A 287,035-nucleotide genomic window follows, 5' to 3' on the forward strand; every position below is an offset into this window, starting at 1 on the left:
AGGGAAAGATGAAATGAGAGTATGATAACCTGAAACTGTAGATAATTAATAACAAGTAGGTTTATTTCTTAGGAACCTAAAATGGCAATTTTTGCTGCCATGCTGTGTTAAAATGTTTGTTTATAAAATGCTTTACATGTTTTGGATGTTCCTTTAGAGTTGAAGATAATTTACTTCATAATCAAAACCTCATGCAGAATGACATGGGATGGCAGCGGGCAGAGTATGAACCTGGGACCATCAAAAAGTCTGACGACAGTCCAGTGCGCATACTTCATGACCAGGCAACTATCCTAATTACCAAGTCAGACATGAACGGTTTATGCCATGTCCAGGGCATGCCTTGTAATAAATAGTTCACCATTTTTTTTTTACATTAAAAATATTGTCTTCTAGTAATCCATTTTACATGTAAACATAAACACTGTTCATTGTTTCAGCACTAGGCGATCACATTTGTAACCAAATCTGCATATATTCTGTATTTAAATGTAATCTAAGCAGAGCTTTAACCGAAGAATGTTTTGTGTATTTTAAATCAAACTCACCCAGGAAGATCTGCCCAACAGATGCACCAACTCCCTGGACAAGAAGGACCACAGCCAGGTTCTTCGACATCAGAGACAAGCCCACCAAGTCTAACAGAACTACCGAGAACAATATCACATAGGCTCCTCCAAAAAATCCGTACAAGAAAGAGAGGACACCGAGCACTTCCATCTTGTCAGTAAAGAGGAAGATGAGAATGGTCACTCCACACAAAAAGCACGCCAACGATTTAAGTTTATACCTGGCAATAATGTTGGTATCTGCTAAAATTCCAGTCCCGATTCTGGCAATGAGATCTCCGGCACCACAGATTGATATCAACAGTGCTCCATTGAAGTGTTCAATGCCCTTTGACTTCAGAACACTCGGTAAGAAGATGATGAAATTGAAATATCCAAAAAATACCAAAAAGGAGACTAGAGTGAATAAAAGTGTTACAATGCTATACAAAACTTTAAAGTCAAACATTTGCCACCTAGGTCCTTTTTTTGGCAATGCCACTGGTTTCTCTGCCTCTGGAGATGGAAGCAGGTGGATGCTACCAGTGCTAGATAAGACTGCTTTCATGTCAACATCAGAACCATTTTGGTTTGGTAACATGGGTGACTTGTCCTCTCTGCTCTCATCTAATGGCACAACATCATCAGCCTGTACAGTAGCTCCATTCTTTACTGATTCCCCAGGTTCCACAGTTTCCTTTTTAATGTCATTTAGAAGCTCTTTCTGCTCCTGATGAAATGAAAGACAGAGAGATTAACAACTTTATCATTTAAAAGCTTTGAAAGGATTGTAATGTCACAAATGCATGCATATTAACATTACCCACCACCTACACCAATTGATTTGTTCTCGCACTATATATTATTTGGCCATGGACTCCTGCCTTTTTTTTCTCTTACTTATAACAATAATAAAATGGACAACAAGTTTTTGCTCCCCCATAAATTTCTGTGGCCTGTGAATTATAGTATTTATTACATTGAATGGACCAACCCCTAAATTCGAGTATCACTTTTCTCCGCCTTAATAAAATATTTATCTGACTAATCTTCTGTTTTTCAGTTTTTATCCAAAATATCTGATAGGCTCTATGACATTTTTTGGCTTGGGTCCTTTTTTCTTATTAAAACCAGTAAATCATAATGCTCACATATTTTAGCTGTACCCAGCCTTTATTTTGCACTTAAATAGAACTGTCTACATTTGAACACATTCTCCTGTTTGATCCATGAATTCTAGTATATGTTATGTTTAATTGGAATGGCCCGCTTTAAATGCCCCCCCCCCCCAAACACTCCCTTCTGGCTTGTGGGAAGTGTGGTCGAGAGGCTAAGTGCGCTTGAACTTGGCTTGTCTTGGCTACATAGAAGGGGGCTCGAGGTTCTACACATGACTCGGGCAGAGTTGCGTTTACTGAGCGCCTAAAGGCAGCATGGAAAACCAACTCCTAGATACCCCGTCCTCCCCCACTGGTCCACAAATGAGATTGGACCAAAGCGCTCTGAGCATGCTATAAGCATGAAAGTAGCGCTATATAAAAGCTATAATAATAATTGTGATTTCTATATCATATTCTCTCTTTCTCCCTCCCCCGCCCCATAAAAAATTAACATTGTTTAAATCCTCGCCACTAACTCTAAGAATGTTAACAGGCTGCTGGTCATGTGGTAAGAGCTCTGGACTTTTAATCAATGATCTCAAACCCTGCCTGTCACCATCCCTCCCCATCCTGCAGGAGGATTGGGCTAGGATGTAATGATTTTAAAAAATAAAGGGACATTCGAAACATGTAAAACAAATATGCTAAGTGAACTAGCATAAATCCCACATGGTATTAAAGCCCTTGTGCTAAATATTGAATTATTGTAAATCATGTACATTAAATCTGAGGATTTCAACTACAAAAGGGAAGATATTAATGTGATTAACTTTTGAGGTAGTCTCATAGAGCATAAATGCTTTCAACTAAATGACACTGAAAATGATGTTTCCTTTACCTCTTTTGGTGCTTGATTTCCAAGAGCTTCAGGTGGTGGGCCATACTTCTCAATGGGTCGAAACAGGGCACCAGCTACTGCTACATGGAAGTACAATGCTGATACGATAAGCAAAGTCCCAGATAAGCTGTACTTGTCCAGAAGAATCTGGATAATAGGTGGCATGGCAAACTGACCGATGCTTGCTCCAGCTAAACCAACCCCAGTAGCCAGAGACCGATATTTCCTAAAGTACTTGCCAATCATAACGAGGCCATTTCCAAAAAAGGAAGAGTTTGCCATTCCTGAACAAACAAAAATAATGAACAAATTAATCTAGGTTTCTCAAATGGTTTTTAGGAAAAATACTAAAAGAAATCTTTCTTAAGTATATAAAATCTCAATTAAAGGATTTACTTTTTGTTTACACTCAAGATGTAAGATTTGGAACACAACAATGAACTAAATAAGATGACAATGACTAAAGTTCAGAACCGCATACAGTTTGAGTGACTTTGTTATATAATTGAATTAACAAATTACATATTAGTTTTCATTAAAATTTTAACAAAAAAATCAAAGAATATTTTAGTACATAGGAAAGTTAAAACAAACTCTGAAGATTGTCAAATAATTGAGTAGGGCTTTCAAATATAGAAAAGAACAAATCTCACCAACACACAATCCATAAAGCACAATAACATAGGGCATACTCAAGAGCAAGCTACTCAAAGCTATTCCAATCAGTCCAATTGTGGCTCCAGCTATCACCACCTTCTGGGCAGTAAATTTTTCAGCCAGAAGTAGCGCAGTTGGTGCTTTAAAGACAAATACAATCAAAACAAATGGGTATAAATGAAAACAATTTATATTCAGGCTAAAGATAACTAGAAACAAATATTAATGTATAACTAACCTATATATTTATAACATAACCAGTTTACCTCCAAAAGCATAAACAAATGACGCTACACTCATTGGCATTGTAGCCAGAGAGGTGGATGTCTGAAACTCATTTCTAAAAGCCAACAGGAAAAGCCCATAAGACTTTGCTATTCCAACCATGAAGAATGTGCAGATAAACACACCTAGTTCCCAAGAAAAAGTTCATCAAAAATAAGAACATGAAATTCTGTGATCAAAATGAATAAGCAAAATTTTTTAAATGTTTTCATCAATTTAACATGCCAACAAAAACTAATTCAACTTCACATAGAGAATTAACAAAACCTTGTCTTACAAATCTACATAATAAAACTTCTGAAAATTGCTCTTGAAACACAGAAAAGACTTAAGACTTTTGATACAATATATGACCACCTTAAATAACAAATACATAGATAACATAGAAACAAATTTTAACCTCAACATGTTAAATTAACACACATCTAAATGACTAAGACTAATACTGCTTTATTGATCCTTAAAGGAAATTTGTTGTGATTACAAGACTCTTTTTTCAATTAAGAACAACATTCCACAAAAGAAAACAGATGCAACAACACTGAGTTTATTTAGTGACTACACTTGTAGACAATATATACAGTACACTAAGGCTAACAAGACATTGACATTTTGAGACGATAAGCTTGACTTAAACTGTAGAAATGCCTGGTTGTGGTATGCGGTATGCACTCTGGACTGTTGTCTTGATGGTTCCAGGTTCAAACCCTGCCCACGGCCATCCCAAGCCGTTTGGGATAGGATGTAATAATCTGATGGAATCAGAAACACGTAAAACAAAGCAAACAGAACCTTTTAAGAAACAAAGACAAATACTGACAAAGCTATTAATGCTCCTATTACATAAATATTGTAAAAATACATTCAATAGCCAAGAAACAATGTTATAAATATTGATGGTCCAGGGTTAAAAACATGTCTGTTGCTATCCCCTGCTGTCCTACGGGAGGTTTGGGTTAGGATACACAATAATTCAGTTCTGAAGGTACATCCAAAACAATTAAAACAAACAAACAAACCAAGAGCCACAACTCCAGCACACATAGCTTCAATACAATGAAAACATTGGCATGAAGAGTTACCATGTAAATATAAAGTAAGGCTAATAACTTGATCTAATTTAACAAATCACATTCACTACAAAGATATCTGAACAGTATAAGCCTACCCAGAACTATCATCCATGCCCATCCTCTATCTATGGGTGGTGGAGGTTTGGTAATAACACGATTCATCTTGATGGTTAGTTAATTATCAGCAAATGTTAAGAATCCTGTATGTCATATTGCAGTCTAGCATATGCTTTGAAGTCACAGAGACACAGCAGCATTCTGAAAAAATTATTTGATTGTTATCGCACAAATAAAATGTAACCTTCTAATTTCCTAATTTCCAAAGTAAGAGATCTAGATGTCTAGATCAAGAGACTAAAAAGTAAAGTAGCAATAATTATAAACAATAAAAACATGTAACTCAAATTCTGCCTCTAAAGTATGAACATTTCTTGTACAAAACATTTTAAAATTTTCATGAAAAAAACAAAACTAAATGGACTAGCTTTAATGAACAATTAATATATAAATATGGACATATTGTGGACTAATATAACCTACCGTATACATGGTAATATTAAATGTAAATACTAATGCAACTAAAACCATAAAATTGTGTTATAATTATAGCTTTAAGTTTCTTTTTCATTACTAAACATAAAAGTCTTACCGGACCCAACTGTGAGAGGCTACATTCCTTTTCAAAGGTCCCCAGCTATAGCTAAAATTTTAAAGGGGCACACATGAAATTCTTCAAAAGTTTGAGAAACACTCGTCTAGTCACTAATCTCTAATCTAAATTTCATCCTGGATAGCTGTCTTGTAAGATATCTTGCATGGTTGTGTGGTATGCACTCTGTACTGTCATATTGATCATTATGATGGATTTGGGTTTGATCCCTGCCCGCTGTCTCCTCCACACTCCACTGGAGGTTTAGACAATGTAGTTAACTTAGACCTCATCTATATTATACTAGTCTATAGCATCTGATATATTTTATATACAATATATATATGTAATATTATATCATAATTAGACTATATTAGTCAATCATGTCATTGACAATATCTAGGCACTAGTATGATAAAAAAAATCAAAACTTCTGACTCTTCAAAGGAGCTATTCAGGATCACCGCTGAAATGGTAGGGGGAGCAAATAACGAACGTTTGCCGTCATCTATGCCAGTATCTGAACTCCCTGATTCCTTCAATAGATTCTTCATTGGGAAGATTGAACAGATCAGAAATGATATGCCATCCCTCTCATCACAGCTTGACCACTCTCCAATCTTTCAAAATTCTCCTTTTTGCGAGTTTCATCGTGTATCTTGTGATTATGTCAAAAGTACTATTTTCAAGATGCCCAATAAGTCATGTGACCTTGATCCCATTCCAACTTCCTTGCTCCTTGAATGTTTAGATGAGCTTGTACCCACAATTACTAACATTGTGAACTCTTCACTGACTTCAGGCATTGTACCACAGCAATTTAAGCATGGACTTGTCAGGCCCTTATTAAAGAAATCCAGTCTTGACCTAAAAAACTATCGCTCGGTATCAAATCTTCCCTTCCTGTCAAAGCTTCTGGAGCGCATCGTGTTGGTGCAAATTCTTTCTCACCTTGAACAGTACTGTCTCTTGGAAGAATTTCAATCTGCAAATAGGAAGTGCCGTAGCACAGATACAGCAGTGGTCAGGGTACTAAACAACTTACTTCACAATTCCGACATAGGCCACTTATCAATTCTTTCCATGCTGGACTTGTCTGCAGCCTTTGATATGCTAGACCATGAAAGTATGATGGCCAGATTCTCTGCCACTTTTGGTTTAGCAGGAATCGTCCTAAAGTGGCTTGGATCCTACCTGACTGAACGCACCCAAAGTGTCGTTAAGGGGAAAGAATCAACAAGCTTACTCTGGAAGTATGGAGTACCCCAAGGATCAGTTCTAGGCCCAGTACTGTTCACTATGTATACATATCCACTCAGCGGTGTCATACGGCCAACAGGCATCTTATACCATTTCTTTGCCGATGACTCACAGTTATACGATTCCTCAGTACCCTCAGAGGTGTCGCATCTGGCAGAGAAAATCAGTGGTACCGTTGCAAGAGTGAACGACTGGATGGTTGAGAATAAGCTCAGGATGAACGAAGACAAGACAGAAATAATTAAGATTGGCACTCGGAACAATGTCTCAAAAGTTGAAAACACAGATTCTCTTTTTATCACGAACTGCCAGGTTCCTTATGTCCATGTAGTGCGGAATCTTGGAGTTTTCTTCTAGTCAACACTATCTTTCGACCCACACATAAGTCAGCTCTGCAAGAGGGTTTATCTGCAGCTGCGCAGATTAGGCCAGATCCAACCATATTTAACAACGGAGTCAACAAAAACGTCAGTTGTGGCATTCATACTCTACCGCCTTGACTACTGCAACGCTGTGCTAGCAGGTATACCCGATGACAAAATAGCAAAGCTGCAACGTATTCAGAACAACGCCGCACGAATAGTCCTTAGCAAAACAAGACGAGATTCAGCTACTACGCTCTTGCGCACGCTCCATTGGCTTCCCATGAAAGTGAGAATCGATTACAAGGTCGCAACACTTTGTCATCAGTGTATAATATAACAATGAGATGCCTTTGTACCTTAGCAAACTGATTACTCCATATGTCCCCCAGAGAGCCCTGCGCTCAATGGACTCAACGCTTTTTGTGGTGCTACATTTCTCCCTCAAAAGCTACGGTCTGCTGGCTTTTTCAGTGCACGGACCAAAGGTTTGGTACTCACTCCCCAGACAGTCAACATGCTACACCACTTTTAAGAAGAACATTAAGACCTATCTGTTCAAAACTTTTTTAGATTAGTTTGTCATTTTAGCTGTCGCGTTAGTGTTTGTAATGTTATTACAGCGCCTTGAGCCTACATTTTGTTTGTTAACAGCGCTTTATAAATAAAATTATTATTATCCTAGCCTGTACTATACTACAAAAGATCATCTGTATTAGAAATTTATTAAATGAATAAACAAAAACATTCAACACACATCTAATAATGTAAACATAAAATAAGTCTAAAAGTCGGTGTAGAAGTCACTATCCCAGTGACCTAATTTTGGTAGAATAAGTGTGTTCATATTTTTATTTTTTGTGTTCGTATTTATGCATAATTTGAAAACATCTTTTAAAATGATTTCATGTGAGGGGCTATGCCTGGGGATCTTAAAATTTAGTTAATATGAATATATATTGAAAATCTCAGTTTATTGATGCCAAAATATAGATAGACTGTTCGAAATAAATTATAATGTCCGGAATCAAAAAAAATAATGTGTGTAAAATTTGTCTGAATTAAATGAAAACAACACATGACCTCTTTGACCATAAATATATAATAACAATAATTATAAATAATAGATCTAAATCTAAGTCAATCTAACTAATCTAAGTTAAGTTCGACTTTGACAGCAGATTATTTGATTATAGGCCTAATAGTTTAAAATATACTATTTATAATAGACTATTATTTACTATAAATATAGACTATTATTGACTGTATATAATAATATATATATAATATATAAATTATATAATAGACTCTATATTATATAAACTTTAGTAAGTTTAGTTAGTCTAGTAAAATTAAAATACTAGTTACTAGACTCTATTGTTAACTATACTATAGTATAGACTAGTATAAGTATAGACTATAGTATAGTATAGACTATAGAGTAAATTTAGATCATTCTTGACTTTATTTTTAAACTGTACAGAGCCATCATACTGATAGTCCATGTGTAACATTCATGTTATGTTCCTTGACTTTCGACCTTTGCCAGTAACAATGTTACAATCTTCTAGTCTACTACTGACGACTGTCTAGTTCTAGTTGTACCCTCGGTTGTAACCTCAGTTAACCTGTTGTATGTCAGTGTTATGTAGCTAGCCAACTTTTTTGTTTGTCATTTTAATTCGGTAATATTGTTTCGGTGTTCATTTAATTTTTCTTTATTTGATCTTGATCTAAAGGGGGGTAGATCATACTCTAGAAGTAATTTGACATAGACCTAGATCTAGATATACGTGTTTCATATTTTACTAAATTCTATATCTACATCTTGGGTCTTGTTTAGTACACAGTAGCAGTGGTGTTAAGATTTTAACTATTTGTATTTTTTAAATTCAAGTTTTGTTCTCTTTATTATCTGCCGATCACAATTTTTAACTAAATTGTGTTATCCTCTCCAAACAACCATTAATTCTTTCGCATAATTGTATTTATATAAGTTTTGCGCTACTCGTTTAGATCACAAACTAGAAAATGTATTGAAAATCTCATATCGTGATATTTTAGATCTTGAAAAGTTCTGGTGCAACGACTACGTTTTATTTTCTGAAAGCGAACCGTTCAGTTTTTTAAATAAAATATGCAAGCAGTTTTTTTTTATAATAAAATACGCCAATAAAAAAAAAACAAATAACAATTTCATGGAATGTAGACTTGCCACATCAAAAAAAGGGGGGGGGTGGAGACGAGTTATAATTCCAGCTTGAGCAGAAATATTTTTAAAAATTATTTTTGTAAAGGCAGCGCGAAAACATTCTCCCCATCCCCAAATGGTCCACACAACAACAACAAAAAATTGCAGCATTGCTAGCAGGAATGTTGCGCTGCAGTAAACTAAACATTTCCAAACCAAATTTACCTATCCAGTAGAAGAGGCTCGAAATATTCTTAATTTAAGGTCCAATATTAATTACACAGTGGTAAATGCAGTGGCGGGCCTTCGATGTGCACGGTGGGTTAAGTTAGCCCACAAAATTTTTCAAATATTTAGGCCTATAGGCTTAATCTATATTTTTTTTTATCTGCCCTCGTAAGATGAACATCTGCTATTAGTTTTCTTTCGTTTGTCAGTCGATCTGCGACATTTAGATCGAAAAACTAGAAAAGCTTTTGTAATTCCAATTTCTCCTATTGGGTAAAAAAAAAATAGGGGGCCTAAATATAATTCAGCGCGGTGGTTGAGTGATTAAGCGCTTCTGGAGCTGGTTCGGAATCTCAGTGAAAACAGTGATTTTGAATTTTGGGATTTTGCCTCTGAGTCCAGCCAACTCTAATGGGTACCTGACTTTAGTTTGGGAAAGTAAAGGCGGTTGGTCGTTGTGCTGGCCACATGGCATCTTGCTCGTTAAACATTGGCCAAAGAAACAGATGACCTTAACATCATCCGCCTATAGACTGTAAGGTCTGAAAGGAGAACGTTACTTTTAAGTCAGAACTTTCAGTATAATATATGATATGTTGTTAAGTTTGTTTTCAAGTGAAAACAAGACCAAATGATTCTTTGAAATTTTTACTTTAGACAAAAGTGAATGGCATGAATATTACATGAACGTGGGGCCGCATCTGAGTTTGTGTGATCCAAACTCTCTCTGTAATCTTTTTTTTTTTTTTTGTGGTTGTAGTTGTTTCTTTTTTTTTTTTTGGGGGGGGGGGGGGATAATGTTATTGTGTCTCTAAACTAGATTTGTGTTTGTGGAAATTGCATCTAAAAGACATGGGGCTCTGGGGGAGCGCTGTAAAGTTCTCGGACGGAAGGGCATCGGCACCAAGACTACTGCTACTCTAACTTCTTTCTCCTGACTTCTTTTTCTCCTATTACAAATAGCGCATGTTAAAAAAGATTTTTTTTTAAATGGGGAGGGACTGACCTATTTTAAAGTGTTTTTGTTGCAATCAAACCGCTCTATCTTAACTTATCTTATATATTACAGACGTCACTTTAAAAAAAAAAGATAATTGCGTCCTACGCATTTCATGTGTCAATCTAGTCATGCATGTTGATCAATGACTTAAACTCTGCTAAGTCGTTGGTCTTCCTGGCTAATTCAGGCAACCCATTCCATTCTCTAATGGCACTAGGGAATAAGGAGCACTTGCACAAATTTGTTCTAGCGTATGGAATAAGAAATTTGCCTCTATCTTTGTATTTTTCTGAGTATTTCAATATGTTTTGTTTTTCTATTTTTAGATTATGGTTCAGTGTTTTATGTATTATAGCTACTTTACTTTATATTCTTCTGTCCTGATGCGTCTCTAAGTTTAATGATTTTACTAATGGTGTTATTCTAATCAAATTGAAATATTCGTTCGTATAAATCTCACAGCACTGATCAATGCGAGGAACGTTCGCGGTACTTATGATATGGCGCACGTAGGCCTACGTCTGTAATGAGCGTGATCGTCGAAACTTCTTTGTGTTAAAGCAAGACCTCTTGCAGCGGACCTTATCATTTTATTATTTTTTTTTGTCACATCATAACGAAGTTAAAACAGTCGAGAGAATTTCGACTATTCTGCCTCGAGAAAGTCGCATATTTTTTGGGGTCCTCTTTTTAAGGCTTTGTTATTCTTTTTGTCCTCATACGGACGTGCAAATGTCTGGTAACCCAAACCAGTTCTTTAACTCTTTCTCTCCTTAATTATTTACCACATTCTAATGGAATCAACGTTTGTATCGCCGGTTAGGAGAAAAAGAGTTAATAGCGAGCAGTGCTAGATTGACCTATAGGCATCGAAAGCTGTAGCTTAGGGCTCCTACTTGCTAGTGGGCCCCCAAAATGGTTGCAGGGATGTTTTCAATCATTCTGAAGATATAGGAAAGGAGAAATGTGTCTTACAAGAGTCTCATATCTCTAAAAGCTTAGGGTTTTATCAAGTCTAAATCCGGCCCTGCTAGCGAGAAAACTAATTAGCCTCTTTCATCTAAGTTACATGTCGATGTGCTCCCACCACCGTCTCATGGCATGGAATGTCAACTTTCGTTTCGCTATCAGCGCCTTAGCTCGCCTTGTTGTAATCCGAGCCCGACAGTGTGACCTTCCAGCAACTTCTTGACCCGAATCTCTAGCCCAGACAAAAACAAAAAGTTATATTATTGCTAAAAACTGTGTTGTACATGACTTCACGATTTGTCTGCACTAGATAGTTGTATGATGTAGTTGCAAGTAATTTTTTTTTTCTATTCGAAAATGCGAGATTTTATTGATTTTATCAAATTTCATTGATTGACACTGATATAGCCTATCTGTTTGTCTATATTTAGTGGTCTACTAGCAAAAAAAAAACAAAAAAAAAAAACGCCGTTGCCTGTGTTCATTCTCATAGTTAAAAATGAAACTTAAAAACAATACAACTGAAGTAAAACCCTTTACTAAACTTTGGTTCACTGGTAGTTGCGGACTCTACGGTCTCGGAAAAGTTTCATTAAGATTGGCCAGACTGTCAATTTCTGTGAGGAACATACGCTTGACATTGTGCTCTGCATGTTAGAAAGTTTGCTGCTAATGTAACCTAGTCCAAACATGTCTACTCTGTACTTTTAAGGGGATTGTGATAATTCAATGCAAACATTCCCGACATGCATCTCTATGTGTTGTAACGAGAGGTAAACATATTGTTTTCTTGGTGAGAACACAGACATCTTGAGGCTCCAGATCAATACACCAGGACCTTTGACATGAGATGGAGAAAAAAAAAGGAGGGGGAGGGGCGAAAATTGAATTTTACTTTGGTCTTCCTAACAATTTCTTAACACAACAGTGAACATCTGTAGTGAAAAAATTGTCTCCCCTGCGTGAGCTTCTCAAAACGTTCGAATTCTTTATAAGTCCTCTGGCAAGGGTTCATAATGGGAAAAAACATTTTTTTTGATATACGAACTTATAATTGAACCTCATTCACCGAAACGAACGGTCGGTCACGTGATAATATTGATAAAACAACGGAAAAAAAAACTGTCACGTGATAACCATTGTTGACAAAAAAAAAAATAGATCGTAATTTGTATAGAATAGATAGAGAAGAACGTGACTTAATGTTGTTTGTTTACGATTGGTGAATGAGGTCCAATACCCATTTTAAAAAATCGTTTCGATTCCTGAACTTAAAAAAAAGTTCTAATAAGAAGATAGAAAACAACACAACACGATAATGTGACGATATATCTATTCGTCATTTCAATAAGGAACTCATTTAATCAAGTAAAAGTTACTTCATGTTTTATCTTCATGTTACTTCATGTTTTATCATTAAAATACGAGCCAAAAAGCAGAAATACTAAATATGTCATGCATGGAGAATCTCTTTCAACTCTCTTAGACCATAAAGTAAAATTGTAATACCATTACAAACTGCTTTTTCACAAAAGTAATAAAGACAGTCAGACAGACAGACAGACAGACAGATAGATAGATAGATAGATAGATAGATAGATAGATAGATAGATAGATAGATAGATAGATAGATAGATAGATAGATAGATAGATAGATAGATAGATAGCCGTTTACTAAGGTCTACTTGATGACAATTTTCAAATCTATCTAGATAGATTTGAAATTTGTCGTCAAGTAGGCCCTAGACCTTAGTAAACGGTAAAACCCGGATCACACATCCAAATGGTAATAGGGACATTTATTTACTTTTTTCAGTTGCAAAAAACCGAACCAGGACCTAGCAGACAGAGTACACAAATCAATGGGTTGTAGACGTTTGTAAATTGAAATCGAACAGAAGCCACACGAGTAAAATAAGGGACCATCAAGAAAACCATTATTAAGACACCACAGAAATGGCTGTCTGACCGTGTGGTATCCAATTTGACTCTCGTCTTAATGGTTCCGGGTTCGAACCCTAACCCTTGCCATTCCACTCTGTCCTGAGGAGATATGGGCTGGTATGTAATAGTCTTCTACTCTGGAGGAACATCCGAAATATGTAAAACAAAAGTCATTTTTATGGTGAGTTCTTAATTTATAGATAAGTGATGTAAAGTTCCCATTTTAGACATTGCGATCTATAGGGCCGATAATGTAAATGTTTATTTGGCATACGAGGTTGTTATGAGGCCAGCACAACGACCAAACTCCTTTCCTTTACCCAAGTAACGTCAGGTGACTTCAGAGTTGGGCAGACTCAGGACGTCCAAAAATACCGAAATTCAAAATCCCACCATTCACCGAGATTTGAACCCAATACCTCTCGGTTCGGATTCCAAGCACTTTACCACTCAGCCATCACCCAGCCTTCTCCCTAATTCATGTATATACCTGTTTGTAAAAATATTTTTAAAAAAATGAATTTCAGATTTTTAAGTCTCGAGTGCCATTTCTGAAATTTTACTTTTATTTAGCCTGAAATTAAAATATTGGTCACATACATGTCTTCGTTACTTACCACGATATAAATGTGATAGTTGTGACGTAATGAAGTATTTAAAAAAAAAATTCATTCCTTACGCAAACACTAGAAAAAAATCCTTTCCATTTAAATATGTAGAAAACAACAGTTGAAATGGTTAAGAGACACAGCTGTATCTATCCAAGCTTACTAATTATACCCAATAGTAGACTTAATTACAATCGTTAATGAGAAGCCAGTTTGTGGAAGAACAACAGGTAAGGGAGACAACTTTCATATCCATATGTAGAATACTGAATGAGTTACTTCTCCGTAACTTACGATCACATGGGCGACCTAGAAACTGCAAGGTCTTAAGTGGTTCTCGCGATAAAACAGCGTGGCCTTTCGCCTCTACTTATAGATAACATCAAGTTTTATTGCTACAGTCGGCATAGTTAAAATATGAATTGATATAAACATTATTATTATTATTAAGGTTAATACATTAAAATATTGAACAACATTAGTAATTTAACAATAGCAATCATACCACCCAGGGCCACCCAATGTAATGGATGCTTGCGAGGCTCTTCTTCTACATTTGTTACAATAACAACTATTATTATACATTAGATCATTATATCAACCTTTATTATACAACATGAACTGGAAGAAACTCAAACGCGATAGGCGCCATTTTGGGTTAATTAAAGTTCAGCTAATCGTATGCAACACTAATTATGTTAACCCTTTAAGTCCTACATCATTAAAAGCCTGTGACAAGAGCCATGGCGGACAGTGATAGGCCAAGCCTGTGACAAGAGCCATGGCGGACAGTGATAGGCCAAGCCTGTGACAAGAACCATAGCGGACAGTGATAGGCCAAGCCTGTGACAAGAGCCATGGCGGACAGTGATAGGCCAAGCCTGTGACAAGAGCCATGGCGGACAGTGATAGGCTTAAATGTATATAGCGGGGCCCCTGCCAGGCGCGGGCAATTGGTAAAATCGTCCTAAAGCTGGCACTGACACCATCGGACATATCCTACAAACGTCATACAACTAGGCCAACAATATTTAGCATTAGATGTATGTTTGTTTCACCTCTTTAGAAAAATAGCTTCATTGAGATATGAGGACTAAGCTTAATGTAATGATCAAATACTCATAGCGATGCAGGCCTAATACTATTTAGGCTAAATACGGAAAAGTACATACATATGAGTAAGCTCTATAAATTCATGAATGAAACATTATGTAAATATTGGATCTTGAGAACCTTTGATCAAAGTTGCTGAACGGCTTGCTTTGGGAGAGGGGATAATTGGGTGTGCTACAAAACTGGTCGACTTTCCCTCATCTTTTTTTTTCTTCTTTCTCTCTCTGTCTCCGTTCCCCCTTCCCCACCCCAGCCTCCTATTCTCCCTTTCTCAAATGAAAAGGGAAAACTGGGTTTAAACTAACTTTGTTTTTCTATGTGGATTAAATGTACATCGGGAATCTGTCATACGTATATACAGCAGTTCGGCTATTTGGGTCGACATTGTACATGGCTGTCATAATATGTCTGTTATTAAACACTTGAGTAAAACAATATTCTATTTTAAATGCACCTGGGATTTGACTGTTCAGCTTGGTACTATTTATTTGACCTTGAGTTAACACGTATATTAAGTAAGACTATAGGGAACGTATACGATTTATTTTAGATAATAGAAACCCATGCGCTCTGGACTGTCGTTTCTGCCATTCGAACCCTGCCAGTTGGCATCCCTTGTCGTCCTGCTAGAGCAGGGGTTCTCAACCTGTGGGTCGCGACCCCCTTGGGGGTCGATTGACGATTTGCCAGGGGTCGCCAAAGACCATTGAAAAAATGGATTGTTATTGTCTATTCTTCTAATTCTGTGTGTGCGGGGAAAGGGGGGGGGTCGCATTGAGCATAAAAGGTTGAGAACCGCTGTGCTAGAGAGTTAGGTTTAGGATGGAACAATCTTCGCAACCGACATATGTAAAACAAAACAAGTCAAAAACTTGTATTATGCTAGAATGACTCATATATTTTTTTAATGGTGTTCTGACAATGATACACTAGATTACTGTTTGGGAACACATTCTCACGATACAACAGTATCAACAATGTCACCAGTATTGTTGTTTTAACAAAGCATATATAATCATCTCACTCCGTCTGTCGCATATATCAGCTCACTATGTCTGTCGCATATATCATCTCACTCCGTCTGTCGCATATATCAGCTCACTATGTCTTTCGCATATATCATCTCACTCCGTCTGTCGCATATATCAGCTCACTATGTCTGTCGCATATATCATCTCACTCCGTCTGTCGCATATATTAGCTCACTATGTCTGTCGCATATATCATCTCACTCCGTCTGTCGCATATATTAGCTCACTATGTCTGTCGCATATATCATCTCACTCCGTCTGTCGCATATATTAGCTCACTCGTCTGTCTCGTACTAATTGTGTACACGTTCTCTTTCCCACATTCTCGGATCAAGCCGAAACTTAGAATAATTATTCATTGTCCCTAACAAAACACGAATCAATCAAATCATTAACCAGCTAATTAATTAATTTGTGGTAATTATTTTGTTTATATAAAAACGGGAATATATCTTACAGAATTGATATGTATACCTATAAATGAGCAGTTTTTCTTCTATATATTAGCTTAGTGTTTTTAATAGTATTATATATATATATATATATATATATATATATATATATATATATATATATATATATATATATATATATATATTTAACTTGCTTTCATTTATAATTGGATCATCTGTTTTTATTAAGTATTTAAACTAAACGTATGGCCTATTAGTTTTTGTCTATCGCGAAAAAGCTTTATCTTTCTCTCCCTTCCCCCAAATATTTAGGTTCTATATATCTTCTGAATTATGGGCAAAAGTTTCGTGAGGCCGGATAGGGCCAGCGGGCCGTAGTTTGGTCATCAATGCACTCATTCAAATAGTGCTAGTGTTAAAAAAAAAAAAGTAGTAAACGCGCGACCATTAATCGGTATCAGAATGAGACCATGGAAGGTGAATGAACTGAACATTGTCAAATGATGTGCCTCATGTCTCATAGATAGACAAGTAAACTCTTCCTCTTTATTATAACATACAACTACAATTTCAGTTTAATGAGAAGTAGTATCCTCGTAGCAGCTGCTACTTCTTATTAATATATTTCCCAGCTGTTGCCTAAAATTAAGTGGTATTTGATGATCACTTTTCTCTTCAGTTTAAGGACACTATATTCATTTAATCAACTTTTCGATTGAAAATTAACATTTCTTTGGCTTTCCAAAATTTCAACAAAGGGAGGGAGCTTACTTATCTATAAATTAAGAAGAACTCTTAAGCACAATAAAAATCACTTTTGTTTTACAAATTTCGGATGTTCCTTTCAGAGTAGAAGATTATTACTTACCAGCCCATACCTCCTCAGGACAGAGGGGAATGTCAAGGGTTATAATTCGAACCCAGAACCATCGAGACGATAGTCAGATTACATACCACATGGCCAGACAGCCATTTCTGTGGAGTCTAAACGGCTTTCCCCTGAAAACTCATTAGATATTAAAGCTATGAGCTACAGTGATGTCCTCTTTTTGCTCAAAACAAAATCTTCAGGGCGAACCCTAGTGGCTTCGTTTTGTTTATTTAAACTCAGAATTGTAAAGATCTACTGCTTTCATTCTTTTCCTGTCGAGAATGGGCCATGCAGTACACCAGCAGTTTGTTTTCAAAGCGTGTATCAACTCACTCTGTCTGTCTGTCTGGCCAAAAGTTTGTACACGTTATTTCTCCGACACCTAATCTCGGATCAAGATGAAATTTCGCAAAATTATTTCTTTTATCTGACAATACAAGAATCAATAAAAAGAAATTACCAATTTGTTAATTAACTATTGGTAATAAATCACTCTGCTCAGTATCTCAAACAAGGGAAAGAAATAGTACTTGACTGAAGTCGTGGTATAAGCTGAATAAGTCCTCTTCATATTAGGCTGCCGTCTTATGCTTAGTGAACACAAACATGAAATATAAACAATAGATAACTATGCAATTTCATTTACATAGACCCTTCATTAGCAGCATGATTAACGCGTTGGCCTGAGAAGGCTTTAGCCCACAAGATCGAATTCAGGTCGTACGCTTTTTTTTTTAAAAATACATTTAACAAATTTAATTACATGACTGATCCAAACTAATTGATACACATAAAGTATTTTTAGCGGCTCCCGAAAGGGGAAAAGACGCTATTAGTTTTGTGTGGAATGTCCGTCCGTCTGTCCCGTTTAGATTTCGTTTAGATATTGAAAATCCGACATCATAATTTAAAGTTCTGATGCAATGGCTACTTTTTTCTTTTCTGAAAGCGAAAAATCTAATTTTTTAAATCACTTATGCAAGCAGTTGTTTTTTTCATAAAAAATACATCACTTTTACAACTATTCACTATTAATAGTGACAAACTCGGGAGGCTCGTTAGTAAGAGGAAATATCACATACCATATTTTTAACACATTTATGCAAACGGTTTTGGACTTTTTTTTCAAATTTTGTTTTATTACATTTGTATTGCTAAGTTAATTAAGTTGTCATACTAACTACTACATTTACGCAAAAAATGTTTACTTTTATTTTTATAAATCTATTTAGTATGCATATAAATGGAACATAATTTAAAACAACAATTAATTAATAGTTTTTAATATTATCGCGTGAACTGCAGAGTAACACTGTAACAGCGGAACCCTAAACTAATAGAATTTTTTTATATTTTTTTTTACGGACATGTTTTTTTTTTCTTCTTGAGGATTCGAATAAGAGATTGACCCTTTACAAAAAAATTAGATAATCATTATAAGACATCAGTTAGGCCAGGTTCACATCTTACTTTACCATCACTTTCACATATCCCTTGGTCTGCTAGACCGTTAGGGCACCACACAAGATCTGTCAACCTTCTTTCTCCATTCTTCTCTGTCATTTGCCTTTGATAGAATTTTATTCAGACATTTTTTTCTGAAAATATTAAAATCTGCCTTTTTACCTCCCTGGGTGGACCACTTCTGGGGCCGATTTTGAGTTTATGTTTCCAGACAATCTGTCTTTGTAACCTTGTTTTTTGTCATGGAATTGAAATATAAAACAAATAAGTTAAAGAAAAAAGAAGGCGCCATTAGAAATGTAAGTTGATTCAAAGTCGAAGTTTTTGCACTGCTGTAGCTGATAGCATTCTAATGATTGCATTACCTGGCTAGCTGCTGTTTAGATAAAGTTTAAAACTTATTATTTTTATGTACTACCTACTTTTATTTATTGAAGAGTGTGGGGGAGAGGGATATGCCTATGTATTGTTTTTTGTTTTAGATTTATGATTTTCAATTGGACGAAACAAAGAAAGAAACAAACGTACATTGATACATTCAAACAGATGTGTTCAGTTTATATGTTATCAAGAGTTACTAGCTTGTTCACTATAGCATTCTCTGTATAGTAGCCTGTTTACTATAGCATTCTCTGTATGGTAGCCTGTTCACTATAGCATTCTCTGTATAGTAGCATGTTCACTATAGCATTCTCTGTATAGTAGCATGTTCACTATAGCATTCTCTGTATAGTAGCATGTTCACTATAGCATTCTCTGTATAGTAGCATGTTCACTATAGCATTCTCTGTATAGTAGCATGTTCACTATAGCATTCTCTGTATAGCAGCATGTTCACTATAGCATTCTCTGTATAGCACCATGTTCACTATAGCATTCTCTGTATAGCACCATGTTCACTATAGCATTCTCTGTATAGTAGCATGTTCACTATAGCATTCTCTGTATAGTAGCATGTTCACTATAGCATTCTCTGTATAGCACCATGTTCACTATAGCATTCTCTGTATAGTAGCATGTTCACTATAGCATTCTCTGTATAGTAGCATGTTCACTATAGCATTCTCTGTATAGTAGCATGTTCACTATAGCATTCTCTGTATAGCACCATGTTCACTATAGCATTCTCTGTATAGTAGCATGTTCACTATAGCATTCTCTGTATAGTAGCATGTTCACTATAGCATTCTCTGTATAGTAGCATGTTCACTATAGCATTCTCTGTATAGTAGCATGTTCACTATAGCATTCTCTGTATAGCACCATGTTCACTATAGCATTCTCTGTATAGTAGGATGTTCACTATAGCATTCTCTGTAAAGTAGCTTGTGCTTGTAGATGCAAGTTCTCTATAGCCGCATGTTCTCATAACAGCACGTTGACTATTGTGGCACGTTCTGTCTAGGGTACAAATGATATTTCAATATATCTTATAGCAATAATGATAAATAATGTGTTCACTTCAGTTTGATAGTGTCTTCACGTGAAATACAAAGTATTCAATCGATTGTTTTTGACCAGCTTATCTCTGCAGCCTTCATTTCGCCGTCTGTTTTCTTCAATACATTGTTTAGACTTTTAAATGGTTAAAAAAAAAATTAAGTCCCCTGAATCCTATATCACTGTCTATATAAACTGTTTAAGAAGTAGACCCTATATAACGTGTTTATTGCTGGATTCGTGGGCGACGCCTCGACCACCTCTACTAGCCCTCCGACATAAACACACCCATGTGTAACATTATCATCAAAGACAAAAACAAAGCTAAAATGAATTCCTTTACTCCCCAATGTTTCTTTGGCCCACCAGGGGGCGCTTTTTATCGTCTGGCTAATACATTTTTTTTTTCTTTTTGCCCAGCGGTTATCAAAATAACGAACTAAACATCGTACGGCGCTTAAAAGCATCATTACAGAATGAAAGACCAGCTCACAGCTAGGCCACATTATCTTGAACAGGTTGTTCAGTCCAGAGACATAACAGCTTTTAAGCACAAGAATGCAGAACATTGATTACAAACAGAAAGCAGCCTTATTGACAAGTATTTTATATGGTCTTATAGTCAAACTTTTCATTCGGTACCATTAGTGATGGGTAATAGTTAACTAAAAAGTTAGAAACTTTTAGTTTAACTAAAAAAAATTAGTTAAGGCCATTGTTTAACTAGAAAAAAAAAGTTTAGTTAAAATCGTAGTTTAATTAATTTTTTTGTAGTTACTAACTAAAAAGTTAAATTAAAATTTGTAAAACTTTTCAACATGTGGTCAAGATTGAAACGCACTCCCTGTTTTCTGGTCATGTGATATCAATAACTTTGATTATCAAAAAAAAAAAATGATGCAGTTAACAACTATTTAGACAGTCTGCATTTGAAGAAGGTAAAGTAAGATCCTGGTAGAAGTTATATGAGTAAATATTTGCACTTGAAAGTAGCAGTATTATAATATGTTAAACATTTTTTGCCAAAAGCTTCTATGCAGTATTATGAATGAGGTTGTTCCGATTTTTTTGTGAGCCACGTGGATGTGTTTAATTTCTGTTTCTAGTGGGAATCTAATTAGTGAGTTTGGTCAATATTTAGTGGTTTTAATCAATTCATTTGCGGGAAACAATATTTTTTTAACTGCAGGAACATCAAGTACACCCTTTATAGTCTTAAAACTTATTATTGAGATCTATTAAGTCTAAATCAACAGCTAGGCCTATGTAGATCTAAAAGCATTAGGGTAACCAACTCTAGAAAAAAAAATCTTAATCCACACCCTCTCTGACCATAATAAGTAAATAGAGTGTGTCCAACTGGTTTTAACAACCTGTTAGTTGTATTTTTAGTGGTCAGACAAGAAAATAGCACATCGGCATGGTTAGTCAAGGATGTATTTTACACTATAAAATAGTTATAGGGCCTACAGGTCAAATGTTTTAAAAACTTCAACGATTTCGTGTCTATTTCTTTGGATACTAGATCTAAATTTGAAATTCTAAATCTATGTTATTTAATGAGATTTTAAACTTTACCAGTATAAGTAAGATTTTCCGTTATATAATAAGTTAATATAATAAAAAAAAAAAAAGAGTAGGTTACCATTATTTTCTAAAGGTTTTAATTCAAGGCAAAAATACAAGCACACATATTTATTTAGACATTTTATTTTATTGTGCATTAACGTTTGTGTAAGGAACATATTCCTTAATACTGAATTTATTTATAGATAAATATTACTAGAATGTTAAAAGAATACAATCGAACCGCAGGCATACAGTCGGATGATTATTTCTATATAGGTCTAATTGAACCCCGACCCTCCCCCCCCAAAAAAAAAATTTGTTATAGTTTAATTAACTTTCGTTAGTTTAGTTTAACTATCTTTTGCAATTCATGATAAACTAATAGTTTAACTACTTTATTTTAGTTGAAAATTAGTTTTAGTTTAACTTTTAAAAGTTAGTTTAGTTCCCATCACTAGGTACCATAAAGTGTTTAGGTCAGTGTTAGCCTACTATAGTTAACTTTTCATAAATCGAAGACTTTCTTTTTAAATTGCAAATTTACCTGAACTAAGATTAACATCAACCAAATCACAGGAAGGTTTTTCAAGTCGATTATTTGTTAAAAATTTGAATCTCTTTCTAAGAATAAACAAAAAATGAAATGACACCAACTCGCATACATTTTACAGAGTTATGTGCTATAATACGTATGGGCAGCGCTGTATAGTTTGTGTTGTACTTTAAAACGTCTTTAGTGTTTTCATTTACAAAGAGCTATGCATATTTAGAGAAATTATTGTAGACTTAAAAAGTTAGATACAGATCTGAGTTGCCCAGGGGCTAGCTAGGGAGACACTTTGGAAATTTAAACATTTGATTAAATATAGGCTTATAAATAATCTCTGTAACTTATCCCAAATATTGCGTGGCCAAGTATGCTTCTACAGAAAAGGGCGTCTTTGGATGTGTGGACGATTGATGTTTATCTAGCCTAAGTCATTTGTTCTAAGTTTACATTCTTAAAATCCCGTCCACATTTTTTCACAAACAAAATACAGAAAAAAATAGTAAAAGTAAAGAAAGCTAGCCTAGGATGGCTGCCTTGTCGTGTGATATGCACTCTGTCGTCTGGACGTCAGCGGGAGGTTAGGGCTACGATGTAATCTTTCATTCTGAAGGGAGATCGGAAACATACACTATATCCATATCTGAATACGGAAAAGAAAAACACAAGAAATGAATTGATAAAATAAGCAATGTCAAGGACGCTGAACTGAGATCTGTGACGCGTAGGACGTAACTATCTTTTTTGAAGTAACGTCTGTATTTTATAAGATAAGATATCTGTTGCCAACAGGTGTGTCACGCAGTCATAGGATGGATAGGCTATTATTTTGACCTTCAAATGGTAGTTTATAAATTTGATTCTGTAGTGCTTTAAAAATGCCCAAAATGATCAATAATATCAACTTTGAAAGGTCTACAATATTGTTACGATCTTCTCTATCAGGCCTTCTGTAAACACTGCTAAACACAACAGCACATCTAAAACATCAACTTGACAACAAGAGCTTCAATAAACAATGTGGTGGTTTTATTTACAAATACATTACAACAGCCAATTCAACACTTTATCGGCTTCACTAACTTCAAATGCTTTAACACAACAGAACTGCCTACTAACACTACAAGTCTTTCTCTAGCTCGTACAGCTAGATTTTTGAGGACTCAAAGGTACCACACAGTCCTTACTGCCTTGCTGTCCTGGACTCAACTGTCTATTGTTACACACTGTGCCTCTTCCGTGAAGGCTTTCGGTCACATGACCACAACATGGGTCATATTTGCGTGAACTAGCAGGACTGTCCCTTGTTCAACAGCCGTTGACCTGTGTGTATCAGTAGGCCGCACATACATTAACCCTTTCGGTCCGCCACTGGAGTTAATACAATATCATGATGTCGGATTTTCGATATCTTTTCTAGTTTACGATATCTAAACGGGACAGATGGCGGACAGACATTACACACAAAACTAATAGTGCGTATTGGCTGCCTGGTCGTGCAGTTTGCACGCTAGACTGTCGTTCAGATTTATCGATGGTCCCGGGTTCAAACCCTCCCCGCTCCCATCCCCCGTCGTCCTGCGGGAGGTTTGGACTAGGAATGAATTATCTTCAACTCTGAAGGAACATCCGAAACATGTAAAACATTTTACAACATTTTATTTCCCTTTCGGGAGCCGCTAAAGTTAGACAATTAGTTATTATTAATAATTAATTATTTTGTTTGGTATCTCGAACAAGGGAAAGAAATCGTACTTGACAGATGTGGTGGTATACGTTGAATTAGTGCCCATGAGGACTCAGACCTGAATAAACATTTGTTTATGCATGTAAAAAATCGACCACGTAAACTTTTACTATTATACCCCTTTCATCCCTCTCCCTTTCACAAATGGTCCAGACAAGTGATAGGATCATAGCTAAACAAAAACAATTGGTAGAAATATTTCTATCCCACAGATTTATAAAGTAAGAAAAAAAAGATTGTTGTACTGTTCATTTCTAGCCTTAATGGACAGAAGCAATGAAACATTTTCTTTACTCTCTGTTAGGTCTATATGGGTAACAAGTAGTTTTCTGAAGTACACTAAAGTTTTGCTAGATGATTGAAAAAAAAAAAGAATTTCAATTTATCTGTTGTAGAGACCAAGACTACTGAGACTAATTTTTTTTTTAACAACTGATATTACGAACTTATGCACCTAATTTTTAGAATACCAAAATCTGAACAAGAAATAAATAAGACCATCAAGATTTGTGTTTCTCTCAAAGAAGTGATTTATATCTCATTACTTCATTCGATGTACTGGCCAAGTTAAACAAGGCTAACTTCTAGGATCAACATCACTATTCAGAGAATAAGCAATATTTAAATTTTGATCATTTTAAAACAATGTTTTTTTAAACCAACATACATAACTATCAATTTGATCCAAATCAAAATTGAAAATGGAATAGAAAAAAAAAAAACAACTTTTTAAAAAGGATGATTACAGAAATTTTAAAACAACATCCACTATAAACAACATAACATTCTCAATTATTTCTATTGATTATGTCTGAAACAACATTTGATATAAACAACAGAACAAAATAGAAATTGCTAGTAACAAAAACATTACAAAAGAGAACAAATTTAGAAAATAACCGGTTTCATGTGATGGCAAATGTGAACAAGAGTTCAAAGAGTTTATTCAGAAATATACAAGTACTAGTCAGTGGCAGAGCATGTATATTTATACTTGAGACAAAAAAAACATTGAATTTTTTATTTCTATGTAAAGTTATTACTAAGCAGATTTATCTATCAACAAAGCTAAGAAGATTATCTGTAAGTATAGATAAAAAGTTAATGCTAAGCAGATTGTATCTATAGATAAAGCCTTAACATTATATGCAAGTATTAGATGTAAAGGTTAGACTAATGAAGACTTAAGCACCTGGTATTGACAACATACCATCTGAAGTCCTAAAAGGAGGGGGGAAGTGAAATAGTTGACCAACTGCACAAATTATTGAACAAATTTGGTTAATAGATACATCTTCCGGTGAGTGCCAAAAGGGCTTGCTAATAAAACTACCAAAGAGTGATCTATCACAATGTGAGAATTGGTGTGGCATCACTTTGTCAATATCAAGCAAGATTTTTAGCAGAATCCTACTAAACAGATTAAAGGGAGCATGTGATGAACACCTAAGGGAAGAACAGGCTGGATTCAGAAAAAAGGAGAAAAAGGGAAATAGCAACGCTCAGAATGATTGTAGAACAATGTGTCGAATGGCAATCTGCTCTTTATGCAACATTTGTTGACTTTGAAAAAAATCTTTGATAGTATCTACAGAGAATCTATCTGGACACTAATGAGAATTTCAGGATCCCAAATAAAGTAATAATAAAAAAACTTTAATAATGGTTTCAACTCTCAAGTAGCCCATAGTGGCAAACTGTCAGAGGAATTTCCAGAGTCAAACAGGGATGTCTTCTTTCACCATACCTGTTCCTTCTAGTATTGGATTGGGTCACAAAAGAAGCTTAATCTAATTCAGGGAAAGGAATCCAATAGACTTTCACACAAAAGCTGGAAGATCTGGAAGATCAGATGACATAGCCTTATTAGAACACAGACTACAGGATATGCAAGAAAAAGACAGCTTTAAGTGAAGTACGAAAAAGAGAAGGCTTTGAAAAAACCCACCAAAACACAAAAGTACTTAATGTAAACAACAAACAAAATGGAGACAGAACTGAATTCTCAGACCATAGACCAAGTAGATTAGTTTTATATACCTTGGATGTGTAGTCAGTATCAGGTGGAACAGGTCATATAAATCTAGCGCATCAGACATTTACGCACCTAAAACCAACCTGGAAATCTCACTAAATCTCTAACAAGACTAAAATAATCTTTCTCTAATGTCAAGGCAGTCCAACTCAGTACTGAAACATGAAGAACAACTAAAGCAACAACAAAAAAAGTACTGACCTTCATCAACAGATGTCTTAATACACTGGTATGACAAAATAAAAACACCAAACTGTGGGAGATGGGTGGACAGAGAAATATGGAGGTGTAGATCTTAGAGAGAAAGTGGAGATAGATTAGTCACACCCTTAGTAAAGATACCAACAACAGAGCTAGATAGGCCTTAGAGTGGAAACCCCAGGGCAACAGACACAGAGGAAGACCAAAAAGAATGTGGAAACGCAGTATACTAGATGAAGCTGAGAGGACAGGAGAAAGCTGGGTGCCATTAGAAAAACTAGCAAGAGACCATAGAGAGTGGCGTGTTTTTACTGAGGCCCTATGTTCCATGAGGAAAGCAAAGGAAAAATGATGATAGATGTAAAGTTAATGCTAAGCAGATTGTATCTATAGATAAAACTAAGAAGATTATATGCAATAGATAATAAGAACTCACAGTATATGCCAGTTAAGTGTCTGAACTGATAAATAGCTTTTCCCCTACAGAGTTCATAAATTAAAGAATAAAGAACATAGCTATATCTTAGTCTCTACAGGGATTCAAACACTGGACCTATGGATCAGCAGCTTTACTTTACCATTTTATCAACAGTGTCCTACATATGTAATATCTAGTAATATATAGATCTAGTAATGTTTAGGTGAAACAATGAAAAGTATTGGGACTGAACAGAACATCAGACGAAAAAAAATGTGATTTTTATAATGGACATCTCAATGGAGATCAGAAAGAAATGAATACATGCAAAATAAACGATAAAGTCTGTAAACTTATGCAATATGTATGCTAAATGGAAATGGCAAAACTGAAAAGTATATTATCACAAAAGATGTTACAAATGTTTCTTTGAAAGAGGTAAAATAAATGCACTAAGAATACTGACATTCAAGAGATATTGGATGTGAATAAAATGAGACAACTTTACAAGAATATATCCATTCAATAACAATATTAAATGTCTTCTTTTGTTTTTCTTTAAATGTACATATGTTTGTTAGACTAACAATTGTGCTATTAGCTAGGCTAAAACAAATGGTTAAATTTCTAGACATGAAAGGTAAGATTTGGATGATACATATAAAAATAAATATTTCATAAGTCAAATCACTACCACAAGGAAACATCATATTAATTAAAGGTTAATTCTTTAAAGGAGGAGCAAGGGAAGCAATTCAAATTTGAAAGCACACAAAAAATGAGGTCATTTTGAAAATAAATAAAAAATTATAACAAAATAACAAAAAATAGATATTAGGCTGCCTCAGGTCTAAAATACATTATGTATATATAAATAATCAGTTGAACTAGACCATTAAAACTCCATCATTTAGCTAACTAGCAATAGAACATTTATACACACACAAAACTTTATATGCAAGGGAAATCACTTCAGCTTGCTCCAAACAAGAAAAAGTATTAGGTAAAGAAATAGAAACTCATCTCAACTAAGTCTGTATACAATTAGGAATGAATCCAAAATTCAGCTTTGAAATTAATGGTTACATTATTTTTAAAAAAATTTACATATTGGATAAAAATGAAAAATAATCATGGACAAAACAGATATACAGTTTTTAATTAATATCATCATTGAGCAATATAATCACAATGTATTCTTTACCATTAGTAACAGAAAGTATAAGTTTTAAACCCTTTAGTTCACGAATGTATACAAAAATATATACATGGTTGTTTTTTTCTGAGAATGTGGCTCAGAATTGAATCTCAATGTACCTGATATTTCACAAAAATAAAAATTTAGTTTAAAAAACATTGATGCCCATTGCAGATTTAAAAAGACAACCATTAGAAAAAAAAAACTGCATTAAAAATAGTGTCAAAATTAAAATAAAATAAATATACTACAGCCTATTTTAAAAATAAATGTATTCTATATCTATTTCAAGAGTGTTTCCTCCAAAATCAAAATGATAAAAATTGACTATTTTGCAAGTTGAAATGTATTTAAGTTTTTGAAAAATGTACACACTTGTTTGAATTTTAAATTTCTAAGATTTCTTAATCTTACTTTTACAAAATACTGATACCATTTTTTTTTTTAGATTTCCAACTAGTTCAAGTCAAACAATGTTTAGATCCCATATTAGCACAAATAACAAAATGGTAATATTCAAAACTCCTACTGAATTGAAACAAACATATCTTATGATATCTATCATTTTCACCTTTTCATTGTAATATTAAATATATTGTCAATGTTTAAAATGCATATTTAATAAAAAATGAAAAAGAAAATTCTATAAGACTAATGTAGTCAGGAAAATTGTGTTGATAGACAAAAAAAAATCAAAGCCTACCAACTCTGCTCTACATCTGAACCATACTAGTACTAGTTTTAATATTACTAAAAGAAAAAAGAGTGTAAGGAAAACCTTAAAGTAAATAAATACACTTCTTGTATAGCATTATTCTCAAGGGCTGAATAAAATAAGCTTTCAAAGACTGGATTAGTTTATAATAACATTTCCACACAGGTTTGCATGGTTCGATCTAATTTATCTTTATCATCTGGATAAATTATTTGTACTACTTACTATGATAGCTATTTTAACTGATTCAAATCAAAGTTCAATGCATGATTTATATTTAAACTAGTTAACTTAATAGAGACGACCCATTAAATAATACAATATCCTGACCTAAGCATTCCTTCTTACTTTAAATTATAAATCATTTTTTTATCTTGTTTTATTCAAATTCAAAGTAAACAAATAGTTACAAAATAAATTTTTTTTTTTTTCAGCATTGGTCATATTTCAATTTGTTGAAAAAAATAAAAATCTTCCTTGACCCCAGCAAAATAAGTTGAAATCCCAGAGCAAATTACTGCACTTAGACATTCTTATACATATGAAAAAAAATAGGATTGTACTGATTATTTTGATGAAGTCTTACCATTTACTTTAAGCCAGTAATAGTGAAAGTATTAGTCACTGTTATAGACTAAATATGTTGATACATATGTCATGTAGAGACCATTAACTTTTGATGGGCAGAGAAATCCCACCAGAAACCCATTAAAAGATGAGGTATAATTTAACTACAAACTTTTAACTACTTTGGGGGGGGGGGGGGGGGCACATGTTTATGGTAGGCCTGGAATTCACTGCACAACATTTATGATCATAAATTATGAATTTTATTTATGGCATTTAACAATATTCCAAACATGGTTCCATTCTGTTTCTACTCTGTGCCATCATCTACAATCACTAAGAAATAATGTACAAAATGTGTAGAAATCAAATATTATAATAAACTTACTATATTAACAAAATCAAACAATGTGTTATAAAATTTTACATGATTTCAAAACCACCAGTATAACTTTATTTATTCAAAAACTTTTCTATAACCTTAGATAATGCATTCTGTTTAAATTCTCAACATTTTAAATTAATTCTATATAACCATAAACATTCGTATTTCTTAGAAACCTGATAATAAAAACACTTTGAAACAATAGTTCATAAAAATTTACCTTTCCATCTTCTGTTTACAGGAACTTTAAAAAAAATGCATTAGTAAGAAAAAAAATTGTGTGTCTGAAAACTCACTAGCTAAAATTTAAAAAAATTTAATTAATTTCTTTCAAAACATGCATTTTACAAATAAAGAAATTTAACTCTCTCTCCGTAATTATTTTTCTCGTTCCGATAGTATCATTTGTTTTGCTCATTTGTATTTCACTATCCTGTTGATTCAACCAACTTCAATAACTTTTTTATTTTATTTTTGGTATTCAAATATGAGAATGTATGCTTTTTTTTTACACAAAACAAATTTAAGTTTATAAATCAAAAAAACAGTTTAATGGGAGTCAAATCAACGTTGGCATCATCAATTAGGAGAGAAAGAGTTAAAAACATATTATTTTCATAAACAAATTTAAATGCTAAAGATAAGAACCTTTTGTGCTAATAGAAATGTCAACATATTTTATCAATGCAGTAAAATAGTTCAGAATTTTAAAGACAACAGCAATGGGACTTTCAGTTACCGGTACATGAATGTAGGAATTACAATTGTTAAAAGTTTTAGGAGATAAAATATATTTTGTTTACGTTATAAAAAAAAAAAACTAATATAAAATACTGATTATTACTGATGATTAAAACTTAAAAAAAAAAAAAAAGTTGTATGCTTTAAAAAAAAATATCAGATCAACCGTTTCGTCTAAAATCCAAACAGAACAAAGCATCTGTTTTTACTAGCTAAAATGATGGAGGGGATTCTCCTACATCTTGCATAAGAATGTCAAAGCTGTTGTCATCCACTAAAATAAACTTTTTTTGTGATACGCTAAACATGTAAACATTCCCAGTGTAGACATCAAACCAGAGGGCATGTATGTGAAGCTCACCTGAAGACAAATATGAGTGGAGCATGGGGTAGGTTTTCACATGGCTAGCTTGTTCAAGGCAGTGAAGCTGTACAAGAATGAAAAGAATATTTTTTATGAATAAATCTTTGTTTTATAGCAAGACCAGACTGAAAATAAAGAGATGTTTCAACACCATTGAGAATCATAATGGTGAAGTAAGGGACACATTAGTTAAAAAAAAAAAAAGTAGGCATAGAAATAGATCTATTCTAGTTTACATTTCAGTTTCACATTTCTGTACGCTAAGGTGGGCTTTGCTACCAAGTATGCTTTTATTTGTTTTTGTTTTTTTTTTGCAATGGATGACAGGATTACAAATGTCTTGATGACAGGATTACAAATGTCTTACTTTACATTGACAACTTAAAGCAATGACAAAAGATGTGTTATTCTGATAACAATGCTCTGTAGTCAATGGGCTCAGAGAATGTTGGCTGTCTATGTAACAAGTAATGATTGCAGTCTAACTACATTTTTTTTTTGAAATGTTTCAATTTTCAGATTTTTTGCTAAGAGATGATGAGATAAGATCTGTAATTTATAAGATTCAATAGTTAAAACCTACATAGTCATACACTTTTATTTTTTTTCTCTAACATAATTTTAAAAAATACAAATAGTTAATATAACAAATATGTTAAACATGAGTACATATTCACCTGGGAAAATTTATCTTGAATGTTGAATTGGTTATCAGGGTCTATGATGGCATCTACATCTTGTCCAGTTAGATTCACTGTAAAATGCAAAGGCTCCTTTAAATGATACGAGTCGTTCAGCTGGTTCTCTTCAGAGTAGATCTTTGAAAACTTTTCAACTGTTCTTGATCCATGTAATGCCACCCAAGTTCTCAGCGGTGAGTCCAGCAGGAAGTGCTGATGATCACAGTTGTGACGAATTTCAAAAAGTGCTTGGGCAGCCTGGGAATTCAATTCAGCAGACAAGAATTCATATCATCATTGGAAATAAGAGACAACTGCACACCATTTAAAGTTTTTGTCACCTACAAAGCTGTGTTTTTATTTTCACAAGGTAAAGCACCTAACAATGCCTTTTAGGCCAGAAATATTGGATCAAATGTGTGTTCCTATCCTTAAAGTCATAATTATAAGTGTGGCCTGCAGTCTGCAGTCATGGCCAAAGTAGTTTGAAGGTTGCTTCCCTCTCACAATAAAAGAATATGCCTAGGATGTAACAATTTTTTAAATAGGGAACACATTTTAAAGATAATATATTTTATGGGTTTTTCTTTTGTACAAAAGTAAAGTTCCCCTTTCAGACCTTGCGATCTATAGGGCAGATGATGCAAAGGTCATATGTTTGTGTGGCCCATGTGACCAGCACAATGACCAACTGCCTTTACTTTTCCCCAAGTAATGTCAGATACCCATTAGAGCTGGTTAGACTTAGAGGCGCCCAAAGATCCTGAAATAAAATCACAGTATTACCAGGATTTGAACCCGGGACCTACGGTTCTGAAACCAAGCACTTTACCACTCACTCCTTTCTTTTGTAATACACAGAAATAGTTACAGCTCTAGTCTAACCAATACATTTTAGGCCAGGATTTAATTTGGAGAGAAAGAAGAGCAAGCAAGTTTCTTACATCTTGTAAATTACAATTCTCTCTCAATTGTATAATAATAAATTTCAGGATAAGTGCAGTGTTTCACATGGCCATGCAAACCAGTTGTGCTCTGCATTTTTTTTCACTTCTAATGGAGACAAAGCCACTGTCACCTAGAGGTTTATTTAAGTTTTGTCAATGTCTTCTGCACCTGACTTCTACAAGAGATTTTCTTTGGGCCTTAAATGTTCCCTAGCTTTTGTGAGAGCTCTCCAACTGTCTCTTTCAGAGACCATTCGCTGCCAGTTACTTTCCTCTATGCCGGTGAGGGCAATATGGCACTTGAGTTTATCTTTATAGCACTTAGAAGGCAACTCTGTTATGCCGTCCTTCTTTAAGCTCACCAAAAAAGGTTTCCTTTGGCACAAGGTCATCTCCAGAGTAAGTGTCCAACCCAGTGCATCTGTGGAATGGTAAGTAGTGCTTCTATACTGTCCACACCAGCCAGAACATGGTTATTTTTAATGTAGTCCTCCAAGCATATGGCCATTATGGAGTGGAGATACCTTTGATAGAAGTGTTCAAGGAGCCTTAGATTTCTTCTATAGAGCACTCAGGTCATACAAAATTGTGCTGAAAACCACTGCTTGGTAGACAGATTTTTTTTTATATTTTTGTAGACAGGCAGAGTGATTTATTCCGCCCCACTCTCACTTGGAGATGTCCAAAAGCACTATCTGCCTTAGAAATTCGGTTATTAACTTCTCCTGAATGTGATAGGTCATTGGATACTGTGCTTCCAAGATATGTTAAGTGGTCTACCACACTGAGTGGGTAAGCATTCACTGATCTTTGGGGCTGAGTAGATTTTATAAGGTGACATTCTGAAACATGACTTCTGTTTTTCCAAGATTTATCATTAAACCAAAAGAGACAGCAGCGTATGCAAATTCGTTGACTGGGAGCTGGAGCTCATGTTCATGTGATGACCATCTTTTGTTTTAGTATGGGACAGTAGGCACAGAATACATGCTGTCTGAGCGGAACGTGATGTAGATGCCTTCAAGGAATGCGTGGTCGAGAGGATAAGTACACTTGAACTTGGCTTGGCTACCTATGAAGGGGACTCGAGGTTCGACACCCGACTCGAGCAGAGTTGTGTTTACTGAGCACCTAAAGGCAGCGTGAAAAAACTTTTCTCCCAGATACCCCCCCCCCCCCTTACATCGATCCACAAATGAGATTGGACCATAGCGCTCTGAGCATGCTATAAGAATGAAAGTAGGGCTATATATAAGCTATAATTTAATTTAAAGGAATCTCTGTCTCAATGGACTCAGAACTGCGCCAAAGAAGATAGCAAACAAAGAAGTTGCAAGTGCACAACCCTGCATTAAGCCACTTTCTAACGAGTATATGATCCTTGAGGTACATACATGAGCTTGTAATGAGTATGAGAAGTAAAAATCCTTAATAGCTATAAACCCTTTTGTCTTTTATCTCCTTCAATTGGTAGCTAGTAAGAAGACTATTTGTGACATTGGGTTAAGGTATATAATTTGAGAAGGAAAAAAAAAAATATGAAAAAAGTAACCTGATGGACACCTCTGCTAAAAGAGTATTACATTTTTACATCAATCACAATATTGAACCCATTTCACTTGACCTTGTTCTATTATTAATTACTTCAGCTACTTTTTTATTCATGTACTTTCTGGAGTCAAGTGTTACATTTCCTTAGCATCATTATTACTGTAGCCTAAGGAGCTTACTAACATACGTTTATTACACAAGGGACTGCACTCATTACCTTGGAATGTAAAAGAATTTATATTCTAAATTAAAGCACTGCAAGTCAAAGTCTAACTCATATATGTTTCTTAGTAATAAATCTAAATCAAATAATTGCAAGTATAATTCAATCTAAATAAATGACAAAGCAAAAAAAAAAAAATCACCTTGCAATCAGAGTGTCCACAGACAACCACATTTCTAATTTTGTTTGTGATGCAGCCAAGTTCGAGACCGCCTCCCTCAGAGCTGATTTTACCAGACTTGTAGGCATCAAAGTGGGGGACCATGTTGCCAGCATTACGTAGAAAGTAAATTTCTCCAATTTTTGAGCTCAGAAACTTTGAAGGAAGCACTCTGCAGTCCATACAGCTGACAAACACAGACTTGGGCTGATACAAAGCAACAAGAGATTACAATTCAGATAATTAGAACTTAACAAAATGTAGTGCAAATAAATACAAGTGATAGGATCATAGCACATTAAGAAAGTTTAAAGCTAAACTAAAACAATTTGGTAAAAATATTTCTAATCGCACAGATTTATTATGTCTAGGTCAAAAACAGATCATCTGCACCATAGATCACAAACTCTGAAAGGGAAACTTTACTAATTTTCTAAGTCAATCATGCCTATAATTACATAACTGATCCAAACCAATACAATAATACTTAATATAAGATTTGTTTTTTTTTAAAGTATTTTTTTAACATGTTTTTCTTGTGTTGCTATTTTGTTTTATACATTTCCGTCATTGGTTCAGAAATGAAAATTATTCCATTCTAGCCCAAGCCTTCTGCAAGATGGCATGGAGTAACAGCGGGTGAGGTTCAAACTAGAAATTATCATGAAACTCTGAAGTGTATTATCACACAACCAAGCAGTCAACCTTAGTGTTATAGTTGAAAGCCAGGAAGCTGAACCCTTGATTTGAATTCCATACAAGACCAGTAATTTTACTTAACATTTTAGGACATTATTAAATCGACCAAACTCTTATATGAAGGTTCTGCTGAAGCAGGCCATAGCTCTCTATGGGCTGTAGCTCCACTGGGATGGATGGATGATTAAATCCAAACTCATGTGTACCTGACATAGTTCAGGTTCAGGGAAGGTACATGCACTAGCCATATATCCATCTAAAACATATATACAAACTTAAATTCTTAAAGGAAAGGAGGATTCTGTCTTAAAATGAAATCTTTCAATTAGCAGCTTAGAAAGATGTCTTAATGAATGATTTAGAGACTTAAAAATGACTTCAATCTGTACGTGTTAATTTTAAAAAAAAAATGATTCCAGTAAAGCAAATAAATCTATTTCTCCATCTTTTACATAAAAGAAAAAATTTAAATAAAAGTAGGCAGAACATGTGACCAGATAGTCAAGTTGAGAAATTACAACACAATGCTAATCTCCAAGAGAAAGTGCTGACACAAAAACAGAACATAAGTCATTCCCCTAGTTCAATGCCACTTGGCTTACCAAAAATGGTTCACATGACCAATGGCTCACTGACATTTGGTTCATTGGATAATAAAATATTGAAGGACACTTAAATGTAGATAAATACATATTAATGACTGGTAAATGTATTTCCCTTTTATAGGTACAATATGTCATTGAACAAAATAAGACTTAGCTAGCTTCCTTGCTGATTATAGACTCATGTAGGCCTTTAAAACAAGTAAAAGAGGCAACATCTAATCAATTCATAGATGAGCAATAAGAATTCATACAAAAAAAGCAGTTGCACATTGTTTACAAATGTGTCATTATTATTATTACTATTTTTATGAATAATTATTATTTAAAAATCTAACAATAGAATACAATTAAAAAAAAAAAGACATTTTAAGAGTTTTTTTTTGTTTTTGTTTGTTTTTATCCCCCTTTCAGACCTTGCGATCTATGTGGCAGAGGATGTAAAGCTCAACTGTTTCTCTGGCCCATGATTAACAAGGGTGTCATGTGGCCTGCAATGACCAATAGCCTTCACTTTTCCCCAACTAACATTAGGTACCCATTACAGTTGGGTGGACTCAGAGGCACCCAAAGATTCCAAAATAAAAAATTCCAGCTATCAGGATTGAAACCCAGGAATCATGCTTCAGGAACCAAGTATTTACCACTCAGCCACTATGGCTCCAGTTTAAGAGTTACCTTCCTTTAATAGATTTCAAACTATAATAAGATTTGTAAACAACAATTTGGTATTTTGCTTTTTCGATAAATATACCAGAAAAATAATTTGAGTAACAATAGATATACAATGATTAAGTAAAATAATGTAAGATTTTAAAACATTAAAATCATTTAAAATCTTAAAGCCAACAAATTTGTTCCTTAAAGGAGGCTCTTGGTGACATAATATTTGGTTGCTATGCCACTGATTCCAATATCCACAAGGAAATATACACATACTGACTTAAATGTATGTCATTTAGGATGAATAAGAGAGAGAGAGAGCTAATCTTAAAAGTCCATCAATATTTGTAATGATTTATATTAAAACCCAGATGAATTTGAAGCCCTAGCTCCATTGCTCAGTTGAGCATGCTGGGTGTTGAAATCAGCCCTCTATGAGTCTATGAACCGGTCCACAGCTGCTTGCCACTTCATGAGCATCTATATGGTAGGCTACATATTGCTCTTGATCTTCAAACGTTTTAACAATTTAATATTAAAATAATTAAATATAGGCTATACAAGATTCAATAAAGGTTTGATAAAAACAGTATGTATAGTATTAATTATAAATTTTGTCTCTAAAATTAAAAATAATAATAAAAAAAAAATATTTAGAAAAAAAAAGAAATAGCTTTTGTCTTTGACAATTTAAATTCTTGATTTTTAAGGCTTACCTGTACCATTTGACGAGTAACTTTGTCTATGTCAGCAACTAACTTTGCCTTTTCGGTGATGTTTTTATTGTATCGAATAACGCCTTTAAGAATTTTATTCATTCTCTGGCAAGTCTATCGACAGTCTAGAAACCTAGATCTCTTATTCTAGATATAGAATCTAGATATTAGATCTAGAATAAATTATTATTATTTGTTAATTTGTTATTACTTAAAAATAGATCTAGATTTCTAGACTAGACTTATTAGACTTTCTTACTTCTGCTTTCAAGACCTGTTATTTTACAATTTAGTGGATTAAAACATGAATATTGACATCGATTATATCTAAAAATCTGGATGTTGTAGTTTGCAGTTTGACAATTATCTTATGTTGTTTTTTTCACCGAGAAATCGTATTTTGTTGTTTTTGCACTGAACTTTGGTCAGTTTAATAAAAGTTTAATTTTAATTTATTTGGTATCGCCGATCATCTCGTGCCGTGTAGAATCTAGATCTATGTTCTATCTGATATACTTCTAGAGTTGTTAAAAATTAATCTGAGTATACATTCTACGATTCTACATCCTAAATAGATGTAGATCTATTAACCAATTTATTAAGTTTAAAAAAATATTCCATTTAATCTAGATCTTTATATTTTTTTTAAATCTGGAATCTAGATCTAGATAAGTCAAGTGATTTATTTGTTTACACTTTACCCGTGTAAGGCGTGTACATAAAAAAAATCTGACCTAGTTTTTCTCTCCCCTCCCAGGAAAGGTCAAATTCCTGATAATTATAAATAGGTAAATATCACATGATCGGTAACATCCTCTCGATTCCAACACATATTCATTCTTCTATTGTTTTCTGATAGATTTAATCTAGAAATGCTTATTTTTAAAGCAGTAACAACGCTTTAAGAGATCTAAACTAAATAGATCTAATTCTAGAATATATCATAAATCATCTAGATCTAGCTTGCAGAACTAGATTAAAACTTGCCAGTTTGTCGACAGAAAATTTTAAGACAGCAAAAATGGCAAATGCCAAATGTAGATTATAGTGTGCCATCATTGAATTCATTAGCTTCCGAACAAAACAAAAAAAAGGGGCGGGGGGTCTTGAGTTTGAATCCCGGAGAAGACAAAGATTTTGAGGACGCTCATGAGCTCACCCAACTCTAACGGGTACCTGATATACGTTGCCACATACGAAGCTCTCGTTTACCCTTGGCCAAAGTAACACAATCTAAGACTATATGAATATGCTACATAGATCTACATATATAGCTTATGATATTAACCGTCAATTAATTTATACCACATACATTTTTTTTTTACCTTTATCTTATGAAATACAGACGTTACTTCAGAAAAGAATATGACCAGTCTAGTCATGCATGTTAATCAATGACTTTCTGCCTATTAAGTCATTAGTTTTCCTAGCTGATTCAGGCAACCCATACCATATGCTTTAATAGCACATTTGATGCCCATTTCTGTAATTCTTCTTGTAAAATTTCAGTATCTTGTGGGTTTTTTTTTATTGTTCTAGATGTATATATATTAATAAATATATTATCCAATCATCTGCAAATAATCTAACTTTTGTTCCTATTCAACTATTGGTAAATCATTTTTATAAATTAGAAACAGAGTGGGCCTATGAATGTTCCTTTGAGGTAGGACTTTTTTTTTCTGTAATATATAAGATCTCAGTATTAAATAGTATCTGTAAAAAATTTTCTATCATATATATATATATGGAACAAGAAATGTGCATGTATCTTAAAATTATTCGTTAGAGTATTTTTTTTAGGTTTTGCTCTTGTATTTGAAAATGATGGTTTAATGTTTTATGTATAATTGTTACTTGACTTTTGAGTCTTCTATCCTGAAGGGTTATTCTAAATTTACTAATAAAAAAGGTCTATACGTAGGCCTAATATTTAATATCCTACATCCCCCAAAGACAAATAACAAACTAAAATATAGATCTACGAAGTTTCTAATCAGTTAAGAAAAGGATACATCTTGAAAGTCTATTATATTATAGTTAACCTTAATAAATCCAACCACAAAGATATCACACTTTAACATTTTACCAGAATATTTTGAATATATCAGTTGGCCTATTATAGATAGAATCTTAAAAAGTATATTAGATGATGTTTTTATTTAATTTAAAAAAAAAAAAACGAATACAATTTGTTAGTTAAATTTTTTTGCTGTCTATAAAAACTGTGATTAAAAATTTACATCAGTGGCAAAATTAAAAAGTAAAAAAAATGAACACAATAAATACATTAGGTTAAAAATGTCATTAAAAAACTTGATTTTCAGTTCCCTTGCTGATTATAGACTCTTTCAACTAATATGCATGTCTTCAAAACAACATTAAAAGAGGCAACGTCTTATAATCAATGCAGAGAGGAGCAATGTTTTCTAATTATTCCATAGAGGAGTATAAATGTTGTCTAATCCTTTTTGTAGGAAAGCAATGTCGTCTAATCATGTCAGAGGATAAATATCTTGTTCTAGATCCGTAGAGGAGCAATGTCTGTATTCATTATATCAATGTTTTTTTCATTGACCTCTATAAATTTGTTCTGGGATGTGCTGAACATATATACATCCCCAGTGTAGACATCATACCAAAGAGCATGTATTTGAAAATCACCAGCATCTAAAAATGGCTTGAGCATAGGATAGGTCTGCACATGACTAGCTTGTTGTAGGCAGTGTAACTGGCAGCCAAAAGAAAAAAAACATAACTTCAATAAATTCATTTTAAATAATTGAAAACAATTTATACCACAGTAAGGGCATGGCTATCTATGGGTAAAGTGGGCCTCATGTTTGAAAACATGTGAAAGCTGTAATTTCTGTTTAATTTACAACACTACATGTTACCTTTAATAAGTCCCTAATTTTTTTTTTTTTTTTTGGAGGGCAGGGTATTTATAATACAGTTTGTATAATGTGCCTCTCTAGATCTAGGGAAGCTTGGTCGAGAGGCTAAGTACACTTGAACTAGGTTGTCTTGGCTACCTATGAAGGGGGCAAGAGGTTTGACATCAGACTCGAGCAGAGTTGTGTTTACTTAGCGCCTACAGGCAGCACGGAAAACCTTCTCCAAGATACCCCCTCCCACTGGTCCACAAATGAGATAAATCATAGCGCTCTGAGCATGCTATAAGCATGAAAGTAGCGCTATATAAAAGCTATAATGACAAAATAAAACATATTAAATATATAATGCCAGCTGTTCCACTGAATAGGGAAAAAAAAAGATTCAGATCTAATTAACCAGAAATGCCTTATCCTTAGTGCTTTTAGAATTCAAGGGCAGTTTTTCCATTGGAAGTACATGGACCAAAAAAAACTTTGCCAGAAAGTTTTATACCAGAGGTTCTGTTAGGCCATTAACTTATTCCAGTGGTTCTCAAACTTTATCCTGGACCTGTTTTATATAGCCAAAACTTGCCCACGTACCCCTAAGTGAAAAGGCACATAATGCTTAGTATATATATTACTAATGTAAAATAAAGGAGGAGTATTTATTTTAAAAGATAAATAATTTTGATGAGGTTGATTAGATTTTACAAGTGTATTTATTTTGTCTCAGTTTTTGTCAGTACCAACCGCAAATCTCAACAAGCATAAATTTGTAGTCAGTTTATTTTTCTTTTTTTGTGATATGGTTCATTACGACACTGAATCCACATTGTACCAAATGGGAAAGCAGTCAACACCTTCAGTACAATGACCCATAATGAAGGATATTAAATTGGAATCTCTTTTAGTAACCAGAATTTCTGGTCTCCTTGATCAAACACTGGTTAAGTTCCTTGTTTGTGTATATTTCAGTAAGCTGCTCCTGTATTAGTTTGGACTCATCTGAGATTTGGATCTGAGTTTGTCAACATGCAAAAGGACTCAACACCCAATTGGGAATATCCAAGTGAAGAATGTCTTCAAATCTTTTTGCTTAAGTTGTCATATAAAAGTGCTTAATTGACATATTGAACAGTAGAGTGTGGCGAATTGATTATTATTATTAAAATTTATCTGAATGTTTAAACTGGTTTTTACTGAAGAAGTTATTTTAATTGTATACAATTTTCATCTTTTTTTGTGGACCCCTCACAGTTTGAAAACCACAGACGTGTTCCACTCACCATAGAGAATTTGTCTTTAATATTAAACTTATTACATGGGTCTAATATAGTCTGAATGTCTTTCCCATTGAGATTCACTGTAAAATTCATTGGCTGCTTCATAAAATATGTATCTTCAGGAATATCCTTATCATTGTAAATATTGCAAAACTGTTCAATAGTCTTAGCTCCATGAAGGGCCACCCATGTTTTCATTGGGGACGTGTGTATATATTGTTCATGGTTACAGCTATGACGTATTTCAAAAAGTGCTTGAGCTGCCTGAAAGCAACAAAGCCAAAGCATTCATTCAGTTTATTAAACGTAAAATTCATATAATCTATCAGTGCAAAAAAAAAAAAGAAAATAGTATAGTAACTTTAAAATCTATGTAAAGTCAAAGTCAACATAGAGCAGTAATTTAATTTTTACAGCCTTTCATATCATACTGAACTATTGTTTTAAAAACAATACATTCTTTAATTTCTTTATTTTAAATTAAATAAATGTACTTTTATGTTTTTAAAAATCACTTTTTGTTCTAGCCAGCTTTTAACTGCTGAGTTGTACTCGGTTGGCATTAAGTGTAGGCTAGAACAGTACACTATTTTTCCTTGGCACAGTCTGCACAAGAGCTTACAGCTCAGCAGCATAAAGCTGGCTAGAAGAAGAAGAAGTACCCAGTACGCAGTCTGCGACATGGGGAAATAGTGTGATCTTGTACCTAGTTGTTCCTACAGAGGACATAGAGTCTGATTGAGGTGGAATAAGTTAGGACTTTCTAAAAGGAGATGTTTGACAGTTTTGTAAAGATAAGATCAGTGTCTGCAATGGGTTAATCTAACCAGATTTTTATTTAATGAATCAAAATAAATTTTGTTTAACCTTTAGGTAAAAAAATAAATAAATAAAAAACCCTGCAATCAGAGTGTCCCAGCACAACCACATTTTTCACTTGATTTGTAACACAGCCAAGCTCCAAGCCTGCTCCCTCTGAGCTGATTCTCCCTTCTTTGAAGTCATCAAAGTGAGGCACTATGTTCCCAGCATTGCGTAGAAAGTAGATTTGTCCTACTTCTGTGTTAACAAACTTTGAAGGAAGTACTCTGCAATCCATACAACTTATACAAACTGTTTGTGCCTAAATAAAAAAAAAAAAAAGGTTTAAAAAAAATCTTATTGTCTAATCCATTGGAAGTACAAGGGCCAAAAAGTGTGTTGTTGGGGGAAGGTGTTTCATTTGTCTGTTATCATTGATTAGAATATTTTACAAAATATAATGGTGGACTGAGATTTATATTAGCATTTTTAACAATAACAATAAGTACAGAAAATACTATTTGCTGACTAAACCTATAAGATTTTAAGCTATATATTTTTTTTTAAATTACTTTTGTATAATGCATCTTTCATTTAATAGCATGCTCATTGTGCTATGATCCAATCTCTTTTGTGGACATATGGGGAAGAGGGGTATCTGGGGAAAAGTTTCTGTGTCATCTTTAGGCTCTGAGCAAACACAACTCAAGCTCAAATCAGGATTCGAACTCAAGCCCCATTATAGGTAGCCAAACAATTTATGCCACTTAGACACACACCCCATTAGAAAAAAAAATCTTACATAAAAGAGGACAAAAAGTTACATTATAGGCATGTATATAGTTTTCTTCCTATTTTATATAGCATTGTGACTCATTTTATAGTTGGAAAAAATACATTTTAAAAATGTAAACTGAACGTTTTTAAAATATTTTGTTGTAATTTTGCATTACTACATTACACTACACCACTTTAAAAAAAAAGACATTTTGGAGCAAATTTCTTACACTATGGCTAACTCTAATGACATGAGATGGATTTAAAAAGCATGGCATCAGTAACTTAAGATTATGAACACCTTAGACAATTTGTTTTTCAGAAGAAACTTTATATTTACTATTACCTTTACTTGATGCTTTGTAATTTTGTCAATGTCATCGATTAGTCTCCTTTTGTACACCAATTCCTTGTTATGCTTTAGGATTCCTTTTAAAATCACATTCATTTCCAAAAAAGAATTACACAGACTGAACCTCTTTAAGTGTGTCTCGCCTCTCTACATCAAAAGATAGATCTAGCTAACTTGGTTAGCTTGAACTTGGTTCATGCTTGTGTTGGCTGTGGATCTGATTGCAGATGAAAGTTTTGTCTACGTAATTAGGCTTCTACCTACTCGATATAGAGCAATCTACATACTCGAAGCTACAGTTTTCTTTTGTTTTGCCTACTCAAATCTAGAATAGATCTAAATCTATACAACAGAATTACTGTAAATACTGAAATAGGCATCTAGGCCTACACTCTAGAAATCTAGATTAGTTGGTAAAATTTTACTAAAAACATTATCTCTATATTCTCCTATGCATAAACTATAGTATAAATTATCCATTAATGGGCATATTATATAGGATAATCTGTTTATGTGTGTAAGATCAGACATAGCCAGTGACAGATCTTTCAGGAGACAGCTTGCCGTCGAATGCGCAAACGGCACAGGAGGGTTTAATTAAGTAAGCGTAATGTGCAAAATAAATTAAAAAGGGATTAATGTGCAAATTATCTACATAACCTTTAATTCTAATGTGCACATCACATTTCGCAAGACGAAAATAACAATGTGAATCTAATCTTTGCATCAAGACCAGTCGCCTTTTTTTTTACTTAAAAAATATATCTAGATTTTAAACTAAAATAGTTAGAATAGGCCTAGATCTAGATATTATAGATAAAAGTAGGTCTTATTATCTCATCGTCTCACCTTATCATCATGAAAAACAGACGTTACTTCAAAAAAGATGATTACTTCCTACGCGTGTTCGAATGCCAATCTAGTCCTTAGACTAGATATAATATAGATATACATATAGGCCTTCTGATGCGGCTACATATAGGCCTTCTGATGCGGCTATCAATTTCAAAGTATCATAAACTTAGAGAATCTGTCTTAGCTAGATCTAATTCAGTAAGAATAAATTATAAAGTTGTATAAAGCCTAACCTAATAGTATAGTCTTAATAGATAATTGGATAATTGTAGATCCCCCCCTCCAAAAAAAAAAAATGAAGCTAGAGTTGGTTGCCTGGCAACCAATAGTGTTATAGATAAATAGAATAAAAAATAAATACCAAAATATTAATCTCTCCTAACGTTGATTAGTCCTTAGCTTTTTATAAGCAGATAGATCTAGGACAGTAAATAAATAACATCTAGATTATCTAGAAGAGTCTACTTTTCTTTCTATTTGATATCGATAGCCTAGGTCTAAACTTTTTTAAACTTTATTGTTTGTAACGGTGTGTCATGAAACTATACTCAGGTTTTTCGACATCTGACGAATTTAAATGTGCCAGATTGGGTATTTTTTAAAACGTAAATCTAGACTATTCTAGACCATAGATCTATATGTCTATGATCTAGACTATTACAAGCACTATCGTTGGGTTGGGCGCGTTTTTTTTTTCAGTAACTTATTACAACGTAGCCTATGTGCGTATTAGTATTGAATCTATTTACAGCTTTGTAATCAAGAAACTTCATTAATACAAGTTTCAATTTGCCCACGTGTCGTTTTCAGGGATATAGATCAAATTATACAATAATTTTATTTATATTATATATAGCTACCGACCGTATATCTATCCCCTACTATATCACGTTAAAGGTTTCATTATCACTGTATTGGGTCTCTTTACCATTTATGCCCCCCACCCCACCCCACTGCCCACAATTCAGATAGACGCTCAGGGTTGATCTATGCCACTATAATCTAATAAGAATTAAAATATCCAAGCATCTTTTAATTTGTCCTTGATGTATGCTGATACACACTAGGAGTCTATACGACAATAGTAGGCCAATAGATCTATATCCTATGCATTTAGACCTGTTCAAAAGTTCTTGGGCAATTTATCCCATATCCTGATTATATTTTTTTTCCAACTCAGAATGATTCTACGAGCTAGAACAGTGTTTCTCAAACTGTGTGCCGCGGCACACTAGTGTGCCGCCGTAGATTTGCAGGTGTGCCGCGGGAGTTTTCAGAAAACCACACGTGTAGCGTTACACAGGTCTGCCTATTATTAAATGTTTAGTTTACGTTGCGATGAAATCCCCACTTACAACGACCAGTAATAGTAGTGGATCGCTCCATAGTGACGGAAAGGGCTGTTAGCTCTTCTGGTTATGGAATTGTCTACTATATATATATAATATTATAACGACTCAAATGTAGGCCGCCTTAGCAGACGCACAGCAGTTCTTGAATTGGTAACGATAATAATAAGCGATGTGTTTCATGTAAATTGTTTAGGTGTATGCTAATAATAACAAATTATCAATAAGCATTATTCATTGTTATCCATGGAGAAAGAATGAAACTGCGAAAGCGTTAAATGAAAAGCAAGGAACCAAACGAAGGTACAAATAAGATTACATCGGATATGGTTTCATATCTTCTGGACCTGAAGATTCTCAATTGCCATTCTGTCTGATCTGCAATTCAGCTCTGAGGCGCTTGTTCCAAGCAAATTGAAGAGACACTTGGAAACAAAACATACAGCGGTAAAAGCGCAACCGAAGGAATACTTTGAAAACATCAGGGCTCAACAAAATAAACAACTAAGAAACTTACGAACTACCTAAAGCTGCCAGAAAAAGGATTGATTGCAAGTTATAAGGTTGCTCAGTTATTAGCAAAACGCAAGAAAGCACACACAGAGGCTGAATCAGTCATTGGACCAGCTTTAGCAATAGTTGCTGAAACTATTCTTGGACCCGATGCCGCCGAAAAAGTTAAAAAAAAAGTTCCTTTGTCAAATGATACTATCTCGCGCAGAATTGAAGACTTATCATCAGATTTACAAGACCAAATCTGCGAACACTTCGACGTGACTGACGATGAAGTGTCTCTACTGTGGTCTCTTCAAGTTGATGAATCCACTGACGTTAGCGGCAAAGCCGAACTGCTAGCTTTTATTCGGTTCTAAGAGGATGAAAAATGTGTCAACGAATTCTTATTTTGCAAAGACTTACCAACTACGAGCAAAGGCGAAGATATTTTCAAAGTAGTGAACGAAAACAATTCAAACTACAGTGGAAAAACTGTGTCAGCGTTTGCACCGATGGCTGCCTCCATGCAGGGAAATAGGGATTCATCACTCTTGTGCGTCAAGAAAATCCAAATGTATTAGTTGTTCACTGCATAATCCACAGAGAAGCTCTTGCCTTCAAATCTTTGCCGAAAGATTTGATGTCTGTTCTGGATCAAATGATTGAAGTTGTAAACTTCATCAAATCTCGACCGATGGATCCCGACTTTTCTCAGAGCTTGGTGAAGCAATGGATTCAGACTACAAATGTCTCCTGTATCACACAAACGTTCCTTGGCTCTCCAGGGTAAAAGTGTTAAAGCGTGTCGACCAACTCAAGGCTGAGCTGATTTCATTCTTGGAGGCTGAAAACAAAAAAGACTTTGGATTTTTATTCATGACGAGATCTGGTGGGTTAAGGTGACATTTCTCTTTGATTTATTTGACAAATTAAATTCATTGAATTTAAGTCTTCAAGGACCATCGGAAACCATAATCACTGGATCCTCAAAACTGAGATCATTTAGTGAAAAATTGTCTTAGTGGCAAAGTAAGATCTCGAAAGGAGTCTTCGACTGCTTTCCTACTTACAATGAATGTGCTTCAAATAAAGAAATCACCCCCGAAATTCTGGACACTTTGACACACTTGCAGTCAGCATTGCAGCATTACTTTCCAACAGTTGGAAGTAATGAGTATGGATGGGTCAGCTATCCATTTGGAAACAATGCAGCTACAAATCTGACAACTGAAGAAGCAGAGCAGCTCAATGATTTAAAAAACGATGCAGTTCTTAAGTCAAGTTTTGCCGAGAAAAGCCTGGATGTGTTTTGGATTTCAATCAACAAGTTATATCCTGCAATCAGTTTAAAAGCAATCAAAGTAATTCTACCATTTGCATCTTCATGGTTTTGTGAGTTTGGATTTTCAGCACTGATTGAAATCAAGTCTAAGAAAAGAGAGAGACTTCTTACAATAGACGATGTAAATGCGAGCTTGTTTGTCGGCTCTGGAGCCTCGATTAGATCGCATTTGCTCTCAAAAACAGGTACACCCTTCACATTAAATGTAATACTTAAAAACAGGTAAAATCTTTTTTTATTTTTTATTATAAAACAACTGTTGCTCTTCGTGGTGTGCCGCGAAATTTTTGAAGTTTTTTTACTGTGCCGCCAGACAAAAAAGTTTGAGAAACACTGAGCTAGAAGCTAGACTTATTAAACGTGCTAATCTACAGTGCATACCATTTGAAATGCAAGAAGCCCACATTACACTTGATAATCTGCTATGTCTTGACATAGTCTCTATTACATAGACATATATATAAATATTAGGCCTATTTCTGTCAATTATAGTGTCAGAAAAAAAATGTATACAATTATACAAATTGTCAATCACATGAAGAAAATGTTGATATTTTTTGTTTAGATTTAATAGGCCTATTAATTACCTTTTATGGGTTGGAAAATTTGCTAATTAAATTTTATTCTTAGAACTACAAGTCCTAAGCTACTTAGATTTGAAATATTGAAAAAAAATGAATTATATATTTAATGCTAAATCATTTTACAATATTTATTTATGATTGTAGAACTAAATAGTCCTCTATATATGGCATGGCTAATGCAACCAGAAGTCAAGAGAAGCCAGATCCAGTTAACAGTGAGTAACATGTAACTAAGCATATATATTATATTTATAGTACATAATACATTATAAATAAATGTAAACTATCTATAATTCTATGGTCTGTCTTATCTTATAATTACATCCTATGTGTATAGGCCTACATGTGTTTATCTAGTTCTGCATGTTTATTATGGGCTTAATCTCTGCTAATATCGTTGCTGCTACTGTGTTGTCTATCTGGTGCATTTATTTCTGGTAGTCTTTTAAGGGGGACAAGTTATAAAATAAATAACTTTTTTGTTCCCAGATTTTTTTAAAAAAGGTATAGATTTATAGGTCGTAAAAATGATAAGAAACACTTGTCAATATAATAACAGCAGGTGGATCAATATAATAACAGCAGGTGGATCATGCAGTTAAAAGATTGATTAGATTATAGCTACATTGGATGAATTTTTTTTTGTTGTTGTTGGCTAATTCTACCAGATTCCTGTTTTGTAACTCTTCATTAGAGACTTTTTACTTTTTTGAAATCAATATTTTACTTTACTTCTCTGTTTTAGCCAAGTGTTCTCTGGTCTGCCATAGAATCCCAAATAAAAGCCAGCATTCAACAGTGTTCAAAATTAAACTGTGCAGACAAGCTTTATTTCTGATCTTAAAAATTATTGCTATTCCTTCAAAAGGAAAAATAATTACACCCTACTAATATCCACAAGTTAATCTAGTTGTGCATGTTATTAAGAGACTCTGCTAAGTCATTGATTTTCATGGCTGATTTAGGCGACCCGTTCCATGTTCAACTGGAACTAGGGAAGAAGGAGCACTTGTACGAATTAGTACTAGCTTATACATTTTTTATTGGTTGTGGTTTTGTATTTGTAAGTTATGGTTTAGTGTTTATCTTTATCTTATCTTATCTTATATAATACAGACGTTACTTCAAAAAAGAAGATGATTACATCCTACGCGTCATGCATTTAGTCATGCATATTAACCAATGACTTAAATTCTGCCAAGTCACTGGTTTTCTTGGCTATCTCAGGCAACCCATTCCATGCTCTAATAGCACTAGGGAAGAAGGAGTATTTGTACAAATTTGTCCTAGCATATGGGACGAGGAATGTGCCTTTATCTTTGTGTCTTTCAGAGTATTTTATTAAATTTTGTTTTTGTATTTGAAGATTATGGTTCAGTGTTTTATGTATAATTGCTACTTTACTTTTGAGTCTTCTGTCCTGAAGGCTTTCTAAATTTAGTGATTTTACTTAAGGTGTTACTCTAGTCAAATGTGAATATTCGTTTGTTATGAATCTCACTGCTCTATTTTGTGTCTGTTCCAGTTTCTTAATGTTTTCTTGAGTTGAGGGGTCCCAAACAGAGGATGCATATTCTATTATTGGCCTAACCAAGGTTAAATAACATTTTAGTTTTATGTTCTTATTTGATTTATAGAAATTTCTTTTAATAAATCCTAATGCTTTGTTTGATTTTTTTGTAGTTTCATCAATATGTGGATTCCATGACAGTTTTTCATTTATTATAACACCTAGGTATTTTGCGTTTTTAGTCTGTGTTACTGGTTTGCCTTGAATAAGATAAGTGGAATTAATTTGTTTTAGTTTTTTTGTTACTCTTAACAACTGACATTTTTCTGGGTGGAAAGACATGCTCCAATTTGATTCCCATTTCTGTAATTCATCTAATTCTCTTTGTAAAATATCTGTGTCTTGTGTTGTTTTTATTGTTCTATATATTATGCAATCGTCTGCAAATAATCTGACTTTTGTTCCTGAAGTAATGCAATTTGGTAAATCATTTATGTAAATTAAAAATAGTAGTGGACCCAAGACTGTTCCTTGAGGTACACCTGAGTTTACTGTTATTGGTGTTGATTTAGAGCCATTTATTATTACAGTTTGTTCTCTCCCTATCAGAAAATCTTTAATCCACTGATGCAGTGGACCATTAATGCCGAAATATTTTAATTATTTAAGCAAACTATTGTGGTGAACTTTGTCAAAAGCCTCAGAAAAATCTAGTAAGATAGCATCTATTTGTTCACTATTATTTTTCTCCTTTTTTAAATAGGGGGGTGACATTAGTTTTATGTAATATTGCTAATTTATTTTTTAGTCTTCTGTCCTGGAGACTCCAAAGCTAAGCGTTTTTAACCATTGACCTACATGGTTCAATTTTTTTGGGTGTTATTTTTTGGGTGTTATTTTTAAATAATCAACAAGTTTGTTTTGTTCAATGTTTTAGAAGGGAAGTCATGTCTGATTCTTAAAGATTAACACCCTAATTTTTTCTCTCTATAATATATGCAAGCTCATGTTCAAGTGATAAAATAAAAATAATATTAATATTAACTATTGCTGTATCAACATAATATAATAATAAGCAAAGATAGGCAATCAGTACAATACAGCCTTACATTATAGATACAGATATAGTGTTTCTATATTTCACTTCATAGATATTCAATGCAAGCTCTCTGGCAAAACATTCAAATTAAAGTATGACTACAATCAAGAAAAAGGGGACAAAGAAAATATTGAACTAACAAAAGATGAAAGGTAAGATATTTTCTATATGAGTACATGAACCTTTAGCAGACATCTGCCTCTTTTGCATCAGTTGTAACAAATTATGTAGGTTACAGCTTATCTTTAGACTCTAAAGACGATGCTTTGTATTTAACTAAATTTTCTTAAAGTCTGACATCATTTTAAACAAGCAAAATATAAAAAATACTTTTTAAAAATTTTTTTAAAAATTAAAGGTGAAAGAACTGCACATTTACAGCTAAATGTCTCAATACTGTAATATTTTTTTTCAGACCAAACAAAATTAATTTTTTACCAATAATTAATTAGTTAAATAGTTAATTTTTTTTATGATTACGGGTAATGAATAATTGTGAAAAGTTTTAAGTTGATCAGAGAATGGGAAGTGGGAGAAATAGCATGTCAAAATTTGTACAAGACAGTCGTAGTGAGTTGATATAAGCTTTTTTTAAAAAAAAGGAAAAAACAAGGAGATAAAATAATATGCGAGACAAGTTATAGACTGTCTGCTATCTAGGAATTTCATAATTAGGTTAACTACTTCATTGCTTACATTTTGATTTACATTCAAAAGAAGCCAATTGAAGCAGTACTAATACTATACTGTAAGAAAATGAAAAGAAAGAGTAATTTAGAAAAGTTGGTTAAATCTAATGAAAGCTAAAGAAAAGCATTAGAACATAATAATAATAATAATAATAATAATAATCTTTATTATCCGTAAGGAAATTTGTCTTACAATTTGTGCATTACACCAAACAAAAAACATTATAACTATAAGAAACCAAAGTGTACATTCACACCAGACTCACTCATAATTTACATGTGACAAAGTTTATACCAGATTGTTCTTATTTAATGATTTGATTGCCAGGGGAACAAAAGAGTGTTTGTGTCTGTTTGTCTTTGCTATCGGTGTCTTGTATCTCTTTTGTGATGGTAAAATCACAAAATCCTGACACAAAGGGTGATTCTTTATTTCGAGGATCTTGTTAGCTTTTTTATAGATGTTTGTCTCAAACAACTGCCCAAATGGGGTTTGTTTTTTGCCAATGAGGAGATGAAAGAGATTTTAAAATAAATAGACAAACCAAACAATGTTAAGTTTGCTAGATTCAAAGATCATTGTTAAATAATCAACTAAAAAAAATAACAATTACTTTCTTCTTCAAGTAAAAAGAGCTTAGAAATTTGATACTGTGATACTGCATTGCTAACAAATTGCACAAAAATCATTACATGCTTTTAAAATACACAGATCTAGCTTAATGCAGCTGTACACTGACATGCTAACTTTTTATAGATTTGCTAGTGCTTTAAATATAGCTATATATTTTAATGAAATAATTGAAGAACTATTAAGTTAAAATAAAATGTCTTTTCTCCCCTTTCTTTTTAGTGGCTTCAAAGTCATTTTCCAAGTCTTAAGAGCTTCAGATGTGAAAATATTTGATCAGTCTAGACCTATACCAACAGAGCTGGCAGAAAAACTAAAAATTAAGGTGATAAATTTTGCTTATGATTGTATCATTTGTGATTCATATATTAGTGTGGGTTGGATTTTTTTTTCTCAGATTTCTACTTAGTTTTGCAGTTTAATCTGTTACATAAGGTATGAAATATTATGGACATTTTATCAAAAAGCTTGCCGAAAAAAGTCTCTACCATAGCTGAGCATCTGTTTGACTCATTCTAATTTATATTCAAATGTTTAAACTATTTAGAATTGAATATTAAGCAGGTGGCCTATATCCTTAATTTAACAAAGGGTCACTGTGTCTGTGAATAGTACTCAAAACTTTTTAAGCTTAGCAAAGGAACTATTTTTTTTACTGTGAATCTTTAGAAGTGGTTGACCAAGTGATAGAGGGCATGATTCCATGTCTGGTGAAAAGTATTTTTATTATAGGTAGAGATGCTGAAGTACTTTAAGAATTAGAGCATTTCTATTTCCTTATCTCCTCATTTAGTTTCATTTTGTTTTTAGGTTTCTACTTTCTAACTTATTTTCCCCTATTGGTGTAAAAAAGTTAGAAAACAAGTATCCTGAACCTTATCTCAGCAGTAAAAAGCTGGCTAGGTGAAGAAATGAACATATGATATACCATAAGGAAATTACAGTCTCAGGAATGTAATCTTAAACTACCCATTAACATAACAAATACCAGCCACCTAGAGGGTCCACATACGCCTTGTACTTAACTGGCATATCTCTCTACATCACATAATTTCAAATCTCTTTCTTATTTTAAAATCATTCTTTCATTTGAGCTAGACATTTTATTACAGCCACACATCCAAACCCTTGCACTGTCTATATGGTAAAACTTCTGATCTCCATTGTTCCCATCACTGAATAATTAAATTAACTCTTTAAGTATAGCTTTTTTTTTAATACTTAACTTATTCTTTCTCAAAGACCAAGAAATCTAAGTCAGGTTACTACAAGATCGTCAATGTAGAAGGAGTTGAATTGAACTTGGAAAAGTATTTCAAGCCTCCTACACCATTGTCATCAAGCGATGAAGAGAAATAAGGAATATTGACGGAAGGTCTACATGGCAAGCAGCAACACTCACAGAAGGTCTACCTGGCAAGCAGCAACAATCATTAATGGTGCAGCTACTCTACAAAGTAAGGCTGTCCGTTTTGTAGGTTGTTTTTACTTTGTTCTCAGTTCTGTGGCATTTCACCTGTTCTGAGATTATCTTGTCCTTTTTCAATTCTTAATTCGCATCCACAGTCACAGGTTAGATGTTTGTTATCAGCAGTTTCCATCTCAGCCTTTTCAGCCTTTTTCTTACTTCTGGTTTAGTCACCAACTGTGATCCTCAATAGCTCCTTTATGTTTGGGCCTATCCTGTGCTTTTTTTCTCCCAGCTCGATTAGTTATTCAGAATTCAGAAACATTTTATCATTTGGTCAACTTTGCATTATTTACCTGCCTAAATGAATCACTTTGAGTGAGGTCCTCTTCTGAGTTTGTGTTTCCACATAAACTATCTTTTAGTCTTTTTTTTTTTTTACTTTTTGCATTGCAGAATCGCATTTCTAAGCTTTTCCACTTTTTATTTCAAAATCTCTTAATCTTCCTCTTTTCATTTTTTATCATCTTTCTTTCAGTTCCATTGCCCCCAACATTTCTTCATATTGCTTTCTTTTTTTGTCTGTGTGTGTGTGTGAACTGATGTCTTTTGAACATACACTTTTATGAAATCAAAATGTAAACAAAGAACAGAAACTGTGATTGTCATGATTTTATTTTGGAGAATAGTCTCCCCAAACTACAAGAGGATGGTGTCTCTATGCCTTTACTTGAACTGGCTGAAGAAGTATAGTATAGGATATATTTTCTTTGAGTTTAATGCTTTCAAACACAGTTCAATAAAGTAATTAATCCAGCGTTGAAAAAACTAAAGAAATCACTTGCGCAATGAAAATAATCACTTGACTGACATATGGTATTACCATGAAAAAATTAAGCACAGCAAAGATACTGATAAATATCCATCAAAGAATACTCAACACTGACCATCTCAGAACAATGACCCCCTAAAGCTATTTCTACATTCTTCATATACTGCTGCTTAAAGACTTTCCTGGATCACTTATGTCATTGTTAGTATTCTCTTCAAGCTTCTTAAACTGTTACCTTGACCTTCAATCTCTTTTTAATATTCCTAACTTATGTTTGTTTATTTCAATATTTCTTCAAGATATTTTTGATCATTCAGTCTAGCAGTAAACAACTTTTTCCCCTTTGAAATACACACGTCATTTAAAAACTTGGTCATCTCTAGTGCGCACTTGGGCGTGACAAGTCCTTTGTTGCTTGGCTTATGCACTGCGATTAGCTCTCTCTCTCTCTCTCTCTCTCTCTCTCTCTCTCTCTCTTCTGGTTTACTCACTGAAGTGTGACAGTGATCAACTTTTTTTCCTGTGTAAGAAGAAAAGAATATCACTTATTGTTAAGATTCATTACAAAGATAGCTAAATAAAATCAAACATTAGCAGTTGTGAAGAACAATAATAAATAATTATAGCTTTTATATAGGGCTACTTTCATGCTTATAGCATGCTCAGGTCTCATTTGTGGACTAAGTGGGTGGAGGGGGTATCTGGGAGAAGTTTTTTCCGTGCTGCATTTAGGCGCTCAGTAAACACAACTCTGCTCGAGTCGGTGTCGAACCTCGAGCCCCCTTCATGGGTAGACAAGCCAAGCCAAGTTCAAGCGTACTTAGCCTCTCTTAGCTTTCCATGCTACAAACATCTAAATCCATTGTTTTCCAAATCATGTTCTGGTACTTTTTAATAAAATACCTTTTATTTAGATAATCCAATTAAAAAAGCTAAAAAGATTCTAGAAATAAATAATCACCCTTCGGGTCCAGATTTTGTGATTTTTACCATCACAAAAGAAAAGAAATACAAGACACTGATAGCAAAGACAAACAGACACAAACACTCTTTTGTTCCCCTGGCAATCAAATCATTAAATAGTAACAATCTGATATAAACTTTCTCATGTTAATTATGAGTGAGTCTGGTGTGAATGTACATTTTGTTTTTTTGTAGTTATAATGTTTTGTTTGGTGTAATGCGCCAATTGTAAGACAAATTTCCTTACGGACAATAAAGATTATTATTATTATTATTATTATTATGTTAGAAATGAACGAGTAGTCATTCTCTGGTGCTGCCAGGGTCGAGTTTCGCTAAAGAGAAACAAAATTCATCGTAGTCCCTTTAACAGTTTCCACTGAGGAATTTTCTGGTGATGTGGCAGGTCTGCAGCAGTACCGCCCTCTGACAGGCAACGAAGATGTTCCTAGGAATGTTAAGGGCCTTGAAGGTGTCTGTGAGGTCAGTTGTTATTATCCCCTCGGTGGATATAACAATGGGGTATATTGTTATTTTGGACAATTTCCATAGACGCTTAATCTCCAAGCCTAGGTTCCCATATTTTCTTTGTTTTTCTATCTCAGTTTTTCTTAAATTATGAGACAGTGGTACGGCGATATCGATAATGGTAGCGGTTTTTTCTTTTTTATCGATGAACAGCAGATCCGGGCGATTGAAATCTACCGTTTTTCGGTCAGAATAGGCCTATCCCAGTACAGCAGATGTTCAGTAGACTCGAGAACCTCTTGCGGATAGTATTTATAATACTTACCGATCAATTTGTACGTCAAAGCCAGGTGTTGGTGTATTAACTTTGCAACTTGGTTATGGCGACCCAGGTAGGCCGATTCTGATAGGGCTGGACATCCTGCCATAATTTCAATCGACTCGCCCACATTTCCACATTTTCGGCATTTGTCGACAACATTGAGTTCAGGATATGCTTCTCGTAATTTTTTGTCCTGATTACTCTGTCCTGTATTGCTGTAACAAAGCCTTCTGTTTCAGGGTAGAGATGACCTGCTTTGAGCCATGTTAAGGAAGCAGCCTTGTCGATGCTGTCCCCATGTAATGAAGCCGGAAATTTTCCGTGGAGTGTTTTTTCCTCCCATTGGCGAATCTCATGCCCTACGTCGTCCAAACCGACATTGACATCAGCATTGTGTAGGTTCAGAGGGGTTGCATCGGAGTCGTATTTCCGTAGGAAGGAAACTAATTTGTTGCTGGAGGCGAGCAGTTTTGATCGTATTTTTAAAACTTGCATCTTACACAATTAGAAGATGTTCTGCAATCCACGACCCCCATCCTTCCTGGGCAGGTATAACCTTATGGTGGAGGACTTGGGGTGTAGGCATCGAAACTTGGTTAGTAATTTTCTAGTGAGTCTGTCAATGTCATGTAGGTCGGTGTCAGTCCATTTGATCACACCGAACGTGTAAAGGAGCACTGGGACGGCCCAGCTGTTTATTGCAGTGATGAGATTACTGCCAGACAGTTTGGTGTTGAGGATTTTATTAACTCTTTGCCTATATTTGCCAAGAAGTCCTCTTTTAATTTCTTATGGTTTATCTTGGCATTCTGGTTTATTCCAATAAATAAATAGAGGCGGAGTTCAATTCCTCGATGCCTTCAAATTCAATGTTGGTGTTCGTTGCCTTGCCCTTTTTAATGCTTATGATGCCACACTTATCCAGGCCAAAAGACATACAGATATCGTCACTAAAGCATTTTACCGTTTTGATTAAGGTGTGTAATTTTTGCTCGGTTTCTGCATATAGCTTTAGATCATCCATGTATAATAAGTGGGACACACATTTTGTACATTTAGTGTCAACCCTAAAACCGTTTGTAGAGTCCTGGAGTAATGTAGATAGAGGATTAATCGCTAGGCAGAACCAGAGTGGAGATAGTGAGTCACCCTGGTATATACCTCTTCTTATGTGCACAGAACCTAGTTTATCATGATTATGGTGCAGGTTTATCTTCCAATTATTCATACAGACTTTCAATATTTGTTTTATTCTTGGGTTGATTCTATGAATATCCAGGGTTTTTAATAGCCAATCATGCGGAACTGAATCGAAAGCTTTTTTGTAGTCGATGTAACACATGTGTAAATTTCTCTTTCTTCTATTAGCTTGATGCAATATAATACCATCTATAGTTAGCTGTACTTTACAGCCCATCGACTCTTCAATGCAACCTTGTTGTTCCTCTGCTAGTAGATTATGAGCAGAACAAAATTTATACATTTTACTTTTTAAAAGTGAAGTTAATAGTTTATACACCACTGACAGACAAGTGATAGGGCGATAGATTGATGGTTGGTTCGGATCCCCTTTTTTGGGGAGGAGAGATGTTCTCCCTTCAGTGAGTTCTAACAGCATTGAAGACGGTTCTGATATTAGCTCGTTAAAACTTGATGTTAGTGGTGCATGTACGGCTGTAAGTTTTTTCAGCCAAAAGTTGTGTATATTGTCCGGTCCAGGAGCAGTCCAGTTGTGGGTTTTTGATATAGCTGCTGAGACTTCCTCAGCTGTGAAATCCTCATCAGGCATTTCTGGTATTAGGTTGTTTTTAGTTTGGATTTCCTCGATCCAGTCAGCCTGCACATTGTAATGTAGCGGGTCGGACCAAAGCGCCGCCCAGTAGTCGGTAAAGGAGTCGTGTTTAGTGCTATCAATGGTTTGAATTTTGTCAGCACCATTATCAGCTAGTTTACGGAAGAACTGTTTTCTCATGTGCTGAAATAAAGCGTTATGCTCCTTTCTTTTGGTGGTTTCGTTGTAGCGCTTTAACCTAGCTCCCTTTAGTTTAGCTTTCTGTCTCAGAGTATCTTTCAAACATAAGAGTCGTGCGTGGCTATCACAGTCCGTCAATTTGATTCCAGTTGTTCTTAGTATTGTCTTCATTTTGTTAAGTATTTTCGCGGAATGGTTGTTTCCCAGATATTGTCCAATTGTATCCATTTGGCTCCTCAGTTGATTAATATTGTCTTCAAGGCGCCTTTTCCATGCTGGCACATGTTGTTTTGGTCTCTGATTAATTGGGCCTAGCTCGAAGGTCTTTTGTCCAGAGAGCTCCGTGACAGCCACAGCGGCGCAGTATATAGCGAGGTGTGTCTCAAACAAGTTTCTTGGTGTTTCAAAATGGTTGGCTAAGACTTTATTTATTTCATTAATGTATGTGTTTGTCTCTTTCTTGACGTAGAGCTTGGGGATACGAGGCCTAGAGTTAAGATTGGTGTTTTTATAACGGTCTATAAGATTAGAAAATTTTGAGTGTAGCTCATTACTTATTGCCGATGTTGGGTCATTCTCTTGTTGGTTGGGTGTTCTACTAATGTCTTCGTTGGTCGGCTGTGTGGGCGTGTCGTTTATATCTGAGATGAGCTCTTGTATCTGAAGCTCATGACCTACTTCTCTTCTTATCACGTCAATTTCTGCAGGGGTCAAATAACATTTTTTTAATTATTACAGATCTTCTGTCTACAACATTCTGCTCTGTAAGGTTTAGATTAGGGTATAATTTGTTAAATTCCAGGAAGAGTTTTTGCCTATAACCTGGGAGAGGTTTGTCATCACAAATGTTTACACGGAAGAACGATTTGATAATGTCTATATTCATTTCTCTCGTCCATTTGATCCTTTTGGCTCCTCTTGTTCTACCACCAACAGCACCTCTCAATTGTGTGGGGTGCGAGTCAGGGAGTAGACCGACCTCTTGTGTTTGGTCATGAGGTTGTGAATTACCCTCAGTAAACACTCGACTCATTAGTGAATAATATTTACCGCCTAATTTATTTCATATTCATCGCTGTCCTGGAAGAAGCAATGGGTCCGTTCTATTTCCTCAAAATTCAAAAATGAAGATAAAAAAATGAACGTGCGTTGACTAGTTTATTTTGATCTACTGTCTCAGTAAACAAGCTTTTTAGATCTAGGTCTAGTAATCATGGAAGTGACGCAGCGAAAATGGCGTCCCTAGCCTAGGATAAGAAGTGATCTTAAAACCAAGAAAGTTTTCAAACCCAATGCATGGAAACATCCTAAATACATGCAGACCTACAACCATGTAGCAGTGCTTCAGTATTTGTAAAGTCTAGAGTACAAATACTTCCTTGATCTCGCTAAAAAGTGCACTGAGTCAGAGAGAAGGAAAACACGCCATAGCTTCCGGCGGCCATTATTATTATGTTAGAAATGAACGAGTAGTCATTCTCTGGCGCTGCCAGGGTCGAGTTTCGCTAAAGAGAAACAAAATTCATCGTAGTCCCTTTAACAGTTTCCACTGAGGAATTTTCTGGTGATGTGGCAGGTCTGCAGCAGTACCGCCCTCTGACAGGCAACGAAGATGTTCCTAGGAATGTTAAGGGCCTTGAGGGTGTCTGTGAGGTCAGTTGTTATTATGCCCTCGGTTGATATAACAATGGGGTATATTGTTATTTTGGACAATTTCCATAGACGCTTAATCTCCAAGCCTAGGTTCCCATATTTTCTTTGTTTTTCTATCTCAGTTTTTCTTAAATTATGAGACAGTGGTACGGCGATATCGATAATGGTAGCGGTTTTTTCTTTTTTATCGATGAGCAGCAGATCCGGGCGATTGAAATCTACCGTTTTGTCGGTCAGAATAGGCCTATCCCAGTACAGCAGATGTTCAGTAGACTCGAGAACCTCTTGCGGAGAGTATTTATAATAAGGGGGAGTGTCCTTACCGATCAATTTGTACGTCAAAGCCAGGTGTTGGTGTATTAACTTTGCAACTTGGTTATGGCGACCTAGGTAGGCTGATTCTGATAGGGCTGGACATCCTGCCATAATGTGTTCAATCGACTCGCCCACATTTCCACATTTTCGGCATTTGTCGACAACATTTAGTTTCAGGATATGCTTCTCGTAATTTTTTGTCCTGATTACTCTGTCCTGTATTGCTGTAACAAAGCCCTCTGTTTCAGGGTAGAGATGACCTGCTTTGAGCCATGTTAAGGAAGCAGCCTTGTCGATGTTGTCCCCATGTAATGAAGCCGGAAATTTTCCGTGGAGTGTTTTTTCTTCCCATTGGCGAATCTCATGCCCTACGTCGTCCAAACCGATATTGACATCAGCATTGTGTAGGTTCAGAGGGGTTGCATCGGAGTCGTATTTCCGTAGGAAGGAAACTAATTTGTTGCTGGAGGCGAGCAGTTTTGATCGTATTTTTAAAACTTGCATCTTACACAATTTGAAGATGTTCTGCAATCCACGACCCCCATCCTTCCTGGGCAGGTATAACCTTATGGTGGAGGACTTGGGGTGTAGACATCGAAACTTGGTTAGTAATTTTCTAGTGAGTCTGTCAATGTCATGTAGGTCGGTGTCAGTCCATTTGATCACACCGAACGTGTAAAGGAGCACAGGGACGGCCCAGCTGTTAATTGCAGTGATGAGATTACTGCCAGACAGTTTGGTGTTGAGGATTTTATTAACTCTTTGCCTATATTTGCCAAGAAAGTCCTCTTTTAATTTCTTATGGTTTATCTTGGCATTCTGGTTTATTCCAAGATATTTATAAATAGAGGCGGAGTTCAATTCCTCGATGCCTTCAAATTCAATGTTGGTGTTCGTTGCCTTGCCCTTTTTAATGCTTATGATGCCACACTTATCCAGGCCAAAAGACATACAGATATCGTCACTAAAGCATTTTACCGTTTTGATTAAGGTGTGTAATTTTTGCTCGGTTTCTGCATATAGCTTTAGATCATCCATGTATAATAAGTGGGACACACATTTTGTACATTTAGTGTCAACCCTAAAACCGTTTGTAGAGTCTTGGAGTAATGTAGATAGAGGATTAATCGCTAGGCAGAACCAGAGTGGAGATAGTGAGTCACCCTGGTATATACCTCTTCTTATGTGCACAGAACCTAGTTTATCACGATTTATTATTATTATTATTATTATATATGTATATTATTAAATTGTATGTTGTTGTTTTTTTCAGAATGACTGGCTTACAGGAAAAGTGAAATTTGCAACTTGAGGTGATGAATCTCATCAGGGTGGATTGTGACTTTCAACTAGAAATATTTGAAGTTGTACTATGTGATCCTATTTGAAAATGTTGGTCAATAGATGGCCTCAACCTTTCCAACCATGTGGCATTATGAATATATAAGTTCATGTTTTAAATCTGTATGAGTGGCATGGGGTAGTTTTACTCTTCTACCTTGTTTTGAATATAGCTTGTATTTGTTGTTTGTACATATCACCATCATCCTTTGCTGTAACATGTGGTGCTTTTCACCTGTCCCACTTTACCCCACAGCTATGTGATCTTTCTGATATGGGATGATTTGCCCACTATATCTTCATATCACCTGAAAATTTGGTCTTTTTGGCATGTAAAGTAGATGAGCTGAGTTGAAAATGATTGTTAAGCTTGAGTACTTGTATTAAAAATGGATTTTGTATGTACATATTCATTGAAATTTTTGTCTGAAAGTAAACAATCAAGCATGTTTAATCTCTCCTCAACCTAGCCATTATAGAGTGTTCCTTAGTTTTGTCTACGAGGAATTATGAGAGAGGATTAGAACTTTGGGCTGTCCAATCTTAGATTTAAAGCTGAGGGATATAAGAATTTTCTTAAGTTCCTCCCCTTTGGTTCTAATGGATGTTTGTATTTTGTTTTCATAAAGATAAACCACAAAGCACAATTATAAACAGTGCTGGGAATGTAGTTTCATTTAGTAAACATGTCTATACACAACTTCCTACTACTGTACCTAGTTCATGTATTGCAATGATATATGATTTAAGACTGTTGAACTGTTGTATGTCTATGCACTATTATTTTTTCCCAGCATTTATTTTTGTTATGTCTACATAGAGGCTAAGACACTGTTGTAAGTAATGAAACACTAAATATTTGAATGCAATGGTCACAGTAAGCTAAATGTTTATTGATTTATAACAAATTAGAGAACTGAAGCTAATTACAACATTAAAAGTTTATTGTTCAAATACTAAAATATTGCAATTCTTATATTTTTGCATTCTAATGGAAAATGATATAATATTAAAATTGAGTCTAATCCTATACAAAGGTTGTAATAAAGCACTTGTTCAACAATTAATCTAGATAATATTATTGTTAATGTATTTACTTACTGATCAAGAAAAATATATATAAAAAAAAGTTAATCCTCTTTCAGACCTTGTGATCTATAGGGCAGATGATGTAAAGGTCATCTGTTTCTGTGGTGCACGGTTAACTAGGTGTCATGTGGCCAGATGACCAATGACCAAAACCCTTTACTTTTCCCTAACTAATGTCAGGTACACATTAGTGATGGGTGGATTCAGAGGTGCCCTAAAAATTACGAAATTAAAATTCCAGTCCTCACCATGATTTGAAAATGGGACACCTCAGTTCAGAAGCCAAGCCCTTTAACATTCAGCCACTGCGCCTCATAAGGAAAATGTACAAGATAGGTTATTAAACAAAAAATCATTAAACACCAAATCATTTAGTCAGAATTATTTGTTTTGGGAAAAAAAATTATCATTGACAGGCCTGAATGCTCATTTGTCATTCTATAAAACTTTTTTTCAACATTTTTGCAATGTGAAAATAAATGCAAGTTATATCATTGGTTCCAAAACATTGACACTAGAAAGGTTAGCATCAAAATAAAATAATTTTTCTTTTCTAAGGACACATTTTGTAAGTCCAGACTCAAATTTTTACTTGAATGGTGTAATTAATAAAAGTTAACAAAGTGTTAGGTTAGAGTGCAGTGTGGTTTTTAATTTAGAATGGGTGCAATGCGTGTTTCCATGGTAGCGACATCAAAAGAGAGGAACCTGGCTGAATGTGGTGACATGAGAGATTTTAACATTTTGTGTATTTCTTTTGAGATTAAAGTAATTTTAAATGCAAACCAGAAGTTCTGTGTTGATGTATTAGAGATAACAATGAGCTTCATGTCTTAATGCTGTGCAAAATAATCAGATAGGGCTTTCCACATGTCAATAATCTAATAACTGTTGATGGGTTTTTCCTGACATTTTTCGTGTGTTGTTTGTAACATTTACTTCAATGTTAGTATTTTTATGCAGGCTTTTGGACTGTCATTATAAAGTAAACAAAAATATGTTATTTATATAGAATGAATTTTGTCAATACAGAAAATTTTGGAAGAATTCTGAGATTGATATTTAAACTTAATACTTGTATCTGTTCATATATTTTCTTTTTATTACATTTTTTTTTTATTAATGATATGTTAAATTTTTTTGGTGTAAACTACTTATTGATCTATGTATCTACCAACATGTCAATAAAAATTGCCTAGATCTACTTTGAATTCAATATTACTTGTGCTAACTCATTTTGTTGGTGTTCATTAATGTTTTGATCAGCACATATCATATACTATATATTTAGTCTATGGCATCTATAGGCTACAAACTGAGGGAAATGAAAAAGTTGACCAACTGATCAATATTGGAGAATGAGCAAGCAGTCCAATATACCACTCTGTTCAGAAAAAAGTCAGGAAACAAAGTAATATAATTCAAAGATGGACAAGATCTCCATCATCTTCCAGAAAAAAAAATTATGCTTATTATAAGCTTTCCCATATAGTATAATTTTTCGCTCCCAGAGATGGCACAGCAGAATGAGACAGCATGTGCTCTGGAAGATGAAGATTGGAACTAGGGAAAAAGGCATTTGTGGTGGTGTCACTGAAAGCTTTTTTTTTAAATATTATTTGAGAGTAGTGTTGTCTTCTCAAATTATGTGGCTTGTGCAAGTTTGGAGGTGCCTTTGTTTAAACACACTGAAGTGAAGAATACATTTATCCTGACTCTAGAGTTTATTATCTTCAAAATCAATTCAATAAAACAAGAAATCTCTTGTACAAACTGTAGAATAACTTGACTGACATATATATATATATTACTGTTTAATAAATAAGTATAGTGAAGATCAGCGATTACCCATCACTAAATAATGACCTCCGAACTATGAACCAGATAGCTAGTTTTACTTTCCTTATATAGTTCTTTTAATAGACTTTAATGTTTTTTTCAACCTTCTATCTTACATGTTTACCAAAACATCTCTACAGGCTCATCTACATGTTTACCAAAACATCTCTACAGGGTCATCTACATGTTAACCAAAACATCTCTACAGGCTCATCTACATGTTTATCAAAACATCTCTATGGGGTCATCTGGAAGAGTCTTGGTCATCTACATGTTTACCAAAACATCTCTACGGGGTCAACTGCAAGAGTCTTGGTCATCTACATGTTTACCCAAACATCTCTACGGGGTCATCTTCAGGTGACCCTCTAACCTGGTCATTCACATGCTTACTTTTTAGCACACTTGATTAACCAACATGTGCTTTGAAGCAAGACAATGTTCTTTATAGATGCATTCTTCACCAACAGGCATGACTGAGATACTATCTGAAATGAATTTTGATTTGCTTCAGGACAGTAAGGTCCACACCTCCTTTAGTGCCCTGGCAGGAAACTGCTGTTCAGCGTATTGCATTTGTACTTGGGCTCCTATACAGGTCATGTGACACTGAAGACACATTCCCCCACTCTTGAAGCTGCAACCAAGATTTGCACCACTTCAGGAGTTAATAGTTTGAAGGGACTTGGCAATTAACCTGGACAGCACATATACAAACACCACTAGCCTTATTTGAATCCTCTCATGTACCCACTGTGTCACGGCTTGTTTGAAGTAGCTTTAAAGTTGCAATATTATTTTTGCTGAAAGTTTGTATGTCAATTATTTAATGTTTCTGTAGCTAATGATGTTTTGTAGCTTTAAATGTCATTAATGTAATCATTAAAACACAGATGATACTCTGTTTTTGTTGAATCAAATGAAAAGATTGTCTCAGTGTTATAGAGAGCAACAATTATTTTGAATTATGGTTTGATTAAAAAAAAAAAAGTAAACAAGGAATGTGTCTATCTTGAGTAGTTTATTATAAACAAGGAATATGTCTATCTTGAGTAGTTTATTATAGTCTATATAGGGATTGGCTTACTTTATTCCATTTTTAATCATTTACTGTTAAAATTATATTTTATTTCACATCAGACATTGAAATGGTAAGCTGTACAGATGTAACATTTCTACTTAATTCATTTAATTGTAAATCCCCCACCTGCATAATTGTGTGTTGTAGAAGTATGCTTTTTTTTGCTTCACTCAAACTTAATAGTTAAAAAGAACATACATTTTAAAATTCAAAACATAAAAGATAATAACAATCAACAGAAATCACAAGAACCACATTTGTCAATATTGTTTCATATTAGTTTTATTTCCTATTAATCATACAACTGTAATAATATAAATACATATATTTACTGATGAGGCTTATAGAATCTTTTATAATAATATATAAGTTGTATTTTTTTTTAACAAAAAAAAAAACAAACAAACAAACAAATTTAATATCTTATATATACACAATTTATATTTGTCCAATTGAAAACATTTTTAAATACAAACAAGGGGGAAATAGCTTCAACATGTCAACAGATAAAATGTAGCCAGTGGTAGTCCAAGGTTAACTTTCTGTTGTTTTTTTAACTCATTAAAACCAGAGACAGGATGCAACATAAACATTTTAAACTTCATATCACAAGATTTCTGTTGACACAACATGTTATAGTTTCAAAGAGAACACCTCCCACTGAGTGTAATGCTACCAGTGGTAGTAGAGATGACCAGACCAATGCTCACTAGTACCTAGTCTAGTACAATGCTACAGTGGTCAGATAAACGTCTATAGAGTACACAGAGATTAGAGAACAAGGAAGTTAAAAAAAAAAGGGAGGAGCAACAAGTAATTTAAAATTACATTTTCTAGGTTGCCATGGAAATGGCTTCTTCTTTTTTTTTTTTTTGTTCCAAAGAAAATGCCACACATAGCTTCCCTTCAAATGTTGCTATTTCCTCGAGATGTTTTTTTTTTTTTTTGATTTGGTGGTCCAATAAAACATGTTATTGTTGTAATAGGAACATTTCATGACCACACATTTCCTGTATGTCATATTGAACAAACTTTGTGTATAAATGTAAGGGTGGTAGTCAAAAGAAAGGAAGAAAATCTCAATGAAAGGAGCACACAAAAAAACTTAAGTGTAAAGTTCCTGGACAGTTTTTACACACTTCTGAAATGGATGCTAATTGAATTGAGTTCAGAAATGTGTAATTCACAATTAAATAAAATCTAAAAAAAAATTTTTTTAATGTCTCCTCCCCTTGAACATTAAATTACAAAATTCTGTCAAGTAATAAAATTCTAAGGCTGTGTGTAGCGTGTTAGTCTCAGTACAAATTGTCAGCAAGCAGCTCACTCCACTAAAAGTTGAATTCCAAAATATTGCTAAAAGAAAAAAAAAGTTTTTCTCCATCCACTACACAACAGAGGCTATCAGTAAATGAATTAATTTTTTTAATATAATGCAATATTGGGACTGATAAAAGTGCCACAAGAAGTTTAAGCAGTCAGTTCTCTTCTTTCAGCATGAAACTGTGAAGCCATAACAACTAGGTAGCTTTAAGGTTTGTGCCAGGCAAGCCAGAAGTGTCCCTATCACACACGTGTGACCACATGATTCACAGGATATCTTTGGCCCAAGTCAAGCTTTAGCCCCTTGATGAAACAAGTTTGGGCTAAAATGTCTTTGTACTGCCTGCAATATAAACCACAAGTATGAGACAACCTGTGTGGCCTCCAGCTGTCCCTCACGGTCCAGGATGCAGCAGATATGTTTTGCATGAGCCATTCATTGCTGATTGAACTATTTCAGCATCTACAAATGCAAAGTCTTCTGTAGGCATGCACAAACCTTCAGTGCAAGTAGATCAGTAGAAAAGTTTACTGCTGACTTGGACCACAAAAGTGTTTCTAGAAGACGATGGTAATGGAGGTTTGTCTTTATTGAATTGTAGATAACCAAAACAACTGAATCCTATATATTAAGTTAGAAAAAAAAAGCCAATAGTTTGAGTTCTAGACTATGAGCTGCATTTCTGTGGGGGAAAAGTTTTAAATAAATTTACTGCTTCTTCCCCATCCATTGTAAACAATTCTGATTCCAAGTTTCTCAAGTTTGTAAATTCCGATGTTGTTCAGCTCCTATCAAATCCAATGTGTTCTTGCCACATTATGTGAAGACAAACCTTGAATGTCCAGCTCAAACAAAACTTTGACCTAGATTCTCTGTACTGAGGAAATGGTGAATAGAGAGAGCGATGAAAAACAGAAAAAGAAAAACTGGACAAAATCAGTTGTTCTTGTACAGTAAGGTGGCGACATGGTTTAGTCTCAGCTGACCCTACTAGGTATCACAAGGTCAGAGCTATGTACAGCACTAGGCGTTAGGTCATGAAGACTGTTGGAATGTTTTAGGAAATTATCACACTTGATTACACAGACATACTGGGAATTCTACAGAGACAGACACACTGGGAAGTCTACAGAGACAGACATATACAGAACAACAAAGTAAACACGTGAATATAAGACAATGAGAGACATGTTATTCATACATATATAATATATATATCCTGATATGGTGCTGTAACAATGACAATGGTTCCCAAAACTTGTGATTTCTCATTTAGACATATCTTATTTGCAATGTCCATTCTGATAGAATATATTTTTTTTTTTAAAGTCTGCTACCTTGTTTGCCAGCTTGAACTTAAGATGGTCATGATTTTCTCAATAGAAACAACAACACAATCTCAATCTTGAATAAGCCACAATGCAGACTTCTTCAATATAACGACAGAACATGAGATTAGAGCACTAAGAGTTCAACTTAGGAGAAACAACTGCTTTGATATTGCTGATGTCTCAACTAGATTGGGAACCATACAGGCTGCTGTCTGATCACAAATCAAATTTCAACGTCAAAGAATTCAAATGGCAAACATTTTCAAAAAAAAAAAAAAAAAAAAAAAAAAAAAAAAAAGCTTAAATAATAAACAAACAAAAAAAAATGGGTCAAGAATCCATTGCTTTGGATAAACTAATTACATTGGTATATTGGCACAAGTCTATTCAATTGTGTAAAGAACTCCAACAGCTAAAATATCTGTATGCCATTTGATGACCTGATTAATGAAAAATATACAACATTTTACTAAAACAAACAAACCAAAAATACAGATTTCTGTTCTTTAGTATTCAAACAAGTTAAGGGCTTCAAATGCAAAAATGATCGATAATGAAAGTGTTATAGCTTGTTATTCAGGATTAATTAGCAATCAACACACATTGCAGGAAAAAAAAAATCTTTTTTTTTTAAACCACCATTATAAGCAATAGTATTATCACCTTCCTAATTTGTTTAGATCTACAATTATCTACAATTCAAACACAAATGATAAAATCATTAGTTAGCAAAAGGTTGGACTAAATGATGAAACAGGAACAAGTTATGAAGCATAGGAAAAACAAAGAAATCATTTTTTTAAACAATTCTCAAATAAATGTATGAAAAAAATAAACAACATACTATATGATGCAATCTTTGCAATATTAAAATGAATCATTCCCCTCAAGATTAAAATCATATTTATAAAATTATTTCTACATTTTCATTAATCTGTCACCAGACCAGCCTATGCTTGCTTTAGAACTACTTTCCCATTCTAAACATGTTAACAAGAACAAAAATGGCACAGATTCATAGGAATAGTAGCAGCTAAGTAAAATGCCACAGAACAGAGATGCAACTGTTTTTAAAGAAATCTATTTAGTAACATACAAAATGTATCAGGGGCGCGGTGGCTGAGTGGTTACGCTCTTGGCTTCCGAACCTGGGGTCCAGGGTTCGAATCTCGGTGAAGGCTGGGATTTTGAATTTCGTGATTTTAAGGGTGCCACTGAGTCCACCCAACTCTAATGGGTTCCTGACTTTAGTTGGGGAAAGTAAAGGCAGTTGGTAGTTGTGCTGGCCACATGACACCCTGATCGTTAACCGTTGGCCACAAAAACAGATGACCTTAACATCATCTGCCGTATAGATTGCAAGATCTGAAAGGGGAACTTTACTTTTTTACAAAATGTATACACACAGGAGGAAGAAACAAATGGAATAGATGCTATAAGAAGTGTATTCAAAAGCCCAAAGATGGCACTCTGACATTCACCAACACAAAAGTTGTGCAGACTAATGTCATAAGGCGTTAACACATTTATCCAATGTGGTAAACCACTACCACAGCCAAAGGCTTGAGTCTGGTTAGGACAGGTGATAAATGTTGAATACACACTGGCAAATCATCTAAAGATTGCCTTCTAACTTCTCTTTGTGCAGCATTACACTGTATAACACAAAGAAAAAAACAAACTAGGCACACACTTGAAAAATCCAATTACACAGTACTTGCTAAATCAAAAAAATCTGAACAATATATGAATAAATTCTTATTCTAAGAGTTTTATATTTTGTTGTTTTTTTTAAAACACCCTAAGCACACCCTACCTTCAGTCAACAGTAGGATGGGGCTATCACAAGAGAGTGTCGAAAAGTGTTTTCTTAATGAGCCACTCTCCTCTTTAAGATATAGGTCAGTGTCAGCAGATCTATTCTACTTAGAACCTTACAACTTGATGCATAAGATTTGAGCTAGACCTTTATAGGAAGATACATTTGTAAGAACATCATCTCTTAAATAGTGACCTTCTGTATTGTATAGCCATAAAAAAACATGGTCAAAACTTGGGACTAACTTGAACAGCACAACAAGTCAGCTGCTCATGGAAAAGACATCAAGACTTGTGGACATAATGACTACTTGATCAATGTACTGCAAGTGAACATAAACTATCTGTGGAAACTATTCATGCATTTCACTGATATTCAGTGGGGGGGAAAACATTCATAGCAAAAGAAACTCTATGAAGACGAAAAACAAACAAACATTTGTCTTTTCTATAGTTTATATATCTCACTGATTTTATATGAACAAATGTTCTTATTAATTTAGTTAAAATCATGAATAAAGAGTGCTTCAAATGCAAGTAGTCTTGTATATTACAGAAAATTTGTTCTACAAGAAAAAAAAAAGAAAAGATTTAATTCTTAACATAACCCGAACCAATGCTTTCCAGTGGCTAGTCCATAACACAAAATGAACCAGAACTGATATTTACACTAGTGATTACTTCATTAATTATGCTAAGAAATCACATGCACTATTTCACGGAATAAATAATTTTCTGCTATGATGATCAACATCAAACAATTTTCTAAACTCACTGTAAAAAAAAACACCACCTAGGTCTGGGTCTAGACTCACAAAAGGATATCGTGTATTAATGTGTAAATATATGCACACAGGATTGTCAAAACAGAATACATTTTTTTTTGTTCAACCTGATAATCTAACTCTAGATAATGCTATGTCCAATACAGTATGGAAGAAAGAACGGAACCAAGAAAGAAAAAAAAAGACAAAGAGATTACGCATGAAATGGTTTCATTGTAAGAAAACAAAACGTCTGATGCCTCGCATAGAGACGTTGTGTAGTATTTGCCTCCATAATGTAACATATGGACACACATGATAGCCAAGTCCCAGACATCACACATGTACATTGATGCACTGGTTGGTTGGGGAGGGACTTATGTACAGGTCAATGAAGTTCACAACTCTGTCAATCACAATATCACACAGATACACTTTCAGTTCATTCATCCATCTAGTTAAATGCTTGGCACCAAAGATCAGTCTCTAGGACCTGAAACGAAAAAAAAAACAACATCTAGTGAGTAAGGAAACCAACAAAAAATTGTTAGAATCAAAACTGAAGTTGGTTTATAAATTAACTAGTTATTGCCTGATTAGCTTTCAGGAATTCATGATTGTTAAAAATCCTTTTAAGAAAACCATTATTGAGACCTCTGCATTACTCTGTAGGTCATCATTAAGTACATAACTTGAGAACTATACAATAACTTGAAAGAAATTAATATTCATGAGATGAGCAAGAAAACTATCAGTACCTCTTGATCTTCTCCATAGCCCGCCTGACATCAGCTTCCCTGGACTGAGATATCTGTGTTGATGGAGATGGAGGTGCTAGCAGCCTGGTTAAGATCCCTGACACAAAGTCATCTGTAAGACCTGGACATGACCTTTCAGACAAATCAAAGGCATTCTGTAACTCCTTGATCACTTCGAGTAATGCCAAAGGTCGACCGAGTCTTCGTAATTCATTGTTATATTCATCTTGTAACTGAAAACATTGAATGAAAATGATCCTTTAAAAAAAAGGCCATTTAAGGGGGAAAAAAAAATTAGAAAAAAAAACATTCCCTACAATTGGTTCCCATTTTAGACCTTGAGAGAGCTATGGATGCAGATGATGTAAAGCTCATCTGTTTCTATTGCAAGCGAGGGTGTCATGTGGCCAGCACAACAATCAACAACCATTACTTTCCCCAACTAATACCAGGTACTCATTAGAGTTAGGTGGATTCAGGGGCATCCTAAACTCCTACAAGTTCAAAATCCCAGTCTTCACCTTGGTTTGAACTCAAGGCACCTAAGTTTGGGGGCCAAGCGCTTTACCACTTGGTCACCATGCCCTACCACTACAATACTTGTACATATTTTGTTATGTAATTTCACACTGCTTCCAATTCCTCCTATGCATATAACATTTAATAAATAATTATATAGTAGACAAAGCTTAAAATAAATCATAATAAATTGTACACAAGTTAAAATATGATGAAGAAAGCTTAAATATTTTCTAATATAATCTGCATGTTGTGTTTCAGTGAGACTAAGAATGTACATTTTGTTTGCATCCTTGAAATAGTTTGTCAAAAGTAAAAGCACTACTGCTAAACACATTACTTCCAGGATAATAAAGTTATTGTTGTTTATGTATGATATTATCTTTAAACTATCTGCCCTTTAAATAAAGTTATTGTTGTTATGATATTATCTTTACACTATCTGCCCAAGGTCTGAATGGGGAATTTTAAAAAAAATATTTTTTTTTTAAAAAAAAAGCTAATTTATAACAAGGAACTCTAGGTTGTACCAATCATAATGTTATTTAAATATTTACTCAACCAAGTCTAGGTTACTCCCCTAGTCTGTAATGTGAACCACTTGACATGAAATGTTTCTCACCTGTACTAAGATGGGCTGCACTGTCGAGGTAAGACTTGCTGACATCTGCGGACGTTCTGGTTCTCTCTTTTTGGCTGGTTTGGGTGCCTGGAATAAGATCCGACAAGATTTCATGATAGAATGAAGCAACAAAAATTAAAGTAAAATAAATAACATTTTTATTCTCTACAATTTCAAGAGGCTTAATGCAACAAGATAATGAAATACACGAATGTCAAATTTTTTTTTTAAAAGAACTACAATTTTGCCCTTATTATTACATTTTGATAAAAGTATTAACTTCTGTTTTCAAATACTCTATATAGTTAACAAAAGATTCATCCTAATACATACATGAAACTCATTTGTAAAACTTTTTCTGAAGAGTTAAGATCTATCACTAGCATTCATTGTTCTAGTAAAATGAAAGCCTACAACTTGCAAGAACTGAACAGATGCTCAATATTTTAAGATACAATACAAAACAGAATCTGTCTGGATTCTAAAAGAAAATATTCATTTAAAATCATAAACCTAAGAAAGTGAAACTGGAACTATCCACCTAAGTTTTTTTGTCTCTTTATCTCTTAAAGAAAAAAAATTTAATTGATCTTTAAAAAAAAAAAGACACAGATGAAACAACAAAATTATTGAAAAGATTATTGAAGCAAATAAAAATTATGTCGCAGAGATACATTAGTTCTAAGATACACTTAGAAGGTTGTAGTGAGAAAAATTGATATGAAATGGAGTATGTAATGTTGAGTTACGAAAAGAACAATTTATAACTGTTTGACACATACTATAAATTTGCTTTTAAAAATGAAACTAGACAAGATATATAATTTATAATAACTGTTTGACACATACTATAAATTTGCTTTTAAAAATGAAATTAGACAAGATATATAATTTATAATAACTGTTTGACACATACTATAAATTTGCTTTTAAAAATGAAACTAGACAAGATATATAATTACTAACAAAACTAAGCATTTTGAAATTATCACTAACTTTTCAAACACTCTCAGTGGGAGAGGAAATATGTTTTTTTCACCAAGATCAATACTTTGGACCTTGTAAATTTTGAAATATACAATGTACACAGACAAGGGGGATAGAGTCAAGGGAACTACAATTTAGTAAGTGGATTTTTTTTCTCAGTCAGATGCAGAAAGAAAATATAATGCAAACACAGCTTATTCTAGATTAAATAAAAAATGTTTTTTTTTAGATAAATACATGCTTAATTATAAAAAGTTAAAGTGTTAGCTGTAGTTTAAAATACTTTTCTTAAAACATAGTATTAATTAGTGATAAGCAAAAAATTAAAAAAGAACAAATCTTTGTTAAAACTTAAATCATTTAAATGCAATGGCAAGCTATGATGATATTTATTTTATTTTATATTTGTAAATATTTCCATTTAGGAAATTAAACTTAAAAGCAGTGAATTTGAAAGTATTTGTTTAAAAAGGCAATATCCTGACATTATTTCAAAATCACAAGACAATAAACACTAAACGTCTAGTTTTCTAGTTGAAGCATTTCATTTTGTAATCAAATAAATCAACTAGTCTTTTGAGTCTGGATTAAAACCAAACCAGAAATTTTTTAATTCTAACCGGTGTGATTGATAGAAATGAAATGTAATAATCCATTTAAAGTTTCCCTGAAGCTTATTAATGTCTAGTTCGTTATGTTCATACAGCAAATTATAAATGTAGACAAGCTAATGACTACCAAATTTAACTCTAGCTTTCAATATAAACAATAACTTAAAATGTCTCCATCCAACTCTTCTTCACCAGACAAGAGAAACTAAAAGGCTGATTGGAGAAAACATTTGCCATGCTTGAGAGATGAAGTGTTAGAGAGTTAAATATATGTGTATAAATAACCATGCCAGGCAAATATTAATATCAATAAATAGAACTATAGAGTGCTGCCATAAAGTGGACCTACTTATGGAAATAAGCTAGTGATTGGAACTGACTACAAAACATAACCAAAAAATTTTTTTTTATCTATGTGCAGGTTCTTGTAACAAGTGCTTTGAAAGAATCATATTCATTCAGCTGTAACAATATCTTTCAATTGAGCTATGCCTATCATGATCACAGAAACAAGTCCATTTTAAGGCAGACATTCAATTGTTGGTCAAGTCTGAATAGAAAATTGTTGCATGCAAACAAGTTACGATGTAAGTTTCAGTTCTCGTCTAAGGGAAGCAACTCACTACTGCAGGGGGCACATCACTTTTCTGGAACTGCTGTTGCTTGTAAGGGTATTGGGGGTTCTGCTGCCATTGATTCTCTAAGGAGCCATGACTATCAGGCCCGTCATTGGACCTTAAATAGCCACTGCCAGTCTTCAGGTTATTTACGTTCACATAGTTGGGCAAATCATATTGAGATTTGGGCCTTTCAATAAGTGGCTGCATGTAAGCAAAGAGAAGACAAGTTGAATCAAAAATCAATTTTTTTTGTTTCTACAGCCATAAACTAATTTTGTCTGTTTGGCTCTTGTATTAATTTGAAATGCAGCATGGTCTTAACAAATATTCTGAATGGTCATGTATTCTATAAGCAATAAGAATGCTTAGTACTTACTAAAACCCTAAGCTACTACACAATGTAAATACAAACTCCTCAGAAATAAAATTGAAAAGTTGCAATAAATAATTGGAGCATCTAAAATTACACAAGCTACTCTACTATTTTGGCTTCTCAACTATTTGTCCAGGCTGAGATACTTGTAAGCTATTTATCTATACATGCTTTATATGTATGACCAAGTTAGAAATCAACTTACTTGCGTACTGTACCTAGCATTTGGATTAACGGGCTCTAAGTTATCAGAGCGGCTGCGAACATGCTTCGGAGCCTGTAAAATTGAGGGACCATTATGTAATTACTTATCAAGGGGCACTAAACTTTTCCCCCACAATAAAAAATTAAGTTTTACTGATCAACAATGACATTTTTTTTTTGTCCCCCAATTAAGAACAATGTAAAATTTGATCAATAGAAAAATGACAATGGAAATAATGAAACAGAAAGTGCTGAGGACAAACAAGAGTCAGGCTTTGATAAGCAAACAATAACAGTTCAATCAGGTAATACTAGAGCTAATATGTTAAGTGTGAGATCAAAAACTGAAGCACAGCAAGATACAACTGCAGACAATGAAAACATGATGCACAAAAGTTAAATAGTAAAAAAATGAAAATCAAGAATGTCATTTATAAGTCATAACACAGTCTTTAGATATTAGAATATAATTTATTTTTTGTCCTAAATATATATAAACTTTTTTTAAGTCAATATATGGCCTTTTATAGGACTTAGAATTCACAAATATGTGGATAAGAATTCACATTGTATATGTGGATAATTGAATTTTGTCAATATCTTAGAATTTTATCTGTCCCTACCAAAGTCAACAATGTATCAATTACGCATAGCTCTTTAAGAATATAGTAACAGACTTTAATTTATATATCAATAACACTGCCATTTATATGTTGCTAACTTAGGCCTGGTATATGTCTGCAACAAAGATTTGTATATGTCAATATATGAACTTTCTACATCAAGAACAGAACTTCTACAGACATGCCTACTACCAAAACTTACATTGAAAAGTCTAAAACTTTAAGCCACCATTAGGGTACATGCACACACAATGTCCCAAAGTTTTATTTTTGCCACTAGTTATTTATAATGAAACAAATGCTGAAACACACATCCAAGTAAACCCAAAATTTTAGCATCATTTATCCTATGACTGACATATAATTATGCTATAGATCCATACTTGAACAATGTCAATTAATCGCAATCAGATAATACATTGCAGCCATCACTGCTCCAATTAAAGTGAAAATTGATTTAACTTTGCTTTATATATCTGTCATCTATAGATCTAGTTATTAAGATTACTGAAATAGTTCCACCTTTGTTAGATGGTTCTTTTTCTTGGCTTCATAAACTGAAAAACAATTTATCAGTTCCTTAATGCTGTAACTTGTTTCATCCATGAGACACTTCAGTGTGGTTCAGGCAATGAGACACTTCAGTGTGGTTCAGGCAATGAGACACTTCAGTGTGGTTCAAGTAATGAGACACTTCAGTGTGGTTCAGGCAATGAGACACTTCAGTGTGGTTCAAGTAATGAGACACTTCAGTGTGGTTCAGGAAATGAGACACTTCAGTGTAATTCAGGCAATGAGACTTCATTGTGGTTCAGGCAATGATGCACTTCAGTGTGGTTCAGGCAATGAGACACTTCAATGTGAATCAGGCAATGAGGCACTACAATGTAATTCAGGCAATGAGGCACTTCAATGTGAATCAGGCAATGATGCACTTCAGTGTGGTTCAGGTAATGAGACACTTCAATGTGAATCAGGCAATGAGACACTTCAATGTGAATCAGGCAATGAGGCACTTCAATGTGAATCAGGCAATGAGACACTTCAATGTCAATCAGGCAATGAGACACTTCAATGTGAATCAGACAATGAGACACTTCAATGTGAATCAGGCAATGAGGCACTTCAATGAGAATCAGGCAATGATGCACTTCAGTGTGGTTCAGGCAATGAGACACTTCAATGTGAATCAGGCAATGATGCACTTCAGTGTGGTTCAGGCAATGAGACACTTCAATGGGAATCAGGCAATGAGGCACTACAATGTAATTCAGGCAATGAGGCACTTCAATGTGAATCAGGCAATGAGGCACTTCAATGTAATTCAGGCAATGAGGCACTTCAGTGTGATTCAGGGCCTAACTAATCTTGAATCAGGCAATGATGCACTTCAGTGTGGTTCAGGCAATGAGACACTTCAGTGTGGTTCAGGCAATGAGACACTTCAGTGTGGTTCAGGCAATGAGACACTTCAGTGTGGTTCAGGCAATGAGACACTTCAGTGTGGTTCAGGCAATGAGACACTTCAATGTGAATCAGGCAATGATGCACTTCAGTGTGGTTCAGGCAATGAGACACTTCAATGTGAATCAGGCAATGAGGCACTACAATGTAATTCAGGCAATGAGGCACTACAATGTAATTCAGGCAATGAGGCACTTCAATGTGAATCAGGCAATGATGCACTTCAGTGTGGTTCAGGTAATGAGACACTTCAATGTGAATCAGGCAATGAGACACTTCAATGTGAATCAGGCAATGAGACACTTCAATGTGAATCAGGCAATGAGGCACTTCAATGTGAATCAGGCAATGAGACACTTCAATGTGAATCAGGCAATGAGGCACTTCAATGTGAATCAGGCAATGAGGCACTTCAGTGTGATTCAGGGGCTAACTAATCTTGAATTCAAAGATCTAGCTTCCAATCTTCTGTATTTTATTAATTGTATTTGAATAATGAAGTCTGAATCCTCCATAGATTCCTTTCACTTATTTTCTTTGAAATAAGAAGAATGATGAAGAAGACGCGGTGGTGAGTGGTCAAGTGCTTGGCTTCCGAACCATAAGTCCCAGGTTGGAATCCAAGTGAAGACTGGGATTTTTACTTTCAGGATCTTTAGGGTGCCTCTGAGTCCACCCAGCTCTCATGGGTAACTAACATTAGTTGGGAAAAACTAAAGACGGTTGGTCGTTATGCTGACCACATGACACCATCGTTAACTGTGGGCCATAGAAACAGATGACCTTTACTTCATCTGCCCCATTGACCACAAGGTCTAAAAGGGGAAAACTTTACTGTAATGAGCAGACTGATGAGCTATGTTGAGAGTGGATTGTTCAAGAGATTTTAAAAGATAAAGTATCTGAATGCATAATCTAGGAAACTGAAACATATAAGTCCACACACAGAGAATGAAGAAAACATTCAAGATCTTTGCATGCGCTATTGCATTTATTATTGTTTTTACATTTGTATTTGCAGGAATTAAAGGAATTTAGATTTTACAAAGGACAATGTCACCAGTACAAAACTAGGGTACAAGATTTTTTAGTGCTTTCTCAATTAGAAAGTGGGGCACGGTAGGCATGTCTGCTTTTTTGTTAATAATGCAGCCTTTTTGAATGAAGCTTTTAAAATGTATTTCATATCGCCTGTAATGAGTCATACTAATTTAACCTACAAATAAATTCTATTCAATTTTTTAAATCAATAAAGGAACAATCTATTGTCTATTGAACCACAAAGTCAAAGAAAATAAATAAAATAGAAGTTCAGAAAAAATGTCACTTGAATAATGTTAATAGTGTTCATTAAATAAAGACTCTAATATCTAGACACAAACATTTGGATGAAAAAAAGAGTACAATACTATCAGACAACAGGAAAATAAAAAAAAAAGTAAAAAATGCACCAACTACTACAGACGTGACCTACAAAGAGCATGATGGCATGGAAATTTACTTACAAGATCATTATTGTTATTTCCACGAGCATCCTGTGACCAGCCCGGATCAGAATCACTGCGTGCATGGATGATCGAGCTGGCTGTGTTATGACTCGTTTGGACCTGATCAAATAGACAAGTTGATATTTATATATTAAATATAATCAGAAGCTAACAAACAATTAAACATAAATGTCCACATTTTTTATACTAAACTAAACAAGAGAAAAAGATTACAACATTTAAAGAATGGTTATGGAATCTTTGAAATCTTTTAATATTTCCACTAATAATTAGCTAAAATTAAATACTGTCCTCTTTCATACACACAATATTAGTATTTCTAATCTTTCTAATGTTAAGACTAAGGTTATCTGAGTAAATATTGAATAATATCATAATATGTATGTTATACCTTCATGTATTAGTTCCTACTATATGAACAGATAATACAAGAGCATGTTAAAACTGCTAAGTGTTCATAATACCTTTTTTTTTTTAAATCTACAGTTACATTCAATTTATGAGTGAAATAATTGCTAACATATTTGGCTTTGTATTCAAGAAGCTAAAAGGAAGAACTGCCTAAATGTAAATCAACATAAGAATTTTTTTAATTTTAGGAAATTAATAGTTTTTTTATGAAGCTTAAATGACAGTAGTGAACTGCAAGACTGCATTTTCTAGAGCAGTGGTTCCCAAACTTTTTCCTTACACTCCGCACATTCTGAGCAGTGGAACACTTTGCTTATTTAGAGAGGTTAATTCACGTGGTGGCCTACTACTTAATTATACCAGTAGTTCACGGAACACCCATTCAGGCCTCGCTGAACACTAGGTTTGGGAAACACCGTTTTAGAGAAACAAATTAAAAGAAAGGAAAAAAAAAAGAGTAAAAGCTATTGAAAAGTGAAACTGAAATGTATAATAAAGGAAAAAAAATTGTTGAATTGCCAACTTCAATGCAACTATGTGCATAATAGTTTCCTAATCATAGCATACAGTGCTATTAAGCTAAACATGGAATGGCAATTAGAACATAATAAATATTTACTATACACAGACAGTATTTGTTTTTCAATTCAAATCATCAACACTAATAATCTAAAGGGAAATCAAATTTCAAGCATTAGCCTTTTCAAAGAAACTAAGATTACTAAATATTAGCCTGTTAGTCTGCTTATTACTACAAACCTACATGTTATTCTATGTATTGTAAGTCTTGCTAAATGTCAGAAATGATTAGTTTCATGATCATTAATAAACAAGGTGTAAGACAACAAAAATCATGGATCAATATGAAATTTCAAACAATGTTTCACTATACAATGAGATGTGAAGTGCAGGAAACATTAGGAAAATACATTTAGGAATATTAAAAAATCTAGATAATTTCATAGCCTGTAATTTCAATCAAGATTGTAATGTTTAAACTTCAACTATCACAACTATTACAACATGATATTTATGTATTTAGTATGTACTGTCACACTGAAATGTTACTTTGAAAAGTATTGTAGCTTTGTGACTTTGAAAAGTAAATGAACAATGAATATGGTTTTCAAGATTGTATAAATATTGAATCTAACTAATAATTTAAGGTAGAAGTAGATAACAGAAACAATAACAAATCTAAAGAGACGTAACGAATGAAAGTGTAATATATATACAAATGTACACATGGATATTATACTGTGTGCAGTGATAAAGTCAAACCTCATTATATCAAACATCTTGGGGCTTCATACTGTATAAAAAGTATTATTTTATCGTTTAATTAAAACTTCTACATCTTAGCTAAGACCAGACATGCCTACCCCTAAGACCCAGAATGTGGAACACTCAGGTTGAAAATGTGGAATTTTGGGCCCCAATGTGGAACATATGCGCGTTTACGTTTGTCAGCCATACTGTAGGCATTATAAATAAAACTTCAATTATATTACTTTAATAACAATACTAGTTTGCTTCTTATAAATTAGATGTAAATTGTATAATATAATTAAAAGTAAGAAAACCTTTAATTCATAATTATGTCCTTTGGCTTTGTTTGAAATCAATAGTTCTAACTCCTATGTGATTATTCTAGATCTACCGGTACTTGATTATCTATCCTTTTCTAGGGCTCTACTCTAGTCACTCTAGAAGTTGTCTCTAGTGCTAGATCTAAAATAATTTAAGAGTGTCTACTAGTAGCACTAGTCTAGGACTAGACCTACATCTAATAAGTCCTCTAAGTCTAAGAACACAGATTATAATAATTATATTATAGATCTAAATATTTATGTCTAGATCTATGGACTTATTGAGAACTAAATTTATTACATATGATAATGATACATAGAAATCTAGAGATCTATCACCTTCTAAGTTTATTTCTCTAGATACTAAGAATTAAGATAGATCTAGATTTATGATCACCTACTACTGATCTAGTTACTAGTAACTAGTTAAATCTAGTCCTAGTAATCTAGTGCTAGATCTAGATACTACTTTAGACTATGTAATAAGTAGATATATTGATATATTATATAGCCTTATTTAGATCTAGGCCTTAGCCTTACTGTGTCTAAGTTAATTAATTACATTTAGATCTAGATCTAGGTCTAGATCTCTAATAACCTATTTGAATAGAATTCAATAGAATTACCTAAGAAACCAGTTTAGTTAGTCACGTTAGTGTTAGTGTTAGAATAGAATAGCGCCTTTGTCGGGAAAAGAAAGGGATTTGAATGGAAAATTAGGCTTATTAGCACTTACTAGATTCTAAGAATAGATCTAGACCTAGAGTACTAGTAACTAGATCTAGATCTAGATCTATGTCTAGATCTAGCTCAACCATATCTTCGTAATATTAGGACACACCGTGTCCGGGAGGAGATGAAATGTAAACAATAAACACAGACCTAGATATATTTTATTTTACATTCAGTATTTTCATTTCGCATTATTTATAAATAATGAAAAAATCGGCGATTTTTTTTTTTTGTGTCGGAATTCAGACTTGGCGGAACAAAAAATCGTGAATGCGGAACGGCGGAACATGTGAGCTTTTTTGATGCTTTTGCGGGACGGTTCCGCATAATGCGGGACTGTAGGCATGTCTGTAAGACTCTAAAATGGAACTTGAAATAATCAAGTGTTTGATAAAGGCAAGGTTTGGCTGCATCCAGGGAAAAAAAAGCAAGTACATGGTATAAAAAAAATGTGTTCAATTAGCAGTGAACTATGTTATACAGTAAGTTACAGATCTGAAGCTAGAGGTGAAGCTACTGTAAGATGTTACACTAGCTAGTAAGGATTCAAGGTGTTTAGGAGACTTCTTGGTATTACAGCACTAACCGTGGATACTGAGTTGTTTATCTTCTCTGGTATAACCATAGCTGGTGGTTGGCTAGGAGTGGGCTCCACATGTATTGGAATGGCAGGAGTGGGAGCAACTGGGGCCTGCCTCTTTGGGACAGGGCTCAGCTGTTTCTTAGGGGCATTCTAAAAAAAAGTAATCAATCTGGATGGATATTTTTTCTAATCAATTTCTTTGGTTTAAACAAAATGGACAACTCTAAAAGAAATGATAGAAAAAACATGCAATTTTTAAATTCCAATAATAAATACAGGGACTACTGGAAACTTAAAAGCTCATTTAAATACAAAATCAACGTACATATTGGGAACACTTCTTAATAAGTGCATATTGGGAACACTTCTTAATAAGTGCATATTGTCAAAACTCCACCATTTTACTGTCAATACTTTTTTTTAGTTCAATGATTCATGCAAAAAAAAAAAAAAAAAAGCAGTTGAGTTAGTTCAATTTTGGAGGTATTTTCCTCTCAAACCTTATGTTTCACCTTAGGAGATATAAAACAGCTGTTCTAAGTTCATAGTATGTTGGTATGGCATTTATTCATACCATGAAGACTATAGTAGTGAAGGATTTTTTACTTATCCTCTTTTCTATACCCCTAATTGAGAAGAGGATAAATTGCAAGTAATTAAGTCAAACTCAGCATGTGTTTCATAGCCAATGTCCTCTGCTGATCTAAACAAAAAAATGTGTGTTCACAAATAGTATGAATTTGTAAAGATATGTGTTTTCACAAATAGTATGAATTTGTAAAGGTTACATGTTTCAACCATGACTCTTTTAAGTAGCATGAAATGGGGCTGAAATGACATCATCACGACATGGGCAAAGTTGTTGCCAGTGTAGATACAGTGAAGTGACCTTGATTGGTGCTAAAGCATTGCAAGAGAGGAGGTGGGACTTATAGGAATCTGTATAAACACAGCAACACAGTTAACAAAATATAATAATCTGAAGTTGAGAAAAAGTTGCATAAACCAAAAAGAAATTAATCACACTAATTTTAGAGTGTATAGCTAGTTTAGATTCTTTGGAAACTTACTCTAAACTATGCTGCTCTGTTCACAAAGTGAAAGTTCAACTATACTTCTCTGTTCACAAAGTGAAAGTTTAACTATACTTCTCCGTTTGGTCACAAAGTGAAAGTTTAACTATGCTTCTCATTTTGATCACATTCACTAAACTCCTACAATTATGATCAAATTATGATTGATGCTGAGTGAGTGTGATATAATCATGGGATTAACATAACAGGATATGTGCAATAAACAAATAGAACAACAAGAGAATAATAAAAAAAAAAAAATTCTAACTCATCCAGAGCAGTTGAGCTTAAAATCAAATACATATACTCCTCATTGAATGACTTTGTCAGATGTACAAATAACCTTCTGAAACATAGAATCCTTAACTTTAATCTAGGACATTAGTCACTGTGTGTATGTCCTGTGTCCCTATTGAACAAACGGTAAAAAACAAAAAACACACTTCTTACTAATATTTGCTTGCTTATTGCATTAATTCAGGACAGGAGATGCAGTAACACAATTTTTTTTTAACAAGCCAGTCTAAGTTTTAGGATTTAAAATATAAACAAACAATTACACTATTTACCAAGTGATTTTATAATTTAACCCTACTAGAATTCTTTATCATTAAATGAGGAGCCCCTGTTTTGTTGGACAGTTGGAAGAAGTAATATAACAAGTTATGAACAACAAACATTATGAATAAGTGAAAGCCATGCATGTGTAGATATCGCAAATGAAACTGAAAAGCACACCTCATTAAGCAATCCATTAGGCATCTTTTGTTCTTTGATGGTCATGATCCATTGTGTTGCCAGGTCCTCATCGTCACTATTGTCCCCTGACCTGTAATACACAAAATTTAGTGTGAAATGTCATTGTAACCCTCAAATCAAATATACTGCAGCAAAGTATAACATAGTACACACACTGGATATAATAAGACATTGCAAACAAAAAGTGACAATATGAAATAAACAAAGGTTAAGATTGATGGCAATGGGGCCCTGTGGTGATCTGCTGATCACTGTCAAAGGAGCAAACTTAAACTCTATGGCCATATCACAAAGCCCTCAGGGCTGGCAGAGATCTTCCTGCAGGGAACAGTACCAGGGTAAAGAAAAAGAGTCAGACAGAGAAAGTGATGAGAAGACAACATGCAAGAATGGCATGAAAGCATGGACTAGACTGACATTAAAAGAGATTCTAGTCAAGGCAAAAGACAGAGGAATGGAGAAAGATGGTCAACAGATAATTAGTGGTGCCCCAACTATACAAAACAGACTAAGGTGACACTTTTGTATACACCATCAATACCACTTAAGATCGCAGTCTGAAAGAGGAAATTTTACTTTTTTTTTCATACATATCTTGGGGAAAAAAAAACTTACCCCCCCCCCCCCCCCATTTAGCCCCAGGAGGACAAAGACAAGTTTTATGAAGACCTAAAGGAAGCCATTGAGAACATCTCTCAAAAAGAACACATTGTCCTTCTAGGTGACTTCAGTTCAAGAGTGAGATCACACCACCTGGCCATACTGTCTTAGGCTTTTTGGAATCTGCAGGAGGTATGAGAATGGCCAAAGACTGCTTGAATTCTGCGCATACCATAAACTGTGCATTTCTAACACATACTTAAGGACAAAACCACAGCACTGTGAGTCATGGAGGAATCCTAGGTCTGGGCACTAGCACCAGCTGGATATGATACTGACACCGAAAAGGGACATTAGAAACATACTGCTGACATGTAGCTTTCAAAGCACAGATTGTGATACTGATAACACTTGAGTGTTCTGCCGGGCAAGACTGCTGCCTACTAAGATTCACACATCACAGGGAAACACACTTATATACCACAAGCACAACAATCCTGATCTTCACATTGAATTGATGAACAAATTAAAGGAAGCCTTTCAAAATATCTCAGTGACTGATGTAGAAAAAAGTTGATCATTCATACTTGATGCAATTCACCAAACATTATCACTGGTCTTTGGGAACAAACCAAAGAAAATCGAGGAATGCTTTGAAGTAAGTCTGCCAGAAATGGAAACTGCCACAAAAGAGTAGCCATGCTAAACTACAAGAGGCAGCCCACCCCAAGCAACCTAAAAGCACTTATATCTTCACGGAACATCGCCAAAAGTATAGCAAGACAGTGCACTAATTAATTAAAATTAATTAAATAAATTTATTTTATTTTATAGGATCAAATTAACATTGGCATCGTCAATGAGGAGAAAAAAAATGTATTTTCTTCCTGATGTAGTAAAGCATGTAGTTTGTCTGAGTTCTATATATTAATAGCTCAAAGTGTTTCTCAAAGTACACAGTAGCTAGAGGTCTAATATATTTATATCTTCTACACATAAATACATTAGAAATGCACACTACTTGAAGAGTTTGTTTTTTTTGACACATTGTGAAATAGTTTCCAGTTAAGTACAGACTAAACCATCTTGAACTTGACATAATGAAAAAAGAACTTAGAATTGAAAAAATACTTTTAAAATGATCACTAAATGAAACTGTACTTACTCATCACTGTCACTGTCACTGTCTGGACCTTTCTCAGACTTCCATCTCTTGTATCTGTCAATCAACTCTGTCAGATAGGCGGTTTTTCTGGCACGCTTAATGAAAGGATGTTTCAATAACTCTTTAGCAGGGGGACGCTAGAGAGAAAATAAGACATCCAAGTAAAGCAAGATCAAACTAAATACAGGAAACAGTGTATACAAACATGACTTGTTATTACACAACAAATGTACTATTACAATATTTCATACTAATTAGGACTAGTACAGAACACTCTGATATGTAAGTTACTTAAAGATACACACTGGAGAGGTGGTTGGAAATGGGCCCCTCTGTACTATGCCATAAATGTGCTGGTCGTATAAGATTCTTCAGTCTTCAGCATTTCTCTTTTAAAATATTCTTTTGTGTTGAATTAGACTCTCTCCTTGGAAGGAATTTTTTGTGAGACTTTTTCATGAAACAATCATCCTCATCAAACTCCATTTGAGTGAGGGCTTGAGAGGCTCAAATCCTCTCTTGAAAAAGCCCTGGACAGAAACGCTCCTGTTTTGCGGAGGAGTATGTAGAGGAGTGTGCAATTGTAATTACTTTAACAAAGCATTTTCCTATAACCCAAAGGTGCGCCTATGAAATTTTAATACAATTATTTAAGTTTTGTTTTTTTAAGCATTTTTTTGTTAAGTTACACACTTTACTGCATGTTAAAACTTATCAGAAATAATTTAAGAAACTCATTCATAAAAATGACAGTATAATATTTACTGAATAAAAAAGTAACACTGATGCTTGTAACTACTAATCTTATTTTGAATCATAATTATAAAGACAAAAAAAAAAACAGAAGAGGGAAGGGATATGTATAAAGCATTGTCAAGAAAAGAAGGAAAATAAATCAGTGTACAAAGGCTACTTACATTGTTAGGATCTTTATTTAAACACAATTCTACAAATTCTTTAAAGGCTCTGGAATAGTTTCCAGTCAACTGTGGAGGGTTGTTTTTTGGAATAAGAAAAAGTACTCTCATTGGATGCAACTCTGAATTGGGTGGTTCCCCTTTGGCCAGTTCAATTGCTGTTATTCCTAAACTCCATATGTCAGCCTAGAACATAAGAACAAGCTAAAGTAAGTTCCCTTTTCAGTAGCAACTAAGTCATATACTTGTACACTGACAACTGGAGAAAGTATCACGTTTCAGTATATTTCAGTATATATTTGTACATTGAAAACTGAGAAAGTATCAAGTTTGGACAAAAACAATTTCATGTATTTGTTAGAATTATAACCTTTATTCCCCAAGGAAAAATAAATGGGCAAATAAATGGTATTAGTAGTGAGACATCAATTTGACAAGCATAGAAGAAATGAATCAGGAATGCCTGATACTAAAACTTTGTCTAATTAACCATGCACAACATAAAGGCATGTGAAAAGGCTCTCTGGAACAGGACAGACATAAATTAAGTTAAAGACAATAAATATTATATGCAAGTGTATTGCGTTTGTTAACTAGAAATGCTACACTTAATAACCATAAACAATGCCAACATTATAACACCAGATTCATGAGCGAATTTATTTACACACTTCGTTAACACACATGACAAATAACAATCCCACATTCACTCCCTTAGTCAAGGGGAATCATTACAGATACTCAATGAACAATAAACATATGTCATACATATATAAACAATGTCAACAGTGTTTTTACCAAAAGCTCATTTTACCTTAGTATCATAGGCGGACTGTTTTATGACTTCTGGGGCCATCCAAAAGGGTGTTCCCACAAATGTCTGTTTCTTATTGGTTGTATTAGTGAGTTGACCAGCAACTCCAAAATCTGCAAGTTTAACATCTCCTTGCTCTGATAGTAACACATTGGCAGCTGGAACATAACAAAAAAATTTAATTCTATAGCTTTAGCTGTCAACTCATTGTCAAATCTTAAAAGAATTCAAAATAAAAGGTTTAAAATTACGGATTTTAAGAAGCAAAAAACGACATGGAATAACTTTTAGCAGTCTATGTAGGATACATTCAAAAGATAATTTTAAAAAATAATGATAAATATTTGCTATGATAATTTGATTTCTAGATAAAAATTAAGTTGTCTACTTTAAGTTTTAAATTTGTAGAAAGCTTGCTTTAAAGTGAAGTTTCCTTGTTGCGTGTGAGATAAAAGAGTTTTTAAATCTTTCTAGTTTAGCCCTAATGGAGAGGAGACGACATCCAGATCTGATGTAGCAGTGGTTTAATGGGTGCAGATTGTGATTGAATTTAAGGATCCTATGTTATATGGAAAAGTTCTTCAAGAGATGATAGCTGTGATATAATATGATGCTTTTTTTCATTAGTTTTTTCAGTTGATGTCTTTGTGCCAGTGAAGTATTACCATACCAGCAGGTGATGGCAAAGTTAATTAGACTGCAGATGGCTGCTGTATAGAAAAGTTGAATTATTGAGATCTATATCTCAAACCACAGCCCTTGTATACTAAAAGTTACATTGAAAAGTAAGTTTTTGTAACTTAGATATTTTACATCCACATTAAGTAATAGATTTTCATGTCTAAGTCTTCCACCTATTATGATTTAACAAAAGCCCTAATCCTTTGATCTGTTTAGCTCTGACCGTTTTCATCGCAGGATAGTTGGCCAGACAGGCAAAAGTAACAATTACTGCCTATATTCATCATCATCATCATTCCTTTGAGTTTCTCACGGAACATAGGGCCTCCGTAAAAACACACCACTCTCCACTGTCTCTTGCTACTTTTTTACGGCTTCCCAGATCTTTCTGGTCCTCTCGGCTTCCTCTAGTATACTGCATCGCCATGTTCTTTTTGGTCTACCTCTACGTCTTGTTCCCTGGAGGTTTCACTCCAAGGCCTGCTAACTCTGTTGTTGGTATCTTTTCTAAGAATGTGACCAATCTATCTCCACTTCCTCTCTAAGATCAACAACTCTATATTTTTCTGCCCACTCATCACCCACAGTTTGGTGTTTTCTACTTTGTCACACCAGTGTATTTTTAGGATATTAATAGATATAAAAGGGACTTGGTTTTAATTATGTTTTTTATGGTATTCATACACATACAAATATTAACATTTTTTATATGCTTTTATAATATTATTCATTTAAAAATAAATTTGATTTCTATGATTTATACACATTTAAAATAAATATTGTTTTTTAAAATATATGAATTTACGCCAAACATATATATTATTACCAAGAAAATTAGTAGTAATAAATGGTAAGTGGTCATAGTTATTATAAGTACACATGTACTTCAGCGTGTTTAATATAATTAGAAATGTGACACCAAAGTATACTTTTTAAAAACTTTACATTATTAATGTGCATATGCTGGATATACAGGGCATGTTTTAACACTGCAATGCAACATATTCAATGCATTTAGAGGGCACATCCTGATTGGTATTTCATTTTCTTACTTTTCTATTCTTGAACAGATGAAGTTTCCGTTTCCGGTTGAATGTAAACAAAGCAAAATGTTTTAAGTTAAATAATTGATATTTTTGTATTTCTAATTTGACGTAGCAGCAATATCTGATAAAGTCATCACTTATACAAAATTATTTTGACATGAATTTAGAAGATATCTTGACATGAATTTAGAAGATATCTTGACATGAATTTAGAAGATATCTTGACATGAATTTAGAAGATATCTCTATAGCAGCCTGTAAGCATTGCAATGCGGTACTATCAGGTAGTAAACCAGGCAAACCTAAAGATTGCTCAACCAACATCATTATTAAAAACTACCTTAGTTATACATAAAATTTTTCAGTGAAATGACAGCATTGAAATCAGCAGTTACTAGTACTGCATCAAGCAATCCGATTATCTGGTATACAGCTCCAGACAGTTGCCTTATTTTACTATCCAGCCACATCCAACTACGGAAAGATATCTAAAATTTCTATGCATGCACCCTTATTTAGGACTTTAACATATATATGTATAAAATGAAATTGTGTAGTGTATTAATTCTTAAACCCTAACCCTATTACATGTAATGGATAATTATGCTTATATTTTGTCTTTGAGTTTTGAAGTTGAGACAAGTTTTTCCAAAATTGTAAAAAATGCATGAGACTATAACCGATGATTGTTAGCCCAAGTGTTAGGTCATAAACAACAAATTTTTAAATTTATTTTATGCTCAGAAAGGTTGAATGTACATACTGTGATCAAGACATACACCAAAATATCTCTTTTAAAAATTTCATTACCAAGATAGTCTATTTCTATGACCAATACAAGTTTTCTACACAAGGGAGAGAATAACATGTTAGGGATTTTAAAAAAGGGGTTGAAGATAATGAATGCATTTCAAACTATAACATTACACAGAGACAATCATTTCAGCAATTTTATGCCTTTGTTACCTTTGATATCTCTATGGAGTTTACGTTCTGAATGTAAATAATCCAAGCCTTTCAAAATCTCTCGTAATATGATTGCAATGTCATTCTCTGTAAAAGTCCCAGCTTTCATCAAGTCTAGTGCAGATCCTCCTCCCAAGTACTCCATAATAATCCACAATTTGGAGCCCTTGAAAAAAAGAAACAAAAAACTAATGTACTTTTTAGTATCTGGTTTTCAACCTAAAAATGTAAAAATAACAATGTAACTCAATTTATGGTAACAAAAATCCAATTCCAATAGTTGTGTTATTTTTAAATTAATGATAATAATAATAATAATAATATAAGAGTGACAGACACTTTATTTTACAACTTAGGAGTAAGAGTCAAAATATAATTGATGATTGAATAGTCATTGTACATATAATACTGACTAAGTGTTAAGACTAACTTTTAGATAGGAGCCATAATATTTCGTGACATAGGGACTGTCACACTGTGAGAGGACCATAATTTCCTGTTGAATGTCTTCTATCTCATCTTCAGCCTCCTCTAGATCAATAATTTTGATGGCCAAAACCTCTTTTGTCTCAGTATCAATTCCTTTGTATACTTCTCCAAAAGAGCCTTTGCCTATCTTCTCCAGTTTTGTGAAACGAACTTCTGGGTCTATGCTAAGGCGACCCTGTCAAAAATCATCATTGAATATTAAATTAAAAAAAAAAAATGGCAGATATTTTTTTTAATTAATTAATATTAACTGAGCATCTGTACTCACAATTATTTTTATAAATTTCTGTTAAAACCCTTCATTTTTTTGTTGCCAAGTTAATACCATACCAAATGAATAAAAATGTCATTCAAACTAGTACTAAGGAAAAAAAAAAATAACCTCTTGACATTTGCAGAGTCAACTTAACAAACATGACATGAACATTTAGCCAAATAGAATTAATTCCTCCAAATTGCAATGAAAAGAGACTGCATTTAGCACCAAAAAAAAGTTAATCATTAACATACATGTACATCTCTATTGGTACTTTTCATGCCAGGCTGATGTTTGGTCCTAAGGTCTTCCATCTGGTGACTCATCAATAACTGAAATGTTTCAAGTACTAGAGTCAGAAACATAATTAATCATTCTTCAGAGCTCTCTAATTAGCAGAAAAAAAAAAACATAACAAAAAGAAATAAAAGGGTTTTTTTTATAATTCTTTAGTAAAAAAATGCTACTTTTGAAATTATTTTAAAATGTTAGTATGTGTATAAATATTTTAACAAAAATTCATAATGTTAAAATTTCAATACCTGTTGACTTTGCATCATTTCTTTTTGTTTAAAGTAGAACTATGTGTACTATGTCTGTATTTGAGGATGTTACTGTACAATCTAATCAATTCACTCACTATTTTTAAATCAGCACATCAAACACTATATAAGTATGGACCAAGTTGAAGCTGAAACTAAACAAAAATATTTATAAGTAACTACAGGGTCTTTTATAGTATCAACAAGCAGTTTAACAGCTACCCTTGTGGTGAGAAATATTAGTGACTGGAAATGTAAAGGTTATGAATGGAAAAGTGGAACTTAGTCTAAGAAAAGGTGTTACATCCTAAACCTGGTCTTTTTCTTAGTCTAAAGGTTTTATAGAAAAATGCAACAGAGGCATCTTAAATTGTACATATCTGACATCTAAGCCAGTTATCCATTGATATTAAATAGTCCTTTACTTAAAATAAAAAGTAGATACTCTATCATGTTGTCAAAAAACAACAAAAACACTCCCTAGATTAAATAATTGAATATAAAATTTTCCTTTTTTCTTTTATTATTATTATTGATTTTGCTAGTTGTTCCATCTTTCCACCAAGTCTAATATTCTGTGAACATAATTAAACAGATCATTAGTTTCCTCATTTAGAACACTGGAAAAAAAAAAAGACCTTTTGCTAAGCCAACAAACTAGACCAACACTATTTGTCAAAGGTATAATTTCTACTTAATTAAATATATTCACAATAGAGAACATTTATACATTTTTTTAAGAACAGTATTTAAAACAGTAGGCTACAGTTTATTGTTTGCATTATACCTATTAACTATCCAATTGTTACTATAACATGTAAATTTTTTAACAAGACACCAAGAGTAGACTATTTCAATGTAAAACAGATTGGACCTACACATTTATAATTCCTTTTTGAAATTGTGAACAAAAAAGTTTTACATGAATAAACACATACATATAAAGTTTCGCAGAACAAGGCTTCCACAGGGATATCAGCATCGGAGGCATGACAAAAGTGTCAAAAGATTTTTTGATTTTTGTTTCTAAGCTATTATCTCAGACAAAAGAATAACTGTCCAGAAAATCCATGCTCCAAAGCAGCACTTGCATACAACTCAGTACTAAAATCATACTGATGCAATCCTAGGTCACAGCGACTTTCCTGTATGCTTTTACTCTTACTACAGAATTAGAGTGGAGGATCCTAGCCATAGAATCAAGATGCTACAGAAGGATTCTAGTTATCACCTACAAAGACTGCATCAGAATTGAGGAAATCCAAAATAGGATCAAAATAGTGATGACCTTCTAACAGTTGTCAAAAATTCAAGCTAATAAAAATTCAGCAATAAAACAAGATATACTGGGCTCCCTAACACCTTCATGCAACGGTAAACAAAAGAAACGATGCAAAGACAATATCAAAGAATGGACAGGCAGGCCTACCATTGAAAGCAACTCCAAATCTGGCAAAAGACAGGAATGGAGAGAGATCAGGTGTAGTGCTTCAGTGATCTAAAAGACTAAGGAACTACACTGTGGTGAAGGTGAAAGTTGCCATATGCTTTTAGCACTAAGCCAAAGCAAAAAAAAATATTTTTTTAATCAATATTTCAATAATCAATATATACTAGATCTAGACTATTATTTTGTATTAAAACTAATTGAATAAATAAAAAGCATAGTTAAAAAGCACATTTGCCAGTCCTCAGTTATTTTATAAATTTCCCTTCATTGTATTGTCTGACAGGTTTTAAGGGCAGTGTTTATGGTTTATCTGCCAACTAAGATGACAGATAATAACTTGTCCTGATATGATGTTACAGTGAGATTGGACTATAAACAAAGTTAAATGTAAAAATTCTCCAACACCAAAATTGGTGTGTAGGCTAGTATTATATGTCTTCACCTGGTTTATCTTTTATAGAGAAACATTAAACCTTTGCTAAATTGATGATAAATCATGGAATTTGTGCTGAAGTGTTGGGAAACAGCTAAAATGCTAAAAGTGAACACGGTTGGTAACAAAGATCTATGTTAGACAAGCATACAGTGAGGTGTCTGCAAGAGACTCTGAAGGTATAGTATAGTATGCAAGTAAAAAGTAAAATTTAAAATTATAGATCAAAATAAGAAAATCTAGATCAAAATTAGTAGTGAAGATTGTCTATCAGACCTATATCTAAATCTAATCTAAAATTTCCAGAGATGTATGTCACTAGGCCCCATTTATTAAATGAATAAAACCTTTTCCCGCGCTTTTACACCAGCGTAGCTCATTTCTTTTCTGCCTCGATAGAGAACAACATCGGACAGATAACTTAAGACTATTTTGTGTTAATTGTTTTGTTTTTTTTTGTTCGTTTTGTAGCCGATGAAGGCCTCGTCGCCCAAACATCCTTTGTTTTACTTGGTCCGGCAGGGTTACATATATGCATGTTTTTCTAATTTTCTATACAGTCGTTTACCCCTGCAGCAGTAAATCTTTGTTTTTTGAGTCTTTGAACCCCCTATTATATAGTGCACAAACAGTTCCTAGGCCCATCAGCTAGCCTTCCATCTTGCTGCACAATAGTGCCCCCCACATATACACACAATATTTTCAATTGAAAGGATCTTTCTCACAGAACAGTTTGAAAGAAGAAACATCACTATTCACAACACATTATAGTCCACAACAAAGTTCACGCTGTATATATCTAGATATATTTTTTTTTTTTTTTTATTTTGAGACATAGATCTAGATAGACACCTTAAAACACATTAAGCATCTTCTAATAAAATGGCTGTCTTTGAATTTTAAGAGAGCATAACAATACCTGATAGCCCTGCTATGCTACTGTTGAAATAGTTTGATATTGTTATGACATGATTAGGAAGTAGTTAGGAATTAGTTATTTGTTTCGGGAATAGGGTAAAGTTTTAATAAGCGACAAGTGACGTGACAGATCTTTTAAAACGAAGAACGCTCTAAACGACGCTAGAAGGAGGACGCTAATTGTAGAGTAGTAGACTTGAGTACGACATTATTGACATCGGATGATTCCCTTTTGAGTATTAAACATATTTGTAGAACAACATATCAGCGTCGACTACCTATTTGATTGTTTCGGCCTTTCGCCGGTGTTACTGAAGTGTTGAGTTCAGCGTTATCTACAGTCAGATCTTCTAGACAGATTGTCAAGAAGCAACACCGCGCAGAGGTCTTAACAATATATATAATATGCGTCTATCACCTTAAACACTTAAATCCATCAATAAACCGCCTGCAGCTACACAATTGCTTATCCCTCAAATTCTACGTCCCCTTTATTTTTGTCTCTTTCATCCTTAAATCGAATGGCTCGCAAATCCCTATTATGGAGTATGCACCTGACCTTTCTTAGCCCCATTAGTTGTACCCTTTTTCTCCCTGCGTTATAATACCACCCACATTTACACACAATATCTTCAAATGAAACACCTCTTCTTGTAGAACAGTTGAAAGAAGAAAAATCAATATTTGCAAAACTTTACATATATATATATATTTATTTTTATGTTGTCTAGTTCTAGAGATGAAACTTATTTGGAATAACCAATCTTCACAACCCCCCCCCCCCCCCCAAAAAAAAACAACACTTTTAACTTTTAATAGGCCCTTAATCACTGTGACAAATTTTTAGGACTTTAAATTTTAGCTTTAGAATAGAGGCATACTTGTAGATCTAGTCGTTTTAAAATTGTTCTATACATTATCATTAATTAGTCTTTAAATTTCTAATTGTATTAATTTTCTTCACACACACCCTCTTTCATACAGAGATGTAACTGAGATGTACAAAAGCGCATTAACTCTAACAATTATCTACACCTAGGTAAGAATTACATTAATACTAATAGATCTAGATCTCTGAAGAAACAAAAGACAAAATTTAATGGAATGAAAAAGGTACAGATTAAACTAGATTCTAGATATATCTAGATCTAGAGTCTACACAACACACTAACTAGCTTTACCCTACTATGCCCAAGCCCTAAGTAATACATGTCATAAACTTTCATATTATATTGAGATTATCAATCATTATCAATGTGATTTAAACTAGATTAACTAGATATATATATATATATATAATCTATATTCTATATTATAAAGTAGAATGTGTGGTGTATGTATGTATGTTACTTATAGACATCAAAACCGCTTGACCAATCTTGATAAAACTAGGCAGGAATGTTCCTTGGGTACCAACTTAGACCTTAGTGAATGTATTGTAGCCCTAAAACAAATGTAAGACCCTCAAAAAAAATAAAGTTGTCCGACTCTATTACAGCTATAGTATTTTATGGATCTAGGCCATGTCTACAATGTTGACATAAGAAAAGATAGAAAGGATTTAGACCTAGATCTAATTTTAAGAAATACACTTTGCGCAGATAGTTTTTTACTTTGACATGTGAAAATACAAAAGAAGATTCATTGATTTCATTATGTAATAAAATTAACCTTCAATTTTGTGTTTCAAAAGCATTTTTTACATAAATTAGTTCCTGATATCTGTGACTACAGATTTCCTGACGAACATTCTTTCATTAGACAATACCGTAATGAATCGCGTACTAAATATTAATTCGTTTAATTGTTTACTTTATAATCCCATCCCTAGATCTAAAACTCTAATTCAACTCTAAGATGATAAAACTTCTCTTCGCACAGATAGTTTTATACTTTAACACATAAACATATTAATTGAAGTCCATTCATTTCATATTTTGATCAAAAAAACATTCAAATTTGGTTTTCTAAAGCTACATTCGTTTACGAAAGCTGCGAAGCCGAGTTGAGATAGGCCTAGATCTATATTCAATCATGAATCGCGTACTAAAAATTATTTCGTTTAATTGTTTACTTTATAATCCCATCCCTAGATCTAAAACTCTAATCCAACTCTAAGATGATAAAACTTCTCTTCGCACAGATAGTTTTATACTTTAACACATAAATATATTAATTAAAGTCCATTCATTTCATATTTTGATCAAAAAAACATTCAAATTTGGTTTTCTAAATCTACATTCGTTTACGAAAGCTGCGAAGCCGAGTTGAGATAGGCCTAGGTCTATATTCATTCATGAATCGCGTACTAAAAATTATTTCGTATAATTGTTCACTTTATAATCCCATTTATTTAACAAAGCTATCGCTCTTTTTGTTTTTAATAGATAAGAATGTATCAACTTCGGGTAAACCATTTTCGCAAAACTAATTTTATTTTCGTAGCGAAAGAGAAATAACGTGAAAGGATCATTAGTTACGTTTAACATACATCTAAATCCAATCCACTAGATTATTCAAAAGCAAATGTTTTAATTTTTAAAAAAATGGATTTTCCCCTATTAGCTATTTTGATTTGATAGCTTCATTCACACTATTTTTACATTGACACATTCGCTTTACTTATTACATTATTATTTCGTTTAATTGTTTACAAAACACTCTCAGTGACTATATCGACAGTAATGCGCAAATAAAGACCAGCGGGTCGCGGGTAACATATGTCTAGTATATATATATATCTACAATTTTTACATTTTTATTTTTTTTTTATAATTTGTTTTCAACTGTTTTGTAAACTTGTAAACCTTTAGACTTCAAGAATCTACAAAGTCTTTAGAGTCCTAAGTAGAGTCTAGTCTAGATTTGACTTTGACTAGATCTAGATAACTAAGATTCTAGACTAGAATAATATATTATTATAACTTAATATATAAGAATATCATACTAAATTTAACTAAAATAACTAATCATATTATCATATAACCATTCACATACTTGACATACTGATTGATACTGAATTCTGAATCATATTCATGTAATCAATTGTAATCATATAGTGATAGTGATATAGAGTAGTTTATTTAATTCAGACATTACATGAATTCGGACATTCGCTGATTTTGTGGTATAATTTTTTAAATATTTATTATAAAACTAGCGCACTGTTATAGTGTGCTTGTCCATTTTCCAATGATTCTGACCCAATTTCCTTCCCTTTAGCTGTCTTTTTATGTAAGAAAAAAGAATTTCAAATTTGTAAGTCAGGTTGTTGTTTTTTTCCTATGTTGCCCGAGTGACTTTACCTCTTCCTAGGATTAAGACTATATTTTTTTATTGTCTAAGTCTATACTAATGAGCCCGGCAATATTTATTCTGTTTTTGGAGCTGATTTATTTGATTCATAAGCCAAGTTGTTTAATTCCATAAAAAAAATAAATTAATAGGTTGTCCGAATTAAATTACGATTTTCTTACTAAAATTTATTTCAGACAGCCAGTTTTGGACATCAATGTTAATCATCTTATATTATATTTGTTCATTTGTTGTTGTTGTTTTTTATATAGAGAATAAATGGGCAAATGTTTGGAGTGAGCTTGGTACATTGAATGAAGTTAAATGCTTAGATCTAAACCTACTAGATAGATCTAGATTTATATAGAGAGAATATAGAGGATTCAGTTAGGCAAGAATGGCTATCCTAACCTGTACTATACTACAAAAGATCATTTGTATTAGAAATTTATTAAATGAATAAACAAAAAATACAAACATTCAACATACATCTAATCATATGCAAACATAAAAAAAGTCTATTATAGAAGTCAGTATCCCAGTGGCCTAATTTAGGTAGAATTTAAGTGTGTTCATATTTTTATTTTTTGTGTTCGTATTTATGCATAATTTGAGAACATCTTTTAATGATTTAATGTGAGGGGCTATGCCTGGGGATCTTAAAATTTAGTTAATGTTAATATAGAATTAAAATCTGAGTTTATTGATGCCTACATATAGAGACTGTCCGAAATAAATTATATAAATGGTGTCCGGAATCAAATAATGTGGGTCAAATTTGTCCGAATTAAATAAAAACACACAGCCTCTTTGACCTTAAATATAATAACAAATATAGGTTAGAGTTAGAGGTACAAATATAAGTAGTCATCCTTATTCTCCTTAAACTAAAGAAGATTTTGATACTTCATTGTCAAATAATGCACTGTCAAATTCAAACTTGGGCCTATAGACTATAGGTGTCCGAATACCAACTACTCTGACTCTAGATGTAGACAATATTCAAATATACTATTAGTCAGTCATAAAGACTAGAACTAGATCTAGACTAGAGTGACTAGATGATGACCAAGACTTCTTATTATGATATTATTATTATATTCAATTTTATTCATAGAAAATTAATCTGGGGTCTGGAATTAGAATAGAAATATAATATACTTAACTAATAGTAATACTAATCTAGATTATTCTAGATCTAATACACTTGTGACTTGTAATGTAGTAAATAGAGAGTCTAGACTAGATCTAGTAGAATCTAGACTAGAGACTAGTAAGTTATTATAAGTAGATCTATAAGTTACTATAAGTTTTTAAGTATTAAAAAAATTATTATTATAATAATAAGTGGAAGACACGATATCGCCGCATTATTATGAATATTATGATTATCGGATAAAAGTAAGTAAATTCTAAAATTGTAAAGTAATTAATTAATACTAGAATCTAGAGTAGACTCAGTAGAGAGAGTAGATCTAGACTCTAGACTAGTCTAGACAATCAGTGACAGTCACAATCTCATGAATCTCAGTGAATCTGACAAAGACTAAGTAGTAAGTTAAGTAAGACTAAGACTAAGACTAAGAGTAAGAAGTAAGACTAAGACAAAATTAGATCTAGATCTACATCAACATTTAATATAGATCTAGAGGTCTAGACTAGATCTAGTGAAGGCCAATCAGTATAGATCTACCTGATAAAGTGTTAATTTATAGTTGAGATGTATTGAAGTATTTTGTAACCCTAAACATAACCATGTTCCACAGTCTTAGTTAAAGTTAGTTAATCCATTATTCGCTGACAACGAATCACTTCCGCCATCTTGTACAAGGGTGTGTCGTTTGTCACAGTATCAATCTGCGAAATGTAGTTCTGGTGGTTTGCAAAAATATTAAGATTTCCTGAATTGAAAATATAGTTTTGAAATACTAAGCTATTTCCAAAATTCATTCAACGATTTTAACTAGATTTCACAGAATTTACACGCTTATTACCAAAATAAGCTCATTAATACATTTTACCTTTAACCTCTAGAAGGTGAGAGACCCAAAAATAGCCAATCAATCGGTATGACACGCACTTATTCTCCAATATAAAAGTAGACTAAAAGACATTCCTAAAGAAATAAAAGGCTAAAGGATCTAAATGTAGAGCTAGACTGTTGACGCCCTTTAGTGGCGTAATTGCTGCGGTAGCATCTAGATCTTCAGACGTCCGTAGTTGGGGAAAAAAAGGTGGAGGCGCTTCTCTGAGAAAAACGACAAAATCTTAACTTCATTGCACGACATAAATATAACTAGGAATGGTCGGAAGAGCAATATAAGAAGCACCTGGGAAAAGTTCACGAGAGCAGATCTAGGCTATAGTACAAACAAGGAAATATATGTGATCCACCATATGATATAGGCAGGAGGCAATTATTTTGTTTGTTTCGGATGTTCGTTCAGAATTGAAGATTAATATTATCTAAGCCCAAAGTTCCCGCAGAACTCCTTGGGATGACGGCGGGAAGGAATCGATTTCGATTCGGGAACATCGAAACGATAGCACAGAGCGTATACCACACGAACAGGCACTTGGCAGTCATCCGTGGAGGTAGCCTAATAGCATCATTGCGAGCCCACACAAACAGGCACTTGTCAGCCATCCGTGGAGGTAGCCTAATAGCATCATTGCGAGCCCACATGAACAGGCACTTGTCAGCCATCCGTGGAGGTAGCCTAATAGCATCATTGCGAGCCCACATGAACAGGCACTTGGCAGCCATTTGTGAATATAATAGAATCATTGCGAGCCATCCAATCCACCAAGCCATTCCCTAATTTCTTAAAATTTATTTTAACTAATTAATTTATTTTTAAAATTTACGCTGTCAGTTTGATGGCTGACTGGTCGTGCGGTTTACGCGCAGGACTGTCGTTTGGATTTATCGATGGTCCCGGGTTCAAACCCTGCTCGCTCCCATCCCCCGTCGTCCTGCGGGGGGTTTGGATTAGGAAGTCAACTATCTTCAACTCTAAAGGAACATCCGAAACATGTAAAACATTTTACAAACATTTTGGTTTCGCGTAGAGCTGAACTACGAATACAGGTCTAACTATCACGTAGACTTTAGAAGGCCTGCGCGTTTTGTCCCAGACTTGACGAATAGAATAGGGCTACTCCCTTCAACTGGACGATAGAAGGTTGGAGAATAAGCCACTTCCTCTTGACTTGAAGGAAAATAAACCCATATACGCGCATATGTAGGGTGTTCAAAGGAAAGCTACTTAAACTTCACAAAATCAAATGAAGTTTCATATTATGACGCATCGATAATGATTAATTATGGTCACAATTAGTATTTTAAAAGCCGTTAAATTGTAATCAGTTTAAGGAGTTAGGCCTAGATGTATGTCTATAGGAGATGGAGTCGGTGTTGATTCGATATCTCGCCCTCGATGGAAGAACGCTTTTTCGAAATGCTTTAATTAGTCTGCCCAATTTCCAGGGCTGAGTTTACCTATTCGTTACACGAGCTATAACTTAGAGCCCCAAAGAAATAGCCTATTTAGATTTGACGTATAATACTTCGACTTATATCCCAAGTAGCTTAGGGCCTTTCAATTGTAGTTGTATCCAGCACTGCCATTGTAACGTGTCACGAATGTCTCTGCTGACTACCTATGTAACCTATCTATATCTTCAGCAAACATAACTATAAATCACAGGCGTGGTTTGGCTGATTGATCTTTTTACCCCCAATTCAGCCAACACGCCTTATAATATATATGCCTATAATAAACATGACTAAACAGACCTTCGATCTTTGACGTGTAATTTTGTATAGAAATATTAACGGAATCATTAATAACAATAGGATCAACATACTCTTTTACCTGCTGTTTAGAGAAAGATCATTGCCGAATTGATGATTCAGCTGTTGTTGTTTTTTCGTGATTTAGACCTAAAATTAAACTATTAGACCTATCAATTATTATATATATATAAATATTTTAAATTTTACATTTGACCTGTAAACATTCAATCTTATTGTGCAAAAGCGTAGGTGATGTTTCAGGTAGAACGGAGGCACTATTATGTGGACTAGTTACAACAATTGTAAAGATAGTTAACAGTTCTATATAGATCTATATAGATATATATATATTGATAAATAAACACATTCGTCTGCTGCCTCAGGGCCCAGCGCCTGCGGCCTGGCAGGGGCCCCGCAATCTAGCCTACATTTGGCATATCACTATCAGTCATGGTGCTTGTCCAAGGCTTTAAAAAATGTAGGATTTAAAGGGTTAACATATGTAGTGTATCGTACGATTGACTTTAATCGACCCACTGGCGTCTAATGCGTTTGAGTTGCTTCCTATGCATGATATTTAATACATGTTGATATAATGATTAGTAGGCTAATAGTTGTTATTGTAAAAAAAAATTTGAAAAGGGGCTCTCAAGCATCCATCCGCATTTCGTAAGGCCGGCCCTGGTTAGGGAAGTATCACTTATAGCATTTCCTATCGACCACCTATTCCCCCTCCCTTCAACTCCCGAATATAAAATAATGTTTATAATTCGTCCATCGTGGTTTGATGATGACCACTTTTGTCATCCAGGGGGCTGAGGGCTTAACACTGGGTTTTGTGCCTCCTCATGTGGCTGGTGAGACCTATGTGAGCCCGGAATGTTCAGCTGCACACTGGGCAGTTTATTCCAACTGGAGCTAGTGTCATTGGCCTTGCTTTTCTTCTCTGGCGTTTTTCTTCTGCCAGTGTCGTTCTCTTTTCCTCAGCAACCTGTGCGCCAGTTTTCACAGTGCGACGCTATGAAACTCTGTCATGGGCCTCTGTCTCCCAGTTGGCTGGGTCTATGCTGAACGCCGTTAGAGAAGCTTTGATGGTATCCCTGAAGCATTTTCTTTGACCGCCTTGCGAGCGCTTTCTTCCCTTAATTGGCCATACAGGAGTCGTTTAGGGATGCGACAGTCTTCCATTCTGCAGACGTGTCCTGCCCATCGCAGCTGGGACTGCATCAGGATTGTGTGGATGCTTAAAATTTGTCGATAGATCATGTCCGATAGGAGCCTACTTCGCTATGATCTGAGAGAACCACCATTCCAGTTGTCGACACTTCTTCATAGAAGAAAAGACAGTAGAACATCCTCCAAGAATGCAGGATGCTCAGAAACGATTTTGAAGATAAGATTGGTCTTGTAAACAATAGAAAGAACTGGTGCATGCGGGAAACCTTCCCTGTACAGCTATAGGCAAACCCTACATAACTCTGCCAGATACATGGGCCGTCCTACAGAGAGTAATCTCAACATGAAACATTAGTGCATGGAGGCTTTCACAAGTTAAAATACAATGTTTTAAGCCGCCAGCCATTTCTAGCCAGAATAGACTGTTACCATCTTTTTTCAGACATCCTTCAATACCTGCAACAATAAGGAAGTTCAAAGCACGACCAGTGACGTAGCTACCATGGCGCCAACAGGTACAGTGACCCAGGTCCACCACCAACATGGGCCCAAACGCGCTCTTGTATGGGGAAAAATGTGCTGATTGTAAGAATTTAAACTCTTTCAACTCTTGCATTATTTTATTTAAGCCATTATATATTTATTGGTCTTAAATTATATTCCTGTCATGTTTATCAAAAAGCAAAATAAAAAACTAATGTAAATCTTATTACTTTAATAGGAAATCTACAAAAGAAGGGTAACTGTTAAATTGTCATTACAGCGTTTCATTACACTACTTATCCCGCATGGGAGACGACCGAATGCCAAAGGCGATCTTCTTTTGCGAGGGGACGACATAACAGAATTGCCCCCGTAAGCACTATAAAGATCATCTTAGGCGCCTTTTGCCCTCACTGGCATACAGGAAGGTAGCTGAAAGCAGATGGCATCTGAAAGAGGCAATTGGAAAGCTCTCACAAAAACTGCGGGACAAACATTTGAGACTCAAAGAAAAGCCCTTGTTGAGGACAGGCGCAGAAGACTGAAAGATGTGTGTATATATATACACACACAAACACGCACGCTCGCGTGCACACACACACACACACACACATATATACATAAATATATTAAATATATAAAATATGTATGTTACGGCCAATCGTGATCCTACGGCCATATCGCGAGCTGGCCATCACTGCTTCACAGTGTCTGAGGTTAATGGACCCTTGGCGATTTGGCCAGCCAGCTCACGAAATGTTTAAGGATTTTGTTGTTTTTTTGGTCTTAACACATATAAATGTAACACTGCTGGCCGTGTGGTAGAGCGGTACAGGTTGGAAAGTGGACAAGGTGCAATGAATATTTGTAAATTCTCTTGGAAGGCGCTTGGTTAATTAAATAATTATATAACTCTTCTCTCAGGTCTGGACGCTTCTGTTAACCAGAGCATACATTAACAAGTTTAATAAAGAAAACGATATTTTTTTAAAAAAAATCCACCTTCCCCTCTCTGACATCTGGAATGTATACTATACATTTTGAAGACATTTTAAAGTCCAAGGGAAGTAACCTATTGCACACTCGTATCACTTTTGAAAGGGTCGCAACCTATTGAAATACACAATTAACACAGCTGCTCGAACTTTAAAGAAAAAAATTGCAATACATGAACATTTAAGATGAGATGACCTTACTTTGGACGGGTTGGTGTGTCTGCGCGCGTTACAGCGTCTACATCTTCGCTCAGCTTTTATACTTGTATAATTGTCTTGTAATTGTCTTGTATATATACAGACGTGATGCCGTGATGGGTCTGGGGATCCGCACGATACTTTTGAAATACAGTAGGCAAGCGTTTCTAGGATCTGCACGATACATTTGAAATACAGTAGGCAAGCGTTTCTAGGATCTGCACGATACATTTGAAATACAGTAGGCAAGTGTTTCTAGGAGCTGCACGGTACATTTGAAATACAGTAGGCAAGCGTTTCTAGGAGCTGCACGATACATTTGAAATACAGTAGGCAAGTGTTTCTAGGAGCTGCACGATACATTTGAAATACAGTAGGCAAGCGTTTCTAGGAGCTGCACGATACATTTGAAATACAGTAGGCAAGTGTTTCTAGGAGCTGCACGGTACATTTGAAATACAGTAGGCAAGCGTTTCTAGGAGCTGCACGATACATTTGAAATACAGTAGGCAAGTGTTTCTAGGAGCTGCACGATGCAGTTGAAATAGAGTAGGCAAGCGTTTCTAAGAGCTGCACGATACATTTGAAATACAGTAGGCAAGCGTTTCTAGGATCTGCACGATACATTTGAAATACAGTAGGCAAGCGTTTCTAGGATCTGCACGATACATTTGAAATACAGTAGGCAAGCGTTTCTAGGATCTGCACGATACATTTGAAATACAGTAGGCAAGCGTTTCTAGGATCTGCACGATACATTTGAAATACAGTAGGCAAGCGTTTCTAGGAGCTGCACGATACATTTGAAATACAGTAGGCAAGCGTTTCTAGGAGCTGCACGATACATTTGAAATACAGTAGGCAAGCGTTTCTAGGAGCTGCACGATACATTTGAAATACAGTAGGCAAGCGTTTCTCAAAAAAGTATTTGTGTGGGGGAGGGAGAGCGTGAAGACCTGACAAAGGGGAAGGGGGGGCATGGTACTTTATAAGGGCCTATTCCCCCTTTTCTATAAATCTCATCTAGTAATATAGGCTCATATGTACCTTGCATTTAATACGAATGTAATACAAATAACATTGGAATGTATTACCTAACTAAAATACTTGCAATAATTTCGCTGCTACTAGACTAGTTCGTTCTCGCGCTAGAAATGAACTTTGACGTTTCTGATTCATCTTTCATTTATTTTTTAAAATTCGGTAGCAAAATTGATTGCAACAAATATTAGCCTGCATAGTGTATATGATCGTACAAAATCTTTCACTACATGGATGTAAATATGTATAACCTAAAGATGGTATGTCTATAAATGTTAAAAAAACAATTATCATTATTTAAATATATATTTTATATAGTTTACTTTCTTTGAGTCTTATTTATCTTTTGGCGCCCCTCTGCATTACTTAATTACGACTAAATGATTTACTGGCTGATTATCTTTTGTTTTTATTGATCCATGTGTTGTCAAGGTCAATGAATAATTGTGCGAAGTTTCAAATAGATCCGAGAATGGGAAGTGGCAGAAACCACGTGTACAATATTTTGACCAGACAGACAGACGGACTGAGTTGATATAACCTCAGTTAAAATATACTGTCACGGATACGGCACTAAGCTCATGTTGCCTCATTACTGGATGGCTGCCTGGTCTTGTGGTTTGCGCGCTGGACTTTTCGTTCGGAATTATCGATGGTTCAACCCTGCCCGCTCCCATCCCGCGTCGTCCTGCGGGAGGTTTGGATTAGGAAGTAAATTATCTTCAACTCTGAAGGAACATCTGAAACATGTAAAACATTTTACAAACAAACAACATTGATCTGATTTATTGAAACACAATGTATGCTATATGTTTTAAAGCTTGTTTTAAATGTAAAACGTTCAATTAAAAATCAATAGTCTTGATTTCGTTCGTTACACATAGCGCACAGACACGAAACGTTCATATATCCACTTAGTTGACTCTACCAGACATGATTGTCACCTTGGCGATAAGGAAATAGTGTCCCCGGTCTCAAGGGAGACAATAAAAAATTGTCAAGAAAGGGAGAGTTTATAAGTTTATGACATTAACCTAGTTCTTTCCTAAGAACGCTTGCTGCAGTTGTAATCCACAAACATATTATACCAAAATGATTGGAATATATATCGTTGGCATATCACTAGTTATTCAATTTTTTTTCTAGATACATTCATCTAAATTTTAAAAGGTAGTCTTGCCGAGAATATTTGACTTTAGTAAAAGCTTTCAACATGTATGTAAATTGTCTTTAGCATCAATTTCTGGCTCTTGCTGTTATCATATTCTAGACCTGTACTGCAATCTACTCGATGTCCATGATGGAAATCATGAATTGTGCTTTTGAAAATATTTCTTCACAAAATTTTGTATTTATTAAATATTCTTTGTAGTATTATTGATATAAAATAATATATTATGTTTTTTCTTTTTAATAAAAATTCATTAAAAAAAAAAAGAGGCTAAAGCCCAGAAAAGAGGTGAATGAAATACCCCAAAAAGAGGCAAAGAAAAGAGGCAAAAGCCCAAAGGATTCCTAGGATGTAAACAGCTCGACAACCGAAGTCAAAAGCTAAAACGCTGAGGTATCCTAAAAAAAAAACAACACTTAGTAATATTAGAAATCGCCAGGGAATGCAGGTTTTGAAAATAATTTCCAAAATATCCCTTTTTCATTTGAATGGAACAGTTTACATGTGTGAGAACCCTTGTCAGGCCGTTCATAAGGACGTGATACGTCCAAACCTCTGAGACCTCTGAAACCTCTGAGACCATTGTCAGAGCATTCATTTGGACGGGACATTTCACATATGGGAAATCTTTGTCAAACCATTCGGACAGGACATATCGATGTCTGTGAGAACCCTTATCCAATCATTCATTTGGGCAGGACATATCCACAATTGTGAGAATCCCTTTCAAACCATTCATTTTGACGGTACATACACAAGTGTGAGAGCCCTTGTCAAACCATTCCTTTCGACGGGACATACACAAGTGTGAGAGCCCTTGTCAAACCATTCCTTTCGACGGGACATACACAAGTGTGAGAGCCCTTGTCAAACCATTCCTTTCGACGGGACATACACAAGTGTGAGAGCCCTTGTCAAACCATTCATTTCGACGGGACATATTCAGTGTAGTGGAGAACCTGCGCAACACACTGCCATGACAAGATAAATGTGTTGCAGCGGCCTGACAATGATAGGTATCGGAAGACTAACAGCTGGCGCTCAGCCACACTACTTATCTTAACACCCTTCGCATTAACTTTTGAGTCCATCAGCATTTAGAGATTGTCCCGTACTCATGGGAGATTAAAAAGTTCGAAATTGGGCAATAAGAGATGCATGCACTATTACGGATAAAACAAAAGAAGCAATTAGTCGATATATATTAGCATAGAGACAATGCATGTTGATCTAATTTGAGATTAACAATGTGTGGATTCATAATAAGGTAGGGTCACGCCGATGGCGAAATTTGAGAGCTTATCTAGATATAGCCTATTTACGCTGAACTCTTTATTTTTTACCGAAGAAACGTCTATAAGACTTTGGACGTTGTCAGAGTTTATTTAGGTTAGATTTAAATTTAAACAAAGCATCATTGACCTGCCATATTTTGTACAAGTCTATAATAAAGTTCAGACTACAAGGGAATTTTTATCTGCTCAAATGTGCAGCCTATAAGGTCTGGTTCATATCTACCGATATGCTATTCTGACAACGCAAGAGAATCGAGGGAGATTCTATATTGTATGTGTAACTGGTACTATGTTATTTCCCCCTAACTTCGTGTAAAGAATACGGCGGTTTGATGATGTAGAGGCAGATCTACAACAGGTTAACTCTTTCTCTCCGTAATTATTTTTCCATGTTTTGAAGAAATTCTTCATTTGCTCTGTACTATTTCACTACCCCTGTTATGATTGGGCTTCCATAGCTTTGTTGTTTGTTATCAGGAAATGTTGTATTTGGTATAGAATTAAAGGGAAATGCATGCTCTTTTTATATAATTCAAAGTCAAGTTTGAAAAATTAAACATTAATTTAATTTAATGAGGTCAAAATCAACGATGGTATCATCGATTAGGAGAGAAAGAAAGAGTCAGGGCTTGGACACGAAAAGCAAAGGATAGATCAGAATGGAAAAAATGTGTTAAAGCAGAGCAGGGCCCTCTATGGGCTGTAGGCCTATTACCATTGAGATGCATTTTAAAAAAAATGTCATTCAGTTTACATTCCGACAGCACAGTCATTACTAATAGGAAAACTAGGCAGCCAGGGCCTTCGATTGGTGGCGACCACGCACAGGAGTCAAAGAAAAAAAAATTGTAGAGAAAAAGTTGCGAAACATGGATCCAATCTCAAAATCTATGACTCTCTAAATCTACAAGCCTCCTCAGTTTGAGATCCCTCAACTCAAGTAAACATAAAGAAACTATAACAAATACAAAATATAGCAGTGAGATTTATAACAAACGAATATTCCAATGTGATTAGAGTAACACCGTTAGTAAAATCACAAAATTTAGAGACGATTCAGGACAAAAGAATAAAAAGTTAAGTAGCTATAATACGTAAAATAGTAAATCATAATTTACAAATAGAAAAACAAAACCTAATGAAATACTCAGAAAGACACAAAGATAGAGGCATATTTCTTAATCCATACGCTGGAACAAATTCATACAAGTGCTCCTTCTTCGCGAGTGCCATTAGAGAATAGAATTGGTTGCCTGAATCAGCCAGGAAAATCAGTGACTTAGCAGAGTTTAAGTCATAGATCAACATGCATGACTAGATTGACACATGAAATGCTTAGGACGTGATTATCTTCTTTTTTGAAGTAACGTCTGTAGTATAGGCTATAAGGTAGCCTATACAAGATATAGCCTAGTTCTACGTCTCTACTATGACTCAAGGTTTATTCGCAAATATTTAGATCTAGCCTACTTGTTTTAGACCATTGTTTCTTCCTTTTGTTGAAATGTCGAAACGTTATTTCTAGTCTGGTGATCATGAATCGTCCATGAAGCACTATCGGCGCGATATGAATTTAACTTAGTTGTTGATTTAGATCTAGATGCAGGAAGGTCTTTCGGTCTTAATTTTCTATTTCATTTAGGGCCACCCTGTTCACTTCGCCTAGGCCCAGGGCCTCCAATTACCTAAAGCCGGCCCGGATTCCAAATATAAAGAAGCATCAATGGAATGTATAATATAGATCTAGGCTTATTTTAACGTGTGAATAATATAATCAGCAGTAATTTTGGTATCGATTTAATACTCCTTTGTAAATCAAAATGTTTGTCATTTGATTGAAAGAAAACAAAGATGGCTGGTTTTATTACGAATCTACGTGCCAATTATTATGTTCTGTTCGCATCCGGCAGTTGACAACATTTCCCTGCAAAGATCTATTTCAGAATATTTAAACACTTTACAATGAGGCATACAAAAGTCTTTTTAATGCAGTTTCTTCAAATAAAAAAAAACAAAAAAACGTCCATGATATTGTTGTTTGCTCTGATATGCTATTTATAGATTCAAATATCTTACGAACCTCGATCTCATTTTGTTAACTATTCCTCTTATTAGTCTGCAAACTCTTAATTAGTGGAAACTAGAACCTTGATACTGGTTGGATATTTCGAAAATGGTACTTAGGAGTTTCCTTGAAATTTGACACTTTTTAAATATCTTTGCGAAAAAAAAACAACTATCGATATGGCTAAACAGTGAAAACTGGTTTGACAAAAATAATTTTAAAAAATAATCCTAAAATTAAATATGGCTAATGTTTTGCTTTTTAAAATTTTGAACAAGTTTTGCATTCAGTAATGAACTGACTAGCCTATATACATGTACATAAGTATTTTGTACGCCGTTTTATGTAGAAATCATGAGCTGGACAGTAGTGGAGATTTTCACGATAAACTAAATAATGTCAAGGACGCTAAATTGAACTTCAAAATTTGCCAACTAAATAAAGTTAAAATAGAAGAGCTTTAAAAACAAAACATTCTGCAGTGCCAACAAAAAAAATCCACAAATATTAAAACGTAACTTTGAAAAAAAAACAACTAGCTTATCAACTCCTTCTTTATTTTGTGCACCGGATACCCCCAAAAAGCTTGCTATTTATACGTTTTGCACCATGCATGAGAATCATTCAATTAGACTGTGTAGAGTTTACTGACTCCTTGCAGTAAGGAAATATTAGGCCTACTAGAATATCTAGAAATAAATATAACGAGAAATCATCGGCAACCGTCAGCTTCATACAGGAGGAATTGATTTAAAAAATTTTTTTTTTAGATTAATTGTTATATGTTTATACGCCTATTATTTTTAAATTATAATTGTTGAATTTGTGGAAGCCCCTCACCAAAGGGTTGAAGCCCTGGATGGTCACACTGCCGTAAATCCGACTGTGTCGTATTTAAGTCAAAATATTATTTCTAAATGAAAATAAAGAAGCCTATACATTTATTTCACATTTTATATGAGATTTCATCTGTGGCCGATAAGTATAAATAGCTAGCTGTTTGGTGTATCCGGCTTACAGAAAACAGCAATGTAATTTAGAAGGTATAAGATGCATTTGTTCCTTTTTTTTTCTAAGCTCTTTGCTTGTAGCGCAAACTAATTTTTAGTTGGCAACTTTTAACATCCTGAGCTTTTAATATAGTATTATTGGTATTTTTTAGAATAGAAATGTGTCATTAACATTTCCAATCAAAGATGTCATTGAAACGCAAAAAAAGTTATGCAAAGAATTTTTAACATATTGGACAAAATATCCACTTTTGTGTTTTTGTGATTTAGGTTGAAGATAGTCTGAACACAGACAATGGATCAAATAAACTTGACCAAAGCTGAGAGCTTGGACATTGGCAACGATCGCGTGTTAAAAGATCAACTTTCCACCAATCGAAATAAAGTCGCAGACACACTCGCACTTCCAGAGAAAACGCGGCAAACACGACGGCATTCTCTAAGCACATCTCAGCAGTTCAACTTTTTAACTTTGCCTTTTCCAAACATCTTGCCTAAATCAGAAACTCAAGGGAGAAACTCCGGTTTGACTGGAAAATCGTTATCCCAGCTCAATTTACCCGACCTTCTGCAAGATTCCGCGGTTATCAAAAGGAGCGCCCCCGTGCGACAGCCGCTGTTCCTTCCACCGCCCCCTGCCGCTCACTTGCCACCTTCTCTGCCCTCAAGGCCACCTGCAGGAACGCCATGGATGAGACCGCCTTCTTCCTTGTCTTTCCGGCCTGCGGACTCAACGCAGTCTTCCCCAGGGACAACCCCACTCCACTTGGGAGTAAAGGAGGGCGTTCGTAACAGTCCCTCCCAGCCTAACCTGCTTTTTAGATCTTGTGGAACAATCAAAATTGAAGAACCATCAACTCGCTCTTTCAAACTAGCGCCACATATTGACAGGAGTACCGCAATGAAGGTTGCCTTACCAGAGCCGACTAAACCACCAGCAAAGCCAGATGTATCGGTATCTTGTGATCGTCTGATTCCATCAATACGACTACATTCTTCCAGTTCAAGTTCACTAGCTTCGAGCACAACAGATGGCGAGGAGGAGACGTCGGGAAAAGAGGTGCCTACGCAGCAGCAGGATCTTAGTGACAAGGAAAACCTCGCGTCAAAGACTCCATTGGAAGGCCACCAAGAGCTAGATCTAGTGCAGACAAAGTCTAAAGCGGGAAGGCTGTTGAAAAAGGTTTGAAACGTTTAATTTTGACGATCTTTTAAGACGATTTAACACAGCATTATGATACTCAGTTTTTAATGGACATCATTCACCAATCGTAAACAAACAATATTTAGCCACGTGATAATATTGATAAAACAATGAAAAAAAAACTGTCACGTGACAGCCTGGGTGTATTACGTAATTTGTATAGAAGAGATAGAGAATCACGTGGTTAAATGTTATTTGTTTACGATTGGTGAATAAGGTCCATTGTATATGTGTATATATAATCTCTCTTTCTCTCTCTCTCTCTCTCTGTTATTTTAAATCCCATATTCATCAAATGTATAAGACTATGACGTTACAGGCTCAATAAGGCCACTGTAACATTTTTCTGTGTTATATTAATAGTTCTCATGTTAACACCAGCTTTGGTCTCTAGATGTTTTCACATAGAAAAAAAAACGTCAAAGCCTTATATTTTTTAAATGAGCAGGCTTAGTGTACAAAACAGCCTCTGTGACTTCAGTTTTTGTTCGCGTCTAAAAATGTTTTGAAAGCCTCTCAATGTGTTCATGCCCTATAAACGACTCAATGTCATAAGCTTGAAGCAAAAATAGATAATGTATTACACTACATTTGATTCTAAATGAATGAATATATCTAAACACGCTGATGGCTCGGGGGGGGGGGGGGGGGAGTATCGTATCTCTCGTATGAGGACGAACCTGCTGGGCACTTAGTATAGAGACGCACAATAGCTGACAGATTTATAAAGCGCCATTTAGTGATGTCACGGATATCTTATCTTATATAATACAGACGTTACTTCAAAAAAAAAAAAGAAGATGATTACGTCGTACGTGCCATGCATTTAGTCATGCATGTAGTTGGGTTTAGCTTGTCTATATCAGTATTCTTCAGTTGGTGCTAGGACTTCAAGGTGACAACATAGTATTACTGACAGAGACTCGACAGTGGCCTTTATGTATTACATTTTATTCAAGTATCTAACGGCCTGAGCTTAGTCATTCATCTTGTTATTGTTATATGCCTTGGTCTTTGGTAGTTTTAAACGCATCTAATACGCCCGTACAAGAAACTCAAACATCTTCTTAGGAATCTGTCGAAACCAGACAGCCATCATTCAAGCTCAAAGCCTATCACAGGGAAACGATCGCACACTCTCTCCATTTGTGTGTATATTTAGTGAATAGTTTAACTATGATATCCTCGATACTTTAAGACTAATTTTATCTTAGAAAAAAACAATTAAAGAACTTTTATATAATTGTATGAAGTGTCGCCCAATCCCTTTTTTTTTGTCTAGCCTAGAAGTCATTAGGGGGAGCAAGTCAGCGACAGTTTAAAGACTGGAGGAATTATTTTAAAATGTTTTTAATGATGTTTTAGCGCATACCCCTCCCCTCCCCAATCGTTTAACTTTTTTTTTTTTAGATAATATAATATACCAACTTTCCCCCTCCCCCACCCATCCCACCTAAAAAAAAAGTTTCATCTCCGATTGTGTCTCTACAGACTTAATACTAGGTTGACTCAAAAATTGTATCTAGTATCTTCGTTTAATTTTTAAAATATTGCCTTCATATAGAGCAGCGGTTCTCAACCTTTTATGCTTGGCGACCCCTTTTTACAACCCCCACTCTGTTGCGACCCCTTACACACACACACACACACATGCTGCAATAGAAGAATAGACAATAACAATCCATATTTTTGATGGTCTTAGACGACCCCTGGTAAATCGTCAATCGACCCCTAAGGGGGTCGCGACCCTCGGGTTGAGAACCTCTGATATAGAGCATTTTTTTAAACATGCTTATATCATTATGGTCTATTCTCCTTTGTGGATCACTGTGTGGAATGGGGGGGGGGTATCTGTGAGAAGGTTTCCGTGCTGCCTTTAGGCGCTCAGCAAACACATCTCTGCTTTGAGTCGGGATTCAAACTCGAGCACCCTTTGTAGGAGGCCAAGCCGTAGCCAAGCAGTTTTGTTTTGTCACACATTCTATGTTTCGGTATTACTAATGCCCAAACCCCTTGTTTGCTAGTTAATAAGTAAATAAAACAACAACACACCTTATACATTCATTTGGGTGTGTACAATGTGTGACTCATGAACCATGGCTCGAAGTTTTATGCGACATAAAAAAAAATCACCTTTAAATTCCGTTTCGAGTGAAGAGTTGACTGTAAAGACTTGACTGTAAAGACTTGACTGTAAAGACTTTACCCCTCCATTTTCAAAATCATGTTAACATCATTAACTAATTAAAATAATCGGATTTAGTTCTCAGAACACTATGCTCACATTCTGTGTTTATATGGAAAGGTATTTTTGTTTCTACGACATATTTTGAAATAGCTGTAGGTGAAGTAAAGAGCGTGGGCTTCAATGAGCGAATTATAATACTGCTAGGTCATCACATTTTATATGCCGGAAAGCACACATTACAAAACTTAGTAAAATAAATTTTCTAGGGCATTGAACAAAGCTGGACCTATCAACAAAGCTGTGTCAAAAGGCTCTTCAACAAAGCTGTGTCAAAGGACCCATCAACAAAGCTATGTCAATGTGCTCATCAGCTAAGTTGTGTCATTGGCATTATCAACAAAGTTGTGTGTGAAAAAGATTATCAACAAAGTTGTGTCAACAAACTCATCAACAAAGTTGTGTCAAAATACTCATCAACAAAGTTGTGTCAACAGACTCATCAACAAAGTTGTATCAACAGACTTATCAACAAGGTTGTGTCAGAGACTCATCAACAAAGTTGTGTCAACAGACTTATCAACAAAGTTGTATCAGCAGACTCATCAACAAAGTTGAATCAACAGACTCATCAACAAAGTTGTGTCAACAGGCCCTATTAACAAAGTTGTGTCAACAGGCCCTATTAACAAAGTTGTGTCAACAGGCCCTATCAACAAAGTTGTATCAGCAGACTCATCAACAAAGTTGAATCAACAGACTCATCAACAAAGTTGTGTCAACAGGCCCTATTAACAAAGTTGTGTCAACAGGCCCTATCAACAAAGTTGTGTCAACAGGCCCTATCAACAAAGCTGTATCAACAGACTCATCAACAAAGCAGTGTCAACAGACTCATCAACAAAGTTGTGTCAACAGGCCCTATCAACAAAGTTGTGTCAACAGGCCCTATTAACAAAATTGTGTGCGAAAGAGCTTATCCAAAAAGTTGTGTTAACAGGCCCATCAGCAAAGTTGTGTGATCCCGCTTTTTGATTTTACGTTTGGGGATCGAAAAAAAAAGGGTCGCGGAATAAAAAGTTAGAGAACCGCAAGCCAGTATATGAATTATGACGATTTTAAAGTTGTTTTTTTTTTCTTGCAAACCTATTGAAACGACTACTTATGTATTTGACAATATTTGTTCATTTATGGGAAATAATAAAATCTCTTGGACAAAATAGTGGTAGTGTCTACAAAGATGCTGCGCCGAGTATGCTTTGATATTGATTTGGATTTCAACGTTTGGTACAGAATGAGTCACCAAAAGTCATAAGAATTCACTATATCGACGAGTAATTTTCGTAAGAATAACAAGAATAAAACACGGTTACAAACAGAGTTTGTGTGGAAACACAAACTCAAAATCGGCCCTCGAAGTGGTCCACCCAGGCAGGTAAAAAGGCAGGTTTTAATATTTTCAGTAAGAACATCAGAATGAGATTCTATCAAAGACAAATGACTGAGAAGAATGGAGAAAGAAGGTTGACAGATCTTGTGTGGTGCCCAGCGGTCCAGCAGACCAAAAGATAAGTGAAAGTGAATGTAAAGTTAGATGTGAACCTGGCCTGATGTCTTATAATGAATGTCTAGTTGATCTAATTGGTTTGTAAAGGGTAATCTGTTATTCAAATCCTCAAGAAAAAAACATTTCCGTAAAAAAATAATAATAATTTTTCCTTTAATTATGTGTTTTATAGCCTCAAAGTACCGTTGCAGTACACGCGATAATATGAAAAACTATTTATTAATTGTTGTTTTAAATTATGTTCAACTTATATGCAATTATATGCATACTAAATAGATTTTTTCTCTTTGAGAAAAGTAAACATTTTGTTGTGTACATGTAGTAGATAGTATGACAACTTACTTTAACTTAGCAATACAAATGAAAAAAAAATTTGACAAAAAATCTAAAACAATTTACATAAATGTGTTAAAAGTATGGTTACCTGCAATCTCCCCTATTAAAAATCCTCCCGTGTTTGTTACTATTAATAGTGAATAGTTGTAAAAGTGGTGTATTTTTATGAAAAAAACTGCTTGCATAAGTGATTTAAAAAAAAAAAAGATTTTTCGCGTTCAGAAAAGAAAAAAGTAGCCCTTGCATCCGAACTTTGAATGGTCTAAAATATTATGATGTCGGATTTTCATTATCTTTTCTAGTTTACAAGATCTAAAAAGATCAGACGGACGGACGGACAGACATTCCACACAAAACTCATAGCGTCTTTTCCCCTTTCGGGGGCCGCTAAAAAACGATGTTTGGGCTTTCAGTTTTATGAAATTGAGTTTTTGGGCTTTCAGTTTTATGAAATTGAGTTTTTAAACAAACAGTTGACTGTTATCAAAGCGTTATAATGAGTTTGATGCGTCCAAAAATGTTCTGTTATGAGGCAAAGTTCTACAACGACTTATTTCAAAATTCGTTTTAAATGAGAAAACAAAACCACAATTAGAAGCGCTCTTGATCAGGGAACTATAGAAAATACCTCCTGTTCGACATCTTTGTCATCTTACTTCAGCCAAATTTCCAACAAGATATCTGTGCGAAACAGGATTCCCAACTTGTTAAATACAGAAGTAGAGTTGATGCAGAAGATGACATGTCGATCTGATCTTGCAAAAACTGTCTTAGAATTCCCGATGTGGTAAAACAGAAACAAGCTCAGCCTCGTAATGACTTAAGTTTGTGTGTTTTTTTATAACTCGTGGCAACAATTTTGTAGCAATGTAGAATACAGTTGCCGTGCTTGTTATGTTATGCTCCGTCATTTTTTTTTTCAAATTGTAACTGAAGTATAAAACATGAATATGGTAAATATGTAATTGAAAAGTAAATAATTTCAAGTCATAAAGATAACATTTCATTTATTTGTCATTTAGCAATAAGTAGAAATATACATTAATACAGTGTGTCGTGATTAAACATACAGCTTGGGCAATTCATATCAGACAATTAAATTATAAGTACGATTTTACAACATTAGAAAAACAAAACACAGATGATTTTTACGTTTGGGGATCGCAAAAAAGTGTCGCGGAATAAAAAGGTTGAGAACCACTGCCCTAGACTATTTGATAAGTATGTCTTGGAATTATTTCTATTGTTACTGAACTATAAAGTCTATATATCTTTGTGAGCAGACAACTAAAACCATTTGTCTCGCACAGGATACTGTTGACGAGGTCAGACCAAATATTATACCACCTGAAATCAGCTCTTTGCGTCACTCTGCATTGTCCGTCGCTGACATCATCACCAGTGCTTTGCTGATTTACAGAAAATCCCAAATAGGTGAGAAAATCGACACATTTACAGATTTAAACATTCTTTGCAGACCTATTGTATAGCATAGATGTATAGCAAACATTTATCATATGTTTTGTTTCAATTATTAATTTTATAAAAGGCTTCTTGATTGTTCTGATCTTTGGATAACATAAAATTTACTCAGAATTATGTCCGGCTTAGATTAATGTTACTAATAAAAATAATTCAAAACATTGTAAAATAAATTTTGGTATCTTTTTTGTTCTTTCTTAATCTCATAGTAGATCATCTGCTGAATGTAAAGTGGCCAGTATGTCCTTAGTTTGTCGAGAACGAGGTGTGCCAGAAAAGTAATGAAATGGATTTGAAGGGTAAAAAAAAATATTTGGCAAATAAAAAAAAACACATCTCATTCCTTTTCTGGCACTTCCGTATTTAAGCCTATGGGCCGATTAGATGTACTTGCAATGGCGTAGATAAGGATTAGGGGACCTGGGAGCTTGACCTCTTTAGGGGCCCCTGCATTTTAAAATTCGCCATCATGCCATGAGATAATGGCGTAATATTTAATGTAAAAACAAATTTCGGACACTCGACTCATTTGGGGGCCCCCTCAAGTGGGAAACTGGGGGGATTTTCACATTTTGACCCCCCTTCCCCCCACCCTAACTACGCCAATGTGTACTTGTAGTTCAATTGTGTAAGACCTAATACGAATGTCTATTAGAATGTACCAACAGACTTACCTTTGCACCTGTTCACATAGCTTCAAATAGAACTCACTTTGCAGACGATAAATGAAGCTAAATAAAATAGATTGCCAAGAGATCTGACTTAAAGTAGTCAAACCACTAGATCCTTACAAGTATCTAACAACTTTGATGTACTTTTTGCATGTTTTATTTTTTGGCTTAAAATATTTATAGATCCACCCTTACAAGTAGACGTTACTTAACTATATAATTTATGTAGACTTCATGTTTTATCGAGTGTTTTTTTTTAAATTAAGTATTTTTTTAACCTTCAAAATGTTTTGTTTCGCCTAACCTAAATAAAGATCTACCTTAATAAGTAGGCTTTTCTTTAGACAGTGGTGAAGGTGTCCACGACATTAAGGGCACACAATGCCTTTGAAAAAGAACGTTTAATATTTTACTATTTAAATGTATTAAATTCTTACAAAAAATTTAATCCTCTTCCTTTGTGTACGCTATTAAATTTTATTTCGGACATAAAAAAAATAGTACCTGCATTAAAGTGCCTTTTAGTAAATGCACAAATACATAATGGATATGTTTTTTGTCACACTCATCTTCGGGAGAAGTACACGAACGGAGTCTTGAACCCGAGCCCACCACTACCTTGCTACGCTATTTACTTTTACTTGTATGTTGTTTTCCCCAATAAACAGCCATAACGAAGAGCAAGAACAAGCCCGGAAGCTTCAAATCCGGCTACATCAAACCTCCACAGTGTTTTCATTGTGACCGGAACTTTGGTCTTTTTTGCGCCAGCATATCTTGTTCCAGGTGGGACCTTTAGTTTGTTCATTTACTGTCAGAATGACGTGGTCCCAAGTTAGCCCCAAGTGGACTGAATTAGATTAAACTATGTCAGTAATATTTTTTACATGTACCGAGTATATTTGCTTAAATTAGTGCATTTTGGTCAGCAGATATTAAGCCAGAAAGATGTGATGTAATCGAACACCTGAAGACTAGTTTAACAATGTGAGCTCTAAGCTAGCGTAGCATTGACCGAATTAAATCTGGCTTATCAGAAGCAAACGTATTTTAAAAAGAGTGTTTTATGTAGGTCAGACATTGATATAATTTTGTTTTATGCCTGTGTAACTTGATCCCCCCAAAATACTAAATGAGATACCGAATGTTTGTGCGTGCTTGTGTGCTTGTCAGTTAGCGGAGTTTGTTGTGTTTTTCTGAAGAAATATTGTTTTCTTTTAATTTAGTGTTGAATTATTATAAAAGAAAATGAACACCAGTTGAAAGCCAAGATGTGCAGTTTAGTTATCCTTTTTTTTTTCTACTTCTATGTAACTTGTCAGCTTGTCTGTTTTAAGTAACTATTTCTAAATTAGAAGAAAAAAATTAACATATTTATCATTATGTCTCTTTCTAAAAAAAAAGATTTCATAAACGAAGGTAAAAATACAAATTTGGCAATCCTCTTGGGGTATCCGGTGTACGAAATAGGGAGGCGTCAATATTAAAATATAATTTCTGAGCCCTTTTCAGCACTGTAGAATCCAAATTTCTAAGTTGTTTTTGCTTATTGCACACACTTTTATTATTTATTTCAGAATGTATTAAATGTATTAAATTGTTATGAACATAAAGATGAGAGTCAAAAACCATGTCTGTAGAGTACGGCTTTAATACACTGAATGACAACACAACACACAATCCGTGAACACATTCGCACGGACGAGTTACAAGCACATGTAAACATAAGAACGATAACCGATACAGAATACAAATTTCATAACAGTCAACAATGGTCTTTCAGTCTGTCGTCAGTGTCATTGTTTATTTTGTCTAATTAGGTCTACTTTCAAATCTCTTTTCATTATCCTACCGTTTTTCTGTCACTATATCGCCACTAGCTTTCTTCAAATCGCTTTCTCTTCTTTTCCTCTCTTATCACATTTTATTGTTTAAAGAACGTAAGCGGGATCTTTCAAAAAATAATATATATGTATATAGATCCAGATCTAGACTATGTCGAGGGACACAGCCTGGTCTCCTTATCTATTTCAAATACTACACTATTTTCTTAAATCCCCGGACTCGAAGTCGTTCGCCTTTTTAAACAAAATAATTTGTAATTGATAATTCAACAATACCGGCAGGCGAAGAAAGTGTATTTGTTAAAGTTGGCCAACTACTTGTTCGCGTCAACTTTAACATCACCAGTCAAGGCTTTACGATTCATTGGCTGCCTGGTCGTGCGGTTTGCACGCTGGACTGTCGTTCAGATTTATTGATGGTCCCGGGTTCAAACCCTGCCCGCTCCCATCCCCCGTCGTCCTGCGGGAGGTTTGGACTAGGAAGTAATTATCTTCAACTCTGAAGGAACATCCGAAACATGTAAAACATTTTACAAACAACAAACATTGCTCTTTTCTCCGTTTCACCACCCCTAACCTCATCTATCCCTTACTCTGTTTAACTGTTGGGACACCACGCAAGATCTGTTGACCATCTTTCTCCATTCCTCTCTATCTTTTACCTTGGATAGAATTTCTTTCAATGACATTCTTTTACGTTGTCTTCCCATCGCTTTCTCTGTCTGCCTCTTCTTCTTTTTCATGGCACTGACCCCTAAAGAAAGATCCTTGTGATATGGCCATAGAGTTTATTATCAGTAAAATTTAATAGTCTTTTCTTATTATGAGTGACAGGTGTTTAAAAAACTTCAGTTATTTCTTCAGTTCATTATACATTACGTAGGCGTCAAGAATGTAACGTTGCTAGTAATAAACATCATTAATATTCATCAGTTTCCTAATAAAAGGCTGTTTAGAAAAAAAGATATATGACAGTGAGTGCGTAGAAACAAGCAATTAATACAATCCAAAGGGAAAACGGGTACAAGCGCAGCATTGGCTACTATTTGCCAACTCGCAAACATCTGTCGCTACAGCTAGATACAACCGGGTAAAGTGTTTTTTTCACTTTGTAGCTAGCAGTTTGGTGTGTAGATTATAATTGCACTGCTGTGGAGTGTGTGTGTGTGTGTGTGTTTATGTGTGTGTTAGGGGGTTATGTGGCATGATCAATAACGTTATCAAGTCGTTGTAAAGAGTTGTGGTTCATTGCTGTTGTTTTCCAACTGGTTGAAACTGGACCTTGATGCTTCTGTAGTGAGAAAAACAAAGTTTTGGGCTTAGTGGGTAGAAAATGAGAGAGAAACTTCGCTGCCAGTATTAGCCATGTGGCTGAGGGGTAAAGCGCTCGGCTTCCGAGCTGAGGGTTCTGAAGTTCAAATCCTGGTGAAGACTGGCATTTTGAACTTTGGTATTTCTAGGATGAACTTGAGTCCACCTAACACTAATGGGTATCTGGCATTTGTTGGGGAACTAAAAGGAGTTGGTTGATGGGCTGGCCACATGACGTCCTAGTTAACCGGCCATAGAAATAGATGAGCTTTGCATTATTTTTCCCCAGCGATCGCAAGGTTTTTAAAGGTTGCCCTTTTACCTATCAAATAACGTTATAGAAATTAGTGGCAATACACATTAGCTTACTGGCCAATCTCTGTTTAAGAAATAAATGGCTAAGTCATAGTATTGAACAATCTATGATAAAGAAATTAATGGCAAATACACATTACTGACAAATCCATGTTATAGCATTTTTTTTTATGTAAAGTGGCATTTGTTTTATGTGTAATGTTTATATAATAGAAGTTATGGTCTTAGCATTTGATCTACTGAAATGTTGTTGTTTTTTCAAATAGGCTTTACGGAAAGCCTAATTTACAGTAGTCTTTCACTGGGAGCGGTGGAACTACCGATTACATAACAAGTTTTAATGGGCTGCATATATATCTGTGTTTCGTTTGTTTTTTATTTGGTTGATCATTTTATAATATTTTTATTCTGATCACAGGTGTAAGAAATCCTTTTGTGAGAGATGTGTCCAGAAGAAACTGGTTGATTCAAACGAAACTGGTCACGTGACGTCTGGTGCAAACATAGTAAGAGAATAGACAAACGGTCACACTTTGGGGATACATTCATTAACTTCAAATAGAGAGTGTACAATTGTTCCTTCGCAAAAGAGTCCTTATGTACTGTTTGGATATAATTCCCTATGCTTTTTCTATAATTACTAAACACGCACTGCCAATAGTTATTTAAGAAAACATGTTGTCAAACACTGTCTTCAAAACATTGTCTTTGACACTATTGCCCTGAACGCGCAAAAAGCATTGGTCTCAACCTGGTGCTTGTGTGCCTTTTTATGATCATATTCAATGTAGATTCTCCTGTATCCATTTGTTCTCCCAGCATTTTGCTAGCTGGCCGTAATTTCTTTTTATCACATGTAGGCTAGCGTATTCTTTTTTATTTGTTTGTTTGTGGTGGTTAAGATCATAAACAAGTCATAACAATGTAATAATAAGATCCTCCTACGCCCCAAATACATAATTCGTTGTAAAGTCTCATTTTCACTTAAATCGAAGATGGCTTTTACTTCCAAATTCGCGTTGAAAAATTGGTTACACTCATGGCACGGTTATCTCGAGTCAATTACAGTATTGTCTGCATTTTCTCTAGTTTTTGCATGATAGTATTTTAATACTCACTTTGGAACTCAGTATCACATGTAAATCAAACAACTCGGATTATGACAGAATAATGTGGCACTTAATACATCTATAATTCACATAAAATAATCGCGACTGTTTATTTTTTGTGCTGTCTTTGAGCTCTCTGGCGTCATTTCCAGTGACGTCACCCCGTTCTTGATTGTATTCGCACCTCTCAGCACCAATGGACCTCATTCACCAATCGTAAACAAACAAGATTTAGCCACGTGGTTCTATATCTGTTTTATACAAATTACGTAATACACACAGACTGTCACGTGAAAGTTTTTTTTTTCATTGCTTTATCAATATTATCACGTGGCTAAATCTTGTTGTTTCACGATTGGTGAATGAAGTCCATTATTGAAGAGCTGTGCATTAAAGGATGCAAGCTAGTGGTGAAAGGTATGCATTTCGTCCATAGACATATAAAATATAAAAATAATTCTTTAACTACGTCCAAGACCATTCGTTATAAAAGGCCTCAACACTGACTCTCAACGTCACAACCTGTGGGCAGTTTAGACCAACAGCTCGTTGCCACGATACAGGTCTGTACGATGTGGTAACGAGCAGTTGGTCTAAACTTCCCACAGGTTGTGACGTTGCATGTCAGTGTTGAGGCCTTCTCTAACGCATGGTCTCGCTTTGTCACATTCACTCTACCGAATTCTCATTCAAAACTATGTCTTTAATTTCATTAGAGTCATTAGACAATCTAATAGATAATGAAATAATCTAATGCATGTATTATATGATGACTTATATATACGTAATATTTCAAGCAACAGTTACACCATTTAAAACCATCGTGTCATGTTTTTATAGCTTTGCATCTTGTGCATTGGAGAACTTGAACGGGAAACGTCAAGGGGAGTCACTCGAGGGCTTTGGTCTGAATTTCAGAAGATGAGAACAGAAGCGAAAGTCAGATCAGGACAACCTCTGCCTCCTGCCAACACCCTCAAACAAATAGAATTACAAGATATGTAAGAGGTGGTGTTAAAACATTACTGACTTTTACCCTATTCAAAGGTGTTTTAATACTATAGTAAAGTATACGCTAGCTATAAGAATATGCATTCAATGTAAACACCATGGCATTCCAACCTAGTAGGCCTAGATTACAGAAACTTGAGTCTATATGAAGTTTTAGACCAATGTAAAAGTCTTAGCCTAAATAACATATGCATCCATTCATAAACAGACCAATAGATAATCAGGTCACTATTAAGAATAAGATATTAATTGTCTTTCTCTCTTGTTAACCTTTTCAAATGTCGAGGTGACTTTTCTTTCACTTTTAGTATTGTAGGTCAGATACTTAGGCTGACATCAATGTTGGTAGGCCTTCACATTTGTAAACTCTGTCAGTCCCTCTTTCTTTTCTGTTTGTCTTTCTTCCTTCTACTCTTTCTATCTCATTTTTTCTCTCACTCTCTCACTATTTGTTTCTTACTTTTAAGGACTTTTTTAAAATTCTTTCCACATATCACTAGAGCTCAAGCAGGGGCGGACTGGGTGTCAATTTCGGCCCGGACATTTATTTACAATCCGGCCTTTGTATATCATAGCGATATAGGATTAGATAATATAGATCAACTGCATTCACTTTTCCCCCAACCAATGTCAGGTGACCATTAGAGCTAGGTGGGTCCCGAAATTAAGAACCACAGTCACACCAGGATTCGAAAGCCTAGCGCCTTACCACTCAACCACTGAGCCTCCTGTCTACGGATGTAGGCTATTACAGTATCTCAGAAAAATGTGTTAGATTAAATAGGAACTACACTGTAAAAGATTTTTTGAACAAGACGCTCAAAATATAAGATAATATTATGGAATCTTAATTTAATAGTTGTAGAATATTTGTATTACACAAATAACAAACTAGTGTTTAAGAGGGAAGACATATTAGGAACTCCATTTATTACGTAAACACAAGCGGTGTTGCACTGACGCGCTAGTGTGCAAATGTACATATATTACTATTATGTTACATCTCTCTTCTTTAATTTAGAAAATCTATTTATCAGAATAACTAACAAACTAGTCAACTAAAAAGTCTAATCAGTTCATCACAAATCAAGTCTCTTGGGTTTGTTAACTATTCTGCCTGAGCGTGTTACATAAGGTTCATTTGGTCTAGAGGTGTTAGAAGAAGCAGTGTGTAGTGGCGGCTCAAAATCTAGTGTAGTTTGTAATCTTGGACTCTCTAGATTTAGTGGTTCTGGTTGTTCTGAGATGTCATCTGGAAAGTCATAAATATTGTCAAATCTGTTTGCTTTCTCAGAAGACTTTCTGATGTGTATTCTGTTTCTTCTGTAGACCTTATTTCCACTTTTGACATTATACGATCTAGGCTTAGAATGCTTCGAAACTACTGTTCCTGGTTTCCACTCAGAATTAAGTTGCATTCTGACTGCCGTTCCGTTTTGTAGTGGATTATGACTCTTAACTCCTTTCCTCTTATCATAACAATGTTTCTCAGACTGTTTCTCGGAGTCAAAGTGTTTCTTCACCACCTTGAGATCTGGTGTCTTGGTAGGTATTAGCGGTTCTGACACATTTTGATTCTGTTGTTCAGCACACCTGCTACAATCCCTAACTGTCACTTCAATGTCTGCATTCATGCCTGGCCAATACATGACTTCTCTGGCTCTCTGCTTACACTTGACTATTCCTAAGTGAGACTTGTGAATCAGATTTAGCATGTATTTACGTAAGCTTGGTGGCATGACTATTCTCAGACCTTTGTATATAATACCATCCGAAGTTGATAACTGGTCTCTTGAATCCCAATACGGCCTGACTTCAATTGGAGTCTCGCTTCTTGTGTCTGGCCAACCAGTCATAATTACTTCCAGAAGCATTGAAAGTTCCTTGCTTGTACAGTCTTTAATTTCATTGTATTTCGAATCACTTACAGAGATCATATGCACTGAATCATCTGTAAATTCACATGTCTGTGTATCAGTATTTGGTAGATGTGCACGAGAAAGTGTATCGGAGATAAACATTTCCTTGCCTTTTCTGTAACAGACTTTCAGATCATACCACTGCAGTCTTATTAGCATCTTCTGTATTCTCATTGGTGCTGACAATAGAGGTTTCTTGAAGATTTGCTCCAGAGGTTTGTGATCATTATAAACTGTTACTTCTTTACCAAATATGTAGCAGTGAAATTTGCTTGTACTATACACAATTGAGAGCATTTCCTTCTCAATTTGAGCATATCTTGTTTCTATATCTGTGAGAGCTCTTGATGCGTATGCAATTATACGACCTTCCTGGAGTAATACTGCTCCCAGTCCATCTTTACTTGCATCACATTCTATCTCTACGTTCTTGTTGACATCATAATATGCTAAAACTGGAGGGTTTGTACAAAGATGTTTCAATTCTTTGAAACTCTTGTTTTGTTCATGATTCCATTGAAATTCTATATCATCTTTTAGAAGCTTTCGTATTGGAGCATCTGCTTGACTTAGATAAGGAATAAATTTTGCTAGGTACTGAATTAAACCTAGAAATCTTCTGATTCCATCTTTGTCTTGAGGAGCTGGCATGTCAATAATTGCCTTTATCTTTGCTGGATCTGGTTCTAAACCTTTCTCTGACAAGATATGGCCCATATAAGGTACTCTGTTTTGCCTTATCTTGCACTTGTCATAGTTCAGCTTTAGATTGTACTTCGTTGCTCTTTGCATGGCTTGTTTCAAAATGTGATCATGATGCTCAACATCTCTACCAGCTACTAGAATGTCGTCTATGATGACATATGCTCCTTCAATTCCTTGAAGCATTTCATCCATAATTCTTTGGTAAATTTCTGGCGCTGATTTGATACCAAAAGGTAATCGTAACCATCTATATCTTCCCAGAGGTGTGTTGAAAGTTGTGAGAAATGAAGATTCTCTTTCAAGCTTTATTTGCATAAACCCTGACTTGGCATCGAGAACTGAGAATATCTTCGAATCTGGAATATTAGTGATCACATCTTCAATAGTTTTCATCGGGTGATGTTCCCTTCTGATTGCTTTATTGAGATCTTTTGGATCAATACATATTCTAACTTTGTCATTCCTGAACGAAACAACCATGGAGCTAACCCATTCAGTAGGTTCATGTACGGCAGTAATAAATCCATCAGCTTGCATTTCTTTAAGTTTTTCTTCAACTTTATTGCGTAGAGATGCTGCTAAGCGACGTGGTGGATGAATAACTCCTTTAGCATTTTCCTGTAACTGAATCTTGTATTCTCCTGGCAGTGTTCCAGTTGTTTTCAGCATTTCAGGAAATTCTCTTTGTAACTCGTCTTCTGCCTTGGATTCTATGCTGTCTATCCGTTGTAGTAGTCCTAAACATTCTGCTGTGTCACCACTCAAAATGTTCTCTTGACTAATGTCTACTACCTCAAACCTTGCTTTCACCTCTTGGATATTATTTTTCAAAGGTAGCACTACTGCTCCTAAAGTCTTAATAACATGATTAGAGTAAGACTTGAGCGACTTTGCTGAATAAGCAAGTTTTACTTTGTCTTTGAGCTTTTCAAACTCTGACTTGACAAGAATGTTACATCTTGCACCAGTGTCGATACGAAAAATTAATGTCTTGCCATGCACGACTAGTTTTACAGTCCACTTGTCTTCGACGACATTGATGTTCTCAATATTACCCTTTCTATACTGGCTACTTGCAGTGCTAACAGGTATAATATTTTCATCACTGTGACTGTCATCTTCTACTAGATTGACGTTGCGTCTTTTTCTGCACATTTGAAACCAGTGGTTTTTCTTCTTGCAGAAATTGCATGTGGTTCCTATTGCTGGACATTTTCCCTTTTCGTGGTTCTTGCCGCATTTACTACATAATTTATCTGAGTTGTCTTTAGACTTCTGCTTGAGTACATTGTGTGACCCTCTCTTGATCGCTAGAACTTCTTGGCCCCTAAACATTTTCACTTGGCTTTGCGACATCTCATATTGTTGTCCTATTTCTATAGCCTTGTTAAGGGTCAACTTCTGTCCCTGATCAAGAAGTCTTAATTGTACCTTTTCGTGTATGACTCCACTAATGATCAAATCAATAAGCATATCGTCTGGGTTGTCATACTCACAGTCCATAATGAGAAGCTTTAGGTCTTTAACAAAGTTATCAAAACTTTCTCCTTCTACCTGCTTTCTCTGATGTGCTCTAAATCTAGACACTCTTTTATTTTGTCTTGGCCTTATGTAGTCTTCTATTTTCTTTAATAGCAATTGCGGATCTCCCTCTTCACTATCAGTAATATTTAGAGTTTTGTAAACCTCACGGCCTTGCTGGCCTATCCACATTCCCAGCCATCCGGCTTTTTGTTTACTATCGGCACCAGCTAACGGTCCTTTGAAACAAAAGCTCACCTGCTGTTGAAACCTTAAAAACTCTTGATACAGATCTTTAGCATTCCAATTCAAGATTGGTTGCTCAAAATAAAAAGAAGCCATTATTAGATTAATAAAAACCTTTGTCTGGACAGCTTTTTAAGTTTTATTCTGACACCATGTAGAATATTTGTATTACACAAATAACAAACTAGTGTTTAAGAGGGAAGACATATTAGGAACTCCATTTATTACGTAAACACAAGCGGTGTTGCACTGACGCGCTAGTGTGCAAATGTACATATATTACTATTATGTTACAATAGTGTCATGATGCCCTTTAGGTGCCCTACCGGCCCATTTGGGTACCGGCACACCGGGCATTTGCCCGTATGCCCATAAAGCCAGTCCGCCCCTGTATCAAGGTCAACTGGACCTCTTGTGGCACGGAGGACTTAGTTCTAATAAATGGGTATAGACTTGGACTTTGGATGGATGTGACCCTGTGAAAATTGCTAATGGATACCTATTTATTATGAACTGAGTTAGCTCTGTTAGGATTTCACCCTCGCAGATAGAGCTCCCGGCCACCCGGCATTTTCCTGCAGTCTGAGCTGCAAAAAAATGCATCATTCAGGCAACAACAACACAAAAAAAAAAAAAAAAACACAACAAAAACATTTTTAAAAATACTTTGTAAATACTTTTAAAACAAAGCTTATATGAAGTGTAATTGTATCAATTAGCTTTAAACTAAATAAGAAGATCCTTGAGACTTTTTTACGGCGCGACTATACAAAATCTGCTAACATACGGAATAACTTGCTGGCAAGGCAACTGTAACATAATAGTAATATATGTACATTTGCACACTAGCGCGTCAGTGCAACACCGCTTGTGTTTACGTAATAAATGGAGTTCCTAATATGTCTTCCCTCTTAAACACTAGTTTGTTATTTGTGTAATACACATCAGAGAAAGCAGGTAGAAGGAGAAAGTTTTGATAACTTTGTTAAAGACCTAAAGCTTCTCATTATGGACTGTGAGTATGACAACCCAGACGATATGCTTATTGATTTGATTATTAGTGGAGTCATACACGAAAAGGTACAATTAAGACTACTTGATCAGGGACAGAAGTTGACCCTTAGCAAGGCTATTGAAATTGGACAACAATATGAATTGTCACAAAGCCAAGTGAAAATGTTTAGGGGCCAAGAAGTTCTAGCAATCAAGAGACAGTCACACAATGTACTAAAGCAGAAGTCTAAAGACAACTCAGATAAATTATGTAGTAAATGCGGCAAGAACCACGAAAAGGGAAAATGTCCAGCAATAGGAACCACATGCAATTTCTGCAAGAAGAAAAACCACTGGTTTCAAATGTGCAGGAAAAGACGCAACGTCAATCTAGTAGAAGATGACAGTCACAGTGATGAAAATATTATACCTGTTAGCACTGCAAGTAGCCAGTATAGAAAGGGTAATATTGAGAACATCAATGTCGTCGAAGACAAGTGGACTGTAAAACTAGTCGTGCATGGCAAGACATTAATTTTTCGTATCGACACTGGTGCAAGATGTAACATTCTTGTCAAGTCAGAGTTTGAAAAGCTCAAAGACAAAGTAAAACTTGCTTATTCAGCAAAGTCGCTCAAGTCTTACTCTAATCATGTTATTAAGACTTTAGGAGCAGTAGTGCTACCTTTGAAAAATAATATCCAAGAGGTGAAAGCAAGGTTTGAGGTAGTAGACATTAGCCAAGAGAACATTTTGAGTGGTGACACAGCAGAATGTTTAGGACTACTACAACGGATAGACAGCATAGAATCCAAGGCAGAAGACGAGTTACAAAGAGAATTTCCTGAAATGCTGAAAACAACTGGAACACTGCCAGGAGAATACAAGATTCAGTTACAGGAAAATGCTAAAGGAGTTATTCATCCACCACGTCGCTTAGCAGCATCTCTACGCAATAAAGTTGAAGAAAAACTTAAAGAAATGCAAGCTGATGGATTTATTACTGCCGTACATGAACCTACTGAATGGGTTAGCTCCATGGTTGTTTCGTTCAGGAATGACAAAGTTAGAATATGTATTGATCCAAAAGATCTCAATAAAGCAATCAGAAGGGAACATCACCCGATGAAAACTATTGAAGATGTGATCACTAATATTCCAGATTCGAAGATATTCTCAGTTCTCGATGCCAAGTCAGGGTTTATGCAAATAAAGCTTGAAAGAGAATCTTCATTTCTCACAACTTTCAACACACCTCTGGGAAGATATAGATGGTTACGATTACCTTTTGGTATCAAATCAGCGCCAGAAATTTACCAAAGAATTATGGATGAAATGCTTCAAGGAATTGAAGGAGCATATGTCATCATAGACGACATTCTAGTAGCTGGTAGAGATGTTGAGCATCATGATCACATTTTGAAACAAGTCATGCAAAGAGCAACGAAGTACAATCTAAAGCTGAACTATGACAAGTGCAAGATAAGGCAAAACAGAGTACCTTATATGGGTCACATCTTGTCAGAGAAAGGTTTAGAACCAGATCCAGCAAAGATAAAGGCAATTATTGACATGCCAGCTCCTCAAGACAAAGATGGAATCAGAAGATTTCTAGGTTTAATTCAGTACCTAGCAAAATTTATTCCTAATCTAAGTCAAGCAGATGCTCCAATACGAAAGCTTCTAAAAGATGATATAGAATTTCAATGGAATCATGAACAAAACAAGAGTTTCAAAGAATTGAAATATCTTTGTACAAACCCTCCAGTTTTAGCATATTATGATGTCAACAAGAACGTAGAGATAGAATGTGATGCAAGTAAAGATGGACTGGGAGCAGTATTACTCCAGGAAGGTCGTATAATTGCATACGCATCAAGAGCTCTCACAGATACAGAAACAAGATATGCTCAAATTGAGAAGGAAATGCTCTCAATTGTGTATAGTACAAGCAAATTTCACTGCTACATATTTGGTAAAGAAGTAACAGTTTATAATGATCACAAACCTCTGGAGCAAATCTTCAAGAAACCTCTATTGTCAGCACCAATGAGAATACAGAAGATGCTAATAAGACTGCAGTGGTATGATCTGAAAGTCTGTTACAGAAAAGGCAAGGAAATGTTTATCTCTGATACACTTTCTCGTGCACATCTACCAAATACTGATACACAGACATGTGAATTTACAGATGATTCAGTGCATATGATCTCTGTAAGTGATTCGAAATACAGTGAAATTAAAGACTGTACAAGCAAGGAACTTTCAATGCTTCGGGAAGTAATTATGACTGGTTGGCCAGACACAAGAAGCGAGACTCCAATTGAAGTCAGACCATATTGGGATTCAAGAGACCAGTTATCAACTTCGGATGGTATTATATACAAAGGTCTGAGAATAGTCATGCCACCAAGCTTACGTAAATACATGCTAAATCTGATTCACAAGTCTCACTTAGGAATAGTCAAGTGTAAGCAGCGAGCCAGAGAAGTCATGTATTGGCCAGGCATGAATGCAGACATTGAAGTGACAGTTAGGGATTGTAGCAGGTGTGCTGAACATCAGAATCAAAATGTGTCAGAACCGCTGATGCCTACCAAGACACCAGACCTTCCATACAGCATGGTTGGGTGTGATCTGTTTAACTTTGAGGGTAAAAAGTATGTGCTTCTAGTTGACTACTTCTCAAAGTTTATTGATGTCAAAGAACTGTCACAGGAAACTACATCAGATATCATCGAAGCAATGAAGAGTATATTCGCATGCCATGGAATACCTAGAAAGTTAAGGTCAGATAGCGGGCCACAGTTCTCTTCAAGGGAATTCCTGAATTTCTGTAAATCATACGGAATAGAGCATGAAATGTCGAGTCCTCATTTTCAGAGTTCTAATGGTGAGGCTGAAAGAGCTATTCAAACAGTGAAGAAACTTTGGAAGAAAAGCGAAGACAAATTTCTGTCGCTATTAGACTACAGAACTACTCCACTGAGTAATATTAATTTGTCGCCAGCACAATTACTCATGGGACGCCGACCCAGAAATTTGTTACCTTCTAGCGAGGAAATACTCACACCTAAGACACCAGATCTCAAGGTGGTGAAGAAACACTTTGACTCCGAGAAACAGTCTCAGAAACATTATTATGATAAGAGGAAAGGAGTTAAGAGTCATAATCCACTACAAGACGGAACGGCAGTCAGAATGCAACTTAATTCTAAGTGGAAACCAGGAACAGTAGTTTCGAAGCATTCTAAGCCTAGATCATATAATGTCAAAAGTGGAAATAAGGTCTACAGAAGAAACAGAAAACACATCAGAAAGTCTTCTGAGAAAGCAAACAGATTTGACAATAATTTTGACTTTCCAGATGACATCTCAGAACAACCAGAACCACTAGATCTAGAGAGTCCAAGATTACAAACTACACTAGATTTTGAGCCGCCACTACACACTGCTTCTTCTAACACCTCTAGACCAAATGAACCTTATGTAACACGCTCAGGCAGAATAGTTAACAAACCCAAGAGACTTGATTTGTGATGAACTGATTAGACTTTTTAGTTGACTAGTTTGTTAGTTATTCTGATAAATAGATTTTCTAAATTAAAGAAGAGAGATGTAACATAATAGTAATATATGTACATTTGCACACTAGCGCGTCAGTGCAACACCGCTTGTGTTTACGTAATAAATGGAGTTCCTAATATGTCTTCCCTCTTAAACACTAGTTTGTTATTTGTGTAATACAAATATTCTACAGCAACGCTTCATCTAAACTGTTGCGCCATCTAGAAAACATCACAAAAAGGGCATCAAAAATTACACTCACAACATTACCACATTTAAAGGAACTTTTTGAACAAAAGTGTCTAAGAAAAATCGAAAAAATCTTGGAAGACAACGGCCACCTCTCAATCAGAACTAAGTCAGGTCGTCGCGAAGTGGGCGACTGCTGTCAATCAAAACAAGAACTGAGCGGTACAAAAACTCGTTCGTAGGCTTCCTTACCCGGTCAGACTATATCAACGCCACTCGTTGATCAGGAAACATGAAAAGGACCAAGATGCCTGTGTGTAGTCGCTGAATGAACTGTTGTGTTTGTTCTATTTATGTGTATGTTTCTATTGTGTTGAAAAAAGCCCATGTAATCACAACACATTTCCAAAAGGATCAATAAAGCAGCCTTAGTCTTAGTTTGGATAAGTTGTGTAATTAAATTTCTAATAGATCTAGACTAACAATAATAATCTGTGCGATTAGAAATATTTTTACCAATTGTTTTTGTTAAGCGCTATTCTGTGCTTTTGATGCTTTAAGCTTTCTCACTACGCTATGATCCTATCACTTATCTAGACCAGTTGGGAAAATGGGGGGGGGGGAGGAGGCGAAGAAAGAAATGAATAGGGATATCTGGGTGAATTTTTAGCGTATTCGCTATTTTAAAGCCTTTATAACAAAAATACAAAAAGGGGGAAAGGCCTCAATTCGAAACTCATGGCGCAAGCCTCATCAAGCCGACATCCTAACCAGTCTGCTAGTAAGGTACCTATGCTTATACCACCACTTCAGTCAGGCATAGCTTCTTTCTCTTATTTGAGATACTAAACAAACAAAAATAAAAATATTAATAAGGCTTGTCTTCGAGTCCGAAGATTAATGAGGATTACAGTATTTCCCGTGGCTGCGCAGCCCCAGCTGTGACCTGCATATTTTGCCACATCCAGGGCAAGCATAACAAACAAACAAAAAATAATTACCATTTAATTAACTAATTGGTTAATTTTTTAAAATTGGTTCTTGTGTTGTCAGGTAAAAGAAATAACTGCAAAATTTCAGCTTGATCCGAGATTGGATGTCGGAGAAATAACGTGTACAAACTTTTTACCACACAGACAGAGTCAGTTGATATAAGCTTTGTAAAAACAGGGCTTTGAAGCAAACAAACAAACAAGAAACATGTAATTAAAATCTTTTTTTAAAGCGATTGATTGGCTTTGAGATCACGAGGTGTGAACCGGGTACAGTCAGTGGATCATAAAATCACTGTCCCATGGCCTCAGAGAAGTCACTCAGTGATTCGGCCTCTTTGGCTTTTACCGTAAATGCCAAGCCACCCGCCACACACACACAATACTCTTTTGACAGAACCCACACACACACACGCATATACACTTTGACAGAACATAGCCCCACACACATACACATATACACTTTGACAGAATTTACCCCCTCACACACACACACACATATTTGCTTTGACAGAGCATAGATCCCCCTACACATATATGCTTGGATAGAACACAAGCCCCACACACACATATAAACTCTGACAGAACACAGCCCACTATAAGTGAAGCTCAACCACTCTGGCATTCTTCTTAATGCTTTAAGTCTGTATCTTCCTCACCCACTTCCGTTCCCCACAACATCGAAACAAATATTGCCTTGAATTCAATTCAAAAGTTTTAATACGTGCTCGTGGGAACTCTGGGATTCTCAAAAGAGCTACTTTATTTTCACTTACTCCCGTTTTGAAGTTAGTATGATAACAGTGCGTTTGTCAAGAAATATTTGCCGTCATTTTGCCGTTCCTAACATTGTTCCCTTCTTGATTGGACGCCTAGTCAGGCCAACTGGTAGAAACACACTAGACATAAGAAATAATAGGCCTATTGCTTATTTTAGATGTGTACTTAAAGAATGTATTTTTAAACCTCGAAATCATTATGATTTTTTTTGGAAATACAAACGAAAGCAAGCTAGACAGATGTAATAGTAACAATGACTCTAGAACTTTCTCACTCCCAGACGAGATTTAACGCCAGGTCTGCATCAACTGTGTCTCCGATTCCTGAAAGAGCTTCACCGCCAGTTAGCCAGACAAAAGAGACATTCGTTCTTTATCAGCTACCTACAGACTGACCTCGCGGACCAGAGAACTATGAAGGTTAGCTCTTGATTATCTATCCAACCTTTCAGTTCACAGGTTTCAACTGTGTCTTTTGCAACCACTTATCTGCATGACTTCGAATGTCTATGATTCCATGGTCACATATTATCATCAGTGGCGTAGCTAGGAATTTGCCATTATTTGGGGGACCGGGGGCTTGACCTCTTTGGGAACCCATGCATTTTATGTAGGCAAAAAAACACTAACACTGGGGGTCTCCTCAAGTGGAGGCCCCGTGAGATTTTTTAATTCTCCCCCTCCATCCCCCACCCTAGCTACGCCTCTGATTTTCATCTTGCTTATATATTGTACTTTTACTGTTGAGGGAACACTTTGAGAAAGTTTATGGAAGAGAAGCTGTATTGTTTTGAAAGATCGGAGAGGTCAGCTCTTTGTACGCTTACGGGGTGTTACTGTGTGTGTGTGTTTGTTTCTATGGTCAGAAGAATGTGGCGATTGGTCGGTGGCTTTACAGTGTGAATGATGCAAGATAAGCGGCCCTGTCGTAAGCTGTGTGGAGTACGCCAGGCGACCTCAGAACGTTTCAAGACGTATTTTTATTGCGAGCTAGATTTGTTTAAACTTTACATTTCATTTCACCTCTAGCTAAATTTGTCTACTTTTGTAATAAAAGTTACATTTGGCAATGTTCACAAAGAAGTTATTTAAGTTAAATAAGTTAAAATAGTTTACGCCTACAGTGGTTTAATTGTCTGCCAGCAGTTTGGTGCTATAAGTCAACGACCGTCAACAACTCGGGGATAGAGTGTGGCTGGAAATGGTTCAGAACTATGGTTTCTTTTATCTCGCCTCATTTCATTGTAGGGTCTTATGAGCAGATGGCTAATTAATAATAAAGCTTGTCTTCGTGTCCGACGATTATCGGTAATTAATTAGTTTTGTTCGACATTGAATACGGACATAACGTGTACATTATGGGTAGATATAGTTGTAAGGACGGAGTTCTTCCCCTTTAGATTAGCTTTGTTTTTGTTTTTTTTTTCTCAAAAGAAGGGCGATAACTTCATTTCAGTAGTGCAATACATTGTTTGGGAGCGTGGTGGCTGATTGATAAAGCGCTTGGCTTCCGAACCGAGAGGTCTTGGGTTCGAATCTGGAATTTTTAGGACGCTCCTGAGGCCACTCAACTTTAATGGGTGCCTGGCATTAGTTGGGTAAAGGCGGTTGGTCATTGTGCTGGCGACATGACACCCTGGTAAAGCGTTGACCAAAGAAACGGTTGACCTTTACATCATCTGCCCTAAAGATCGCAAAGTCTAAAAGAGGAACTTTACTTTACTTACGTTGTTTAAGATATAATTCTGAAAAAAGTGCGTTACTTTCAGACCACCAAGAGAATCAAAGACTGTCCTTCCTGTGGACAACAGCTCAGACTGCTGCAGGACATCATGGAGTGTAATCTATGCCAGCAGTTGTTCTGCAGTGAATGCACCTATCCCACATTGCAGCTCTACCTCCCTTCCGGAACTGAGTTGAACGAAAACCTTCAAGTCAAACAAATTAAAGTGCACGTATTGGCCTGCCAACAGGTAAAGTTTTTTTTATCTCTTGTTACTTTATTTTTCTAACTGCTTTTATATAGCTCATATTTTATGCTTATAGAATGCTCAGTTGCTCTATGGTCTAAATCTCTTTCTGAGGACCGGTGGGGGTATCTGATAGAAGGTTTCCGTGCTGTCTTTAGCCGCTCAGCAAACACATTTCTGCACGAGTCGGGAGTTGATTCGAACTCCCTAGTTAGTTGGCCAAGCGGTTTTTGGCATCCCAGCCTTACATCCTTTAACTCTTTCTCTCCGTAATTATTTATCCACGTTTCGACGGAATTCTTCATTTTGCTTATTACTATTTCACTCCCCTGTTTTGAAAGCTTTAATAGCTTTGTCGTTTGTTATCAGAAAATGTTTTATTTGATATAGAATTTAAGGGAAATGCATGCTCTTTTTACGTAAGACAAAAATAAAGTTTATAAAATTAAACATTAATTTAATTTACTGAGGTCAACGATGGTATCGTAAATTAGGAGAGAAAGAGTTAAAAGACTTAGAATAAAGAAAGGATTCCTAGTATCTGAGCGACAAAATCAGATCTATGAAGAGAAAGGAATCGTGACAGGCATAGATCTAGTAGCCAAACCAAAGCATCTTCACTTGCTATTATGGCTATAGAAATGCGCAAAACATCTTTCTGAATTTTATGTGGCAAACTTTATACATCTCTCTGATTTAGGTCTCTGATAAGGTCATTTAATGTCTTGAATTCTTAGTCATTTTTGTTGTTGTTGTTGTCATTAATAAAGGGCTTTAAAAAATTAGGGAAGCGATACTTTCCGTTTGATTAAAAACTAAATATAGCCTTAGGACATGAACGCCGAAATCCGGGTCAAAAATTAATCACTGCCTGTGTCATCTTCGTTGGTTTAAAAAAATATCTTTAAAAAATAATTTTAAAATCTGTTGACAATTTTTTTTTTTAAGTCGTACGAAACTGTTTATTCATAGTATCACTTTACATTCACACGCACACAAACACACACACAAAGTGTTTCAAGATGGTTTAAAAACAAAAAAAAAAGAAATAGGACAACTTTGAAGGAGAACTCATTGTAGGCCATTAATAATCTACAAATGATTAAGTTAAAAGCTAAATATCTTCAACCTCCTATGCCTACGGCGGATCTTTAAAATAAGGTGGCAAGATAAAATAAAGAGGAAGGGCTGCGAAGAGCAGGGTGCCAGGACATCCGCTCTGTTATCAGCAGCAGACGGCTTGGCTGGCTTGGCCACGTTCGTAGAACGCCTGTAGGTCGACTTCCACAAGACATTCTGCATGGTGATCTAACAGATAGCAGGAGAGCCGCTGGTCGCCCACTTTTACAGTATACGGATGTAGGCAAACGCGACATGAAGCTCTTCGAAATTGACACTAGCAGCTGGGAAAAAACTGGCACTGGATATATCCACATGGAGAGCGAGCATAAAGGAAGGGTCCCTAATTGCCGAAGTCATACACAACAACATCTGAAAGAAGGCTGTAATTGGGGTAATTGCAACGGTTCCTGATGATTACATATGCCCAACCTGTGACCGCAGCTGTGTATCAAGGATTGGCCTCTTTAGTCACACAAGAAGTTGCAAAGGGAAAAGATTGTAAAATGCCACAGATAAAGTTAATTCTAGTTTTTCTTTCATCTCATCAATTACCCCAAAATTAACAGATGTATAAGAAAATAAATCAATCACACACTTCTACATGCTTAGAGCTTTTACGTTGATATTTTTGTTCTCACATTTCCATTTGTTTATCCCAAAAGTGGGATACGACATAGGCCTTCTTAAAAGGCCTTGAAAATGTTATTCCTTTTTCTTACTAAGCTTCTATCAACTCACTCTGTCTGCCTGACTGGTCAAAAGTTTGTACACCTTATTTCTCCCACACCCTATCTCGGATAAAGCTGAAATATTGCACAATTATTTCTTTTACATGCCAACTCAAGAATCAGTAAAAAAAAAAATCAATTAGTTAATTAACCATTGGTAATAAATTATTTTGTTTAGTATCTCGAACAAATAAAGAAATTTGACTTGACTGATAAAGTTGTATAAGTTGGATAAGTCCCCTTTATTGTTTGTGGAAAGAATAATGTGTAAATTACTAAAAATAACTGTAAAATTCCCTGGCACATTGATTACCTTGAAGACTTGAGAAGACTGAGAATGCCTTAGTTCGTATTCAGGTCACTTACTTTTTTTAAATTAATAAATAGGATCATAGCATATTGAGAAAGCTAAAATTGTGCTAAACATAATCAACTGGTAAAAATGTTTCTAATCACACAGATTTATTATTGTTAGTCTAGAGTCTAGATCTATTAGAAATTTAATTGTATGACTGATCCAAACTAGTTGATACAACAACACTTTATATAAGCTTTTTTTTAAAGTATTTTTTTTTAATTTTGCTTGTTTGAAATCTTCTGTTGAAGGATGAGGTGAGCAGCATAGAGGCCAGTGAAGTGTACAGAGTGTGCGAGGCGTGTGAGACGCTGGTGCAGAGAAATACAGACATCATTGAGTTCAACCACAGCATTCAAGACATAGAACAAGAGATGTTTGATTTGCAGAGACAGATAGACGACGCTTTGTCTTATGTGAGATGTCATGTCACTTGTCAGTTTTCATGTCATTTAGTGTTTACATAGCGTCTGTTGTCATGCCAGTGGTTCTGTCTATTAAATTATTAGTCATGTCAGATGTTATGTGGCTTGTTAGTCATGTCAGATGTTATGTGGCTTGTTAGTCATGTCAGATGTTATGTGGCTTGTTAGTCATGTCAGATGTTATGTGGCTTGTTAGTCATGTCAGATGTTATGTGGCTTGTTAGTCATGTCAGATGTTATGTGGTTTGTTAGTCATGTCAGATGCTATGTGGCTTGTTAGTCATGTCAGATGCTATGTGGCTTGTTAGTCATGTCAGATGCTATGTGGCTTGTTAGTCATGTCAGATGTTATGTGGCTTGTTAGTCATGTCAGATGTTATGTGGCTTGTTAGTCATGTCAGATGCTATGTGGCTTGTTAGTCATGTCAGATGCTATGTGGCTTGTTAGTCATGTCAGATGCTATGTGGCTTGTTAGTCATGTCAGATGTTATGTGGCTTGTTAGTCATGTCAGATGTTATGTGGCTTGTTAGTCATGTCAGATGTTATGTGGCTTGTTAGTCATGTCAGATGTTATGTGGCTTGTTAGTCATGTCAGATGTTATGTGGCTTGTTAGTCATGTCAGATGTTATGTGGCTTGTAAGTCATGTCAGATGTTATGTGGCTTGTTAGTCATGTCAGATGTTATGTGGCTTGTTAGTCATGTCAGATGTTATGTGGCATGTTAGTCATGTCAGATGTTATGTGGCTTGGTAGTCATGTCAGATGTTATGTGGCTTGTTAGTCATGTCAGATGTTATGTGGCTAGTTAGTCATGTCAGATGTTATGTGGCTTGTTAGTCATGTCAGATGTTATGTGGCTAGTTAGTCATGTCAGATGTTATGTGGGTAGTTAGTCATGTCAGATGTTATGTGGCTAGTTAGTCATGTCAGATGTTATGTGGCTAGTTAGTCATGTCAGATGTTATGTGGCTTGTTAGTCATGTCAGATGTTATGTGGCTTGTTAGTCATGTCAGATGTTATGTGGCTTGTTAGTCATGTCAGATGCTATGTGGCTTGTTAGTAATGTCAGATGTTATGTGGCTTGTTAGTCATGTCAGATGTTATGTGGCTTGTTAGTCATGTCAGATGTTATGTGGCTAGTTAGTCATGTCAGATGTTATGTGGCTAGTTAGTCATGTCAGATGTTATGTGGCTAGTTAGTCATGTCAGATGTTATGTGGCTTGTTAGTCATGTCAGATGTTATGTGGCTTGTTAGTCATGTCCGTATACTTCCAATAAAAATTTCAACCACTTAAACACTCAGCCTCCGCGCCATCACTTTCTTTTTTTTTAATATTGAAAGTCTTTATAGAACCTCCTCACACTCGTAGGCCTATACATACATTTCACCCATCGCCTGAATACAATGAACAATATGTGCATGTATCTTTGAAATAACTTGTACTTAAATCTGTTAAATATTCATTAAAATGCCTAACTAATTACATGATTTCAAAATATTGATATGGGTTGTCACCTTTCAAAAAACATATCCTACAAACAGCCAGAAAGAGGCTGATGAATTAGCTGTGCGGTACTTATGGTTATGTAATCAACGAAGTAATGAATGCCAACATTGTGGAAATACCTCGAGAAATAGTTAACTGAGGAGACAAGTAGTGACTTACACGAACAACCTGAAGTTTACTTTTTTTTTTAATGCAATAAAACTGTATAGGTCTAAAATTATGTCCACACTTTAAAAATGACAAACATTTGCAATGCTTGATCGATTTTGTATTAACTTCCCAGAATCCGTTAATGTTGCGGTCAAGGTCAACTGCCACCCTCAATAGCTTAACAAGAGATGATGAAATGGTAAGAACCGTTTTTAAACATTTGACTTCCGTTAAGGTGAAAGGAAGCTGGTTGTTTGTCAAGACCATTGATGCCCAAAATACGGCCCGCGGGTCAGATCCGGCCCTCGATGTGGTTTCTTCCGGCCCGCCAAAAAGTCGGTGTATAAAGTGATTGAAAAAGTAATGGATTGGTACCATGGCCTTTAACATCTGTATTTTATGAGATGGGACTGAATGTAGAATCTAAAAGTAAAAGTGAACGGATCTTGACTTGTTACGGAACATGATAAAAAGCCAACAAGTTTGTTTCATAAAGAAAGTTTGACTGTTTAAAAAAAAAAAAGAACAACATATAAACGGCATTCTTCATTTGAGCCGCGAATAAAAGATTGTTTAACTAGTCTTAGTCTTAACTACGGGTACTAGATTACTGGATTCTACTTCCTAATAGTTTCAGCTTAATTACATTTCATTTCTGTATCTTTTTGTTGGTGTGGCCCGCGACACGAGTGTTGGAAATTAAAATGGCCCTCAGGAAGAGTAAGGTTGGGCATCACTGGTCAAGAAGTCCACGAAGTCACGCAGTAATGTTCTTTAAAATTCTAACTTCCAAAAAGAACAAACGTTAAAGAGACACTATCGAAACTTGCTTCCCCCCCCCCAAACAAACTTTGTTCTCGAACTTCTAGAAGGGAGGAGAACTACAAAATCATGACGTAATTTAGTTATTCTTTTTTTTACCTACACGCTTTGGGTTAGAGGCACTCTCCAATCTGTTAGGTTTTTGATGACCCAGTATTTGTTTCCCTTTCATTGAATAGTCTGAACTAAAATAACCGTGTAACCAATGGGGAAAAAAATTACTTTATTGCATTAGCTGCTAATAGACAGGGCCGGATTTACGAAGTGTAAGACTGTGTAGTACCCGAGGATCCCCCCCCCCTTATTTATAATATAACATTTTCAACAAAATATGCTTATTTATATGGTAGTAAGGGCAGTTGGTAATATCTTTAAAAGTGTCTCCACAGCTTCTCTCTTTACAAAAAGTAAAGTAAAAGTTCCCCTTTCAGACCTTGTGGTCTATAGGGCAGATGATGGAAAGGTCATCTGTTTCTGTGGCCTATTGTTAACGAGGGTGTCATGTGACCACTACAACGATCAACCGCATTTACTTTTCCCCATCTATTAGTGCTGGGTGGACTCAGAGGAGCCCAAAGAAATAAAAAATCCACATTATCTCAGTATTCACCAGGATTCGAACCCGGGACCCCTGGTTCAGAAGCCAAACTCAGCCACCGCGCCTCATTCTCTTTACAAAAGGGCATTGATATTACTATGATATTTTTTTAAAGTAGCTTCTCGGCTTCTCTCCTCACAAATGTGACATGCTATAATAATGTGCATTTATTACTATAATAATGTGCATTCATATTAAAGTTTGAAGAGGCTAGAGGGGTCCACGAAAATCCAGACCAGGTTTTCCACTTAAGTGCGGCACTGCTATACCATATTTACTATATAACAATCAGTGCACGTAGATATAAACTGCATATTTACTATATAATAATCAGTGCACGTAGATTAAAACTGCCTTAAACCTAAATAACATTGAACTTTATCTGGTTCACTGTAGCTCGTCAGTTGTCTCACTTCTGCTGCATATTCATATTTCGTCCTTGTTTCTGTTGTCCAACTCTTGCAGACGACAAGCATCAAAATGGCGAACAAACTTTACGAGCGCTACACGCGGCAATACGAGAGCCTTGACCACATGTCGCCTCAGACTCCAGGCCAGAAGATCCTACACAAGCACGTGAAACAGGTAGGCTAGCATGCCTGGTAATGAGATGTAAATATACGTTTGTTATCTACGTGAGGGCCTTCTCGCGCAAGGCGTCACATATGTGGGAATCCAAAATATACAAATAGTGAAAAAAAAATAAAAAATTATAGGGTCAATTTAGTGAAATTGCATCAATTATTTTGAATCAATCATGTAATTAATTTTCAATAGATCTAGACTAACAAAATTAAAAATTTGTTCTACTGGAAACATTGTATTAACTGTGTTTTGTTTATCGCAACTTTCATAATTAAAAGAATGCTCAGTGCACTATGGTCCAATCCCTTTTGTGGACCTGTTTTGGGGGCAGGGTCCAGGGAGTATCTGGGAGAAAGTTTCCAAGCTACTTTTTCAAAAGCAGTTGTTTTTTTTTTAAAGTTGCTCAATTCTGAATTTAATATTGGGCTCTTTAGCTTCCATGATGGAAGGCCGACGTGTAAGCCACTGGGTCTTCCCCAGGCCTGCAAACGTAAATTTCTAATAGATCTACCCTCCCCACCTTGTAAAGCCTGCAAACGTAAATTTCTAATAGATCCACCCTCCCCACCATTTGTTAACTGTCTTTACACAGTTGTCCTTCATGTCTTTAAAGATTCATTCAAACTGAACATCGACTAGAAATGGATGCTGTCCATTATTAATATTTATATGTGTAAGAGTCTTCTCCCTTCCGTCCACTCGTGTTATAATTTGACATATTTGTGATTGTGGCTTTGTTTTTCTCTCTTCTGTTAGGCGATGTACGAGTTTTATCTGAAACGACGAAATCAGCTTCGTTCTTCATTGCGTCTACGAGATTCTCGCTCTAGTCTGATGGAATGATTGTTTTTCAATTGATTCTTCTAGGCTCCCAAAAAACATTTTTCTGTTGACTTCCTTTCTATTTGGAGACGGTTGCTGGATGACCAAGTCTCTAGTACATTTACCTTTTATTATGCACGATCATTTGTTATATTACATGCCGTACTAGAATATCACTGCAAATGTTATTGAGAGATGTTATCAAAGAGAGAAAGGCTTGACTTGTTTTGGACTTGTTTTGGAAAAAGAGATAGTTATAAACTAACAAATAGTTGTGTATTTAGAACTAAATATGACTGAAAAATATTTGGTAATTCCTTATCAGTAACAAAATGAAGTGGTCGATAAATTGCAATAATCCTCAGGATCAGAGACGAAGTGAGCAAAATGTGCACCCGGGGCAAGCAATTTTGGCGATCTCCCTCCCACACATTTTCCACGAACGTCAGATAGAAATATAGACTACCTTTGGCGGCCCCCTGAAGGTGGCGCCCGAGACAACGTGCCCCCTTGCCCCATCTCACTACGCCTCTGCTCAGGATTTAGGCCATATCAATTGATCATTTATATATAAGCCTACTTGTTATCTAAAAACTGCTTTCTATAAAATTCAAGCAATCTGGGCCTTAACGGTAATAAATGTATTCAATAATTAAAGAAGGGATCTTTCTGAAATATTAATAAAACGTGTTGTCACATAATACGGTGTGCTGAATTTAAGGATAGGAATAGGATGGTGAAAAGATGTAAAAAAGTGAGTTATTTGTAGGATTTGAAAGCAAAATAAAATATTGATTATGGTAAACATTTGTCTTGTTTCTCTATTTTCTTGTGTGTTTTTGTTCCTCGTTATGATGCTTATTAATACTATTACTTTAATCTGGTGAGTTTATGATCAAAAAATCACCAGCTAATGCCTATATTTACATAACACTGTCTGTGTGTGCAGCACTAGATTTCGGTTGCTCCTCGTGGAGTGAAAGCTGTGAGTCTCGGAGTCTTTTGAGATTTGAAGCAAGAAGAGTGGCCAGCGTTGAAGAGCGCCGAACCAACAATTTAAAAAGCTGAGAGAAAAAGCAGGTCTGTCTGCAACTGACCAAACCCATTCATGCCACGTATGAGGCCGGCTTTTTAAAGCGAGGATTGGACTTTACTGTCATCTTCGAGTCCATTGGTTAATATGCATGACTGAATGCATGACACGTAGGACGTAATCATCTTCTTTTTTGAAGTAACGTCTGTATTATATAAGATAATATATGATATGAGAAATGTGCTCATCTTAGATCACGAAAGAGGAGCTATATTATTATATATATATATATATATATATATATATATATATATATATATATATATGTGTGTGTGTGTGTGTGTGTGTGACCTACATATTTTGCCACATACATACAAGCATGGTCGATTAAGATAATAATAAGATCTTATAGGGCAGATAATGTAAAGGCCATCTGTTTTTGTGGCCTACGGTTAAGGAGGGTGTCATGTGGCCAGCACTTTTACTTTTCCCCAACTAATGTCAGGTACCCATTAGAGCTGGGTGGACTCAGAGGCGCCCGAAGATCCCGAAATAAAAAATCCCAGTCTTCACCAGGATTCTCAATGGAGAAGATGTAGAGAAGGTAGGCTTACACGATGTTACTTCAAACATTTTTGTATTATATGATTTCGGATGCTCTTTCAGAGTTACAGATAATTTACATCCTAGCCCAAACCTCCCACAGGACGACGGGGGATGGCTGTGGGCAGGGTATGAACCCAGGACCATTGAGACGACCGAACGAGGAAATCAGAGCTGAAAAGAGTAAAATACTAGTTGGTGTTGGAGATTTTGAAGACTTGTTGAATGGCCAAACATTATAAGAAGTTTAATTATTTAAATACCTAAGGTCAAGCATAACAAGAGATGGAGGATCAATAAAAGAGATAGGCCTAAAAACCCGGTCAAGCTTGGCATCCGCTGTCATGAGCAAACTTGGGAAAATCTGAAAGAGTAACATCAGCTTCGAAATAAAATTTAAACTGTAGGGCTATTCTTCGCTAGCAGCCTCGTTAGGCCTACTCCTATATAGCTGTGAAAGCTGGACACTAAACGCTGGTTGGATAACGTAAAAAAAAAAAAGATGGTCCAGACTAGCTTGATATCCTACTAAGAACAGCTGCTGACTGTGAAAAGTGGCGGGATTTGGTTACGCGAACTGTTACAGCACCCCAACGAGGTCAAGGGACATGAGATAGGCCTAATTATGATGATGATGCATTGGTTAGGCCAATAATAAAATATGCATCCTCTGTTTGGGACCCCTCAACTCAAGAAAACACAAAGAAACTAGATCTGACACAAAAAAGAGCAGTGAGATTCATAATAAAAGAATATTCACATTTGATTAGAGTAACATCTTTATTAAAACCCGTAAATTCAGCAACAATTCAGGAAAAGTAAAGTAGCAATTATAAATAAAACACTGAACCCTAATCTTCAAACACAGTATCAAAACCTAATAACATACTCTGAAAGACCAAAGAAAAAGGCACATTCCTTGTTCAAATTTGTACTAATCCTTCTTCTTAAATTCCCTAATAGTGCTATTGGAGAATGGAGTGGGTTGCCTGAGTCAGCTAGGAAAACCAGTGACTTGGCAGAATTGAGGTCATTGATTAACATGCATGACTTACTAGATTGACCTAGGGACGTAATCTTCCTTTTTTCAAGTAACGTCTATATTTTTTAAGAAAAGATGCTTCATCGTCTATTAATTAATTAATTTCTTGTTTAATTTGCGATGCAAAAGTAATACTGCGAAAGTGTTAAATTGTTAAACTGCTTTGTTTGTTTTTGTTACCGGATGACTGCAAAATAAAACAATGATGGCTGCCTCCTGTACACAACCTGTTGTTGTTCCTGAAAACTATTTCCCTGCCTTTAAAGGTCAGATCAAAAAATAAAACGCTAAAGAATCTAGCGCACGCATTTTAGAGATCTAGATCTAGTAGATTAGCCTGATGATTACTTAATTAAGAAATTCAAGATCCAGTTCAATGCAGTTGTCTGAGTTGAGACTTCAAGTTCAACTTACTTAAACTTACTTCTGACCTGTGACCTGTCGTTCTGACTTCAACTCTCAAGTTTAGTTTGCATTCATTCAGCTGACCCTTTTTTCTTTCAATTTCAAGTCTCAAGTAGACTCTACTTAGACATAATTAGTCATCGTAGTAGAGTTTAGACTCTATTATCTATATAGATCTAATTCAAGTTTTACTTTTATTTATTTATTTTTTTTGACTTGCAGCTAAATAACAATAAAAAAAACAGCTAATCCAACCTAACCCTTGTACCTTGTAGGCATATTAAAAAATTAATCAACTTGAAACAGAGATTTGAATAAAGCTTGAAACTCTTTTCTAAACAAAATTAACTTCAAGTTCAATAACAAATATATCAATATATGTATTATGATTATTATGCTTTTGATCTCAGTGTAGAATTTAGTAGAAACCCCAACCCAACATGATACCAAGTCTCCATTCCATTTTATCTGCTGGACTCCTCTGTGCAAGCATCAATCCAATCAGCCAATAGTCATAGACACACAACAAACTACATCAATATTGACAAAAGTTAGAGTAGTGTTATAGTGCCACATACCTAAAACAAAAAATATGGGAAATGATATTTAGATGCACATTTCTTATTTGATACGCTAGAACAAATTCATACATGTGCTCCTTCTTCCCTATGGAATGGAATGGGTTACCTGAATCTGCCAGGATAACCAATGATTTTTTTGAAGTAACGTCTTTAATATATAAGATAAGAAGAGAACAAATATATATCATAAGTATTTTAATATTTTTTAAAATTTAGTTGAGGTTCTTTTGCATGCTCCTATTCAAGTCTACCAAACATCTGAGGCAGATCTTCACATTGATTTGATGATGCTTTGTTACCAGCTAGACACAATATGTAAGCAAGGCTTAGCAAAATCTGTAAGTTTTGTGTGAGAAATCATAAATACTAATTAAATACTAGCACTAAACTTAGATTGAACAAAAAAATAATGTTTGGTTCCACAATTAAAATAGGTCATTTTTTCTACATCTAGAACTATTTCCTGAAGTGTATCAAGCTTTAATATTGTAAAACAATTTTAATGAATAAAATATATATTTTTGCATAATAATTATTTCAAATTTATAAAGTTTTAAGAAATTAATATTGAGTTTTAAAATGTTTAGAATTAAACTATTTAATGCAAAGTCTTTAAAATATTATTTTTTGACTATATTAATATTATTTTCTTAGCCTGAAACAAAACGAGCAAGCATATTGCGCAACAGTAAAGGTAAATATAAATTGTATTCTACTATAAACTTTTCTGTCAAATCTTTTTATTTCAAAGTTTCTGAGAGCACCATCTAATAAGTTGAATAGTAAAAAGTTTGAAATAACTTGAATATATATATATATACCCCAACTGATTATATATAATATAAATCTGCCTATTCTAAGTATGTTTTCATGTTTTAGGCTCCTTCAAAATATTTGACTTTATTTTCTAAAAATGTACATTAAAATGTAATCTTCACCAGGGCTGTGATGTATATTTTAGAATTAATAACAATTGACTGCCAATAAATATTGAATAAGCAAATCTTCACCTAAATATATATATATATCACCATCATTTTGCATTTTCTCCAAAGCAACTCTGGTCTACAACAATATTCAGCAAGTCTTGTTTAAGTTGCTCAAGTCCACTAACTCTGGGAATATTGCAGTAAGTCTTTTAACTCAAGTAAATATTCAGTTTTTTCTTCTGACTCTAAAAACATTACAGTAAGTTACAAATTACAAACACATTTTATGTTGATTTTTAGTTTACAAGTTTTAATTATCAAAGTAATTTTCTTTAATGTAATCTTAGAAAGAAGATTAGTTTACAACATGTAGAAGAAAACACCATTTGCTTTTTCTGTAGTTATTGCGCTTGACTGGGTGGAGTATAATTGATGGGTATGCCTATCATAATGTAGCATTCTGAAATGGGAAGGCAGGGGCTGTCTTGCCTAAACTGAGTCCATTTTTTGTTCTCTTTTATGTACCCTGTAAATGTCATTGTTACTTATGTTTTGGCTTGGACGGATCGTTCTCTGTAACCTTTATTGGTTGTTTTTTTTGGTTTCTAAGTGCTGGTTAAGTTAAGTTTAATGCTCCTTTCATCTTTATTTCATTGCCCCATATGGGTTAATCATTATTGTCATGTTGAGTGGTTCAAAAGAAATTCATATTTGTCTTGTTTAGGGATTCAGGCTTGAGACTCTGTGGTAGTCTAGCTTGATCTGAGCATAGACTATTGGCTTGGTATGGACCATACTTTGTCCATGGGCATGGGCGTATTTGGTTGTGAGCAATGTGAGCTCGGATTTTATTGCTGGCATTGTAACTGAAGTGTGCCTTTTAAATTAAGCCAGTAGTCTATTTCAGTATTTGTATATAATGCATAATCACTGCAATAGTACTTAGAATGTAATATTGACTATTTGTTTTTCTTTAATTGAACTATCATTCATATCATATCATTAATCATGTTTTACATTACCTCTTGTTAAATACTGTACATAAACCCATTGGCATTACTTGATTACTTGTTTGACTTAATTAATGTACTATGTTGATAGACTGTCAAGGGTTTACAGGCAGACGAGCCACAGCAAAAATACAATCCGACAGGGGCCATTTTCCAGCCTATTTGGACAAATCTATTAGTGTTGAAAAGAAAATCTACCTATTCAACTCAATTGTCATCTCAATGGCACTTATACATTCAAGACATGGAGGCCAAGTATGGCTCAGCATCGATGGCTAAGATGGATTTTAAGAGTCATTTACAGAGAAATCCTTTACTGAAAGGACATTCTGCCACTTTTTGAGGTTGTGACCAACTGCAGCTTGAGGTCTGCTGTACTTCTTCCCCAGAGAGAAAGAATCGTGCATGAGGATAGCACTAACATGGAGGTCAAAACAAGGAAAAGAAAAACATGGACATCCTTGTATATTATAGCCCCACACCTTCATGGAAGATCTCATGGCAGTGGACATCAGTTTTGGCAGAGTTTTCAAACATAGCTGAATACTGATTTCTATGGAGAGTTTGCCCAATATGCTTGGGAAAATCTAAGTCTAAGTAAGAACAAACCTTTATAGTTCCTTGTAGCTCTTTTTCTCTTTTTCCTTTTCTTTCTGTGGCTTGCTGCTTTAGTCTACTTGTCAATTACTCTTAGCACCAGGGAGAATGATGGATCAGCACTTTGGCCATAAAGCTCCCCAGGCTGAGAAGGATGGTAGCTGATCAGTGAGGCACAAGGACTAGTGCTTCCTGTGTTGTTTTAGCTGCTTTACAGCAATGCCTGAATTGCCTCTTGATTACACTATATCACTGTATTAGATTTCTGGGTTTAGGTAACACTATGTTGCTATAGTAGAGTGCTTAATTTTTGCTTGTTTAACAATCTGTTTGTTAAATATATTATCAGAAATTAGGTTTTCTTCTTAAAATCATTTTAGGATTTGATGTCCTTTCAGAGTTAAAGATAAACCTCTCACAGAGCATGGAATGGCTGCGGACAGGGTTTGAAACTGGGATCATCAAAATGACAGTCCAGAGCACGTACTACACAACCAGGCAGCCATCCCTTTAATTAAAAAAAACAAAACATGAAGACACATGAATTTTTTTGTTGGTTATATGTAATAATGTTAGATTTGTAATGAAATATTTTTTTCTTCTCAAATTTAGTCATTTCCCATTGACTCTGGGCTGGAAGAGTTGTTTCCACGTGTATCTGCTTACATGGCAGGAAATGAACATTTGATTTCAAGTTTCAAATCCCCTGCTGTAGATGGTAATTGAATACTTTGTATCAGTTATGTGTTACACCTTGAACATGAACTCACTCCCCATTGATCTCAGACAGACAACATGCTATACCACTTTTAAGAAGAACATTAAGACCTACTTGTTTAAAACTTTTTTAGATTAGTTTTTAATTTCTATTGTCGTGTTTGTGTTTGTAATGTTATTACAGCGCCTTGAGCCTACATTTTGTTTGTTAACAGCGCTTTATAAATAAAATTATTATTATTATTAATATAGAACTTTTAATAACACATCTCATGAATACCTAAATATCACATTTTCATGACTTTATCAAAGTCTATTTAAACTTTGAAAAAACAACAACTTTGCTCTCTTGAAGTCATTATTAGAGTTTCAATGTGGGCTACTTTCAAACAAATCTTTTATGTCCTTGCCTTCAGAATACTTCTCACAGCTTTCCTCCATGCATCACCTGCTGTCTCTTTCTAAACAAATACATGAGGAGGTGGAGAGTCAATCACGACCTAAATATTTGGCACACCAGTTGGCAATACTATATGTAAGTTGTTGAGCATAAGTTGTCAATAGTTTCAGTATTTATGACTTTGTCTCTAAACTTATTTTTAATTATCAGTTTATAAAATTTATTAAAGACATCTTACTTCATATGTGTTTTTGTTATGCTATGATTTACTTCTTTTTGCTTATTAAAATTTAAAATATGTAAGGCTAAAAACAATGTTTTTATTGTTTTACTATTATTACTTTTTTTTTTATCTTATATTATTTGTATGATATGTGTCACCACCTCAAAGTTGGTGCCATAGAGTAGAAACCCTAATTCTGTATTGTGTATGTTAATTCCATATTGTGAATCTTATTCACAACCCATGTTGCACTAAGGTGAACACTTTTGACCTTAGGTGAACCAGAGAGTTAAAGGCAGTCAGTCCACATAGAGATCTTGTAGCAAGCACTTGTATTGAGTCACTTAAGATATAAGCAGTAGAGTTAGATGTTTAAAGTAGTTGGTTATAGAATAAGTACTAAGTTGTGATATTCGTATATTACTGTTGGATTAATACTGACCATTCCTGGGTCGAATTGTATGGTGTATTCACTATGTGGTGTTATATTAAACTTATTGTATCTGCTACACCCAGCGTCATTTCATTATTCAGTGATTTGTAACAAGAACCCAATGTCACCACCACGCCTACATTGATAACCACAGCCACATTCATAACATATAAAACAACCCGGTGACATTTATAAAATCAATGTGACATTCTTGGTGTCAGAAGTGTCCAAAGTGCAAGTCATTTATTGTCAGAAAATGACATTTTTGGTGTCAGAATAGTGTCAGAAGTGTCAGCAAACGATATTTTATACTACACACTTGGTATCTAGAGCTACTACTACATGTCACATTGACCTGCCATGACACAGTTACCGTTAGCGAGCTATTTTTTTTCATCTGTGATGAAATGAACAATTTGAACTGTTCCTGTCTGAGCTGTATTTTCAACTTTTTCCAGTTGACTACTGTCCTAAGTGTCATTTATCTGGAAGCCTGATTTATGTGGTTGTACTTTTACACCAGTTGAGATAGCTTTAGGAGCACAGCATTGTTCAAAGTTACTTTTTAACATCCTAAGCGGAAGAGATCAAACATGATATGCTGAGACAACCTGGATACTACAGCCTGTGTGGGTGAAACTAGACAACCGTGATACTACAACCGGTGTGGGTGAAAATCTAGTACTACAAGTCATTCAAGTCATCGTTTGAAGACAGCTGATATATGGTCAGTCGAAGTAGCTGACATATTCAAGAATCATCTACATCGAGTGCTCGTCATAATTCTAATGACACACTCCTATTGTCGCTGTCTAACAGCACAGTTAATAAGAGAGCGCTCTTACTCTTAGACCTCTCTTGTCGTCACTACCTAAGGTCATTTTTAGTTATTTATATTTGTTTCAGCAACTGTACGAAACAGTGGATTACCTATCAAGCACATGAATTATTTATTGGATTACTTGTCAACTATATGAATTGTTTAATGGATTATCTGTCAAACATATGAAGTATTTATTGGATCACTATTGTTCAAGAACTTGAGTACCGTATCATTTAACATTCTACTGTGGATTTAACAAGTGGATTACTTATGAACTGTACCATTGTGTTGTGGATTTAACAAGTGGATTACCTATGAACTGTAACATTGTACTGTGGATTTAACAAGTGGATTACTTATGAACTGTACCATTGTGCTGTGGATTTAACAAGTGGATTACTTATGAACTGTACCGTTGTGCTGCGGATTTAACAAGTGGATTACTTATGAACTGTAACATTGTACTGTGGATTTAACAAGTGGATTACTTATGAACTGTACCATAGTGCTGCGGATTTACCAAGTGGATTACTTATGAACTGTACTGTGGACATATTTTATGTGGAGCATCACCGGAACTTTATGTACAAGTCAAGCATCAAGTGAATATTTAAGGGAAGTAACTTTAATTACCCTTTAGTATTAATGAATATTGATTAGTTCTCTCTGAACTACACCACAATTTTTTTCATTGTTTACATTTGTATTTATATATACATTTGACTTTAGGGACTAAATTTAATTATCTATTGAGTCTGAGCATTTATATTTTTTTTTCAAGTAAGCATCCAGGTATTGGTAGGGACTCTTTAGATAAAGTAAATACTTGATCGTATAGCTGTATTAGTTAAGTTTGTATTTCGTCAAGTATCTATCATATTGTTAAACTCTTGTATTGATATTGTCTTGTTTATATTTGTTGAATTTTCTTTTGCGTCATAGTTATTTCTCATTGTAATTCTTTTGTCTACTATTTCTACTATCTTGTAATGTCTCTTTAAAGCAGACTGTTTAGTATCTATAGTGTATTTATGTTTGTCTAATTACTTATTAATATATATATTTATTTTACTTCTTATTTCAACCTATTTTTTATTATTATCAACACTACACTACACACTTGATACACTATGGGATATATTTTGATTTGAGATTGACAAGATTTATATTGTATATACTCTTCAAACACATTCAACTATTTTGATACTATTGATACATTGATCACTATTTACCAGACTAATAAGGCTCACATAATTGTGAATTATTTGTTGCAATAAACTTTTAAATTGCAAGTGGAGATACTAGAAATACATAATCATATAATTGATCAGTAAAGTATTACATTACGAACTAGATAAAGTACCAAGAATAACTTAAGACACCTCATAACCTCAATTGTTTCGCACAAAATATATATCTACTATTACCTGTAATTACTATTTGAGCAATAATAAGTATTTATTGTACAATATTTCATTTACAAATATCTAGTACACATATCTATTACTAAACTATATTACTAATTTGAATCTTTGAAAATGGCTGAGTATGAAAAACTAATAGAGATAGTGGATAAACTAAAGTTAAAAGAAGATGATAGAGCTGCATTCATTAAAATTGAAATAGATAGAATTAGAGTAGAAAAAGACAAGCAACGGGAAGAGAGGCTACATGAAAGAAGACTGAGAGAGAAAGAACAAGAAAACTTAGAGAAAGAAAAAGAACGCCAGCATGAAATAAAATTAAAAGAACATGAAGAAAAAATGGCAAAACTAGCAAAAGAAAATAAAGACAATTCAGCAAGTCAAACTTCATCTCATCATCAGTATCATAGCAAATTTAGGAACTTTGATCCAAAAGAAGACACATTGGAAAATTTCATTATTCAATTTGAATATATCTGTCAAACAGCAAATATGAATAGTGCACAAATGGCTCAACAACTTCTAGCTAACCTAAGAGGTGAACCACTAAACATCATCGACACACTAACTATGGAGCAAAGAAAAGACTACAACACAGTAAAACAAAGACTTATTGAACATTTTGGCAAAACGGAGGAGCACTATCGAAAACTTTTTAGAGAAATAAAACTAGCCAAGAATGCAGATTTAAAAAGAACAATACATGACATGCGCCAGAACATGACAAAGTGGCTACAACTCGCAAACTGCAACTTAGATGACCCCAAACAGATCTTAGATTTTTTTCTCATTGAAAATGTGTTAACAAATGTTACAGATGCAGCATTCTCATTCCTGAAGGAGAGAAAAATAAAAAATGAAGCTGAATTGATATCAAACTTAACAACATACAAGGACTCCCACCCAAACATCACCATTGACAAAAGGGAATTGTACAATGTAGCTGCAACAGTGACAGAAAACCATCCAAGAACTACAAATAAATTTAAATATGCCAAGAGCATACAATGTTTTTTCTGTGGCATATTGGGTCACACCAAAGCAGAGTGCAGAAAGAGAATGGCATCAGAAAAACAGCAATATGTAAATAGAAACCATAGATATGGAAGAGATAACAGAACTTTCCAGAGCTTCAGTCCTAACTATAATAGATCCTATCAACAACAATATAACAGAAGAACTTGGCAAAGCTACAGTCCAACTAACAGTAGATCACATCAAACAAACAGAAGATGGCAAAACAACAGAATGTCGAGAAGAGACCAATTTCAAGATAGACAACATACTTACCACAATAACAATCATACCAGACAAAACATAGCAGCTGTAGCAACTGAAAGACCAATAGAATATGAAACAGTACCATAGAAAAAGAATGTTTAGCCATAGTGTGGTGTACACTGCGACTAAAAAGACATCTGTTAGGCAGATTTTTCCTAATATTTACAGATCATAAACCATTAACCACTCTAAATGTTAAAGCAAATACTAATAGTAGAATTACAAGATGGACCATGATCCTAGCTGATTTCCATTTTGAAATAAAACAAATAAAAGGGAAAGATAATGTTATTGCTGATTTTATGTCCAGATATATTCAAGATAATCAGAATGACTTAGATAATGATCTATGTCATGTTAGTCAAAACTTGTATTGCTAAATGTCAAAGATTTAAGATTCACACCTTAAAGTAAAAAATTATTTTTACAACCAACTATGAGCATCATGTTGTAAACATTGAGCATTATGTTGTAAATATTGAGCATTGTTTTGTAAACAATGAGTACTATTTTTAAACATTGAACTAGAAACCATTTAAAAAAAAAAAAAACTCTATTAGTAAACAAACTTTGGAATTTGATTACTACATTGTAACCTACATTTTTTTCACATTCTTTTGGCAACAAGAATAACATTTTTGTATTCAACAATGTAAACAAACATTGAATTTTTTCCCAACTTATTCAGTACCTAGCTTAATTTTTTCCATTCAATGTAAACATTATTTTTTCTCATTGTATTGAGAACAACTGTGACAAATTTTTTTTTCTACAGCTATTGTAAACAAGATTGGAATTTTTCTACTATGTCATTTATCACAATTATATAACTTAGTCACATTTTTCAATACTATTGAAAAAGGAGATTGATTCATAATGTAACTTATTTATTCAATGTCAATTAGTGTAATTAAATATTGACTTACACTTGTATTTTTTGAAAACATTTTTGTCAAACTATTCTTATGGACTATATTTTTTTGTATTAATGTAAACTCAAAGATTGTATCACAACTGACACATTTTCTCAGTTGAATTTTTTTTGACAAAAGAGTTTTTTGAACTTTGTACTCAATAATTATTTGATAAACAATGTAACATTAAACTTTTGCCATTACTAGCTACAAATTATTTGAACTGTCATATGGAGAAATACTTAATTGAAACATAAGGTGCATGCAACAAGCACTATGAAAGATATTTATTTTGATTTGATGATCATACTTTTGAGCAAACAATATTTTGATACTTGAATTATACATATTTACTTGTGTAATATTAATGCACAACAATTTTTTATGGAGATATCAAACCTCATATTGAAGTAAACAGATACATTGAATTTGTAACAATGATCATTAAACAATTTAATCTTGAATTTTGACACATATATTTTGAATTTTTCTATACTTATCACTTACATATTGAGACTTACTTGTAACATTTTCTACATGATATGTACATATTGTACTATTGGTGTCAAAAACCAGACTTCTAACATTGCTATAGTGTCAAAGATTTTTTATAAATAGATATTGTGAATAAAAACTTGTATTAATTTTTCACATTGTGACATAGGAGATTGTCATTGAAATTTTCGTCACACTTTGCACATATTATTATGAAAAAGACTTGTAAATATTAAACACATTTGAATATTGATGTATATATTAGAACTACATGTAAAGAATTATTTGGGATGTTAAGTATTTGACTCAGAGAATTATTTGAATTGCCTTACAAGAATATGATGAATGAGAGAATTTTGCCCTTGTATGAATTTTTTTTGATTCAGCAAATATTTTGTGTAACACTGTCATATTATATATTTTATTGCAAGTTTGTAGTTCTATTTGAACTCTGCAATTGTACATTTCATAGACCCCAATAATTCCAATTGATCCTACTTATGATAATTATGTCGTCAAGCTGAAAAAAATTTCTTCAAAATTTTTTTCAAAAGGGGGGTGATAGGTAATGTCACCACCTCAAAGTTGGTGCCATAGAGTAGAAACCCTAATTCTGTATTGTGTATGTTAATTCCATATTGTGAATCTTATTCACAACCCATGTTGCACTAAGGTGAACACTTTTGACCTTAGGTGAACCAGAGAGTTAAAGGCAGTCAGTCCACATAGAGATCTTGTAGCAAGCACTTGTATTGAGTCACTTAAGATATAAGCAGTAGAGTTAGATGTTTAAAGTAGTTGGTTATAGAATAAGTACTAAGTTGTGATATTCGTATATTACTGTTGGATTAATACTGACCATTCCTGGGTCGAATTGTATGGTGTATTCACTATGTGGTGTTATATTAAACTTATTGTATCTGCTACACCCAGCGTCATTTCATTATTCAGTGATTTGTAACAAGAACCCAATGTCACCACCACGCCTACATTGATAACCACAGCCACATTCATAACATATAAAACAACCCGGTGACATTTATAAAAGAACGGTGACAATATGTGATGAAATTTACTTATTAATTCACTTGTTTATCCCATAAATTTAATGGTGTCTAAGAGAAACTTTTGGCAGTTTTGTTTTATTGGGAGATGACGTTATTTGTCAGTTTATTCTAGCTGAAATTCAATTCTTACTTTTATTTTTTCAGCAAGCTATTGTGAATTTGCCTTCTGGAGAAAATGTTTTCTCAAAGCATAAGAAAAATTTAGAAGAAAATTTTCCAATTCTGAAAAGACATCTTGCAGAGCTGCCAGAAGAAGGTGAAAGTTTGTCTTCTGAAGTAAGAGAATGGTAAGGTTTTATAAAGTCCTAATGTTTTGGGAATACCAAACTAATTGTTTTCTGAAAACTAAACAAACAAAAAATCATCTTTACATTCCATTTTTTTTAAAATACAAATCATTCATAGATAGCACCTTTCAGTATATTATATTGAAAAAAAAATAATTCAAAAGCCAAAGGTTAGCTTATCTTTAGAACTAGTTGACTATTAAATAATAATAATTAATAAGTACTGGTATTTCCCAGAGCTTAACAGATATATCACACTTTCCAAGCTTTTAAAAATTGTTATTTGAGAGCAATGCGTGGCATTTACCAATTTTTGTTTAAAGCATAAAAAGTTTAAAGTTTAAAACATAAACTTTGAGCTGATTAATTTTTTGTAGAAACTTTTACATTTTCTTACATTATGTGCTCTGACTATTTTTTTTTCCCTTTTTTAAAATCTTTAATGTGAATCAAAAAAACAAAAAGTAACAGTGTAGACTTCAGGGCTAGCTTGAAATGTTTTTGCGTTGTCATCAATTTAATTTGATTTCACTTATACTTTGAAATTCTTATGAAATCTTTTTTTTTTATTTTCCTTTTTTCTCAGGGTGCTGGATTTTACTGACAGTTTGATGCAAGGGATCCGATCCATGCCATCAGCCATGACAAGAGAACTTCTACCCCTAGCTATGTCATTCACGTCAATGTCCTAGCAGATCCTTCATTATTTGCTCAACTCATTGACATTAAGTGCAAAAGATTGAAGTGGTTCTGTGTAATGCTGAAGACATTGTTGATCTCACTGAAACAAAAGTTTTAGGAATAACAATAAGACCTATGTACAAGTTGTTGTTTTCTCCCTTCATATCTCAATTGCTACATTCCACAAATTGTTGTCCCTAACATCTTCAAGTAAATTTGTTTAGAAGCAGACTTGAAGGTTGTTTTGTTGGCCGGTGCTTTAAGGATGATGTTTTATTGTAAAGTAAAGTTTCCCTTTCAGACCGTGCAATCTATGGGACAGATGATGTAAAGGTCATCTGTTTCTGTGGTCCACGGTTAACGAGAGTATCATTTGGCCAGCACAACAACCATGTTTTATTGTAATATAAACAATGCTTTGTATTCAATGCCAACATCATAGATGTATAAATGTATAAACAAACACTGGAGGAAACATTTTCATCTCTTTTTATTGTGTTTTTTTTTAAATATTGGTAAAGAAAGTATTGGTTTTAGAATTACAACTTTGTATAAGCTTTCTTTCTGATATTTCTTTCACTTGTTAAGTGTGTAGCCATTTCACCACAAGTCCCACTAAGTTCTGTATAAAGTGACTGTAGAGAAACTGAACCATTTCCTATCTCAAGACTTAGTTGATTTTTGCATTGAAGTGAGGACATTTGAAACATTATTTCTAATTTATTAATTCAACATAACCTTTAGATGAGAGAAATATAACCTTGATCATTAGTTCATGATTTTAAATTGTTTTCCAATACGAAAACAGTTTGGCTTGTTCAGTACCTGCTACATATGTGGTAAATTGTATATGGGTTGTCATTTTTGTATACGTGATAAATAGGTGATCATAACTGATTTTTTTTTTTTGGCAGTTTAGGCTAATGGTAGAGTAATTTGAAACTAACACTGCAAGTAATGTAGCATGCATGGCCTAAGCTCTGCATTCACCTAGAACTAAAAAAAAAACAAAAGTCACAACTTATTTTTATTACCTTTTGCTATATTGGCCTGAGAAAAAATTCTTCATTTTCTGAACATAATTCTAGAATAGATTGTTGACTCTCCGAAACGTAGCCACTCTGGACCTATGCTATGTCCTTGACAGCTACCTGTAATTCTTTTCCTTCACAACATTTTACCCCACACACCACCACCCACAGATTCTGTGTGAATATATTCTGGCTTTTTTTATTTTAATATTTATGCAAATTTAGTATTAAATAATTGTGGTTTATGCTTACAAATGATTTCTGTAGCAATAAATAAACACAATCATTAGCTCTCCTGATGGTCTCTACACTCTGAAATGTGAGGATGAATCTACTATATAAGCATTTGATATCGAAGGGATTGACTTGTATATCACAAAAGATTTGTTGTAGTATTTGAATGCTTTTAAATTGTCTATTGGTGAGATTTACTGTTGTTATCTCATGTTGAATAGGAAACGTGCAAGATGTGTTGAAATGTTCTTGATGTTATTCTGTTCTCTCTGACCAACTATCTTTTGCTATGGCACACACCAACAAACAAAAATATGTTTTATTAACCTACGTTTAATGTTATAGACAAAGTGGCCCATTAATTAGATTTTAAATTACATTATTACATTTACATTATAGAAACTATTAACTTACAAATCTCTTTTGATGCTTTTGTATTTTTGATATATTTTTTTTTCTTTTTTCTTTATATTTTTACATAGTTTTTTTTACATTTTATATGTTAATCTACTTTCTGATGCATAATCTTATATGTAGCATAACAATGCATAATATTAATTTTATAATCCATTTTTCTTTTTTTTTTAGTGGGTCCTGTACAGAAATGTATTATCTTGTGTTTCTGTTGTCTGTCTGTCATATCAGTATCTCAGAAACGTAAAGTTCTAATTAAAATCAAATTTCTTCATCATTAATAAATATATGTGACAGCTACAAACTTCTTGAACCATATTCAGTAGGCATGTTGTATAAATGTACATATGAAATATAAAAAACTTACATTAAGCCGTATTATATACAAAATGAACAATCTAGTTCACCATCGTCATCATCATGATCAAAATTTGTGCAACAATAACATGAGGTCTTTCAAAAACATATTGTTTTCAAAATTAAGTTTGCATATTTTATCATCTCATCTGTTCCTTGACATTTGTCACAGATGCTGTGACAATTCGCATAACCAAATTCCACCTTTTTTATTGGTCATAAGGTTGCTGTGTGACAATTCATATAACCATATTCCACCAGTTGTTTTTTTTTATTGTAGGGGTGCTGTGACAATACGCACAAGGTTAGTTGTTTTTGTTTTAAGCTTTGTTGTACATTTACTAAAATAATAGTAAGGAAATGTCTTCAGGTTTGAAGATTATGGAAGAATGCAGTTTTTCAGGTGGCTACACAGACCTAGCCAAGACCTATATTTTATGTCATATCTGAGGCAGACAAAGCTGTACATTATGAGATAGAACTGTACAATACGATCAAATCTTTCTGTTTTTTTTTTTTGTTTTTTTAATAATCATTTTTTATACATGCTGTTATACTTTCTATTTTTATTTTTTTTTTGTAACTGACATCAGTGATTTTTTGTTTTGTTTTTGTTGTACTGTTGTTAAAATAAACATTCCATGACTCTGATCTATGTCATTATTTTATTTTTTTTTAATTTTTTTTTTGACTTGACTGAGATTTTTATGAGTTAAATAAACTATTAGCTCAATAAAACAAAAAAAAGTAAAGTTCCCCTTTCAGACCTTGTGGTCTATAGGGCAGATGATGTAAAGGTCATTTGTTTCTGTGGCCTATGGTGAAAACGAGGTTGTCATGTCAGCACAACGACCAACCGCCTTTACTTTTCCCCAACTAATGTCAAGTACCCATTGGAGCTGGGTGGACTCAGAGGTGCCCAACGATCCCGAAAATGAAAAATCCCAGGATTCGAACCCGGGACCCTCAGTTTGGATGTCAATCGCTTTACTGCTCAGCCACCGCGCCTCCATTTCTTTTACTTACGGAATGCCAATGAAATTGTACTATAAAAAATTCAAGTCTGCTATTTAGATATAGATAAAGGAAGTTTTTTTTTATTTAGTTCATTTGATGTTATTTTTCAGTCTTAATTCTTTTCTATTTTATTCGGGGCCGCCCAATTCCCTTCGCCTAGGGCCTCCTTTTACCTAGAGCCGGCCCTGCTTAATATTTGGTATAATTTTTATATTAACATGTACTCCTAATTATTTTATTTTACTCTAGTTATCTTTGAATTCTTTCTAATCGCCTGATTCTCTACACAAGGCTTAAATTATCTCCCCTAATGTTAGTACATTTTCAATATAAAAACAAAATTAATTAATTAGTTTATTACGACTAACGTTGATTTTGTTTTTTTACTGATTCATGTGTTGTCACCGAGCATGAGCTTGTATACAAAATGTAATGATGATTGAATGAGTAGAAGTGGTGCATGCATCGATTGCGAAAATCGAAACGTAAAAGATATAGAGTTGTAAGCGTTGTAAGAATTGTAAGAAAAGAATGGTCGTAATGATCAGTAATGGAATACTTTCTTTTAGTATTGAAATGTGGGGGAAAGAAATTATGGATGCCTTATCCCAGGTTCAAACCCTGCTGCCACCACCTATCGTCCTGCAGGAGAGGTTTGGGCTATGACGTAATAGGCCTAAATTTCATTTCTAAAAGAAACGTCTGAAAGCGTACAAGTTCAAGGTCAAAGTTCAATGTAATCTTTGAAGACTTGGTGCGAGACCATTAGTTATAGAAGGCCTGGACACTGACTTGCAACGTCATAGGTCTGTACGACTTGGCAACGCGCTTTTGGTCTAAACCAGGGGCGGACTGGGTGTCAAAATAGGCCCTGGCATTTTTATACCATCCAGCTCATAAATCGTATATCTAGGACTAGGTCTACCGTCTACCTGTCCTCAAAATAATTATGTTCAGTTTGATAATGTATCGATAATTGTACACACGCATACAAAGAAGACTATAATATATCTTTAAAAGAAATATAGACCTTGCGTTGCTCTTAAATCACAAAGTTTGAAGACCCTAATTAATGTATACACAAGGTGTGTTCAGATTAAATTAGTATTGCACTGTCGAGTCTGCAAAAGAATTTTTTAAACACGACGCTCAAAGGCTATAAAACTTTTAAAACAATTTCATCCTAGTCATAGTGGCCCTGTCGGTGGCCCTACCGGCCCATTTGGGTATCGGCCCACCGGGCATTTGCCCGAACGCCCATATAGCCAGCCCCCCCCCCCTCCCGGTAGTCTAAACTGCCCATATAATGTTGTGACGTTGCAGGTCAGTGTACAGGACTTCTATAACGAAAGGCCTCGCTTGGTCACGGATGTCGCCAAACGTTTCAATATAACAAAGGTGAAGGTCGGAGGCTGAACTGACAAGAGTACGAAACAGAAGTGTTAGAATAGCGTTGTAGCTGTTTCGACATTAACCTTGACCTCCTCAGAGAGTACCTTATGTAATAAAAGTGAATGGGCTGACAAATATGGGGATGGGGGGGGGGAGGTGTTTTTTTTTTCTCAAGGATCAAAAAATTTTAGTTTTTATATTAAAGTTATAAAACCATATTTGAGTATTAGGCTACTAAAAACAAAAACGCACAATGACCAATGTTTACAAACAAAAATTGCTAATTGACGTCGTTTCATCTTCTCGGTAAAAATGTTCATACTTTTTCTTGTTCTCATCAACAACATGATGGATTCAAAACGTTCTTTTACGACATTTCAACACGTCTTCTCCAATGCGATTCTAGAAACTGGCCGTCTTTTTATGTTTTTAACGCCAGAACGGTCTCTAGATTCTCCTGAGTGGTGTATCATACTGACGTCATTGGGGTGAACCAGGGTAGTCTTGCTGACCACAAGGGTGAGTTTATAACGATCAATCCAATTACAAGCATACGAGCTCTACTGCCTTGAATAGACCTCGCAATTCAGTATCGCTCTGGCGAGGGCGGGGAGTCTACAATTTTCCCACTAACTCCAGGCAGAACCTATTCTAGGGCACAATAAGGGTCTTCCGAAAGAATGAAGGGTCAGAATTTAATAAAGATTATGTACACACACATACATGCATATAATTTTTTTTCGCGCGGGGGGGGGGGCAGGGGGGGGGGAAGAAAAAACATCCCCAACCCCCCCCCCCCGAAATTTTTTTGACTACGCCTATGCAGATGACTATTCAATGCACTTTATTAATGGAGCCCAGCCACTGGTAGAAATGTGTAACCTCTCTTGACTACGCTCTTGGAATTAGGTGACTGTAGTTTGCTTTAGATTTTATATCGAAAAGGGAAGTTTTATCATATGAATCATCTGTTGGGGGTTTTAAACTAAAAAATCTCTGGAGTTGTTCTTTTTTTTAATTCAAAACCCCATTTAGCCACGCTCTTAGAATTTGGTGACTGTAGTTTAGTTTAGAATAGGCCTACTATTGAAGAGAGAGGTATTCAACCTCAAAACTCTCTGTAGGGGGATTTTAAACTCAAAATCATCTGGAGGGGTTATAAAATGTAAAAAAAAAAAGCCATCTGGAGGAGGGGGGTTTAAACTCAAAACCCCCCATTGGCTTGGCTAAGCTTAAAGAATTTTAGTGTGTAATTTGCTTTTGTTTATATTGAAGAGGTATTTTTTAGCATCAAACCCCGCTTAAAAAGGGGGGGGGGTTAAACTCAAAACCCCCTATGGCTACGCTCATAGCATTTTAGTGTGTAATTTGCTTTTGTTTATATTGAAGAGGTATTTTTTAGCATCAAACCCCGCTTAAAAGGGGGGGGGGGGGTTAAACTCAAAACCCCCTATGGCTACGCTCATAGCATTTTGAGTGTGTAATTTGCTTTTTTTTATATTAAAGAGGTTTTTTTTTTTTAGCTTCAAACCTCGCTGAAGGGGGGGGGGGTTTAAACTCAAAACTCCTTTGGTGTAATTTGCTTTTTTTTTTATATTGAAGAAGTGGTTTTATCGTAAATTTCGGTGGGTGTTTTAAAATCGAAATCTTCCTTAGGTGTGCTCTTGGAATTTGGGGATTGTCGTTTGAATATTTTTGTTTTGTTTTATAGAACTGTAAATCCCCTGGTAGGGGTTTTTAAACTCCAAACCCCCTTGGCTGTGCTGGGGTAAGTACAACGTGATGGTTCAGCATTAAAATCTCACCTAAAATAAACAAAATCAAAGCAAAACAATCAGTCACTACCCCCCCCCCCGGCTTCGCCCATGATTATCTATAGCTATGTTGAAAAAAAAACAATAATTCCAAAAGTTGTTTTTTTTTAGTGCTTTTAGTGGAGGTCATCTGGTCATAACACACGCAAGATTCACATGGACCTTCCTCCTTCCGTTGTCAGCACTCTCGCCCCAATTAGAACAACAAAGTAAAAAAAAAAATGTGCCTATGTGTCTTTGATTCTTTGTCGAATTGATGTCCGCCGAAAAGAATTTTAGGCCAAAGAGTCAATTAACCGCATGCGGCGATTGAACAGGATTAAACAGAAACGACTAGATTGGCAGCAACATTTTAAACTCGTTGAAACCTGTAGTATGTTATTATCTCCTATAATCATATAACGAGGTATTGAAACAATCATAAAATGTATTCTGATAATAAAGAAAGGGACTGTACTCGTTTTTTTTTTTAATTTCTCTAGTTGCCCGAGTTGTATAGATATCTTAAAGGGAGGAGATAGTGTAGAACTGTAGATACTCAAGCTTGGAGTTGGGAAACAAAAGTAAGAATTAAGGCTTAAGCAGATATCAGATTATAGATCTAGGAACCGTGGCCAGGGTGATAAAATCATAAGTAATTGCCTTAATCGGCAAATATTTATGACAAAGTATCATTAAGGCAATTTAAGACTAAGCATGTTCGGCACATTTGTATTTTTTAATCAATGCACTATTATTTTTCCTGAAAATATTTGAGGTAGCTTGGTACGGTAGCTATAAGTACAAAGTATAATAAAGCATAAAGATCTAGTCTACTTCTACGCTCTCCTAGTTTAGTTAGGGGTATTTGCGACTGAAATAATAATTTATATACATAGATCTAAACTATATTGTTCTAAAACATTAAAAATAAAATGGAAAAAAAAACAACAGAAGGTAAAAGTTCACAAGGGGAAGTCACTCCGACCGCCTTAAAAAATAAATTTAGATCGAACTATAACTATAGTTATATTATAGTCTACACTAAGAGTACTAAGACCAAACAATCAACAAAATAGGAGCCTAGACTATTAGATATGAGTAGATCTTATATTATATCTAGCCAAGACTAGATCTAGATCTACGTATAGTGCTAAATAGATCTAGTATTAGAGTTATTCTAGTTCTAGATTGATAATACGGTAATCATGAAAGATAATACTTAGTCTAAGACCAAGTCACTAAGTCTTAGACTTAATACTTTTGAAGTTTTGTGACTAGATAGTTAGAAGTAGAAACGCTAAATTTAAATAAGCGGCTAAATCAGGTTTCTCTTATATTATAAGAATAACTTAGAATATGCTGCAATAAAGCCAATATGCAGAAAAAAAATGCAGATTACAAATAATAATATGTAATTTGATTTCCTCGGAGATAAATTTAAATAGTTTTTAAAATATATATTTTTAAGTTGTTTTGGTATTTCTTATTACCATATTGTCACCATATATTGTTATTGGAAATACACCATTTTGGTTTTAAGGCTTAATACTAGACTATCTCCCTTGAATTACTTGCAACATTTTTCTGTTGCTGTTTTGTCTTTTTTTCTAGCAGCTATTAGTAAAGTATTAGATCTAATATTAAAATTAATTTAAAATGATAACATAAGAATAAAAAACTCTCTTTAAAAAAGTTATTGAAAAAAAGAAGAAACAACTTTATCAATTTATTATTAACATTTTTTTAGACCTTCAGTTCAGTAAATACGCTTAAAAATTCATAAGTTGACAGCATAAGAATAAAAATCTCTTAAAAAAAAGATAAATATGCTTAAAAACAACATGGTGGTCAGTAATAAAAAAAGATAAATATGCTTAAAAACAACATGGTGGTCAGTAAAGGTATCTGGGCATCTAAACTATTACCAATATTAATACAAACGTCAGTCATTCAAGTATTTCAAGTTGTAATTTGTATGAATGATTGTACTAATGTATTGTACTGTAACTGTAAATGATTCATATTTCATAATATTATTATATTATTATTTATTTTCATGATTGTTGTTATCATTGTTTGTCTTAGCAAGTCTTAACTTATATATAAAATGTTTGTTTGACATGTTTCGGATGTTCTTTCAGAGTTGAAGATAGTTTACTTCCTAGTCCAAACCTCCCGCAGGACGACAGGGGATGGGAGCGGGCAGGGTTTGAACCTGGGACCATCGATAAATCCAAACGACAGTCCAACACGCGAACCGCACAACCAGGCAGCCATCTATATTATAGAGTGATAGATATAGATCTAGTCACACTTACTGTCACTTAGATCATTAGATCTAATGACTCTTAATCTTACTTTGGTCTACAATTAAAATAAACTTTTTTTTCCTTGACTTATTCACAATCATATATATTATATACATATATATATATATATATAATATAGATGTTGAAATAGATGTATATCATCCATTTATTGTATATGATATGATGCTATAGCAGTATACTTATAGCGCCGCCTATAGGAGAAGAAAAAATATCTAGATAATGATAATCAAATTATTCAAATTCAAGTCAACACTGTCTCTGGCTGGCAAAAAGGAGGAACTCTTCAGTACTGTGAAGAGATGAAAGCTGAGCTGGTTTGGTTATATTGTAAGACATGACTCACTGTTTACAGTCATCCTTCAAGGTACCTTGGAGGGAGCTGATTGGACAATGTTTAAGACTGGTCTCTCTCTTGATATCATACAAAGAATAGCTGATGACCGGAGAAAAATGGAGGGATTTGAATACGCTGTCACAGCAGTACCCCTATGATGAAAGTCAAGGGACAGACGATGAAGATGAAATTGACTAGAGATCTGTATCATATGATCTAGATGTAGTCTAGTAAAAGTTAAAAGTAGTATTATAATGAATCACATACTAGTCATGCTATATCTATATAGATTAGAGCAGTGATGCCCAAACTACGGCCCGCGGGCCAGAACCGGCCCGCGACGTAGTTTCATCCGGCCCGCCGAAACGTCGTCACAAAAGTAGAAAATCAAATCCTCACCCCTTCAAAACTGTTAGGGCCTCCACTTTTTCTCTGAAGGATTGGTACCATGACCTTTAACGATTGTGCGTTTATGAGTTTATGAAATGGGAATCTACCGAGAAAAGTGAATGGATCTTTTTTTGTGGAACATGATAATTAGCCAGCATATTTGTTTTGTAAAGAAAGTCTGGCTGTTTCAAAAACAAGAACATATACAGCGGCATTATAAAACAAATATGAAGGCCTTTTTGGTTTGAGCCGCGTATAAAAGATTGGTCAAACTACGCCTAGAGATTGGAGGGTCGATGGGAATATTAACCAAAAAGAGACAAGAAAATAAGTTGGTGGTAAAGGTAGCTACAATGTCGCTCACATTTTAAGTAGAGAAATGATCCCATTTTTAGACGCGTAAAAAATGATGACTTTAAATATCCCATTAATTAAGACTAGATCCAATATTTTCAAATAGTTTTTGGAGAATTTGGATTTCATTATTTTACCTTTTATTGATGTGGCCCGCGACACGCGTGTCGAAAGTTAAAATGGCCCGTAGGTCGAATTCGGTTGAGCATCACTGGATTAGAGTAATCTTATATCAGTCATGTGCCTGTATGCAGTTTATGTAGTTATATCAAGATCTCTTTCAGACTGCTGGTACTTAGCATAAAAAAAATTCTATATAAGTTGGGGTAATCTGTGAGAGGATGAAAAATAATTAAAATACACCTCGATAAATCAATTTATTTTATTAGCTACAAACATGTATAAAACATTTAAGTTAACCTTTGTGAAAAACTTGGACAACTTTTCAGTTGAAATTGCCATGGCTGCTTCTTTTCACCAGGATGTGATATTTTTCCATTAAATCTGAAATATGTCAATATTTTGGATCTTGAACTGAAGCTGAGTAAAGACCTTGGGCAATCGTCATGTCCTTGCTTAGACATAGATATGTTTATGTGATCTCTTTCCTTATATTCTTGATGGAAATATATTTTTCCCCTTGGATCAAATTTTATGTATATTTTTTTTTTCAATTTTCAATTGATTTCAAATGAGATTGCTGGTACTTAACAAGTTAATAATTAAAAATTAACATTGTGACATTTAATATATTTCAGACCATGAAAATATTTGGAATAGAGTTTGCTCCCTTGTTTATTCCAACGGAGAGACGACTCCAGACCATTGGAGCCCTACACTTTACCTATGCATTTCTATTCTTTGGATTTGGTATGCTGTTCTTCTTTTTATATCTCCTGATCTTCACCAGCTACTATTTAATTCCATTGTGCTACTTGGCATGGTATTTTTATGATCGACCTGTTAGTTGTCAAGGCGGAAGGCGATCAGATTGGGTACGCAGGTAAATATATAAAGAGATTCATTTCACAGACTAGAACTCGTTTTTCTAATCATTTTTTTTTTTCACTTGTCAACACTAAAGTTTAATTTACTTTATGCTATGTTTTCCAGGTGGCCTTTGTTTCGCTGGTCAGCTGCATACTTCCCTGTGAAGTTAATCAAAACAAGCGAGCTCCATCCATCCAAAAATTATATTCTTGGGTGCCACCCACATGGGGTTATGAGCCAGAGCCACTTCATCAATTTTGCATCAGAAGGGACAGGATTCAGTGATTTGTTTCCAGGAATACGTTCCTACTTGTCTGTGCTGAGTGGACAGTTCATGTTTCCAATTTTTAGAGAATATTTTCTTTTGTCAGGTAAGTTGTTGTTCTTTGTTACTGTGTTCTATGTGTGCCTAGAGTTACTTTGTTTATGAACACTTTGTTTTCAACAAAGCATGAAGGCTTTTAGCAGCACCATTTATGTCTCTATGTTCATAATTGTAGCATTGCATAGTGGCATTGCATATCCTCTAGTTTGTCATAATTTTATAGACTATAATTAACTATACATGCACACAGTCACTTTTGCGATTCTACCGATCTACTAGCATAGTTGAGTAGAGTTGGTGGATTCCGGTGAATCCTAAAAATCCAGAAATTCAATATCCCAGCTTAGCTTTTTACCATTTATCTTATCTTATATATTACAGACATTACTTCAAAAAAAGGAGATAATTACGTCCTACCCATTTCATGTGTCAATCTAGTCATGCTTGTTAATCAATGACTTAAACTCTGCCAAGTCGTTGGTTTCCTTTCTGATTCAGGCAACACATTCCATTTAGCCACCATGCTCCCTAGTACTTTTAGTACTTATAATAAATATTGCTATAACTTAGCCAAATAACCTCAACGAAAGGATTATGAAATAACAAAATAGAATGTTTAATAACCAAATAGGAAACTAGATCTAGAATTACACTAATCACATCACAAGCGTCGTTTTCATCTCTAATCATCGGCCATCTTGACTTCTTCTCTTCTCTATCGTGTCCTCTGGTACACAATGTCGCGCCAAATGACAGTGCGCAATGTAGAGTCATAACAATATGTATGTATTTAGACCTATTACCAATTCTTGTGGCTCATTAAAACATTTTGTGCATTATTGGACAGGTGCTATAGAGGTGTCGAAAGAAAGCATTGAATGGGTTTTGGCTAAAGAAGGATGTGGCAATGCAGTTGCCATAATGATAGGTGGTGCTGTTGAAGCTCTAGAGGCACACCCTGGCAGTTTTAAACTGAAGATCAAAAGTAGAAAAGGTTTCTGCAAGTTGGCACTAAGGCATGGGTAGGTTGAATTATCTCTCTCTCTCCTAATGAAGTAACTCAGCTCAGACAATTTCTTATCTTAGATATTACAGATGTTGTACTAAACAATGAATATGTTGTATTAGATAATGCAGTTAGTGAATTCATTTTTTTTTCACAAGCCTCTAAGAGTTTTTTTTTTTTAACCCAATAGCTCCTATTTCCGGTTAGGAAAAACCCTACCCAGGCCCCAAGCAAGGAGGGATAACCCCGAATTTAAAAAATCCTAAAAAAGCAATACAAATCTTCCAGATTTTATTAAAAATAGAATCAATATTCTCCGAAATGATTTGTATTCATGTTTGCAACAAGACTAGAAGAAATCCTCTTTTTAAAAAGTTTAAAGCCAGTATATTGAATACAAACATTCTACATTGGTTTGGGACTAAAACGGGAAAACATTTCCAACTGCAGAAGGAGCTAATGGGTTAATTATTATAATTGACTATATTTTATAAAGTCTTCAACATTGTATGTCCTTCCCCCACAGAGCTTGCCTTGTTCCTGTATTTGCTTTTGGGGAAAATGATTTGTTTGAACAAGTTGCCAATCCAGATGGATCTTTGGTGAGAAGGTTTCAGAACTTTTTGACTCATGCTTTGGGATTTTCGCCAGCGCTCTTCCACGGGCGTGGCATCTTCAACTATACTTTTGGTCTATTACCTTTCAGAAGGCCAGTCTCTACTGTTGGTAAGTGAAACAATTTCTCAAGACTAAATTTCTCTTTTAAAATAAAACTTAAAAAATAACAATCAAATCAATGCTGAGTAATAAAAATGTTTCTAGATGAAATGTGAAGATTTCTAGCCAGATGCAAAGGTTCCTTGCATGGCAAATGAAAAGGATCAGGAACACACCTTAAAGTTTTTGACTGGAGGTTTACTTTTTTAAGACTTCTTTACAAGTCAATTGTTAAATGGTTGGTAGTTCAGTGTATATGTTTTTTTTTTTGAACAAGTTGTGAGACTGTTTGCTTGAAAGGATATATACTTGTAGTTGCGAGCTGCTAAGTTAAACACACCAATAGAATATATTGAAATAGAATAAATTAATCTGTCCTTTTAGAAATACCACATTTATTCAAACAAGAAGGGCACAGTCCGTGTCATCAGCTAAAGAAAACACGCCCTTTCCTAAGTGTTACTACAAGAAGTCTCTCTCGTCCGTTAGTCTGTCTCTAACCTACTTCTATACTAAGTTTTTAATGCACCGTCATGTCACTAAGGAAATACCCAATTAAACCCAACTTCTACGCATCATACTCTTTAGTCATTATAACCAAATAGACATTAAGATATGTATCTTCAATCATACAGCCCACTAGACATTGTTAAGCTATGCATTTCCAACTATATAGCTTACTTGGCATTGCCATGTCAACTATATTATCCACTAAGTTATTTTAAAACTTATGCCAGCTAGAGCTATTTTATTTTGAGTAACAATAACTGTTAAAAGCATCTTAGCATAATATTTATAAAAAAAGAAAGGCAAAGCATAAAAATTAAAAAAAAAATTTAAGTTGCATAGTCAAGCAATTTTAGAAGCTCATTATCTATGCTGCAGTACCAAGCGTATTGTCAAGAAGTAGATTATTTTGACACAAAAGGATGAAATAAGAATGTGCAGCAAGTTATGTAGGTAAATCCTTCTTGAAACAATTAATGTCATCTCTTCATATGTAACATTGGATCCCGCATTTTTCTTATACAATGAAAGGGCACATCATATTTTCTTCAGCCAAGTTAAGCTTAAGCATTAAACTGAAATTTTTTTTGTAGTTTTTAAGAAATGTTAGCAACATTGACATAGCTAAGGCACTTTCAAATTTAGTTATTTTGTGTTGCATATTTTTTTTTACCCTTTCAGGTTTGCCAACGTCTTCTTGCCATAGTATATTTTTTTATCACTGAGGACTTTAAATTTCTTTTCTATTTGTTTGTAGATCTTTATCAGCTTTTTTCAAATTTTTTTTCCCTAAAGGATCCTTATGTTGACCTTTTGTTTACATGAACTGTCTGACTTATGGCCTTCTCTCTTTTTATTTAGATGTCAGTATTCACCCACAGACTGTTTATCTAATAACACATTCTATCAAGATAAAAAAAAATTCCCTTAATTACTCATATAGAGGATGGCTGTCTTTCAAGTGGTATGCAATCAGGGACTGTCTCGATGGTCAGGTTCAAACCCTGCCCACTGCCATTCCCCACTGTCCTGCAGGAGGTTTGGGCTAGGATGACTTTATTAATTCTGAATGAAATTCAGAAATATGTAAAACCAAAACAGTATTTAGTAGTAGAAGAGGTAGAGAAGTACTTGATTATTATGAAAGTTTTAAACTATCCTGTTAGCTTCCATCTTATTTTTTTATAAATACTTAAAGTGATTCTAAAATTTTTTGAAAATATAATTTTTATCTTCTATCATATATTCTTTATAAATATCAAAAGTGATTCTAAATAAGATTTAGAATTTCATTTCCTGATGAACAGCAAGTCAGCATCCAGCTTTGAGTGAATGTTAGATTTATTTTATTTTTACAGTTGGAGAGCCACTCAACGTTGAACGGACAGAGAACCCTAGCCAAGAGCAAATAGATGCCCTCCACAGTAAATATTGTGCTGCTTTAGACGATTTATTTGAAACTCATAAACTGAAGTATGGTTGTAAAGAAACTGACCACTTGGAATTTGAGTAACTGTCATTTTAATATAGAAATGAAGATTGTTTTATTTTATTACCGTTTTTATTTTATATTGTGATTATTTGGAGTTATTTTTACATAAATTTTAGCTTTCAATAATTTAAAAAAATATATATAGAACTAAGTTATATAAATTGTTTTTTATATTCTGTTTGCCTCCAACTTCTGTAAGTGTAAAAACTTATTTAAATTGGGGCAGGCAATTTAACCTTTTCTTTTATCTTACTAGCTGGTCTTGTGTGCTATATCAGTTATTATTGTTTTATGTTATTGAGCTTTGCATTGATATATATTTCAATTTAATTTTGTTGACTATACCATTGTCTCATTTGTTGACCTCATATTTTACATTGTCCTTTATTCCTTCTATTAAAGAAGTGTTGCTGGACAATGTGTCAGTCTGTTACTTGTCAGAGCTGATAGAATAGAAGAGCTTCTTGTACAACACTTTCACTTCAGCACAAAACTTTATTCAACGCCTTTATTTTACCCAGTATCCCAAATTCTTCCTGTTGTTGTTTGCTCTCAAATGCTATCCGAATGGTAGGTGTTTGTAAGGTGGCTAATACAGAAATTTAAATGTCAAAGCATCAACCCTTCTTGTGATGTTTTTCTTAGCCAAGTCCCATCCACAAAACTTTTTTTTTCTTAGCCAAGTCTATTCACAACAGGTTTTTCTTTTCTAAAAGATGTTTCTTCTCATTTAAACTAAGTCTGGTCTTGATTAACTGACCAGTCAAGCTATGTCTGATCTTGATCAACTGACCAGGGGAAGAAATGTGTGGTTAGTGCTCAAATACACTTACAGCAGATACTTTCTGATCAAGATTTTGTGTAATGGGAAATTTGTTCCGCAACATTGTCTTAGAGAGTTTTTTTATTGAGCCTAGCATGACAACTGACTGGCTGAGGAAGTATTCCTTTCTGTTGAAGTTTAAATTTGTCATATAAATGTTATTAAAGAGTTGTTTTTTTATGGTGCTCATCATAATCTGCTGGTGAATAAGACTGTTTTTGAAAAAAAATGGTCAAAACCTGCTTGTATCTCTCTCATACTGAGGTCTGTCTGACAGCCACTTTGTCATTCAACAAAATGAACCACACACAAATAATTGAATATATATAAGTTTGGGTAAGATTTGAATTATTTGATTGTTAAAACATTTTTCTTTGTATTTACTTTGAATTCAAATGTAAAATGGCATATATATATATATATATATATATATACGAATCTCACTATCCAGGCTCTCTGCAAACTGCACCATACACCACCAACTTAAAGAACTTGACAACTCAGGGCTCCAAAGTAACGTAACACTTTAATAGTTGAAGAAATAACAGCCAATACTGTACAATTGGCAGCACGTAACACATGACCGTACAAATACCTCTTCGATAACACCGTTCCGCCGTATCAACTCTTGCACTGGCCTCTCCGTCTCGTTCCGGGCTTTCACTGGGTTCAACAGTTCAGGACTGACTTCACACACTAGGCTCGTTGTGTCGGACTCGATCACAGACCAAGATCAAGACGCCGTTCGTCTCAACTGTACTTGATAGTACTCCGCACTGAACCGTCGTAATGCTCCGTACAGAACCACACTGCTGAACTGTGCTGTAGTCGACCGGACTGTAGTGAACCGGGCTCTGAACCCCTGCCGTGAACCTTGCTGTATTGAGCCCCTTTTCTCGACTGTCTTGACTGCGACACCTCCGCTCTTTATATAGGGTCCCTACTGGCCTTCTCGAACCGGACAGAACGCCGCTCGACGTTTCTAGGTGGTCATATGACTACAACTCTCGTGACGCTCATGAGCTCTGTTCACGACGGCGATCCTTCCCGAACCGTCCTGTTGATACTCGACTCGGTTGACCGTCGGAGCTCGTCACGGTTGACCGCTCGTCTAGCGCTGGCCTGGGGCGAATTGCGTCGTCTGACTACACTCACACCACTACCCCCATCTGTGCCACCACCAAGTTTATAACACTGCCCCCTCCTTAGATCTGTCCGTCCCGGACAGGATCAACATCATGACATTGGCTGTAAAGTTTCATCGCTGCAGGCGGGGGTCGATCAGTGGCAGTTGGCTTGCCTCTTGAGCTTGATGGAGCCATCCATGTTGCAGTCAGCAATGGTCGCTTCCTTCTTCTCCTCCAATTGGCCTTCACCTGGTTGCATGGACGTCGTGCTTTCATCGCCATCCACGTTGAATTTAGAAAACGTTTTCTTCTCCTCCAGTTAGCCTTCATCTGGTTGCATCGATGTCGTTGTCGCATCGTCATCCATGTTGCACTCAACAAAAGTAGCCTTCTTCTTCTTCTCCGCCAGTTGGTTTTTATGTGGCTGCAGTTATTTCTTGGTAGGATCACCATGCACTTTGGACTACGCAAACGCCGCCTTCTTCTTTTCCTCCAGTTGATCGTCCTCTTGTTGCAGTGACGTTGTGGTTGCATCGCTCTCTTGTCGGTCGGTACTGAGGACAGCCACTTGACACATGGAGAGGTATAGGATGTAAGGGCTGGGGATACCAAGATCGTTGGCAAAAGAGTTGGCTTCATAGGGCTTTGCGAAGAAGGACTGGGATGGGCTTCAAATCCACAGGGCGAGGAATTGTGGGACATGTCATCATCTTCAACCTTGTCTGGAGGGCATGCTGGTGGGGCAGGTTGGTAACACTCCTCGTGCAAAGGTCCCTGGTCTTCGGCTTCAGGCTCCATTCGGCTTTCTTCACCACCATCAGGACCTCTCTCTCTCGTCTCAGTATCGGGCCAATCGCTTGTTGGTTTCAGACCTGGTCGATGACTTTCATCTTGCAAATGTCCATCAAAGTCAACGTCAGGCTGTCTTGGATTCTCTTGACCACCATCAGGGCTTTCCTCTCCAGTCTTGGCAGCTGGACCAACGTCAGGCTTCCTTGGATTCTCTTGACCACCATCAGAACTTCTCTCGCTGAGCTTAGCATCTGGACGAACGTCTGTAGGGTACAAGCTTCGCCGGTAGCTTCCATCATGTAAACGTCCCTCAGCAACTGGCTTGGAGGCAGACTCAGTGTTCTCTTGATCTGTCTTGCTGTTTGAGCTTCTCATATCAGGTACGTCGGCAGCACAAGCTTCTGTTGGACTATAGGCAGCTTCTCTTGTCTCTTTGTCTGTCTCTTTCTGCTCCCCAGATCTGTACTCCTTGTTTTCGGATTCACAGGCAGCACCACGTTCATCAGCATTGCCATTGTTACTGCTTATTGATTCACAGCATTGGGTGGGTAATAGTTCAATGTCCAACGATGGTGAATCTCCTTCATCTTTCAAGTCTCCTTGGTCGTACAAGGTTTCTTCCACCACGTCCATCGTTTTCACCACGGGGCTCGTCACTTCTTTCACTGAGGTACACATCTTTTTAATCTCTCTACAGAACTCCTCGGTGGACTTCTTCAATGTCATACTCATCTCGTCCAGTACAGAGTTCAAGAGCTCTCCCAAGTCTGGTGCGACTTCAAACAGATACGTGTCCGGATCTTCTTCTTCTTCCATTATGTCTTCCCGGAGGCGTGCTTGTAAGGTTTCCTTGTTTCCACATGTCTTCAGCCCTCGTTCACGGAGTTCTTGCTTCAGTTCTCTAAATTCAAGTTCGTACAGCAGTTTCAGACGAGCCATAGTAGATCCGATCCAATCCGATTCCGATCCGATCCCACTTCTGACACCAGTTGTTACGAATCTCACTATCCAGGCTCTCTGCAAACTGCACCATACACCACCAACTTAAAGAACTTGACAACTCAGGGCTCCAAAGTAACGTAACACTTTAATAGTTGAAGAAATAACAGCCAATACTGTACAATTGGCAGCACGTAACACATGACCGTACAAATACCTCTTCGATAACACCGTTCCGCCGTATCAACTCTTGCACTGGCCTCTCCGTCTCGTTCCGGGCTTTCACTGGGTTCAACAGTTCAGGACTGACTTCACACACTAGGCTCGTTGTGTCGGACTCGATCACAGACCAAGATCAAGACGCCGTTCGTCTCAACTGTACTTGATAGTACTCCGCACTGAACCGTCGTAATGCTCCGTACAGAACCACACTGCTGAACTGTGCTGTAGTCGACCGGACTGTAGTGAACCGGGCTCTGAACCCCTGCCGTGAACCTTGCTGTATTGAGCCCCTTTTCTCGACTGTCTTGACTGCGACACCTCCGCTCTTTATATAGGGTCCCTACTGGCCTTCTCGAACCGGACAGAACGCCGCTCGACGTTTCTAGGTGGTCATATGACTACAACTCTCGTGACGCTCATGAGCTCTGTTCACGACGGCGATCCTTCCCGAACCGTCCTGTTGATACTCGACTCGGTTGACCGTCGGAGCTCGTCACGGTTGACCGCTCGTCTAGCGCTGGCCTGGGGCGAATTGCGTCGGCTGACTACACTCACACCACTACCCCCATCTGTGCCACCACCAAGTTTATAACAATATATATATATATATATATATATATATATATATATATATATATATGGCTCCTTTTGTCTCGAAAGGCAATGGATGCACCCAAATGAGTCACTGGTTTTGGCTTATATATATATATATATATATATACACACATAAGAAAATATGTTTTTTGTATTCAGAGTTTTGGACTTCAATTTCTGTATTTAATGGAGTTGTTATTTTTATAACATCTATGCTACTACAAATTGTTATAGAAATTGTTCCTGTTGTTTCAGTAGTTGTAAAATCTATGATAGTATCTAGCCAAATCTCTACTTTTACAGTGCACTTCAAACAATGAAATGTTCCGTTAAATTTAAAAAAAATGTACATTTAAATTTGACTTGATTATTGCAGCTATAGCAGAGGTTATCTCCCTTTTAAAGAGCATTTGAGAAGCTATGTGATTGAGAACAGCTCTTAAAACTTTCACCACTTCTCTGCTTCTGTTCAGAATGTGTCTGGAACTGGGCTTCCAGTTCTCTGTCAGTTTGGTAAATCTGTGCAAAATGATTTTCAAGTTTATCTAATAGCTTTATCAGTTTTGTGCCTTAGACCTGGAACTGACCACAATGACTGAAATGTGAATATAGCTTCTTTCAGTAATCTTGGTTGTTACAAGATAACAGCTCCTCCATCGTAAACCAGCTTTCAATCACTTGGGCTCATAACAGATTTGTTAACTTGAAGTACAAGATTGCCCCCCCCCCCCCCATCCCAATCATTACAGAGGTCATGACATTGCTTTTTACATTCCTCTTGATTTGCTTAGACCTGCCACCCATGATGGGTCACATTGTTCAGACATGCAAATAATATAATGCCCCACTGTTTAGGCCTGACTGACTGATGACTTATTGCAGATGTCACATTGACATTGTGAAGTCTTTCACCTATACTTGCCAACTCTCATTTAAAAATTGTAGTAAACCAAAATAAAAGGAATAGTTTTGCCAGTTTCATCAATGTTTTTGGCATGTGAAACCAGATTTTTATTGCTATTTACATGAAAATGTTTTCTTGACATTTTTTTTGTATGCTAAAAGTTATGTATTTCACATAATGTATACCAGTATTTCTTTACAGTTTTTATAATTTTTTTTCTGTATGCGTAATAAAACTATAAACATTAACCAAATAAACTATGAAATTAAAATCTGATTTGTAAAAGAGTAGATTGGAGTTTTTGTTTTATCAATAAAAATACATACAGCTTTTTTCTCTCAATATAGCATTTAAAAAATGAAACTGTTGGTTATATAATCATTCTAGGGTAGTTCAAGGAACTTACAGTTAAGTAAATCTAGTTCAAGGAACTTACAGATCCTAAATTGTTAAATTGCTACAATAGACACAAACTCACTTTTGTTCCCCAGGCAATCAAATCATTAAATAGAAACAATCTGATATAGACTTTTCACATGTAAATTATGAGTCAGGTGTGAATGTACATATTGTTTTTTTTTATAGTTACAATATTTTGTTTGGTGTAATGCACAAACTGTAAGACAAATTTCCTTACGGACAATAAAGATTATTATTATTATTAGACTACAATTATTCATTCAGTCAAATAATTCATTAATTAATTAGAGGTAATCTATTAATTTCAATTCATATATATAGAGACAGTACTCGCTTAGGGGAGATAAGCCTTGTGTAAAGAATTATGTAGTTGGCTGAAAATGTGAACCTTTTCAAAGATAAAAACTATTTTTATAATTACTTGTATAGCTCAGTGGCTAACATGTTAGCTTTCAATCATGGAAGCTCACGACTTGGAGTTACTATTCAGACTCAGCAACTTTTAAAAAAATTGCTTTTGATAAGGCAGCACAGAAACCTTCTCCCAGATACCTCTTCCTGCCCCACCCACAACTGGTTCACAATAGTACCATAACAGGGCCACTGCCTACTGAGTATGCTATAAGCATGAAAGTTGTATTAAACAAAAACAATTAGGAACACCAACAGGCGGAGAGTGAACCTGTGACAAAAACATGCACAGTAGCACCCTGACAAACAAGCAATCTCTCCACACATAACTTTATTATAACAAATACAACTTCAACACCCATTTTACAACGACCTGCACTACCACCCAAGGCTATCCCTTTATAGAGGCTGTTTGCAGAAGTCTTCCTTAACTCAATATAAGGTTTTCAAAAAAAAATAATTTTATCTTAATAACTTGTCTTACAAACCTTACCAAGATCAAAGTGTAAAAATGCACTGCTTATACCAAGCATATAGTTAAGAAATTATTTATATGGCTTTTGTATAGAGCATCTCTTCATGCTATAGCAGGATCAGGGCACTCTGACCCAATCCCTTTTGTGGCCATGTAAGGGGAGGGGATAATCTGGTAGAAGGTTTTCACCACTGCCTTTAGGCACTCAGTATACACAACTCAGATCAAATCTATGAAAAATTCACATTAAGATTTAAACTCGCCCCCTTTGATAGGCTAGTTCAAGGCACTCAGCCTCATCTTGACATTGCTTTAAGCACTATTCCTATAGTAAGTAAGTAAAGAAGTAAAATTCCCCTTTCAGACCTTGTGATCTATAGGACAGATGATGCAGAAGTCATCTGTTTCTATGGCCCATGGGTTAACGAGGGTGTCATGTGGCCAGCACAACGACCAACCACCATTACTTTTCCCTAACTATTGTCAGAGAGCTGGGTGGAAAAATCTCAGTCCACACCAGAATTTGAACCCACACACCAGGATTTTCGGAAATGAAGCGCTTTACCACTCAATCACCCCGCCTCCTATAGCAATCTTCACAACTTGTAGCTCTGGTGTGTATTAATTGTCATAGATAAAAATAAAAAAAAAAAGGAAATTAATTTGGGAATCTTAACATTTAGCAGTTCTTTCCCTTATTTAAGTCATGTCTTCAATTACTCACACAGAATAATGTTCAAGAAAAAATCTGAACAAAAAGAACAAGGAAGCAGTCTGAAATATATTTGAGATTTTTTTTTTTTTATCAGGAGACAACAACAAAAAAAATAATGAAAAGAAAAATAAATCTTTAACACAAAACTAGTGAAGTGTGACATAATGCACAGTCAAGTGTGATTCACAGTGTCAGAAACATATCAATAAATATGAGAACTGGAATGTTTTGATTTGAATTCAAGTTGTCCATTGGATGTACCCTACTTCTTCTGTCAGGCTATGCATGTCAAACACAAGTCTGGCTTTAATCTGCTCTATAAAAATGGAATCATGTGCATGCCTGTGCTCTCACCAGGAGACATTAATCATATGACTCAACGCCTTTTTATGTTCCATTTTTCTGTCATACAACTGACATCTTATGGAAGTACATTTACATTTTGAGGAAACTGTTTCTAAATTTGTTCAATTTATAGCTGAGGGAATATAAATTTTGTAAACTTGAAAAAGTCTCATGAACTTTACCTCGAAACAAATATTTAGAAAATTTGAATTCTCACACTCATTTTCCAATGTTAACTATAAAACATAAATATTATTTTTAATAAGAAATCAGAAAAATGTTGTTTTTTTAACAAAAGCTCTTTTTTTTTTAAAGTAGTGAACAGACAACATGCTAAAATGTATTGCTAATAAAATTCACAATCAAACATAGGTTGTGACTTTTTGATACAGAAAACATTTCATTCTCATTGAGGCTAGGGTTTTATATTTTATGTAACCTCGAAACAAAAAACAATATTTTTGTACCAGCTAGAAAACAGTTTTGAAAATGTGAAACTGATAAGTAAGGCAGAACATATACTGAAGAGATTCTCGACATTAACATGTTTAGGAATGTTCTGTACACTTACAATGTCTACAAACTAATTACAAAATACTACTTTAATAACTAATTGAATGGAGTGTACACAAATATATGTATTGCATTCAGTTATAGATCTACAACTTATAACAAAAATGAAGTATAATCTGCAATGTTCTGACAGTAAAAGTGTTATAATCTACAATGATGTAAGGAAACGTATTTTGAGCGACATTCAATGACTTAAATGCATATCTCTACAAAGCAATAGGCCCTTATTCTACAACAACCCAGAATTCTAGACATAAAAAAACTTAGTTCTTAGCCAATTGTAAAATAGTTTGTGCAGATTGTTAGGGAAAAAATTTATCAAAAGCCAGTTTTCAGAAAACTAAAAAATTGGATTGATAGTTGTCATAGTAATGTTCAAATAAAAAAAGAAAAAAAACAGGTTCTAGGGGAAGAAAACAATGGCTGGCATGTCAGTTATTTCACATAAAAGATTAATTTTGCTGACAAAATTTTATATAAATACTATTAGTCACTAGGTATAATTGATCATATTCCTTTAACAGATCCCCAATGATATATCTTATTTATTATTGTTTGCTCATGTTTGTCATAATATTAATGTTCATTTCATTCTGTAAATATTAATTACAAAACAATCAACTTGCTAGTTTAACCAATTTTTTTACTCTTCATAAATACAAAAAAAAATTGGAAACCCTGCTAGAGCTAACAGGAAACATTCTCTTGAGACAAATGGTATTATAAATGGGGAATAACAGTTCACAGCATTATATGATGTCGCTAAATATAGAGCTGTCACTCAGAGTATAGTAGAGGTAACATAGTCAACAAGAGCTTGCCCGTGTTTGTGTGTGCTGAACAGAAAGCATGTGTGGTAGTTGGTGAGATGACAAGATCAACAGAATGAAAGCACTGCGAGGTTCAAGACAGTCTTTTTCTTTTTTTTTTACAAATAATTGTCTACATGAAAACAACAAAATATTAATGATATAACAGAGAAACATAACAGAGTAACGTAATAAAGTAACATAACAGAGTAACTTTACATAGTAGTCTGTCATCTAGATTACATTAACTCTTGTCTTGTTAAACACCCAGAAAAACACAAAATGTTCCAACAATATTTTGAATAACATTTAATGTAAGCCCAAATGTGTAGAAATAAATATCTGCTTACATTAGCATACTTTTGAGTATTTCTGAGTTTTTTAAAGCTTCATAGTTTTGGCTTGATAAAAATAAGTTGTGCTCAGTTTAGTTTCCTAAATTATTTTGATAAATGTATGTAACAATCTAGGTTTGATATTCGCAAACAAAATTATTATTTTTATTATTACATTCAGAAATTTTCTATGAAAATCATTATAATTACAAACACATGAATATTAAATTTTATTTTTTTTAAAGCTGGAGAACAATTGATAATAATATAGGCTTTTTGTGTTAATAAAAAAAAAATTGTAGAAATTCGAGCAAACTTTTTTTTAAGGTTGAAAAAAAAAAATGCAAGCTAAGTTGTGATCAAGGTGTGATCCAGCGTATGGGGAAAACAAGAATTGAAAGAACCTGCTACATGGACAGATACTTTCAAGAAAAATGACCCTCTTTTGTAAGGGATGAAACATTGTAGTACATCTATACAACAATAACAATAACACTGAATACAGATCTTATCCACATTAAGATTCTATTTACATCCAACAGAGTATAATGTAATTGTAAACAAAATGAATATAGAACTATAAATAGTGTACCCTATATAAATGTCACATCAGCACAGCAGCAAAAGAACTTGTTCACAAATCCATTTATTGCATATAGTCCATGAATATAAATATTGTAGCATTTGCCATTTTGAGAAAACAAAAAGTTGGAAGGTAAAAATGTTTCACTGCAAGGAACAATGAATTATCTGCATTCATTACACATTCTTGCAATCAAAGGCAGAATTTTTTTTTTACATTGGAATGTGATCATTGAAATTTTTAATAGACACACCACTGACATAGCCCACTCTGTGGTTTCATGGCATGAAATACATAAATGCAAGACCAGGAAAATGTTGACAACTTGTACGCTCATATTTATATCTTTGTAATTTATAAAGAGAGGGTGTGAAACAACAAAATGAATGTACAAATGAACTTTGTCTAAACAAATAAGGCTCAAAAAGAAACTATCTGATCGTCATATGGCTTCACTTGTAAGTTTTGAAAGTTCCGTCAGATTTGATGATTATTAGGTCCTGGCCATATGTGGGATATAAGCCTGAGACCATCATCACCACAGTCCAAAGCGCATAATCACATGGCCATATAACCATCATTATAATTTAATTTTTAAAAAATTATTTCATTTTGTGGGCTTCAGTATGACTTTTTAACTTTATAGAACTTATATTTACAAATTCTATCAAATGATCCAATGATAAAGTTTATGAAAGAGTTTTTGTGTGATCTTGAAGTAATTTATATTGAGCTCAAATGATTCTAAAATCAAGCAATCTTTTCTGCATTATATAAGACCATGGCTGCTGGACCAGAGAAAAACCTTAACAAGTAAATACCAATGGCTAACACAATTTTCAAGTTAATGTGGGGAAAAAATTCTAAACAGAAATTTGCAGAAACAGAAATCTGACTTCACTGACATATTCAATTAAAATGTCAACGTTTCTGAAGTTTTGTAAAGATTAAGCTGTATTCATTGCTCAAAGACTTGAATCAAGTTTGTTGTGTTTTACTTGCATAGAGACTAATGTCTAAAGTCAAATAAGTTATTGCTGTGAAAATTTTGATTTGATTCAGTTTGTTTCTTTGTTTCATTCACAAACTTGTATTTTCAGTATGTTCATTTGTTAACGAAGAGAAGTCACCAAAAGATGGAAGTGGACACACTTCGTCATTACAACCGTTGGTCAGAGAAGACAGTTTTGTTTTCCCTTTAGAAATCACAGCCTCTTTGTCTTTATCCACTTCTGCCAGATCCTGATCTTGATCATGGAATCCTGACTCTGCACTCTCCTCATCGGAGTCTGCCCCTTCATGAATGCAATACTGAACCCCATCATCCCGCCTCAGTTCTTCTAAATCATTGCCCAATTCCAGGTCTATGATTGGTTCAGAATTGAAGAAGTCTGAACCCATGCCTTCAGCGGATTCCAGGTCTAAGGCAGCCAGAATCCCATGATGATCTGCCCCTTTGTGGTGCAGGCGAGGTGGGGAGGGTCCCACGCTGGCTGGAGTGGAAGGTAAGCTGCAGTTGTCTGCGTTGTTGTTGTCTTCCACTCCATCGAGAACATGATTTCTCATCATGGCTACAACATCATCGTCTTCCTCCTCTTCCTCCACACACTCATCTTCTTCATCCTCAGTGATAGCACCAAGTTTTGGTGCTGTATTTGATTTGGAGACTGGCGGTCGAAAGTTGTTGGCTGTGCTGAGCATTTGGGTCCTGAGAGGAAGAACATTGCCAGTTTTAGGCATAGACTTGGTGCGCTGCATGACCAGACGGGAGGTCTGTTTCCTCAGTTTCTCCCTCTGGAACTCTTTTAAGGCGAAGCTCAGCTTCTGGTGGAGCTGCAGCGCCATCGTTTTGGCCTTGGCTTCATTCTTACACAAGACAGCGTGACACCGGAGCTCGAGTTTCATTTTTTTACCCTCGTGGCGATACACCCAGACAAAGAGTTTAGGGTAGTCAGGGTGGGCAATGCAATAGGATATTCTATGGGCTCTGTACTCGGTGAGCCCCTGCTCCTTAGTGTAAGCCTTCATGCCTGAGCCTGTGATAACGATCTTCATCTCGATGCCCGGGTGCTCGCTACGGAGATAGTTATTCCATATGATGCTGGTGGCTCTATCCACACACCCTTCGCCTTTCATCACTGCTGTCTGGACGTTGCCCAGGTATCGCACTTTGAACGTTGGGTCCTGTTCACTGATGCTAACGCTCTTGCGCCAACCAAATATATTCATTTTAGTCTGCGTTGTTGATGTGGTGTCGTACATGCAAGATTAAGTTGGAGACTTTTCTTGTGTGTAAATACTTAAGCTATTCATACAATGACTTGCGGATGATCAAAATACTTTACATAGTATTACTTCTCAGCCTGTATTTAAATGACGTTAGGTGCACTGAAAAAAAAGAATAAAAACAATTATGTCAAATATCAAATCAAATGTTGAAAAAAAAACGTAAACTACAATAATAACCAACTTTGGGCAGGGTATTCAGCTTGGGTTTTGGTACAGTGTGTCTACAATGAAATAGATAAAGATCACAAGATATATTGAGTTCTAGATAGAGGTGAGTTTAGCAATAAAAAAAAAAGGCCTAATCTTTGCAATATTATTTTACGTGTCAAGTCGACGTTGGAGCTAACTTTTGATGTACATTTGGCAAACAATATGTCACTGTGCTGTACATATGACCCCCACCTGTTGACCCAATGGCCATACAAACACGTTTTTTTTTTTTTTGTAAAGTTTGGCCATGATTGAGGGCTTTTGTCGGGAGTATGTGTTTGTGGGAGGGGTTCTTGTTTACTGAAAGCCTCAAACACCGAAAAACAACGTACATTTTATTTGGCCTATATGAAGTATAGAGCAGAATTACCCCAGAATTCTCGAGGAAAACAATTGCCTGTATTTCGTGTAAACATTATTGAAATAAAGAGTTTTTCAACGTTTATTAGGGGCGGGGTGGTTGAACAGTAAAGCCATTGGCTTCCTAACGCAGGAGTCAGAAGCTCGAAACTTGGAGAAGAATTTTAACTTCCGGATTTTTAGGTCGCCCTTGGGAGGGCTTACCCGATAAAACGTTGGGGTATTGTAGGCAGTGGTCTAAAGAAACGGATGAGCTTTACATCATCTGCCCCCCATAGATCGCGCGATCTGAAAAGGTACCTTAGCCTTTGACAACGTAAAACTTAATCTATAACCCCACGGACCATTCGACGCATTTGACAAGTTGTTTGTTGAATGTTTTTAGCTCTAATTCTTGTCATTTGGTCAAACAACTCTTTTCCATGGTGTTTCTGTTCAGTGGAAACATCAGACATCAATCTAAATGTAGACCGTTGATTTATAGTTCTAGTAAAAAACATAATAAAAACAATAATGAAAAAAAAAGGATGTAAATATGTAGGTCAGATTTTTCACATGTCCTTGTTTATATATTTGTTACACAATGGTGTGTGTGAAGGCTACGTGGGAAAAAAAAGGGGGGTTCAAACCAATCTAAGTGACTGATTTTTATTAGTGTAAATACTATGTTTTTTTTTTTTTTTTTTTTTTTTTTTTTTTAAAGTTGAAATCAATAGTTAGATATAGATGCAATTATCCAAAAAAGTGACAGATTCAGACAGCCCATAATACTAAAGCTTGTTTCAAAATTGGTTTATAGGTTTGCTCATACAAAATGCCTACTTAATTTTGAAAACATAAAAAAAAAAGTTCACTTTAAGAAGATTTTAAAAAGCTGTTTCACTTAGTTCATTGCTTTGATGAAAGCGGATTTTCATTAATATTATAGTTTTGAGATCTAAACGTGGCGGACAGACAAGCATAAACACAATAGTGACTTTTCCTTTATGGGCTAACGCGAAATTAGGTCAATGTTTCATTGTTGTTTGGTTTTAAAAGTTAACTCAAATAATTTTTTTTCTTTCACCTTAACCTTGGACTAAAATAAGATAAGTAGACTAGTAAAAATAAAAACGAGCCAGGTATATATATAGGCCTACATAGCAGTTAATTTCCTGGACCATAGTGTCATTAATTATATGGGGCGTGTTTAAGTTTTATCATATAAATATGTTCTACAAGAACACGGCAGCGGAGCTCATGTCAAAAATAATTGCATTATCATAGTCTTACAGCAAATGTCCTGGATAGCAACCAGGGAATTTTAACCAATGGGATTCTTGCACTACACTCAGTGCTGCTCTAAGAGTGAAAACTTTTGCTATCAACCCACTCAACATTTCGCGGTATACAACCTTGAACTATGGCGCTCCATTATCTCTAGCATCGATCGAGGTGTCAGCTCTCGATGCTCGATACGAACTGTTTTCATATAGATCTAATCTAGGTATGAGTGGGTTTTTTGATGAAGTGTTAAATTGTTTTCCAAATGTGTACATTCGGTAAGAGAACTATTATGAACTGAATACGACTGATGTTCTTACTGGATACTCGCGTTTCAAAACAATGGGTAACAGTATAGATTATGTAGATCTTATTAGGGGGGGGGGGGATTATGGGGTTTATTGACAAATTTATTCTATTGTTTGATGTGCTGTCGACTTGATGGTTCAGGGTCCAACCTGGCCAGCCGCCGTCACCTGCAGGAGGTTTGGGTCTGGACTTAATAATCTTTATTTCTGAAATAAAAGTCCAAAACTTACAAGTTGTACTTGGAACTTTCAATCAAATTCGAAACTTAGATATATCCCACTCAGGAGCGTAGTGAGCAAACCGTGAGCCCGGGGCAATGTACTTTATTGGCGCCCCCCTTCCCCATTTACCTTGAAAATAAATAGGCGCCTCTCTGTGTGTGGCGCCACCCTGAGGGTAGCGCCCGTATCATCGTGCCCCCCCTGCCCCCCCCCCCTCTGATCCCACTTAAAGCGTGTTACAAAATCAGAGTTGACAAATTGGCTACCAAAGTTATCTAGAGTTTAAACCTAGATATAGGCCTAAAAGTTGAAACATTTATTTTTAGCGGCCCCCGTAAGGGGAAAAAGCCGCTATTAGGTTTGTGCAAAATGTCCGTCTGTCCGTCTGTCACACTCAGATCTCGAAAACTAGAAGAGATATGAAAAATATTATTTCATCATTAAATCCGGCTTGAAAAGTTTAGGTGCAACGGCTACTTTTGGTTTTCTAAAAGCAAACCGTTTAATTTATAAAATTAATTATGCAAGCGATTTTTTCATAAAAATACACCAATTCTAAAACAATTACGTAAATGTAAGGGAGGCAATGTTACAATATGCTAACAAAGATGGACAATTTTTGTGTATTTTCAGTATCACTAAGTCAAATATATTTTTAAAATGTACAGGAAATGTTTACAACAAATACAAATAATAGTTAAAGACGTTTTTTCTGGTCAACTAGCTGCTAAAATTAAAAGAAAACATTTCTGTTTGTTTATAAAGGCTAATAATGCACTTTGTATGTAAATATCACGCACATTTTTTTTAAATGGACTTTTTATGCAGCGATTTTCGTGCAGTAGCGTAACGTCGCAACATGATCAGGTGCTAAACCAATTCCTTAAACTTTTTTTAAAAATCAGATTTTATTTATTTTTTGTTTAGTGCCCCCATCCGAATAAAAGAAGCTTATTTTTGTGCGTTTTGTCTGTTGGTCGGTCTGTCCGTCACGATTAGATTTTAAAAAAAACTAGAACTCTAAAAGCTATTGAAAATCTGATTTACCCTTTAATGTTCCTCCCATAACATCTCAATAGTTTTAAGAATCTAAAATTGATTGTTCCGGATTTTTTTGTGCAAAACTAATCAACGCCAACAAATGTTTGTTTGCTCTTCTAACTTATATTACATTCAATTTCCATGCTTAAACGTTGCAAAAACACATTATCAATAATATGTTGTTCCGTTTTTTATGTAAATAGCCTATTAATGCTAAATCATAATCTCTATACTGACTTATATTTCATTAAGTGTAAAAATGTTCCGGATATTGTTTTATAAAACATGAATTATGCCTAATGATTGTTTGAAATCGCATAAGGCTTTTAAAAAAAGTAATTTACTAGAATTGATTACTGAAAATTACTTTTTAGACATTTAATTTTCTTGTAAAACATAACATAGAAGTTTTGTAATCGATAAAGAAAGTTCCGGATTTTTTTTCTTACAAATCGTCGCCAGAAATTTCCGAATTTATTTAAAAATCTACTAACGCAAAATAATTGTTTGAACTCCCTCTTCTAATTAATAAACAAATAATCTTCTCATTTACGAAATAATGTTTTTACGGATTTTTATGAAAAATATTTTAACTCACTACTCTCTTACAGTACATTTAACTTTCTACCTAAAACATTAAAAAATCTAATTATCGTTAATATTATGTTCCGATTTTTAAGGAAAACAGAATCCAAACACCAAAGTAAGGTATGAAAATCTCTCCACGTGGCTGTAGTACATCTAATTTTTATACGAGACCATCCAAAAAATTTAATTAACGGTATTACATTTATCTGAAATTCTCTTTTTCTTTTACTATTTATACAAACATCCGGAACAATCTATTATATAAACTTTTCAATTGTGTTCATACCTAAAAAATATTGCGATGTTTTGAAACGTAAAATAAAGGTTAATCAATTTTTAATAACTTTTAGTTGTTTTTTTTATATCAAGATAACGGACAGACCGACTGACAGACAAAACACAAAAACAATGTGGCTTTGATCCTTTTTAAATAATATCTATTAGAACTCAGTGCACCAATGTCTATGAACCCTCGTTAAATATCTCGTGTAAATAAAGACATTTTTTTTTATGGTACCGGTACTAGCCTATTGTGAGGTAATGGAATTTTTTTTCTTTGACGTCATATGAATGGACTCTTTAAATGTAATGTTAAAAGAACGCACTCGGTGCACCAATGTCTATTAACCCTCGAAAAAATTGCTTGTATTAATGAAAACATATTTTAGTCTAACTAAGCCGTGTGACGTAGTGTTTTTTTTTCCTTTGACGTCACATGGAATGAATTCTTTAAATGAAATGCTAAAAGAACGCACTCGGTGCACCAATGTCTATGAACACTCGAGAAATGGCTCGTGTTGATAAAGGTGATTTTTAGTCTAGCTAGGCCTTGTGACGTAGTGTTTTTTTTTCCTTTGACGTCATATGGAATGAATTCTTTAAATGAAATGCTAAAAGAACGCACTCGGTGCACCAATGTCTATGAACACTCGATAAAAGGCTCGTAATGATGAAGGCGATTTTTATTCTAGCTAGGCCGTGTGACGTAGTGTTTTTTTTCCTTTGACGTCATATGGAATGAATTCTTTAAATGAAATGCTTAAAGAACGCACTCGGTGCACCAAAGTCTATGAACACTCGATAAATGGCTCTTATAGATGAAGGCGATTTTTAGTCTAGCTAGGCCGTGTGACGTAGTGTTTTTTTTTTCCCTCTGACGTTATATGGAATTAATTCTTCAAATGAAATGAAAAAAGAACTCGGTATAGTAATGTTTATTAAGCCTCGTTATGTGACTCGCGTTTAAAAAAGGAATGATATCTTGATTTAGATCTAATCTAGATTTTTTAAACTAGATCTAGATTTTTATTACAGTATATCTAGATCTGGATTTATATTCTAATTAAAATTATTTTAGAGTCTAGATCTAGAATTTCTAGATCTAGTTTAGACTAAAATAGACTAGATTAAGATGTAGAATTTCAATTTCTAAACTTAAAGTGTAAAAAAAAAGTGTAGATTTTTATTTCCAAACGTTTTGATCAATATTGTAATGTTTTAATATACTAAAACTAATCTACTATTTTTTTATTAAATTTAAATTTACGGCAAATGAATCTTTGAAACATTATTACTTTTGACCATCGGATGGCTGCCTGGTCGTGCGGTTTGCGCGCTGGACTGTCGTTCAGATTTATGGATGGCCCAGGGTTCAAACCCTGCCCGCTCCCATCCCCCGTCGTCCTGCGGGAGGTTTGGACTAGGAAGTAATTATCTTCAACTCTGAAGGAACATCCGAAACGTGTAAAACATTTTACATCAAAATTAAATCACCTCTTGAATATTATTTCAATATTTGCGAATATGCAGATCCGACAGGGATCCGACTTCGACGGGGGCCGCCTCTGAGTTTGTGTAACACAAACTCTCTTTGTAATCTTGTTTTGTTTTGTTTTTGTGGTTACAGATTATTAAAAAGAAAATACCTATTTTCTTATCATTCTAAAAAACAACAACACTCCTTGATGTCTAAGAAACAAATTAGATTCTAATGTTGTCTTCAGAATCCCCCCCCCCTCTTGTTTGCACCTCCCTATTCTTTTCTTTTAACTGAAATGCATTTTTCCTTGATATTGTCATAAAAATGTCTTTCAAGTACACCCAATCAGGCAACCTAGTAGAGCTACTTCCAAACAGACTACCGAGCTGTCCCAAGAGATGCTGCGTAAACAAACAAACAAAAAAAACAAACCCCATTTGGGCAGTTGTTTGAGACAAACATCTATAAAAAAGCTAACAAGATCCTCGAAATAAAGAATCACCCTTGGTGTCAGAATTTTGTGATTTTACCATCACAAAAGAGATACAAGACACTGATAGCAAAGGCAAACAGGCACAGACACTCTTTTGTTACCCTGGCAATTAAATCATTAAATAGAAACAATCTGACATAAACTTTGTCACATGTAAATTATGAGTGAGTCTGGTGTGAATGTACACTTTGGTTTCTTATAGTTATAATGATTTTTGTTTGGTGTAATGCACAAATTGTAAGACAAATTTCCATACGGACAATAAAGATTATTATTATTATTATTATTAAACCCAGATTGAGAAGCGCTGATCGAAGAGGAACAGTTGCCAATAAGCCACTTTGTATTATTATATCTCACTGAATGAAAGCTCGGATGTAAGTCAGTTTCTTATAATTTTAGGTTTTATATATAAACTTTCTGGGCTGTAGAGCTAGTTACATTTCAAAACTTCCTTTGAGAACTGCCCCTAGTAGATCTAACTTCGTTTTTTGCCCCTAGTAGATCTAACTTCGTTTTGAGAACTTCCCCTGGTAGATCTACCTTCTGTCTTAATGATCAAGCTTGTTAGAACAATATCCACTGAACTGCAATGACGTAATGACCCGTCAGTGTCACTGTGTTAAAATCTACGCGTAAAAAAAACAGCAACAACAGCCGACAATCCCATATCACACGCTTGCCTTTCCACGCCTATCTGGCCCTAACAATTGTTTTCAATATGACTAGCGAAAAACTCGAAATGACGTTATCACAGAGACTTGGCTAATAATATGACTTAAGTTGCCGAGTTCATGGCTGCAGCTAGCCTAAATTTGGAGTTGGTTGTTATATGATAGGGCTATAAAACTATTTTAATCTTGTCCAATAAGCTGATAAAAGATAAGAGTCATATCTAACAGGAAAAACGAATTCATTCATAGACTAAACCTTTTTTCTCACACAATTTATTGTGAGCAGAGAAAAACGTCAATATGGTTTGGAGAGGGTTTTTTTTTTTGTTTTTTTTTTTTATAAAGTTTATATTTTATATTCACTCACTCCGTCTGTCTGTCCTTTTACGTTTTTTTTCTGTGCACCTTTTTTTTTGTCATAGTCGAAGACAATATAAATATATGAATCAGTACAATAAAAATTAGCCAATAAGTTAATCGAGTAATTGATTTTGTTTTATATAAAAATGGGAGATAAACCATGCAGTATTGAGATAAATGACACTGATTATGCGGTGCTTTCCCGTATATAAGCTTTGTATTTTTTCTTTTTAAAGTATTTTGTTATATTTTGCATGTTTTAAAAATCTATTTAAACAAAAAAGTTTGGTCGCAGAGGTCGTGGTAGTCAGTAGACCATTTAATTCCGGCTACTACTAAGGGTTAAAGTAGTAGTTTTACTACTAAGGGTTAAAGAATAAAAGTGTTTTTGAGTTATTGTTTAGATCTATTTCTTTCTAGTATTCATTTTTAATTGGAGCGGGGTTCGCTGTAAAGCAGCATGCGTGTTTAGAAGTCAGACATCAACACAATACAGAAGTTTTATAACAAGCATGTTTAGAAGTCAGACATCAACACAATACAGAAGTTTGATAACAAGCATGTTTAGAAGTCAGACATCAACACAATACAGAAGTTTGATAACAAGCATGTTTAGAAGTCAGACATCAACACATTACAGAAGTTTGATAACAAGCGTGTTTAGAGGTCAGACATTAACACAATACAGAAGTTTGATAACAAGCGTGTTTAGAAGTCAGACATCAACACAATACAGAAGTTTGATAACAAGCGTGTTTAGAGGTCAGACATCAACACATTACAGAAGTTTGATAACAAGCATGTTTAGAAGTCAGACATCAACACATTACAGAAGTTTGATAACAAGCATGTTTAGAAGTCAGACATCAACACAATACAGAAGTTTGATAACAAGCGTGTTTAGAAGTCAGACATCAACACAATACAGAAGTTTGATAACAAGCGTGTTTAGAGGTCAGACATCAACACATTACAGAAGTTTGATAACAAGCATGTTTAGAAGTCAGACATCAACACATTACAGAAGTTTGATAACAAGCGTGTTTAGAAGTCAGACATCAACACATTACAGAAGTTTGATAACAAGCGTGTTTAGAAGTCAGACATCAACACAATACAGAAGTTTGATAACAAGCATGTTTAGAAGTCAGACATCAACACAATACAGAAGTTTGATAACAAGCGTGTTTAGAGGTCAGACATCAACACAATACAGAAGTTTGATAACAAGCATGTTTAGAAGTCAGACATCAACACAATACAGAAGTTTGATAACAAGCGTGTTTAGAGGTCAGACATCAACACATTACAGAAGTTTGATAACAAACGTGTTTAGAAGTCAGACATCAACACAATACAGAAGTTTTATAACAAGCGTGTTTAGAAGTCAGACATCAACACAATACAGAAGTTTGATAACAAGCATGTTTAGAAGTCAGACATCAACACAATACAGAAGTTTGATAACAAGCGTGTTTAGAGGTCAGACATCAACACAATACAGAAGTTTGATAACAAGCGTGTTTAGAAGTCAGACATCAACACATTACAGAAGATTGATAACAAGCGTGTTTAGAAGTCAGACATCAACACATTACAGAAGTTTGATAACAAGCGTGTTTAGAAGTCAGACATCAACACAATACAGAAGTTTGATAACAAGCATGTTTAGAAGTCAGACATCAACACAATACAGAAGTTTGATAACAAGCGTGTTTAGAGGTCAGACATCAACACAATACAGAAGTTTGATAACAAGCATGTTTAGAAGTCAGACATCAACACAATACAGAAGTTTGATAACAAGCATGTTTAGAAGTCAGACATCAACACAATACAGAAGTTTGATAACAAGCGTGTTTAGAGGTCAGACATCAACACAATACAGAAGTTTGATAACAAGCATGTTTAGAAGTCAGACATCAACACAATACAGAAGTTTGATAACAAGCGTGTTTAGAGGTCAGACATCAACACATTACAGAAGTTTGATAACAAGCATGTTTAGAAGTCAGACATCAACACAATACAGAAGTTTGATAACAAGCGTGTTTAGAAGTCAGACATCAACACAATACAGAAGTTTGATAACAAGCGTGTTTAGAAGTCAGACATCAACACAATACAGAAGTTTGATAACAAGCGTGTTTAGAAGTCAGACATCAACACAATACAGACGTTATATAACAAGCGTGTTTAGAAGTCAGACATCAACACAATACAGAAGTTTGATAACAAGCGTGTTTATTTGTTACGCCGTGAAATAATGCAGTTAGAGAAAAATTAAAAATCCGAATTCATAATGAGCTAGCAAGTAAAATAAAGGGAGTTTGTTTTAAACACGAACATGTGGGCGGCCACTGCGGGTCAGTCACACTAACACATCACAATGTACTAGAACAGTTATGTGGAATTTATTTTACTATTGCGATGTTTGAACGAGCACGGATGCTTCTGATACATTTTATTAAATAATGTTTTAAAATTGGTCATATGTATGTGCATACGCTAAACATACTTTAAAAACAAAAATGCTCGCTTTCTAAAGAGAAAGAGAGAGATACAGAAGACAAACATCTTTTGTCCATCTCGTAACATTGATTTTTATTTAAATACATTTTCACAACTATATAAAACAGTTTAGGGTTTTAAAAAAAACGCGTATTAAAAAAGTTTGCAGATTTAATTAAAAAATAAAAAATAAAACACCTTTTTTTTTTAAAGCACCAGATAGATGTTTTTAGTCTCGAAGATCTAAACCTGACAGGCGGACAGATCTGAGTTTATAAATAACCAAAGAACATGAACTAATTAGGGATAGGAGTATGCCTCTAAATTACTGATAGTATGAAATAAATGTAATTCCAGCAGTGCTAACTATAAGAATGGTCGAAAGCTCGAATATTTCTCATTAATGAAATAGCGAAATTTGGGGGGAAATTGTATAAACTTTGTTGGCAATTTTCATAAATTAATGACCTTTAATAATGTTTATTAGGTATTAAAAAGGGAAACGAATCTTACAGTATTGAGATGTATCTTTAAGTATTTTTTTAAAATTTCACTTGTTTTCTCTCTACTATGTATGCAGCAGTAAGTTGAAGGTCAACTGGGGGGTCAACAAATAAAACGTAACTTGCTATTCAGCAAGAAAATGTCATTACTTTGAAACCTAGACACATTGTAGATCTCACATTTGTATCATTTCTCACTGGTTTATTGGAAACAAAATGATCACAATTCATTCAAACAGTCTCTAGATCTATTTCTTTTTTAGATTTAAGACAACTTCCCCTGTCATTCTAGATATTGATATGAACTACGTGGACATCTCGTTACGATATTTATGTCTCCGCGACATTTTTTTTTGTTGCAGCCTCTAGTCTAGATACAGTTAAAGATTGCACCATAGACATACCAGCATAATATTTTTGTTTTGTCGTCTGCATTCTTTCTGCCCTCCCCTTGAGTGTTTGCATACGGCGTGAAGGAATGTCCCTCGCTTCTAGTCTCACTAATCTAGCAGTAGAAAAATAAAACACACACACGGAGCAAACCTTCTGGTGTATTCTGGGATTGTGTGTATTCTTAGTTCGTGCACTACATTATGAAACACACATTTATACACTACAGACGTGTTGCCTACAAGTTAGGTTCTAGTTGAAGTCAAATAGAAAAGTATTCACTCCCTAAAATGACTTTAAACAAGTAACAAAAAAAAAAAATGTCCATGCATTCTCCCTTTATAAACATGATGTATCATATCTCATTCTATGTATTTCTTGTAATGCTTCACAATTGCGAGGAGTCTTTGGTGAGCTTTGCACAATTAGCAGTCCAGCAAATGAGTTCCACACTAGTCGGTGCGCAAATGGTCCATAAACTTCTAATTTTTTTTTAACTCTTTACTGAATACAAAAAAAACATTTGAGTCGAGTCCGGGAAGTCCCGTTGATAAAAACACGGAAGCCAAATTTAATTGTAAAATAATTATATTTTGAAAATTTGAAAAGATCAAACTAGTTTTCACTGTGTAGCAAATTGGGCAGTAATTATTTTCCCAAAGATATATATATATATATATATATATATATATATATATATATATATATATATATATATATATATATATATATATATAACTGTCAAATTTCTAGTAAAATCGTTACATATGTTTTCAAAATGCATATCCAACCACCCAGTTTCTACCAATGAAGAGTTTGCAAGCTAATAGGAGGAATCGTTTCAACGGCCAAAGATGGGCTTCTTCGTGGGTGTTTTCACGGCTATCTCAAGGACCCACCACGAGGTCAAGTTCTATGTTTAAAGATGGATTGCTAGATCTGGTCAGCGAAGAATCAAAACAGAAGTCCCCGTCATCGCTGAAGTCACTGCAAGACTTGTAAAGAATGGCCCTCATATTGCTACACGAACCTGGCAGAGGCGTAGAGCGTTGTTTACCTTTTGATTTGAAATTTTGATTAAGAAATTTAATGCAGCAAGAGGAAAAAGAAGAGAAAAAGATACGGAGAAATAAGGGTTCAATATAAGGGGGGAGGGGATAAAGAAGAGAAAGCGATTTGAAGAAATAAGGATGCGACAGAATGAAACCTACATACAAAGTAATAAAAGAGGAAGATTGGGAAAGACTTGAACTAAACGGACAGAAGAAACAAATGTCAACGAACTGAAAACAAGCGCTGATGCCAACTAAACAATTTTACTTTGTGCTACAAAAGGAAGAATTTTACAAATTTGATTCTAAAAAAATGCACACAAATATAAATAACGCTTTTGAAATAGTTTATCTATAGACCTATTATAAATATAGACTGGTAAACGGAAACACATTCTTATCCGATAATGATCAGATCACAGACCTATATATATAGATTGTTATGTACGTATCTAAAAATTGCAAAATAATAATTATGAGACGAGAGGGCTCTTATTTTCGATGTTCAATTACTAGATAGAGATTTAAACATTAAATTATATGTTACATAGGTTAGGGTTGAAAAACAAAAACGTTTACGCCTTATAACTACTTTACTAAACAAAACCGTGTTTCAACTTTTTTTTTTTTTAAGTTTTTTACATTTTTTCTAGTGTTAAAAGATCTCTATGTCCAGTCTAGATATAATATATATAGGTCTGTGAGTTTATCTATATTCTAGACTTCTATATTCTGTATACTAAATACACAGAAAAGCTGACTATTTGGTGTATTTGCTGCTGTTTATGAAAATGTGCATACCAATAAAGCCAGAGAGAACGAATGAAAGGCTCAGGGCGTTCACAGTAAAAGATGGCAGAAAACTAGCACTTCAAACTACCCACAAAGTAACGTCTCTTTAAAACCACGTGGAGGTACAAGAGCGGAGCGGTCATCTGTTAGAAATAAGGTCTCAACGTGTCACACACTGTCATCGCTAGCTGTCAACTTATAACAGTGTTATGAAGACATAGGCGGTACGAATGAAGATGAGGTGCACCGCCCATGATCGTGTAAAGCCTGACTTAGTTTTAGGAATACAACACGACTTTTGTTACCAACTCTACTACTACTAGCTAGTTAAAAAAAAAGCTATATTCGCTACTGCTAACTTTAAGTGTGGAGTATTTGCTCTTGAGGAAAACTGAATGACGATTTTAGCGAGAATACCGTTTTTGAAAGCTGCAATTCTTATCCAGTAAGTCTCCATCTAATTTACGTTATCGATTGATTCATTTGAAAGATCTACTGTGCACCCATTCCTATGTTAGCCCTATTTGCTCTTCGATCTATAGTGAAACATTGCTGTGTTTGTATAGTCATCTTCATGACATTAACCCACTCTCTTGATTCATTTAGCGACAACGTTTGCGATTCAAGAAATGTAAATGAAAACAATACTAATGCGTTACTGCTGTGAAACGGACACAATTGGCAGCACTCTAACACAAAACAAGGATATCGAGCAGAAGTCAATGAGTTGTCTCGTGGGCGGGAAAGCTGCTCTACTTAGACAGAATGGGTTTCACTGCATTGCAGAAAAAAAATCGAAATTTTTAAAGGGAGAGAGACAGAGAGCGACAGAAACAGAGAAAGAGATAAGGTAGAGGCGACAGAGACGGAGAAAGATAGAGAGCGACAGAGAAACAGAGAAAGAGAGAAAAGGTAGAGGGGACAGAGACGGAGAAAGATAGAGAAAGACAAAAAGAGATAGATACCAAAAAGCGACAGAGAAAGAGAGAGAGACAGAAAGTGAAAGAGAGAGAGAGAGAGAGACAAAGACAGAGGGCGACAGAGAAAGAGAGACAGAGTGTGACATAGCAAGAGGGGAAAAGAGACAGAAAGAACGAAAGGGCAAGGAAAGAAGAGGCAGAGGATGGACTGTTCACAGAAAGATAAAACGTGATAAATAGCACGAATAACACAGACAGAGAGAGAGAGAGAGAGAGAGAAAGAAAGAGAGAGAACAGAGACAGGATATAAAAGAGAGAGGTTGAGTACACTCTACACCAGTGTTTCCCAAATATTTTCCTTAACGTAACACTTCGCACATTCTGAGTATTTAGCTGAAAACAACTCGCTTATTTTTAGAGTGATTAATTCACGTGGTGGCCTACTAGTTAATTATTCCAGTAGTTCGTGGAACACCTATTCAGGCCTCGCGGAACGCTAGGGTTCCACGGAACACAGTTTGGGAAACACTGATCTACACTAACAGAGAAGGCTGCAGAGTTGCAATGAGACTCAAGGTATCCCTGAATGTCAGTGTGAGTGTAGCCTCTGTTTGACGCTGTGCGCTCTCCCAGTCAAAACTAATCGCAGTTGACACCTGATCGATGACCCAATTGTTCTCTAAAGATCGACCAATCATTCTCCCTCCATCCTTTCCATGTGTATCTATGTTTCGTAAAACTTTAAACCAAGGCCGGATTAGGATCATTTGTTGACCTATGCACCTTTGGGTATTGGTCCCCCCCCCCCCAGTAACATGGAAAGGTCGGTGATGGACTAAGGAGCTGTTTCACACAATCGATTTGTTTAAATTTTAAATACGTTTAATTGTCAAGGTTGAAACGAAAAAAAATGATAGATATATGTTGACTAGCCGTCAGGCATTTTTAAACCTTTGTATTGGTTAACTGATCGTATGGCGGCTTGAGTTTGGCGACACGATGACAGGGCAGTGGCGTAGCTAGGGTGGGGTAGAATTTGAAAATCTCCCCCCCCCCCCCAATTGAAGGGAGTCCCAAAATGAGTGTTCAAAATATTTTTACATTAAATATTACATATTATGCAAACTGCAGAGGCCACAAAGAAGTCAAGCCCCCCTTGGTCCCCAAAATAATGGCGAATTCTAGTTACGCCACTGTGTTAGGGGGTTAGAGTTTAATTCATAGAAGTAAAGAAATTTTTCACTTTCCACATGGCAAATCCGTTTTTATTAAGTTACAGAATTGTTGCATAGTTTACACCAGGAGTATTTCTAGTAGGGCGTTCTATTCAACATGTTCTAAAAAAACAAAACATCAAAAAATTCAACAGGCGTGCCTTGTGTCAATGTCATTAAAGAAGAGCTGACGTGCGCCTGTCCTCAGTAAAACATGGCTTTAGGACGTATGGTAGCACAGGGACATCTACCATTCAAATGGGCCACAAAGATGACATATGCTAAGAGCTCACATAAAAAATAAGAGCTCTTTTATTGGCAGTGCTATTCGAGGATGGGAAATTAGCTTGTATAAGCCAGGGAAAACCAACAAAACAGTTCATCTCATATTTTTTTTAAACTCTTAAATCAACTCACTCTGTGTGTCTGGTAAAAAGTGTGTACACGTTATTTCTCCCACACCCATTCTTGGATCAAGTTGAAACTTCACACAATTATTCATTGACATAGCCAAGACAAGAATCAATTGAAAAAAAAAAACAATTACACAATTAATTACTGGTAATTAATTATTTTGTTTGATACCAACAAGGAAAAAATACTTCAGTATTCACAGATATGGCTATATGTGTTGGGTTTAGTCCTCTTAAATAATTGTTAACTCTTTCTCTCCTAACTGACGATACCAACGTTGATTCCACCAGAATGTGGTAAATAATTTCGGAGAGAAAGAGTTAATGCTATTATCCGATAACAATGATACTTTAAACGATTATTTATAACAAATCATGAATCAAGAAACAAACAAAAATACTCAATTAGTCAATTCATTATTGGTAATTCATTATTTTGTTCTTCCTTTTTAGATAAGCTTTGTTTTTTTCTTTAAAAAAAAGATTTTTCAATATTTTGCTTGTTAATTAACAAGATCTACAAGAAAGTCACATTTTTAAAGGTTGCAGAACAAACAAAATTACAAAGACAGTTTGTGTGGAAACACAAACTCAAAATAGGCCCCCGAAATGGCCCGCCCAGGTAGGTTTCAATAATTTCAGAAAGAATATCAGAATTCTATCAAAGGCAAATGACAGAGAATAATGGAGAAAGAAGGTTGACAGATTTTGTGTGGTGCCCCAAGGGTTCAGCAGACCAAAGGATAGGTGAAAGTGAATGTGAAGTTAGATATGAACATGGACTAACTGATGTCTTTTAATGATTATCTAATTGTTTTGTAAAGGATCAATCCTGTATTCAAAGCCTCAAGAAAAAAAATACATTTCCGTAAAAAAATAAATAAATCTAAAAATGGTAAATAGTGATCTCCTTTACTAAATAGCCTCCAGTGTTTGTTACTATTATTAGTGAATAGTTGTAAAAATAGTGTATTTATATGAAAAAACTACTGCATAATTGATTTTAAAAATTAGATTTTTCGCTTGAAAAGAAAAAAAAACGTAGCCGTTGCATCAGAACTTTGAATGGTCTAAAATATTATGATGTCGGATTTTCACTATCTTTTCTAGTTTACGAGATCTAAACGAAACGGACGGACAAACCACACAAAACTAATAGCGTCTTTTCCCCTTTCGGGTGCCGCTAATAAAAACTTTTAAATGAAGGTTTGTTCTTTTTCAATTGAAAGAACGCAGGACGACGGGGGATGGGAGCGGGCAGGGTTTGAACCCGGGACCATCGATAAATGCAAACGACAGTCCAGCGCGCAAACCGCACGACCAGGCAGCCATCCCAGTGTAACCGTGTATTGGAATGTAAATCTATTGTTTTTATATTTATTTATTTGTTGTTTTGTTTTTAAATAGATAATGTATTCATTTTTTTTAAAGTAACTATTACTCCTATTACTGAAATACCCGCTAAGACTATTTTGCTGCTGGCTTATCAACTAAAAATGGCTTGTGGAAACTAGATGCACACGATTGTGAGGGACATATTTTCAGGGAATGTTGTTACCAGCCAGTCAGGCCAGGAACTACTTTTTTATCGTTTCTGGCCCAAAAGGGAATGTTCACAAGGCCAACACTGTTTTTGAGCGCCTATACAGCAGCGTAGAGTCAGACGCTAGAAGGACCTGTCACATTTCGATATCAAGCGCTAGAATCTATTTTAAGTCACGTGGACGACCTGACCAGTTTGAAACAATATGGCATGTGCCAGAGCATCGACATCAACTTGTTTACATTTTGTTTGCAGACGAGCAGTTCGGAGAGGCTACCAACCAATCGCAAGTTTAAAGTCACAAGAGTCTGAAAGTTACAACCAATGTTTTTTTTTTCATGGAAGTATTAACTGCAAAAAAATGCGTGGTGCGGCTACTCCGAACTAATCTGGTTATAGTAACCGAAAAGGAATCACTTTGGTTGTGCGAAAATGTACTGAAACATTAAAAGAGCAAACCTCTAACCTTAATACATTTTTTTTTTTTACAAAGCTTATATCATTCGGGTGCGGAGGGGTTAAGCGCTTGGCTTCTGAACCTGAGGATCCTGGGTTCGAATCTCGCTAAAGACTGGGATTTAGTCTTTCAGGATTTTTAGGGTGCCAGCTCTAATGGGTACCCGACTTAAGTTTGGAAAAGAAAAGGCGGTTGGTCGTTGTGCTGGTCACATGACACACTGCTCGTTAATCGTTGGATTAAGAAACATGATTTTTACATGTCAAAAGTGTTTACACGTTATTTCTCCCACAACCATTCTCGGATCCAAGTTGAAGCTTTGCACAATTATTCACTGGCACAGACAAGACATAATCAACAACAACAAAAAAACAACAACAAATTAACCGCTTAGTCAATTAATTACTGGTAGTTAACTATTTTGTTTAATACCAACAGGGAAAATTTATCCTACAGTATTAAAAAATACAGCTAATTTATGTAGGGTTTCAGCGTCTTAGATTTTAGATACTTAAACAGGTTATTACTCCGACACCCACTCTCTGATCAAGCTGAAACATGAATCAATTAAAAATTAACCAATTAGTCAGTTAATTATTGGTGAATTTTTATTTTGTTTGATATGGAATAAGGGAAATAGCTTATACATTTTTAAAGATCTTAGTTGTAAGTTCGGAGTTCTTCCCATTAGACAAGCTTTATTTATTAAATAATAAAAAAAAAAGATTTAAAAAAAAATATTTTGCTTGTTTATCCTTTCTAGACGGCAAAGTCTTATGGGATTAGGGTTCTACAGCTAGGTCTGTCTATTAAAATAAACACACAGTCAAAGTAACTTGGGTCCCATTAAAACTTTCAGAGGTCCTCGGGTCGGGACGTGCAGCCGAATACATTGAAATGTTTATTTAAGAAGATGCCATCAAAGCACACCCATCGTCACACACATTTTCACCATGGCCTTAATCCCGATTTCCCAGTGAAGCACAGGCCGGCCAGCTATCTCTTCCATTCGATAAAGTCGTACGCAGGCACGCGTACACACACGCAGACAAACATGCGCGCACTTAGGGACTGGAGGCCCCCCCCCAACCTCCATTTCCCCCATCTCTTTGCGTTTCCAAGTAACCCATCTCTCGAAGATAAATCAGACAATGAATATAGAGAACCATAGTGCTTCTGAATGAAATAGCGCTAAACAACAAAAACAATTAGTTAAAATATTAGTAATTGCACAGATTTATTGTTGTTGGTTTAGATGTGTTACACATTCAATGCGAATTGTCTAAAATACCTTCCGTATTCGTCGCTTGCATTTAGAGATATAGGTCTATAGAGGTGTATAGAATATTGGATGTTTTTATAAGGTATTCGAAATTTGCATACATATCGTCAATATATTTATTTAAATGTTTTAATGGGCACTTGACATTTAAATGACCAAAGAGTTAACAAGCGTTGAACTACCAAAAAACAACCACAATTTACAACGCTTTAGAATTGATGCTCAGAGAAAAAAATGAACAACTAACTTTGTCGACAAGAATATAAAAAAAAATAAAAACTGCCTTTTGTGTAACAGTGTAGCGAAACGTTAGTGTAGCGAACATCTGTTAAAATGGTCTCAGCAATTTTGTAATTTGTCACCAAATATTGAACTCAAGAGGGAAGCGGAGACCAACTTATTGGCCACTGGGCAGCTCTCGCCCCTGTCCTCCTGGACCACACATTCCTCAAAGTTGTCAGTATAGTGACCACTTGAACTGGACACAGGGACAAACACAGAACAGGGTCAGTTTCTTTTGAATTCATGAACATAAAAAAAAGAAAACGACCAAGAACTGCGCGCTGTGTATTTGTTGAGACGAAACTAATTTCAGATCAGGAGGCTCGAGAATGTGGCGTAATGAAACAAGGAAAACCTAAACAAAAAATTATTTTTTTTAAATCACCAAACTTCTATGAAGTGTAATAGCATCAATTAGTTTGGATCAGTCATGTAATTAAATGTGTAACAGATCTAAACCAACAACAATAAATCTGTGCAGTGAATAATATTTTAACCAAGTGTTTTTGTTTAGCGCTATTTCATGCTTTTAGCTTTCTCAATAAGCTATGATCCTATCACGTATCTGGACCTATTGGGAAAAAGGGGGGGGGGGGATAAAGGGATATTTCGGTGGATTTGACCTGAATTCGAACTCATGACACACGCCTCCTCGGTCCAACGTTACTCTGCCAGTGAGGTACTTATGACCAGAAAAGATTGTATAGTTATATATTGTATATTACAATATAGATCGGCGACCTATAAAGGGGACTAATTCAGCTTAAATCACCACTTCCGTCAAGTACAATTTCTTCCCCTTGTTCGAGATCCCAAACAAAGTAATTAATGACCAATAGTTAATTAACTAATTGGGGGTTTTGTTCATTGATTCTTGTATTGTCATGTAACAGAAATAATAGTGCAAAATTTCATCTCGATCCGAGTATGGGTGTCGGAGAAATAACGTGTACAAACTTTTGGCCAGACAGAGTGAATTGATATAAGCTTTGTAAAAAAAAAAAAACACTTTTTACAAAAATGTCATTGATATTTTCTACGTGCAAAAAGATGGCTACTTTAAAATACCTGACAAAGGATGTAATGATATCTCCAAATGCACCAATGGACAGATGTTTAACAAACATACATGTAGCCTACAATGAAAAAAAAACAAACAAGACGTAATGATGCCTCTGATTGGACGGATGCTTCAAACTCCAAACCACGTGTCGATAGTATTAGGGAGTAACGCTGAGATGATGGTATTAGTTCTACATAATTGGTTGACAGAAACTAGATTTTTAGTATGTTTGTTTGTTTTGAAATTGTACCAATATGTTTTTGTTAGAAAGGAGAGTTACGGTTCTTCGGCCAGTGATATTGAAAACTGGCTAACTTATGGATCTATCAATACATGCAGTTGTTTAAAGATTTCAGTAATAGTTCTGCGCGTTTCTGTTTTACTGCAGTGATATCCCTGCGCTGGATGTGGCAAAATATATCTACGATAAAAAGACCAGTATTACATACCAATTAAGTCTGACCAGTCTATGAAAAAAAGACCAGTGTTACCAATTAAATCAGACCTATCAATCTATCCAACGTCTACAAACCCCTCCCCACCCCACACACACACACATCACATGACAGTGGACCCTTGATAGTAGTCTTACTGGTCACAGTCTCATTCGTTACAGCCCTCTTAACTAAAGCTAAACAACTTGTCAAATCTTACTAGGGCCCAAACCTAGATCCTACCAATTAGTAGTCCATCCTCTTTCTAATTTGATGCAGACGACCATAATTAAGGTGAAGGCCAATCGCCGCCCACTTTGACGTGACAGGTCAAGAAGTGAGGTAATTCAAAGGTAAGTGTGATAATGAAGTCCAGGGAATCGAACCATTCTACAGTGCATTACACGATTGAGGTTGGGGATTGAATTATGAATTAGCATTTAAGAACAGACAAGAAATTGTCAGTTGCAGTTCAAGTTACATAACTGTTTTATTTATATTAAGAATAGTCGATATATTCTCTCCCCTTAGAACAAATTCTTTTATGTCTCCGTTAACAAATTATTGAAGACATTTCTTGAAAGGGCGAGCACTCAGTAGGAGAGATGTTAAGTTATGCATACATTTCATTCATTCAATATTCCTATTGCATGATTTTATCCAAAATTATAACAAGCAAAATATCTAACTACTAAAAAAAAATGAATCATATAAAAGAGAAAGAACTCTACATTGACAGCTGTATTATCTCAATACTGTGAGATGTATATCCCCTTTTCTATATCTAACAAAATTAATTAATTACCACAAATTAATTGGTTTGTTGTTATACAGCAAGAGGCAGACTGTCTCTTAAGGAATGATGACTAATTGTGTAAAGTTTCCACTTAATCCGAGAATGGGTATGGAAGAAATAACGTGTACACAAACAATGTGTACTAGACAGACGCAGAGAGTTGCTAGAACTTTTGTAAGGAAACAAAACAACTAGATCTGTTTATATACACCGTCTTCTAAAGACAAGATACACAAAATATGTTCTTTTCTTTGTAGGAATTGACATTTCTAGACGAGATGTAGCGAAATATGCATTAAAGTTAGGGTATGTATTGTTAAAGAATTCTTCAAATGAAGACCTCTGGCAAATCTGGATGGTCTTCAAAGACAGTGGCGTAGCGAGGGTGGGGGCTCCAAATTTGAAATCCCCCCGGGCCCCACTTTGGGGGGTGGGGGGCTAATGAGTGTCCGAACTTTGTTTTTACATTAAATATTAAGCCATGATATCGAATGTCGAAATGCAGGGGCCCCCAAAGAGGTCAAGCCCCCCCCCCCAATTCCCGAGCTACACGCTACATTCAAAGAACATTAAAAATGCCAATGAATACGCCCACACAACAGATGCATCCAATAAACATTAAAAAAAAACGTTATACGGCCGGAATAACCAAAACGAGGCATGATGCCCCCCCCCCTTTCCCTAAAAAAAAAACCCAGATGAAGGCAATTCAGCTTTTTTTGGGGGACAATGGCAAATGTTATTCTTCTATTATGTGTTTTTTTATTTTACTTTAAAAAAACAACTGCCCATAATGTAGGCGTATGTTATTTAGTGAAACCGGACACATTAATGATACATAATCAACCCCAAAATAAAACAGGATGAAATGACAAGGTAATAAAAAAAAAAAAACTAAAAATTTGGAACTTAAAAACACCTGAAACAAATCTGCGATCGAGACATGCATAGAAAGTGGACGGAAGTAATATTGTGTAAGAGATGTCATGTGACACATGCTTCTATTTTAAGACTCGGTGCTACCAGTAACTACAAAACAGGCTACACTTTGTATTAACCTGTCTAGACGTGGTGACAGCATTTCCTTTGACATGAATTTTGATGTAACTATAAAAATGACAAGCAGAAGGAGAGAATAAAGATCTATTTTTATTTTAAATTGCTTGGGTGGAGAGGAGGAACCTAACCCTAGTATCCAGGTGCTATAGCACTAGCCTAGGTACAATGACCGCATCTCAAAGGAGGAAATTCGAAACGGGTTACAATGGCACGATAACCTGCTGACCACAGTCATAAAGCACACACTTATTAAATGCGTCTATATTAAACTGCCTGGCCATATCAAGAGTTCCTCAGGGCTCGCAAAGACCTTCCTGCAGGGGCCAGAACCAGGAAAGAAAAGAATAGGTGGTGAAGAAACAACGTCAAAGGATAGATTCTACTCAAGAAGAAAGAGGGAGGAATGGAGACAAATTTGTAGTGCCCCAACGGTCCAACAGACTAATGGACAGGGGAAGGTATAGCGCATCTTTTATGCTTATAGCTTGATCATAGCGCTATGATCTTGTGGACAGGGGAGGTAACCTAGGAGAAGGTTTCCGTGCTGCCATTAGGCGCTCGGCAAACAACTCAGCTTGAGTCGGGTTTCGAACTCGTCCCCCCACCCCCGAGAGGTAGCCACTCAGACACGCATTCCACAACATTATGTAATGAGTCGTCTAACTCACTCAGAGCGAGCCTGATAGAAGAGCATCTGACAGGACAAAAGTGTCTTCAGAACAGTGATGCGCCTCGACATTTAACAATTACATTTAGAGAGAACATGTTTCTAATGGCGCCTGTCCAAAATGATCTATATCAAGACATATTTACATGTTATCATAGTGTCACTGGTGTTCAACCTACGGCCTGCGGGTCAAGTCCGGACCGTAACGAGCTATCCGGTCCCTCATTGGACTCGAGGATCTCTAGCTGTGATGCCTATCAGAAATATATTTGATCCCTTAGGATGTAAAAAACTAAAGTTGGAGAGGACAGCTTTACGTCAACAAGTGGGGATAACCGTGAATCAAAGTAGGATCACAAACAGAACGTGTACAAAACATTCGTTAACAAGTGAAGTCCTGACTACAATACACGAAGAATGTGTTTGATGAATACACAAAGAATGTGTCTGAACACGATGCACGAAGAATGTGTTGGTAAAGAAATATGATTAAGTTTTTAAAAATTCGTAACTTGAAACCGTTTCCGAGTTAAAAGTTCAATAACTCTCTTTTCTATTATCATTATTATTATTCTGTTGCTATTGTTTTTTAATTTAAAAAAAAAAAAACATCGCTGTTTTCAAGCTAAGATGGTTATTACGGCTTCTTCCAGGATTCAGCGCTCTAACTCATAAACTATCCGGACACTCCTGAAAGATGTCAAAGACATATCTCTTTACTTTAAGGACAGAGAGGGTGAATATGATAAGCGGTTTTTTTTCAAGGCAAAAAAAAAAAAAAGCTGAGACGGGATGGCCCCACGCACATTCTAAAAGTGAATATAGTAGATCTATATCCTGCAAATAAGTAGCTGCAAATTTTGTAGCTGTTATGCTATTTGTTGTCATATGAATCCACCAAATACACTTCATGGTTTTATGGTATATAGACAAATGTTTTTTTTTTATTTCTTATCGGCTGAAATATATATGAGGCGAAGTAAAAAAAAATAATTCCTTTTATTTTTCATTAGTTATTAGACGAAAATATCAAACTAATCACTCTCTAATGCATAGAGGTTGGTATTGTCTATATATCAAACTCGTAGGCATAAATAAATATAGACTGGCCGATTAAAGAGTTTTATGAAACGAAAATTTGTGACTTGCAATTTTGTGTACTTTATTATACAGCATTTATGAGCAGTATAAAAGTTAAGTATTCATATCTATTTCAGCCACACAACTATATATATATTGTAGATAAGGAGGCAGTGTAGTTTTGTTTAATCTCTAAGAATGAAGATCATGCAATTTTTCATAATTCGGAAATCCGAATACAATAGATATATCTACATGTTTTCAAGTTACATGAAGTTACTTTCTTCGGCCAGTCTATATTTATTTATGTCTATGATCAAACCATAGACATAAATAAATATAGACTGAAAACGGAACATTGTAATCAAAGAAGAGTTTCTTCTTTTAGTAAACATATTTCAGGTTTAAATGGTTGCTTACGCATTGATAAATAGACAGGACACTGGAAATATCTAGGCCTAGCGATAAATAGTTAAACAAACTAGATGACAGACAAACAGACAGACAGATAAAGTGTTATGAAAATTATATACTGCATCACTTATGTTTACGTATGCTTGTAACTCGGCAGTAAGAATGTGTTCACGAATTGTTAGAGATTGTGTTTTCTTCAAAAACTCCGCAGTCTATCCAAGGACTGCAACTTTAAAGCCGTGACGGCTGAGCCACATCTTGACGAGTCTATTCAGTATTGCATTCATCACAGGAATTGCCTCCAACAGTATTAGAAAACGCCTCCTAGAGAAAACAGATTTAAAGTTGAAGGATGCATTTGAGGAAGCCAGAGTACTTGAACACGCCTATCAACATTCGTTGTTGTACGAGTCACAGCCAGAAACCACTTGTGGGGCTACTACAAATGCTGTAAGAGAACACTCTGCTGATTCTGTCGCTCCCCGATTGCCTCATCTACGATCCTCAGTTACTAGGGCTCAAGCTAAACAAGAGGTAAACGCTATGTCGTTCCCATTTTCATTTGAAAATTGAAAGCCCTGGTCGACACTGAGAGCTGTGCAGGCACATTGCTAAGAAGCACAAATAGCCGACATGTTCCTCATACAGCTTAATCTTTATGGCTTCCACCCATCTATCTCGAATAAGAGAGAGAGAGAGAGAGAGAGAGAGAGAGAGATAATGATGATGATGATGGGCGAAAGAATGGAGAAAGAGGTCAAACGTTCAGACCCAAATGCATGAGACTCGATTCTTTCCCCCATCGTGGTCTTCTTGTGTTGGGTGATCAAAGGCAAATGGTATCAGGGCATAACCTGATGACACATCACTTTTTGCAGACTAATAAAATGCATACAAACAAAGGCGGCGGAATTCTTCTTCTTCTTCTAGCCAGCTTTATTGCTGCTGAGCTGTGAGTTCTTTTGCAGACTGTGCCAAGGAAAAAAAGTGTGCTGTTTTCTTCAGTTGTTCGGCACTGCCGTACAGGGTGTTGGTTATGTTGGGGTGGAGTGGAAGTAGGGTCTGCCTAAGGTGGATTAGGGAGGGGGGATTCAAAGAGGATATGGTTTACGGTTTCAAAGGGGTGGGCGCAAAGGCGACGGAATAGAATTGTACTGTTTCTACTGTGTTCTAGTGATCCGGTGACTTTAAATTTGTTGCCAGATTGAATGACATTGTCTATAAATAGAACAAAACTAACACACTACATCAAATTCAATGAATCAGAGTCAAGTAATGATTCATGCCAATTTAGAACTGTAGCGACACACCGAGCGCAGATCACGTGTTTTTATATAAAACTGTATTCTGAGACTAAATATTTTATATTAAATATTGTTTGTTCGTTTTACATGTTTAGGATTTTAGAGATTAAGATCATTACATTCTGGCCCAAACTTCCCGCAGGACAGGGGGGGGGGTCATTACGGCGGCAGGGTTCGAACTAGGGGCCATCCTGATGATAATACAGAGCGCATACCACACTACCTGGATGTCAGATATGTATTGTTTCACTCCAGGCTGACACATCGGGTCAAATTTGTTAGAAAAACAAGGTAGACTAGGATACAGCTACTTCAAGATGTCGTTTGGATTTCACGGCATCAGATTACCCTCACGAGATGCAGGGGGGGGGGGCTTAACATATGTGACACAGAGCAGCGTGACCTGGTCCAAATTTATTCAACAATAATTGGAGACACTTTGGGCCATGCGCTGATTTAAACTGAAGAGTATAGATCAGACGACCTACATCTCAGCTTTTTTTTTTTTTTTTTACAGAATCACCATCTTCTTCAAATGATGTTTGATAAGTGCTGTCAATCAAATGACGCTTGGTTACATAATAAGAGAGTGTGTGTGAGAGAGAGAGAGAGAGAAAACGGGCTTCATCAACACACAACACATTACTGGTTCTGACTTGAACAAACAGTGCGATGTTAAATTGGGGAATGTTTCTCGCCTCTTAGTCCGAATAAATCTTACCTTGAAAGTATAATTTTTTTTAATTTTTTTTTACCATGAATTCATTTATTTCTGACCATTTTGTTGATACATTTTTAATTTTATCCATAATTTCGACTCATGTATTGATGAATTATACCTTTTTTTTTAAAGGCTTTTTGTTTTTACTTGTTTTGGGGATAAATTATTTATGCACAAATATTTTAATTTGTAAAAAAAAAATATACATATTTTTTTATTTTTTTTTACGGTTTTGTTGATAAAAATAACTACCCAGCCCATCCGCCAACAGAGTATAATGAAGCAGCAGAAGATTGGTGTCTGTTGATGGTCGGTCGATGGCTTGTAGCCCTAAACAGCTAGTACAACTGAATTGATGTAGGCGTATTATATCTAAAAAAAAAAAATTATTGAATTACTTGAACAAACTGCTCTTGTAAACAAAAACTCAATATAACTTTTATTACACTTTTTAACTTGAAATGAGATATAATAATGAAATAATCTGATATTCAAACAAATTCTAACAAAACAAAACACGTCTTTACTCTTTCATGTCTCTAGATCGTTTGTCGTTCTTAACATTTGCATTACGACAGACCAGCCCATATTTCATCATTCTACACCGCAAAGTCACCAACCAATCGCCAAACCTAGGAAACACACACATACGTTGCCATTTTTTTGCGTTGGTGCTGCTCGTAACACGTGTGTCGGACATGTCTGTGTCCCTCAGACACTCTTTGGACACCATCCCTTTTAGTGGCAAGCTGTAATTAAAAAGCCAAGTCAGAGACACCAAGCTAGAGACACCAAGTACCGGTAACGAGACGTTTTCATGTCTCTCAAGTCCAGACCACTGTACTTCTAGCACGAAAGGACCTCTTCCGGTACAGTCGTCTGCACAACATTACGATGCCTGACACCCTTCCTCTTTGTATGACAGTCTCCAATACCTAGTTTTCAATACACACTGCTAGACCATCAAGAAAATACAATTACCAGGACAAATAAGAACAGGCAGAAAGCGGATGGAAAGACAACATGAAATAACGGAAGAGCATGTCATTGAAAGGGGGCGCGGTGGCTGAGTGGTTAAGTGCTTGGCTACTGAACCTGGGGTTCTGGGTTCGAATCTCGGTGAAGACTAAGATTTTGAATTTTTGGATTTTTAGGGCGTCCTTGAGTCTAATCAAACCTTACCTGACTTAATTTGGGGAAAATAAAGGTGGTTGGTCGTTGTGCTGGCCACATGACTCTTTGCTCGTAAACCGTTGTTGTCCAAAGAAACAGACGACTTTAACATCATCTGCCCTATAGACCGCATGACCTGAAAGAGGAACTTTCCTTTCTTTTTTGTCACTAAAAGATATGCTATCCAAGGCAAGAGAGGAATGTAGAAAGACGGTAAACAGATCTTGTGTGGTGCCCCAACGGTCCAAAAGACTATAGTATATGTGAAGGTGAAAACATCGATATGAATGAGAGTAAACAATGAGAATTGGATGAAAACATGTGACTGGAAGCTTGGAGTCTACAAAACGTAATAGGTTAAATACAAATATCAAGTTAAAAGTAGGTTGTGTCTTCAGTCTTTCAATCCAAATCTTATAAATTAAGAATGCCGAGCTGGTCTATATATGCGACTGCGCCGCGGAATCAACACGATGATCAAGGGTTCGAGTCTCGGTGCCGACGCTCCATGTGAAGTAGGAATTCGATCATCGACTTTTGATGTAGGGTTACTTCATACTTGCTTATTACTGATTCTGAGAATTGGAGATTGTACAGTATAATATCAAGTACGCGGAATTGGGTATCAAAATAACGTGTAGTCACTTATCATCTAATGTACCAATGAAATAAAATCATCTAATGTACCAATGAAATAAAATCATCTAATGTACCGATGAAATAAAATCATCTAATGTACCGATGAAATAAAATCATCTAATGTACCAATGAAATAAAATCATCTAATGTACCGATGAAATAAAATCATCTAATGTACCGATGAAATAAAATCATCTAATGTACCAATGAAATAAAATCATCTAATGTACCGATGAAATAAAATCATCTAATGTACCGATGAAATAAAATCATCTAATGTACCGATGAAATAAACTATCAAAGAAAAGTTCTCCATAAGTGTTCGCCTATAAATGCACACTTCCCATGTCATTCTCAACGACTCTAAATGCAAAGTGGCTACATCTTTCTGAACGCCTCTAAATGCACAGTGGCTACATCTTTCTGAACGCCTCTAAATGCAAAGTGGCTACATCTTTCTGAACACCTCTAAATGCACAGTGGCTAAATCTTTCTGAACGCCTCTAAATGCACAGTGGCTACATCTTTCTGAACGCCTCTAAATGCACAGTGGCTAAATCTTTCTGAACGCCTCTAAATGCACAGTGGCTACATCTTTCTGAACGCCTCTAAATGCACAGTGGCTACATCTTTCTGAACGCCTCTAAATGCAAAGTGGCTACATCTTTCTGAACGCCTCTAAATGCACAGTGGCTAAATCTTTCTGAACGCCTCTAAAGGCACAGTGGCTACATCTTTCTGAACGCCTCTAAATGCAAAGTGGCTACATCTTTCTGAACGCCTCTAAAGGCACAGTGGCTAAATCTTTCTGAACGCCTCTAAAGGCACAGTGGCTACATCTTTCTGAACGCCTCTAAATACACAGTGGCTACATCTTTCTGAACGCCTCTAAATGCAAAGTGGCTACATCTTTCTGAACGCCTCTAAAGGCACAGTGGCTACATCTTTCTGAACGCCTCTAAATACACAGTGGCTACATCTTTCTGAACGCCTCTAAATACACAGTGGGCAAGTCTTTCCAGACGTCTAAAAATCTTTTATTTTTAAGGCAGCAGAAAGAAATGTTGGTCAGTGCGAAAAGACATTAAGTGTAAGTTCGAAGAATGATACAAGATCACATCAGAGAGAGAGAGAGGGGGGGAAGTGTGTGTATCGTATGCTTCTCATGAAGGATGTATATAAAGTATGTAGGTCAACTATCCCTTTTCAATAACTTTATCATGTCATATCAAGTAGGCTCATTAATATGTGTTCATAGTATCAGTGTGTCACATTCCTAAAAAAAAAAATAAGCACACAGCATCAAGCCAAGTAAGATGTAGTCATGACACATGATGTAACAGGTCACAACACACTGGTGACAAGTGAATGGAGAGTGGTTAAAGGTTGAACAGAATCTAAGACACACAAAAAACAACAACTTTAAAAGCTTTTTAAAATGCTAAAACATATTAGGTCCAGGGATTTACAAAGTTAATCATCTTGTGTTTAAACAAATGTGGAATTAATTTTAGATCTATTAGTTCGTCAATAATGAAAGAAAACTCGAGGGACAGAACCAAATCTGAACTAGCAGAAGTGATATTAGGTAAAAGCCTTGACCTTCAGACACCTTTTTTTCTACTTTCTTGCTGACATCTTACCAAAATCTTTGATCCAAAATAGCAATTTAATGTACCCACACTATTATTGTAGTATTAGATCTAGATCTTGTTGCTTGTTGGTCAAGCACAATAATTGTAAACGATTTTATATACAACATAGTCTAACCATAGTCTTGCCAGGTCGTCCTTGGGTAATATTAATCAACTGAATAATATCATTTATAAAATGGGGAGAGATTATACAGAATTTAAGCTAAAAAATACATTATTTTTATAACAGGAAAATAGTCCATATAATAAAGTATAAAAGAGTACAAGCAGTGTTACCAGACCATTACATATAGATAAATTATTTGATCTACATATAATTTAGCTAATCCAGACCCGGATCTAGATCTATCAACTTAATAAAATAGGATATAGATTTAGATCTATATAGATTTTCTAAACATACAAGAATACCGATATTTAATGGATATAATGTACGAACAAATTTAATAAAGATATAGATCTAGACTCTACATGTCAACAGCATAGATTAGAGCCAATAGATTATATAGATCTAGAATAGTTTTGAATAAGTTAATAAATAATAGATCTATATGCTTTGCCTAAGTCAGGCTTAGTAGGCCTATATTATAGCATATATAGACCTATAGATCGATCTCTAACTATCTAATAACTAGATCTACATACCTGTGTTGACGTCAGGAACCCGCCTACAACTTGAGATCTAGTGAAAGTATATAAGAGTTCCCAAATCGAATCAAAATAAATGTAGATCTGCGTGGAGGTAAACTTCAAGAACATCCCATAAAAAACACGGAACTGTTGACGATGGGGCCATCATCATGGCTCGCACTCAATAAGTTCATACCCCGTTCGAATGGCCCACGAGTGAAAACACATTTTTATTATTATTATTATTTTTTTTTTTACCTTGGCGTATTGTCGCTGTAAAAAAAAAAAATAAATCCACACACCACTCGGGGGGTAACAATGCACAGTGTGTAACCGAGGTTCTGAGAGTCCACCAAGAATGCGAGGGCTCTGAATGGAAGTATTATAAATAACATAAAGGGACCACTAGGATCCAGGTAGAACGATTTGGGACAAGCGGCGCTGGGACGGAGAAGAGAGAGAGAGAGAGAGAGAGAAACTCCCTTGCAAAGAGCTCGCGCGGTGAGGGGACGACGACACGGGCGACACCGCGGCATGTGTGTGTGTGTGTCGCTCCCCTCCCCCCCCCCTTTCCTTTACGACACCGTGTGTGTGTTGATCCCTCGAGTGTGAATGTCGCACCACAATTATGTCAGACGGGGAAAACGAAAGAGGATGACTAACGCAGGGACAATCGAGAAGGAAAAGAGGGGGTGGGGAGCGAAGCCAGCACTGTCATCAAAAACCATTCGCTTTTTCTGCCTTCGTTGTCCACCTGCCATCACTTCGACCACTAGCGGATCCAGAACTTTGGAGTGGGGGGGGGGCGATTTTTTTCCAAACTCTAACCCTAACGCCCAGTAAACCCTAACCCTATGCATAAACGTGCAGCATATATATATATAGGCCTATATATATGTATATGAGAAAAAAAAGCGCAGCATTTCTCAACCTTCGGCGAAAAACAAAACAACTGGGGCAGCGCTATAAGGTTCCATAGTGGGTTTCGGGGCAAAGCCCAGACGCCAAAAGCCTTTTCTTGCTTTTTTCACTGAAGAAACGCATTCTCCTGACATATACAGCTCATTATTCAAAAAGAATTCGGGCAAAGCCCCGACGCCAAAAGCGTTTTCTTTCATTCTTCAATGCAGATACGCATTCTCCTGACATCTACAGCTCATTATTTATCAATGGAGTTCGGGGCGAAGCCCCGTCGCCAAAAGCGTTTTTTTTTTTTGCAATCTTGAATGCAGAAACGCATTCTCCTGACGTATAGAGCTCATTATTCATAAAAAGAATTCGGGGCGAAGCCCCGACGCCAAAAGCGTTTTCTTGCATTCTTCACTGCAGAAACGCATTCTCCTGACATATACAGCTCATTGTTCATAAAAAGAATTCGGGGCGAAGCCCCGACGCCAAAAGCGTTTTCTTGCATTCTTCAATGCAGAAACCCATTCTCCTGACATCTACAGCTCATTATTTATCAATGGAGTTCGGCAAAAGCGTTTTCTTCACTGCAGAAACGCATTCTCCTGACAACTACAGCTCATTATTCAGTGGGTTCGGACGCCAAAATCCTTTTCTTGCATAGGCTACTTCATAGAAGAAACGCATTCTTCTGACCTAAAGCTCATTTTTCATACTATTAAAAAAGGACCTCTCGAATAATGTTGTACTTGAAAAATATTCTAATATGAATTTATAGGCCCTTAATACATTGCAAATAAAACCGATTTGTTCCTTGAGAAGATAAGATACCCCACATATTTAGATTTGGCTTTGAGGATCGCCGCCGAAAAAAGAATTATTCGATAAATAATATTCAATAAAATTGAAGTATAAATTGTGAGTTATAGTCCCAAATTTATTTAACTAGAAAAATTTCAGATTGAGTAAAGGTTGGGAAAAGGCGACTATGTTTGAAATTATTTGGGTTTAGAACTTCTCAATCATAACTCTTATACTAAAAATTTCGTTTGAATTCTAACTTTCTTAAAATAATTATGATAAATTCATGTGAAATTACATAAACTATGTCTGGAAATGAGAGGGGCGGTAGAGTGAAAACGATTAATCCTCGCTCCTTTAATAATTTCTGCTAAAGATTGCATTTGGCATTAAAGAATAGGGGTGGGGCGACTCAACTAATTTTGTTCACAAACTATGATTCTCCATAAAAATAGGACCGCCCCCCCCCCACTCAGAGGGCTAGAGTGGGAGGGCAGTACATGCAATCACTCTCCCCCCAACTCCACCGAATCGGCCAAGATACCAGAAGGGGATTGACATAATATAAAATTTATATATTAATTGAATTAATTTTGTACACAAACTATGATTTCTCCATAAAAAATAGGACCGCCCCCCCCCACTCAAAGGGTTTAGGCAGTAGAGGTATTCGCCCCCCTCCCCAATCGGCAAACAGGGAACGACATAATATAAAGATCGGTTAAAATATTAATAACAAGTTTTAACCATATATATATTTAATTGTTTCTGTTAGCAAGCTGTGATTTCTACAAATAAATTGGACCCCCCCCACTCGAAAGTGTATGGGTGGGGGGGGGGGGCGGGATTGATACCATCGCCCCCTCCCGACCCCACCAAATCGGCCAACATACTAGAGGGGGGGGCGAAATAATCTAAAAATAGGTTGAAATATAAATAATTAGTATATATTACTAACATAAGTAATAAATTCGTATACAAATTGTGTGAATTCTATACTAAAATTCGTCCGCCTCCCCTTCGGGGGGGGGGGGGGATCGGCCGAGTGGGGGGGGGGGGCGATCGCCCCTACCGCCCCCCCCCTGGATCCGCCAGTGACTTCGACTAGTGTCGGATGACTGGACACGAGTTCGATGGTACTTGTTTACCAATGAAGTGGTTCCCCCCCCCCCTTTCTTAATTAATAGTAATACAACACGAGAACATTGAATAAATGGATTGTGGTTGTACTTCTTATCAATTTCCCCCCAAACCTATTTGATCATCTTAATAGACCAGCGGATAGCAAATATTGATACTCGGGAGTTTTGACTAAAAACTAAATTTCAGATTTCCTTTTTGAAAACAAACAAAAATGTAGAAAAAAAAATATAAATACTACAGTACAATGTAATTTTGAAAAAAAAAATATCAAAATAACATCTCAATACACCTTTGAACGAGAGGGCGCGGTGGCTGAATGGTTAAGCGCTTGGTTTGGGGTCTTGGGTTCGAATCTCGTTGAAGACTGGGATTTTGAATTTCGGTTTTTTAGGGCGCCCCTGAGCCCACCCAACTCCTGATGGGTACCTGACTTTAGTTGGGAAAATAAAGGCGGTTGGTCGTTGTGCTGGCCACATGACACCCTGCTCATTAACCTTTGGCCATAGAAACAGGTGACCTTGACATCGCAAGGTCTTAGTAGGGAAACGTTTACTTGACTGTAGACCTTTAAACATTTAAGTATCAAAATGAAATGGAAATACTCAAAAGAAGTAGTACTATAAGATGGCGATGCGTTTGTTAATTAAATCTATTGTTACGTGGAGCCTCTGTTACTGTTGCTTCATTACACCGCACAAGAGAGGCGATAATTAATCATTTATGTTTCTAAGACATATTTTGATTGGTTTAAGAGATTCATGTTAATATAGGCTTTACAAACCAACTTACAGCCGCAGACGGCGAAAAGAAAATCTTAATCGACCACCGCGGACAATAGTTATGCTTGCCCTGGATGTGACAAAATATGTAGGTCACAGCTGGGGCTGAGTAGAAATACTGCATTCCTCATTTATCTTCGGACTCGAAGACAAGCCTTATTAAACTAACTTGAATTTTTATGTAGGCCTATGTGTATGTCTTTGTCTATATTGAATAATTTTATTTTAACTGTTATTCTAATATCAGTGATTTACAACCTAAGGTCTGTGAACTAATCCCGACCCGTGACGTGGTGCTATCCGGCCCTGGAAACATAGATGCATTTACGTTTACGAGAATGCGGCCTTTGACATTTGTGTAGGAAATTTATTTGGCCCCTAAGCTGCTAAAGTTGGGGTATTTATGTCCACTATCATTGTCCACTATCACTGTCCACTATCACTGTCCACTATTGGGATCGTTTACATTGTCGCTGTGTTTTACTTTTGAACTGAATTCCAAAATGGCCTTTGTGTTAGGGGATCGTTTTTCCGACTTACTGTGACTTACAAGGTCTTCATCCAGCAATTCAAATGTTTGTTTGTCAAATGTCTGACATATTTCGGGAGTTCCTTCAGACTTGAAGATTATCTACTTCCTAGGCCTAACCTCCAGCAGGACAACGGGAGTGGCATCTAGAAGGGTACGAGCCTTCGAGACGACAGTCCACCGCGCATACCGCACGACCAGGCAGTCATCCAAGCCGTATGCGTACCATTCTCTACCAATGCTGGACTTTGTTTTTTCATCTTTTCTTCAATTTCTATGGGAAGTGGGTTGACCTAGTTATCACATTTTGTTTTTTCATCTTTTCTTCAATTTCTATGGGGAATAGGTTGACGAAGATAACAAATATTTATTTTTCTATGGTCATGGTTATATATTGTATGGGCGACAATAAAAAAGAATGAAGAAAAATCAATGTAAAGTGCCAAGGGCATTAATTAGTAGTAGGATTTTATATAAACATAAATAGGCTTTAATTTTTTTAGTTGAAGCATATTTTGAAACGAACAAATGCTAATGTTGTTTTGGTGTTCACGTGACTCTTTTATTTCCCACGTCATTTTCTTTTCATTGAAGAATTTCACAATGAATTGAACAATGTCAAGGACGCTAAATTGAACCTTTATATTACCAACTAAACAAAACAAAACAACGAAAATGTAATTTTTTAATTAAAATGTAATTTAAAATAGCCACCGTTATATCCAGGTGTTGTCTATTTGTTTTTAAATACGTTTCACGAAGTTATTTTGTGGTACCGACGGAAGGGGGGCTCAGAAACTTGGATTCTGCAAGCTTTGTTTTTTCACAACCAAATTTTTTTTTTTGGGGGGGGGGGGGGGGAGACCTAGCCAAAAATTATTTTCTACTTTTTACTGCGTTTTAATTTAAGCGGTGTTATTGTTTTTGTTTTATTGTCACAGTATGTAGTATGTAGTAGACTCTATAATCCAGCGGAAACTTTGATTTATTTCAAAACTTGCAGTTTGAGGATTTATTCAATACATTGACCAAAGATTTGGAGTTCACTCCCCCACTAAACACAGATAAGCCACGTGCTTCATAAATTCATTAAATTCAAGAAGAACATTGGAACTGTTCAAAACATATTTAGATTGATTACGGGAGGAAAAAAGAAACAAAAGAAAAATCATCCATTCGAACCCGCGACCTCTGGATTAGAAGTCCAGCGCGCTATCCTCTGCGCTACAGGGACTGTTACGTTATAAGTGTTTCTCAAAGTCTTGGCAGGGTACCCACGCAGCTAGCATGGGGCAATGGGGAGCGGAGCACTATGGGTTTCTACACTGCCCTGACAGGGCGCATGGAGTCCCTGCGCTGATCTTTTTCCAACATTCATAAATTCATTTTTTCCGAAGTTTTCTACTTTCTTTTTTGTTCCTAAGACGAGCTCAGGTAGCGGTGGATTGGGACTAAATTTCTTTTTTTCTTTCATTCAGAAGTAAAGTAGCAATTCTACATCAAACACTGAACCTAAATCTTCAAATACAAAAACAAAATCTAATTGAACAGCGAAGGAGACACAAAGATAAAGGCAAATTCTTCGTTCCATATCCTAGGACAAATATGTACAAATGCTCCTTCTTTCCTAGTGCTATTAGAGAACGGAATTGTTTGCCTGAATCAGACAGGAAAACCAGTGACGTAGCAGAATTTAGGTCATTGTTTAATATGCATGACTGAATGCATGACGCGTAGGACGTAATCATCTTCTTTTTTTTTTTTGAAGCAACGTCTGCATTACATGAATTTAGATGTTTTCTTGTAACCAAAGCTCAGGAATGCATTTCCAGGCGTCTAGAAAGCAAAGTTCATCCTATTAAATTGAAAATACACAGGTTTACAGTTAATTTTAGTCTAATAATAGATCCAATACCATTGTGTGTGGGACATTTCAGGCAGGTTACATAGAGTACTTCTAAGTGTCTGTAATGAACCAAAATGTGAGGCTGGGGTAAGAACATCTGCATGTCAAGAAAGAAGTCTTGTCGCTGGCCTTTTATATTTACATTTTTTTCACAAAAAAGTCGATTATGGAAAAACGTAAATTTACGACGATCGGGAGAAAATCGACCGTTCTGACATTTAAAAAAGATTTGAGTCGAATCGCGGCAGCGGAGACGTTTGTGACTAGTTTTCATTCAGAAGTTTGTGAGGCGACATTTTGTAGTCGACTCTTGCAAAAAAAAAAAAAAAAAAGGTATAGACTACATTTTAGAAGGTCCTACCAATAAGAGGAGAGGAAGTGTCTTACAAAAAATAGTTTAAAGTATATATATTATACCTAGACTCTCTTAAGCAGTACAAGAAAATGTGAAAAACTTCAAAAATCTGAAACAAGGTGTTGTTTTGTAAAACTAGTTGAGTAATTGAGCATTTGTAAATAAGAGCACACTTGTCTCAAATAATTATTTAGCAATTTTTATATCTAGAATCTAGGTTATCTATTTAAATGTGCACACTAAAATCATAAGATTATTAAAATGATCAGGCTTGAATTATTTAGCCTAGATCTAGGATTGTGTAAGTATTATCGCAATGGAAACTAAATGGAAATGGCTTTATATCATAGATTTGCGTGAACATATAGCTCTGTGATTAATAGCCTACTTTAAAATCAGCAAAATGAATTTGCATTATTTCTAAACTTTGAAAACTAAAGATCATTACTTTTCTAAGACAGACAAGAGTGATTTTCCAGGATTCAGAGCGACTTCCCTTAGTGCATGAAAAATAGTTCCATACATAACGATCGGATACGAAATTTTCTTTTTTTTTCCAGTCTACGTATAATATATATAGGTCTGTCTGTGATTGGTAATAAATGCATTTTTTTCTATTCTCATTCAAAAATAAATGTACGATTTCACTATAGAATAGACTCTTTTGTTGTCAGCGTTGTGCAACCATTTCAGTCATGTGGAGATCTTTAAAAAAATATATTCCAAGCCAAGGTTAGGGCTAAGGTTAGGTTTGGTTCTTGATTTTCTCTCTTGCGCAATCTTTTTTTTTCTTGTAGTTTTAGAAACGCTCATAATCTTGATGACATTTCAAATCGTGACATGATCATCAATTTTATCAATGCCATTCGATCCTAAGCATTTGTCATTTGTCATTCAGCTCAGAACACTACGTCTTATTGACACTACAATATAGATGACATACAAGGTCAATAAACATATAGCTTACTGGGACTAAGTTTTATCGCGGAGGTTTTCTTTCTTTTGTTGACGTAATACGTCCGGAGTAACTGGAGAGAAACACCGCTGCAGGCATTGTGTGTGTGTGTGAGAGAGAGAGAGAGAGAGAGAGAAAGAGAGAGAGAGAGAGAGAAAAGAAAAAATAGAGAGAGTGACAGAGATACGGGTAGAGATAGAGAATAAGAAAATGAGAGATGCAAATACAGACAAAAAAAAACGTGGGAGAGGCAAAGGAAAAGACACAGAGAGAGTACGACACAGCGACAGGGAGAGGCAAAGGGAAAGACACAGAGAGAGTACGACACAGCGACAGGGAGAGGCAAAGGGAAAGACACAGAGAGAGTACGACACAGCGACAGGGAGAGGCAAAGGGAAAGACACAGAGAGAGTACGACACAGCGACAGGGAGAGGCAAAGGGAAAGACACAGAGAGAGTACGACACAGCGACAGGGAGAGGCAAAGGGAAAGACAGAAAGAGTACGACACAGCGACAGGGAGAGGCAAAGGGAAAGACACAGAGAGAGTACGACACAGCGACAGGGAGAGGCAAAGGGAAAGACACAGAGAGAGTACGACACAGCGACAGGGAGAGGCAAAGGGAAAGACACAGAGAGAGTACGACACAGCGACAGGGAGAGGCAAAGGGAAAGACAGAAAGAGTACGACACAGCGACAGGGAGAGGCAAAGGGAAAGACACAGAGAGAGTACGACACAGCGACAGGGAGAGGCAAAGGGAAAGACAGAAAGAGTACGACACAGCGACAGGGAGAGGCAAAGGGAAAGACAGAAAGAGTACGACAGAGAGACAGGGAGAGGCAAAGGGAAAGACAGAAAGAGTACGACAGAGAGACAGGGAGAGGCAAAGGGAAAGACAGAAAGAGTACGACAGAGAGACAGGGAGAGGCAAAGGGAAAGACACAGAGAAAGTATGACACAGAGACAGGGAGAGGCAAAGGGAAAGATACAGAGAGAGTACGACTCAGGGAGAGGCAAAGAGAAAGATACAGAGAGAGTACGACACAGGGATAGGCAAAGAGAAAGACACAGAGAGAGTACGACACAGAGACAGGGAGAGGCAAAGAGAAAGATACAGAGAGAGTACGACACAGGGAGAGGCAAAGAGAAAGACACAGAGAGAGTACGACACAGAGACAGGGAGAGGCAAAGTGAAAGATACAGAGAAAGTACGACACAGGGAGAGGCAAAGAGAAAGATACAGAGAGAGTACGACACAGGGAGAGGCAAAGAGAAAGATACAGAGAGAGTACGACACAGAGACAGGGAGAGGCAAAGAGAAAGACACAGAGAGAGTACGACACAGAGACAGGGAGAGGCAAAGGGAAAGATACAGAGAGAGTACGACACAGGGAGAGGCAAAGAGAAAGACACAGAGAGAGTACGACACAGAGACAGTGAGAGGCAAAGAGAAAGACACAGAGAGAGTATGACACAGAGACAGGGAGAGGCAAAGGGAAAGACACAGAGAGAGTATGACACAGAGACAGGGAGAGGCAAAGAGAAAGACACAGAGAGAGTATGACACAGGGAGAGGCAAAGAGAAAGACACAGAGAGAGTATGACACAGAGACAGGGAGAGGCAAAGGGAAAGACACAGGGAGAGGCAAAGGGAAAGACACAGAGAGAGTACGACACAGGGAGAGGCAAAGAGAAAGACACAGAGAGAGTATGACACAGAGACAGTGAGAGGCAAAGAGAAAGACACAGAGAGAGTACGACACAGGGAGAGGCAAAGGGAAAGACACAGAGAAAGTATGACACAGAGACAGGGAGAGGCAAAGAGAAAGACACAGAGAGAGTATGACACAGGGAGAGGCAAAGAGAAAGACACAGAGAGAGTATGACACAGAGACAGGGAGAGGCAAATGGAAAGACACAGGGAGAGGCAAAGGGAAAGACACAGAGAGAGTACGACACAGGGAGAGGCAAAGAGAAAGACACAGAGAGAGTATGACACAGAGACAGGGAGAGGCAAAGAGAAAGACACAGAGAGAGTACGACACAGGGAGAGGCAAAGAGAAAGACACAGAGAGAGTATGACACAGAGACAGGGAGAGGCAAAGGGAAAGACACAGGGAGAGGCAAAGGGAAAGACACAGAGAGAGTATGACACAGGGAGAGGCAAAGGGAAAGACACAGAGAGAGTACGACACAGGGAGGGGCAAAGGGAAAGACACAGAGAGAGTACGACACAGGGAGGGGCAAAGGGAAAGACACAGAGAGAGTATGACACAGGGAGGGGCAAAGGGAAAGACACAGAGAGAGTATGACACAGGGAGAGGCAAAGGGAAAGACACAGAGAGAGTACGACACAGGGAGGGGCAAAGGGAAAGACACAGAGAGAGTACGACACAGGGAGAGGCAAAGAGAAAGACACAGAGAGAGTATGACACAGGGAGGGGCAAAGGGAAAGACACAGAGAGAGTACGACACAGGCAGAGGCAAAGAGAAAGACACAGAGAGAGTACGACACAGGGAGAGGCAAAGGGAAAGACACAGAGAGAGTATGACACAGGGAGGGGCAAAGGGAAAGACACAGAGAGAGTACGACACAGGGAGGGGCAAAGGGAAAGACACAGAGAGAGTATGACACAGAGATAGGGAGAGTCAGAAAGAGAGAGAAAAAAAACGACAAAAGAGAGTGAGACGCAGAGACAGAATAGAGACTAAAAGAGACAAAGAGAGAGAGAGAGACAGACAGAACAAGAGACAGAAATAGACAGAGTGTGTGCGAGAGAGAGAGAGAGAGAGAGAGAAACAAAATTGTAAGCAGCAAATTAAAGAGATAGACATAGAAAATGGCAGAGACAAAATGAAAACTTTGATCACAGAAAATGAAGATAAGACTTTTTAATTTTAAAATGTTTGATCAAAATCTCAGCCAGTAACGGGCAAGGTACACTCGTTAATATGTAAACTTTATCTTAAAGATGCCTCGACCACCATGTTATAGATCTACATCTTTCGACATATATTCCTTTTATTTCTTCTTACGTCCAGTATACAAAAAAAATGCACAGGGGAAATAACTCAGTTTATTTTTTAAAAATTCCATAAGTCAAATTCCGTGTGAGATATATATTTGAAACTCAGAACAAATGCATAACTTATGTATATGCTGACGTTGGAATCGATCAGCGACTTATAGATCTAGATGTTGATTGTTTTAAAAATCAACCTGACATAAAATGTAAACTGAAGAAGACGAGCCTGGGGCCAGACATAAAATCTAGCACCTGCCTTATAACACACAGGTTGTGCAGGCCGAATGGTACAAGATCGACACGTTGATTTCAGCTTTATGGCGTGAAGCAAGTCGACCTTCACATTAAAGGCTTCTTCTTCTTTAATCTTTTTATTAGCTCGATAAAGAATACGAAGAAGTGGACAAGAAACTTGTCGTCTGCGTGTAAACCAATCCAATATGGCGACGATTATGGAAGATGGAGATAATTTATAGGCAAGTGTGACAAATGAAATTCTATGTCGAGTTAAAAAAATGAGTGGGTCTGTGAAATATTCCGTCAAGTTTGTCCTCATTGATCGTGGACTTAGGAAGAACTTGGTTCATTTGAAATTTTCTCTTGCATTTTTTGTTCAGTTTCTTATTTTTGTGATTTATATTTTTTTTTGCTCAGCATTTGCAAACTGTTAAGTTTTTTTTTCAGGGAATATTTTTTTTTCTCAGTTCCTTTTAATTGACACTTCGTGATTGGAAAGTAGAGAGAAAGTAGAGAGAAAGTGGAGGGAAAGTAGAGAGAAAGTGGAGGGAAAGTAGAGGGAAAGTGGAGGGAAAGTAGAGAGAAAGTGGAGGGAAAGTAGAGGGAACGTGGAGGGAAAGTAGAAAGTGGAGGGAAAGTAGAGGGAACGTGGAGGGAAAGTGGAGGGAAAGTGGAGGGAAAGTGGAGGGAAAGTAGAGGGAAAGTGGAAGAAAGTAGAGGGAAAGTGGAGGGAAAGTGGAGGGAAAGTAGAGGGGAAGTGGAGGGAAAGTAGAGAGAAAGTGGAGGGAAAGTAGAGAGAAAGTGGAGGGAAAGTAGAGGGAAAGTGGAGGGAAAGTAGAGAGAAAGTGGAGGGAAAGTAGAGGGAAAGTGGAGGGAAAGTAGAGAGAAAGTGGAGGGAAAGTAGAGGGAACGTGGAGGGAAAGTGGAGGGAAAGTAGAGAGAAAGTGGAGGGAAAGTAGAGGGAAAGTGGAAGAAAGTAGAGGGAAAGTGGAGGGAAAGTGGAGGGAAAGTGGAGGGAAAGTAGAGAGAAAGTAGAGGGAAAGTAGAGAGAAAGTGGAGGGAAAGTAGAGGGAAAGTGGAGGGAAAGTGGAGGGAAAGTGGAGGGAAAGTAGAGGGGAAGTGGAGGGAAAGTAGAGAGAAAGTGGAGGGAAAGTAGAGAGAAAGTGGAGGGAAAGTAGAGGGAAAGTGGAGGGAAAGTAGAGAGAAAGTGGAGGGAAAGTAGAGGGAAAGTGGAGGGAAAGTAGAGAGAAAGTGGAGGGAAAGTAGAGGGAACGTGGAGGGAAAGTGGAGGGAAAGTAGAGGGAAAGTAGAGGGAAAGTGGAAGAAAGTAGAGGGAAAGTGGAGGGAAAGTGGAGGGAAAGTAGAGGGGAAGTGGAGGGAAAGTAGAGAGAAAGTGGAGGGAAAGTAGAGAGAAAGTGGAGGGAAAGTAGAGGGAAAGTGGAGGGAAAGTAGAGAGAAAGTGGAGGGAAAGTAGAGGGAAAGTGGAGGGAAAGTAGAGAGAAAGTGGAGGGAAAGTAGAGGGAACGTGGAGGGAAAGTGGAGGGAAAGTGGAGGGAAAGTAGAGGGAAAGTGGAGGGAAAGTGGAAGAAAGTAGAGGGAAAGTGGAGGGAAAGTAGAGAGAAAGTGGAGGGAAAGTAGAGAGAAAGTGGAGGGAAAGTAGAGGGAAAGTGGAGGGAAAGTAGAGAGAAAGTGGAGGGAAAGTAGAGGGGAAGTGGAGGGAAAGTAGAGAGAAAGTGGAGGGAAAGTAGAGAGAAAGTGGAGGGAAAGTAGAGGGAAAGTGGAGGGAAAGTAGTGAGATAGTGGAGGGAAAGTAGAGGGAAAGTGGAGGGAAAGTGGAGGGAAAGTAGAGGGAAAGTGGAGGGAAAGTGGAGGGAAAGTAGAGAGAAAGTGGAGGGAAAGTAGAGGGAAGTAGAGAGAAAGTGGATGGAAAGTAGAGGGGAAGTAGAGAGAAAGGGGAGGGAAAGTAGAGGGAAGTAGAGAGAAAGTGGATGGAAAGTAGAGGGGAAGTAGAGAGAAAGTGGAGGGGAAGTAGAGAAAAAGTGGAGGGAAAGTGGAGGGGAAGTAGAGAGAAAGTGGAGGGAAAGTAGAGGGGAAGTAGAGAGAAAGTGGAGGGAAAGTAGAGGGGAAGTAGAGAGAAAGTGGAGGGAAAGTAGAGGGGAAGTAGAGAGAAAGTGGAGGAAAAGTAGAGGGGAAGTAGAGAGAAAGTGGAGGGAAAGTAGAGGGGAAGTAGAGAGAAAGTGGAGGGAAAGTAGAGGGGAAGTAGAGAGAAAGTGGAGGGAAAGTAGAGGGGAAGTAGAGAGAAAGTGGAGGAAAAGTAGAGGGGAAGTAGAGAGAAAGTAGAGGGGAAGTAGAGAGAAAGTAGAGGAGAAGTAGAGAGAAAGTAGAGGTAAAGTAGAGAGAAAGTGGAGGTAAAGTAGAGGGGAAGTAGAGAGAAAGGGGAGGGGAAGTAGAGAGAAAGTAGAGGTAAAGTAGAGAGAAAGTGGAGGGGAAGTAGAGATAAAGTAGAGGGGAAGTAGAGGGAAAGTGGAGGGGAAGTAGAGAGAAAGTGGAGGGGAAGTAGAGAGAAAGTGGAGGTAAAGTAGAGAGAAAGGGGAGGGGAAGTAGAGAGAAAGTGGAGGGAAAGTAGAAAGTAGAGGGGAAGTAGAGAGAAAGTAGAGGGGAAGTAGAGAGAAAGTGGAGGGAAAGTAGAGAGAAATTGGAGGGGAAGTAGAGAGAAAGTGGAGGTAGAGTAGAGAGAAAGTGGAGGTTTAAGTAGAGAGAAAGTAGAGGGGAAGTAGAGAGAAAGTGGAGGGGAAGTAGAGAGAAAGGGGAGGGAAAGTAGAGGGGAAGTAGAGAGAAAGTGGAGGGAAAGTAGAGAGAAAGGGGAGTGAAAGTGGTGGGAAAGTGGATGGGGAAAGTGGATGGGGAAATTGGATGGGGAAAGTGGATGGGGAAAGTGGATGGGGAAAGTGGATGGGGAAAGTGGATGGGGAAATTGGATGGGGAAAGTGGATGGGGAAATTGGATGGGGAAATTGGATGGGGAAAGTGGATGGGGAAAGTGGATGGGGAAAGTGGATGGGGAAAGTGGATGGGGAAATTGGATGGGGAAATTGGATGGGGAAAGTGGATGGGGAAAGTGGATGGGGAAATTGGATGGGGAAAGTGGATGGGGAAAGTGGATGGGGAAAGAAGTCAAAACAAGGACTCTGGAGGTAAAAAGTTCAATCTTTTATTTCAAACTAAAATTTCGCACCTAGATGTATGGCTATATGGCTGGTTAGTTCAATTGGACACTTTTTTTTTTCGATGTATTTTAAAAAAAAACAATCAAGAAAAAAATCTTTTTGAAAGAGACAATACTTCCTTTACACAACTTAAAGAGCTATTATTTTGCTTTTAATACATTTTAAAAAAAAAGGAATATTTTTACCCCGCCCCCTTCTCCCCCACCCCGAGAAACAATCCTTGTGAAGCGAATCTACTACACTCTATTATATTCTAAAGATAGGCCTTTAGATCTAGACCTAGAAGACGATGCGCAAAATGTTCCTGAATATAAATTGATTAAACTCTTTAATAATATAATGCGCATACATGCGGAAATATCCGAAGACGTAAAGAGTCCGTTCAAGATCAATATGTTTTCGTTCTCCAGCCAAAGTCAAATTAGTTTTTTTTTTTGTTTTTTTTACTTTGAAAAATTATAACGGTCAAAAGAGCTAGTAATTCTTTTTTTTTTTTTTTTTTTTTTGGCGATATACATCCACTGTTAAATTTCTAGGAAAATCGTTAGAGCCGATTTCGAGATTCGTGCCCAGTTTCCACCCACGAAGATACAAGTTGAAAAGAGGTATTGTACTGAAATATAAATGTTTAGTATATTATTTGAACACAATGTAGTGTGGTACTTAAAAACATTCTATTACTTGTTTATTTTGCTGTACACGGTTCAGATCTGCCGCAGGACGCTCGGGATGACAGCTAATGGGGTTTCGTACTTGGGACAGGGCAGGCCTTGGGCACCGGCAAACTAGGCTATTGACGTGGGTCTCACATAGGACTCAAAACCTTTTTTTTTTAAAAGAAGAATTAGCGAAACTTGTTTTCGTTGTGTACACAAACTGTTGTTTTATATAAATTTCTTAATTTTAGTTTTTTTGTTTCTTTTTATTTCTATTTTTCTATTTCATTAAGGGCCACCAAATTCACTTCGTCATGGGCCTCCAATTATCTATTGCCGCCCCTCGTGATTGTAGCTTGAAGCGCAAACCACTCGACCAGGAAGTCATCCTTGTGTACAAAATGTTACCACCAGTTGCTACAGAGTGTCTTGCGATGTAAAAGATAGCTGTCTAGTATCGAGTGGTAATTTTTACAAGCTATGATTTACACTTATTTCTTATCAAGGTTTTTTTTTGTTTTGTGCAATCTGATAACTTCAAATAAAATGTCACTTAAAATAACTATTTAGTCTATCCGTCTGTCCGTCCCGTTTAGATCTCGTAAACTAGAAAAGATAGTGAAAATCTGACATCATAGTATTTTAGAACATTCAAAGTTCTGATGCAACGGCTACTTTTTTCTTTTCTAAAAGCGAAAAATCTAATGTTTAAAATCACGTATGCAAGCAGTTTTTTTTTAAATAAAAATACACCACTTCTACAAATATTCACTATTAATAGTAACAAACACGGGAGGCTATTTAGTAAGGGAGATAACGGTTTACCATATTTTTAACACATTTATGCAAACCGTTTTAGATTTTAGTGTCAAAAAAAATTCTATTGCTTAGTTATATAAGGTCTGTCATCAGGGCCGGTCGTACAGGTTGCGGGGCCCTATGCGAAACGGATTTAGCGGGGCCTAATTTGGGTTGTGATAATGATAAATAAGTGAAAATTAAGACTTTGTATTAGAAAAGGAATTCGTCTTTTCATTTTATTTATAGTTTACTAAGTACAAAATCACTGTCAAAAATTAACTTTACGAGCCATCTACAGTAGATAGTAGTTTTCCAACAAAAAGCCGATAAACATTCAGAACTGCCTTTTAGATTTACTATCGACTAGCAAAATATCGCTTTTTTTTTTAAGAGGTCGAAATAGATATAAATCTATATTTGTATGCCAGTGACTATTAAAGTAAATAAAGTATTAGAACTTCTTGTTTTTATTAAAATTCGGCTTATTATTACATTTTTATTAAATGAAAGCTGACAATGCCGTGTTTTTTTTTTAATCGCGAGTAGGATTGGCGTTTTCCATATTGAATGACACCCCGAAATGACAATTTTGTCTGTTTTAAGGAGATTTGCATCAGTTTTTAGAAGATTGTAATAATTTCATGACATTTTCATAACATTTTCTTATATTTGATAATTTCAGGAGAATTCCAAGAACCCTTTAATTAAGTTAAAATGGTTTAATATAATAATTTACACCTAGAATTCGCATCGCGCGGGGCCTATGAAAGCGCTGGGCCCACTGCGGCCGCATAGGTTGCAGTGGCCTAAGACGGCCCTGTCTGTCATACTAAGTACTAAATTTACAACAAAAATATTTTTTGGTGTATTTTTATGAAAAAGCTGCTTGCATAGTGGATTTTAAAAATTAAATTTTTCGCTTTCAGAAAAAAAAAGTAGCCGTTGCATCAGAAGTTAGAATGGTCTAAAATATCATGATGTCGGATTTTCAATATATTTTCTAGTTTACGAGATCTAAGCGGGAAGGACGGACGGACAGACAGACCACACAAAACAAATATCGTCTATTCCCCTTTCAGTGGCCGCTAAAAGGAGACATTATTAAGTTATTGCTAGAAGCCATTTTTACCCCTTGAGGTCAGACTGTAAAAAAAAAGGTGCACTCTTCTTGTTTGCAGATTGCTAGAACATCAGGAAAGCTAACCCTAACCGTCTTTTGTGAATGGACTGCAGAGTTATCCTCTCTTAACATTGCCATGTCTTTTATAAATGATAAGGAAATGTAAGATAACTTCCCTGCACAATGTCATGTAACAAATGTCATTTTCAAACAAATATTTCATAAAGGGGATTAGGAAAATGCATCTGTTTAAAGGCGTATCCTTAATGTGGACAAGTTTTAATGTACAGAATTATATGAGGTTGCAAGATTCTCTGGTCAACTTCAAAAAGTACATAAAATTCACTAGTCCAGCGTTTGGATAGATGATGACCCCGATGACCATTCAGATTTACAAAACAAAGTTGAAGTTGGTGAATAGAAAGCCCCCCCCCCTTTTCTAGGGTTATCGAATGACGAGGGTGTCATGTGGCAAGCACACACCGACCTTTACTTTCTCAAACAAAGTTCAGTTCCCCAGGATTCGAACTTCAGATCCTTAAGTACTCAACCACCAGAAAAACTAAGGAATTAAACATAACAGCATAAAAGTGGATTAAGCTCAAATATTGCTAGAACTGTTTCTGATCTTCCACATAAGAGATTGGACTCATGACAACAATGCAATACAAAACACTATCTGGAAAACAAAACAAAAACTTAAAAATAATATAAAACAAAACTTTAAAAATAAAAAAATAAAAAACCACGTAAAAATAATAAAATAAAAACATGCACTCCAAATTTGCAGGGAATAAATTACAAAATAAAACATTTTCCCCATGATTTATGTGGTTAATAACTCGCCCCCACAATCGATTGTAGTCGATACAATAGTCAATACCCCCGGAGGGTGTCAAACGAAATAAATTATTACATATAAAAGATAAGATGTGTTTAAAAAAATCAATAAAAAATTTAATCTGAAGAAACAAAAAAAGTCAATATTAGCCAATAATTCTTTCATGGTATCTGTCAGATCATAGAACCGAATCAACTCTCACGTAAGGTCTAATTGTTTTAACTTGCATAAAGAGAAATATCAGATCAATAGCCTGCCACAACAGATCTAGATCGTAAATCGAACCATCAATAAAGTTCTTTTACGACAGCCGCTTATAAGAAGCCAATAAAATTTAAATCTTTTTCGCTACTTCAGACAAAAATTTAATATTTTCAAGTTCTTTTTAAATGTGTTGCCGCCAAATCTGGTCTCTTATAAATTATTGGCATATTTTTGTTCTTTTTTTTTTTTTTTGGGGGGGGGGATTTAGTTTTATTACTAAAAAAAGTATATTGTAATTCGGTCGTTTCTTCCTTCTCTTCTTCATTCCCATTGGGGGTCTCAAACTAGTTATTCTGTATCTGAGATGAACCGCGTATTGGTTTCCAGATCAGGCAGTTCTCTGTAGGCCTATAGTTTTTCTTCTATAGGATGGTATTGGGGCCATTGTCTTGTTCGGGGGTTCTCAACCTGTGGGTCGCGTAATAATTGATATTTAATGTAGAAAAAAAATTCGAATTCATTTGGGGGCTCCCTCAAGTGGGGGCCCGGGGGATTTTCAAATTTTCCCCCATCCCCCCACCATAGCTACGCCACTGCCCAAGTGACCATTTAGTTGTCTCCCCGCAGTTATTGGACACTCCCGTAAGACATGCACCACTGTTTCCTCTGCCTGCCCCATTAGTTTTAGGAGAAATTGAACAAAAAAGACAGCATGTTATTTGTATCGAAAATAATATTGACATGCTTCCAAACCATATCTGCTCTCTATGAGGAAAATGACTTTGAACCTGAAAAACAGATAAAATGATAATTTCCGTAAAAGAACATTTGCGCATGTGTGTAGACGAAATGTCCTTCTACTTTCCAGATCTACTTCACATCGATAATGAGATGATCCCATTTGCACTTGTTATAAATCCAATAAAAGTCAAAGTCAAAGATGTTTAGGAGACAGAAATAGTTTAACGTTGAATCATTTCTCTTTAATACACAAATCTGGATCAAGCGTTTGCAGTCCTGTCCCGATTTGTCTGTGTAGCACCTTCGTCTTCCATTTGCAATAATATTTTTTTTTTCGAAAGAGCCAGTTAGTTATCAAGTTTAAATACAGAAAATCGTCACATACGTGTGGGATTTGAATAATGTGAATAAGAAATAGATGTGTCAATAAATGCACTTCATGAAGAAATTATTTCATTTATTTGTAATTGGATGATAAAGAGTAATGCATATTTCAAGATTATAATTACATAGAGTACCCGTGATTAAACAATAAAGCTTTGGCAATGTAAATCAGATAGTTACATTAGGTCTGGAGTTATAATTTTGTAACATTAGCGAAAGCACAGCTACTTCTATTTATGAATGAAAATAATTTACTGTTAGGGGTCGAGAATATATATGAGGAGCTGTAAGATGGGGTCGTTCAGCTAAAACTGTTGAGAACCGCTGAGATAGAGTATGTAGCTTTGACGGAGATGGTTGGCATTCTCTTGTGATGCTCCACAAGGTCAAGTTTTGCTAGTCCCGATTTTTAGGTTCCGGAGCACAGGTTGTCTCATTCTGTTGTTTCCTATAGTGTTAGTTGTTTGGGAACAGCTTGTCATAGGGATCATTTTTCATTGAAATTGGGGTTTAGTTTGGTCAAGTGTTATGCTAATCTATTAATCTTATGTAATGTTATGGTGTTTTGTTGTGTTTTTTTTTCCAATCATGCCAATAGTTATTGTGCTTTCAACCTAGGGAGAGGGGGGAGAGGTACTTCCGTTATAGTTTCAGCCCTGATATGTAGCATTGCTATAGCTCATACTAGTGGCAAGAAAAAATACGAGATACTGAAGTCCTTCGAAGAGCGTGCCTGCAAAGCAGGCACACAATCCTGATGCAGTCCCAGCTGTGATAGGCAGGCCACATTCATGTAGGCAGCGTATTGTCGAGCAAAGTGTATGACAGGGCGTCGCCATAGTTATCCCAATGTTCGCAAACAAAGCTTACCGCCATCTTGCGAAGTTCAAGAGTAACAGATTCGTCGCTGACATTTTTCCAGATAGACAGAAATAAACAGTTACTTGATGCAGGAATTCCTACTACATTTAGAGACCTGTTGACTTCACGAAATAGGAAACGAAGGGCAATACGAAGGGGCAAAATCAAAACAAAGCTACAGAAAAAAAATATGCAACTATTTTAATGACACCAGATATTGACGTGTGTTAAAAACAAACAACATCAATGTAGTCAAGTATATAGAAAGCATACACACACCCTTTTTTTTCTGAGCCTCGCTCTCTGTCAACGCGACAGTTATGTGGGGTGATAAAAGAGTTATCTTTCCATGACTTTTTCATTGTGGTGTCATCGCATGGTTGGACGACGAATAGAATTCTATATAGAGAATAATATAGATAGATAGTTGACCCGCGGAGTAGCATACGTCGCTATTTTGCAGGGCCGGCCTTAGACCACTGCAAGCTATGCGACCGCAGTGGGCTTCGCACTTTCATAGGTCCCGCGCTAATTATTATATTAAACCATTTTATAACTTATAACAGATTTCCCTCGGCCTCCTGATTTACCAGGAGCTCCTGGAAATCTCCTGAAGTTGCAAAATATACGAAAAGTCCAGGAAATCTCCGGAAATTATTAAAATCTTTTGAAAACTCATAAAAATCTCCTGAAATATATACAAAATTGTCATTTTAAGGTGTCATTCAATATGGAAAACGCCAATCCACACGCGATAAAAAAATCGGCATTATGCAATACCCGTAATTGTGGAATCTGGTAAAAGAAGCTTCTCGCACCTCAAACAAATGAAGAATTACTTGAGGTCAACAATTCTCGAAGATAGATTGAAACATTTGGTAATTCTTTGCAATTGAGCGTGATCTATGTAGGAAACAGAATTTTTATGATATACTGTATGACTTCGCTACACGCTAGGCTCGTAAAGTATTTATGTACGTAGTAAAGAATAAATAAAATGCAAAGACGAATTTATTTCCTAATACTAACTAATAATTTTTACTTATAATCCGTATCCCTACCCAAACTTGGCCCCGCGAAATCCATTTCACATAGGGCCCCGCAATGGTTAAGTCCGGCCCTGCTATTTAGTGACTAGTAAATACAGAGTATATTACTTGTTCTCCCCCCCCCCTTTTTTTTCGCCGCTTAAGTAACGTGGGGTAACGCTAGTACGACTTGCAGAAGTAAAAGAGTTATCTTTCCATGACTTGATGGTGGTGTCAGGCATGGTTGAATTATATATTATTATTATATTATTAGTAGTAGTAGTATTACTGTAGTATAATATTATGATATTAGTCAAAACAGTTGGAACAGAAAACTTGATGTTTTATTTGATCCTAGGAATAACATACCGAGATCACTTCGTGCAGACATGTGACGTGGCAACGAACTACTGGTCTAAACTGCCCACAGATTGTGACGTTTCAGGTCAGTGTTCAGGTCTTTTAGAACGAAAGGTCTCGAATGATCTCTGCATATTATTCCTAGGATTAACTCAAACATCAAAAGTTGTCAAGTTGTCCTCCTGTTTGTCCTCTTGTTTGTAGTCCTCTATGATACGCCTCTGATTTGTGGAAGAATAAGGAAACTTCGAGTATCTTGTTCAAAATGGCGGGCACGCACAGCCGGAAATAGATTTCTGCAGACACTGTGAATTTAGTTCTATTTCGGTTACATGCTCCTGTCAACTACATTTGGTTCACGGCCTGTATGTATGAAGAATGAACAAGTTTCTAATTTCGAATAGACTGCAAGATTTACATCTAGATGGCTGAGATTTTGTTTTCAAAGCGAGGCGCGATGACCTGTTAGATTTTACTTTATTCATTTCTGTGATAAGTTTTTTTTTCCTTAAAAATATTCAAAGCTTAAAACAGAATACTTTTGAATACTTTCTGTTTACATATAGTGCCCTGGGGGCTTCCACTCTAAGGTTTATCTAGCTCTGTTATTGGTATCTTTTCTAAGGGTCCCAGTGTATCAGGTGGAACAGATGAAACACATTAAACGTCATATAAATCTAGCGCGTCGGACATTTACACACCTAAAACCAACCTGGGACTCTCCCGAGTTCTGATTAGTGGAGAATAAAGAAGGTTGAGGACGAAAAAATGCTAACATTAAGTAACATTCCACCCCTAGTTATACAACCAGTGGCGTAGGTATGATATTTGATGCCCCGTGTGGCCCGCACCACCCACACATTGCTAGCTACGCCTCTGTAAGCAGAACTATTTTCTTTTTCTAATATTTCTAGATTTAGGTAGTTCTTATAATAATTTTTTTCTTCTCTGTATCTCTTTTTATGACTAGCTATTTGATCTTCGCTTCTGAAACTCGGGCGACGCCTTTGCTTTGAAGTAATCACTGCCCGAGACTAATGGTATTACGTCAATTAGACACGAGATCTTCATTTGTTTTCAAATCTTTATTGACATCTCTTTGTCTGGAAATTATATTAAATTAATATATTCTGCCTCTGGGCTTTGTTGCCATGGAAACCACACATCCACATATTAATGATTTTAAAAACTTAGTGCTGAGATAAGAGACGAAACGCATAATTTATATTGGTAGCCCAAAGGAAATGGAGAAGACATTATGGTATAAATCTGCCTACCGGACAAGTAGGGGTAACTTTACCGTATAAAGTAGGCTCATTTAAGCGAGAAAACAAATCATTGAAATTATGAAATGTATTCTAACAAAGTTCAGTCTTCACATTTCTCTGTCATGCGCACTTGTTCATGTTTACTTCTCTCATAATTTATATGTTCTTGTTTTACTTTTGCACACACAATATCTTTTATCCGCTCTCTCTCTCTCTCTCTCCTTCTTTCTTTCTCTATAGCTCTCTAACTCTCTCTTCATATCTTCTTTACCGTGGCTGCCTGTTCGTGTGGTATGCGCTTCGGCCTTTGGTCACGATGGTCTATAGTTCAAACCTTGATTACCGTCATCCCTTGCCGTCCTGTTTGAAGTCTGGGCTAGGGCGTGGTCACGTGACAATTATCATTGAACGTATTTGAAGATTACTTATCTTATACAATACAGACGTTACTTCAAAGATGATTACGTCCTACGCGTCATGCATCTAGTCATACATATTAACCAATGACTTAAAATTCTGCCAAGTCACTAGTTTTCCTGGCTGGCCCAGGCAACCCATTCCATGCTCTAATAGCACTAGGAAAGAAGAAGCACTTGTACACATTTGTCCTAGCATATGAAACGAGAAATTCGCCTTAATCTTTGTGTCTTTAGATTTTTGTATTTGAAATTTGAACGTCGGAAACATGTGAAACAAATATCTGGATCACTTGCTTTATATTCATTTATTTTATCATGGGCGTCCTTTCTTTGTATCTCTGTCTTCCTCTCTCCGTACATCTCTACCACCCACCTCCTCCCTCCCGCCTGACATAACTTTGAGCTCAAATGACGGAAACGCTTTTTATAGAAACATTTATTGTTGCCTTCATAACGAGTTGAAAAAAAAAAAAAAACTTAAACAATCTCTGCGTGTATGTGTTTGTGTGCATGTGTCTGTGTGTGTGAGTTTGTGTGTGTCTGTGTGTATGTATGTGTCTGTGTGTGTGTGTGTTTAAATTTAAACTATGTGTTTTGTATGTGTGTTTGTGTATTTGTTGCACACTTTATGATTTGCAGCTTGTGTGCTATATAATTAGTGGATAGTACACGTCGTCCTGTAGATAAAACATCAATGTCACGAGATCTGTCACGTATTGACATGAAAACATCAATGTCACGAGATCTGTCACGTATTGACATGAAAACATCAATGTCACGAGATCTGTCACGTATTGACATGAAAACATCATATCACGAGATCTGTCACGTATTGACATGAAAACATCAATGTCACGAGATCTGTCACGTATTGACATGAAAACATCAATGTCACGAGATCTGTCACGTATTGACTACAAGAAAACATCAATGTCACGAGATCTGTCACGTATTGACATGAAAACATCAATGTCACGAGATCTGTCACGTAATGACTACAAGAAAACATCGATGTCACGAGATCTGTCACGTATTGACAAGAAAACATCAATGTCACGAGATCTGTCACGTATTGAAAAGAAAACATCTGTGTCTGTCACGGAGTCTTTTACGTATTGAAAAGAAAACATCACTGTCACGAAATGACAATGTGTTTGCCACGTTGGAACGTACTAACGTACTTCACGTAGGTTCTTACTAAAGTCTGCATGTCACGACGGGGGTTTTTTTTAATAACAATTCACTACACAATTGTTATAATTTACTATTTACATTACACCATTGTTATAATTTAGACATTCTATCATTTTGTTTTGAAAGCTTCAGTCTCACTCTATAAAGTAGTGCTATCAACTTTCAGCATTACAGTTTTCCGTTCACATCTAATGATGATGCTATTAAGATCACACACACCAAACGTCTACTTGCAGCCTGTTGCTGGTGTTTCCTTTCAGTCGGAATTCCCCTGCACGTACTGTCCAGATACCAGTCCCTTCCGTGCCAGTTAAGCAGCTGACAGAGCCCCGCCCCTTCGTGTGGACTGAATACCTTGTTGATGACTGCCAACGTTAGGTAAGTTCTCATAAAAGCAACAACAAACACACATACAGCCACAGACATTATTTCAGAAAATACGAGAATTGGCGTGCAAATGCAGACGCGCGTGGATGAGACTTAGCGCAAATCTTTCGCTACGAACTGGTTTTAAATTGTTCCTTAAATATGTTGAAAAATTGAGTTTTTTTGTGTGTGTGTTTTTGTTAACTAAAGGAACAGGTTCCAAGCACTGATCAGGAGGCAAGGGATTTTCTGTTCTGATATTCTGAAGAAAATCTAGTCCACACCTAGCTAGTCCCCACCCATATAATCCCCAGCAAGTCAGTTACCACCTACACTCTCACTAAACTCTCACTAAGTAGGTCAACTTAATAAGGGCATCATGACCTCCTGATTGTTTGGAAATACATATACTTAAAATAATATTTTTTTAAAACCGTGTCTAACTTTTAATTACATATGTACAATTAGTTCTTTATTCTGAACCATCTCAGACCCCAGCTCAGACCCTAGCTCACACTTAGCTTGCTTTAAAGGACATGGAAGAGGGCCACTGGTAGCAAGCGGTATCCGAACGAGACAAGTGGAGATTTATTAGAAAGGAAAAAGAAAATCTGCTGCCGAGTACAGGCGTAGGCGGATAGAGCACCTACAACCTGCAGGCAACTGTTAAATCTACGCTGGATGTAGTCAAATGTGTAGATCACAAGAAGGACTGCATGTGACATACAGCACTGCTCTTAATCCAAGACAAGTCTTAGTATAGTTTGTTTCTTTTCAACAACGAAATATTTGCTATTTTATTCTGAAACTGGTCACGTGTTTATGAGCTTTGAGTTGCTGACACGATAGACCCGAATTTGAAATCTGCTTGATGTTCTATTTTCTACTTCCCTGGAAGACTAGAATAGTTACAACAATAACTTTGACACATATTGAACATGCAATTGTAGCAGTTTCCAATAGTAACTTTTTGCAGTTTTCAACCTTTTTTTTTTTTGTAATATCGATTGTCTTTCCATTCGGTAGCTTGTTAAGCTGTAGATCAGTAGACTACCTCTTTTTGAGTGACTTTTGTATCAAAGTTATTCTGACTTATTAATGTCAAGCATTGGTTACCCACTTAGCAACTATAATGTCGCTCAGGGGTATTGAGCTGTGTCTACATTGCTACATCTTAATACATAAGTATTTTTTTGCTCTGTGGTGTAATGCTGTGCCTGGTACATGGATTGGCAAAAAATGGAAAACTTGTTGCCAAAAATAGAACGCCGCATTGCAACTACAAGTACGATACAACGTTTATGTATTAGGCTTTGTGTCATCCAGAGTCTGTCCCGATATGGGAATCTTCAACGTTATTAGATTTCAGTATATGGAGAAGTAGCCAAAGGTTAAGGTCATTGGAACCATTGAGGAATTCTATTGAAAGATGTGAAGGCAAGATGGAGAATCATAATTAGTGTTTGCATGAGAGAGTGTGTGTGTGTGCCCTTTCACCTTTATGATTAGGATGAATACACCTGTTTAACTAAACCACATGCAGAGGCGTAGCTAAGGTGGGGGAAGGGAGGAAGAATTTTACCCTTCCCTGCCCCCCCCCTGAGGGGTCTCCCAAATAAGTGTTGTTGTTTTTTTTACATTAAATATTAAATGTTACGCAAAATGCAGGGGCCCCCAAAGAGATCTTGCCCCCCCCCGACCCCCAAATGATGGCAAAGTCCTAGTTACGCCACTGACCACACGTTTACTTGGAGGATCTGGTCACGTGGTCATACCTTTCATCGATTAGGCTGATTTTCTATTCACATCGAGCCTAAGAAATACAAAGGACAAACACAAAACATCAAATGAAAAGAATTTTAGGTCTTCATGGAAAAGTCATCAAAGTAGAACTGTGTGGGACGTTCGGAAATGACGAGATACAGGCCTTCAAATATGGAGCCACCATGACGACAGTTAGTTGCATATGACGGGCCAGACGAATGTAGTATTTATTGAGGGAAGTTTCTTTGTAGCAAACACTAATCACTTCAAGTTGGCTGCCTCTTCGTGTGGTATGCGCTCTGGACTGTCTTCTCTGTGGTGCCCGTTGAACCCTGCCCTCCGCCATTCCCCACTATCATGTGCCCCTCCCCTCCCTGTGGTAGGATTGGGCTAAGCTTACCTTTACCTTTACCTATCCCTTAGTCTGCTGGACCGTTGGAGCACCACGCAAGATTCGTCGACCGTCCTTCTCCATTCCTCTCTGCTCTTAGCCTTAGTTAGAACCTCATTCAATGGCATGCCCCTCCATTCTTTTATGTTGTCCTCCCATCGTTTTCTCTGTCTGCCTCTTATTCTTTTTCCTGGTACTGTTCCCTTAAAGAAGGTCTTAGCGAGCCCCGAAGATCTTGTGATATGGCCATGGATTTTTAGCTTGCATCTTTTTACGATAGTTAGCAGGTCATCATGAAATCCAATCGCTGCAGTAACCCTGTCTCTAATCTCTTTGTTTGTGATGCGGTCTTTGAATGTAATACCAAGTATCCTTCTGTAGCATCTCAATCACATTGCTAGGATCCTCCTCTCTAGCTCTGCAGTCAGCGTCCAAGACTCACAAGCATATAAACATGTGTCCATAACCAGAGAACGCATCAGTCCTCGGGCTAAGCTAGGAATGTTATAACCTTCAAACCTGAAGGAACATTTGAGACATGTGAAATAAAACATTCCAACAAGTCTGAAGTCTCGTAATGTTTCGGTCTTTGTGCAACTTGTCAACAACAGCAACAGGGGCGCCCTGCCCCCTTGTAAGATATTGTATATTAAGCTGGGCGTGTCTACGAAGGCTTAGTCCCCACCCAATACACACGCACAAACATGCATGCGAAGAGTAGATAATGGCATTGTTTTTAATTCCATGTCTAGGGATTATGACCCTTGATCACGGAATGTTTGCTTTTTTAGCGGCCCCCGAAAGGGGAAAAGACGCTATTAGTTTTGTGTGGAGTGTCCGTGCCGTTTAGTTCTCGTAAACTAGAAAAGGTAATGAAAACCCGACATCATAATATTTTAGACCATTCAAAGTTCTGATGCAACGGCAACTTTTTTCTTTTCTGAAAGCGAAAAATTTTTTTAATCACTTATGCAAGCAGTTTTTTTTTTTCATAAAAGTTAAGTAGGTTAAATACTACATTTACACACACACACACAAAATGTTTACTTTTTTTAAAGAGAAAGAATCTATTGAGTAAGCATATAAGTTGGACATGATTTATGTCGTGTTTCATATTATCGCGTGAACTGCATTACCACACATAAGATATAAAACACTTAACTAAAGAATTTTTTTTAATGGAAATGCTTTTTTTCTTGAGGAATAAGACATTGACCCTTGACAAAACAATTAGATCAATTAGATATTCATTATATGAATCAGTTAAGCCAGGTTCACATCTAACTTTACATTCACTTTCACCCATCCTTTGGTCTGCTGGACTGCTGGGGCACCACACAAGATCTGTCAACCTTCTTTCTCCATTCTTCTCTGTCATTTGTCTTTGATAGAATTTCATTCTGATGTTCTTTCTGAAAATATTGAAACCTGCCTTTTTACCTACCTGGGTGGACCACTTCGGGGGCCGATTTTGAGTTTGTGTTTCAACACAAACTGTCTTTGTAACCTTGTGTTTTTTTTTCGATGAATCGGATTCATAGAGCCTCGTTTTGAACATGTCATATCTAATTTAGCAAAATATTTAATGTTAGAAGTGCTCAGTTGATCTAGTTTTGATGTCTTCAGGAGAAGCAGAATACAAGATGACGTCGGCTCGAAGCCGCTTTTGCTTCTCACTATGCATTATTTTTCCACGCTGGGACTTTTGGTTAAGAAAATAAACAATATTATGCTACAGAGGTTTAAATAATCTTTAAGATACTTCTAACGCATGTTATTGAAAACAAGAATAGAGAATAATCAATACCGTAACAAAATATGTATTGTAAAACAAAGTTGACTCAAATGTTTACTTTAGAAATCTGTTCGAGGTTTTTTATTTTTTTATTCTATTTCTTTTTGATAGCTAGGTGTCACGTTAGTGGACGAGATAAAAGTTCTTCTATCAACACATTTCATCATCATCTCCTGCACTACGCAAGACAGCAGAGGTTCTGTTCAAGGCCTTTGCAAGAGAGGATTTGAACCCCTCAAGATTTCGCTCAAATGGATCATGATCATCATCTCATCTGTCCCTATCGTTGTACTGGTGCTGTGACAGTTCACGCAACCAAATGTCTCCACTCAGCAGCTGTTCTTAGCAGGATATCCATCTACTGTACCTTGAAAGATAGTGAGTCTGCATTACAATCAGACATATCAAGCTCAGTTTATGTGTCTTCAAAGCATCGAGTTCCTCCTCTGGTCTTTGATACCCAGCATTTGTCTGTAGCATTTACTCTCAAAGGCTTAATTTTTTAATTTTTTTTTAATTTTTTTTTTATTGTCTAATAATATTTAATTATCTTGTATAAATTATAACCCCAATATTTTTGATTTCCTTGAGTTGCGTGACTTAGGTTGGCCGCCTAGTCGGTGGTATACGCTCTGGACTGTCGTTTAATCTTGAACTTGTAGGTTCTTGGTTCGAACCTTGCACGCTGCCATCTCCCATCGTCCTGTGAGAGGTTTGGGAAAGAGTGTAATTATCTTTAAAACTGGAAGAACATTCGAGTCACGTAAACCAAAGACAAGGTTTATAACAAGTGCCAGTTCCGGGAATTCCCAATCCACCCAAACTTTTCCTTCCATTGTCTTTCTTCCACCCATGACAAGAGTAAGACACTGTCAGTTAATAGTTGGAATAAAAAAAATAAAAAGAAGACATTATTGTGGACATCACCTTCTGACTAACAATGATAATAAACAAAAAACATTGTTTTATGGTTTTCTGGAGTACTAACAGCGATGTCCTTGCGAACGTCGGTATGGACACTGGACAGTATAGATGGACTTCTTATGGTCCGACAGTTACACTGGGCAGGGCCTATCCCGTATGGGGGATGAGCGGTGTACCAGGCACAGCATTACACTTCAGAGCAAAAAAAAGAAAACTTATGTATTAAGATGTAGCAATGTAGACACAGCTCAATACCCCTGAGCGACATTATAGTTGCTAAGTGGGAGCAGTCTTTTTTTTTTTGGTGAGCTGAAAGGTCGACGTAACAGAGCTTGCCTTAGCTGACATAGAAGAGAACACCTGGTTGCATGTGGCTTCAGAAGGACACAGCTGGAGGTCACTCACAAAGGCCGCGACATACACATTTTAGACCAAATGAAAATCCGCTGCTGAGGACAGACATAGACGGCGAAAAGAAAATCTAAATCAACCACCGGCCGACAATGGTCAAGCCTGCTGTGGGGTAGGAGCAAAATATATAGGTCAATGCTGGGGATGCGTAGCCACGGGAAATACTGCATTCCTCATGAATCTTCAAGACTCGAAGACAAGCTTTGTTATTAGAGTACCGTGCAATATAGTTGTTTATGTTGGTTTTACGTATATTTAGGTTAACTCCCTTCGTTTCACTGGATGAGACTTTCGCGTTATTATTGAGATGGGGGGGGGGGGGGGGAATCTCCTAATTTAAAGATGAGAACGCTCACACAAACTAAAATCTCCCCCCCCCCATTTTTTTCTACCTTTTCTCCCCCCTCAACGCTGTGTGCCCCGCGTGCCAAAGAGTACAACAAACGCAAATGTAATAGAATGTTATCAATAGAACTGTCTTGGGACATCAACAAATGATGAGTGCAGTGCTGCCCATATAATAATTATTGTTTTTGTCATTATTATCTGCTGCATGTACAAAAAAATAGATGTGCAGAAAATTGATGTCAATCATCTTTCATTAACAAAAAGTTCACAAAATCAAGTCGCGGACATAGTAAACCTGTGATAAGATATATATATAGTTCAGGTTATACAAAGTTCAAGAAAGAAAGCTTTAAATGATTTTTTTTTTGGGGTGGGGGGGGGGGGTTTACAATTCCTTTATAAAGTCACTCCTTCGTGGGCGGACGCTGATCTCAAAAATAGCTCTAACGATTTTCCTAGAAAATTAACAGTTGATGTATATCGCTGAGAAAAGAATTACTAGCTGGTTGACTTTTATAATTTTTCAAAGTAAAAATAAATAAATGTAAATCTGGCTGAAGACTAAATCTAGATCCTACATCGGTTTTGAAAGGACTATCGCGTTCGGGAATTTACGCATGTAAGGCTTTAACCACAGTTAAGTAAATTAATGTTCAGGAAAATTTTGCGCATTGTCTTCTAAGTCTAGATTTAAATGCTTATCTTTGGAATATTAAATGGTGTACTAGATATACATTCACTTAATTAACCAAGAGTCTTTCTCAGGAAGAAGGGGGAAGGGGGCGGGATACAAAATGTTTTTAAATCTAACATTCATGTATTTTCAATAGAAAAACAATCACTGAATCAGTTGTATAAAGGAGGTTATTGTCTTTGAAAAAAAAAAGTATTTTTAATCTTGGCCATATTGTTTCCTTCAAAACCTCACCGGAAGTGACTCAATTGACATTGTCTAGTGTTTTAAGGGAAGTTGATAGAGATTCTACTATTTACTTAGGTCAACACTAAGTATGCATAGTTACATCTATTCATAGTTTCTACGATATACTGAACAAACAAAAAAGTTAAAATCAGTATGTACAATGGAAGGAAGAATTATGTAATGAACTTTGTCCTAGCCATTTGGAACAAAAGTTTCAGTTCGAGTTAAAATAAAAAGTTCTTTATCTCTAATGGGATTCGAACTCTCTCCTCTTCGCTTATTAACCACCTCAGTATTTATCGTTTTATAGTTTCTTAATTTTTGAAGTTTCTGTCCTTTTGTATTGAGGGGGGGGGGGAGAGAGATGGAGGTTCTCGTTAGCCATGGATGGCTACCTACCTAGGAGAAGGAAAACTCTGAATCGAAACATCTGCTGCCTTGCAGCTATACCAAAACATAGGAAAGGGATTAACCCTGAGGAAGAAATCAGGACCCTTAACATAGTTTTACGCCGTGGATAAAAAAAAATCTCAAATTATTCTCCAAGCGTTCAATGGTCCCGGCTACGAACCCTGCTCGCCGCAATCTCGGTTTGTGCTTGGATGTAAAAATCTTGAAATCTGAATGTAAAACCAAAACATGTCAAAACAAACAAGGAACCTAAGCTTCCGTGTGTCTGTACATCAGATACTTGAGGCATTGATGAGAATCTTCATTGATATGGAGACTCAACGATACATGTCTGTAATGACATTAATGAATAAAGAATGAAGGTTCTCAGTTGGCTGGACTCATTAGGTATGGGTTTTTCAAGTGTTATCTATCTGCAGTGGAGTAGCTAGGAATTTGACATCATTTGGGGGCCCGGAGGGGGGGGGGGGGAGCTTGACTACCTTAGGGCCCTCAACATTTTGCGTTATATTTTATATTTAATGTAAAAAAAAAACAATTTCAAACCCTCATTTAGGTCCCCCCTCAAGTAAGGATTTTCAAATTCTCCCACTCCCTCCCCCCACCCTAGCTACGCCACTGTCTATCTGTATTAAGTAAATACAATACGTTGTTTGATTTAATTTTGATGCTGTGGTCTAAATTGGATATTAGAATATAAAAAAAAGTAAATTTCCCCTTTCATACCTTGTGGTCTATGTGGCAGATGATGTAATGGTCATCTGTTTCATTGGCCTACGGCTAACGAGGGTGTCATGTGGCCAGCACAACGACCAACCGCCTTTACTTTCCCCAACTAAAGTCAGGTACCCATTAGAGTTGGGTGGACTAAGGGGCGACCTGAAATTCCCGAAATTCAAAATCCCAGTCTTCCACGAGATTCGAACCCAGGACCACAGTTTCGGAAGCCAAGCGCGTCACCAATCAGCCTTCCGCTCTCCCGATCCGACAAAGAGGAGATACGATTATCTTCAATGCCTAAACAATGTCTTGACCTACTTTTCATCTTTCCATCAACCCAACTCGGTACTAATGCTGGTAGTTTACTTTCTACTTCCCGTACTGATGCTATCTTACTCAAGTATATCTATCGACCCAGACATAATAGATCTTGAATGTATTGCAGGGATGTTAAGTGCTGCCAATTATGTACATTTATCAAACCTGTAGATGTAAAGATTCTTGTGGGAGAAAATAGTTTCTCGAGCGCACTGAAATCCGAATACGATTTTTTTCATTATTAAATTTCTTTTGCTTAACGGTGGGTCTAAACGGTGATGTATGTTGTATAGCGTTCTAGTTGCTTGGTAGAAGAGTAGACTTTGGAATGGTGAAGGCCTGGTGAAGTATGTTGGATAGCGTTCTAGTTTCTTGGTAGAAGAGTAGACTTTGGAATGGTGAAGGCCTGTTGATGTATGTTTGATATCGTTCTAGTTTCTTGGTAGAAGAGTAGACTTTGGAATGGTGAAGGCCTGTTGATGTATGTTTGATATCGTTCTAGTTTCTTGGTAGAAGAGTAGACTTTGGAATGGTGAAGGCCTGTTGATGTATGTTTGAGATCGTTCTAGTTTCTTGGTAGAAGAGTAGACTTTGGAATGGTGAAGGCCTGTTGATGTATGTTTGAGATCGTTCTAGTTTCTTGGTAGAAGAGTAGACTTTGGAATGGTGAAGGCCTGTTGATGTATGTTTGATAGCATTCTAGTTTCTTGGTAGAAGAGTAGACTTTGGAATGGTGAAGGCCTGTTGATGTATGTTTGATAGCATTCTAGTTTCTTGGTAGAAGAGTAGACTTTGGAATGGTGAAGGCCTGTTGAAGTATGTTGGATAGCGTTCTAGTTTCTTGGTAGAAGAGTAGACTTTGGAATGGTGAAGGCCTGTTGGTGTATGTTGGATAGCATTCTAGTTTCTTGGTAGAAGAGTAGACTTTGGAATGGTGAAGGCCTGGTGAAGTATGTTGGATAGCGTTCTAGTTTCTTGGTAGAAGAGTAGACTTTGGAATGGTGAAGGCCTGTTGGTGTATGTTGGATAGCATTCTATTTCTTGGTGAAGAGTAGACTTTGGAATGGTGAAGGCCTGTGAAAATCGCCAATGGAATGTATGTCTAGGTAAAAAGTGCAGACAGACGTGGTTGTATATGTGGAGTTATTCCCCTGTTTACGTTTTGTACATTTTTTCCCACCCACTTCCTATTGTAGGAGAATGTTGAAATGTCGCATAGTATTTATAGTCGATGGCAATACATGAATCAATCAAAAGATTAACAAATGAGTTAATCTATTAGTTTAGTGCTAGTTGCTGAATCGTGCAGTATTGAATTGTCGACGTGACATAAACTTTATTGATGAATTGAAATCAAGCTTGGCAAGAGTTGGAACTGATATCTCACAAGTTACACTTCGAAATGTTACACGAGCTTGCATTTCTAAGCTAAGACGCTGCTCTGAAGTGCACGGGCGACATTTCTTATCTTATCTTCTTATCTTATATAATACAGGCGTTACTTAAAAAAAGAAGATGATTACGTCCTACGCGTCATGCATTTAGTCATACATATTAACCAATGACTTAAATTCTGCCAAGTCACTGGTTTTCCTGGCTAGCTCAGGCAACCCATTCCAGGCTCTAATAGCACTAGGGAAGAAGGAGTATTTGTACAAATTTGTCCTAGCATGTGGGACGAGGAATGTGCCTTTATCTTTGTGTCTTTCAGAGTATTTTATAAGATTTTGTTTTTGTATTTGAAGATTATGGTTCAGTGTTTTATGTATAATTGCTACTTTACTTTTGAGTCTTCTGTCCTGAAGGCTAAAGGTGTTACTCTAGTCAAATGTGAATATTCTTTTGTTATGAATCTCACTGCTCTATTTTGTGTCTGTTCCAGCTTCTTAATGTTTTCTTGAGTTGAGGGGTCCCAAACGGAGGATGCTTATTCTATTATTGGCCTAACCAAGGTTAAATAACATTTTAGTTTTATGTTCTTATTTGATTTATAGAAATTTCTTTTAATAAACCCTAATGCTTTGTTTGATTTTTTTTTTATAGTTTCATCAATATGTGGATTCCATGACAGTTTTTCATTTATTATAACACCTAGGTATTTTGCGTTTTCAGTCTGTGTTACTAGTTTGCCATGAATAAGATAAGTGGAATTAATTTGTTTTAGTTTTTTTGTTACTCTTAACAACTGACATTTTTCTGGGTGGAAAGACATTTTCAGCATCTATGAATGTCATATAACATATGCCTTTAAAACACTTTGTTAAAGTTATTCTTTGTAAACATAAAAAGCTGTATGGCAAATTTTCCGCTTTTCTAGCCACCACGATGATTCAAAGTTTACATTAAACATCCAACCAGCCATCTCTTTTTATAGTCCACAAATTAGTTTAGTTACGCAACGGTACTTCAACCTTGACTAAAATCGCTCCAGTCATAAATTACTATCGTGAAAAAAAAAAAGGGAAAAAAACAACAACTCCACAAGTCATTCAATTATCGTGCGCCATTTGTCGTGGCACATCAACGTAGACCAGAGCTAATTTACAGCCCCTCCAGCCCCACTTGATAGAGTGCTTACAGTAATGACAATGGGTTATTGTTCAGGCTAACGCCTCATAAAACCTGAGGAGCCTCTTCTCTTATGACACTGACGTTGAAATGCCATTGTAAAACAAAATCTATTTTTAGAAAAAGCGTTTTTTTTTTTCTCAACTGTGCTAATAATAGCGTCCTTGACTTCCATTCAAGCCAGTGTGTTAGAGATTACAGGAAGTGACGTATGTTGGGATGTATGTCTGGGGTATAGAAGCCCAACGTGTGTGATGGTGGTCCATTCATAAAAAAGGAAACTTCAGAAGTTAATTGTTTTTCTAGTAAACATTGAAGACTTCTGAAAAGTGAATGAGAGTCTCACTTCTGATTCGACTGTCAATTAAAAGTTCTAAGAGTGGAAAGAAACAAAGAAATAAATAGAGATCAATGCTTTCAAAAGTCTTAGAAATCAGATGAAAGAAATCAGATGTCTCCAGAAGTCATACAACATATATTCTGAAGTTATAGAAATAAGATTAAAGAAATCAGATGTCTCCAGAAGTCATAGAACATATTTTCTGAAGTTATAGAAATCAGATAAAAGAAATCAGATGTCTCCTCCAGAAGTCATACAACATATATTCTGAAGTTATAGAAATCAGATAAAAGAAATCAGATGTCTCCAGAAGTCATACAACATATATTCTGAAGTTATAGAAATAAGATTAAAGAAATCAGATGTCTCCAGAAGTCATACAACATATATTCTGAAGTTATAGAAATCAGATGAAAGAAATCAGATGTCTCCTCCAGAAGTCATACAACATATATTCTGAAGTTATAGAAATAAGATTAAAGAAATCAGATGTCTCCAGAAGTCATACAACATATATTCTGAAGTTATAGAAATCAGATGAAAGAAATCAGATGTCTCCTCCAGAAGTCATACAACATATATTCTGAAGTTATAGAAATCAGATAAAAGAAATCAGATGTCTTCAGAAGTCATACAACATATATTCTGAAGTTATAGAAATCAGATAAAAGAAATCAGATGTCTCCAGAAGTCATACAACATATATTCTGAAGTTATAGAAATCAGATAAAAGAAATCAGATGTCTCCTCCAGAAGTCATACAACATATATTCTGAAGTTATAGAAATCAGATAAAAGAAATCAGATGTCTCCAGAAGTCATACAACATATATTCTGAAGTTATAGAAATCAGATAAAAGAAATCAGATGTCTCCTCCAGAAGTCATACAACATATATTCTGAAGTTATAGAAATCAGATAAAAGAAATCAGATGTCTCCTCCAGAAGTCATACAACATATATTCTGAAGTTATAGAAATCAGATAAAAGAAATCAGATGTCTCCAGAAGTCATACAACATATATTCTGAAGTTATAGAAATCAGATAAAAGAAATCAGATGTCTCCTCCAGAAGTCATACAACATATATTCTGAAGTTATAGAAATCAGATAAAAGAAATCAGATGTCTCCTCCAGAAGTCATACAACATATATTCTGAAGTTATAGAAATCAAATGAAAGAAATCAGATGTCTCCTCCAGAAGTCATACAACATATATTCTGAAGTTATAGAAATCAGATGAAAGAAATCAGATGTCTCCAGAAGTCATACAACATGTATTCTGAAGTTATAGAAATCAGATAAAAGAAATCAGATGTCTCCAGAAGTCATACAACATATATTCTGAAGTTATAGAAATCAGATGAAAGAAATCAGATGTCTCCTGAAGTCATAAAACATATATTCTGAAGTTATAGAAATCAGATGTCTCCTCCAGAAGTCATACAACATATATTCTGAAGTTATAGAAATCAGATAAAAGAAATCAGATGTCTCCAGAAGTCATACAACATGTATTCTGAAGTTATAGAAATCAGATGAAAGAAATCAGATGTCTCCAGAAGTCATACAACATATATTCTGAAGTTATAGAAATCAGATGTCTCCTCCAGAAGTCATACAACATATATTCTGAAGTTATAGAAATCAGATAAAAGAAATCAGATGTCTCCAGAAGTCATACAACATATATTCTGAAGTTATAGAAATCAGATGAAAGAAATCAGATGTCTCCAGAAGTCATACAACATATATTCTGAAGTTATAAAAACGCTTTCAAAAGCCATAAAAATGTGGCAGGTTGCTTTCAAAGGCCATAGAAATCAGATACTTTCTAAAGACACAGAGATAAGATATAATTTCTAAAGACATTACTTATTTTAAAATGAAGAGTACATGAGAGATTCTAGAGATCCACCAGGTATCGCGATGACCTTTTGAAAGTTGTCATATAACCTTGACAAAGATCTTCACACAAGGTACAGAACAGACAACACAAGGAAAGTTAGGTCACAGAGATGATGGATCGCAACATCGAAGAACGGAAGGTCTCAAGTTAAAACGAGGGAAAAAAAAACAACTTTAGACCCTCATAGCTCGATGATGATTCGACATTATTTTCTATAAGAGATGAATAATCCACACACACACACACACACATAAAGTGCTGGACGTCAGACCAACGATGGACGATGTGACGTATGTGCATGTAATGTAATTTTAATGTAATATAATTGTGATGTAAAGTCTATTAGGGGTGCCCCTTTTTTAGGGGGGGGGGGTGAGGGGTTTCGAGGCTCTTTTGGTTAATACGGCCTCGAATCGTTTTGTTTGATGGACACCTACCGTCGAAATTAATTGCTAAAAAAAAGGTGATGTTCAAATTGCATTTAAACGTCCGTTGCTTAGAAAGAAACGGATTGAGTCAAAGGTTAAGAAACAAAAACTATACGCCTACATTGATTTTGCAACAGTTGAAAAAGAATTGTAGACAATAATTGTTTCCTGGCAAAAACTAGCAATTAAATCCTCACACTTGTTACGGTGCGGGACTATATTGTGCTGTCTTTCCCAAGATGCACCTGCAGCCGAAGTGACGCTATTGATTGTTTCAACCCGGCAGAAAGAAATTACACGAGTTTTGGTTCTCTGACTATTTATATTCTTCCTGTGGACGGAAGCAATCAATGAACAAGGCAAAAGTAGTGATAACAGGAACGCCTAGTTGAGTATTTTTTCGCTAGATCTGGGTATTAATGCATTGACCTAAGTATTGCGTTTAAGAAGAGAGACATGTAGATTTGGAGCGTTGAGGCGCTCATACTTTAAAGCAAAGTATAAAAGGGCCTAATTCAACTTATACCACCACATCGATCAAGTATAATTTCTTTCCCTTGTTCAATGCCAAACAAAATAATGCATTACCAATAGTTGATTAACTAATTGGTTTTTTTTTTTTTTATTGATTCTTGTGTTATCAGGAATAAGAAAAAAAAATTCAGCTAAATCCGAGATTGGGTGCGGGAGAAATCACGTGTACAAACTTTTTACAAAACCAACAGACAGAATGAGTTGATATAAGCTTTGTAAAATGGCTTGCAACATCATTAATGGATCTTCGTTTAGTGTTTGCGACATCGGTAATGAATCTTCTTGTTTGCGACATCAATAATGAATCTTCGTTTCTAGATTTATATGTGGATGAAATACTTGCAGACTTCCTGCAAGAGTTGATCAATATTTCCTTTTGCATGGTCAGTAATTCATTAATTCTTTTGACGAGTTTTTTTTTCGATGAAGTGTGTTGTGTATTTGTGTGGGTGTACATGTAGTCTGTCATCTGTAACTTGATTATCAAAGTGTGTTAATTAACTTTTCAAACGTGTGTGTGTATATAGACTATATAGCATAATAAGCATCATATAAGTATTCGCATCTTTTCGTACATAATAGAACCAATATAGATGAACTCGATATAAAAACATGAATAATTTGAATAAATAAAATCTAATTTGATATTTCACATGTAGTGTGTAGATTCTAATATTGAAATAATAAAGATGAAGTAAAAGTATCCCTTTGAACCCTTTCAGACCTGGGCATCTATGGGATCAGATGATGTAAAGCTTATCTGTTTATCTATGGCCGAAGGTTAGCATGGGTGTTATGTGGCCAGCACAACGACCAACAGCCTTTACCCGACGCATGTCAGGTACCGGGCCCCCTAGAACACAAACTCCCCAGAGATTCGAACTCGAGATCCTCTGTTCAGAAGCCTTAATACTCAGCCACCTAGATTTCTATAAAAGAAAAATAACCAAAATTAAAAAAAAATACTTAAAAAAAAACCAAAGCTTATATGAGGGAAGAACCGCAAAATCGATACCGTATATCTCAATACTGTTTCTATATAAAACAAAATTAATTAATTACCACGAATTGATTGACTAGTTGGTTAATTTTGGTTTTATTTTGTCATCGACTATGAATAATTGTGCATAATTTCAACTTGATGCAAGAATGAGAAATGTACAAGATTTGACAGACAGACAGACAGACAGCTTTGTAAAAAAAAAAATCTACTGAATCTGAAACATTGAAATTTGATGGTTAATCTTATGTGTTGATACATTAACGGTGCTAGAAAATAAAGGTTTCGAGAGTTTGATTTCGAAAGGTCCTACAGGACACAATACCAGACAGCAAGACACGCGTAAAGACAGTTAGATGACATCAATGTATCCATCCTTCGTAGATTTGCTGAGAACAACATGGCAACGAAACACATGGCGTGATGTTGTGAAGGAGTCCACAACGGTGCCAAAGGAATAGAAGAAGTCTATACTTATGGGCTTAGAAAGTTGGTTTCAAATGAGTTCAGCAGTAAACAAAGATCTCAACTCTAGTTGTATATATCATCAGGCAAAGGCTCGTCTTCCTTCTCTAAAGCCAATAAGACAATCTTCAATATTCAATCTGTTTATTGTGTGAAGCTAGATTCAAGTGACATTAGTCAAGAAATGATTCTTTTCGTGTTACACGAGTCAAGAATTATTTATTTTACGTAACTCGAGTCAAGAAATAATTTTTGTTAATCCGAGTCAAGATTAGATTCTCGTTACATGCCTCTGTGGGAGTGGTGGCAGAGTAAAGACCTTGGCTTCCCAATCTTGGGTTTGAATTTTGGTGAAGTCAGTGATTTTGAATTCTTGGATTCTAAGGACGCCCCTGAGTCCACCCAACTCTAATGGGTACCTAACATTAGATAGGGAAAGTATAAGCGCTATGCTGACCACACGAACCTTCATCAACTATCGGCCAAATAAACAGATGACCTTTACATCATCTTCCCTGTAGATCGCAAGGTCTGAACTGGTACTTAACTTTTACATTAGTCAATGTTTCCCAAAGTACTTGAAAGGCTGAGTGGCTAACAAGTCGGCCTTCTATCAAGGAGAATCGAATAGAAATTCAGACTCGAGCAACTTTGTTATTGTTCATTACTTTTGAAAAGGGAGCACGGACAGCTTTTCGCATATAGCCCCCTTCCCTCCCACACCCAAATGGTTCAAAAGAGTGAATGAGCATATGCTATAAGCATTGGAGGAAATGAAATGACAACTATCGCTTCAGAAGAATGGAAAGATACCTAGAGTCAAATAAAAAAATTCACTGTTAATGTAACGATTATATCAAAAGACTCATGTTTATATGAGATTATATCAAAGGCTGTATGACTTTTTTTTAATTCATCAATTATAAAGAAAACTTTGTAATGGATTTTGGTAATTAACAATGTCTTAATTAACATTTTCTCACATAATGGTCGCTAAAAGGATAAAATAATAAATAGTAAAAGAAAACAACTTAAATACAGTGCTTATATTAACACGCACTACAATGTAGATGTCACGGGAGAATGAGGCCAGGCAACAAGCAGACAGCGATGAAGACCAGTCGCCATTGAGTCTGGGTTTTTTTCAAGTGTTATCTATCTCTGGTCTGACGTAGCTAGGGATTTGGGGGCGCGGGGTGTTTAACTTCTTTAGGTGACCCTGCATTTTGAAATTCGACATCATGACAGCTACGCCACTGTTTTCAACTAGCCATGCTGCTGAGCTGTAAGTGTGTTTTGCAGTCTGTGCCAAGGAAAGTTGTGTATTTTTCTTTAATGCTCTATACTGACAGAAAGAGTGTGGACTATAATGGGGCTGCTGTTGTGATAGGGTCTGTCTGAGATGAAGTACACATTTTTTTTTAAATGGGGCGAACAGGGTAGAATTGAAAATGTCTAAAATTAGGCACAGTGTCTTCTGTCATGACCCTGCACTCATTTGCACGAGCGAGGCTGGCTAGAGATAGAGCAAGTCGAGAGTAGTCGATAACTAGGAAGTAAACATGAAAGTAGTGTTGGTATTACTGGTGACTGTTTCAGTACCTTTTACTGAACTACTGTTGTTATAATAGTAAACTACTGTTGTTATAATAGTAAACTACTGTTGTTATAATAGTAAACTACTGTTGTTATAATATCAAACTACTGTTGTTATAATATTAAACTACTGTTGTTATAATATTAAACTAGTGTTGTTATAATATTAAACTACTGTTGTTATAATAGTAAACTACTGTTGTTATAATAGTAAACTACTGTTGTTATAATATCAAACTACTGTTGTTATAATATTAAACTACTGTTGTTATAATATTAAACTACTGTTGTTATAATATCAAACTACTGTTGTTATAATATCAAACTACTGTTGTTATAATATTAAACTACTGTTGTTATAATATTAAACTAGTGTTGTTATAATATTAAACTACTGTTGTTATAATAGTAAACTACTGTTGTTATAATAGTAAACTACTGTTGTTATAATATTAAACTACTGTTGTTATAATATTAAACTAGTGTTGTTCTACAATCCTTTCGTTGAGGCTATTTAATTCAGCTGTTTCCAAGGTTACTGCACTACAAAGGGGTGGGTGTGTTGGGCTCATTCTGTTTACGTGGAAATTTAAAGATAATTCGTGTTCTCAGTTGACAGAACCTATTGGCTACTTTCGACTTCTAGTTAAAAAAGGTGTTGTTTGTCTTCGTATCAATTTATTTTATATTTTTAATTTACAATAAAGAGGACGCGTAGGCCATCTCTGAAGTATTTGTTGTGTAACGCTCCGGGTTTTTTTTTTTTGGGGGGGGGGGGGCGCGACATGACGTATCGGCGTCTTATCTTTACGCTTCACTGCGCCTGTTGTATGGGATGATACATCTGACGTCATCACCACTGAAGAGTTGAGGGAGGAGAGGGGTGCTGCTGAGGAATGCAGTTTGTTGACATTCTGACCATGCATATCAAGTTGATACCGGCAACACATTCAACAGTTGGATAGGACATTCTCCTATAAGCTCGGGTGTGTCGGCCTCTAGTATCTGCTTGTTCTATCAAATGGAGAGAGAGAGAGAGAGAGAAGCTAGAGTGAAAAAAAGTTTTGTTTTTGTCTATTCCTACTAACAACGCACACTTTTGTCATATTCATCTATGCACAATTGGAATCATTTACTTTGACAACTTTCATGATTTTATGGAGTTGAAATTTTGCACATAAACTTGTGCAGCGTGGCAATATATTTTATACATTTAAGAAAGATCACTTCATTAATTGTTGAATTAATTTTTTTAAAAAATATTTATCTTTAAAGCCCAGACTATAATCCAATTAGACTCAATTGAATTGACAATTATATTTTTTTATATCAGTGAGTAATGAGTATTAGTAAAGGAGCATATGGCCGCCCCCATGCAAAGGTAAAACAGGAAAAGTTTGTGAAAAATAAAATAGGAAAGTTTAGTTAACCATATACATATGTAGATAAACATAAAGTTGAAATGTAATAAAATATATTACTTGATGAAAGTATTTCTTTTAAATATTTGAATTTTAAAAAAAGAACAAAATAATTATCTGCACCATAATTTTCTGCTCGGCAACCTAACCTTAACGCTCTATCTCTAAGCCACCACGCACTATTTAATAATGGAATACTGCAGAATTCAAATAATGTTTAAGTGGTCCTAAAAATCCAACTCATAGATTTTTTATATATTTCTCTTTTATCCTGTAAATTTCAGTTTAATTCAGCGGCATAGTTTTCTTTCAAAATAAAATAGAATATTATTTATACCTATGTATTTGTGTCTGTACGAAAGATAAAAAAAAAAGTAGCATCACTAACAATAGTTAAGGCTAAGAAAAAAAGAGTTTGAGAATCAACAATCTACACCTGTATATGTTTGAACCTCGAGGTTACGCTAAGTGACCTTGTAAAAGAGAGAGCTTTCACATTACCAGACACATCGAGCCCTTTGCCATTATTACCTGGTCATGCTCCACTAAGTAAGCCTTGGCATGGTTGCAGTGTTGTCTGGTAGGAAATTTACAATTCAAATCCTAATATCTGTACATTATTATAAAGTTGCGATCTATAGAGCAGATGATGTTAAGATCATCTATTTCTGTGGCCGACGGTTAACGAGATTGTCATGTGGCCAGCACAACGACCAACCGCCTTTTCTTTTCCCAGCTAATTTCATCAAGAACCCTAAAAATACGGAAATTCTAAATCCCAGCCTTCAACAAGATTCGAACCCGAGACTACTCGGTTTGGAAGCAAAGGGCTTTACCACTCATCCATCAAGCCTCTGTATTGCGTTGTTTTCAAACATCGAACTATTTCAGTTCTTAAGTAGCCTTCAACCAGGTTAGGTCTATACCTAAATCAAGTTAGGTCTATAAATCAAGTTAGGTCTACAAATCAAGTTAGGTCTATAAACCAGGTTAGGCCTATAAATCAAGTTAGGTCTATAAACCAGGTTAGGTCTATAAATCAAGTTAGGTCTATAAACCAGGTTAGGCCTATAAATCAAGTTAGGTCTATAAACCAGGTTAGGTCTACAAATCAAGTTAGGTCTATAAACCAGGTTAGGTCTATAAATCAAGTTAGGTCTATAAACCAGGTTAGGTCTATAAATCAAGTTAGGTCTATAAACCAGGTTAGGTCTACAAATCAAGTTAGGTCTATAAACCAGGTTAGGTCTATAAATCAAGTTAGGTCTATAAACCAGGTTAGGTCTATAAATCAAGTTAGGTCTATAAACCAGGTTAGGCCTATAAATCAAGTTAGGTCTATAAACCAGGTTAGGTCTACAAATCAAGTTAGGTCTATAAACCAGGTTAGGTCTATAAATCAAGTTAGGTCTATAAACCAGGTTAGGTCTATAAATCAAGTTAGGTCTATAAACCATGTTAAGTCTATAAACCAGGTTAGGTCTATAAACCAGGTTAGGTCTATAAACCAGGTTAGGTCTATAAACCAGGTTAAGTCTATAAACCATGTTAGGTCTATAAACCAGGTTAAGTCTATAAACCAGGTTAAGTCTACATATTTGGCTTAACTTGTAATTTAGTCGTCAGCATCAATAATACCAGCAAACAACACTAGTCACTGTTGTTTGTCTAGTCACTGTTGTTTGTCTAGTCACTGTTGTTTGCCTAGTCAATGTTGTTTGCCTAGTCACTGTTGTTGTTTGCCTTGTCACTGTTGTTTGTCTAGTCACTGTTGTTTGCCTAGTCACTGTTGTTTGCCTAGTCACTGTTGTTTGTCTAGTCACTGTTGTTTGCTTAGTCACTGTTGTTTGTCTAGTCACTGTTGTTTGTCTAGTCACTGTTGTTTGCCTAGTCACTGTTGTTTGTTTAGACCCTGTTGTTTGTCTAGTCACTGTTGTTTGTCTAGTCACTGTTGTTTGTCTAGTCACTGTTGTTTGTCTAGTCACTGTTGTTTGTCTAGTCACTGTTGTTTGCCTAGTCACTGTTGTTTGCCTAGTCAATGTTGTTTGCCTAGTCAATGTTTTTTGCCTAGTCACTGTTGTTGTTTGCCTTGTCACTGTTGTTTGTTTAGTCACTGTTGTTTGCCTAGTAACTGTTGTTTGCCTAGTCACTGTTGTTTGCTTAGTCACTGTTGTTTGCTTAGTCACTGTTGTTTGTCTAGTCACTGTTGTTTGCTTAGTCACTGTTGTTTGCCTAGTCACTGTTGTTTGCCTAGTCACTGTTGTTTGTCTAGTCACTGTTGTTTGTCTAGTCACTGTTGTTTGTCTAGTCACTGTTGTTTGCTTAGTCACTGTTGTTTGTCTAGTCACTGTTGTTTGCTTAGTCAATGTTGTTTGTCTAGTCACTGTTGTTTGCTTAGTCACTGTTGTTTGCCTAGTCACTGTTGTTTGTCTAGTCAATGTTGTTTGCCTAGTCAGTGTTGTTTGCCTAGTCACTGTTGTTGTTTGCCTAGTCACTGTTGTTTGTCTAGTCACTGTTGTTTGCCTAGTCACTGTTGTTTGTCTAGTCACTGTTGTTGTTTGCCTAGTCATTGTTGTTTGCCTAGTTACTGTTGTTTGCCTAGTCACTTTTGTTTGCCTAGTCACTGTTGTTTGCCTAGTCAATGTTGTTGTTTGCCTAGTCACTGTTGTTTGCCTAGTCAATGTTGTTTGCCTAGTCACTGTTGTTTGCCTAGTCACTGTTGTTTGCCTAGATGTAGTTTCGTCGTATCAAATGATATAGATTTCATTGGGCACTACACAAGATGTCCGATGTTTCCGGTTCATTGGTTATTATTAGATCAATTATCCCGCCCCTTGTCACAGACCAATCATCTCATATTCAATGTATTTCAGGTGACCATGTTTTAAAGAGGTGAAAAACATTTTAAAATGAGGATTTAAAAAAAAAAACTATTGTGAGCGTGCAAGTGAAAGTAGAATGAGTGTGTCTCCAAGTCGTATGAAAGTAGAATGAGTGTGTCTCCAAGTCGTATGAAAGTAGAATGAGTGTGTCTCCTAGTCGTATGAAAGTAGAATGAGTGTGTCTCCTAGTCGTATGAAAGTAGAATGAGTGTGTCTCCTAGTCGTATGAAAGTAGAATGAGTGTGTCTCCAAGTCGTATGAAAGTAGAATGAGTGTGTCTCCAAGTCGTATGAAAGTAGAATGAGTGTGTCTCCAAGTCGTATGAAAGTAGAATGAGTGTGTCTCCAAGTCGTATAAAAGTAGAATGAGGGTGTCTCCTAGTCGTATGAAAGTAGAATGAGTGTGTCTCCAAGTCGTATAAAAGTAGAATGAGGGTGTCTCCAAGTCGTATGAAAGTAGAATGAGGGTGTCTCCAAGTCGTATGAAAGATGAATGCTTAAACCCAGAAATGAAATGTATTAGAAAAGAGGGTACAAAAAGGAGATAAATGGAGAACCTCTGAAGGAAAGATTGTTATATGAAAAAAGTTGTTTTTTTTCATGTTTGCGTTTTCCTTCATATCATTTGTCGTTGTTCTCATTATTATAAAGTTAATGACTTCAGATAACCAGTAGTAACTAGAGCTACATTTTAGATGAACTGCGAGGTGATTGTTTTTAAAATCCAAGATTTTTTGTCCTCTTATGGTTGGTTTCCTCGGTAGCAGAGTGGTTAAGCGCTTGGCTTTTGAACTTAGGGTCCTGGGTTCGAATCTCGGTGATAACTGGGATTTTGAATTTCGGGATTTTTCGGGGACCCGGAGTCCACTCAACTCTACTAGGTACCTGGCTTTAGTTAGGGAAGGTAAAGGCGGTTGGTTGTTGTGCTGGCCACATGACATCCTGCTCGTTAACCGTAGATCCAATAAACTACGTAACATCGCAAGGTCTGAAAGGGGAACTCTCTTTGCCTTAGCAACAGGTCCTATAACTCTTCTTTTGTTTTTCCTCTTTCCAAACTGTTGCCGCCCCTGTCACCGCGAGTAGAGCAGCAGACGTAGTGTCGTCTGCTTCCTGTTCAAACAACGGAAAGAAATTGATTGCACTGACAACAGTCCTTTGTCTTTTGCGAACAAGCGATAAGGTAATTTATCTGTTGACCAAATTGTCTTTCTGCTCCTCCCTCGGAGACATGAAAGAGCAGGGGGTGGAGGGGGGGGGGAAGGGGGAATTGAAGAAGATCGATCACATCAAGCGAAGTTTTACCTGCATTTATTTATAGTGAGGTACATTCCTATTCTTTTCTGATTGAGAATAGTCACAATATTGAGAAAATACATCTTAGAAATATGTAGAAATAGATCTTAGAAATACGTAGAAATAGATCTTAGAAATACGTAGAAATAGATCTTAGAAATACGTAGAAATAGATCTTAGAAATACGTAGAAATTGACAGAAATGCGTAGAAATAGATCTTAGAAATACGTAGAAATAGATCTTAGAAATACGTAGAAATAGATCTTAGAAATACGTAGAAATAGATCTTAGAAATACGTAGAAATAGATCTTAGAAATACGTAGAAATAGATCTTAGAAATACGTAGAAATAGATCTTAGAAATACGTAGAAATTGACAGAAATGCGTAGAAATAGATCTTAGAAATACGTAGAAATAGATCTTAGAAATACGTAGAAATAGATCTTAGAAATACGTAGAAATAGATCTTAGAAATACGTAGAAATAAATCTTAGAAATACGTAGAATAAGATCTTAGAAATATGTTTGTAAAATGTTTTGTTGTTTGTAAAATGTTTTACTTATTTCGGATGTTCCTTCAGAGTTGAAGATAATTACTTCCTAGTCTAAACCTCCCGCAGGACGGCGGGGGATGGGAGCGGGCAGGGTTTGAACCCGGGACCATCGATAAGTCCGAACGACAGTCCAGCGTGCAAACCGCACGACCAGGATCTAGAAATAGATCTTAGAAATACGTAGAAATAGATCTTAGAAATACGTAGAAATAGATCTTAGAAATACGTAGAAATAGATCTTAGAAATGCGTAGAATTAGGTCTAAGCCTTAGAAATAAGTTGACACACCTTATAAATCTATACACACATTAGAAGTATGTTCAGTGGTGTAGCAACCATGGCGCGAAGGGGTTCATTGCGCCCGGGCCAACGACCACTAGGGGCCCAAACGGAGTTATGCAAGGGAATGTGTTGACTATAACAGTGTCGATGCATCCCATTATTGCATCATTTTAATTAAACCATGTTCATTGCTGTTAAATTCCATTTCTGGTGTCCCAGCAAAACAACAAATCCATGTCAATCTTATAACTGTAGTATGTCATCTATTAAAGGAAGGTAACTCTTAAATTGTCAGTTCAGCGTTTCATGTAAATCTAATGTGTTAGATTTTTTTATTTAATAATAATAAAAACAATAATTACTTCTAAGCCTACTCATTGTGAAAGTGTTCATATCATGTATAATATTTCCTAAACCTAACTCTAACCCTTACATGGTTGACCAATGTCATTGGCCCTTCAAATGATCTGCAGTGACCTAGTTTAGTTTAGAGATTAAGTTAGTTTTTTAAATAAATATATTGTGTATTGCTTTTAGTGACGGTCAAAGTAGTGACGCAGTGAGACATACGAATGGCGTTGCAGAATACGGGTATATAGTGGCGTAGCATCCATGGCACGAAGGGGCTCAATGAACCCTGGCCCACGACCATTTAGGTGCACACACCCCATGGTGTAACAACCAAGGGTCCAGGGCAGTATTTACCCCTATGCAAAAAAAAGCGCTGGCTTGAGACCTCCTAGAAATACGTAGAAGTTATATATATATGGACTCATTTGGGGCTCCATATCTCAAATAGCTTAAGGCCACTTTAACTCTAAATACGGCACTACGTGACGTGTAGGGTTTCATTACTCCTGGGCCCCTTTACTAATGATCAATTGTGGCTTGCCCTACACGAGCCCTTGAGGATACAACAACATGAACAAAAAAATAACTGCGATTTTGTAAAAAAAAAAAAATGGTAAAAAAATTTAAAAGTTTATTACCAAAAATATCCAAAACCTCATATCAAACTTTAACGAGGTTACAAAGACAGTTTGTGTGGAAACACCAACTCCAATCGGCTCCCGAAGTGTTATGTATTTTTTTATTTTTTCCTAAAGTAAGCTTTTTTTTTATTTTTCTATTACCAGAAATCTAGATTTAGACTTAAATGCATGTCAACATGGAAGCTATAGCGAACGAATGTATGAAAAATGCTTTAGAAACACAAAATTTGAGGGCTAATTTGATTAAAATATGAAATGAATGGACGTTATTTTGTATGTAAATGTGTTAAAGTATAAAGTAGATCTTTCCTCTTTGAATTAGATTTAGAATTAGAGTTAGATCTAGGCTGTCTAGAGTATTCGAGTCTAGACTTAGATGTCGGCTTCGATATATGAATGGGATTATAAAGTACGTCAGTACTTCTAAATTCACAGATTTAAGGAACGAATTTATGTAAAAATGCTTTTGAAAGACAAAGTTGAAGCTTAATTTTATTAAATAAATAAATCAATAGACTATATTTTATAATTTTCATGTGTCAAAGTAAAAAACTATACGTGCAAGTGTAGTTTTAAAAATTAGATCTAGATCTAGATCCTTTCGATCTTCTCTCATGTCAACATGATAAACATGGCCTAGATCCATAAAATAGGAATACTTTCATAGAGTTGAGCAATTTTTTTTTAGGGTCTTAAGTCAGTTTTAGGGCTACTATACATATATCACGATTCCAGTTAGTACCCAAGGAACATTTATGCCAAGTTTTATCAAGATTGGTCAAACGGTTTTCATTTCTATTCGTAACATACGTAGGCCTACATACGTTACGCCTTACTTTCTACTTTATAGATTACCTTGACGGTGCTTAGTCGCCAAAAAGGTCGAGTAAGTTAATGACTACTATTATTGTGTAATATTTTTAAAAAATTTAAACAAAATTTTAAAAAAAATCAAAAATATTTTTATGAAATTAATTAAAAGTGAAACCTGGAATAAGTCTGACAGTCAATGGAATTCTGATGATCTGGTTCATCCATTTCTATCGGGTGATTATCCTTGTTTTCTAAAAAAAAAATTATAGCTGCTGCTTCTTAAATTTTATTAGAGAGCTTCATCTATGGCGGGAAAACTATAAATTGCTAGATGTTTGGTATTTGGGTCTACAGACTAAAGAAAGTGTTTCATTAGTATAGTTCCATGGTTCTGAGCTATTGATAATGTGTGCGCACTGTTTAACAAGGAAGAATCCAATTTTCTAAGCTTTTCACTTCATAACTCATTTTTAAAATCTAGTTGGCAACTTAAAGGTTACAGTGTAAGTGTCCTTGACGTTGTTTTCTTTATTTTTAGAAAACATGGGAAATCCCTAAAATAAAATTTATTTATATTTTGGAATCAGGTCCCAACGGAATTGAAGTTTTTTTTTTCAATTTTTTTTTTAAATTTTTTTTTGCTTACAATATCTCTATTTAGGTTGCACATTCATGCCCACAACCTGAACGTTAATTAATTAATTTAGTTTGATATAGAAAAGGGGAAATAAATCTTACAGTATTGATTATGCGGCTGTAATTGTACAGTTCTTCTCCTTTTATACGCCTTTTTATTAAAGAAAATTATTTTTATATTTTGCTTGATTGTCTTCAACACTTTGAGGAGTGTTGGCTGCTAGTACTGCATCATGTCTTAGCAACGATGATCTCATTCTCCGTGACTGTATTTAAAGCAAGGTTGTACGCTACTTATCGCCATGCATATAAAGTCTCTGGTTAGGTCCAAAATTTGTAAGGTTTACATCCACACATCACATACTCAGTGGCGTGGCAAGCTACCCGTGGGCCAGGGCTCAAAAATATATTGATGTAACCCCCTCCCATATGACAAATATTTTGTGTGACAAATAAATTGAGTACTTTGTATGTATCGGTACATTTCTACAGACTGGTTCTCACAAAAATGAAAACCTACAAATGACTCTCTGCAATTTCTTTTGGATAGTTCGTCATCGGAACTCACAAAACAATTTCAGAAAATAATGCAAATTTGATAAACTTTTTATACTTCTTGAATGTTGTCAACCATGATAGAGAAAAAATGGCACAGATTGGATCTCCATAATTGTTTTACAGGTCTATTATTGAATCTGTGGGTCGAAGTAAGGGGTTGTGTTTTTTAAAGAATGTATGTACTGCTAAGAAATTGTCGTTGGTACTTATGCCACCTAAACGATAATCTCGCGATAACACTAAATGAAAGGTTGTTGCATGCTTAAGTTAAAACTAGCATTCATTATGCGATAAATTACTTTCAGTCAGTAATTGTCAACTTCTTCAATCCGCTCCTTGCTTACATCATCCACCGTTCTCAGTCTCTCATGTTGTCTGTAGGTTTGGCAAGCTTGGTGATGAAGTGAAGTCATAAATAGGCCTATCATGTGTTTTTTGTTTTTACGATTCTGCAGGAAAACAAACAACATTGATTCTGTCTCATGGTATAAACCAGAGACCATCGAGACCATCCGAACGACTTTCCAGTGCACATAGCATACGACAAGGCAGCCAGTCAAGTAAAACACACTATTCCATGATAAATTTAATTATAGCTCTATCTTTAAAATTTTTGTTATAAACCTCCCCCCCCCCCCAAATACGGTCATGTATGTAAACACGCTATGATTGGACAGGCTACATGAGGCTCTGTATGGGGGATATTAAATATACTAACATACAACAATTAATAAGCTTCTTGAGCTATTGAATTCACTCTTATAATAGTAGGTCTACTTCTATTATAATAGTATCTAGATCTAGATCTAAATATATGTAGACCTATAAGCAAATGTTTTTATTTAAAAGAAATGGATTTAGGTCGATTAGCTATTTTGTTAGCTCCATTCATACTATTTTTTAAATTCACGCATTCGCTTTCTTATAGCATTATTATTTCGTTTAATTGTTTCCAAAACACTCTCAGTGACTATATAGACAGTGATACGCAAATTAAGACCCGCGGGCCGCGGGTAATATATGTCTAGTAAATAAAAAAAAAAAAACACAGAGCTTCGAGTCAAATGAACTTTAAAATATAATGTATTAAAGGCTGCCTCGTAATGCGGTATGAATTTAAACTGTCATTGCAATGGTCCGGAGTTCGAGCCCTGCCGAATGCCTCCCCGTGCCATCGTGCAGGACGTTTAAACTAGGACATAATATTCTACATTTGTGAAGAAACGGTAGGGGTTCCCCTTTCAAATCTTGTGGTCTATAGGGCAGTTGATGTATAGCTCATCTGTTTATGTTGCCTACGGTTAACGAGGGTGTCATGTGGCCAGCACAACGACCAGCCGCCTTTACTTTTCCCCAACTAGTGTCAGGTACCCATTACAGCTGGGTGGACTCAGAGGCACCCAAAAGATCCCGAAATTAAAAACCCCAGTCTTCAACAAGATTCGAACCAGGGACCACCGGTACGGAAGCCAAGCGCTTTACCGCTCAGCCACCGCGCCTCTCCCGGTAGGAAATGAGACGACTAATTGAGAGCGACAGATACCAGAGACAATGAAGTTAAGAAAGAGTCAGCACTGGTGTCTCAGCGACTCCCACACAGAGTTACAGGATAGAGCGCTAACTATTATTTCATATCAATTTAATGATATTGTCAAACGTCAGGACATTGACCATAAGTCCTGTATCTCTATTAACTAACTTTAGGGTCACGTAACCAGGAGCCCTGTATCTTTCAAGACTAACTTTAAGGTCACTTGACCTGAAGTCCTGTGTGTCTATTAAATAACTTAAGGTGACGGAACAAATGACACACTTGGTAAGCACCAACAAAACAGGTCTATGAAGTCAAAAAATAACTGAATAGACGTGCAATTTCACGCGTAGATGAACGTCAGTTATGATTATGTCTAATTACTGAATTAGTCACGCTTGAGCTACTTGGGTCAAGGACTTGGCGGCACATCCACAAACGCAAGGCGCCCTCTTTTTCAATCAAAGGTTATAAACAAAGAGGACATCAAATTCAATGGCGGATTCAGAAACTTTGAGAAAGTTCAGCTCTTTTTTTTTTCGCTCCTTCGTCCCACCCCGGCCTCTGTACATATTACTGCTTAAAAAGGGGGGTGGTGTGATGTTGTGGAAACGTTAAAGCATGTAACGCCCCCCTCCCCTCCAGAGTAAAATCTCTTCCCACTTACACACAAAACAATGTTTATTTCTCTTCTCTTACCTGCTGCGTTGCATTTTGTTTTTAAATTGGAAAAAAAAGGGGGTGGAGTGGCGACACTATGTCAGGAGAATATAAAGTGTGCATTGATTGTGCATTGATTATTTAACAAAAAGTAGGAAGAAACAAGAGTGGGAGAACTAACTCACAAATAAACTCTGCGTTCTATCCAGAAGAATTGAAGAAATTAATTGTAGATAAAATAAATGAGAAATGGACGAGCTCTCATCCAAATCACAAGAAAGATGACGCTTACTATAAGCTATCCCGACAAGACCAACGTCTAATCTTTCGACTCGGGACCGGACACAACAGAATGCGACAACATATGTACCGGAAGCTCAAAATCGAAACCAGTGAAATCTGGCCATGTGGAGTATCACCAGAGAATTTCGACCACGTCCTCCAAAACTGCTCTCTTTACCAAGAGGCCTGTATAAGACACTGGCCCCAAAACACCTCCATAGAAAGAAAACTATATGGAGAGCTCCCTGATTTGGAAACCACTGCGCAGTTCATCTCATATATTGGTCTAGTCATCTGAACGCTCCAACATAACAATGAGAACGAAGAAGAAGAAGAAGAATGTTAATAGTCTTCTAAATTACATCCGCTCCAACGCCCCTCATTTCGACTGTCCCTGTCTTCCCGCTGGATTCGTCTGTAATCTGAAGTCAATGTCTAGGTAGTCGCGGACGACCACACTAATTTAGCCAGACTTCTTATTAGCATTATAATAAAGACTGGATCTACAAAACCAACAGTTTTAAAGCATATCAGAACAATAACTATTGTGTCTTCAATGTCGAAGAGTGCAGTAGTTCATGTGACTAAGCAAACCTTGTTATGACCTGCATATTGTGATACATGTAATGCAGCCAAAGGCGTTGTCCGAGGGAGGTCAACTTAAGTATATAGGATAGCTCGGGGTCTGGAAGGTCACTAGTATGCTGACTACCATTAGCCTATTTAATCAGCAATTGTGTACAATAGTGAAATAGATTTACTTTGTCTATTCATCGATAACTGTTTCTGATCAGCATTGACAACTTACATGTTGCAAGCAAATTAAGTTACAAGTTATCAAGGACAGATTACTCTTAACTGAAGTCTGTATCTAGGCCTCGAGTAGTTTAGAAAAAAAAAAGAAATACATTTTTCATTTTAAAAAAAAAGATCGAACAATAACACCCAGGGGAAAACTGAAAGATGAATGTGTCATCGGATTCATCCTTAGACGGATCATCACTCACACTGCTATACACACAACACTAGATCCTAGCATTCCATTTGTCAAAACGCTTTTTTCAGACGACAATTTGATCTCATTTGTCACATGACCTAATTGAAGCTCATTATTTCAAGCTATATTACCTACTTACAGTAAAACACCAAAAGTGCCTGTTTATAAATGGTTCCTACTTTTATTGACATCTGTGTTGTTTTGTTGTTGTTTTTTTGTATATGTATATCTATTTCATCTGATTGAAGTTAATAAATAGAAAGATATTCATTTGTTATAAGTTGAAATTTTGCCAGTTGTAGAGCGCGTTTTGCCTGTTATAGACCTACCCCTGAAGTCTTTTATCAGGGCTGGATTTATGGGAGTGCAGACAGGGCTACAGCCCCGGGGTATCCACAAGAAAGGGGCCTCCACAAGAGATAAAAATATTTCCGAATCTTGACGGGTCAGAAATTTCCACGTTTTTTTTTTTGTTCTTGTTTTTTCTAACATTTTTTTTTGTCGCATTTTTACGTCTGGCAAAAAATGTCGTGTTTAAGAAGAGTACGCTTGTAGCCAGCTCGGAATAAGTCAATACGTCTACCGAGAGCCTTACCCTCCACAAACTCAAAAATATACACTTTTTACAAATAAAATATGTATATTAAAATTTGTTTAAAGGGAAGTGAGATTCAATTTACTAGAGCTCTCCTTCGTCTAAAATGTAGCTTGCTTGTAGAGATCATTATTTCCCTTCATTATTGGATCGTTATTACAGCTTTCGAAAAAAATGTAGGGACCCCCCCACAAAATATTAACAGAACCACTGCAAATGACATTCATTGACTGATGTGGCTAAAAATAACTGGAGTCCTTGAATTTAGGGCGTCTTCCTGGGACGAAAGGTTAAAATTAGTACTACCAAGGTTAGGTCACGGGGAAAAGCGGTTAATTTCTGGTGGTCACGCAATTGTAGAACTGACCCCCACAATAGGTTTTATTTCTTTAACATAAGGGTATTTTGGAGAGAAAAATAAAATCGCAGATAGCTGGACCATTCTTCTAAACCAGTGGTTCCCAAACTTTTTTCTCTCGTAGACCCCTTGACGTGTTTTCTGGTTTTCCGTAGACCCCCTGCTTAAGTTATATTAAATTTTTGAAAATTCATCAATTTCAAATTACACATTTTTGTTTAAAATAATTTCTAACCAGTGAAACGATGAGTGAAAAAGTAATTTAAAACTACAATTTAAGTTGAATTAATTTTTTAAAATAAATCTATTAAACGGGCACAAATTAAAACCCATTATAGAACAGTGAATATGTATAGCATTCAATCACTAAACACATTGGAAACTTTTTGTTTTTAAAGGCTTGCAAGCTCACCATCCGTTGCTACTGAGATATTTTGTCATATAGGGATTCGCTGTTTTATGAAGTAGTTCTTTAAAACATTAAATATTAATGTGCCTTAGTTTTCACAAAGATTGACTCAGCCAGCTGTATAGAGAAATATGTTGTTTGCAGAAATATGTCGTTTGCAAAGACTTACGAAAGAAGAAAGAAATATTTGACTATATTCCAACAAAGCTTAAGAATTTAGTGAACTCTTCTGCAAATCCATTTCCCTAACAACCAATGGGTCAGAGTTTGCATGGATGGTTCTCAGAAAGCCACAACAAACGGAGTAGCTGGAATACTCATTGAATGGCCTCATGGAGAAAAAATAATTAAAAAATTAAGTTCATTGTAACAAATGAGCTCTATGACAACCACAGAGAAGAAATAGGAGCATTGGCCAAGTTCGCCAAACAGTTAATTTTTTTTCGAGACCAATCTAAAAATAGTCCTTCAAAGCTTGAGAAACTCTGATTCCTCCTGAATCAAACAACTCATGGTGCCTGGACTGACGTTCGGTGGTCACCTTGCCTGCTCGCATCTCCTGTCGGGAGGTTTGGGCTAGGATGTAATTATCCACATAATCTGAAGGAACATCCAAAAGATTTTGTACAAAACATAAATGTGTAACCGTGTAAAGCTCAACAACAGCAAGAACACTGTTCTCCAATGTTGAAATAGAAGGCTGACACACTTGCCAAATGTGAGAAAACAAATACACATTTCAACATCGCACTCTATACGGAAGAAATGAAGAAACTAATAGTCAATTGTAAAAACGAGAAATGGACAAGCTCTCATTCGATGAAATCTATTATAAACTATCCCGACAGGATCACCTATAATTTTTCACATCAGAACAGTACACATCATAATGAGAAAACATATGTTCCAGAAGCTCAAAATTTGGACCATTGACATTTGCCCTTTTGGAGTGTCACAAGAGAATGCCAACCATATCTTCAAAATTGCATTCTTCATCAAGAGGCCCAAAACAAGACACCGGCCACAAAACCCAATCATGAAATGCTTTTAATGATATAAGTTCGTGCAAGAGTTTTTACAATTTTTTCAATGGCTGTTAAAATCAATAATATGCCTATTGTGTGAGGTTTTCAGTATTTTACTATAAGAAAAGAGGTATAGTAAAACATTCACTAATCATCACCTTCTCAATATTAGGTCAAAAAGAGATTTTGTGGGTGTATTCTGAACTTAATATTTGAGTGTTTGAAAGTTTTGCAAACCTTTATCTTTTTATCAGGGTGGCATCATCTCAAATGATCCTCCAGCTTAATTGGTTTCATAGCATCATAAAAAAATGGCACATTAACACTCGCTTGTTTGACAGGACAATAATGAAGTTCAATTTCAAATACTTAACGCTGTACAGTCTACATTTCTTTTTGTTGTTATAACTAGAGAAAACTACACTCTTTAAATCTAGTTATTCAGTTAAATAAAACAAATTTTCATTCAATCAGCATGATAAAAATTTAAGGATTTCCTAAGGTACAAATCATAAATGTGTGTATGAAAAGATTCCATTTGTCAAAATAAAAGTCAAGACAGGCTAAATTGAGATTCTTTATCGTAGACCCCCCGTGCACATCTCATGGACCCCCAATTCCCTTTTAAACTTTCGTAGACCCCTTGGAAGTCTTCGTAGACCCCTGGGGGTCTATATAGACCACTTTGGGAAACACTGCTCTAAGCAATGACGCAAGGGTTCTGAGATGAAATAAAATCTCTTTTTTTTTTGTTTTTTTTTTTGTTAATAAAAAGGTTACGGTTTCTGTTAAATTTCAAAGAGAACCTCGATCATAATCATCATAATTATCATCTACAGACTCCATTTGAATGAGGACTTGTGAGGCTTTATCGAATTTTTTTTTTTCGCGGCGAACCTCAAAGCCTTAAAATCTAAATATTTCGCCCCGAACCTCACTGATGGATAGTGAGCTGTAGATATCAGGAGAATGCGTTACTGCAATAAAGAATGCTTCGCCCCGAACCCCACTGATTAATAATGAGCTGTAGATGTCAGGAGAATGTGTTTTTGCAATGAAGAATTCAAAAAAACGCTTTTTGGCGTCGGAGCTTCCCCCTGAACCCCACTAATAAATAATGAGCTGTAGATGTCAGGAGAATGCGTTTCTGCAGTGAAGAATGCAAGAAAACACTTTTGGCGTCGGGTCTTCGCCCCGAACTCCACTGACGAATAATGAGCTGTAGATGTCAGGAGAATTTGTTTCTCCAGTGAAAAATGCAAGAAAACGATTTTGGCATCGGGGCTTCGTCCCGAACCCCACTGGGAAAGCTTACAGCGTTCCCCTAGACCCCCAAGCTTGCAAGAGAAAGGCCTCAACATGACTGTTTTTTTTTTCGCACGTTTACTGGGCGATAGGGTTAGGGTTAGGGTTTGGAAAAAAATCCCCCCCCCCACTCCAAAGTTCTGGATCCGCTAGTGTGTCAAGGACACTAAATTAAAGTTCATTCTTAACAACTAAATAAAATAATTGAGCTTTAACTTTAACAGTACAGCAGTTCTTCTTCATGTTGCATTTTCTCTATTACCGCGAGTTATTTGGCCTTTAATTTTTAAATATGTTTTAAATCATTTCATTAAAGCTAACTATTTATAATTTGTCCACGACAATGTCCATTCGTATTTATATTTGGCTGATACTGAACAAAATCTTGTTGTATTTGACAACTACAGTACATAATTGCAAAGAAAAATGAAAATTTAAATTTTATATTAACTCCAAGAAGTCTGGTCACGTTTCTAAATTATTTCCGCGCATAGGAAACGAAAGTTGGAAGATCATAATTTGAGGACAATGTTATTTCTGTCGGACGTGAAAGGGTTAACATCTCACGTCTAACTTCCAGCGCTAACACGATCCCTGGCAGACGACAACCGTCTCAGGGAGAACTTAATATCACATAACTCATTACATAAGTTTAGAACATTGTTTCTCAAACTTTTAATAGCTGTGCCCCCTCCCCAAACAGAAATTTTCGTTCGCTATCTCCCCCCCCCTTTTAGCTAGATGAGGCTTGGGGGAGCATTTTGTGGTGGACCCTTTCAATTAATTTTTATTAACGCAATAGTTTGTCAACACTAGTGTCTAGAAGTACGACATAAGAAAGTCGAGAGTATTCGTATTTTAAAATGTCATCTTATTAAGTTTGAGTTGATATGGTTGCAGACGACTCTCGCGAAAACGTTAAGCATTTTTAATTGCCCTACTTACAAGAGGAGACTACGTTTCTTACTTTTAAAAAATTTAATGTCTGAAACCTTGTCATTTTTCTTGGTTAAAATTCAAACCTGAACTTATAGCTACAATGAAAATACACCTCTGTCGTGGCGTCTATGGTGGCGCGCCCCCAAGTTTGAGAAACGCTGGTTTGAGCTTGTGCAAGGCTATATCTAAACGCCCGCCTGGGGCTACATAAATGTTCATATAACAAAAGTTCACAAACACAAAAAGTCTAGGTAATCCTCCATGGTGAATAGTATTTACTTCCATCAATGCAATTGCTAAATTTTGCAATTTATTTAGCATGGTGGTAACACCGGTAGACTTACACATCAAACTAAAGGAAGGTAATTGAGTTTAAGTCATATTATCTCCCTTAAGACAGAAATAGATACGGTTGAAATGTATCTAATTTAGCGAAACAATTCTAACGAGATGGTTATATAGGCCTACAATATATGTTGTAGTGTTTGTTAATTGTAGATTTTAGCGTGTCCCTGTTTCCGACAGCATTAAAGTTTCCTGACATTGATGGTGGAAAGTAAAGTAGTGTTAGTTACATAACGGCCCTATTCTTGTTTTAACTCTTTCTCTCCTAATTGACGATACCATCGTTGATTTGACCTCATTTAATTAAAATAATGTATAATTTAATAATTTTTTTGTGTTATATAAAGAGCATGCATTCCTCTTTAATTCTTTACCAAATAAAACATTTTCTGTTGACAAACGACAAAGCTATTGAAGCATAATCATACCAGGGTAGTGAAATATTATTAAGCAAAATTGAGAATTCCGTCGAAATGTGGAAACATAATTACGGAGAGAAAGAGTTAAAGCTTATATCAACTCAATCGCTCTGTCTGGTACAAAGTTTGAACCTTTTTTTTTCTCCCATTTCCCATTCTCAGATCTAGTTGAAACTTTGCACAATAATTTATTGTACCTGACAAAAATGAATGAATAAAAAAAAATCAAAAATTAGTTAATTAATTACTGGTGAAAAATTATTTTGTTTGATATCGAAATAAGCGAATAAATGCTACTTAATGAGAAATGTGGATGTATATATGGGCTTAATCCCCTTATTACGTTTTGACACGCTTTTTCTCCCACTTCCCATTCTCAGATCAAGTTGATATTCTAAATTGTTATTCATAGTCGATGACAATACACGAATCAATCCAAAAATTAACCAATTAGTCAATCAATTAGTACTAATTAATTAATTGTGTATAATATGTCAGAAAGGGCACTAAACCTCGCCATTTCCAGATTAAAGGCAGAAACTATCGGTTATTTCCTTTAGATAATCTGTTGTTGTTTTTTTTACAGTAATCTTTTTTTCTTTTGCTTGTTTTAAAAACTTATATTAAGTCACTCCGTCTGTCTGTCTGGGAGGACTCCTTTACACTTTTTTTTTCCCTTCCCATTCTGGGATCAAGTTGAAATTGTGTACAATCATAAATATATATATATCTTGCTTGTTTCTTTTAAACACACCTCTATCGTCATCACTAGCACATATGCACGCTGAGATGAACTTAAAAGTGTAAAACTTGAAACCTGTTTATATTATTCACATTTCAATGTATACACGAGATACACAAAAGATTCATGGGATATATAATATGTGGTAGAGTCGCGGGAGAGATAAGAGAGATGTGCTAATAAGATAAGAGAGCAAGCTTGACAGACTTTTAAGGTCAGTGGTTGTCATTGGTTGTAACTAGGCGGTCTTCAGGTATTTTTGTTACAAACGTCACGCCAGTGAATTCATTTCCAATAAGTCTTTACATGCAAACACACACTTACAAACGTCACGCCAGTGAATTCATTTCCAATAAGTCTTTACATGCAAACACACACACACAAACACATAAGGAAACTTTCAGTTACAAAACAAAAATGTACATCAAATGAAACAAGCGTACATTTTTTTTCTCTTTCAGCTTTTCAGTGTATCAATTATGTTCAAACATATCTATGTTTATCCAACCTGTGACTATGCGTTGACATCTGTGATACATTGGGAGATCGTTTCACTTGATAGGAGGCGCTAGGATCCGGGTTATGATAGCGCAATGTGCACAATGCAATGTGCACGACTAACAGAGACACATGACCACTTGCTTCAACATAGGTGAAGTAGCGAGATCAAAGTTTGGGTAATAGCTAGGGTCAGAACCATGTCGCCCACATTGCAGTTCTCCTCTCTCTCCAAGCAGCTGATCTATCTTAAGTCTAAAGGAACGGCGAAAACCCGATACAGTTTGGGATAAGCGGCATTGCAGACTCTGCCCGTGTGTAGTACTGTGTGCTGCAAGCTGCCTTGTGTCGCCAGCTTTTTCCTCAGCTTTGACAAGTTCAAATGATTTGAAAGAGATGGCCTAAAGATAAGTTTGAGAAAAAACAACAAGGATTTGATGTTAGCAGAAAGTCCACACTGACTGCTATTTGGACGATTTGGGTCGCTACATGGTTGTGTGGTATACGATGGATTGTTGTCTCGATGGTACCGGGTTTAAACCCTGCCCGCTGTCATTTCCGCCGCCCTGGGGGGAGGTTTGGGCTAGGAGGTAATACTCTTCAACTCAAAACGAAACAAACATTCACTAGCAAGGCTTGCCACATTCAGTCAGCATTACAACCTAACAACGGATCAACGCCTGAGGCGGAGATGTATTAAGTTGTACTATGAAAACACATTTTTTTTAGAGTTTTATCTTGTTGCGCAGCTGAAGAAATCCTAAACATCAGGATACTCTGCGAGAAACACCTTCAACACCAACGGAGTCTCTTTCGTGTCTTTATTGATTAAAAGAAAGCTTTCGACAGAGTTTGGCATGTGGCACTCTAGGCGACAATGAAAAAGTACATTGCAATTAAAACATAATAAACAATAATACAGAATCTCTACTAGTAGGCCACTAGTGCAGCTTACGTCAACAATAACATTAAGGATTGGTTTAAACCCACAGCTAGAGTGACACAAGACTGTCTACTTTTACCAACTCTTTTCAATATCTTCCTTGAAAGTATAATGGAAAATGCTCTTGAATGTTACGAAGGTCTTGTAAGCAATGAAGGGAATTACAAACTTGCACTTCGCGGACAACATAGATGGGACAGAAGAAGAACTAGCTGACTTGGTGATGCGCATTGACAAGATGTCCGCAGCATATGGTATGCAAATCAATGCAGAAAAAAACACAAATTATGTGCAATAGCCAACGAGGCTTCAAAAGGGACATCGTTGTTGGAGTCGAAAAGCTGACAAGTGTCAGTAGTTTTAAATAACAAGAAGCTATCGTTTCGGATTAAGAAACCTAGCCTGAACTACTGGCTAGTCCACAGCAGTACTTGCAAAACTCAAAACAATCTGAAAAAGACAGACATATCCCTCGGCACTAGAATCAGGCTGATGCACTCCCTGGTCATGGACACTTTCTTATATGCTTGCGAATCTTGGACGCTATCTGCAGAAATAGAGAGGAGGATCCTAGCACTGGAATTGAGATGCTACAGAAGGATGCTTGGTATCACATACAAAGACCGCATCACAAACAAAGAGATTAGAACAAGGATCACAACGGCAATGGGGCCCACAATGACCTGCTAACTTAATTAACTACTGTCAAAAAATGCAGGCTAAAACTTTATGGCCATACCACAAGGTCTTCAGGGCTCGCAAAGATCTTCCTGCAGGGAACAGTACCAGGAAAGAGAAGAAGATGCTAACAGAGAAATGGATGGGAAGACAACATAAAAGAATTGAATGGCCTTTCATTGAAAGAGGTTCTATCCAGGCAAAGGACAGCGAGGAATGGAGAAAGACGGTCTACAGATCATGTGTGGTGCCCCAACGTTTCAACAGACTATAGTATAGGTGCCCTAGCATTATGTTGAGATGGAGATCCCCTCTTCGTTTACATATTGATTTTTGTGCTTATTAAAAGGTTTACAAAATTATCTTTTGGTTTAAAAATCAATACTTTATTATTTTGTACACCGCATATACAAAAAAAAAAACAAAAAAAAACAAACTTGCTACTTTGGATTTAACTTCATTTTATGAAAATGTCCATTTTAATTTAAACATCAGTGTTCAAAAATGCATCTATAATAGCATTGCCAAAGTCTTGCTTTGGCGCACTTCTTCTTCAATATGTCACTCCGCCAAGACGTCTCCCCACAAGTAAAGAAACGCTGCGCTAAAAGGATATGTCCTTTAATTACTACACCTTTGCATCTATATTTAGACTGTTTCTGTCAATGTGTCATTTCCGGTCATTAACATCCAGCCTGTGATGTCGAATTAGATTCATTATGACACAAAGGGAAAATGGCAAAATGTATCTTGGTATGTATGAATCATTTAAAACTTTTAAGTGTGCAAAAAAAACACAAAAAAAACAAGTGACTCACTTAAAAGTGTTTCACTTATAATTAAGGATACAAACACCACTTGCATCCTTATAATTTTCTAATTCAGATAACATAATGCGGTACGCGACGTTATAGCGCAGGCGTTTTTGGCGCCAGAAGTTCTGATGCTAATTAAACACAAAATGCATTTAAGTTTTATACATTTATTGTTCACTATTGCGCATCCCCTTCACCCCTCCTCCAACCAAAAAAAAAAAAAAAAGGTTTCAGTAAACGTTTTTGTCTATTTTTGATTTCACAAGGATATATCGCTTACTATGTTATAATAGGTCGATTTCTACCAAGGCCGGACTTAACCATTGCGGGGCCCTATGCGAAACGGATTGCGCGTGACCCAGTTTTGGAAGGGATAAGGATAATAAGTGAAAATTAAGGGTTTATATTAGAAAATAAATTCGTCCTTGTATTTTATTCATTCTTTACTACGTACAGAATTACTTTACAAGCCTTGCGTGTAGCGAAGACATACAGTATATAATAGAAATAATGTTTCCTACATAGATCACGCTCAATAGCAAGAATTACCAAATGTTTCTATCTTCGAAAATAGTTTGAGGCGCTAGAAGCTTCTTTCACCAGATTACACTAAACGAATATTGTAAAATGCCGTTTTTTTAATCGCGCGTAGGACTAATGTTTTCCGTATTGAATGACACCCCAAAATGACTATTCAGGAGATTTTTATGAGTTTTCAAAAGATTTTAATAATTTCCGTAGATTTCCAGGACTTTTTCGTATAATTTGCGATTTCATGAGATTTCCAGGAGCTGTTAAATCAGGAGGCCGCGGAAAATCTGTTATAAGTTATAAAATGATTAAATTTAATAATTTACACCGAGAATCAGCTCGAGGCCTATGAAAGTGCGGGGCCCACTGCGGTATCAATTTTCTTAATTTTAATATTCAGTTGTGGATACCATAAATTGGTATATTGAGCGAACAAAAAATGCATCTATTTTCTTTCTCTCAGTTTCACACTTTGTTTTTTAAGAATATTGTGGCATTTTACGTCTCGAGAGACGCTCTTTTCCATTTGCAACTTCTTGTGTGACTAAAGAGGCCAATCCTTGATACACAGCTGCGGTCACAGGTTGTGCGTTTGTAATCACCAGGCGCCGTTGCGTTTTCACCCTTCTTTCTGCTGCTGTTGTGTATGGCATCTGCAATCCAAGACCCTTCCTTTATGCCAGTGATTCCCAAAGTGGTCTATATAGACCTCCAGGGGTCTACGAAGACCTCCAAGGGGTCTACGAAAGTAAAAAACTAAATTGGGGGTCCATGAGATCCCCACGGGGGTCTACGATAATTGATTTCATTTAAGCATATTTAATGTTCACATTCCACTAATGTAATTATTGCATACACTAATATATGATTTGTACCTTCGTTAATCCTTTAAATATTTATCCTGCTATTCAAAGGAAAACTGTTGTAATCAATTTCAATACTTATTTAAATAGCTTAATTTTCTCTACATGTAACTTATATTTAGAACAAAAAAAAAAAGAGAAAAGAACTGTAGACAGTACTGCATCAATAATTTAAAATTCGGATTCATTCCTACCTTGTCGAACAAGCCTAAGTGACTTTTTTATGACGATTTGAACCAGGTTCGCTGGAAGATTATCTGAGACAATGCTACCCTGACAAAAATAAAGATTTTAAAAACTTTCAAACACTCAAAGTTCAAAATAGACCCGCAAAATCATAGTTCGACATCATATAGAGAAGATGATGGTTTGTGAGAGTCTTACAAGATTTCTTTTCTTATAGCAAAATACGGAAAACAGCAAAGGTCAAACATTGATTCTACCAGCCGTTTTGCACAAACCTACATCTGTTATTATTAAAAGAATTTCGTTAAGCAACAATACAGTTCAAGGTCGCTTCGGTGGCATGAGTTATAAAATTAAAAGCTTCTTATGCAAATCTTTGAAAAATACATAAATACAGTTTGGTCTGACAAGGTGAAGCGCTGTGTGCTACAAACTGTCTAATGGTCACCATCTCATCTCATCTATGCCTGTAGTCCCTTCTGGGCATAGGTTACCAACCAGCTTCCTCCAGGCATCTCGGTTCTGGGCGAATCTCTCCAACTGTCGCCACGTCTTGCCCATCTGCTTCTATATCGCGGAGACCTGGAGAACCACCATAACTACCGTGAAAAAAATCCAGCTATTCATCAATTCCTGCCTGATGAAAATTCGTATGATCGGCTGGCCAGACAAGATCTTCTTGAATGAGGAACTGTGGCAAAAAACAAAGCAGCAGCCCACTGAAGTAGATATCCTTCAGAGACGCTGGAGATGGATAGTTCACACCCTTCGCAAGCCCTAACCTGGAACCCCCAAGGAAAGAGAAAGAGGGACGGCCCAGAAATACATGGCGATAATGGTCACCGTCTCCTTCCTATTTCCTTAGGGTTGACCCACGAGACCTTTCCCATGTTTGGGTATAGTAGCAAGGCAGCAGAGGTTTGAATTCAGTTTTCCTTCTGCTAGGTGGGTAGCAAGCCAAGGCTAATGAGCCCTTCCTGCTCGAAGTTTACTGGTTTAGGCTCCAGTTACTCGCCTTTAATCATCTCCTGTTAATGAAAACAGTTCAGCAGATTCAACATTTGAGCCACACGTGAAAGATCAAGAAATACACGAGAAACTGCTCTATGCAAAACCTTTTACAATGATACTTAAGGCATATTAATTAATTAATTCATTAACATTTAATGTTGGAAAGACTACTTCATTGAACGACAAATTCGTATATTAAACATAATATCCTAAGTTGTGTAGTTTTAAATTACTTTTTCACTCTTCAACTCACTACAGTTAGAAATTTGTTAAAAAAAAAAGTGTTAATGAATTTGCAAAAATGTGCAAGTTGAGCAGGGGGTCTACCGAAAACCAGAAAACATGGCAAGGGGTCTACGAGACAAAAAAGTTTGGGAACCACTGCTTTATGCTCTCTCCATGTGGATCTATCCAGTGCCACTTGAGCAAGATTAAAAGCAACACAACATTATGATGTTAAGTGTCAGAACAATAAATAACTCAACAAATATAAATTGAACATGTTATTGATGAAATTAATCCTAGTCCAAACCTTCTGCAGGACGGCGGGAAGGGTTCAAACTCGGGACCCTCGGGACAATCTGAAGGGCATACCACACCACAGCCATCGAATTAAGTAGTTCTTTTTTTTTGTGCGTGTGTGTGTGTAAAAAAAACCTAGATATAACAAAGTCATCCTCCTCCAAACATGTAAACACTAAGTGCATTTTGTATATGTTTCAAATTGATATAATATCCGATATTGATCGTGTATTTGCGTGAATGAGCTAGTTGTGTGTGTATGTGTGTGAGTGAGAGAGTGAGATATTGAGAGAAGGGAGAGAGAGAGAGAGTGAGAGAGTGAGAGAGAGAGAGAGAAAGCCATTCTGCGTTGCTGATATTACTATGACCGTATTGAAGACGCAGCGAGATCAGTTATCAGTTACCTCAGTGATGCTCAAACTACGGCCCAGGGGGGTCGCATCCGGCCCATAGAAACTACAGCCCACACCCAAACAATGGATCCACCTGTAATCGGAACAAATGCAATTTAAACGCCCCGCCCCCAGGTCCAAAAATGTTGAGCATCACTGAGTTAAATCTACCTCCATTGGAGTCCGTCCAGTGCCTATGAAGAAATCAAAGTATCCCATTGCTCAAATCAGGTTACATGAAGTCGTGCATTGGATATTTGTTGTCAACACGACCAGAAATCATGTCACGTCTCTGGACTAGATCTATTTCTTTTCAAAGAATCTTCGGTTCTGTGTGTTATAGTTTATTGACCGGAGAAAACTACAATGAAATATGAATGTATGTCGGTCAGGGCCGGATTAATGTAAGTGAAGGCCCCGGGGCAGGATTTTTGTGGAGACCGCTAAACTTTTACAAAAGTTTTTATAAACATCCACGAATTAATAATAATGCTTGCATCTTAAAGCATGCCATATTTTAGAATAAAGGAATGTCATACTTGTAAATTTAATCTCAGTTACCTTCATTTTTAGAAGAAAATATTTAATATGCATATTTTAGTTTTAAAAATATGCATAATTCTAAGATTGTGGAGGTTAAAGGTCATAGAATGACGAACAGGAGAGTTGCTAACCTTAAAATTTAAAGCATTTTTGGTTTTAAAAAAAATTGACCAAAAAAAAAAAAGTAAATTGTTTCTGACCCGTCCAAAGTTGTTATTTTTTTCTATCTCAATTGTGGGAAGCCACTCTTTTGTTGAGTCCTCTAAGCAATAGCCCCACCAGACCTCCCTTAAATCCGATCCTGACATAGCCTGTTACAAGCACCGGTTAGGAGTGTTTATGCTAGATCTACTACTTTATAAAATCCGAACACCAGCCAAGATCCTCACATGAACTTTCAGACCACTCATTCGAGGCGAGTCTACGTTAGATGTGTGGTCAGATTACACTTTAAAGTGATGACCAAGACAATCTCTGTGAAAGTTACCATGAGCTTGATCATGAGAATGATTTGAGAGTAGAACCTCTCAAAGGATGGCGGCGAGCAGGGTTCGAACACAGACCATCGATACAATAGTCCAGAGCGCCTACCACATGACCAGGCAACCATACTACGAATGTTCTTTTAATTCCTGTTAATTACATATATGCATGTTGTTGATCTATTCCTTGACAGTCTCTGATAATGATGTTCCTATATATCTCGTCTTTGTCATAGGAAATGAAATAAGAAAGACCACTCTTGATTATCTGGGTAGCTTGTTCCCTCTCTTGTTTATGTATGCTGAAGTTATGGTATTGTGTTTAATGAATGAAAACATTTAATGCTTTTAAATTTACTATCTTGCTTGTTCAAGCTTCTTCTTGTGTTTTTTAGAGATCACAGAAGACAATATTATTGCCTACCTCATCACTATTATGTGTTGCACAAAAAAAATGTATTTAAATATATATATATATATGAAAAAAAATGTGATAGAAAATTGATACTGCCTACCTCACGTTTGGCAATCCCTTACTGTTTAGATGTTAGTACATTTTTTACGACTATACTCTTGGTCTCACTACTTTCCCAATCAGGGGAGAAAATATATTCAATCTGTCTTAAAGTTAGTGGTATTTAAGTTCTCTCCCTTAATTTCAGATGTGGAAAAACAACTTTAAGAAAATTCTCGAATCGCAGTTATCAGGCTGAGAATCTGTCAAAACCATTTCTTGGCAAGCATCTAAGAGGTAAAAGGAACATGTGTACGAAATCTCTCTTGATACTTCAATAAATCAGTCAATGAGTGTTGTTTGTGAAATATATATAAGATTATCGTGATATAAATGAGCAAAAAATGTTTCAAATGATATTAAATCGGCTAAAACCGATATCAGACAAAATTATTTCAGAAGAATAAGCGGGTTTTAGACAAGGTAAGGTCGCAGCACAACAGAACAAATCCTAAACGTCAGAATACTCAGTGAAAAATACCTCCAACACCAAGAGAATCTTTTCCATATCTTTAAGAAAGCTTTCGATCGAGTATGGCATGGGACACTCTGGGCGACAATGGAAAAGTACAACATAAACAAAAAACATAATTAAAAGTTATCCAGAACCTCTACAATGATGCCACCAGTGCGGTGTACTTCCAACAATAATATTGGGGACTGGTTCAAAACCACAGTTGGAGTAAGACAAGGCTGCCAACACTTTTCATTATCTTCCTTGAAAGGATAATGGAAGATGCTCTCGAGGGCTATGTCAGTACTGTAAGCATTGGAGTAAGAAGAATTACTAACTTGCGCTTCGCAGATGACGTTGGTGGCTTAGCAAGGACAGAAGAAGAACTAGCTGACTTGGTGATGCGCATCGACAAGACCTCCGCAGCATATGGCATGCAAATAAATGCAGAAAAAACAAGACAAATTATGACCAATAGCCAACAGGGCTTTAAAAGGGACATCAGTGTTGGAGGTGAAAAGCTGACAAGTGTTAGCAGCTTCAAATACCTCAGAGCTATTGTCTCAGATGAGGGGACGAAACCTGAACTACTGGCCCGAATTGTACAGTCCACAGCAACCCTTTCAAAACTTAAAATAATATGGAAAGACAAAGGCTTAGCCCTCAGCACCACATTTTTATATGCTTGTGAGTCTTGGACGCTGACTGCAGAGCTAGAGAGGAGGATCCTAGCAACGGAAATGAGATGCTACAGAAGGATCCTATGTATCACATTCAAAGACCGCATCACAAACCAAGAGATTAGAAACAGTGCTCTCTCTCTCGCTCTCTCTCTCCTCTCTCTCTCTCTTTCTCTCTCTCTCTCAAAATTAATTAGGCCTACTGAATAAAATTGTCACTCAACTTAGTTATATAGTCAAAAGTGAAAGGTTTATTACAACATTATTTTTATATAGTGATATATTTTGTCTCTTTTTATAAAATATAGATAGTGTGTTTCAAAGGCTGAAATCTATTTTATTTTTAAAAGAGTTAGTTTTCAGCATGATGAGAGTTAATATTTTCATTTGTGATACTTTAGCTAAGTTTATATGAGGGACAAACATTTGAGACTCAAAGAAAAGCCATTATTGAAGACAGGTACAGAAAATGGAAAGAAAACTTAAATAGACAGACAATGGCTTTATCTGCACGAAATGCTGGAAAAAATGAAGGTCACAATTGAGTTTGCAAGAAACACTGTACTCGTCCTAAATCTTCGGAATTCAAAACATTGGTATTATTATTATTTTCTTGTAATCCTAGATTATTATTATATATTTTAAAAATATTTTTTTTCCAAGGTGGTTGGATTAACAACCCAATGTCCAGCAGTTTCAAGCCATTTTTTAAAAAACTTCTTGCTAGGTGTGGGGTTCATCTTGAGAAGAGCAGAAACGTTTCTCTTGGAAATTAAAGAGTTAGTATCTGCACCTGTTGAAAATGCATGCTTTGGAAACTCTGTCTGGAATTGACAATCATTTCTTTGACCTATTCAAACTTATTGAACATTAAAAATGAGAATGCATCATATTTCTAAACTGTAGAATATCAAACAACAAGCCTATGTTGTAAGACAAGAACTGTCCAAATTAATTTGATTCAAAGGTCAATTTGTGCTTCGTTCAATTTTACTATGTTTTTATTCTTATAATTTGAAACACTTGCATGTAGTGAAATAAATTTCAATGTTATTCAAATGTATGCCTTAGAATGTATCAGTATTAGTTTTGTTTAGCTTTATCTGTCAGATGTTTCTTCAGATTGAAACAATATGATATCCTTGCCCAAACCTCAGCAGTTTATATAGCCAAAAGCTGTTGTAGATCTGAATAAAATGCTTCACTCTGTTCTAATTGATACTGATATTGTCCTTTTAGTCTTTATTTTTCCATGCATTTCTTGATCAGAAAACTTTTTAAATTCCTCATATCCTTCAAAACACTTTCATTAAAGGATAGTAAATGTTAATGGATCAAGAATATAGTGGGAAAAAGAAATTCAATAAATGCCCCAGAATTTAGTCAAGAATGTTGTGTTGACAGCCAATAAATTGAGACTTGTTTAGACCTGTTTCTAGAGTTAAACGGGTTAACCCTAAACACCAATTTTGTGATTTGTATTAAATGCTGAGGTTTTAGGGTTAAGACTAATTATTTGATGATGAACAAACAGGTGAACAAATTGTCAGGTGAACAAAAAGTCGTGAACAAAATGTCAGTGAACGTATTGTTGTGTCCCTGTCAATTCTGTTTAGTTTACTTTTTTTTTTTGAAGTAGTCCCTATGGTCCTAAGCGATGGTCAGCAGCTTTTATTCTGAGAATTATTCCACCGCAGAAGCTGTGAGGGATATCTAAAATCCATTGCTTACTTGTCTAGCAGAAAGATTAGCATCCATTAGGTGATATAAGATTGAGATTAATTGTATATATTTTGGTAGTCACCACATAACACACTTTTATGCTCAAGACAATACTGTTCATGAATGGTTTAGTTTTCTTGATGCTGAGAGTGCTCAAGAAAGATAAAAGGCTCTGATCAAAGGTCAATTTGAGTGTGTGTTTTTTTATTGCAGTGACGCTGTTAAATTTGTGTTTTTGTATGAGTTTAAAGATATTATCCATATTATTTATTTTACAAACGTAAGACTATCAGGTTAATAAACTTTTTTTTTGCCTTTGAATCTGAAATTGTAAACCATGTAGAGACATAGACAACTTGCAATGTTTTTTTATTTAAATTTACCAGGTACCTACTATTCATTTATTTTGACTTGATTTTAAGATAGAAATTAAACAAAGATTTCTTTAAGCTATATTTGTCATTGAAATTTAAATAAGTATAAGAATAATTAATCAACCACAGAATTCCATTTTTAAAAATCTAAGCACTAAAGAAATTTAAAAAGAATACATTTCATTTTTGAGATTACATTTTCTTTATGTAGAATTTTTTTTTTGAATAAATGGTACCTGTACAGGTGTTTAGACCTATGAATAAATGATAACTGGATATATATGTATTTGAAACCACTGA

General features: G+C 35.7%; 9 protein-coding genes and 1 long non-coding RNA gene across 31 annotated transcripts in view; 5 read left to right on the forward strand and 5 right to left on the reverse strand.

Annotated features, from left to right (window-relative positions):
* The window catches only part of LOC106057210 (monocarboxylate transporter 12-like), a 20,541-nt gene extending 6,512 nt beyond the window's left edge, over nt 1-14,029 (reverse strand). Inside the window, exons 1-6 of one of the 4 annotated variants that reach the window (XM_013214322.2) lie at nt 13,844-14,029; nt 4,657-4,819; nt 3,470-3,613; nt 3,200-3,343; nt 2,547-2,830; nt 549-1,278 (exon numbers count right to left, since the gene is read on the reverse strand). In XM_013214322.2, coding sequence (XP_013069776.2) covers nt 549-1,278; nt 2,547-2,830; nt 3,200-3,343; nt 3,470-3,613; nt 4,657-4,723 — 1,369 coding nt within the window. In that variant the 5' untranslated portion in view covers nt 4,724-4,819; nt 13,844-14,029. Of the gene's footprint in view, nt 1-548; nt 1,279-2,546; nt 2,831-3,199; nt 3,344-3,469; nt 3,614-4,656; nt 4,820-5,210; nt 5,571-8,326; nt 8,708-13,781 lie in introns of those variants that run through there. The other 3 variants (XM_056012758.1, XM_056012754.1, XM_056012755.1) reach the window with 3 other exon arrangements.
* Nucleotides 14,030-24,329: 10,300 nt separating this feature from the next.
* LOC106057207 (beta carbonic anhydrase 1-like) lies at nt 24,330-37,671 on the reverse strand. The gene is made up of 5 exons (XM_013214318.2): nt 37,534-37,671; nt 36,833-36,979; nt 34,135-34,359; nt 31,269-31,529; nt 24,330-30,655 (listed from the first exon to the last, which is right to left on the reverse strand). The coding sequence occupies exons 2-5, from the start codon at nt 36,932-36,934 to the stop codon at nt 30,440-30,442; spliced, it is 804 nt and encodes a 267-aa protein (XP_013069772.2). The 5' UTR covers nt 36,935-36,979; nt 37,534-37,671; the 3' UTR covers nt 24,330-30,439.
* LOC106057209 (uncharacterized) lies at nt 36,576-63,052 on the forward strand. Of its 7 annotated transcripts, XM_056012083.1 has the most exons (7): nt 36,586-36,603; nt 40,687-40,780; nt 47,694-47,764; nt 50,211-50,310; nt 51,701-51,803; nt 52,721-52,935; nt 60,685-63,052. In XM_056012083.1, the coding sequence occupies exons 3-6, from the start codon at nt 47,719-47,721 to the stop codon at nt 52,835-52,837; spliced, it is 366 nt and encodes a 121-aa protein (XP_055868058.1). In that variant the 5' UTR covers nt 36,586-36,603; nt 40,687-40,780; nt 47,694-47,718; the 3' UTR covers nt 52,838-52,935; nt 60,685-63,052. The 7 variants fall into 7 exon arrangements, with proteins under 7 accessions (XP_055868059.1, XP_055868058.1, XP_055868056.1 ...); XM_056012084.1 differs by lacking the exon at nt 40,687-40,780 and having other exon boundaries at nt 36,576-36,603; XM_056012081.1 differs by lacking the exons at nt 36,586-36,603; nt 40,687-40,780 and adding an exon at nt 37,146-37,256.
* On the reverse strand, nt 39,024-44,409 carry LOC106057206 (beta carbonic anhydrase 1-like). Of its 7 annotated transcripts, none has more exons than XM_056012076.1 (5): nt 44,141-44,409; nt 42,919-43,133; nt 41,893-42,117; nt 40,998-41,258; nt 39,024-39,563 (listed from the first exon to the last, which is right to left on the reverse strand). In XM_056012076.1, exons 2-5 carry the CDS (start codon nt 43,018-43,020, stop codon nt 39,354-39,356), a joined length of 798 nt encoding a protein of 265 aa, XP_055868051.1. In that variant the 5' UTR covers nt 43,021-43,133; nt 44,141-44,409; the 3' UTR covers nt 39,024-39,353. The 7 variants fall into 7 exon arrangements, with proteins under 7 accessions (XP_055868051.1, XP_013069769.1, XP_055868050.1 ...); XM_013214315.2 differs by having other exon boundaries at nt 42,919-43,141; XM_056012075.1 differs by having other exon boundaries at nt 42,919-43,184.
* A 1,973-nt stretch (nt 63,053-65,025) lies between the features above and the next one.
* Nucleotides 65,026-98,861, reverse strand: LOC106057204 (serine/threonine-protein kinase 26-like). 6 transcript variants are annotated; one of them, XM_013214308.2, is made up of 16 exons: nt 98,699-98,861; nt 90,911-91,059; nt 90,623-90,700; nt 90,054-90,287; nt 89,624-89,789; nt 86,931-87,088; nt 86,117-86,302; nt 85,200-85,336; nt 83,414-83,504; nt 81,606-81,752; nt 78,285-78,386; nt 74,694-74,765; nt 74,119-74,316; nt 71,898-71,984; nt 70,757-70,989; nt 65,026-70,491 (listed from the first exon to the last, which is right to left on the reverse strand). In XM_013214308.2, the coding sequence occupies exons 2-16, from the start codon at nt 90,926-90,928 to the stop codon at nt 70,485-70,487; spliced, it is 1,914 nt and encodes a 637-aa protein (XP_013069762.2). In that variant the 5' UTR covers nt 90,929-91,059; nt 98,699-98,861; the 3' UTR covers nt 65,026-70,484. The 6 variants fall into 6 exon arrangements, with proteins under 6 accessions (XP_013069762.2, XP_013069761.2, XP_013069763.1 ...); XM_013214307.2 differs by having other exon boundaries at nt 90,911-91,065; XM_013214309.2 differs by lacking the exon at nt 81,606-81,752 and having other exon boundaries at nt 90,911-91,065.
* Nucleotides 98,862-106,869: 8,008 nt separating this feature from the next.
* Nucleotides 106,870-143,506, forward strand: LOC106074927 (uncharacterized). The gene is made up of 12 exons (XM_056012646.1): nt 106,870-107,135; nt 110,509-111,421; nt 116,841-116,964; nt 118,352-118,469; nt 121,572-121,659; nt 123,103-123,263; nt 134,466-134,604; nt 135,954-136,157; nt 138,611-138,775; nt 140,581-140,646; nt 142,333-142,452; nt 143,209-143,506. The coding sequence occupies exons 2-12, from the start codon at nt 110,534-110,536 to the stop codon at nt 143,293-143,295; spliced, it is 2,160 nt and encodes a 719-aa protein (XP_055868621.1). The 5' UTR covers nt 106,870-107,135; nt 110,509-110,533; the 3' UTR covers nt 143,296-143,506.
* Nucleotides 143,507-146,082: 2,576 nt separating this feature from the next.
* On the forward strand, nt 146,083-160,906 carry LOC106074926 (uncharacterized). The gene is made up of 8 exons (XM_013235819.2): nt 146,083-146,218; nt 147,155-147,276; nt 147,593-147,632; nt 147,994-148,067; nt 150,087-150,192; nt 150,608-150,726; nt 157,396-157,538; nt 158,125-160,906. The coding sequence occupies exons 1-8, from the start codon at nt 146,155-146,157 to the stop codon at nt 158,228-158,230; spliced, it is 774 nt and encodes a 257-aa protein (XP_013091273.2). The 5' UTR covers nt 146,083-146,154; the 3' UTR covers nt 158,231-160,906.
* Nucleotides 160,907-164,943: 4,037 nt separating this feature from the next.
* On the forward strand, nt 164,944-178,596 carry LOC106076084 (2-acylglycerol O-acyltransferase 2-like). Of its 2 annotated transcripts, none has more exons than XM_056011806.1 (6): nt 164,944-165,041; nt 168,627-168,871; nt 168,982-169,229; nt 170,031-170,205; nt 170,716-170,915; nt 172,772-178,596. In XM_056011806.1, exons 2-6 carry the CDS (start codon nt 168,630-168,632, stop codon nt 172,924-172,926), a joined length of 1,020 nt encoding a protein of 339 aa, XP_055867781.1. In that variant the 5' UTR covers nt 164,944-165,041; nt 168,627-168,629; the 3' UTR covers nt 172,927-178,596. The 2 variants fall into 2 exon arrangements, with proteins under 2 accessions (XP_055867781.1, XP_055867780.1); XM_056011805.1 differs by lacking the exon at nt 164,944-165,041 and adding an exon at nt 165,496-165,659.
* Nucleotides 178,597-180,375: 1,779 nt separating this feature from the next.
* LOC106071330 (protein FAM43A-like) lies at nt 180,376-215,993 on the reverse strand. The gene is made up of 2 exons (XM_013231412.2): nt 215,549-215,993; nt 180,376-185,360 (listed from the first exon to the last, which is right to left on the reverse strand). The coding sequence occupies exon 2, from the start codon at nt 185,232-185,234 to the stop codon at nt 184,053-184,055; it is 1,182 nt and encodes a 393-aa protein (XP_013086866.2). The 5' UTR covers nt 185,235-185,360; nt 215,549-215,993; the 3' UTR covers nt 180,376-184,052.
* On the forward strand, nt 187,208-211,645 carry LOC129923047 (uncharacterized). The gene is made up of 3 exons (XR_008774970.1): nt 187,208-187,317; nt 191,802-191,882; nt 211,233-211,645. It is a non-coding gene; the product is annotated as an uncharacterized LOC129923047 (long non-coding RNA).
* Nucleotides 215,994-287,035: the final 71,042 nt, after the last annotated feature.

Source organism: Biomphalaria glabrata, chromosome 15 (assembly GCF_947242115.1).
Source record: "Biomphalaria glabrata chromosome 15, xgBioGlab47.1, whole genome shotgun sequence".
Lineage (NCBI taxonomy): Eukaryota > Metazoa > Mollusca > Gastropoda > Planorbidae > Biomphalaria > Biomphalaria glabrata.

What these genes read in the sequence shown, in the direction of transcription:
- LOC106057207 (XM_013214318.2), bottom strand. Translation starts at nt 36,934, where the DNA reads ATGAATAAAATTCTTAAAGGCGTTATTCGATACAATAAAAACATCACC. An exon ending in TTACTCGTCAAATGGTACAG is followed by an intron (nt 34,360 to 36,832) that starts GTAAGCCTTAAA and finishes GCTTTGTATCAG; the next exon opens with CCCAAGTCTGTGTTTGTCAG. An exon ending in TTCAAGATAAATTTTCCCAG is followed by an intron (nt 30,656 to 31,268) that starts GTGAATATGTAC and finishes ATTCTTGTACAG; the next exon opens with CTTCACTGCCTTGAACAAGC.
- LOC106057206 (XM_056012076.1), bottom strand. Translation starts at nt 43,020, where the DNA reads ATGAATGTGATTTTAAAAGGAATCCTAAAGCATAACAAGGAATTGGTG. An exon ending in TTACAAAGCATCAAGTAAAG is followed by an intron (nt 42,118 to 42,918) that starts GTAATAGTAAAT and finishes TTTTTTATTTAG; the next exon opens with GCACAAACAGTTTGTATAAG. An exon ending in TGGGACACTCTGATTGCAGG is followed by an intron (nt 41,259 to 41,892) that starts GTTTTTTATTTA and finishes TGTTGCTTTCAG; the next exon opens with GCAGCTCAAGCACTTTTTGA.
- LOC106057209 (XM_056012084.1), top strand. Translation starts at nt 47,719, where the DNA reads ATGGCTAATGCAACCAGAAGTCAAGAGAAGCCAGATCCAGTTAACA. An exon ending in GAACTAACAAAAGATGAAAG is followed by an intron (nt 50,311 to 51,700) that starts GTAAGATATTTT and finishes CTTTCTTTTTAG; the next exon opens with TGGCTTCAAAGTCATTTTCC. An exon ending in CAGAAAAACTAAAAATTAAG is followed by an intron (nt 51,804 to 52,720) that starts GTGATAAATTTT and finishes TCTTTCTCAAAG; the next exon opens with ACCAAGAAATCTAAGTCAGG.
- LOC106057204 (XM_013214308.2), bottom strand. An exon ending in GAAATAACAATAATGATCTT is followed by an intron (nt 74,766 to 78,284) that starts GTAAGTAAATTT and finishes TCAATTTTACAG; the next exon opens with GCTCCGAAGCATGTTCGCAG. An exon ending in GTGATGTGCCCCCTGCAGTA is followed by an intron (nt 71,985 to 74,118) that starts GTGAGTTGCTTC and finishes ATCTTATTCCAG; the next exon opens with GCACCCAAACCAGCCAAAAA.
- LOC106074927 (XM_056012646.1), top strand. Translation starts at nt 110,534, where the DNA reads ATGGATCAAATAAACTTGACCAAAGCTGAGAGCTTGGACATTGGCAAC. An exon ending in GCCAGCATATCTTGTTCCAG is followed by an intron (nt 118,470 to 121,571) that starts GTGGGACCTTTA and finishes TTCTGATCACAG; the next exon opens with GTGTAAGAAATCCTTTTGTG. An exon ending in TAACAAGAGATGATGAAATG is followed by an intron (nt 140,647 to 142,332) that starts GTAAGAACCGTT and finishes CAACTCTTGCAG; the next exon opens with ACGACAAGCATCAAAATGGC.
- LOC106074926 (XM_013235819.2), top strand. Translation starts at nt 146,155, where the DNA reads ATGATGGCTGCCTCCTGTACACAACCTGTTGTTGTTCCTGAAAACTAT. An exon ending in AGCAAGGCTTAGCAAAATCT is followed by an intron (nt 147,277 to 147,592) that starts GTAAGTTTTGTG and finishes TTATTTTCTTAG; the next exon opens with CCTGAAACAAAACGAGCAAG. An exon ending in CATATTGCGCAACAGTAAAG is followed by an intron (nt 147,633 to 147,993) that starts GTAAATATAAAT and finishes TTTTCTCCAAAG; the next exon opens with CAACTCTGGTCTACAACAAT.
- LOC106076084 (XM_056011806.1), top strand. Translation starts at nt 168,630, where the DNA reads ATGAAAATATTTGGAATAGAGTTTGCTCCCTTGTTTATTCCAACGGAG. An exon ending in AGAATATTTTCTTTTGTCAG is followed by an intron (nt 169,230 to 170,030) that starts GTAAGTTGTTGT and finishes ATTATTGGACAG; the next exon opens with GTGCTATAGAGGTGTCGAAA. An exon ending in AAGGCCAGTCTCTACTGTTG is followed by an intron (nt 170,916 to 172,771) that starts GTAAGTGAAACA and finishes TTATTTTTACAG; the next exon opens with TTGGAGAGCCACTCAACGTT.
- LOC106071330 (XM_013231412.2), bottom strand. Translation starts at nt 185,234, where the DNA reads ATGTACGACACCACATCAACAACGCAGACTAAAATGAATATATTTGGT.